Below are 275,650 nucleotides of genomic sequence, written 5' to 3'. Positions count from 1 at the left end.
AACAAAACATTTTCTTCAGTTGTGTTATTCCTTCCAAAGACACCGGTTGTTGCATAGCGATGTACTACACTCACAAGCAGAACCTATTGGAACCCCTCAGCCCACTCCGTCCTCACAGGTGTCATTTATGCCTAATGTACCGGATGTATAGTCCCATGCTGTGCAGAAAGGGCCGTGCGAGGTGTGAGGCTGTCGCAGAGAGGAGGCAAAGCTTTTATAATGAAGTGACATTTTGCTGACATTAAGATTGGCCAATTTGTTCTGTATGTGGTGGAGTGCAGTCACTGAGACGCAGTCTCGCGCCGGGAGGAGAAAGCACATCTTGTGTCCACCCCCCCCCGGCTGACCCGGAGTCGTGTCACCAACAGAACGGAGAGACGCCGCCGCCACGCTCAATGTCCCCGGTAGAACCGGAGAACGGGCGAGATCTGGATCTCCAGCGAAGTCGTATAATCGGTTTATATAAATTGGGACGTCTGTATCAAATAGCTCCCTTCTGGGGTCGCCCGTGAGCTGAATGTCATTGCCTCGACTGGCCAATGTTTTCCACTCCCAAAAGAGCCATTATCCAATCGCTTACGGTTGTAGTTCAGATGTAGCTTTCATGTAAACTGTCTTAAACATTTATGAAGGCTCTGACTAGCGGAAGAGGCATTCTGAGGTGATATGCCCTAAATCAACAAGTTCAGAGTATTGAAATGTTGTTCTAACGATAAAAAAGGATCTAATCACACAAACATCGACTGACACAGACTATAACACATGCATACACTTCCTAGTGTGAAAGTCAACCACTTTTAAAGGTGTTTTTGATATGTAGCGTTCGCTGTCATACTTGTTAAATGCAGGATTCTTGTTTAAGCTTAAGCGTCTTTATAAGTATTGGTCCATGACTATTCCTAAGTTTCAGATGTGCCATCAGAACACCGGGCACAGCATAGAACACACAGCTCCCACGACATCTTTGCTTATTGTCTTTGTTTCTTTTTCAATAAACTTTTCTCGTTATGTAATCAACCTTCTTGCTTTAAGTCTTTGTGATCTCTTCATGTGCTCATCTGTCCTTATGAGTCCAGATCATCAATGTTAGACTTCTGTCCTCGCTGTTTCAGTTTTACGTTCGCGCCTGACAACAAGAAGATAGCGGAGGTGCCGTCCGACCATCAACTGTACAACAACATGTCTTTATAATCAAACTGGCGGAGTCTCCAGGTTTCTAATCTCTCCTGCAGCTCCCCTGGTTGTGTTCTGTTTATTCTCATGGGAACATTGTGCTCCCTCACCTCATGGGGGCAGGATTGTTTGAACTACTAAAAACTCCCCTCGACTGTGAATGGCATTTCAATTGCCGTGCAATTTCTGCTGACTTTTCCCCTTCCCCTGCCCTCACTGCTAAGATCTGTTTCCCTTTTGTCAACAGCATGCTTTGGATTTTAATAAAAGTAGGAAGGCATGTCATTTGTGAAATACAATATGGCTGCTCGAAATGTAATATTATGTCACTCTAATTAGGCCATATCTGTAATGGAACTTTGGCAGTGGGGGAGTGTTTTTGAATGTGTTTACTTCCGAACCGTACCCCTGGAGTAGGCGGGAAACTGCAGCTGGGGTGAGAGAGTTTAGGAGCGTCTGGCGGCCCAGAAGTCTATGGCGCTGATTCTGAAATGGCCCCTTTGAATGTGGATCTGTTGAGATTGGCATTCGTCTCGTACTCTGCGCTGTTGTCAGATGCCGTGGGAAGCAAAGAGTGAATGCGGGAGATTAGTCATTCATCTACTCATCTTCCCCTCTGCTCTTCTCCGTACAGTCTCTGCCACCACACACTAGCCTCCAGATCATTATGATCAAGTCCTTATTTTGGCTGGCGTATTTGTGCCGGATCATAATGTAACGAGCGAGACATGATTTATCATTCAAATGGGTTTACAGCAGAGACGTCGGATGGACATGTTCGTCCCTGGGGTGGGACTTCAGCAACATTATTTCTCAATATTTGTTTCTCAAACTCTGGAACTGGACTGCATTCCACTAGAATATCTATCATTTAAAAAAAATCTAGATTATGGTGTAAGAATCACTAGCTAAATGGTGGTGTTCGGGGAGAGAAACCTTCCTGTATGTTTTGGCTCCCTGCTGTAGTCAGCTTTGTCCATCGGGTTGCTGTGCACAAATGCTTAACCCGAGACCTCAATCAGAACACAAACATCTAGGGCACATGCAAATACCCAGGCGCTGTTTCGAAATGTGCCGATTACATATGGAAATGTGGACCTGAGCAGCATTCCTTTGTGCTATTCCTCTTAGTCCTCTGTTTGTCACACAGCTGCTCCCCACGCTGGAAATCCACGCCTGGACCGAGGAACAAGTGGTCAGTATCAACAAGTACTCCTGCCCCACCCACACCACGAAGCCTCAGAACCAGCAGGGCAACCTCACCGTGCGCTAACGTCTGTCCTTCCTTTACACCCGCAGCACTTTTGGATGGAGCAGATATTTGGCGGAGGTACGATCAGATAAACGTCCAGCGCCAAATGGTCCCAACTCCGCCGCATCGATTTGCATATCGGGCACCTCTCGCGCGTCATTAGCGCGCCGTACCTGGTCACTGTCTGGGAGGGTGTTTTTCATTAGAGTCAGCCGCTGTGTTCTTGTTCTCCTCAGGCGACGTCGCATGTGGCATGCAGTTGTATGCTGACCTCTTCAAGGAGAACCACATCACAGGCAAGAGCCTGCTGCTGCTCACGGAAGCAGACATGCGAGACCTGGGGGTCAGATCCAAGGGTCACATCATGCATCTGAAGGTAGCATTATACACGGCTAACTAGCACCAACGAGTGCATCACGTCGTACTGTTCCGATGAGGGTGAAAGGCCTAAATGTAGGGTTTGTGGCTGAGAAAATACATGCAGGGTATAGGGGTTGATGGAGTGCCTAATCACCTTCTTCCCTCGGCAGAGCGAGATTGAGAAGTTGGCTAATGACTACCTGGGCCTTATGCATTTCCCTCCTTTGATGAAGGTAATGTGCTGTTTTCATCATTCATTTTCTCTTTATTTCAATGTTCATTTTTCATGAATTTACCAGCGACCTAAAACAACATATTACGGAAGCATTGTTCCTCTGCAGTGCATTCTACCTTCCCCGTTTCTACGTCGCTTTGGATGGAAGCTTGTGCTAAAGGAGTAACGTGTCAAATGTAAACGTGCAGTGACGTATCGATAGAAAGGGGGTGAGAGACCCCTGTGGATCTCAAGGTGTGTGGATGTTGGAAAGGGTGACAGCGTGGTTCATGCTGGTGGTCTCTCGCCCGCAGGACGAGTGGGCGGAGGAGGAAGAGCGGAAGAAGATCGTGAACCTGGAGCTGGTGTTTGGATACCACTTCAAACCAGGAACAGGTCCCTCGGTAGGTCTCAATGTTACAGTACAGGTGTGTGACAGCAAGGCACGGTGATCAATATATCTTTGTGAACAAGGATATTCATTCTTCTGAAAGAAGGTTTTCATTGCTTTGTCATACATTTGAACTCATCGGTTGATCAATCTCTACAGTCCAAAAAGGATCTATCTAAAAACTTCCCAGATAAGGTAGTAACTTGTCGACAAGAAAGGTTTGATCCTCTAGAATGTCAAGATCAAACAGCTCTTCTTCGAGATGTCGTTTTACTCCGAGTAAGGATGCCCATCAAGTCCCTATCAGACTCCAGCAAATATTTACCCAGACCACATTCGCCCTCGCTAGCCGTCGACTTCCAAGAAAAACCACATGAATAAAATATTTCATCCAGAGCCATGCATCACATCCACCCCCACTTGCACACAGTCCTTTGTTAGAGTCTCCAACGGTGGAGAAAGGCTGGCTCTCCACTTGCTGTTTGAATTTAATCAAAAATAGCCCATTTAGCCAGAAGTCATTTTCTTTTTAAAAGGCAAATGTTATTTAATCTTTCAGCTGTTCATTGTCCCATCATAAATAGTCCCCTTTCAGTGCGTTCGGCGGGGCTGAAACGAGCCTGCTAATTGCCTCCCATTTCTTCTGACATGTGGTGGTTTAGTGGGTAGAAAACACAGCGGGGAGAAGGAAACAGGAGGCTGAGAAAATGAGAGCTAATTATTTTCCCCTGCCTGGTGTCAGGTTCTGTGTCAGCCTTGTTTTTACAAACTGGAAGGTTTTTTGCACTAAATAAAACAAACCCGCGCTGGTGTTTTTTTCTTTTTCCTTCGCCCCTCTTTGCTGGCGGTGTCATGGAAGCAGCTGCACTTCTCAAAGACAAAATGAGGGCCTGCGATTGTGCGACCACCATCTGACAGGCACCGAGGGTCCCCTACTAATGAGGATATCACCGCGCAGCCAAGTGAAAGGTGCTGAATTATGTATGAGTTGTCATTAAACGCACTTGGGTCCTCGGCATCATTACCAGACATTGTTTCTGCTGGAGTGATTGGACTAGCGTGGACCCTGGGCCCAGTGTGGCCATCCAGGGGCCCTCGTAAGGCCAGCGCAGGGCCACCGGTGTGCCTCTGAGCCTGGGGCCCCCCCGACGCTCCCCTCTTTGGAGCCCCAGTCCGGGCCCCCTGGGGGAGGGTGCACCGGGCCCCATGGGAGGCTGCTGGAGAAGGCTGCGGCTCCCCAGACAAGGGTGTCAGCCCCTCTGATGTCTCTCTGTGATCCCGACACAATGGATTGGCCTGCGCGGAGAACCCTGTGTGGTTAAGCGGTGACCTGTGGCCTCGTGGTTGGGCTTTGGTGTCCCGGTGGAATCATCACTGCTTTGTCAGCATGCAGTATGCAGGAGGAGTGGGATTCGGGGCTCTGCTCAGATTTGAGCCTCCTAGCGAGGGTTTGATCTGTGTCACTCATGCAGCAACGGACAGAAATCCAGCGTTTATTTGGAACCAACAGGAATAATATTATCATAACTGAAATGGCCGTGTAACCGAAATCACAAGGGTGCCACGGAAAAACCACAATGGTCCTTATGGGGTTACAGAACATTGCCATTCATTAGACAACCGTCATGTCTTTAAGGAAAGGTGTAAGTTGTTAGGGTTATGTTTTGGATCTGACATCACTTGTTTTCTAAACTCTAAACTTGTTTTCTAAATGAACGATAAGAAGCCAGTTCTGAAATGTCTTTTGATATCCTTTGTTGTGTCACCAATTGGCTTCTTCAGTCTGTATCGTCCAGTACCATCTGTCTACCTCTAGGCTGTGCTGTTGGTTTAGGCACTGCAGCTTTTAGTACCCAGAAGCTGAGATATTCTGAACTTTTCATGAGTTTCACAATCTTTCCTGATGGCAAATGTCATTACAATCCAACCACTTGCAATATTTCACAGCATTATTTTGTTTTAAGGACTGCAAGTGGAAAATGTACATGGAACTAGACGGCGATGACGTTGCAATAGCGTACATCAAGGATGTGACCTTTCACGCCAACCGGCCCGATGTGGAGGTTGTGAAGATGACCAAGGTTGGATCATGTGGATGACGGATAGACCATGCCCAGCATGAACCGCCTGAATAACACTTTCTAATGAATGAAAGGGTTGCTTGCAACATGATTTGGGACGTTATTATTGTGGATATCTAGGACATTTCTTTGAAAACATAAGCGTAATTGAATTGAAACTACAGCTATAAATATTGACTCCAATGCCTTTCAGCCACCATTTGTGATGGACAGATGGATAGTCGGGCTCCAGGAGACCTCGGTTATTGACTGCATTGTAAATTATGAGGTGAGTCAGGACAAGGTAGTAGACAGCTATAGTACTGTGCAAAAGTCTTAGGCACCATGAACAAAAAAGTACATCAAAAATGCTTTCAGAAATTAATTTACAAAAAGACAAAAACAATTATCACTCCTGATATTGATTTTTTTTTTTTTTACTCACACACTAATGAACAAGACAACAAAAAAACGAAAAACATCTAAGACAACATTTAGATTCTGTATAGATGCTAGCTAGCACAACAGTAAGCGAGCACTAGTTTCCCAGCCTCGGTGATGACCTAACTGGCTGTTCCCCATCCTCCCTGGGCTCAGAGCGATGTCAGATCCCCCAGATCCACCAGGCACACCCATGCTGTGAAGTGGAACTCCACCAGCGGGTGTGATGAGATCAGGACAGTGGAGCTGGTGGTAGAGACCTCAGCGGCCAACACAGAGGGCCGGCCCAGGAGCAGGTCCAACTCAGGTAACCCGCTCTGCTGTCCTACTGAGACGCATCCTGTCATTGTCAAAAATACATTCAAGATTTGACAAAAATGTGCTCGATGGATGTCAAGAATGTGTTTCATTGCGAAATGTAATTCACTTCGCAGATTAATCAGAACTACCGTATATTGCGTTCTTTCATTGTGAAAGGTGATTTACTTGAGAAACCTATCATAAAAACATTGCCCTAGTGCCTTAGAGTGTGTGATGGCGGCTTGTGACCCATTTCCGAAGCCTAACCCTTCAGTGTGTGTGTGCTGTATCAGACGTGGACCCCCAGTGGATGTCCAAGCTGAGGCTGAGGCAGCTGAAGGGCCCGTCAGGACAGCAGCCGGTGACTCGGGGCCCGTCCAGAGGCTCCGACCCCCACACTCTACCTCACTTCCTGTCTGAACAGGCGTCGTCGTACGCCGCCGCCGTGCGGAAGTCCCCCAGCCGCTCCTCCCTCCCCGCCTGGTCCGACTCCCGCAGCTCCTCCCCCACCGCCAGCCTCTCCTCCAAGCTGTCCTCCCTCCACCTGGGGTCGAAGGGCAGCAGCCCCTCCAGCACCACCTCGGAGAGCGCCTCGGAGAGGGAGCGCCCGCTCAGTGCCGGCGCCGTGCACGACTACCGCCGACACGGCTACTTTGGCAACACGCTCACCGTCAAAGGGCCGGACTATCAGGACCTGAGGACTACTCAGACGAGGGGAAACTTTACCGCTACCAGGTACAGGGGAGGCTCTCAGCAGGCTGGGAGGTCCAGGTCAAACAGCTCCAGCTCGGTGCCTCAGAACCGCCCCAGACCGATCCCTGGCATTTCATTTGACGTTGAAGACCCCCCTGCTGAGAGAGGGGAGGCTAAAGTCAGCGAGGGGGGGTGGATCAAAGTGGAGCGTCAGAAGAAATTACCACGTCAAGACAATAAGCAGGTCAGAGGTCGAGGTCGAAGGGGGGGGCGTGGCCGGGGTCGAAGCTGAGGACTGTTCACGACCATGCGATCATATATTTGACACTAACTGAATGGGGTGAACTATGTTAACTATGTCATAATTTGTCATGTGGGGCACATTCAGAAAGTAGTTTCTCTTTGTATGTTTATTTTAAACATAAAATACCCTGTTAAGATCAGAGTGAACAGGTATTTTTCTTATTTACTTGGTATCTATACATGCTGAATGAGGTGGCACTATTATGTTGTGTAAGTTTGTAAAATGTCAAAAACACAATATCCTATGTTTGTAAATATACTATAAATTGATTTCTTTTTAAATTGAAGATTAGAATGATGGAAAATCTGTATAATGTCAATCAAATATATTTACATTCTTCAGTTAGTCTCGTAAGACATCAGTTTTTGGTCGTGTTAGGACGTGGTATTTACCCGCCGTTTATGTAAATCTTTAAGCTGAACATTTCGCGCCACGAGAAGTTCTTGAAAGGTAACATGTCCGTTACTCTTACGACAAAAACATATGGCGCTATTTAAAAAACAAAAACAAGATCAAATCTCCATGGAAACATATGAAATGGAATTGATGAAAACTCCTTATTTTTTTCGTCGAGGTTTTTCATTTGATTAAGCGTTTAAAAGTTTTCAGTCTACATTGCTTCCAGGACAATTTCCTGGCGCGCGAAATCAACAGCCTGGTCTTCTGCTGAGTTGGAAAGTTTCTCTGGAAAGTGCTGAGGAGCAGCAGACTGCAGATCCAAGGAGCTTTAACAAACCTTTTTTTTTAAACTTGCCGAAGAAAATGCGTCCTTCCTGCTCTAAGGTAAGCAATAATGATATTAGAAGCTGCAGTTTTATATTAATGGGAACAGAGTTGAATACATTATTGGGGTTTAGACCGTGTAGTAGCTAAGTAATAGGCGTATTTGCACGAAACTTTTTTGGGCAGGCCTGCTTATTTAAATATAGCTCCCTTTAGCCATCGATGTGGTTACCAATAACTGCACAGTTATAACGTTAATTAAATGCGGGATCATGGTATTATTGATCATTACATGTAAGGCAGTGTCTGCACACCACATGGCTACTTCGACCACCACCGGGTTTATTGGCGAGCTATAGCCTACAAGCTTAGCTAACTAATGTTTGCCAGGGTTCAAAGTCTATTGCCTGTATGAGCCCCTGTCTTACTTTTTATATTATCCGAGTCAAATGTGGCTCCTCGACCCCACCCTGTTTGTTTTAGCCTACCTAGTCTGCTCTGCACCGAGGAGTCTTTGCTGACCCCTCCCCCCTCCGCAGGCTCCTCAGTCTCCCGCCACCAGGATGAGTTTGAGGAGCTTCCGTAGCGTGCCATTGGTTCCCATGGAGACATCCTCCTCCTCGGGCTCAGATGACAGTTGCGATAGCTTTGGCTCAGACGGAGGCTATGCTAACACGGTACGGAAAAACAGGCCGTTTCAGTCGGCACTGCTCACATGATGTATTTGACTGGATTGCTTGTGTTGTTCTCAGCCACGACCAGGCATATGAACCTGATGTGTCTGTCCACAGAGGAGGAGCCTAAGACAGGCCCAGAGATTGGCCCCGAGAGCCAAGGTGTTTGAAGCCACACCAGAAGAGGAGGCCCTCAGCGCCTTTGAGGAGAACGCCTTCAGCAAAGACATGAGCGCCATGGTGAGCATTTTGTTCAACACAAGCTAGCGGCCAAGCTAGCAGACCCCAAAACGGCAACTCGGTACCTCAGAACAATCCCCCATCCGCACGCTTTACACGGTTATTCACAACAACGTACTCACTCGCGTCAACGCACCGTGTTTTAGAACGTGGACTCTGACTCAGAATCGCCTGCGCCTCGTCAGAGAGGCCGTCGTGCCGGTGTGCTGAAGGTTGCCATGAAGTTCCCCACCAAGAGGGCGACCCAGAAGAAGAGGCCGGCATCGGAGCCCCTGCAACAGCCTAGAGAGCCTCAGCCCGACTCGGAACCGGAGGAGAACTTCATGGATAAGAGGGCGCTCAACATCAAGGAGAACAAGGCTATGGTACGATGCTCTCACTCCCCTCAGCGTCAAGAGCTTCAAAACATTTGTTTTTTTAAACCCCCGAGTGACGCTTGTTTGCTGACCGTGTCTTGTGTATTTCCTCACAGCTCGCTAAACTGATGGCAGAACTGAACAAGATGCCCGGGCTTCTCCCAAGACGGATGACCATGTCTATGATCAACATGGTGAGTGAAAGCCAAACACGTTGGGACGCGAGGAACGACACTCGAGTTTCGACCGAACCTGACCGCCGTGTCGTCGTTCCCTGCAGCCTCGCCGCGCCCCCCGCCAGTCCCCCGGAGGCCCCGCCCCCCGCAGGAGGAACCCTGAGCGCTGCTCTCGTCCCCACACCCGCTCGCGCTCCCTGGTGGACGGACCCCCCAGCCCGGCCTCCGAGGATGACCCCGAGGACAAGTTCAGCATGGTGCGCAGGAGCCGTCACTACGAGGAGGCGGACGAGACGGTGAGTGTCCCCGTCGACGTCGCGCTCTGCGCCCCGGGCCCGCCGGGTCTGCGTCGCGTGCTGACGTCGCGTTCGCTGTCCGTTTCCCAGCAGGAGCCGCGGAGGCGCAGCTACAGCGGCGTGATGGCCATTCCTCACGTGGTGCGCCCGGTGGACGACATCTCCCAGGACGAGCTGGACCTCATCTGCACCAACGTCAGGGAGAAGGTTTACAACAGCTGCTACGTGAGTTCCCCCAGGGGTCTGCAAAGCAAGACGTCCACTGTCATAGGACAGATTAAACTCTATTTAATATGAGTTGTTCAAATCCTAAAGTGTTTCCTGTTGTGCCCCCCCCTCCCCCCCCCCCTCCCCCACAGGGTTCTACTTGCCACCAGTGTCGCCAGAAGACGACCGACACCAAGACCAACTGCCGCAACCCAGAGTGTGTGGGCGTGAGGGGGCAGTTCTGTGGCCCGTGTCTCCGCAACCGCTACGGAGAGGAAGTTCGAGACGCCCTGCTGGATCCGGTGAGTAGCGCTCCACTCTCCCAGACCACACATCACAGGGGTGGGCTGGTGGAACTGTCTGGTCTGACTGTGTGTGCGGTGTGTGTGTGTGTGTGTGTGTGTGTGTGTGTAGGAGTGGACCTGCCCTCCGTGCAGAGGGATCTGTAACTGCAGCTTCTGCAGAGCGCGTGAGGGTCGCTGTGCCACCGGCGTGCTGGTCTACCTGGCCAAATACCACGGGCACGACAATGTCCACGCCTACCTGAAAAGGTAACCTCCCTCTCTACTCCCTGTTAGTGCTCTCTCTCCCTCTCTACTGCCCTGTTAGTGCTCTCTCTCTCTCTCTCTCTCCCTCCCTCCCTCTCTACTGCCCTGTTAGTGCTCTCTCTCCCTCTCTCTGCTGCCCTGTTAGTGCTCTCTCTCTCTCTCTCTCTCTACTGCCCTCTCAGTGTTCTCTCTCTCTCTACTGCCCTGTTAGTGCTCTCTCTCCTTCTCTACTGCCCTGTTAGTGCTCTCTCTCTCTCTACTGCCCTCTCAGTGCTCTCTCTCTCTACTGCCCTGATAGTGCTCTCTCTCCTTCTCTACTGCCCTGTTAGTGCTCTCTCTCTCTCTCTCTACTGCCCTCTCAGTGCTCTCTCTCTCTCTACTGCCCTGATAGTGCTCTCTCTCCTTCTCTACTGCCCTGTTAGTGCTCTTTCTCTCTCTACTGCCCTGTTAGTGCTCTCTCTCCCTCGATCTCTGCCACGGCGCTGTGTGCAGCCCGGAGCTGGATGGTAAACGGAAGTGTTTTTTTCTTTTCTTCTTTGCAGTCTGAAGAAAGAGCTGGCTGAGAGCGAGTGCGAGTGAACTGTGGACCGAGCAAACACAGCCCCGCCCACAGCCCCGCCCCTAGCCCCGCCCACTCTTCCTGTGGACCTTCTCAATTGTGATTTTTGCTTTTAATCAATATGTCCAAGCAAATCGGTTGTCATTCTTATGACGGAAAAAAAGATGATTCATGATGCGTTTCTTTTTTACATTGTTTTAAATGTATGAAGTTCACACAACCGTTTGGATATGAAATGTCTCCCAAAGGAAAAAACATGAAATCCTACCCTGAGGTAGATTATGTGTAGCCAAGCTTTTTAACCTTTTTTTTCTGAATGTTCCGATCAAAAGGACATGTTCTCTTAAAAGTTGACTCTGAATGACGACTAGCATTCGCGTTAACGTTACGACGCTCAGCTTCCATCCAAGGTTCTCCTGCTGTATTTGAAAGCATCGTTAGTTCAGCCCTGTTCTTCCCAACTTCACGAGCTGCTTAGAAGTCCACCAATATCCCATAATGCCCCAGAGGTGGCTAGGGTAGACAGGGTACTGCGTATGGGGGCCCTGGCTCTTCTCTCTCTCTGTCTCTCTCTCTGTCTCTCTCTCTCTCTCTCTCTCTCTCTCTCGAGTCCAGGAGGACTGTGCGATATACTACAGCGCCTGGTTAAATCCTTCATTAGATAACTGTCACTAATGGTGTGGAAACAATTAGCAGACTCTAATGGGAATCTCATACCTGTAAATCATTTTATCCTATTAAAGCACCTTCTCGCTTTGCACTTGGGTCTTGGGTCTTTTTCTTTCTGTTCTGCAGCAGTGTAAATAGTAATGTTCTGTGTTGTCACTCAGGTGGGTATGTGGTTTCCGGCTGTGCTTCTAGAGAAGCAGTCTGGCATTACCCAGGACATGTGCACAAAGGGAGCCATGTGTGGTCTGGTCTTCATGTGTTTCGTATGACCTGCAAGAGGATCGTTGTTTACACTTAAGACCTTGAGAAGTGTTCTCGCTTTGCAGTGCAGGAGGGAAAGCTTCATCTTAAGTTCTAGTTTATCCTTCAGAAGAGCTTCCTGTTGTACTATTATCAGTTATTCTTTCAGTCTATTGGGGGTTGTCACATTTTCACCTACTTAACATTTACTGTAAAAAGAATGTATTTAGGAAGTATACTTATTACACAAGGAGCAATGTGGTGACCATAGAAACACATATTCTAGGGTAAATACTTGCTTACAAAAAGAGTTGTTGGTATTTAAAAGAACAAAGTTCATGAATAAAATGAGGCGTGTTTTAAGTTAATTCACGATTGATTCCATGGTATTACATGTTCTGCATGAGCCAAGATGTTGTACAGACATCCACCAAACAAGGCTTTTCAGGTTGCCCTGCTTTATACATCAGAAAACATTTTCGTCGCTCTGTTCAGAAATGTCATTCATTTTTTGCGAAGTATCTTTTCTTTTTCTTTCCCAGAAACGAATCTTTCAAAAACTATTATTAGCATAATAAAGATGCACTTGAAAATACCGGTATTAAATACCAATGATCATCCACTTTGGGGTGATGAATATTTAGGGAAATAATTGTTTACGACGCTCAAGCATTGAGCTGATCTGGTAATCAGGCTATGAAATACAATATTTATTCATTAGAGCGGATTTAATGAGGCCTTGCGGCGCTAATTATGAAAACCAGTGTAGCAGTAAATGAGCAGCGCGCGGCGGCGGGCTGTCTGGTACCTGTGAGAAGGGCCTGGGGGTTGAAGTGCCCTGAGTACCATGCCACACTGAGCAGCTACACGGAGCCCGAGGCCTGCCCCGTGTCCAGCCGTAGGCACTCCATCACCGGACCTGCAGGCCAGCAGCAGCCCAAGAACGTCCCGCTCTGCCAGGCTAGCGCCAGGAATTAGAGCGGCAACAATGACATCCTTGTTACCCTGACGATGCCGCTGGTGGGGGGTGGGAGAGGGGCTCGTTTGCCCTGGCAGCGTGCGGAGGTCGTACGCCCGTCATTGTGTCATTTACGTGGCTCGTGTTTTCACGTGGTTCCCATATTTTGTTTGATTGACTGATATTTTCATTACGGCCGCAGGGTGGTTAAATTGCTGTTAATTTTCTCGAGTGTCCTGCAGGCTTCTACTGACTGCAGCCAGAGGAGGAACTGAGTAAATGGAACATGCAGAGCAGGTTCTCTATGGGATCCGTGGGTCAAAATCAACAGATTAATTACAATGTAGAGAACATCTGTCAGGCCTCCTTAATAAACACCCTTCCAGTTGGCTTCCTAATAACCAGGTTTCCTGTACATGCCAGTCCCCCTGAGGAGCCAGACACTGCACCGTGGACGACAGCCAGCAGAGGACATTCTAGGATAGGAGGATTCAGACATTCACACCAAACCTCTCCCTTTTCATACTTTCTTGTGCCGACGGAAGTTTCTAGATGCGAGTCTTCCTCTGGCTCTGACCCCCGTGTTGTGAAAAGTGGAGTGGGGAGAGTGCTGTTGATGCACAGTGAGTGACTAGGTGGCAGGAGCCTTATGACATGTTTCTTACCGCCTGCTTCCTCCTGAGCACTGATGGAAACAGCAGTTTGGTCCAGGTGTCAGGGACATTATCAAGGAAAAAGGCTGCCTGCAGTTGTTCCATCCCTGAGGAAATTGCCAACTCACCCTAACAAAGGAAGGCATAAGTGCACTTGCTGGAGCCTTCAGAGAGAGCCTGATAAGATGACATTATAAATAGAGAATTCTTCACAGAGGGGGAAAAACACATCAGGCAGCCGCTGAACTTGACAATTCTGTTATTTCTGCATGCATCCTTAAAGCTGCTCTTTGTCTTCGAAAAGGGCAGATTTAAGACAAATGTTTAGGGTTCTTTAAGATGCATCTACGTGCATTGAAGCAAGTACATACCTGCTCATGCAACTGTAAGAAAGTGTACAGTGTGAGATATTTATTTTGCACCGTCAAAAGAAAAGAAAAAAATATTTTTTTTCCACAGAATTTAATACATTTTGTGTTGATTTTAGATCCCTTAATTGTAGTGAAATCTACTGGACACCACAACATTTGGATAAGAAAAAACTCAAATAAACTCATAATTTTACATTTTTTTGTTTCCCTCTATTCAAGATAATTCTGATACTCACCATTCCTCAGTTAAAATTGCCATTACGCTGTCCCATGCTGTACCTGAAGGGGGAGCTCTAATACAGGCGACTATACACTTAAGAAAACTTCCTGGGAGTTTCAACTTTGTCAAATCTTCTACAAATCTTCATTTAGTTGACGAAGTAAACAGGATCATATAAACATACAACATCGACACACACCATGAACAAACGAAAGAGAGCACTGTCATCTTCTCAGCTGCACTTCATTACATTCACTCCTGCAGCGCAGACAACATTTCACAGAAGCTTGTGGATCCAGAACGCACAGACAGGTGTGTGAGGTGTGGATCCACTGAGAGTTACTGTCAGAAGAAAACCTGCCTCAAAATATACTCAAATTCAGCACCTCAAGCTGCTCCAGAGTTAAGTCACCACAACTTTATGGTTTCAAAAATGTTGTCTGCAAAATAAATGGAGAATGTTTTCAAAGCACGACTGCACGAGTGATTTAATGATGCCTCAACACCAATCCTGTTGTGAATGTTCCGCCACGCTTTGAAAAGCAAAAAGCTATCTCAAAGTTTGTCTGGAAACAAAAGTTATGCCTGGAACTAATCTCGTCAGTTTGTCTTGTTTGCTGTGCGGAGGTTAACATGGAACCAAACAACAATATAAAACTGTTTGCCTTGTCAACAGGGATTTAAGGGCACATTTCAGTCCATGTTTACACCACAAAACTTTGATGATTGTCTTTCTGAACCAGCTATGTGTGAAATATGCTTGTGTGTAAATTGAGTCAGTACACAACCATGTCAATAAACAGCAGGTTGTCTAACATCCCAATACGTAATGACTGACCAAATGTAAGTAGATTGTTGAGATCAAATCATGGACATTGCACCAATACAGCAGAAAGATATGGTGTAAAAAATTAAAGAAAAAATGCCTTCCATTCACACAAAAACAATGACTGACATGCTGCAGTCAATTTTCCCACATCAAGGACTTCAACCATTACAATGGCAGCTACTCCTTCTCAATGGACCATTTGTTTAATATTATAGTCTTAAACCCAACAATATCAATCAGTCATGAAAGCACCTTTGCATGCTCCTCTGCCCTGTAATATCTCCTGTCTCCATTAACCCATGCTGACTGACTAGATTGCCCTGTTTTACAGAATAGGGGAGAGAGGGCAAAAGCAGGGTGATGGAGGGTGGAGAGAGGGGGAAAGCAGGGTGATGGAGGGTGGAGAGGGGGGGAAAGCAGGGTGATGGAAGGTGGAGAGGGGGGGAAAGCAGGGTGATGGAGGGTGGAGAGGGGGGGGAAAGCAGGGTGATGGAGGGTGGAGAGGGGGGGGTCCAGGGATGTGTGGAATGGAGTTTTTACAGAAGCCTCCATTTAGATTTTGACCTTGTAGGTTGACCAGCTCATTGCACAGATGAACAGACTCTACTTTTCTCTATGACGTTCAACCTTCCCCCTGGGCTACGACCTGGAAACTGTTCTTGGAGATTGATACAGGGGTTAGACTTGGCCCAGATGCTTGTAATGAAGCTTTGGGTCTGATGTATTCATCAAATATCTTACACATTCGCATGTGAACTGTTCCTCCTCAAACCTAGTTTTAATGTTAAAGCCTAAAAAAACAGGCATATCACAGTACTTCTCTGCAGCCCAAGTTCCCAAACATATTTCTACATCTTTCATCTGATGTGCTATGGTTGCTCTGAGGCTATTATGTTTTTTAATGTTTTTTGTATTCTGACCACACATGATGAAACAGTCAATATGTCATGGCTGTTGGAGTTAAACAACTTCTCGAAAGCGAACAGTTGACAATATCCAGCTCAAACATGCGAGGTAGCCTTTCAAAAATAGGATTAATTGACGAGAAAGAAGAGAGCTCTTAGACAATTAGCACCAGAGACCACTCTATAATCTTGAGATTATTTGCACCACTTAAAAGCAGCGCACATGGTTTGTATTATTGTGGTGAAGCCGAATGAACAACACTTCACTGGATTTGATTTTGGTCTCCTTAATCTGCATTTCCTTTAACATGCCTTTCTTCTGTTCTAAAACGTCAGCCGTGATCAACTCCAGCTGGTGTAAACCACTACGTGTCACCCTACAGTTTCCCAGTTGCAACATCCGTGGACAGATTTTTACTATGGACTGATGTGAGGCAGTCTGGTGTGGACTACACAAGCTTACAGAATACAGAACGACACGGTACAGAGTTTAGCCACATGAGTCATCTCAAGGAATACACTCAACAGAATTGTTTACACATGGACAATATTCCATGACATTCAAATGTTCAAATGTCAGTACCCTACATCCTATTGTTTTTCTTAATTTTTTTTTTTTTAAACCATCTCCTGGAGGCACTGTGTAGGATGAGTAGCTGAAATATCCCAAAGCTGTGCTCATTTAAATAACACATTACATTTTTGTTAGAAAAAAAACTGTAATTGCTAAATATGAAATTTAACCCTGGAGCTTGGTTGCTTAACCAAACAGGCTTTGGCTGGTTAGGCTTCCACACAGAGGAAATGTCTGGCTCACAGATTGAATTTGTTCTCTCTGGAGTCAAAAGCAAGAAAACAATTAAGTGTCTGCAACACATTTCACTGTACGGCACTTGACACAGTTTTTCACATCACTAGGGCAATTGTCTGCAGAGGGCTGTGAGACAATGTCATTATTTCCAATGTCTCGGAAAGACGGCATTGTCGTTTCCTTGATTTTGAAACATTTCAATTAAGCCATGATGGAGATAATAAACATAATGGCGTGAGACTAGCAGTGTTTTCTTTTGTGCTGTCAAGTCCCTGTCAGGGTGAAGGCTGCCTGGACAGAGGTTGGGGAGACAGAGGCCTCGCACACAAGCGCTCGTATGTGTCCCCATCACAGAGCCCCACCCCCACCCACACCCACACCCCCAACCTTTGCCTTACAGTGAGCGTCTATCCCTTTCAAAACAAGGTGAAGTTCAACAAAGTTTCTCCGCAGCAATGATCAAACAGAGTCACATCACTTATGGCTCTGGGTGACGGGGGCAGTGAATACAGATCAGCTTTAATTGTGGCGGGCCTTACTGCCACTGTCTGTCAATCAGAGCCTTTGAATTGGGGAAAATTTGCTCTGTTCATTCTGTTAAATGATGTATCCAATTAAATGCGTTAGAATTCATGATCTTCAGTCAAGGTTAAATGAAAGCAGTTACTCCTGTCAGTAAGGTGATTAAATGCTGCCTACATCAGGCACATTTTGTGCAAAATTAAAACTTGGGTCTAAAGCATGAATCTTTATTCATTATCTGCAGTCCTGCTATATAAATGCCCGCCACATTTTCTCTTAATCACCGTGTTCATTTTAAATCTCGCTTTCGTCTCTTTATTAAAAGGGATCTCAGTCTTCAAATTACAGTGTTTTACATATTCACTGTGAATTGTGGCTAGGTCGATTGATGTTCAAAGACAGTAAAAGGATATCTTTTTACTTTGCTTTGTAACCACAGTTTACATGCTTGGTAGGACACAGGTACTGTGAAGAAAAGGCAGCAAAAAATACTTTGATCAAAAGTCTTAAAATGTTTTTTTTTTTTTTTTATCTGAAACTGCATCAACACCGTAAAAATCCCCAGAACTGCAGACTAAAACGTTGAACACTGGACCACATAGGAGAAGGCTGGAGTCAATTGACAAAAATGAACAATTACGCAATAGTGGGGGAATTAATTCTGCTACCCGAAAGATGAATAGCGTGTCATGTTATTAATGGGCTTACGCATGTGCTTGAAAGTTCCCCACGTCCGTGAGACGAATGGGACGAGGGTGGCGGCGAGCGCGGTGACTGATGAGCGGCCCTCTGGGAACTGATCTGCTGTCTCCTGGAGGGCAAGTCCGGCGTCTGGCGTCCCAACAGGACGTGACATCCCTATCTCCAGGTCCAAGCACACCGCCACGTGTCCGCGCCCGTCTCAAACATCCGTCGACAGACAAGGTAAGTCGACAAACATGGTGTTCGTACACGCAAGACTGAATCCTAATGAGTTAGCTGCCTGGGATGGACAGAGACGTGTCCTGGCAGGTAGAGCACTGCAGCAGAGAAGGGGCATTTTAAGATCTTACTGGAGGGTGTTGATGAACGAGAGGGCTGGTGTCCATGGGCAGCCCTGCTGGTGGGGGCAGCATGACCAGCAGCAGATAAGCACAGGCTGCATGGGAGGAGGAACACGTCTGGAGGAACGGTGGTTCCTCCTGACAGGCTGAACGTTGGTCCTGGGCAAATGTTCTAAAGGGTTTCAAGTCATCATGGGTCACACGACAGCCTCCAGGTTCAAAGGCTGAAAACCATGGACAAGTCCATGTCGTTCCACAGAACAAAAGACATGCCCCGCATAAACGTGAAGATGTAAACATTGCTCGACGGTACAGAGAGGGAAACAGAGACCCGCGACCAGGCTCATGTCTGCGCGGCGCGGGGCAACACCGGCTACGGCGAAGCAGCGTAGTTGAACATCTGCCAAACGGAGAAGCTAGTCTTTCTCGGGGGTCTGTGATGAGTAAATAACTGTGTGGATTCCACCAGGCCGGCAGTCTCCACCACAGCTGCACATCACTCCCAGTGTTGAGAGCCTACTACTCTGGAAGGACTAAACGGCAGCAGTTGGTCTTCTTTAAACAAGTCTGAGACGGAGAGGAGGAAAATAAATAAAGCCCCCAGGCACTCTCCTTTAATGTATTCAATTAACGAAGGTCCCTCGAGAGCTCCAGCTCACACTGGATAAAGAGAGAGCATATTGCCTGGAGATGAATACTCTGAATGCACTCATTCTGAAGACCATGATTGGAAATCTTCCTCAACAGGTTCTTACTTAATTAAACTTCCCTTCATCTGACTTTTCTGCCGCTTTCGAAGGAAAATTGGGAGAGGCATATTCAAAGCCGCGCAGAAACTTCGGGGTGATATCGTGGTTTGTTTACAAAAGTCATTTAAGAGCATGTACATCCAGTAATAACTTCCATCAATACTGTGCATGCCGGAGAGAGCCTATATGAGCAGTATATGAACACTTCCACCCAATCAGAGACAATTATTTGAAGAAATGGCAGAAATTCTGCAGCCGTCGACACACTGTGTAGGAAGGATAATTATCTGACAGTCATTACCACATCCATAGTAGGAACATGTGCTGCCTGTTCCCGCAAGAGCATGTGCACTCAAAATAATCAACCTAGCCATAGAATATCTGTAAAACTATCAATCCGAGAGCGCTTAAAAAGTGTATTGAAAATTATTTAACATGCTTGTGTGCTCAGATGAATGAGAGATTGTGTTTCGCTTCACCTAATTATCTCAAATATGTCTGGCAAGAATTCATTTCGCATCCCTTTGTACCTTACGCTAATTTGTCCCGCAGCCCCATTGTGTTCCAAAGCCCCTGTAGAATTTCCTATCTATTAAAACGAATCTCTCACCACATGGCCTACATCCACCCTTTGCTACTTCATTTTTTCTCTCCCTAACAAATCAACTTAATCAAGCTCATTAAGTGTCATTATTAGCCATTTATTGTTATCTTTTCCAGTGAACTCCTGACAGTGCCCCCTCCCCCCTGTGTGCCCCCCCCCCTGACACCCTGCGGAGCCTTTGCCTGGCCTCGCCACCTCACACACGTCATCACCACGCACACGCGTGTCTGGCTCTCACAGGGGGAGAGAAACATGATCAGGTCCTTTGACACAGACAAAATCATCCTACAGAACATATCTGAACGCATCTAAAAACACCACATCCTGCAAGACACAACGAGTAGTATGACACACACACACAAATGATAATCTTTACATACTCGTGAATCGCTGAGGCTCTGAGCTATGCCAGAGAGCAATGTTTGAGTTATAGGTTTGTTTTGTGCCAAAGTGGTGTTGAACACGACGGATGTGTCTAAACGCTGCATGGTGAATGTGCTTCCACAGCTGTCAGGATGACAGACAGAGGAGGAGAGGATTACACTGCAGCGGCATGCTACGACCTGCACACCACAGCCTGTGGTATGCAGTCACAGAGGGAGGGAGAGACAGAGAGAGAGAGGGGGAGAGAGGGAGAGACAGAGAGAGGGAGAGAGAGAGAGAGAGGGGGAGAGAGGGAAAGACAGAGAGAGAGAGGGGGAGAGAGAGGGGGAGGGAGGGAAAGACAGAGAGAGAGAGGGGGGGAGAGGGAGAGACGGAGAGAGAGAGGGGGAGACAGAGAGAGAGAGGGGGAGAGAGGGAGAGACAAAGAGAGAGGGGGGGAGAGAGGGAGAGACAGAGAGAGAGAGGGAGAGACAGCGAGAGATAGGGGGGGAGAGAGGGGGAGGGAGGGAAAGACAGAGAGAGAGAGGGGGAGAGAGAGGGGGAGAGAGGGAAAGACAGAGAGAGAGAGGGGGAAAGAGGGAGAGACAGAGAGAGAGAGGGGGAGAGAGAGGGGGAGACAGAGAGAGAGAGAGAGAGGGGGAGAGAGGGAGAGACAGAGAGAGAGAGGGGGAGAGAGAGGGGGAGACAGAGAGAGAGAGAGGGGGAGAGAGGGAGAGACAGAGAGAGAGGGGGGAGAGAGGGAGAGACAGAGAGAGAGAGAGAGAGAGAGAGAGAGGGAGAGAGAGGGGGAGAGACAGAGAGAGAGAGGGAGAGGGGGAGAGAGAGAGGGAGAGAGGGAGAGACAGAGAGGGGAGAGAGAGAGAGGGGGAGAGAGAGGGGGGAGAGAGGGAGAGACAGAGATAAAGAGAGAGAAAGAGAGAAAAAGAGAGAGTGCGCAAGAGAAGGAGACAGAGCAAGAGAAAGAGAGAAGGAGATAGTAAGAGAGAAAGAGCGACAGAGCGCGATAAAGGGAGAGAGGGTTCTCTCTCCCATGGAGCTGGTGGTGGGGGGGGTGGTCCCCACTGCAGGAGTTATTAAGTTTGTCTCTCGGACACACTTGGTTCCACCAGGCTGCCTGTCCCTCATTCATAATAGATGCTAATCTGTTCAGGGCTGACTGGTGACAGAGTTTCCTGCCCTTCACAGAATTAGTGCTCAGCTTTATCAAAGGACCCAAACTGCCTGCTAATTAGACTCATTTCCTCCACCATGAATTATTTATTTCTATTGTAACTGATCATGGACGATTGGGACACCATCCTGCGGCACCCAGTTGTCACACTGATGTGCCGCCACAAGTTTCCACACTCTCCCTCAGCCTTCTGGCTTGACTGCCATGACGACAACAACTTTACTTCCTGATTGGGATGCAGCTGTTGTCAACACAGAACAATCACTTCATGGTATCCCACATACATGAGAAGCCATCCATGTATTCACAAGCTTACATACAGGATTCCACACTTCTAGAAGAGACAAGTTTATCCTCAGTCACTCTAGTACGGCAATTTTGTTAACATCTCAGGGACAGTGAACCAGATGGGGAGATCATAATATCGGTTGAATTTCAACTCTCGCTTGTTCATTACCGTGAATTTTAAATGTTGAATAGGACCACTAACTTTTCCTGGATGTAAGACTGACTTATAGTTGTAAAGTACCAGTACAACCAGACAAACCGAATGATTCTCGATGATATATATTCTGCACTGTTGTATGCATATTTTTTAGATTCGGCTCCCCTCATCAAAACATGGATTCCCTAATTACATCTATTTAAGCAATTTTGAGGAGGAAAAAAATGTTGGGCTTAATTGCATTACTATCTGGAAGGCAGAAATATGCAGACCGTAGAAACGTATAGCATCGATCATGAGGAAACTGTTAATGAGGTGGATATTTCCTCTGCGTCACTTAGTAGTACAGACAGACCCAAACACAGGAGACCGGGGAAGTTAGGGCTCAGGTCCTGACAAAGTGATCAGACAAACTCTGCACACATCCACATTCCAGGCACCAGACAATCTTCAGATGGGTCCATTTGGAAATATCTGATCAGAAAGTTTTCTGAATCGTTGCCCTCTAATAGTTGTAGCAAGAAAGTGAGTTTGACCATGTATGAGCAGTTTGGTCCCCAACAACTACAGATGCAAAGTGATGCAAAAACGGAAGCCATTAAAGGATTACAATGGCACCATAAGATGTAACAAATTGAAATATTCATGAACATCCACTGTACTGTATTTCAAAAGCGTATATTTACAAATCAGCCCAATAGAAAATGTGCTCAAGAAGCCTGCCATTTTCTCTCAGCAAGGGTCAGTGCATAATAGGACTCAATTTCAACTCACCATTTGAAAGTTTAATCAGACTTTGAAAGCTGCATAGTGAAAGTGTCTTAAACAGAGTCCCTGCTCTCCACAATAACACTTAAATAACTGTTCTTTTGTGTGGCTTTACCACACGAACAATAGCAAATTATGTATGGGTAAAAAATCTTTTATAATGAATCCCACATTTGCTGATTGCAAATAATTGCGTTAAGCGGCTTATTTGCCTTGGGTCGCTGAGGGTGACTCCAGTGTAACTAATATGAGTATCTGATCCCTCACCTCACTGATGAGGCCTATTCACAGCTCTGCTGACCTGTGCTCCCTCCAGGCTCCAAGCACTTCACTGTGATGAGGAGTGTGTTTGTCAAAGTTTTCAAGCGACGTGCGATTATAGAAGAGCCCCCCCTCTCACTCCTCAGCCACCCCCATACCCGGAGCTGGCGCTAGCTTCTTAGAGTGCCAGGCAGACAGGTGGGTGTGTGTGTGTGGGTAGGCAGGCAGGCAGGTAGACTGGTAGACTGGTAGGTGGGCAGCCAGACAGGCAGCCAGACAGGCAGGCAGGCAGGCAGGCAGGCAGGCAGGCAGGCAGGCAGGCAGGCAGGCAGGCAGGCAGGCAGGCAGGCAGGCAGGCAGGCAGGCAGGCAGGTAGACTGGTAGACTGGTAGGTGGGCAGCCAGACAGCCAGGCAGGCAGGCAGCAATCATCAGGTAGGCAGGAGCAGCCAAGGCTGACTGAGGAGGAGGAGGAAGGCGGTGGCTGGCTGGTTGGATGATGAAGGTTCACTGGTGGGAATACTGTAGGTCATCAGCCTTGTTCTACAACACAAGATAGCATGCTGAGAACGTATCAGAGCGCAGACATCACAGACAGCACAGTTTGGTGGCTTAACCGAACCTGTGGGATGTTCCCTTAACAGCCAACCCCACCCACCTGACACTGCAAGGAGACGCGGATATAAGGTGTTCCTAAACATTAGTCCGTGGCTTAAACTAAACTGCAATGCAGACTACAAACGACAATGTCTGAAATACAGTGCTCAAGAGTTCTTTAGAAGTTTTGATCATAAGGTAATTTACATAATGAGTTTTTCAACCAAACAACATCTGTTTATCATGCCAGGCCATTCAGATTCACACATCTTTGAAACAATTCATTTTGAATCGATTGTGTTGTGCATTTTAGCCATGAATGATGGCATGAAATGTGATTCCTGTTGTAAAAACAATTTGCCAGATAAACTTGATCTGTTTTGTTTTAATGTTGACCTCGTCATTCGACTGTGTCCAGTCACTGTTAACCATTGAGAGAAGGGTTTATGGATAGGTACGGCTTATTAGCTGCATTCTCAGTGATGATGGAAAATAAATACACAAATAATTGTTCACATTGTCCTCCATTTGAAAAGAAATACCCAGGGAAATCACCAAGAGAACAAAAACATAAATGTGAAATGTATTCGACCATAATTACTTTAGGGTATCCAATATTCTCTCATGCAATATTTCTGTGGCCACCATGTCTGTGGTTTGACCTGAATGTTCTGGGAAAACCAGGGACCGAGGAAGACCAACCATCCTCAGGCTGCATCCATCCTCAGGCTGCATCCATCCTCAGGCTGCATCCATCCTCAGACTGCATCCATCCTCAAACTGCATCCATCCTCAAACTGCATCCATCCTCAAACTGCATCCATCCTCAAACTGCATCCATCCTCACTCTGCATCCATCCTCACTCTGCATCCATCCTTACTCTGCATCCATCCTCACTCTGCATCCATCCTCAGGCTGCATCCATCCTCACTCTGCATCCATCCTCAGTCTGCATCCATCCTCAGGCTGCATCCATCCTCACTCTGCATCCATCCTCAGACTGCATCCATCCTCAGACTGCATCCATCCTCAGACTGCATCCATCCTCAGGCTGCATCCATCCTCACTCTGCATCCATCCTCAGACTGCATCCATCCTCAGACTGCATCCATCCTCAGACTGCATCCATCCTCAAACTGCATCCATCCTCAGACTGCATCCATCCTCACTCTGCATCCATCCTCACTCTGCATCCATCCTCAGGCTGCATCCATCCTCAGACTGCATCCATACTCAGACTGCATCCATCCTCAGGCTGCATCCATCCTCACTCTGCATCCATCCTCAGGCTGCATCCATCCTCAGTCTGCATCCATCCTCAAACTGCATCCATCCTCAAACTGCATCCATCCTCAGTCTACATTCATCCTCAAACTGCATCCATCCTCACTCTGCATCCATCCTCACTCTGCATCCATCCTCACTCTGCATCCATCCTCACTCTGCATCCATCCTCAGTCTGCATCCATCCTCAGGCTGCATCCATCCTCACTCTGCATCCATCCTCAGACTGCATCCATCCTCAGACTGCATCCATCCTCAAGCTGCATCCATCCTCACTCTGCATCCATCCTCAGACTGCATCCATCCTCAGACTGCATCCATCCTCAGACTGCATCCATCCTCAAACTGCATCCATCCTCAGACTGCATCCATCCTCACTCTGCATCCATCCTCACTCTGCATCCATCCTCAGGCTGCATCCATACTCAGACTGCATCCATCCTCAGGCTGCATCCATCCTCACTCTGCATCCATCCTCAAACTGCATCCATCCTCAAACTGCATCCATCCTCAGTCTACATTCATCCTCAAACTGCATCCATCCTCACTCTGCATCCATCCTCACTCTGCATCCATCCTCACTCTGCATCCATCCTCAGGCTGCATCCATCCTCACTCTGCATCCATCCTCAGGCTGCATCCATCCTCACTCTGCATCCATCCTCAGTCTGCATCCATCCTCAGGCTGTATCCATCCTCACTCTGCATCCATCCTCAGACTGCATCCATCCTCAGACTGCATCCATCCTCAGACTGCATCCATCCTCAGGCTGCATCCATCCTCACTCTGCATCCATCCTCAGACTGCATCCATCCTCAGACTGCATCCATCCTCAGACTGCATCCATCCTCAAACTGCATCCATCCTCAGACTGCATCCATCCTCACTCTGCATCCATCCTCAGGCTGCATCCATCCTCAGGCTGCATCCATCCTCAGGCTGCATCCATCCTCAGGCTGCATCCATCCTCACTCTGCATCCATCCTCACTCTGCATCCATCCTCAGGCTGCATCCATCCTCAGACTGCATCCATCCTCAGGCTGCATCCATCCTCAAACTGCATCCATCCTCAAACTGCATCCATCCTCAGACTGCATCCATCCTCACTCTGCATCCATCCTCACTCTGCATCCATCCTCAGGCTGCATCCATCCTCAGACTGCATCCATCCTCAGACTGCATCCATCCTCAGGCTGCATCCATCCTCACTCTGCATCCATCCTCACTCTGCATCCATCCTCAGGCTGCATCCATCCTCAGGCTGCATCCATCCTCAGACTGCATCCATCCTCAGGCTGCATCCATCCTCACTCTGCATCCATCCTCACTCTGCATCCATCCTCAGGCTGCATCCATCCTCAGGCTGCATCCATCCTCAGGCTGCATCCATCCTCAGACTGCATCCATCCTCAGACTGCATCCATCCTCAGGCTGCATCCATCCTCAGACTGCATCCATCCTCAGGCTGCATCCATCCTCAGACTGCATCCATCCCCTAAGAGCAGAATGCCCACACATGAACTCAACACTTCTATAGTCTCCGTCTGGTGAACCGGGCTCTGTCCCAAAAGCAGAATCCTGGGTGAAGGAAGGCAGAGGCGAGCAACAACTTCTGCAACAGATTCCCTTATCTGACCGTACACAGTGTTTTCAATGATATCAATGATAAGTTTCTATAGAATTAAACACAATAGATATATCTAAAGTCCACTTGTTCTTTTAACTATTTAGATTCCTCCAAAGTGTGACTGTGCATGAAGAATAATCAATTAGAGAAAAAAGAAATCAAGTAATTATAGATTATTTGTAAACCATTTCACATACACTTAATGGAATAATTTATAAAGAAGGAACAGTTTCATCTTTAATTCATATTTGTAAAGTTACACAAGGCCTAATATTTTCAGATGGCACATGCATGTGTTTAATTCAGGGAGCATAATTTCAGAGGTGATTAAAATAATGAGCGGAACGGAGAGACAGAGAGAGAAAGAGAGAGAAGGGGGGGAGGGGGGAGAGGAGAGAAGTTTGCAGTTCATATGCAGTTCATGCATAGTCTTCTCAGGAACCAGTGCTTATTAGTTACCCTATGGAGGACTAGCATCTCAGCAGCGTGCAATTAAGTGTCTCCATGCAGAATGAGCGTTCAGGTCAGGTTTAATGGGCATAGCGCTAATAAAGGTTGGGCTAGGCAGGAGGGGAGGTGAGTCACCCACAGTGTAGCACTGCAAAGGTGTTTCATGGCAGCAAGGGACATTGGCCACCGTGTTTCCTTTTCTCGCAGTTCAGGAACCCTACAATATGCCGTCACTATGCAGTTCCTTTGTGTGAGACTCAAGCCATGATCACACAAGCTTGTTTGAAATCGTTATTTTTTTCTATCGCGGAAATTCAAGTGAATCATGTGAGGAAGAATGTATCATGGAATTTCAAGTTTACTGCATACAATTTCGGATGTCGCGTTCAAACATAAGAGCACACGGAACACAGTTGTTCTGCTGTTGTTATGAATGTTGTATTTTTTTTAAACCTATACTAACGATTGTTGCTCCTCACCTTACCTATTGGACCATCATTAGAAATGCACAATTATGGATTTGTGGGAGTGTGTTTAATCCTCTCAGTAATCAAAGGAAAGACACAGATGACGACATGACCTACAGACCTTTGAGTCAATGGTATCCTCTTAATGGAGAAAAATTGAATTATCAATACAGGCTCATTTAAAAAAATGCTTTGTGTCAGATTATTTCTAATTGTATTCAACAACCAAATGAAAGATGATTTCAAGAAAAATCAATGGGGACTCTAAGCCTAAGGGACTTGGTGTTTTCAACCAATGACGATTGCAGAGCTAAAAAGGAACAGAGAGACAGGTTTCTAAACATAAGAGAGCTGTTAGCTAGCAGGTGGTCACCTTCTACTTGAACAACAAACTGAATATCCTGGTGGGAGTGGTCTGGGCTACTTTAAACCCTATCTCCCAACAAAACACGAGGCAAATAGGTGGAATAAATCCCCCTGGTAAATGTTATTACAGAGAATAGGCCACCACGAAAAACAACTAGAGCAATCTACAGAGACCCCTCCGCAAACCGTTTATCAGCATGAAATGCCATTTCATGCATTAATACTCCAAGAACTGCGTTCCCCCATCGTTTTCAGTCCGAAAAGGCCCCCGACTTGTGATTACCAGTCAACTAAACAATCCCCTCTCGCCCCCGCGGACACATACCACTTCTCTTCTCCCCGCAACAAGCCTGCCGCCGGCCGGCCCCTGCAGGTTTGAGGCCGAGGCTGTCAGCAGTAATGTGATGAAGGTGGACCCTGGCCGGGTGGAGCTAAATCGTAGCCTGAGGATGACGTTCTTTGATTTTTAACCATTACAGAGTTTTCATAGAGCTGCAGTCAATTTATTTTATTTATTCTAATGAAGAGCATTAGGAGTGTCGTAGTGTGCGGCGGCGCACATTGATCGCCTCGTTAATCACACTTTGCAGACACTCGCAAATCAAGTTCTAACAGCAAGCACTGAATCAAGGGCAATGAAGCATAAGCTCCTTCACAATTTATGATCTTTCAAATTGCATCTTTTCAACCATTAAATTGCAAGATACCATAAATTTTTATCCTCTCTCCTTCAGTACTGGTATTGATTCTGCCGTGTGAAAAATAGAAAAGTAGTAAATTCAGGCGGTTAGACAAAATTTTAAGCGTTGTGTTCAGAATAGACACTGAAAAGCACAGGAAGGCTGTTAATTTGCCATTGAGGACAAATATCAGGAGTGATAAAATGTAAAAGCCCAACAGGGATTTAAAAGACCAGGCTCCGGTGAGTTTCAGTCCTCAGCAACCTTGACATCCTTTCTCTTTAGTTCACTACCCCTCAAATGCCAATGCACCTTCAAGACCTTTAACACGTGCCATTTTTAAAGATCAGGGACTTGATGTACTGCAGACGCAGAATGAATCTCTCTTCCGGGGATGCGGTTGGTGGTTCAAAGGATTTTCTGAAGTGACATAAGACATATAATGTGGGTGGTGCACCAACATCAGGGCAACCATAACTGGATGGACCCACTTGTTATAATGAGAGAGGGGAGCGTGGATGTGTGGAATCATGATATATCAAAAAGGACTCTCATACACAGGTGGGATATGAAGTGAATGATACCCAGCAGGTCTAATCAATACTGATTAATACTGTGAAATATTCAACTGTGGGTGGAAATGTCAACGCTGGCTATACCGCTAAATCCAAATCAGCCTTGAATAGTTGCCACAAATCCATTTGTTCTGAACAAGGAAAACTATTGTGCTGAAACTCTAAAGTTCATGGTTTGGAGGGGCCATTACACTTAACCTGAGGAAATCTAAAATGTTTCTTACCTGCCCCATACTGTTTGAAGGAATTGGCATAATTGTTCTGAGATTACATCTTACTCGCTCTGAGCCGTAAGGAACACACTTGTCGAACAATATAGTCAGATTAGCTCTTTGTGATTGAGCATGTCGAGTATCTATCCAGCTCATTACATACCTATGAAAAGAAACAAAAGCGCTGTTAAAGTGACTCAATTACTGCCGCGAAGCAGGGAGTGACAAAGCCAGCCGATGGATTCTAAAAGTGAAGAGTTAACCCCTTCACACCAGTATGGAGAACAACACTTATGTTATGATTTAAAAGGCATCCATGCTGTTACAGGTGGCAGTCCAAAGCAAGGCATGCAGACGCCTCTTATCTTCCTGTGATTTACTCCAGTGATGCCAGGGGCCCAGGCTCTGAGAGCACACCTGTAGGGTTCAAAAAAGCGACGCGAAGAACATAGTCTGTCATCATGTCCGCGGACGCCGTCTACCACATGGGAAGCCCTCCGTTGCCCGCACGCAGGGGTGGTCACCCCCCCCCCCCCCCCCCCCCCCCCGAGGTGTGCAGGCTCCGACAAAACAAGAGTAAATTTGACACGTTCCAGTCGGACTTCTAACTTCTAACTTCAACGTGAATAGGAAAAAAACGAATGCCCCCAAAACTAGCCGCTTCGGAGAGACGCAGGACATTAGCCATATGAGAGACGCAGGACATTAGCCATATGCCGCGGTGGCTGGTGGGGACTGTGGCGTCTCTCAGAGAGAGGGACACTAAAACCACAGCAGCATGGCAGGCGTGGAGACTGCAGCTTCCAGGGCTCCCCCTCAGCAGAGGAGGGCAGCGCAGCCCAGCGCAGGAAACAGGCCGCCAGGTCACGGTCCAGGCCCTGGCAGGAGAAGTGCCAGCCAGGCACAGTAACGCTCCTGGACACCAAGAACCTCCCCAGGGGCAGACAAATCACCAGAGGAAATTACACGTAAGGAAAACAAACCATAATAAAAGGCATAAAAGCCCACAAACATTGGATTGATCAGACGATTACCACCCATCTGGCTTGTTAAACTCAATCTGCTATCTCACCTAGGCAGACAGTTTGCTTTTTGGTCGTCTTTGTCGTCTTTCCCACAGCGCCGTTGCTTCTGGGCGACAAGTCAGACCTTTGGGCAGCGCTCTGCAGAGAGAGGAGCTCACACGACGGAGTTTGTCTGAATCAGAACGGCTCTCTCCTATCACTGCTGCCCTGCAGATGTGCTGTGCAGAGGTGTGGGATCTCCTTCAGGGCAGGGCACAAGCACAGAACTGACTGGGTAAACTTGCATGTAGCCACCTTTTATCGCAGCAGACTAAAAGACGTTAACTGACTAGGAGTCTGATACAACAAAGATACGACCCAAATACAGGTAAGCCTGTGTTGTCGCTATGCACAAATGACTCGCTACTTCACAGAAGGAAGGGTAAAGCACCTCACATGGTTTAACAGCTCCTATATGCAGTACAACACAGTACACATGCAGCACTGTCATCTACGTTCATTCTTTTTCTCAGAGTGATGGAAATAGATAACCGTACTGACACAGTTGCCAGGGTCTCACTGCCGACAGCACCACATCCACAACAATCGCACAATGGAGCACTCAAAAAAATAAACACCTACACCGGCCAAACAAAAGGGGATGCAGCAGGATTTGACAACTTCAAGCAAACGGCAAAATGCAGCCTGACAAGCTTTCAAAAGATGGCTCTGCTCCAGCAGATTACATAGATCTTTATCCTTTCATGAAAACGGAGTGCAGCATTTAAGTGCCAAATGACTGAGAATACAATCTGAATTGTAAAGTGTGTCACAGCCATTGCGAGGACCTGTAGGGACAGTAATACTGTGAGTAATTGTGTGATGACAGTCTCACTGCACAGAGGCATTCTCTGGGGCATTGTCATCATCGCTGGCAGGTGAAACAGGGATGCTGGGATCAGCTATACCATACAGCAGGAATCTGTACTCCATCTGTACCTACATCTCTGCCGACCCCACAACCTCACGTGCTACTGCTTTTCAATGCCGCACTTGTAAGTTAATTAGGTTTTTCTTTGCTTTTGCCAATATGTGAAAAGGGGTTGGGGGGGGCAGGGGGGGGGGGGGTATGTATCTAGACAGACCCAAGTAGAGACAGGACTTATTTCAGAGTGAAAAGCACAATTGCTCAAAAATCAAAACATGCTGTCAGCCGCTCACCTAAGCAGCAGAAAATGCCCTGACTTTAGAATACATTAGGAAGGTAATTGCTCTGACAAAATTACCTTGTCTGTGATGAGCTCGACCACACGTTTCACGTATGTCGATCAGCTCAATGTCACGACCATCAGGGAGCTGAAATCCTGGGCTCAACCTTTAGCCAGGGAATAGGAGATCAACAGGGAAATTGACTAAAACATTACACCGGAATTGATGGGTTCTCAAAACACCAACACCATATGAGTAGGCACACAAAACCGATTGTAGCCATAGCGATGACACTGAACAAGAAGCTGTTGAGATTCTCAAGACATGATTCGATTTGTGAAACACAATGGAAACAATAGCAATGTGAATAGAATGGTTTCATCAACACCACCATAACGACTTCCTACCATGCAGTATTTAGCAGTGCCAACATGAACACGTGTGTTATAGTCTAGTTGGTGTTTCAGGCCCATATACAGCCTGGTTCAGGCCCCTGTACAGCCTGGTTCAGGCCCCTATACAGCCTGGTTTAGGCCCCTGTACAGCCTGGTTCAGGCCCCTATACAACCTGGTTCAGGCCCCTGTACAGCCTGGTTTAGGCCCCTGTACAGCCTGGTTCAGGCCCCTATACAGCCTGGTTCAGGGCCTTGTACAGCCTGGTTCTTCTAGAGAGTTGTACATTTCCAGGTCTGCTTCCGCCGGGGCTTTTAGTCTTGCATCTCAGAGTGGGAAAATGTTAAAATGCCTCCCATGTCTCTGATCTGATGAGGATCACCTACTTCTGTCTGAAAGGTGATTTCAGAACGAAATCGTTCTCCGAACTCACGCTGCTTGAGCCAAAAGCACCTTTTTCCAGCATGTTAACAAACATGTAATTTCCATAAACACGTCCAGTAATTGACAGCTTGATTTTGGCTCTGCCAGGCAGCTGACAGGCCACAAGAGGCAGTTTTAATGCAAACTGAACCAGCTCAGGGTCTCACCGGGTTGTAATGAGCTTCACAGGGCTTTGTGTGGATTAGACTACCAAACATATTGTTGCAGGCAGAAAAATCTAATAAAGATCCCGTTTGAAATGCGTCATCTAATTGGATTACCGCAAAACAGCGATGGTCTTAATTACCTTGAAACAGATCAACTGGAAAGGTTCTGTGGGGTGCTTACAAAAAGTCCCTGTGCACAAAACAGAAGGTTTAAGGGGATGTTAATACCTGTAATCACAAACAATGTCCAGTTAGACCGGAAAACACAACGCTCCAATATCAGCATTGGCAACAGCATGTATTCTGTTTGTAAAAAGACCCATGGATCCAAAGCGAGGTAGGACCACGATGCATACAAGGGGAACCGAATGGAGTCAGATAAATCTGTATTGAACACTGTGCAAGGAGTGTTAATACATATTAATGGTGACAGGAGTATTTGCAAGTGAATACACGGGCAAAGGGGATTAAACAGAACTCTCCATAGAAGGGGAGGTATCATCACTCCCATTCTGGCGTGGGACTCGGCCTTATCTGATTCATCCCCCTGCGCATTGCCGGCAAACACTGAGGCCTTATCTGCCCGCTGGGCCTCTCCCGAGAGTTTACAATTTCTCGCTTCGTTGGAGCCTGAGCCGAGCTTGTTACCGGGACAAAGGCGGAGAGGTGGCCTGGATGAGAGCACAAAGCCCCCCTCACCTCAGAACGGACACATTTCCCTCAGATAACAGACGAGTCGTTGGACGGCACCGGAGTGTCCCTCCGCCTCCGAATGACAGCCATTGCGCGGGGCGTCACGAGGAGAGGAGAAGGCACAAACAGAAAAGTGAAAGTTAAGAGAGGCTAGGTTGGCTGGAGCAAGTGTGGGGGCCCTGAGGTGAGTGTTGTGTTGTGTTCTGGGGTGGGTCACCGAGGAGCGCGGCGCCGGCAGAATAGTCCCCGGGAGTCTCTCCTGATCTCGCCTGGTGCTTGTTATGTCATTAGGGTCGCGAGGACCAGTGACAACACTGGGGGTTTGTCACCAGACAAGTGCTCGTGCCCTGGGCCCGCAGATTGACAGGAGAAAACCACCGTGTAATTTACTACCACCACCACAACACAGAATTACCAGCGGAGCCATGGATGACCTTGTGGTGAGGTAGTCTGCCCTGGCGTCGATCCGCAAGTTAGGTTTGAACGCAGTTCACAGAAGACTACAATACAACGATATGTACCCCACAGCGCTGGTAAATGGATAGTCAAAGAACTTGGGGAATGTCTCTTCCGCGTTTTACTTGGCAAGAACATCTCGGATTGATGCTTTCTCCCAAACAAACGTAAATACCAGTCACAGCAATTTCATCAAACATTTATAAAAAGCTTGCTGAGACAGTTCCGCCATTGTTTTGTGGTGCACTGTGAAATTCTATTTTCAGTTTTACTTGGTGCAGTAATTATCTGTATTGTTGGTGATGATAAAGAAAATAAAGTGCATGAATATGTGCCGGTCAATTGGATTCTGTCAGTTCAAGCAGAATTGGGTACACATGTGAAGAGCTTGCCAGCTTGTAATAACGGCCGTGTTTGCGTGGAACAATTTCCCCTCTAAACAGCTCATCAACAGCAGAGAGAGTCTGTCACCCGGGGTAACGAGTGACATGTCTTCCGCATCTCCGTCTGTTATTAACATGTCTTCTAAGACAAGCTCAATTATCTGACACTGCCCGTAATTTCCATTCCTTTTTCTGGCACAATGTAAAGTTCCTCTCTTTTCTTTTCCAAGCTGGTCTTTGCGGATCTAGCAAACACTGATATACGACATGAGTGGGAGGCAGAAACATTCGAGGAGGAGAAAACATCTGCAAGTTGAAAGTGAACTCGCGGAAATCTAGCTGTGTCGGCCTAGCTAATCACATTTCTGAGAGTCTAGTCGATTTTCATTCTAGATTCTAGTACTTGTTTAGAATTGTGGTATTCCAGTATTCTAGTACTTATTACACAATGGGCTCCATCGGCAGACATATCTCTTGTGGTTGAGTCATTTGCACTGTCGAGAAACATTCATCCTTGTTAAGAAGGCAAAACAGCACAGTCTCGGCGGGTAAGATACATCTCACACACTGTTTTTAGAGCACGTTCCTCTTTTTGAGCACAGACTTCCCACCAACCTTCCTCCCCCCCAAAAAACATGCCTGTTAGCCTTTTCTTTCTCCTGTAAATGAAAGCATTAGAAGCGCCAAGCACACCTCTACGTATTTCAGTTCTGCATGGCTTTAAGTGGGAGGGTCTGGGTTGCCGTGGGAACCTCATAGGAAGTAGTAATGATGACAGCTCTAACTCAGAGCAGGTGCAGTAAACCATGGCAAGTTGGTCAATTGCCCAGAACCCATTACTTCTCCCCTGAGAGTCACTATCTAACGTGCTAAGGTACCTTCTGTATAAGGGTGACCTAACTGTCAACAGAGAATTCTCTTTCATTTAGGAATGGGACTGAGGTAACCCACAAGGTTACAAAGAAGGCAAAGAGAGGGATTCCTGACAGAAAAAACAATGACGTTCTTCAACAGCCTACGAACAGAATGTATTAGCGGTGGCTGTCTGGACACAAAGTCCCGCAACCTCCCGCTGCGTGGGGTAAACGGAAGCGTATCTGTCATGTTTTTGGGTGATTGGGCCTGCACGGCTCTAGTCTGCGGCCTATGAGCTTGTCGAGGAGCTCTACAGTTCAGAACAGAGTTCCAGGAGATGAGATATTCAGACCGTAACGCTGTCTCCTTCTCCTGAGGGGGTGCTTGGGGCGAGCGCGTGCAGGCACTGGAGATGAGAACGAGATGACCTTGGGTGTCAGAGACGTCGACGTGCTTGTGTAGTCTGGAGGCAGACACCGTCCGACCGTTCCCGCGCGATGCGATCCATCCGCCACTTGTAACAATAGTGTAAATGGGATGAAAATTGTGCTCACCTTAAGGCAGGCTCCAGTCCTCTCGACGACTGAAAGCTTGGGATGAGCGAGAAGCCAGGCGGCCTCTCCGAGTCCTTGTTTTGCTCCCGGAGACGTGTGTAATCAGAAAGAAAGTCCAGCACAGATTACAGTCTTCAATCAGTCAGGGAGGAAAATGATATGTACATCATTGTCGCCGCTGCACAGCGCCCGCTCTGTCAGACTGCATGCATATTACCTGTGTCAGAGCTGCCAGGGACCCGAAGACAGACACTGAGAGCCATCACCTAGCCGCCACTCAGGGGGTGTAGGGGCATCGCCTCCTCCAATGCTGCCGGCGTCTGTCTCCATGGGGACTCCACTCTGACCTCTGGGATGTTGTTGACACCATTTAATGTACATTTTCAGACAGAGAAACCGCTCCTTTCACCACTGAAATCTTTTTCATCAAGCTGAATCCCATTGAAGGCCAGCTCTTGTCACTCCAAGGGGGCTGCCGCCGGTCTCTGCGGTCACAAGGAAGTTGAAGCTATTTTTCCTGCTCTTACTTGACCTTCAACAACTGGGCGCAGAGGGTCCTCGACACCACGCTCCCTGTCGTGAGACGGCAAAGGTGGAGCGAGGCAGGAGACGCACAGACACACACCATGCTGCAAACGACCAAAACGTCTTTTCTACCGGTAAAAGCAAATGGAAACATTGAGACCTATGATAGGTTTTAAGAATATTTGCTGTTGTTAATAAGGTGCTCTGCTGAAAATACTCAAAAAAAAATAGTAGGTGAATAGATGTGAAATTCCACTTATAAGCTCTCAAATAAACAAAGAATGACAAAGGATAATACAATTGAAAAGCCTTCTTTCTGTAAGACAACAGCGATGCAAACCAGCAATTTCCCTGGGACAAGAAAGCACCTAATTAGACCCTGTGAATAACATACCTCACTCTGCTGAGAGAAGGTAGATGAAACATTTGCAACTTGCCCTGTCCCCACCTCCACACCCACCCAACACACACACCCACCCAACACACACACACACACACACACACACACACCCAACACACACATCCCCAGACCTCCACCGACCCTCCAGCCCCCTCCCCCCTCCCCCATCCCCCCTCCCCCCTCCTCCACAGTCTGCATCTTTCAATTTAACATCCACCCGGACACCTCCGATAACTGCTGATGACAAATAATGGCGTTGAAAACACAGGAAAAACAAAACCCAAGAGAGGATGGCAACCGCTGGTTGCTGCTATCAGGTTTGCATAATAGCCCTTCTCTCCCACCCCGGGAAGCGTGTTCACCTTGAGGAGGCCCTGCCTAAACGCAATGTCAACACGAGCACTCTCCGTCTCCCCAACGCTCCCCTCGCCGCTCACCCCGCTGGGGCCCTGGAGGGAGGTCACCAAATTGTCTGTGGAATACAAAAAAATAAAAAAATAAATAAACACTGACCTTCTGTTAAATTGGCCACATTCAGTAGACAGGGAATATCAGGTTATTGAGTCGGTCCATGCTGGGTTTCCTTGCCTGGGGAAAAATGATCTGCTCCATTGTCCGCCTCTTTGCAGTTGATCAAGGACAAGAGTGTGTTGAGAATGCAGAGAGACTGAGGCTACTTTGGAATGCTTTAACTACTGTTGGGGCGAGAGAGAGCGAGGAGAGAACCACAAAGATGCTTGGATGACACAAAACATCAAACAGAAAGCAGACTACCATGTTTCTTAAAAAGCCGCCACCGTCGTCTTACATGCAACAACAAGAAAAGAGCTATATCCATTAAATACTGGGTGTGTGAACACTGTACTTTGACAGTAGAGAACACACGGAAAAAAACGAATGCTACGGCAGAGCTTTCGGGTTAGCCAGCACTGCACTTTGGAGTTGTTGATTCCTCAAAAACGCTGAATGGTAGTCATTTTGGCAAATTGCAGGCATATCTCTCAACAACTGTGGCAAATAGTTAAAATTGGATATGGAAGGAGATGAAACACCTGTCTGTCTGGACTGAGCTGTATCTTTGGGACAGAATAATGCAGTAAGTCATTTCTGCCAACTGTTCTCATTACCTCCCTGTGGCTAAAATGTATAATCCCTATGGTAGTTTGAGTTTTCATCATCCATACAGTGGAAAGGGTTATTACATTATTATAGTGTGTGTCTAGCACCACTCTTCAGTATAGTTATTGTATTTATGTATTTTGCACATGAATTCAAATGAAAGTTGAGCCTCATGCACAATTACATTGCAATTCAAGCAGAGAAAGCCTGTTGGAGGATCTATCATGGAGCGGGCATTTTTCACAAGATGCAAACAACTTAAAAGACGAACACTTGGAATTATCCCTATCCCGAATCACAGACAGATTAGCATACCTTGAAACGTCTTTCCTTTTGCCTCCCGAGTCTCAATCTCCATTTCGACCTTCCAGAAATTCAATGTCACATTGACTGTCTGGGCCCATGCCATTTTTTCAATGAGATGATTAAATCGGTTGTTGTAACATCCTGCAAAACTCCAAAGTCAACTAAACATCATGAGGACTCCGATAAGGATCTAAATATAAAATGTTCATGTTCATTTCAGTGGTAACAATGGATTAATCATGGCAAAAACTTTGCTGGTGAGAATTGCCAAGAGTCGCAAAAGCAACAATACCCTTGTGTCACCTTGTGTGGTGAGAACATGTCAATGTCTTGAGCTAACTATTCCAGGACAGGGCCTCACAGGAGTCCAGACAATGCCAAATCCATCAGCACATTCATCTCTCTCTTCCTCTCCCCTTGTCCTCTGCTTATCTCCTCTTTTCCTCTCCTTATCTCATCTCCTCCCTTCCTCTCCTTATCTCCTCTTCCTCTCCTTATCTCATCTCCTCTCTTCCTCTCCTTATCTCCTCTTCCTCTCCTTATCTCATCTCCTCTCTTCCTCTCCTTATCTCCTCTTCCTCCCCTCTCATCCTTTCCTCTCTTCCTCTCCTCTGCCACCTCTCATCTCCTCTCCTCCTCTCTAAAACTTTCCCTCTCTTCCCGCTGCTCTGAGAGGTGTTTATCTGAGAAACCCAGCAGAACCAACCTTCTCCTGTGTGTCGTTGAAGCGATGCCACTTATCAGGCAAGCAGAGGCCACCTATGGCCAAGTGAGTGCTGAACAGAAAATGAAGGACCCAAACATGTAATAGAGCGATGATAAGTCACAGTACAGCCTCGTGTCTTGCCACTGTCACCAGTTGTTTTGATATCAGGTTATCAACTCGCTTTGTCAGTTCCATCAATTCAAAACAGCAGCAGCAGCAGCACTTTAATACATGTTTTTGTACATCTTGTATGTAAACTCACTTCTCAAAATGACAAAATCAACACCAGATTTACCCCAAACCTAGTTTATATGCTAACTGACCCTGGGACCACTGTTCTCGTGAGTGTATCAAGAAACTACACCATTTGTGGTAAAAAAAAACCTCCCTCTTGGACAACACTGTCGTCCACATTTCACGCCCAGACAGGCTAAACAGAACAGGGGGAGCAGTAACAATCTTACACAACCGCATGTTGCCACTGCTATCAAAAACCTCACAGAAGGTGTTAAATCTGCACAAGAATATCACATGATCACTTCTCTGAACACCATCATTATCATGTTGACATACCTTTAACATACCCAAAATATACCTGTAAACATATCTTACCGAAACATAGGACTCCTCTCTGCCTTGGTGACAACACCCAGTTGAGCTCAGCAGAGCTAACCGTAGCTGTTGCAGTCTTTTAATGTTGTCAATTAATAACGTACATATCACAAGAGCTAAACATCTAAAGCAGCTGTGAGTCAGGGTTCAGGAGTGTGTGATTCTGAGAGCAGATTGTCCCTCAGCTCCGAGTATCTCAGGATTCATTCCTGCAGGGGGAGAAAAGATTATTACAATATTCGGATTACCGAGCAGGGGGAAATTAATTGGACTAATTAACATACAAGTAAATGATGATACCGTTAACACATTTCATTAACTCAAACTGTCATTCTGTGTTCGTGCTGCACTTGGTATTGCATTACAATGAATTGAATTCATTAAAGTATGCAAATGAATAGTGACACAAAATGGACGTGTCCTTTTAACATTTCTAGAACCAAATTTTCGGACTTGATTTCTGCGAATTGACCGAGATTCAAACCAGGTGCTTCTCACTCAGGGGTATCAAATAAAGGCTTTTGCTTCGTTTGAATGATGTTCCATGCACTTCCATCCGTGTGACAGATATAAGGCATTTCCATCTCTTTCAGAGACAGCACCAGGTAAGAAACGCCGGTATGAAATGCATTCAGCACAGGGGAGATGGATCACATCACATCCTCCAGGAAATCTCAGGCTGAGATAGGCACTGTCAGCGACGGGCGTCGCAGCACAGCACAAGTTCACTGAGCTTCTTCACCATTAGTCTCAATCGAAGATGACGGTCTGTCCTGGTGAAACTGGCTCGTCGTTTGCCTTCGTGCCGTTAGGACGGGTATAGAATGACGCCGTTACGTTGTGCCTTTTAAAGGAAGCAGAAATGAGTATTTTAGCGGACAGCGTTACATGACTGGGTGACATTCACTTCTCTTTAAGCGGAAGTGTGGACCTCCTCCAGGCCCAGAGCGTTCATCTAAGAAACACTGCAGGGAGGGGTCAAAGGGTCAAGCTGACTCCTCCAGCTCCTTTGGCTGCAGTGACATCTGCTGGCCTGCTATCCCAGGGAGGCGGGGGGTACTCGGTGGAGGGCGTTCCTTACAACCTTGAGCCCAACTATCATAAGCTACCTGTCAGCCCTCTGGCCACTACTGCCAGCAAGCCGAAACTGATATCAAGACATGGAACTGATGCCTTTTCTCGAGAAGGTCATGAAACTGTTGTCTCATCTGACCTGACAATAAAGTACTGACAAACAACATACAGGATAATCCTGAATGTTTCATCCGGTTTGTCTGATCCAAAGAAACATTCCTGCATGGACGGAATAATTTAATCCTCAACTAAAGAACCTCTTCTGGTATTGCAAAAAAACAAAACAAGACAATTTAGTACTTTCTTAATTTTTAGTCATTTTAGTATGAAATATCAAGCTGCCCTCCAAAAAGTGGACATTGTACAACCATTTAGCACTTTTTGAGAAAAAAAAGTTATAAAGGTCAATTAAATCATAATCAAATGCATGTGAAATAATAAGTGAACAGATGAGATTGAGTTTAATCTTTTGAGATTGTGAGAATTCTTATATATTCACCTCTATACATAAAGAATAGAGGTATAAAAAAAAAAAACAAGCAAAATTAAATGTCAAAATAGTGTTTATGACATTATATCATATGATACATGTGGTATCATTTGCTTCAATAGCAGTTTGGCCTCACAGACGCACAAAATTAATGAGTTACAAAATATATATCTTCACAAGATTCAACCTCCCAGCCCTAGATACAATGCGCACTCTTTGCTTTCTTCAATTCTGATTCAAAAATTATGAGAAAAGAGACACATATATTACAGAAAAGTAAATAAAAGAAATACAATTGAATTCATTGAAATGTTATGACAGGGACAGATACATACACATTTACAGAGTAAAAGAGCGACACAGTTTCTTGGACAGTGTACAAAACATATTATACAAAAGGATCATTATCAAAAGGTAGTTGATGAGGACAGTTTAAGAGCTACTGTCTTTCTAGGAGTCAGCAACACCGTGTCTAACCTGTCTACTAGGACTGATTGAGCGAGGTACAACAGCATACATCTCTTGCCCAAGCCATATCATTATAGGAGGGGTTGTCATTGAGAGATCCTGACACATACCTTCATAGAGCATAGGTAAAATGGTGACAACATAATTCACCTCAGCTTTTGGTCCATCAATAAAACACATTTCCACAACATGCTTGAAGCTACTAGGGGAGATTGCGCTGACGTGCAACCACATAGTACTGCATGACAAATCACCCTGAGATTTAAGTCAAATTTGGCAATTCAACCCCTAAACATGGCTTTGCTTGATCTTCTGGGTACAATGACACAGCCTTTAGTTGTGAATCATTTAGAAATGGTGTTTCTACAAAAGAAACACGTTTAAACATTATATCACACATTAAAAAAGCCATTCAAATAGTTTGGAGTTTGAGATACCACAAAATCAGTTTCACTATGCAAAGCCTACTATAAATAGCTGTTCAATCAAAATACTTGATTTGCAAGAAATGCATATCACAACAGATAGGAACCATAGATGTTCAAGAGGAATTATATTACAAAACTATTACTTACATGATTGTTTTTTTTTTGCCACCTTTAAAAGGTATTAAGGGAGCAAAAAGGGGGTGCTTGGCAATAGTTTAGGCAAGCACATATACAATATGGATAGGAGGAAGACACTAAATAACCATAAATGCATAACACAATAGGTGTATAACAACATTCAAACATTTACATGAAGACACATCTGGACTTGAAGCAAAAACAAACCGACAAAGACCTGACCATGACTAGCCATCATTAGAACACACATCGATAAGGGCATTAGACTGGCAATAGACAATTGCTTCGTTGATGTACCATTCTTTTAACAAGCATTTCAACGTATAAATTCAAACATCCCACCTTCAGACGACATATGATACAAAATAAGGCATTTTCTGTTTGAGTATTTTGGAACCACTTCTGCTAGTTTACCCTCCTCCAACGGTAAAAAGACTGCTATTGAACACAGACTGACTGTCCTTGTTAAAATATAATATATATTTATATATATTCATTCACGTGTGAATAATAAAAAAACAAAACAAAAAAAACAAGTGGGAGTTTATGAGGCTTGTAGAAGTTCATGAGAGAACGGCCAGCTACTCCATGACTTGGCTGGCTGCTACGGTGACAAGCTGGAGGGGGATTTCTGCGCCCGACAGGATGTCCTGGGCGTTGTTGGAGCCCTGCTGGATGTTGGTGAGGATGAGCGTGGTGCCGCCCGCCGTGATGATGCTGTCGGAGGAGCCCGCAGAGTCCACCGCCGCCGCCGCCGCCGCCGCCACGCTGCCCGTGTTCATACCCTTCTTGTTCTGGTGAGTCTTAATGTGCTTCGCCAAGTGGTCGCTCCGCATGAAGCGCTTGGAACATTCCGGACAGACAAACTTCTTCTCTCCTGTACGGGAGACGGGACACGGTCAGCGACGAGGAAATACACAACGCTACGACCTCGTCACCAATATACACGATGGAGACTGACGTATTGGGACATCTACACAGTACATGTAAATAAAACTACAGACAGTAAAATGGAGTGGCCCTATATAGTGTAGATTTGTAACATCATCTACACAATCATACGACAATCACAGGAATCATTTCACATGGGTGATAAATACATTTCAGTCATAGTCATGTCTGGAGGGTGATAATGAGAGATTCTCAGAATATCCATCCTAACCATGTTTTGTTTGTGCACCGGTAGGCTAGGCTCATGGATTTCAACAGGACAAAAAAAAACAACAACCTGAAACGTATAACACCGCAGCATGTATTTGGTGCGAGCTTTCGAAATGTGCTCCATACTGAGTGAAGGAGGGAGGGGTGCAGGGAGGGGGGGGGGGGGGGGTGCAGGGAGGGGGGGTGCAGGGAGGGGGGGGGTGCAGGGAGGGGGGGGGTGCAGGGAGGGGGGGGGGGTGCAGGGAGGGGGGTGCAGGGATCGCACCTGTGTGGGTTCTCCTGTGTCTCTGCAGCTCATCGGAGCGGGTGAACCTCTTCCCGCAGAACATCCAGCTGCAGACGAAGGGCCTCTCCCCAGAGTGCCAGCGCAGGTGGGCCCGCAGGTGCGACGTCTTGCCGTACACCTTTCCGCAGCCCTGGATGTGGCAGATGTGCTGCTTCTTCTTCCCCATGTTGGATCCCCTGAGAAACACCAACCCAGCGGGCACAAACCACAACAGAAACACCATCAGAGCCCTGTTTTGTTCAATCCTTTGTCTTTATACTTTACTGTTGTCTTGTTTTGCTTGTACACATACATGTAAAGCCCCTTTGAGTATTAGAAAAGCGCTATAAAAAACAAATTATTATTATTAACTCTGCAAACCCTGCAGAGCGGCGAGTCAGGAAGAGTCGGGAAGCGCTAACTCACCTCCCGCCCGACTCTTTGCAGTTGGGGCAGGTGCAGGCCACCCGGCGCAGCCGCTTCCCCTCCTGGCCCACCTGCTCGTCCTCGTCCACCAGCCGGACGCGCAGGTGGGACAGGTCGCTGGTGTTCAGGGTGGAGTCGCTGCCCAGCTGCCAGTCCTCCGCGTCAGGCTCCTCCTTTATCTGGATGTCTGAAGGGGAGAGCGAGAGGGATCTGTTTACACGGCATCGCCGTATCGGCCAAAACCGGAGAAGACAACATAGGTCAGAGGAAGATACCCTGGTAGATTTGTTTACCCCCTTATTGCTTGTCACTGGCGCCAAGTGTAGCGATACAGTCAAAACTCCCCGTTCAGACTCGCCGAATGACCGGGCGGATACCCTGACATTCGATCAAATACGCGACACGCTCTGAATGAAAACATCACATACCTCCAGGGCTGTCCATGTCGCCCTCCTGTAACTGGGCTATGGAGTTGACCGTCACTGTCTGCAGGTTAGGGATCTGCCCCGTGCTGATGCTGACCTGGCCTGCGCCCAGCGTCCCCCCCTGGCCCAGGGACAGGGTCTGGACGGGCGCTAGCGTGATCTGCTGGGGCGGGGTGGTGGGCAGCTGGAGGTTCTGCAGGTTCTGCACGCCCTGCACCTGGAAGGTCTGCCACTGGATCTGCCCCGTGGGGGTGACCGTCTGGGCCTGGATGATGAAGGTGCCGGGGTTGATCAGCTGGACATTCTGCAGGGTCTGTTCCCCGGCCACCACCGACTGCACCACTTGGCCGTCGCTGGTCTGGACAGGCACCTGCTGGAGCTGGATGATGGGCTGGCCCGAGGACACCTGGAGGCTGTGGACCTGGTTCTGCTGCAGGAAGCCGTCCTGGAGGGCTGAGCCGGGGTCCGCCTGCTCGTCTTGGGTCAGCACGCCCGCGTCACTGATGGCGTCAGGCAACTGGGAGGAGGACGATGGCACGTACATATCCGGGTTCGACTCGCTCCCCGAGAGGGGCTCGCCCGTCTTGTCCAACCCCTCTGACCCGTCTAGAGGCTGGCCAGCCATGATGAGCTGCCCATCGGAGGTGACGCCCGTCGCTATAGTCTGAGCCCCAGAAAGGCCTAGAGAGTCCAAGTCCACACTGTTGATGGGCACAAAGGTAATGTTACCCGGCAACCCCACAGGCACGTTTGTGACAACCTGACCCTGGTTGTTGAAGGCCGAGCCGCTAATAGACACTCCCTGGATCTGCTGGACGTGACCCGTTTGTGATATGAGGTTGTGGTTGTTGGACAGGATGTCCTCCGCCGAGGTCACGCCCAGACCCTGGCTCCCGTCAGACAGGATCTGGATCTGGCCCGTGGCGTCCGCGCTCAGGCTGGCCCCGTCCATGGTCGCCGTGGAGAAGCTCAGCTGTCCGTCCGAAGCCTGGAGCTGAGGGATCACCTGGTACTGGATGTTAGGCACTGCGTTGGCGGAGGAGGCGTCGGAGCCTGACGTCACGAAGATGGGCTGGCTCTGGAGGTTCTGGAGAGGAAGGACGTACTGTCCGTTGGACGTCACGATGCCCTGGCCGGAGACTTGCATCATACCAGACTCGTCCTTCGCCCCTGACGTGGTGGTTAAGACTTCCCATCTGTCTTTTCCTGTTAGCTGTATGGATGTGAGGTCTGTTGTCTGGGGGGGGGAGGGGGAAACAAGGTGTTTCATGGACATTGCACGTTGACAATTCACCAAGGTAGCGTACGTTATCTGATGAAATAAAGAGATGCCGCTCTGTATGTTATAATTAATAATTAGTCAAATACACAAAGGAGTAGATTTTCTAAATCAAGACATGCCCTATATTTTATAAAGGCCAGTTGAAACATGCAGTTCAGATCAGTTACAAGGGTTTTTCAGCAGTAAGAGCATTTGTTATGAGAATGTTTAATTCTTTAAGAACACAACTGTAAGAGCTGGTGCTGCTAGTTCACACGATACGCGAGAGAAAGCTACTGCATTTGAAAGAATTTGAAACGGGTTGGATGAATCCCGGTGACTCGCCATATCATGGGTTTGATAAGGTGCAATCCAAATAAAAGCCCCTACTGTTTGGGATGCCTTTGGGAATCTCATTCTCCAACAGGCCAACATAGTACCGCCACCACTTGGATTGATTTGATTATAGTGTAATGGATGATTACGGGTAGTCTATTCGTTTTCAGAGGAGGTGACTTACCACAACTGCGGCAGCACCTTTATCCCCCTCTTTATCCCCGACCTCGCTGCAGGTAGCTGCCAGCATATCGAGCGGTGACGGCTGAATGTCCTACCCACAATGGGCGGGTTTAAAAGGAAGAAAGTGGGTGGCCGTTAGTCCGGAGCCACACAGGAAGTTCGACTTTACACTACAAATATTAAAACGTGTGAACTCCACAAAGCACCACGCACTTACCAACACCACAGAGAAGCAAACGAGGTTTTATTTCTTAAAAGTACCTGATCTCCTCTGCCATCGTCCTGCTGCAGAAAGTCGCATTGACTGCTGTCCACCTCCAAGGCAGCCATTTCCTCTTGTTTCACTGGCTGTTCTGGGGCTGCAGCGAGGCACAGCAAGAGGGAAACAGCAATAACAAACCCGATAACTTTAGCTAGCTAGCGAGTTGAGTAACCAAACGGGAAATCTACAACAACAGCTTCATGATTCGCCATACGAAACACACTGCAAGCCTCCGTTTCAGTCGCTGTATGTGAAGTTGATGATGGAACAAAGTCAGAAGGCTTGCGTTTGCTGGCTAGCTTGCTTAGCTAGTGGTGCTGCAAGCGAGCTGACTCAAACTGTGCACAAACGGAACGATGATGTTAGGACGGATGTACATACCAGTCATTGCGTGCTTTTTTTAATTCGGAGAAACCCTGTATTATCACATTCCAGACATGATTATATTAGTCGATGTTGGGCTGCAATCGGTAATTCCAGTATATTTTTTTCTATTTTGATTGACGGTATGGGGAACACAAAGGGTGGGGCCTGAAAGATTGACTGAGAATTTTGCGTCATGTACAGGAAATCCCTCCGTCCTTCTCACACGCAATTGGCTACCTTGATTATGCTCAGCCTTCTCATTTGTCCATATGTATGACAGTCATTTTCTGAGTAATACATTTCCTGTTTATCATTGTTCCACTTGATGGCTTTGTATCCATTCTGCAACTGGGCTTTGACCAGTTTGTAAATGGATTATTGAAGTCTCATCGTGTCCGTATGAATTGTATTTGATAAATTGATAGTTTCAAAATGTGCATCCACAACACACTTGTCTGTTGTAAGCCAGTAAGGTGCAAATGCCGTTTGGAAACAAAGGATACAATTACAGAACGTTCAATGTAAACTAAGATAATATTTTGCATTCATTTGTATGGATTTTCTTAAAAGCCAAACATAGACCATTATTTTCTGTCAATTTAGTCGAGTTATTGATTATTCTTGTCAAAGGATGAATTGCTTTGCTTAGACTTGCATTCATGCTGCTCTTTTGTCACGATTTAGATATGTCAAATGTGAAAAATCAATACACAAATCTTCCCTTTTGTGGTTTGATAATATTGCATGCATGTAGCTTACAGGAATGTGCTTTGAAACTATAAAAGTGTTAATGAATTAGTATGAGTTACTATTTACCCCAATACTGACTGCTCTTACTCTGGAAGAGAAATCATTAAACGTGACTCTTTTTTTCTTTCCTGCGGCAAATCGCAAATATTTTCCATGAATGGACTCTTAAAATGAATATGTACTTGATGGTGTCTCATTCAAACTGAATGAGCATACTTTATTGTAAGCAGAATTGCAATGAAATTAGAGCCAACGAGTGTGTCATACAGTCTGCCGTGTCTCTGACGCTCTCAGGCCTTCACTTCCGAGTATTATTTGTGGTGTGTCAGTTCCTCAGAAAGCAACCAGAGTGAGGCCATTTCTCTCAACCTTCAATTCAAACTTGGCCCATTACAGCCAGACTACAAAAGCACTTTCCTGGCACTCAGAAGCTCACGGCACTGAATGGTGGATATTTCCAATCACTCTGCTGTCAATCCAAGTGTCAGGTAAACACAGGCCCACGGAAACAGCCTTTAGAAATTCTTGAAGCTCTGGCTGTCTTACTTCAGTAGCCCTTGGAATCTTATCAGCAATTTTAACAGAGACCCCCAGGTGAAAAGGAAAAGTCAAATGTATATCCTAATTGCAACATCTAATCCAACATCCTAGAGAACATAGGTTGGAAGACAGCTAATTGCCGTCTTTGGACATCTAAAGTGCGAGTTGGAAACTGCAGCAAAATGTGAGGCATCGGATTGTATTGACTGCCCTGCACACCTGCTGTTGACCTGTGCAGACCTTCTATGGCAATTACCCTGTGGGAGTTCCAGCAGAGCGACGAGGACACAATGCAATAGACAGAGATCTCAACAGGAATATATCTGGTACATAAAGTACTGTGAACCTATGCGCCGACATTTAGTATCTTTCACGCTCTTTTTATGCCAAACACAATGCTGAGATGAAACTGATGTTGACCCTGCGTAAGTCCCCCCTACTACAGCGTACGATACTACTGTTTCATGATTGCTCTGTGAAAAGAGGACCATACATAAGAGCAACAGAGCAGAGTGATTGTGGCCAAGTGTGTTTTTGTCCAGGCCCGAGGTGTGAGGAGAGAGGAGACACATAGTGGCAGGTCTGGGAGGCTGATGTATTAACATATTGACAGATGTGGTCTCGAGGGCCGGTCCGAGGCAGGGCTGACCCCATGGAGAGCCGCTGCCTGGTTGGAGACACCTCGTGGGACACTGCAAATGGGGCTTCAGAGGGAAGATTGAAAACGGTGCGAAGCGTGGACGGAATACCAAATGCATTTCGATGACATGTTCTGAGAGAGAGGCATCAATACGGACGCCTACTGTAAGAACATGGCAACGCTGCGTTTCTATGTGTGACATGTTGAATCCTTTCCGTGTACACACGCGAGTTCCCTTGATTCTCATGTTTTACGTCAGGGCTGCTTGTTAGACAAGGAAATATAAATTATTGCATCACCACTGTAAAATATTGTGGGGGGAAAAAACTGAAGTGCATTTTAATGACTGTGGATGACCCCACTATAATTAATTGCTGGAGACACAGTAGTGCATGTTGGCTAAATGTATCAAGCATATTTCTATTGATACAGAAACAAACTATCTTTTCATCTTGTGCAATTCATGTACACCCTTGGACATACAAGGAGGTGGTAACCAGGAAGATAGTTGCATGGAGACTTTCTTAAGATGACACCAAATGTTCATTGTTTTCCTTCTCCATGGCACTGTTGGCTTCATTACTCTAAAGGTGACAGCAGTTACGATGTGCTGGTCCTTCTCACTGGGCTGAACAGAGATAGGCATAACAGACTTCTAAGCTGCTTTCATCAGGCCATTTATTACAACAGATGTATTTCATTTTGGACATTAATACAGAGAAAGCCATCTTGATTTGTCGAGATAACTGCCGAGTGTTCTGCTGTGCTGTTTATTTTTGAAAGTGTCTCAGATCATGCCAACTATACTTCAGGATGCAACACCACTGCCGTATCCATGGCATCTATAATCCCACTTGTGTGGGCATCATGTTCTGACAAACGTCACAGTTATTTACGTGTTTGTTTATCTATCTCTACCATCCCTAAACACATTTGAATTCTCTAAGAATGTTGGTGTGATGGTACAAAAGCAGGCCTCAGCCTTTTGTGTGCGTACTTTCTGGATCTCTGTCTGCCATTCTTGGGCGACTGCCATCGTGGTTACGCTCGGGGGGGGGGGGGGGTGGGGGGTGGCACCACTTGATTGATGACGCTGACAGAAGGTTTGTAGCAAAAGGAGAAAGGCCCAACCAGATACATACGGTATCTCTGAATCTTTACTTCAACAGTATGCTGCAGCTTATAGCTATGCATTACATAAACATAATTCACTCTCATCCTATAGGATTGTGCCTATACTAAATGTTAACTAGGGCATCGTAGCTCAGAGGACTGGTTCAGGTTCATAAAGGGAGATCAAATGTGCTCTGCTTCGGTCCTTTGATAGCCAGCTTGTTAGTATTAAACCCCATAACGGCCTACTTATGACATGATTAAAGACCAGAGGACTTTTATGGTGTTTTGTCTCAGAGGGTACATCTGCATGATTCTAAATAGCTTCATTACAGTTTCTAAAAACTTTACTGTCACTTCATGAAAAACAAAACACTCAGAGCCAGACCGCAGAGAACAACCTGTCAAAAGTCCAGTAGATGTATGACTGCGGTGTGAGATTTTAGAGCTTGGCAAACACCAGCACAACTCTCGCCTCAGAAGAGTTACTTCATGCCCCCACTGTGCTCCTAGAGGAGCCTCATGGTTTCATTTAGACAATCAGCCTACAACGCCCTCAACTGTAGAAGAATACCAAATATGAAGTACATGGACGACTATAATAGCTACAAGCTAGTTCCTTTCCAAGCGAGTTCTCACTGGGGCTACTGGATGAAGTTAGTTTGATTGATTTTAATCAGTGGCTGGTGCTGTGACAAGCAAGTAACAAGACAGCTTTTACAACCTGCTGCCGTATTCCCAGATTACAATACACACGTCTTGAGACTGTGAACTGCATTCCATCGTGTCCCAACTAGCATTATCCTATTTTTGATTCATCTATTCGTCATTACCCCTTGAAGACAGCAATCCAACTTGATTTCTAAGCCAAACACTGTGCTTTGTAGTGTTATCGTAGAGCCTTTGTTTCATAAACACATGATTTCTACAGCTTGTGCATGCAATACCATTCCTTTAAAATGACAATTTTTATTCAATCTTTTTCGTTCCCATCAGAAGGCCATTTTGTTCTCTGCGATGAGGGGGGTATTAATAGAGGCAAGATATTCAGCAGGCTGATCTGCTGGTCTGTGTTCTCACTCCTGTGGAGCGTGCAATCTCACTTTGCAGCGTCGCCGTCACAGCCATACCATTCCATCAGCATAAATGCCTCACAAACACTCACTCACAAAGTATAGAGGGCAGAAAAACACGACTTCAAAAGGCTGGCTGCGAATGGCTTTCGGGCTACGCTCCTGAATTGTGGCAACTTTTATTGCGCCATTTGGAATATCATAAAGGGTGAACACTTTTGTGAGGAACGTTGTTCAAATGTTTTTTTGTGTGTTTTTGTGTGATGGTGAGTTTAGATTATGGATTTGTCTTAGAAATTCAATAATGTGCGAGACAACTATAAATGGCACAAAAGCAGCCTTCAGTCAAATCTGGGTAAGTGATTCCAGGTAACAGCACTCTGCATAATAACAAAGCACATATTAATAAGCAATCTCCTGGAATACAGTATCTCAAAAAAACATGACCAAATAAGCGAGCAGAAAACAGTGGAGAGGAAAGGTTAATTCAAACATAATTTCACCTGACCATTTCTCTTGTACAAAATAATCAGTGTCCCACAAAATACCCCCTCAAAAAAATCCACTTTACAAATACAATTATAGTTGCCCCCTCTATGCCGGTGCCTCTGTCACCTGTGTCTTTTAATACTCTAATCAGTGACCGGCAGGGCTCCTATCACCATCCACATGCTGCACACTAGTCAATACAGACATCCCCAAACACACACAGCCTGGTTTTGTCAAATGTTTTATTGAGTGTAGACATCTGGGCTACTGTAAAACATGCATTATCTGTGGAAGAGGAAGGGGAGCAGGTGGCATTGTCCTCGCTGTCAGCTGTGTCAGGCCTGGCACCCCTGATGGAGAGTCATGCGCTTCTTCAAATGCTCTTACAATTTGGAGAGGGGGGCTGTTCCTGATCTTAAATAGCAAAGCTGTCAGTGTTTAGTAGACCTGTGCTTTGGCACGGAGAAGGGAGAGGGCTGGATATTCCAGGACAGCAAAACAAACAGGGATAATATAACTGTGGGAAGGGTTAGCCTGGGACATGTGGGCAGGTAGCGATCAAGACGCGAAGCCTCGCTCTCTCTCATTGAAACAAAGAGAAGACGCTCTCCTGCAACCCAGTCCAGTCTGTTGGTTAACGGACAGCTTGTCGGTCACTTCTTCTTAGGCTGGTTGGGTGCGTTGAATTTGAAAAAGATGATGTCCCCATCCTCTACCACGCAGTTCCTGCCCTGCTGTCTGTATTTTCCGGCTGCCTGTAAAAAAGAACAAAAAGATCAACCAGACTAATGAGGGTTTTCAAAGATATACAAACTTGAGTCTCACACATTGCTCGTTCTTCAACCATACAGACAGTTTCTCTGAAAAATAAACACAGGCACTCACTCACACGCGCGCACACACGCACACACACACACACGCACACACACACACACACACACACACACGCACACGACAGCATGTTTTATTCATAAGGTTTTTAGAATCACACTGAGTGGATAACCCTTGTCTCTGTCAATTTCCATTCACATGTGCAAGTAAAATGTTAATAACTCTCTTTCATTATAGCATCACACTTCTCAAAGAAACAAACTAAGTCCCAACATTTCTTTGTGTACATTAGATGTGTTTGTTCCCCTCTATGGCAAACTCAAAATAATTGACTTGAAGTGCTAATATGGACGGGTTTATGCATTCTGGTTCTGCACAGCGCACAATTAATTAGAAGAATCAATGTCCCTTTAAAGGCTCAGGAGACCATTTAATCCACGCTCAATACCACCAGAAACACTGCTTGGAGAAGGAGACAGGGGGAGAAAATCAATGGCTATTTGTGATTCCTGAGTATGTATTAAACCAGACACGTCTAACTGGTTCATTTGCACTTGAAAGCAGCCATCTGGAGGAGCAAGCTTGGCTTAAGCAGATATGATTACTAATAATGCGATATCCCCATACACAGGCCCTATTCACACTCCCTATTCCCACAACTGGCATTAAATAGCACTGGACTCAATGCTGTAGTTAGAGACGTTTCACGTTCATAGGAGGCCCAGAAAAGGATTAGCAGGAGAGCATGCAGTGAGGACCTCCAGCTCTGATCTCAACCCCAGATAGGGTCCCCAACTCCCCAGGGGCCAGCACGCTTTCCCCCTCTGTTGGCAGGCTAGTAGGAGCAGGGGACCACGCACCACACAGCCATTAAATACACTGAATAGATGAATACAAAAAATATATATATTTTGATGTGGTTTTTTTTCTTTCTTCATCCTGATTTGAATAGCATAATGTGAATCCCTCCAATGTCATTTTAATGCAGTGTGTGAGTAGCTGCCAGTGGATTTGTCCTGCCCAGGAGAGTGTGGATGTCTGGGGGGGGGGAGGTCTCCTTGGTATTAACAGGATCTAGCATGTCAGGTTCTCAGGGCAGACCAGGGAAGATCACAAACCTCCTCAGGACTAAAGAGGGATTATGGCCTCACAGACCCCCGTAAAGATCAAGCTAACCTGTGTTTCCCACTTGGCTCATTCCCCCTGATTGTTTAATCTATATAGGCCTATTCCAATGGCCAGATAAACACATAATGGGCTTCTACTTTGGTGCCTCTCAGAAAGAACCCGATCCAATTTAATGCCAATGAAAAAGTCAACAGCTATTGGCTGGTGGTAAAGTTTAATGGTGTTTGTAAGACTTTCTTCGTAGCGCCACTATGAATGACTTGCTAGTCCCTACTGACACGTGACGCGCCGTTTTCAGACAAAGTGGTGGAGCGGAACCGAGGGCCCCTTTTAGGATGCTAGCTAACGACTGACACGCTCCTGTCCGTCTGGCTGCAGGACAGGAGGAGAAAGCACAGGGCAGACAGTCTGCCAGACAGGCAGAGCCACGCTGAGCGGACGACAGGAAACAGTTACAACAGTGACATGGAACATTCTGGAAGGTTGCTCCGTGCCCCAAGCCTTCCTGGGGAAAAAATGGCAAGTCGTAAATGGTTACCTCATTCTAAGCCTAGACTAAATGCGCAGGTGAATGCTTACTGTGTCTGATGAATGTCTTACTGTCACCTGAGACATTACCATACCAGTCACATGCGAAAAAAGCCTTTTTAGCATTCTGCAACTGCTGTATTTAGCGCCCAGCCATTGTCTTCACAAATTCACCATGAAATACAGTTATTATGTTTGACAGAGACGCGCCCGTGTAAAAGACAGGGCCCAGTAAAAAGGTCAAAACAAACACTGGCAGTTATAAAAGAAGATATGCAAGCCACATTTCTGCGCTGCTCATCCGTGAAACAGTCCTTATGTAAAGAATTTTACACTTTATTTAACCTGCCTCTTTATATCACTGTCACAGCGCCACAGTTGCTTGGGGTTTTGCCAGCGCGGAGCGCTAAAGCTAACAGACGCTATAGATCTTAGAAATGCCTGGAGAGGTAAAAGATGTAGCTGCTGTTCTTCAGAGAGAGAGAGCTGTCTGGTGAAACAGGCCTACCACCAGCCAGTTAAGGCAGATTGGGATGAAGATATGCACAGCTGGAGGAGGATGGCAGTATTTAGAGCCAGAGGTGGCTGGCCCGTCAGGTGTGGCGCTGCAAGGTGTGCAGTAATTTCTTCCCCTGGGTAAAGGTAAGGAGTGGTGTGCAGCTGGAGCAGTGCGGTGACTGTCAGCTCCACTGATCACAGGAGACGTCCCCCTCATCTCCGCTCCACACCCTGACCGCTCACCTTGACAGAGTTCTCACTGCCTTCCTCTTTAAAATCCTGGAATTTCATTACTTCCGCCATAATGAAGCCCTTCTCAAAGTCTGTGTGGATCTTCCCAGCCGCCTGCGGAGCCTTGGTTCCTTTCTGTCAGGTGGAAGAAAGAGAGAGAGAGAGAGAGAGAGAGAGAGGGGACACAAGGTAACTGAATTGTTTTGGAGAAGATGGATTACAGCACTGACACAGTGTTTGATAGCGAGGTGGGGTGAGTATCGTATCGCTAGGGGGGTGTTCAGCAGGGGGGGTATTTTCGCCTCGGTCCTGATTTTTGGATAGCTCTCCACTCGTCAGTGGCTTGCTAGGGCAGCCTGGTGTCCGATAAGAGCCCAGTGCTGCTATCAATGCCCACCAGCAATTTCTGATTCCCATTCCGTGGTTGTATTGATTTCTGTCCAGGCAATCTTGCCTCATTGTGGCTTGCCACTCCGGCCCCTGGTCGTAAGGAAGAGAGCCAGTGTTGCAGTGGGCTGAACTTCTCTATCACACCAGACCATTTTCAAATAAAGTTTAGATCATTTTCAAATTCTGTGTTGGATCAAATTGTATGCAGTGCACTGTGTAACTGTTGTCCGACAATGTGGCAGCCTTTCCCCTTGTTAGTACAGTGAGTCGACTATTTTGAATAAAGAGATTGTGATTTCCCTCGATCAGACATGCATTTAAATCTCCCCGTAACCGCAGCGGAACGGCTTGGAGAAAAGTATGAAATTGGCCATTTCCGATGGCCATTCAAAAAGGACAAAATAATGTTTCTAACAGGTTTATAAATTCTTTGTACATTCAGTCCCATTTAGCAGCAGAATAAAATGCCTGTGATAAAATGCCCAATTTATATGCATTGAAATAATGCTGTGGGGGAAAGACAAATGACCCAAATAAGTGACATGGCTGCTCAGCATCATTAGGACTCCTGCCTGTCGCCTGGCTCGCTCTCTCCCTGCTCCGCATCTCTGCGCTCACGAACTGTTGAGCAGTTTTAATTATGTATATAATCAGGTTGGGGTCAACATATTTCATGCCAAAAGAATGATGTGTATTTAATGACTCTAATACATTACCATCCCTACGCAATCCCATTGACAGAGTGCTTGTAAGTTTAACTACCATTAATCAGCATCAAGGTTTGTCTAGGTGGAGAAAAATAGATTAGGGGGTGATTTTCGTTTTTTTTGTTTTTTTCATATGGCGCATTACAAGAGGTCCCCCTCGTCCCAGTTAAGGGCCATGCAGATCAGGATGGATCATGTTCACCTCAAGGCTGCCTAATAAAGCATGCTCACACCTCCGGAGCAGTACGTTACAGACTGTAGTTTTTACAATGCAAGATGTATTGGGTTAATATAGTTACTCACTGATGCCTACCTGACTAAATGCCTCTCACGCACAATCAAGGCTGTCCGCAATCAGTTATGTCAGGCGGACAAGCCTGTTTGTGAGAAGGTCTTTGAAATAAACCGGTACTTTTTAATAACACACTGAGGGCATCAGTCATACAGAGACCTTCATCCCTTTAGACCTGGTAATAATATTCCTCTCAATGCAATGTGAGGTCTCTTGTTTTAATGTCAAACTGGATGTAACTTTTGCACATTCCTAAACTAGCATGACGCCATAAACACCCAGCCCACACGTGTGTTCTGAGACAGACCACTGCCTCTCCATGTAGCTCCTGACATGCCAGGGACGCTATTATAACTGCCTTTAATCCTTTTATTCCCTCCAAAACATTGACACAATAGCAGTGCGCCCAGCCAACATCTGTATCGATGTAAATCCTGCGCCCAAGTTGCACCCAGCTCTCAGCGGGCATCTCAGCGGGCTGGGCTCAGCAAACTGAGACACACGGAGGGGGAGGAGCCCCGGCAAGGCCCACAAACGGTCGAATGAAAAGCCACATCAATTTCGGCGCAGACAACCCCCGTCACACAGATTAGGCAGGCACAATGCGCAGGCTCCTTATCGCCAGAGGCAGGAGGAGGGCAGGCAGATCTGCCGCGGGATGGAAACATTCTCATGGACGTAATGGACAAAATCAATTGTTGCCGTCCTCAATCAATGTGGCCCCCCCTTTTCCTGCTCAGCAGCACACCAGTAATTGAAGTTATCCTTGGCCTGTAATGACTAGCTAAAGCACAACCATGACAAAGTTGAAAGTGTGTGATATCAGTGCGCTCCCCAGCAGGGTGGAACGGTGTGTGTGTGTGTGTATATAAATGTGTGTGTGTGTGTGCGTTAGGGGTAGGGTCTTACTCGAACGGTCCAAGCACGGACTTCGTCAGGTCCCGCTGTGAAAAAGTACTCGAGCTGAAGGGATGAATAGCCAGCCTTGATGATCTTGGTCAGGACACTGGTTGAATGGAAAAGAGAGAGTAATGGCAATTGACTCCATGTATATTCCCACCACAGAAACACTAAGACTTAACTGGCTGGGCTTTTTATGGTGTTTTAGTGACCATATGATTCGTAGCAAAAGTTCACTTTTGTGGCGAGACCGCATTAATTCCAATATATCAACTCATTAAATAACTAAGATGGGTCACTTAGTTTCAGATAGGACATTCAATTCTCTCCTGATTTTCCTGTGATTAATTGGCACGCTTGCCGACTCATTTAGCACTTTTAAGAATTCAGCCCGACGTCTCTCTCTCAGAGAGGAAAAAAAATCTGCTGTCACAATTCCTTTTTCTCCACAGAGGTTTTCACATGAGAACAATAAACCCAAAATGCCCAAGTTATAATTATACCTGCAGATGACAGATGACAGTTAAAAACTTAATTTAGAAGAAACCCCTTTGACTGAGTTGTTCCGTAAAGAGAAGGATCCTTGCTTTATAATGGTAATTACTCTGCCATTTATTATTCCATCAGCACATGCAATTAAACGAGTGCGTGGAGGACACGGTTGATAATAAAGTGCGAGGAGACTGCATGCTAATTAACCTCTGTGTCTTGTGCTGGGAGCAGTACTCCAGCCTGTCCTCTTCACTCATGTCCTGCAGTCGGCTCTCCAGAGCCCCACTGAAGGGGATGACCAGCGCCCCGGGGTCGTGACTGTCCACCCATTCCTTGATCTTCACCAACCTGCCACGCGCACATTTTACACACACGCACGCGCGCGCGCACACACAAACGTGTACAAAGAGACACACACACACAAACACACACACACATACACACACACACACACACAGGAGGAAATGTTGACTGACAGAGTGGTGCTTGTTATCGGCTGTTATATGCATATTCATGAGCACAGCCATGTGACTGTTTACCGTGTCGCTCATAGAGATTGCACCGTCAAGGTCGCCCCTCTCAAACACTGTTCCACTTTGTCGCAGAGTTTTCATTCCTCACTAGTTTTCTAACTCACGACTAAGTTCGTTTATCAAGGGCTGGTTGAAAATTCATTCATGCACTGGAAATATGTTGGTCTTAAATGACGTGTTTAATGTTTTATCCTGAATCCACTTATGAGAAATAGATCATGTCTGCCATGTTGAGTGGCTGGGACTTTCGCTTACTGTCCATCCCAATCCTTCCCCCAAGGCAAGGGAATATAAAGTAGGTGGCAATTCCCACTTCCAAACGTCTTTGTCATTCTCCTATTTTTAAGGCTTTTTGAGAGTTTTTCCAGTACCTTGCACCACAGCAGGACACCTGACATTGCAGGACAAAGATATCCTCACAGTTAATGGTAACTCTCTGCCAGAACAATATGGGGGGGCCGGGCAATTATGAGATTAGCCCCGCATGCTTTCAGCCTGGGATTGGACAGGTCCCAAAGAACAGCATCACACAAAACCATTTTCACACAGTGAGTCTGACAAAGCTCAGAGGCTGGACTGAATCTATGGCTCCCTGTTATTATCTGTAATCCTAGTTTCCTGTTTAAAACCCATGTGAAATCAAAGCCATGGAGTGGCTGCACGTCTTCAATACCACAGCTCCTCAGATAACACAGTCTCTGGTTTATCAACCCTCTGATCACCTCTTCAATCAATCAGTCAATCAATCCAAATTGAAATGGAGAGACGATTGTTTATCGTGCAGCTAGAAAATAACTTTGTCGGTTTGCTTGCATGTTTTTTCGGGGTGTGTTCGGAAATGTGAGAGGCAGTTTAGTGTGGTTCCGACGCTTTCAGGCTTTGCTTCCTCTGGTAAACGTAACCATTTATTTTGTTTCATAGGCCTAATATTTCGCATCCTGCTAACACTGTGGCGGTGATGCACTTAAACTACAGTTGAGATTTGACAGCCAACACCATGGCTGGCCACCACTTCTGATGAGTGGAGGGAAGAAAAATTACATTTAGTGGAAAACCTCAAAGTTGAAAGCGGAGGAGATGACTGCCTCTCCAAGACGGAAAAAAATCCAATCTGAGATAATAACAGCTGTAGTTTGTCACTTTTAGGAGCATGGACGTCTATTCGGTGGCACGTTATTTGCATTCCTCAGGTATCGCGTTCGCTACAGGCGGCTGAATAATGATTCACAAATCACTCTCCCCACACCAGTCAAGGGCTGTGATCCGGTGAATAGACCATTGTACCTGAGACTGTAATTGGTGAAGTCTTGACAGAGCTGAGTCGAGCCAGCCAAGTAACAAAGACGCTCCTGGATGAGGGCTGAGGGACAATTTTAATAATGTGGTATCTGAGATGGGGAACGTGAGCGCCAAATGAGCGCCAGGGTCTCTGGTTTCCTGTGCTGAGTGACACAGGAGCAGACACACACCTTGCCAAAGGACCAGACACACACCTTGCCACAGGAACAAGGCACACCCCCTTCTTCCAACTCAGCACTGTCAATTAAGAGCTTTGATGCTATGTCAACACGACGGCCAAAACCAATTGTGCTAACTTCACGACCGTCCAGTCGTGCCACTTTGCAATTTGTATTTACATCCTCTCCAATTATTTGCACTCTTCGGAGTGTTGACAATTGAGTTGGGTGAATGTTAATGCCCAAACAGAACTATTCTGCCTTCTGTTCAAAAAAAAAAAAAGTGGATGTATTCAGCTGTGCATACATTTCCAAATAATGACTCAAAATGTGTCAAACTATGTCAGTCCCTCGTGTCGCAGGATTTGGGGCTAATAGGTCAGAAGTTGTCTGCCCTGCAGTGGGACAATGTAGCTCGATGTCCAGAATATGTTTTTTTTCAGTCTGGGCCATCAGGCATTTGAAAAGAATGTCTGGAATTTTCCATGCTTGTCTGTTGCCTGTTCTTCTCTCATCAGACCTAACCGGAAAATAACACCCGCTTCCCAAAACATAAACACTTTAAACAGGTATTACATTTTGTTGAAAAATCTCAAAAGAGAATGCTTGTCTAGTTTGTAAAAGCAGTGTCACCAACTGTCACCCATGTCAAATTATCAAATACATTTTTAAGAAATGATAGAGGGAATGGACTGACAAATGTAATGTGTGTGTAAGTGTGTGAGTGTGTGTCTTGTCACTGTCCCATTATATGTCAATGTGGGACCCATCTCTCACAGCTCTGCTAATAGATAGATTCAGCACTTTCTAGTCTAGATCTCCGTCCTCGAACAAATGATGCCTGAAATTTTTATTCTTTTTTATAATGGAATTTCAATGGCCTTCACTGCAAATCTAGTGGAAATTTTTGCATATCAAGTGGGAAAAATTAAATGTTAACCACGTTTTAATGTGATTAAGGTTGACAGGGACATTATTTCTGCTAATCATTCACCGCCTAAAAGGCTCAAACAAGACTGAGGAACAAGCCATGTTTGTGCTGCTTTTGAAGCTCCCAATTCAGAGAGGAAAAATAATCTGTAGAAAAATAAAACAGACATAATTTCCCACTGAATACACTTCCTATGACAATTAATTTGAAAGAAAAACACACACGCATATTCATAAATATATGTATCGTTATCAATATCAGCATTTATAATGTGTGCAATAATAACAGTGAAGCCTACTCAGGATGTTGTCATATAACATCACCTTTCTCAGACTGGTATAAGCTCACAAACTACAACGCCTGCAGCAATTGGTATAGAAGTCCATTTAACGGCACAATATACGGTGAATCAATGACAACCAATCCAAAACAAAGGACACTTCCACCACATAGTTAGCCTGAATGAAGATTTCCCACAGGGAGTCTACCCTAGTGGCTCGTCTATTTGTCTTGTTTTGTGTGAGAGTCCTGAAGGGGCTGTGGTTCCTGTGTTCCTCATGCCTGGGGCTTCCCTGGGCTTTGTCAGAGCTTTGATCTGCTTAAACGACCCAGCAGGGGGAAACGATGGGCGTTCCAAAACTACAGGTGCAGTGAGTTACCTGGGCCTGTGACCTGGGCCTGTGCCCATGGTGCATTCACACAAACACACACACAAACACACACACACGCACACACACACGCACACACACGCACAGAGGCTTTCCCATCACTGCTTAGCCAGGTAAGCCTGTAAAGGTGGGGGGACAAAGGGAAACAGCACCCCGGCTCCGAGCGGCTCCTTTCAGATGCAATTGAATGCTGACAGGCCTGAGGAGTAATCCTCTAAGAGCCACGACTTCATTACGGACCCTCCCACAGGTAGACCGACAGCCAAACAAAGCTGCCCAGCACTTGAACCTGCGCGCACGCACCACGTGACTCTTCCTGCCGCAAAAAACCTCTCCCGCTACCGGCAAGCACGCCAGGCGGCGACTCATCAAGTTATACACCCCAGGGTTACCCCCTCCCTCCTCCCCTCCCCAGCCTTCAACACTGAAGGCACTGCAGCACAAAGGCATCCTTCCCCCCCCCCGACACCCCCCCTCCTCCTTCCCCCCCCCCCTTCCTGGCCGGGTGGAGGAGGAGAGGAATGAGAGGCATGAGCTCATGGTGGCGTCGGAGGCTGGGAAGTCGGCAGCACTGTGGGAAGCTTTTCATCCTCCCAGTGGTGAGCTCCTGTGAGGACATGAGTGCCGGCGCGCCCTGCTCCCCGCGGCCCAGGCCGGATGGGAAGGCATTACACACATCAGGCCCTGGGAGAGGTAGTCTGTGTCTCTGCTGCACACACACACACACACATAGAGGCACACACACACACACAGAGGCACACACACACACAGAGGCACACACACACACAGAGGCACACACACACACAGAAACACACACATAGAGACACACCCCCCCCCACACAGCTCTTTTCACATCACAGCCAATATTGTCAACTTCTCTCACTCTTCAAACCAATCAGGGGGCGAGGGAAGCTGAGCAGAGCAGGCACAATAGGAACAGTTTTAATTAAGGGCGTCCTCGTCCACACATGCACAACAAGGACATGCTAACAACCGCCGTTTTGAACAACTTTCTTTCGCTAACTACTTGCCTACTTTTATTTGCCTCGAGAGAAATCCTTGAAAAGAGGTTCGTTTACAAAGGCGGCGCTCAAGTCCTGTAGACAGCACCGACACGGATAACTGACACAGTAGCCTCAGCAATCCACACGTGCTCAAAGTAAACAATCGTTTTAAAGGCATGTGGAAGGGCCAGTTGCACTTCATACTGATCTGTTTCCAGCTTCAGGGAGCCTGCGTGTGAGGACTTATTGTTAGAGGTTAGGGTTAGAGGATGGTCTGAAGAGTAATCTCCCTGAGCTTCACCTTCAAACATCAGACCTTTCCAATGTGTATTCCATGTCTGTAAGCAAACACGACTGGGATTCTTCTCTATGGAAGTGGTAAGACCAAATGGACATTTATAATTTCATCATTTACAAGTACATGTCAAATGAATGGTTTTATTCCTGAAAAATCCTGCAAGGTTTACTCAAAGGTCATCTTTGAGATTAGATTTCCTGATGCTGACATTTCTGTCAGACCTTTTAAATAAGCATTGAGCCTTCATTATGGCAGCCAGCGTTACTGATTCTCTTACGCTGCCATAGGTGGGGAAAATAAACCACAACACCGTTCAGACATTAAAAAAACCTTCAACCCCAGGAGGACACACTACATCACCCAAAATAATTCACTATGTGGGGCAGCAGGGCTGTCATTCACTGCCATTGACTGGGAGAGAGAAAAAAAGAGAGAGAGAGATGTTGGATAGGGGGAGGGAGGGGGAGAGAGAGAGCGAGAGAGAGGAAGAGAGAGAGAGAGAGAGAGAGGAAGAGAGAGGAAGAGAGAGAGAGAGAAAGTCATCAAGATGTGACAATTGTGACAAGAGCAGGCAGAGTGTAGCACAGCAGAATGCCGCGAGGATTTCTCCGTCTCTCCTCGTTCCGGGGTGACAGCTTAATGTCTACCACATGCAATATTTATTCTCATCTTGTGTCAGACTGTCTAGCCGTCCGACGGAGTACAAAGAATGTCACTTATTAGAACAAAAGCAGAGGGTAGGTAATCAAGGACACATGGAGCATCAGCCAATCACAGCTCCCCGTTCCTGTCCTGTTCCTTTTTCCATCCATAACAGTTCAACAATCACTCTGATAACAAGCTTTCAGAAGCCGTATGTGGCGACGCTAAATTCATTTATTTATCTCATTAGAGCTGGCAGGCTACAGGACCCTTGCTGCGACATGTGCATTTTGTTATAACCTTATCGCAAAGATAATAAACAATCAACTCAACACAGCCGAGGTTGCTATGAAAATATATCATTAGCCAGACTTGAAACACATGGATGTTTTTCAGCTCTTCATATCAGAGGGAAGGCTCTGCATGGGAAGAGTTCCTAAGGTTGCCTCTCCTTTCTCCCAGAGAGACTTTCGGGCTCACTGGGCTTCTGTTGAAGCACTCTGAGGAGGCATAGCTCGAGCTGCTTTCTACTACAGAGGAAGAGGATCACCAGCCTGCTGTCACGATGGGCCTCACATGAAGTCGCTGCGCGCTTTATAGCGTTTGGTTGTCACACACAAAGGGATGAAAACATCTTGAGTAGCTTTGACTTTGGGACACATAACGAGGCAAACAGAGCTTTAATCATGTCGCTGATCAAGATCTGGTCATGAGACGGCGCTCTCTGGGAAGCTGAACGCGGCACCATCTTTATCACAGCGAGAGAACGTTTAGGGAGGACAAGTTTCCATCTCACGACATCAACAGAGAACAAACGCTAGGCTGCTTTGGTCATAACGTGGGACAGTGGCTGTGACACTCTATTAGGATCTCATTAGGGATCAAACAAGAGGTCCCAGGACACCACCCAGGGACCTCCAGGTACACCACCCAGAGACCCCTGCATCCCACCACCTCCAGCCCAACGTGGTGACCAGGGTGGCTGGCGGGGCCACGGCCGCGTCCCCCTGTTACCTGGACCAGGACCAGTCAAACAGCCGAGGAGACAGATCCTCCAGGGCTTTATTACATCTGCCATCTGGTTCCGTTTTCCTGTCCATCGTCTCCCGCCGTTCGCACTCATTACGAAGCGAGCTGAAGGGGTCCATTAGGAAAGACTGTGGGCAGCAGGCTGCATGTCTTCCTACCATGGGAAAGTGTATCTTAAGATCCCACTGCACACAAGGGGTAGAGTGGATGACTGTGCGCGGAGTAAAAGGGAGACTAGCGATCGTATATATCCCACATGGCTTTGAAACGCTAACGTAACTCCCTTGACAGCAGTTCCCTTGGTTGGAGCCAGTGGTTTTGCACTCAATAAACTTTCAATTCTGTTTATGGGAATGATGGTTTTGGAAGTCGTAGAAGAGAGCTGTTGCCTCTGCTTACATGTAACAATCCCCAGGCTCAAACTGTTTGTCCCCTCTCTCAAAACCCCAGCCGTGCTCTGAAGTGCTGCTTTGACATGATAGAAACTGCAGTTACCTGGCAAGACTACACAGAAAGTTACAACTTCCACGTGGGATCAATTAAGATGAATTAACAAACTGCTGATCAACATGATGTGAGGATAAGAATTTGAATCATTTTAGAGCGAAAAACCCTGGAATAAATGATCCTCTGAAAGGGACTTCAAAGCTAGCGGATGCTGGCCTTATCTTGCTGTCTCCCTGCAGGGCTATCTTGGCTGTGGCTGTCAACACTCCTCCTTCAGGGCCAGACAGGGTACTGCACCCAGGGGAAACATACCTGCTGATCCACTCTTCAGTCCCAGACAGAAACGCACTGAGGTAGACACAGTCGCAGACTGTGAAGAGACACTCATAACTTTTACAGACAGGGTGCCATAAACAAGGATATATTCCAGCACGGCAGATAGACAGGTAGAAAGGAGACACACACACAAACAAACACGCATTGACACACGCACCCAGACACACAGACACACCCTCGCATACACGCACACAAACACACACATTCACACAAACACACCCAAACACACACACACACACACAGACACACACAGACACGCACACTCCAGACTCAGACACACACCTACGCACAGCTTTAATAACAGCACCCTGCGAGGCACCTCATAGCTCTGCCGTTCCGACACTCTCTCCCTCTACACACACGGCACCGGCACACTCACCGACAGGTCACGCTTACCGGTTCTCGAAAAGGTCAACACACCTACTTGAGAGGCTCCAATTTGCTTTAAAGCACAATTAAAAGGGAGGGGAGCCTCCCTCGCAACACAGCTTCCTAACAGAGCTCCCACAAGTGGAGCGTCGCATTGACGAAACTGCCGTTTTTGTCACCACCGAATTAAACTCTTGATAATATCAAGCCTAATCAAAACATGAAAGGTTAAAAAAGCAGACGGCGACCACAGGCTTTTTCAGATGACCAGCCGCTGCCTCGACAAGTGAAAACACCCAAACAGCAGACAGACTGCAGAGCCCCACCACATCATGAACAGGGGAGTAATGACCCTCCCTAGCAGACACAGACTATGTGGCACAGACAGTGTTCCAGGCAGCCTCCTGACGCCGGAGGAAGAGGCTTTCGCCTCTCGATAGACTCCTCTGGATGCCATTCCCTATCACGCAATGCCTCTCAGTCATAAACACATGACAAATGCGGCCTTAATCATTTTTTACGAGCGGGGACGTGCAGGGGGCAGCTTATGGCTGGAGGGGAGAGGGGAACGGAGAACAGCAGGCAGTCCCTGCTGCAGAGAGGAGAGAGGCCGTGTGGTAAAGGCTCCTCTGGAACATCACTGGGGCCAGCAGGCCTTTGATCTCCACACCGCAATTACGCCAGCATCCCAAATGAGCATGGAGTCGCCTCCGAAACAGACTTCAAACATGCACGTGGACGGGTTCTCATCCACATAGCACGCTCTCTCTGTGCTGAACGGGACGGCGACCACGTGGTCCAACGGTAAACTATGTACCGTCTCCTGTGGAGAAGCGCACGATGAAAGACAGCCCAGAGCCTCCTCAGAACCCTCAGTTAATGGCGGCTGGCTCAAGCTAATACTGTTTATTTGGGCTTGTAATGGGGTCAGCTTGGTCTGTGTAGTGGTTACTACAATGCCGTGCACTCATAACAGGAAGGCTGCGGTTCATCCAAAGCCTCTTTTTCTCCCCCCCCCTAAACCGAAGTACCTTCTGATAAGAATGCGGCCGTCAATCAAAGGAGATATAAGTATGTTCTCGAAAATAAACACCCCCAAGTGGAACACTGTGCCTATCACCAAGAGGGTCTTTTTATTTTTGACAAATACTGAGGCCTCGTATTTTACCACTCACTCTATAATGTGTGGTGGGAATAAGATAGTCAAATCAACAACAACAACGCACGAGAGTGCCTGAAAGTAAATATGTGATTCGGGAAGAAAAAGATAGAGAGGAACAAAAAAAAAAAGCAACTCCAGTCTGGGCGGGAGCCATCCAAACAGCCTGAGTGTCCTCTCCAGAGACAAAGCAGAGGGGAGACTGACCTGCAGCATCGTTTGCTGCTTCTCTTTCTCCTCTCCCCACATTAAAATCTGAGATTGCAATTTGTCTTGCTGTTTGCTTTGAATAGTCCTTAACCATATCATCATCTCAACTGTTCTGGGGGGGAAAACCTGAAGCAGGGCGACAGCCAAATGGCAGTCTGGCGTCTGGTCTGCAGACTAGCTGCCATTAGGGCTGAGAGCAGCATTTATTGTACAATTAGGGGTCCCCAGATCTACCTGTAATCATCTCCGTACAGGTGTGAGCCCGGCTCCGGACAAGGGAAGTGACTCATCACTTGTCAAACATCCACACTTTGATGTCTGCATTGTTCCACGCAGAGCCCTCAGGACACAGTAGCGCTCCCGTTGGTTAAAACACTCCAAGATTTATTGCATTTTACACAAGTGAAAAAAGAAAAGAAGAAGAAAGAAAGAAAGAAGAAAAAAAAAAACGGTAACATGAAAATACAAATAAAAAGCTTCCTGCAGATGACTGATGTTCCACATGTCATGAATCATATGATTTATGTGCTCCAGTTACGACGTTCCTCCTCCTGCTGTCAGAGAGACAGTCATACCTTCGTGTCAAGAACACACAGTCACACGTAAACAACTTCCTTTTAATGCCACGCTGCCAAGTGAGCGGCAAAACAAACACTGAACAAAAACAGGTTCACGCCAACGAAAAGAACGACACATGAAACCCTACAGGGGCAATTGGAAGCGTGCGACGACAATCCCCAAGTCGGTGGTTATTGACACTAGGCTTGTAGTGTACATAAGATAAGTACCCCCCCCTTCACTGTGTCTGTTCTCACTGCGGCCCCCCAACTCATCTCATGTCCAGGCTGCTAATCAGGAGGGTGTGCCTCCTGTGTCAGAAGGGCTGGAGAGCACAGCTTCTCTGAGCACCTCAGAAGCTGCTGGGCCGGAGCAGGCCCAGGTGACCACAGGAGGGTCAACTATGAGCCCTTTCCAATGAGACGAGTGACATCACGGCTCGAGCTGACAAGTCAAACATGTCGCTAAACACAAAAACATTTTGGCCTCCCCTGATCTGTTTGCGATTGAAAGTCATAACTTGTTTCTCATTTCTTCATCGCATGGAAAAATATGTGGTTCCAACACTTAGCAATGCATGGGAAATGTGTAGGAATGTACAGTTAAGCATGTCAAACGGTATTAATATTCTGCATCGAGAGCACACAACATCTGTAAACAGTGATCTCTTCAGACAAAACCAAACATTTGAAGAAGAAAAAACCTCTAGACATCACAATATTTAAAGAGAACTATCACATGATTTATTGGCCGTTTCCAGATGACTTTAATTACTTCTCTTTGGCTTGGAGTCGATGAATGTTTATTTTTTTTGTCATTTAAAGCTTTTCCTTGCTTTGATATCATATGGAAATGAAACATTTTCGATGATAAATGTGAACCACATGCTGTTAAGTGCTTGATGAAGTGCAGAGTTTGGGGTCTGGCGGGGTCTCCACCCCCAGGCTGGTCTCCTCACAGAGACACCATGAGACAGGCTGGTCTCCTCACAGAGACACCATGAGACAGGCTGGTCACATGCACACGCACACCTCTGCATGTGCACAAACCACACAGATTCACACACACACACGCACGTTTGTCTCTACACACACACACACACTCCTCCTCACACATGCCTGTATACACACACACACCTTAACTGAGTGATCGTCTTAGTGTCGAGGGTGTGTGTAAGCTTCATAGGGTGTCTTAACAAACTGCATGGTAAACACAGAGAGAACAGGGTGTCAGATGGTTTTATGACAACGGATTCCATATCACAGCCCTTCCACAGAGAACGCAGATTCATTTTCCCACGTTGTGAGTTGGAACCCCATAAAAAGCAGACATCAAACCATAGAAGAAAGGATATTGATGGAGAAGGAAGAGTTTGACATGACGGAGACCTACGTTTAGGGAGATCAATATCATCATGAAAAAGGAAGAGTTCGTGGTCGTCTCTGCACCACAATAAAGTGTCGTTGTGTGTCCAGCTCCACCCATATCTCTAATGAAGTAGCGCAATGTGTCTAGCTACACCCATATCTCTAAGGACTTACCATTTGTTCTTCCTCCTTATGTAGTCTTTCTCAGTGAGGTTTACGAGGTAAATCATTGGCTTGGACGTCAAAAACAAGTATTTGTTCAACACTTCAATCTGTGACAGACAGAGAGAGGGCAATAACTCAGGCTCCAAACTTTACAAACCTTTGAGGAACACGCAGGGAGAAAAAAGCAAAGCCAAATCAAATGAGGGCTCTGGTCTGTGCTCTGCAGGGAAGCTTCTAGAAAGCCTGTAGATCACCATCAGCATGGGCAGATGTCATTAGTTTGTTAAAAAGTAATACACAGCGTGCACATGAACATGGTCATTTGCATAGCAGACTTTCTGCTCAAAAAGAAGCAGTTGGACTTTCAGGCCAGATGAAAGATGAGCAGGATAAATCACATTGGTACATTTTGGAGTGTAACATGAAAGCCTTACCTCCTTGTCGTTCCAATCGGGATAGTAGCGGACATGCTTCTTTTCATCCAGTACCCAGGTCCTGATTTTGCACATTACATCCTGTTTGGGATTAAAAGAGAATGAACAAGAAGCCATTAAAGGAGATGAAAAAGAATATAAACCCAGCATGGTACAGGGTAATTATTTCCTAAATGCATGGCATCCTGATGCCAAAATGAACAATGCATGCTCGTATTCAGAGAGCAGAGGCCTGGTGTTGACAGGGACAGCACGCACAAGGCCCCCCCCCCCTCCTCCCCTTACTTCCCCCCCTTCCCCCCATCTTCTAAATGAGGACTAAACGCCTTTGAGGGAATCTCACTTCACAAACACTGATGCAGTTGCGAGAGAGAGAGAGAGAGAGAGAGAGAGAGAGAGAGAGAGAGAGAGAGAGAGAGAGAGAGAGAGAGAGAGAGAGAGAGAGAGAGAGAGAGAGAGAGAGAGAGAGAGAGAGAGAGAGAGAGAGAGAGAGAGAGAAATGTGTCACTTTCAGCTAAGTTGGTTTTAGTAATGTGTGAATTCTTTGCTGTTTCCCAGCCTCGCTGCCTCGTTGCCTCGCTGCCTCGCTGCCTCGCTGCCTCGCTGCCTCGCTGCCTCGCTGCCTCGCTGCCTCGCTGCCTCGCTGCCTCGCTGCCTCGCTGCCTCGCTGCCTCGCTGCCTCGCTGCCTCGCTGCCTCGCTGCCTCGCTGCCTCGCTGCCTCGCTGCCGTGTGTACTCGAGCTGAAGCGGGAGTGTGCCAGTCAGGTACTAATTAAGCCCTGTTACTACTGGCAAAAACATTAGGCTTCTCCTGCTCCCCTCTCCACGTTCATTACCAAGGCAGCTGTGGGGTGGACCACAGGCAGGCAGGGCTGGGCCCTGACAGGATCTGGAAGCAGGGATGGGAGGGAACAGGGGTGGGAGGCAGTTATAACATTTGTAATAAAGAAATTGAGCCTATTATTGTTGATCCGGCCCCACAGAAATTAGCGGAACACATTCTTTTTTTGTTCCTGTCAACTGAACCTCCCCCTTCATATAAAACTCCCCCAACCCCAGCAACAGCCCCACCCCCCCACACACCATCCCCAGCAACAGCCCCACCCCCCCACCACCCCCAGCAACAGGCCCCCCGCCTCCTCCTTCCTCCCCGAAACCCTCTCAGCACTTCACAATCACACTCCCCTTTGAAAGAACAGAGGGAAGGAGCCTGCCAGAGCTTCAATTACACAATGGCAGAAAAAACCTCCACACAGTGACCCCCAGCCAGCTGTATTCTCCCTCCGCACGTCTCTCTCCGCACATCTCTCTCCGCACATCTCTCTCCGCAGGAATTCTAAAGGCCTTTTAGTCAGGCAGCCAGAGTGCGGCCAGCGGGAGAGGGGGCAGGAAGAGCGCCGTGCACTCCCCCCGCGCCGGCCCAAGTCTTCACAGAGAGATTAATCATCTGTGAAATGGAAACAGCAAACGTCCAGTGACACAGGCTGAACCCGCTCCAGGATTCCCTCATCAGCTTGCGGGCTGCCGCGCAGTGCTGCTCTAACAGGCAGGTGTTAATAAAAGCCATACGGGGTCCCCAGGGGTCAAACACGGCCGCCTGCCACTGGGAGACGACACTCGGGGCCCACGCTTCTTATTATTGTTTGTTAAGATGTGTGAGTTTGGGGATTCAACCGACCAAAGACGAGAAATGTCGTCTTTGGTCAATGTGATGTGGGGCTGCGTATTAAAAATAATAACTAAACAGATTTTGTTCATCGTATCGTAAAAATCCGAACTGTGTGTGTGACTCGTGTTGGCACATTGTTTATCATGACGTGCATTTACGAGCCCAGTTGAAATTCGTGTATTGGATAGCATGTTATGAATCGGATATCTGAAATATCTCACTCTACTTACAACAGAACAACATTTCTGTCACGTACCGTACTGAGGACCAGAATGTATGAACATCTGAATTATATAGTTTCACCTTCATACACACAAAAATAAAACTGTAAATGCTCCTTTAAAAGATGGGGCACTCTGGGAAAATGAGGTGTAACTACGGAAATTAGTGCTTAATTCCAAGTTCTTGTTAATTACTCGGTAAGTGCCAAATCTCAGGATGCAATTACCATTTAAATAGTTACATGGTATTTACCTTGTTATTTTATAGCACTTGGAGCACTATAAACGTGCTGCTCCCCTCGTCTTCTATAATGTTGAGAAGAGGTTCTATATGAGGCAGCAGATGTGACACGTCCTATCAGACCAGACACGTCGATATGAAAGGATCTTCTGAGGAACCAGCTTTTCCTCCCTCACCCCAAGAATCAAACGACGCTGAACGTCTCCAACACCAAACCCAGCCTGGAAGAGGAACCTTCCCCCCTCGTCCAGAAGCTCGACACCAGGCTTTAATGGGGACCATTCTTCAACGGGCAAAAGGAGCTTTCTATAGATTCCGTTTGGCATACACAACCTTTGACAAGTAATGTAGATCATTTTTTATTCATTGCCTAAAATTGTCCGCAATTATGTGTGTCAGCGCCCACCTGCCTGGCCTGAATGCATCTCCGTCTGGAGGGAGAGGGATTACACTGGGGGGGCCGGGGACGGGGCCGTGAGGCAGGTGAAATGGCCCCTCTCGTTAGGGTAACGAGCGGTCACAGCCTGCATGTGCCGGCCGTGCCTGAAATTGGGGCGTTCGGGCTCCCTCTGAAAGGCCAGATTACCTCGCTTACTGGCCCATTCTGCATCGGGGTCAGTCTCCCTCTGCCCTGTGCGCTGATGGTGTCAGCCCATCAGCTCTCCACCAGAGCTCCTGCTGCTCCCTGAGTCTCCGCAGCACAGAGAACCCCGGCAGGCGGCTCCAACACGGCTTCATTACCCTAACAGCATGGCCGTGTTTGTTGTGGATCCACATGCAATCTGATCTGATGGGGACACGGCGCTCAGATTCTCCTCCTAATCGCACCATCTATTCTCAGCGTGCCTGGCTGTGGAGGAGCCCAAAAGGTTCTGTCAAAGCACATTCCAAACATTTATTGTATTCATATCGCGATGTAGGCCTGTAGGGCATCCATTGTATGGCCTCACCCAATTTTCCCCTGAGCTGCTGTGGGTGCGAGAGCGCTCCAGAGAGCTGTGCTGTGATTTGAGTATTACTTCAGATGAAAAGAGGCTTGTGGAAACACTTTCATTAGCCCAGCACTGTGACCCGGGGGCAGCAGCTGAATAAGTAACTCTCTATTAATGATTCCTGCAGCAGAAAAACCCCTGACCCCCGATCACTTTCAATCTCAGAAAAGAGAAGAAATGGGGCAGAGGGAGGAGGAGGGAGGTAGGGGGCGGGAGGGGGAGGTAGGAGTAGGGAGGAGGAGGGAGGGGGCGGGAGGGGGAGGTAGGAGGAGGGAGGAGGAGGAGGGAGGGAGGGAGGGAGGGAGGGAGGGAGGGAGGGAGGGAGGGAGGGAGGGAGGGAGGGAGGGAGGGAGGGAGGGAGGGAGGGAGGGAGGGAGGGAGGGAGGCAGGAGGAGGGAGGGGGAGGGAGGGGGCGGGAAGGGGAGGGAGGGAGGGAGGTGTTTTGGAGAAGGGGTGGATACATATTTTTTTCCTGTGGCGGTTGTGTGGGAGGGCTATTATTTGTGGCGTACTGTGAGGCGAGCTGTGGGCATGCTGAAACATTCACTCACGTATTCAGGTTTGAGTTTCTTCTCGTCACCCCTGATGGCCGACTTCTCCAGCTTGTCAATAATGGGTCCAATCATCTCCTCATCCTTCATCCTCAGCTCCTCGTGGATGATCTCCATGTCCCTTACAGGGTCCACCGTGCCCTCCACGTGGATGATCTCCTCGTCGTCAAAAGCGCCTGCAGCAGGACCATAGGACACAGCAGGACCATAGGACACAGCAGGACCATAGCACACAGCAGGACCATAGCACACAGCAGGACCATAGCACACAGCAGGACCATAGGACACAGCAGGACCATAGCACACAGCAGGACCATAGGACACAGCAGGACCATAGCACACAGCAGGACCATAGCACACAGCAGGACCATAGCACACAGCAGGACCATAGCACACAGCAGGACCATAGGACACAGCAGGACCATAGCACACAGCAGGACCATAGCACACAGCAGGACCATAGCACACAGCAGGACCATAGCACACAGCAGACACACACACAAAGCGTAATCAATGAATGATCATTGATTGTTTCTGGAGTCCAATGTTGAACTACGACTAATGAGACTCAACAATGATGACTTTTCACTGAGAATATTGGAAAAAGACAAGCTTTCACATGAAGCGCCACAGTGGGAGTCAACCAATAGTCACACCATCTATGACAGATTACATATGGCCATTTTACTCAAAACCAAAACACTTATATTGTTTACCAATCAGCTTGTCGACTTGCAGTCATGGTAAATTCCTTAAACCATTGTGGGCTTTCACTTCCTTAAATTGAAAACTTGAGGTCTAAACCAATTTCAGTTGAGCAATATGTGAGCCTTGCCAAAGCAATGTTTGGCTTTTGTTGTTCAGTGGAACAAAACAACTCTTCTGTCTTGGTTCCAGACTCTAAGTATCTCTGGCGTGCAGTGGTGGGTAATCCTAATTTGACGCGGCAACTTCAAATTAGTATGTCTTCTTCACGCTTACACTCTAAAATCTGGTACAGCGACCTCAGAAAAGAAGTATCAACTTCCATTGCTGCAACGTACAGTGTATGCAGTGGCATCTCCTGTCTTAACCAATTGGCCTATTGTAGCCACCGTGCTCCTGCACAGTGATTAGATAATGAGACACTACAGCACATCGTTTAGCGGCTCTTAGCCTACTGGTTCTCCAGCAGGCCCTGGAGTTCAGCCCGCGGGGCCGCCAGGGTGTAGGAGAGGGGGCAAGCCATCTGTCACACCGGCCTGATACCCTTTCACTCCAGTGATAGCCTTAGCCCTGGCCTTCTCTGCACAGTGTCAGGACAGCGATCACTATAGTTGAGCCTGATAGCAGCTGACAGGATTCCTTTAAGTGCTCGTTGCCACACGGATTGGCGTACGGAACCAGCATTGAGAATGTACTTTCACTGGTTTTCAGAAGCCATCAAACCATCAAAAGACACGCAGGCAAACCCCAGTGTACGAAAAGAATTCCAGTTTGCATTTGCAGGCCGGCGCATCTGTGGAATGTTTTGGTGAAAACATTCAAATACATCCCATGTAGCACTGACACAGTTGACGTTAGGAAAAGGCTACAGTATTTCATCTGCCTGGGTAGTGGCCAATGACACTTGGGCGTTGAGTGTTGCAGGGTTGATGGATGGTGCCTGCTACAGTATGTTTGGCATCTGTGTGTCGGGGTTACTTAATGGTAGCAGGTGACAACACTCAGGTGCAGGTGTTGAGTCCTCTTTGAGGAGACTGTTGACAGGTGAAGCCTTGGGAGAGAACGACGTCATCGGGACGATTCGTGCCACTCATCGTGACGGCCATACTTCTTCAAGTTTTGACAATGATTCACGCAAAATATTGATGATTCATAGTGCTAGAGTGAATTATTAACTGTCATACAAGACACATTTGTTTTATGGAGTAATGTCTATCTTGATTTTGTGAGCAGACAGAGAAATAAGGAGTCTGTAAGAACATTTCCCTCTTTACTGATTTATGTGTCTTTGGTCGGAGGACTTCACTGCGCCGTTTGCCATCACCAGTTGAAATAAAGACAGCTTTTCCATTATCAAGGCAAAAGGAAAACAAATAATTTATCTTCCACGTTATCCAACATGCCACTTTAATTAATAAGTGGTAAGAGTTAACATGTGAGGTAAAAAACTGTTGACTGAAATGACAATGTAACAATCTTACATCACCCAACCATGCTGAACAATGATAGCCCATTAGGATCAACAGCAGAATGACTGATCAAAAATATATCCAACTTTCCCCTGGTGATCTATTACACGAGTCAACATAAGCCTGACACTTAGGTGCAAGCTGTCATCATAAACGTCGTCCTCATGGGGAAATGAACTTATCCAATTACTCTTTGCCTAATCAGGCTGTTTTGGTTCCTCTCGTCTTCCAGAGGTACTCCACAATATAAACAGTTCACTTACGCCAAACATAAAGGGGCTAATCAGTGGAATTATTGTTTTGCTGCTTCAATTTGCCAGCTCCCAGCTTCTACACTGATTGGAATGAAAATGTGCTATTGTGTGAGCTGTTCCTACATGAACTTTAGGTGAAAATAATGCAATGTAAATCATTTGTGGGCACAAAGAATATACATACTGACAAAGGGCTCTGATGTGTAATTTCTAATGACAAAAGAAAACCTTTCATGGAGGCTGCAGACAGCGGTGCCTAAGGACTCGATGTACTCTTACTATGCATTCTGATATAACAATGATGATTCATACATTTCAAACAAGCTTGATAACTATTAGTGAGTTGAAGATCAACAGTCTATGATGTGGTTGTGATCCCTTGCTACCCTCCTGGAGGAAGAGCCCACCCTGCCCGCCCAGAGATGGAGCAGCTGACCATCCACCCTCACTCATACACCCTCACTCATCCACCTTCACTCATCCACCTTCACTCATCCACCCTCACTCATCCACCCTCACTCATCCACCCTCACTCATACACCCTCACTCATCCACCCTCACTCATCCACCCTCACTCATCCACCCTCACTCATACACCCTCACTCATACACCCTCACTCATACACCCTCACTCATACACCCTCACTCATACACCCTCACTCATCCACCTTCACTCATCCACCTTCACTCATCCACCCTCACTCATCCACCCTCACTCATCCACCCTCACTCATACACCCTCACTCATCCACCCTCACTCATACACCCTCACTCATCCACCCTCACTCATACACCCTCACTCATACACCCTCACTCATACACCCTCACTCATCCACCCTCACTCATACACCCTCACTCATCCACCCTCACTCATACACCCTCACTCATCCACCCTCACTCATACACCCTCACTCATACACCCTCACTCATACACCCTCACTCATCCATCTTCACTCATCCACCCTCACTCATCCACCCTCACTCATACACCCTCACTCATACACCCTCACTCATACACCCTCACTCATTCACCTTCACTCATACACCCTCACTCATCCACCCTCACTCATACACCCTCACTCATACACCCTCACTCATACACCCTCACTCATTCACCTTCACTCATCCACCCTCACTCATACACCCTCACTCATACACCCTCACTCATCCACCCTCACTCATCCACCCTCACTCATCCATCTTCACTCATCCACCCTCACTCATCCACCCTCACTCATCCACCCTCACTCATACACTCTCACTCATCCATCTTCACTCATCCACCCTCACTCATCCACCCTCACTCATACACCCTCACTCATACACCCTCACTCATACACCCTCACTCATCCACCCTCACTCATCCATCTTCACTCATCCACCCTCACTCATCCACCCTCACTCATCCACCCTCACTCATCCACCCTCACTCATCCACCCTCACTCATCCACCCTCACTCATCCATCTTCACTCATGCACCCTCAGTCTCCACCGACAACTATACATTCCAAGGTAATTTGCTTTCATTAATTTCGCCTAATTTCACATTCACATTTACTTCCCACCAGCCCTATTCAGGCTTTAGAGCGGGGGAACAATCTCCGCTTAAGGAGCAGAGGAGAAGACCAGGAGGGAGGGGGGCAAGGAGGGAAATCTCCACAATTAGTCCTTTAACGACAGGGTCTGGGAGGCCTCTAGAGACGACAGCCCTTACGAGGCTGCGGCGCCACACAAAGCCACAAGCAAGACTGTAAAAAAAAAAATAAAGAGAGAAAAAAAGCGAGTGGTTTAAGGAGTCATGTCTATCTCGCAATTAACATTTCACAACTTCATTTCAAATCCTGTATGTTTTGAAGAGGCCATTAGCAGGTGTGCCTTTATGGACAAAACAAAGGGGTGTATCTTCAAGAGGAATAATTGGGGTAGAATGGCCTGACCATCAGAGACAGTCTGACCAGAGACAGTCTGACCAGGGACAGTCTGACCAGAGACAGTCTGACCAGAGACAGTCTGACCAGGGACAGTCTGACCAGAGACAGTCTGACCAGAGACAGTCTGACCAGGCAGTCTGACCAGGGACAGTCTGACCAGAGACAGTCTGACCAGAGACAGTCTGACCAGGCAGTCTGACCAGAGACAGTCTGACCAGAGACAGTCTGACCAGAGACAGTCTGACCAGAGACAGTCTGACCAGGCAGTCTGACCAGAGACAGTCTGACCAGAGACAGTCTGACCAGAGACAGTCTGACCAGAGACAGTCTGACCAGGCAGTCTGACCAGAGACAGTCTGACCAGAGACAGTCTGACCAGAGACAGTCTGACCAGGGACAGTCTGACCAGAGACAGTCTGACCAGAGACAGTCTGACCAGGGACAGTCTGACCAGGGACAGTCTGACCAGAGACAGTCTGACCAGGCAGTCTGACCAGAGACAGTCTGACCAGGGACAGTCTGACCAGGGACAGTCTGACCAGGCAGTCTGACCAGGCAGTCTGACCAGAGACAGTCTGACCAGGGACAGTCTGACCAGGCAGTCTGACCAGGGACAGTCTGACCAGGGACAGTCTGACCAGGCAGTCTGACCAGGCAGTCTGACCAGAGACAGTCTGACCAGGGACAGTCTGACCAGGCAGTCTGACCAGGGACAGTCTGACCAGGGACAGTCTGACCAGGCAGTCTGACCAGGGACAGTCTGACCAGGCAGTCTGACCAGGGACAGTCTGACCAGAGACAGTCTGACCAGGCAGTCTGACCAGAGACAGTCTGACCAGGGACAGTCTGACCAGGCAGTCTGACCAGGGACAGTCTGACCAGGCAGTCTGACCAGGGACAGTCTGACCAGAGACAGTCTGACCAGGGACAGTCTGACCAGGCAGTCTGACCAGGGACAGTCTGACCAGAGACAGTCTGACCAGAGACAGTCTGACCAGGGACAGTCTGACCAGGCAGTCTGACCAGAGACAGTCTGACCAGAGACAGTCTGACCAGGGACAGTCTGACCAGGCAGTCTGACCAGGCAGTCTGACCAGGGACAGTCTGACCAGAGACAGTCTGACCAGGGACAGTCTGACCAGGCAGTCTGACCAGGGACAGTCTGACCAGAGACAGTCTGACCAGAGACAGTCTGACCAGGGACAGTCTGACCAGGCAGTCTGACCAGGCAGTCTGACCAGAGACAGTCTGACCAGGCAGTCTGACCAGAGACAGTCTGACCAGAGACAGTCTGACCAGGGACAGTCTGACCAGGGACAGTCTGACCAGGCAGTCTGACCAGAGACAGTCTGACCAGAGACAGTCTGACCAGGCAGTCTGACCAGGCAGTCTGACCAGAGACAGTCTGACCAGGCAGTCTGACCAGGCAGTCTGACCAGAGACAGTCTGACCAGGCAGTCTGACCAGAGACAGTCTGACCAGAGACAGTCTGACCAGGGACAGTCTGACCAGGGACAGTCTGACCAGGCAGTCTGACCAGAGACAGTCTGACCAGAGACAGTCTGACCAGAGACAGTCTGACCAGACACAGCATGGAGGAGGGGGAGTAGGCACTATTTGCCTACAGGGGAGAGCAGAGAGAACTAACAGTTGTTACATCGTCTCTCCTTGCAACGTTTCTCTTTCATTTCTCGAAATGTTTCAGTCAAGTGGCCAGTTTAAGTCTAGACGTGTATAGTCAGCTGCAGCATGCAAATGAACATTTTTCTTACCTTAAAATCTATTTTCTTAAAAAGAAAAAATGGATAGAGACAGGTAGACAGGAAATGTAGGGGGGGGAGAACCGAACATTGGCTGCTGTGTTAGAGCTTCAACCTATATGGTGCGCGCTCCACCCAGTCAGCCACCAACTTGACCCCCCCCCCCTCTACCCAGTCAGCCACCAACTTGACCCCCCCCCCTCTACCCAGTCAGCCACCAACTTGACCCCCCCCCGCCACCACCACCCCCGAGAATAAACATGTTCCCGACTTGTAGACATCCATTGACCGTGGTAGAAAAAAACTTCAGCACTAAAACAGACAGATGCTCATACATCACTCTCCTCATTCCCTGATGGGGGTATATAGAGCGCTTTATCCAAGCATTACGCTTGAGGAGACCATGTTTATTCAAGTTGTAGAGGCCAAACATTTCCACTCCACACACAGGGCAGTAAGAGGGTGGTGAGGCTTCATGATCAGGTACATAGACAAGAAACTGGAAGCGTTTCCGAATCACTCCTGATCACTCTGCCTCCTTTCATGTTGCTACGTGGGAAGATTTGTGGTCAACATCATTCAGTGAAATGACAGTATTCACCAGCTGCTAACTTCCTGTGCGTGTTTTTACATGTGAGAAGTGAAAGCAGACGAGGAGCTGCTTGCATTCCAGGCTCCCTTTTAAGATCTTTTATGCAAACTTTGTACCGCAATTCTCCTGGTATTCAAAGCAGTAAAAGGTCTTTATGAGCTTGACAGAAACGCACCTCATGGACATCTTCCAAACATAAAGTCGTGCCGGCGAAGACAAGATTATTTATGTTTATTCAGAAAATATTGTGTGTGCTGATGTTACAGACATCATGAAAATCATGAATAGAATTCCAGACTTCCCGGACGACCGACTGCATGTGGAACGTTAGCTTATTGAGCTTTCTGTGTATCGCAAAAACAGAAAATAGACACCTCAAAATATCAGAAATGGTAGGTTTGTGCCGTTGTGCAATACACATGTTTTCAACATGATCCCGTATTTCAAAATAGATTATAGAGAAATGACAGTGCTTCGTGTTATGAATATCAGTACCTGGCGAGGTCCCTGCCGTTCAAGTGTAAACTACAGTCAATTGCAGGGGTGCAGGCAGACCCTGGAAGAACAACATATGAAATGTGTGTTTTTCTGTCATTTTTTTGTCTGGTGAAAAACTATAGACACGGACGCCCGCCTCACCCACTTTCATGTTAATGCATTTGAAGAATGAATGTCTTGGGCAGAAGCTAGTTTTTATGAACTCTGAAAGACAAAAATGGTGTTCATTTCTTTTTCGTTTCAGTTCTCCTCTGTCATTTACTTTTCAAGCCATGGAGTCTGAGGGGTCCTTGATTGAAAGGAACCATCTTATGCACAAGACTGTTGTCCAACATCATTCAGAGAACAAACCTTTTTAGATCCTTAACTACCATAGCGCTACTGATTGCACAGGCACCAGCAATTTCCTAACCAACCGCCACCTGAACAATGATGTGTTCGGCTTTCAGACCCTCCAGCCTTTCAAAGGTGAATCATTTCACAGTTTGGAACGAGATCTCCATAGCAACTCCTCTTTGAGGGGTTTAGAATCACCATCCAATAATTCTATGATCATCGGGACCAGCCATTCCCAATGGTTCTTTTCACAGCGGACAGGAAAGAGGGGAGGGGGAGGAGGAGGGGGGGGCAAGAGGAGGAAGCTGAAAGATTCTACAGTCTATTTCAGGCAATTCATACAGCCGTGCCATTAGAATTCAAAATATTTCGACCTTCAATCACCAAGCATGTTATCTGGAGCGGTGGTGATCTCCAGTCAAGATGGGGTAGACATTTTACTCTAATCACCCAGGATGAGTGGAGGCAGACAAACCCTCTTCATTCAGCCTGAATCAAAATGCTCATTTAAACGCTCTGACAGTATCTCAACACAGCCCGCAAACACACAAGAGGTGGTATCTGCTCTCCACCAGTGGAAAAAAGAGCAAAACATGTTATGTGGGTTTTCTCTATGTCTAAATGAAATCCTATCTGTTTAAAACGGGTTGATTTGAATGCACGAGACACTTACAACATACTGGCTTGCATTTCTGATGTGAATCATGTGCTCTTAGATAAATAGGAAGCAACTGATCCAATGGTTTATTTTCCCTCCTCATTAAATGCAATTCTGAAAGGATTGCAATCATTTGATATCACTAGAATACTTGGAAACGGAGATGGGGCCATTTTAATTTCAGTTTTCTTTTTTCTTTCTTTTTTGGGGGGAGATTGAAAGTCAATGTACAATCTATATAAAGATCATATTTGCTCCTTTAAAAACAGTGGCAACATATTGTTTTAAATGTATGTGTCATTGCAGTTGACAACGTTATTTTCATCACAAACCTGCCCAGCATGTGAGTTTACATTGGCAGTGAAGGTTTAGTCAATAAGACAAAGAACTAAGATTAAAGCTTGTCACATCCATACTGTGTGTCATACTATCTTAAAACAGTGCATGTACCACCAAAACAGTGCATGTACCTCCATTTCAGAACTGTGGGAAATGACAACAATTTAGTGACAGCTTATCAGAGAAATCCATACAGAATTGCTGCCTTTCATGCGACTGAGCGATCACTTGCCAGACAGTGGTGGTTCTCCACACAATGAAACCAACCCGCACTGTTGGCTGGTGGACATAGATACAGGCTGGTGCATTCACTGCAGAGTTCCAGGCTTATAGGAGGAGGATATCAAACAATATGGTGAGTTATGTAATCTCAGCACTAGAGATGCCAGTTTATCCTTGGTTTCCACCATTTAACACTGCATGAATCTCGTATGTGTGTTCGTCAATATAATTCTTTTTTATCTGCTGGCATCAAAAGGATTTTACATTTTACCCCAGATAAACACAGCGTTAGCTACTATCATATCAAGGGTCAACTGTGAGCTATGGAAATACAAACGGTCTCTGTTCTACCACAGCACCAGTATGAACCACAGAGAGGACAGTGATCCACTACGACAACATGTCACACTTGGCCATGCCCTTCATGCAGTTCAATGCAGAGTAGTTCAGATGCTGGACGACTGAGGGATGTCAGGAAGCATCAGAAAGTCGAATTGCTGGAAACCCAAGCAGTGGGTATAGGGGCAGGGGGTGACGGGGGGCCAGGGGGGTGACGGGGGGCCAGGGGGGTGAGGGGGGGCCAGGGGGGTGAGGGGGGCCAGGGTGGTATACAGGAGAATTGGTGACCTGTGGTGTCTTGTCTTAGACAGACAGCATCCCACAGTCTTCCACTCACTGCAGAGGCACTGGGAACACTTAGCCTGTTAAACATTCCCTGAAATCTGGGAACATCAACCATTCAAAAGAATCAGCTTTCAGGATGCCAAAATGCCCCTTAATAGTTTTTGGAAGGTTTTGTTGAAAGCAAATCCACTGTTTACACAGTCTCTTCAAAGCTATTAGGGGTTGAGAAATATTCATAACAGGCACACTACTGGGAGGACTGAGCGACTTAGATTTGACATATTTCAAAGTTCTAAGAACAGGCAGAGAATCCAGTCTGACCACTGCCTGGCTTACAAAAGGCTACAGCTAAAGATGTGAGGGCAGCATGGTTCTGATCATAACTCTCAACATCATCAATAAGCAACAAAGCATTACAATGGACCATTCCGGAAAGAGTTAGGGTTAGGATTAAAGAATGTAAAATGGTAATAGTAAGGAAAGATGTTGAGCCGACTGCTTAATCCCTGAAGCTTCACAAGTTGTATTTCACAAGTTTTCCTCTCTTGGTTTACTTAAACTCGTGTCTCCAGCCATCCAGTCAGTATGGTACAGGAACTAACAAGGAACTAACAAACACAACGCAGAACAGCTTTGCCTTGCAGCACGAGGAAGTCAGATGTTTTCAGAAACCCGTTCCTAATTTTCTCAGACAAAAACATACCATTGCCAACCAGAAGAAGTGTGTTTGGCCCAACCGTATAATCAAGCAATATAAAAGAAGTGCCTGGAATACTGTAGACTGTTGTGTCTGACACCAGATAAAACTTTCCTGTAATTACTAAACAAAGCAATGTTTTAATGCTTAACTTGTGGAACAGACTGCTTGCTCTCCAAGGAGTTTAAAGGGAAAAACAATGTTATGTCAAAACAGATAGCTGTAAATTCAAAGTAAGGCCCTTCTATGATTTCAATGTCGCATTTAAAACCTGTTTCCTGCAAGCTGAAGCAAAGTGGTTGGTTTGGGTTGAAGCACTAACTCATCCTTCATCTAACATGGGCACAAAAGGGAAGTTTATCTAAACTGAATTTATGTCTCTTTCAAATAAACAGTAGCCTCAGGGTTAGGGTTAGCAGTGTCTAAAAGCCAAATGAGTACACTTGTTATTGGAACTAAAGTCATCAGAGCTGTAGCCATTGTTACTACAGTATTGAATGTTTTGATATGTGTAAACATGAAGATGAAGCTTCTGGAAGAATGGCTTGCAGGAGACGTGGAATGAGGACAGCTTTCTCCTAAATGAACGGACGCGGAGTCTCTAACCATGTATGTATCTCTAAGCCTGATCCAGAGGGTTCCTTGAGACAAGTGCTAAATGGTGGGAAATGGTTGTTGATTTATTTCCATGTGTTTCTAGACAGAACACATCTCTGAAACGTGTCATCATCACAGCACAAATAATCTACTAGATAAACTGTGGTGTGCCGCCTCTTCTAAAACCATGGCGAGTGTTTCCGCATGCAGCAAATTACGTGGAGATCTGACAGGCTTCACATTTGAAGTATTCATCCAAAGCAAGGTACAGTCCACCAGATGCAGTCTGTCACAAGCAGTCCTTTGAGAAACGATTGGAAAATGGCATCGGAACCAAAATGACACACTTATACTGTCCACCAAGTAATCCCTAGCCAAGAGGACTTGGTAACAATGCAGGAAAATGGCCTGCATTGTAACCCTGTCCATTTGGTTGCTCTTCGCCTGCCACAACCGACTCACTAATCAGTGCTCTTTTCACATAATGGGAAAGTCAATAGCCGCATACAATCAGTAAACAAATTCTGCTATTTTTAAAAGAGCCTCTGTCTCCATGTTAGTAGCAGCAATTTAAATTATTCTAGCGTGTAACACTTTAATTGTGTAAGACAAAGACGATGTCTGAGACACAAAAGAACTTGAGGCAGGGAGAGAACTACAAGTGATTTCAAGGCTGCCATAGTGAGAGAGACAAGGGGAAAGTATTTTGTGGGGATTATTTTGCTGACACACTCAGATCTGTGTATTTATAGAGAACAAAAAGGTAGTTAGTCTGACAGATGAATCCATGTCACCACAACACAATAGAAAATCTGCTTCAAAAAAAACATGCACGCATATCATTTATATGTATATGTTTTTAGTTTTTTTTGTCTTAAATATATTTGTTCAAGAACCACTTCAATAGAATTTAAAATAGATGTATTCTAATGGGCGTGGTCCAGTGGTCAATGGTTGGAAGGGACAATTCAAGACCCAACAGTCTTCCCAACAGTCTTTTCTACAACACAGACTGTTTTAATCTCAGAGGATTGTTTGAAAATCCTACTGTACCTTTGTTTTGTGCGACTTTGATCAACTTTGACGTGTCAGGATCACGTTACAGTAATATGCGGTCAAATGAAACTGCTTAAGACTTCCATCAGAGTCCAGATATATTTCCCCACTTCACAGTGTGCTACCACTTCTGCTAGCCAGACGCTGGCCTGTTTCTCTTCCAATCTGGGGAGATTCCCAAAAGGAATGTGAGGTTTGGTTTGGCTGCACCATCCCTGGTTGTTATGTTTATCTTGGCACCCCACAAATCCCACTGGCTCAGTGGAAGAGTAGAGCTAAAACACAACGTTAAATGTTTTGAAAATGATAGCACATCGAGTGACTTGTAAATATGGATGGATTTTTTACATACATTAAACTGTCTTACAATGCTGAGAGTGGAAACCAACATCTGAGAAAGTGTTTCTAGGGCCCATGAGGGTGGTAGTGGGTGGCGGACTGTAAGAATGTCCCTACCAGTGTGGGGCCATTGAAATAACCCCCCCCCCCACCCCCCCCCAAAAAAAAAAAAAAAAAAAAGAACGGTAGAGCGGGAATTTATGGGGATTTATGTTACTTCACTCATGAAGGCGTGACACAAAAAGAATGTGCCCTCACCCATTTTCAAACCAAACCTATGCCTCTGTGCCAGGCCTAACTCAGACTCACGTGTCATGTGAAAGATGCCATCACAGGCACTAATGTGGGACAGGAAGGCGTTTCCGAGGCCCTGGCCGGCATGAGCCCCTCTCACCAGGCCTGCTATGTCTACCACATTCAGGAACGCCGGCACCTTGCTGCAAAACAGAACGGGTGGGAAAAACACAGAAAGCACAACTATTTCATTCACGTGTTCATAGCCAATAAGCAGTTGGAGTTGTCATGGACGGCCCTGGGAAGTGAACAATCCATAAGGATGTTTTCATCCCCAACCCGTAAGAGATTATGAGGAATAGTGTCTAAAGTTTTGCCTTTTCTCATGGAAAAGTCATTACGGAGTCATTATGATTCATGCTTAGACACTGTGCATGCTGACGTGATGCCTGCTGAAGACATACTGTTGCAACACCTCTGTCAGTCAGACATTGATTCACTCAAGTGATTTATCACTGTCTCTTACACTGAGCCGGAACAGCACCCTAAAGCCTCTTCTAACCTCTTATAGAAAGACATATGATAACCAGGGATTGACAGTTAAATGCTATCCCTTTTTATTTAACCTGAAAGACCAAATAACACTACCAACTCCAACGATTGGGGACAGAGAGAGCCTCTGACATCTTTAAGTCAGCACCATTGCTTTATCTTTTCAGGTTTCTACAGTGCACCCTTTTTATAGTTTGTCTCCTACATTTTGTCCAGGAAAGTCTGGAGTGTGAATAATCTGAGCCCCCATACCTGGCAGGCTTGTGGAATTGGCAGAGGAAATCATAGCGTTCGTCGGGGATAGGCACTCTGCTTTCATTTGGGTCAATGGTGCAGAAGGGGAAATTTTCAGCTGCAGCTTGACTCTTTGTCAGTACGTTGAAAAAGGTTGACTTCCTGGAAACACAAACAGCAGAGAGGTCAATACATCCCAGAACATGTTGGTGTATCCTGGTGGCTGGAGAGTGGGATGCTGGTTTATTCAGAGACCCTGGAGAAGCCTTCAATACAGGGATGACTATTTCCTCAGAGTATGAAAAAGGTCAGTCTAATATATTGAACATTTGATCTTTCAAAAAATAAAACGGGCCTTGATTGTAAAACACTAAGCCCAATTACAAGGTCAGATAATCCTATAATGGATCAATTGTGCTTGGAAATCCAGGGGGAAATGACTTTTTCTGACAGATCTAAGCTGTTGAACAGGATCCGCCAAATGCAGCCCCATGTTGTGCTCAGGAGGATATTTCTGTTCCATGCCACAAGCACCTCAAGGGTTCTTCAGGTTGTACTGACTACTGAATGAATGCAAGTGTAATAATGGCCTGGCAGTTAACTATAATCCAGGACTTTCTATCTTCATCCCCTCACCTGGTGCTCAAGATTTAAATGATTGGTAGGTTTTAGGCTCCGAAGCCTACAGGACTGAAATTGCCTCAGATTGCTGAGGTGCATGGATGGGTTCACAAACCAGGATTGTTTTTAAAGATGTCATGTATTTCAAGAATTGTTTGGGCTCAACCTAAGAAATATTCATCTGCATTTGGTTTTCAGTGGCACGTATATGTATTTGTGAACTGCTTTCCGGAGATGCCGCGTTGAAGAGCGTCTTACAGATGAAGGAATCATTTTTAGCGGGAGATAATCTGTGTTTTGTCAGTCAGTACACGACAGACTAAAACTAGAACTGGCTCGAATGCGAAGATAAGATAGACTCTACAAAAACTAAGATAGACTCTCTCTTCATTTGTATTCATCCGCTTGTCAGACCACCTGAGCGTTGTACCAATTGTAGTCCCAGTTTAACTACAGAGTCTGGGTGAGTGAAGGTGGCCATTGTGAGTCCCTCCCAGCACTATGGAGGGTTTATCATCAGTGGGCAGTCAAAGTTCGCAGGACTCCTGGTAGCTTCCAGCTCAACTAGTAGAGGATTAAGACTTGTGTGTTAGGGGGCTGTGGGAACCTGTGGCCTTATGAGTTTTGCTGGGTAGAATGTTCTACCTCTGTCTTAACAGTGAATGGCTGTCCGCTGTTTATTACATAACTTGTTAAAGCTGGTATATATTTAATTTACGTTGAATTTTGAAACGGACTACATTTCTAGCGCACAGTTTGTGACCTTTCAGTACCAGTGTCAATCTAACGCCATGTACATTTCATGTCCTGTGGTCACAGTCAGTTCCTTAATGCAGTATTTCATGGTGCTGGAAGTGCGGAATTATGGAATACTAAAAACTGTTCAAATTAATACAGCTGGTGTACTAACAGTTCATGCTAAATTCCTTATTCTGTCCTTCATTGTCTTGGTAAAGAACATTTAAAATAATTCTGGTTGGATGAATGAAAATGACGTTTTTACTGAAGCACAGGTTCCACAGATTCCATGATTGAGCAAATACTTGTGTTTCATTAAAATAAAATTTAATTTAAGTTCCAGTTAAAAGTTGAGTAACATACCCTATATTGGGCAGTCCAACGATTCCTATTTTCAATGAGGTCCCAAACCGTCCAATCAGTGGTGGAGGCTGTGGCACGTTATTTCCCTTTGCCTAATAAAGACATTAGTGATCACATCTTCAGTGAGTAAGATAAGAGCTGCATTCATTACCTAATCTTTACATCACTCTCCAGACACACATACGGGACACACCTTCTTGGGAGCCATTTCTTGCTTTTGGATTTAGCTGCCTGACAAAACCTGCTCACAACGTCTTATGTAAAAGCATATAAATGTCAACTCTGGAAGCCGAGAGGCTGTGGCTATGGCTAGCTAGCACTCCTCCAATGCGTTCAGTCAAGCGCCCTCGCGCTGGCTAACTCCCCGCTCTTAAAATAGGACACGCATCTGCTGCAGACGAAAGATGACACTGGTGGCTGGATTGCTGACCCATGTTTCTATTATTAGCAAAAGTTAATAATATTAGATACTGTGCTCGTCTACTGATGAAAGCCTCGTGTCAATCATCATACTGTAAATGCTGAAACGTGCATGTATTGAGGCAGTGGTAAATAACAACGCCAGCTTGTGCCATTGCTATCTATTAATACTAGTCAAACTAGTCCTACTTCACAAACCTGTAACTTGACAGTACTTTACACGAGGATTGCTTTGCATGGAGACTTTCTGAATTGAGGAGGTTGAACCTCTTATCTACAGTGCATGGGTTAAATCACTACAAGTAGCTGTTTACTAGCAAAAGCGCACTTGTATCTCTTTTCTCCCAACAGACTGTAATACTCAACACGAATAAATCTGCGCAAGTGCGTGCTATGAAGACAGTCTGCTGTAGCCTATAGCAGCTTTACTATACTGTGCTGATCACCTTTAGTATATTGTCTAATGACGCAACATTTTTGGTAAGCAACACTGAATGAATTGTCAACAAAAGAAGTTGAAACATTGAATGCAAAAATGGTGGTTGTAGGCCTACATTAGCAATGACACCACGCACAAGGATTACGCATGCATGGTCAGGTACGCACACGGATCAGGTTAAATCCTGTCAGCTTTCAAAATGAACGGAGAGCGGTGCAGTCAATTTGATGTCTGCATATGCTATTTTTCAGATCAATAATTATTCATGTCAGTTTGCAAATAAATACGACTAACGTAGTGAAGGTAATAAATAAAAGTTCAAACTGGAGGCAGAGAGAAGAATGTTTTCTTTAAATTAAAACATAGACGATGTTAACGTATTCGGAAGGAAAAAAATCAAAGTGTTTGAATGAAACTAGTCAGAATGTAGTAAGACCTGCTTGAATTGTTTTCCCTGCCTTGGACCCGAACAGGTGTGGGCTCTGTAGACTTCAAGCAGGAGATTACACCGATTAGTTAATTGTCCACAAATAAGCAACCCTCAAGGCCGACACAAATTAAACCATGGAAGGGAAAAAGCATAAGCAAGGCCTAATCCAGCACCCTGCGTCGTTTAACATGCAGAAAACGAGGCTCTAATAATCTAGATTTTAAGCGAGTCAAACCCTTTGTAACAGGAATTTAAATGAATGGGTTTGAATTAATCATTTATCTTTTGTTGTTTAACGATTGATGGATGTACCGTCACTTAGCCCGACCACAATAGATGCAGAGCGTTTTGTTCTACCAAATAAATCATTCTCATTGTTTAAGGTACATTGATCAATCTAATGGCTTGTAATAGGCTCCTAATTGCCAAAGAAAAGTGCTCGCGGATGGACTCCTGGGTTGAAGATTCAACTCAAAATTCCCACTTAAATGACATGGTTAGACAGTGTGAGTGTGGGACGTTGCCATGGGCAGCATACAGGCTATGTTTCCTATCAAATTCAGAAATCGTGATTTCAACTAAACCGACAAAACTGTCATTAGGCTACATCATGTTTGCAACATCCATAAATCCCAAATAGGACTGAGATAGGCCTAGTATTTGACACCTGTCATTTTACTAAATTATTTATGTAATGTTTAATTGACACATACAATGCGTATCATACCATATGACATCAGAGATTATGTCTGATGAGCATTTTATAATCAAATGTAATCTGGTAATAATGAAATACCGAATTATTCGAGGTGTATTATCAATTCCTATTGCGTATCCAAAGATATCAGAGCACATAAAAGGATTATAAAAATCATAGCCTTAATGTTCTAAAGCTCACTGCGTTGAACAATCATAGACTATAATGCAAAATATTGTATTTTTCGAGTAAAATATTCCTAGACAGCGAGAATTTCCTATCTACATCTAACACATGGGTTATCTTAACTGACACTCACTTTGTTCCTGTTTCTTTGGCATTACAATCAAATTTGTTTATGCAGAATCGACGTTTAATAGCGCTAATAGCCCTCTACTCAAATTGCCATGATTGCAAAAATGAAGCAATTTTCTTGGATCGGTTCCTTGGATTTGATGAAATTGTTTTATATTCACCTCTCTAAAGGTGGGAATTTAAAGCAGACTTGGAACAAATTGCGCTTGGCTGACTGGCAGCATTCATGCTTTATAATGGAGCATTATTTGGTCGTTTTGAATACTGTAATGCACAGCTTTCCTCCAGCCATTCTTTGGGAAATTGCTTTAACTTTTAAAGGGATGATGATTCACACCAAAGCAGGCCATTGTGACATTATGTCATTACGTCTAAATGTTTTAACAAGCTAGAACACCTTTGCATATTGCGTTGTGATCTTTAAAGATGTATGCTGCGCAAGAAAAAAAAAAACTATACCAATTCAGAGAAAGGTTGAAGTTGATATAGGCCTATATATTCATGTTATGGATGAAGTTTTATTTGTAATTTAATAAGTATAAATCTTTCCAAATGGCTCCCTTTGCCCCATTCAATGAAATCGGTTAGCCAATACGATAGAGGCAATTAATGAACGAATTCCGTAGGCCTTTCTTAAATTAACAACCCAATCTCCAGTAGCCCATAATGTGTTTATATTTGTGTAACACTGCATGCTGATAACCTCGAGCAATATTTTTCATTCGAGAAAAAGTTGTAGTCATTTAAGACAAATCAAATGGTGATTAAGCTAATTGTCACTTTTTAATCAACCTAACATGCCACCTCACCCCCTCTACATGAAGGCGGGCGCGTGTGTATACGCGCACAAGAGCGAGCGTACACACACACTCTCCGTTTCTCTCTCTCTCTCTCTCTCTCTCTCTCTCTCTCTCTCTCTCTCTCTCTCCCTCTCTCTCTCTCTCTTTCTCTCTCTCTCTCACACATACACAGACACACACTCACTCTCTCCCACACAAACATCCAAAAACACACAACATGGGTCTTTCCCTGTCAACTAACAAACACATAAACCTATATATGAACGAGCGAATCCACTACAGCCCTTACCGTCGTCGTCGGGTTTTCACTTTCCTTATTATTGAGAAATTATATACCAGATTATAGTAACTGGTACATGATGACAGGCCTATGGAACAGCACGTTTTGATTAACTTGCCAACTGTGTTTCAACTCCAACGGTGAAACACATGCCCTTGTCTACCCTGAAAGCGCACAAGTGAAACTTTTTAGAAATATAATCACAACATCTATTAGACTATTCTTCGATCTAAATGCCCAACGCCTTTACGCACGCGTATACCCTTTATCATTGGTATCATGAATTAATATACACATCTTTCGAACGAGTGCTTAATTTAAGATCGTTTTCGAATTAATCTTAATAACATTTGTGATGGTTTGAAAATGTATCTACAGAGACTAAATTCGTCATGATGTCTTAAAAGAAAATGATTTCAAGTGCTTACCTGTTGGAGAGGACAGGCTTATACCAATATGAGCTCGGTTCTACAATGAAAGGAGACATTGAGCCTTGATGGGAGAATAGGCTACATTAAATGTATAAAAAAAACACCAAAACGTTTCTTGCTTGACAGTCAGAGCTGCACAAAACATAATGATTGACATGAAGCTTTTAGTGTTTCTGTCCATGGTCGAGTCTCTCATTGGTTGACTTTACCCCCCTGCAAAGATTCCAGCCCTTAGATTGGCTGCATGCTTTTGCCAGCTGTACTTCAAAGAACGTGCTCTCTACAACTACGTAGTGTGTGAGCTCCGAGCCAAGAGAGAAACCGTGTGACTTCAGAAAATCACTGAGCTTGGATCACATTGGAACCTTACATTATTGTGTACTACTGTGACCAGTTTCAACATAGCACAGGGCCTGGATATGGCTACGTCTATACTCGGGGTAAGTAGACGTTTTTTATTCCGTGCGTAAAAGTTTAATAGTTTACTTCTGAAACCGTATTTATGACATCGAAGACTTTATAATTTAGGGTCATAACACCAGATTGTTCGATTCAGTAGTGTATTATAGATGTTAAGAGTGTTTACGTGATATACATATACATAAAAAGTTGTAAAAAAGTGCGTAACAGCATCTGTTCAATCGTAAAGCAACTAGCAAAACTTTCCAAAACAATGTCACCACAGCCTAAACTCTTTTTAGCAGTATCTTCAATTATTATGCCACCCAATTTAGTTCAATCGCTATTTTTGTTGACAGTTTACTGATTTTGACCAACATTCTCTTAAATTCACAAGTTCGAATTTTGATCAAAGGAGGCGTATGATACCTTAGGGTAAATACACCATCATTCAATGAAGCAAAAAAATAAAAACAAAATGGAACTAACACTTTGATGGGAAAATAATGTTTACATTTCTAACTGCATAACTGAACTCTTTTTCAGGAAGAACCACGATTCGGAACTACCCCTCTAGCAATGCTGGCTGCAACCTGTAACAAAATTGGTAATACAAGCCCTCTTACCACGTTACCTGACACAAGTGCATTTTCCAAAGGTGGATTTCATCCCTGGAAAAGATCATCCTCTAGTTGCAATTTAGGATCCAGTCTGCCTGGATTCACTGTGGCAACGAGCCGCGGATCGACCGGACTAACATCAACTGGTGGCACCGGGAACAGCGCGTTTTGCTTAGCTTCCACCTCCCCGACCTCCTCGGCATTTTCAACAGATTACAGCAGTCTGTTCTCCAACTCGGCGAGCGTTTCTTCTCAAGAGTCCGGCCAATCAGCTTTCATCTCCAAAGTTCACACATCCGCAGAAAGCCTGTACCCTCGGGTTGGCATGGCACATCCATATGAGTCGTGGTACAAGTCTGGGTTCCATTCAACTATCTCGGGTGATGTGGCGAACGGGGCGTCCTCGTGGTGGGACGTCCACACCAACCCTGGCTCGTGGCTGGAGGTCCAGAATCCCGCGAGCACGCTGCAGACTTCCCTGCACTCCGGGACCCCACAAGCCATACATTCCCAACTCGGTGGTTACAACACCGATTTCTCCACCTTGACACACTCGGCATTCAGCTCCACCGGTATAAGTCCCACGGCGTCTCACCTACTTTCCACTAGCCAGCACCTGTTAACACAAGAAGGTTTCAAGACTGTCATTCCAACTTACACGGACGCGTCTGCCGCCAACGCCATGATTTCAGGTGGCAGTTCAGGAATAAGCGGCTCCTCAAGGTCATCAAGGAGGTATTCCGGCAGAGCAACGTGCGACTGTCCGAACTGTCAGGAGGCTGAACGCCTGGGACCGGCAGGGGCCAGTCTACGGAGGAAGGGACTTCACAGTTGCCACATACCCGGCTGTGGTAAGGTGTATGGAAAAACCAGTCACCTCAAGGCTCATTTGAGATGGCATACTGGCGAGCGGCCTTTTGTCTGTAATTGGCTATTCTGTGGCAAAAGATTTACAAGATCTGATGAACTTCAGAGACACCTTCGCACACACACCGGTGAGAAAAGGTTTGCTTGTCCAGTATGCAACAAGCGCTTTATGAGAAGCGACCATTTGAGCAAGCACATTAAAACGCACACTGCCGGCGGCGGAAGCAAAAAGGGAAGCGACAGTGACACCGACACCAGTAACCTGGAGACGCCACGGTCTGAATCCCCAGAACTCATTTTAGACGGTGTGAATCCTAGAATCACGGCCAAGGACCCCCCTCCTCACGACGAGCCCTAAATGGTTGTTTTTGGCATTTCAATGACCTCACTTCACGCCAACATACCTATCAAACCTGCACGTAAACGGGTCTGAAAGACAATATAGAGACAAATATGCCAACGCTTTTTTTTGGCATATGAGGAAATTATTTTAAGTGAAGTAAACGAGATTGGCTATTTGTAAACAAAACCTGATTCTGACAGGCCTTTGAACGGTATGTTAAATTCGTAATTACTCAACAAAATGCAGAAACGTATGAAATGGCACAATTTTCAGTAAATCTGTCCACTTGAAAATTAAATGGATGACTTTTTGCACGGATCAGTGCGTGGGGGTGCGCTACCCAAATGAACTTGGTTGAACCATGTGAGTTGCTATCGTGTACAATATTGAGGACAAACAATGTGTTACTTTTATGTAAATGTTAATTATGATTGTTTTATTCGTGTTTGGGAACCTGAAAATCAGGGAGTTTACTTTCAACGCACTTTGTGGATATGTATGTACACAGCTTTTTAAAATTCAGTTAACCATTTTATTTCTTTGCTAAAAAAATATATAAATGTTTACCTGTATAGAGTCACACGTATAAGCCTTTCATTTTGTCATAATTAAAATAATCTACAAATCTGAGGCTGTTGTCGTGTGATGGCAATGTTTCAGTTATTATGTCACATTAATTTTCATTAGGCAACAAAGGCTACAAATTAAAATAAATTATAAGCAAAGGAAATACATTTTTGTGGATAAATCATAGACATAGGCTACTGCACAGCGCCGAATGTTGATAAGACTGTTCCTTAAATCAATCTTGTATTGCTGATATAGGCAATCACACCTTGACGTGCCTTTTCTCTTGGGAGTAAATCAATAGTTAATGCCCCGGAAAAGACATTTCATGCCCAAATGAAATCTTGTTAAATGGTATTAATTATGACTTGGAGCAGATCGTAGCCCCATGTGCCTTGTATTTGCGATTAGGGATTCGTGTCTTATCAAATATCTAATTAATCTATGAGACATCATTTGTTCAGTTTTACTTTATCTGGAGGTTTCCGAGGGGGTTTTGATGACAAAGGCCCCTTTGAATATTTATTTTAATTGTCCAAATTAACTGCTTTAATTTGCATGTCAAATAGTAAGATGGCAGTCCAGGAAAAAAGGATAAAGCATCTTTAGCTTAGCTCAAACCGCAGCACTAAATGTTATGGGAACTGTTTCCAAACTTTTGAAAAGAAGAAGGGGCAAAAAGCCATATGCAAATGTTGAATCTGAAATGCTCTTGTCGCAGCGCAGTCAAATGGTGCCTGCATGTTATTTGAATATCAGTGGCCCTGTGTTGAAAGGGTTCAAGGATGCTCTCTGACGTCTTTGTGCTTACCCAGTGCAGCGTCCGATCTCAAAGAAAAACCCGGGGAATAATTACAGCGTGAGCCCGGGCCTGGGAATACGATGGGGAGAGGCGTCTCAACCCGCCTCTAAAGAGGAAGTTAAATTGACCAGAAGGAAATAGGAGAAAATTATTTTCATTTCCTTTTGTGAAGCAGGTTTTAAGGGAAATTTTAAGGACATAGGTTATCGAGAATTTGTATTTTACAATAAATAATTTGGCCATTCAGAATGTATAATAATCATGTAGACGGAACATATAAATTGAATTCAGCAATAGGTCACCAAATACGAAATTTGAAATGTTACAATCCTTAAAGGCTATGTTTTATGAGAAATGAACCAAGCACATTTTCAACATCTTTAGGCTATCGTTTACAGATAACTTTCTCAGCCTATCCTTTTTTGGAGAATTGTTCTTCTCTCCTTAAAACGTAGGCTTATTAGGCATTATTATTTTCATGTTTGTTTTTTTAGCACATAGGCCTAAACATGTCATTGTCAAGAGACGGAACCGATTAGTTCCGTGGAGTAATTCGTGAACATAATCCACAATTGCACGGCTACAAAAGGGGGTTAAAATCAACAAGATGTAGTGTGTCTAAATGCTCCGAGGGGTGTGACGCCTGGGGCAGCGGACAGTCAGTGCTGTCAGTTATCGCTTTGTTGAGTTTCCCTGGAATGCCCTCTCGCTGAGAATTAGGCAGAAGTCATCTTTGTTTTCAAGCCACAATAAAGGAGATGAAAGAGCAGAAAACCAGAACGCCTTTACGGGACTAAGGACACATTTCCGTGCCCGCCAGTCTTTTATAATCCCAAGGGCCATGCATTGTCCATCATTTAGCCTAACGAAGTCAGGTCGCTTAAATATTTTTTATAAGACAATAATAACAATACAAATAATAATATTTGTTATAAATAGCCCATATACAATGTGTATGTAACTAAACATTTATTAGACCCTACAATATAGCACATAGTGATTAAGCAATATAAAATTTCATAAAACAATGATAATTTCTCGCTAGTTTATCAGGGTCCACATGACTTAATTAAGAGTGAAAACCTGTATGTTATTATACCTCCCGAAATAATGCTCCTTTCATTGTCCTCCGAAGGAAATATAGGCTAAATATTTTTTTTTTTAAATCTTAATAATAACAAATATTTCCAGGGTAAATAAACGCAACAGGGAGTCAAACGACATTGTCTTTATTCAACAATCTTTAAATGCCATGAACCCAAGACTTTAATATGTTTAAAAACATTGTGTGTATAGCATGCTATAGGGTCCATGGTCTATTGTCAAGGCGACACAACTTGTTGCCATACTTTTTAGAAGCCTGATAAACTGTACCACTAAATGGTAGCAGTTTATCACAAGTATTGTGGAAACATGGCAATTCAACCCCAAAACATTTGATTGAAATACAATGTTGTAATATAAGTATAATATTATACAGTACAATTTTTCCCCAAACAAGTTTGATTCGAAAGGAATAGGTCTATCTGATGCACTTAATTAATAAGCAGAGCCTTTCATACAATAATCTGAAAACATTTAATTGAAGTTTTATCAGGTCTATTGCTGCCCTCTGTTGGAGAAAATATGACATTTGTCCAAATCTGGACTCCACTAGGCAATGGGTTGTATAAATGAAGTCAATCCTAATCCTAACCTAATTAGCTGTACCTTGAGACAGCAGCCACAGTTTGAGTCAAAATACAAATATTTATTTCTGGAAAATAAAAACACAAACTCAGTTCTTTCTCTCTGACCTTTCTCTGCTACTACTTCCTGATCGTCGCTCTCTCCTTCTTTCTCTACTTCTGCTCCTCTGGTTTCTCCCTCGATCCTTTGCTCCGTCTTTGCTCCTACTTCTCCGCCTCCCGCCTGTTTCCCGGCCTCCATCTCTGCTACGGCTCAAACTCCTATTTGCTCCCCTTTCCCTCCCCCTCTCTCTACTTCTTCTCTCGTTTACTGCTCTGTCCTTCACTCCATCTCTGCTCCTGCTCCTCCTGTTCCCTCCTGTTCCACTCCCTCTTTCCCTGCTTCTCCTGTTCTCATCAGTTCCGCCTTTGACTCGATCTTTGCTCCCACTTCTGCTCGACTCCTTCCTGGCCCTTCCCCTGCCCTCGCTGGAGTCCTGGTAACTGCCTCGCTCCCCTCTCCCTCTCTCCGCCCTCCCATTACTCTGCTCCCGCTGCTTCTCCCGCTCCCTGCTGCCTTGTCTGCGTCTGTCCTGACCCCCGTCCTCCCTCCTCCTCTCCGGGCTGGGCTGGGCGGTCTCCCTGGGAGCCGCGGCCGTCTCGTCGAGCTTCTGTCTGGGCTGAGGGCTCCGCGATGGGCTCCTGGGCGCTGAGCCCTTGGCCTGGCTCTTCAGCTGGACGGGCGTCTGACTGGAGTCCCTCCTCCCGCTCTTCCTCTTCCGGCTCGGAGACGCGTTGTCATGGCCGCTGCTGTCGGAGGAGTCGCTGGAGGAGTCGTTGGATGAGTCGCTGCTGTCCTGTCTCTTCTTGTGCTTTCCTTTGCTTTTCTTCTTCTTCTGCTTCTTGCTCTTCTTTTTCTCCTTCTTCTTCTTCTCCAAACGGTCAAGTTTCCTATAGCAACAAAGACAGAATTAGACTTGCTGCCTGGGGTTGTGCATCATGGTGTAACTCAACCCCAAGACACTGTGCAGCACTGCAGGAACATTTATTATTCATGTATTATCCTTGAATGAACTGCACGGTCCTCAGCGGTATCAACTGGAAATCAGCACATCAGATAAATGTGACTTGTGCCAATGATACTTTATCCCTACCTGAGAAGCTTTTGTTTCTGCTTGGTGGTCAATGACTTCAGGAACTCCACCTCAGGATCGTCGTCCTCCTCGCTGGCTACATACTCCTGAGACACAGATGCATCACATTGCCATGAGACACCTCCTGGATGGCTGAACGGGAAGCAAGTACAAGAGGGATATGCTTCCTCTGGGGATTGTAAACGTTATACACTGCATCTGGTCTTTCTATCGTGATCATTTTTTCGATGCTCGTTTCATCAAATCTTCCCACTTGACTAAACTTGCTCAGACTGGAATGGTTCTGTGGTTTACTCTGATAATTGGCCACTTTTCAGCAATCACATTTAGACCAGGGATCTGCCATGGATATTGTTGCTCTTTGGGAGGAGGGGGGGGGGGGTTGGGGCAATATGTTTGTGTGTGTGTGCGCGCGTGTGTGCGAGTGAGAGAAAAAAGGGGAGTGTGGCATGCGATTACCTGCGATGGATCACAAACAGTAGAATTTCTCCCAAGGACACATTTTTTCAGGGCAAACCCACTGTTTCGCATCTCCGCCATTAACTCCGAGGGGTGCATTGACGGACCTGTTAGCACAAATCACAGCCTTAAAGTCCCATTGATGTCTGCTCCTACCCCGCAACTGCCTCCACAGTGGGGATTTCAGGGGCGGCTTTGTTAACAGAAAAGGGACCCCAAATCAACTTACTCGTGTTCCGGCTGAGAAAATCATACAATACCATTCGCCCCCAAAGCAGCAGTTAAGGGGGGGATCAGAATACACAATAATTGCATTTTTCTCCTGGCACAGGAAGGGCACCATTACAGCCCTCCACCATCAACACCATGCGCTGGACTCACCCAGAGTAAACACATTACTTTACTACTCAACTTCCTGATTGCTCGGAGTCGGAATCAGCTGAGGTTTTGGGGGCCCCAACAGAGCACCAGAGGAGGGGGGGGGGGGGGGCAGCAGTCGCCGCGGCAACACAAGGGCTATCCAACCACCCCACAAATACCACAAGGCCAACGGCGATGTTGAACATTGCCTGACTTTCTTCCATTCAGTTGAATGGATGTTCTAAAACGATTAGTAATTATGATTTTTTTAGCCCGTTAAAATGTATTGAATAAAAAATATTCAGTCAACACACTCCTTTTGGACCCCCAAATAAAAACAATCACGCGACAAAGTGTCTTGAAGCCTACTTCGAAACCTCTGTATGTGGTTTACTGTACAGCATTCATGTAATGTGTAAGCATAACCCATTTGAGATCCACTATAGACACATTTGTGTAATCACATACCTGCAGCTTCCTCTGTGGCCACTGAGCTAGCGTTGATGCCCGACAGGCCGAAGAGAGGGCACTCTCTGTCTGTGTTTACATGGCCCCACTTGTGACACTTGATGCACCTCACATTGCGAACCTGAAAATGAAAACAAATTAAAGAACCAGATGCCATCAGTATAGCAAAGCCAACACGAGCCAGCGACTCCACTTAGATTTGACTGAAGACAAATGTATTTGGTAAACATCTGATCTACATGTTTAAATGTCTTACAAAGAAAAGTCAAGAGAACTCACCTGGATCCCAAACGGCTGATCTCTGATGTTCATGTCATCTTTAGCATACCTAAATGAGAGAAAACAAATATAGGAATTAAAGCAAATGCCACAGCTAAAGTAGAAATCTGTTAAATACAGAAAAAAATATGAATTTACTTTTCACGAGGAGCCCCTTTCTGCCACTCAAACTTGTACTCAGACTCCCCATCCTTAAAAAAACACACACACACAATAAAGACCTGATCTTAAACAAAGCTTTGGGAGGAGAAGAAGAGTCAGTGCAGCCTTTTAACATATAACGTCAGTATATAATATTTAAAGATAATTGATGTTGCATGCTGGCAGGGGCACTGCCTTTCAAATACAGTTCCATTTCTTGTATAAAGATGATCATGTTTGTACTGTACCTCCTTGGTCTCCTCTTTTCAGTAGATGATTTGATGTGGGAGGAAAAACAAGAAAGGTCAGGTTTGCCTCGGTCGTACATGACGCTCTAACATGTAGTTTAAACTGGAGTTCCAGATAGGAGGCCCTGCAGCAGCAGAAATCACCGTAGTTACCTTTAGACGCTCCTGGCGGGGCCTCGTACATGAAATTGAGACCGTTTTTCACGCGGTCGTCACCCATCAATAATCTAAGAAACATATCACGTGTAAATACACACAAGCAACTGGAGGTAGTTTGATAACAGTGACTTGATGGGATCAGAATCGTACCTGTTGTTGTACGTGTCTTGTTCCTTGAGGTAGGCCTGCATGAGGTCTTCCTGCTTTTTCTTGTCGAAGGTTAATTTTTGTTCCGCTATCCATACCTGGAAAATGCATGGGGTTTGATCAAAATACACGAAATTAAATATAGCTAGTGTAATATCTCTGAAGATGGTCACCCAGACAATGTAGCAACGGTACCTAAACGTCATCATTTAAGTATGAAACGATATCTGTTATTCATATAGAATACATAATGTTAGATACTGTATGAACGAATGTTTGAAAAACGATTTTCAAACGGACTATTCAGTTAATCTGACAACATCGACATACAGTATGCTAGGCTAGCTAGTCTAGTTTGCTAACGTTAGCTTAGCTTGTCTAGGAGGAAAACTCAAAACACTCACTTTTTTTATATTTGACTTTGATGCAGGATGGAAATCCTTCTTGCACATAAAATTGGCAAATGACTTCCCCATGGTTGACGGATTACAGGATTCGCAATTCTCAAACTAATTCGTTGAATGTTGTAACTTCTGAGATGATGCTGCACACAGCTAGACCTAGCTTTATAAACATAAACAACGTGAGCTACAAGCTAAGCATACTTCCGGTTTACGCTTTAGCGAATGACACGTTCGTCACATTGGGTACACACGTTTTGTTACCCACTGTTAGACGTTTATTTATCGGAACTGCGGAGTTTGTACTGAATTTCCATTCCCGGAGAGAACATAAAATGAACCGCTCAAACCCATACTTCAAAACCTAACATAACGAATATTGATGATGGAACTAAGTTGTTATTACAATTCTGTCAATCTAGAGGACTGTGAGATCTTTCCTGGCCCCGTTCAGTGAGACGTCGGGACTCATAACAAAACACATATCAAAACTTGGTCTTGAAACATGAAATGAAAGTGATATTGTAATTGTGTTGTTTAAAGCGGCTGTTACAGACGACTCGCCTCAGAACCATCCACTGATAGGTTTTAGCTGTCCCAGTACAACTGATCACAATCGCAGCAGGTAACGTGACCCTTTTTATCCGAAGCCACCAGTTATTATTAGCTCTCAGGAGATCCATGCAAAGCTAAGTGGTTGACTCGCTGCTACAGTGCAAGACGGTTCTGGCCATCAAAGTTTTCATTTAGACATGGTAGTTTTTTGGGCCAGTCACTGCTAACTACGTGTTTACACAGGATGTACCCATTCTCCTGTGACACTTTTGTGGCGCTGCCCCCTTCCACCGAGAAGCAACGAATCATCTTTGGGAAAAACTCCGATAGACCCTGTGATGAAGTCCAGGAGGTGGTATACTTTCCTGCTAAAGATTTCAATGAAGAGGATAAAGTTGAGGTTAGTCCCTGATTTGCAGCATCAATCTCAAAAGTGTATATTCCAGTTCTCTTTTAGTGTCAACTATTTTATAGTCATGAATCATGATGTGTCTTGCCTGAGGAGAAATGTGACGGCAAATATGCACGAGTGTCTGAGTCTGTGTCACAAGATAGTACAAATATGACAGTTGAACCGTTCTCTCCTCTCGTTTCTACCCTAGTGTACCTACATTGAGATTGAACAGGCCTCCCACACCCATGCGGTGGCGTTGAGCAGGCCTGCCTGGCTGTGGGGGGCTGAGATGGGGGCAAATGAGCATCAGGTGTGTATTGGGAATGAGGCCGTGTGGGGCAGAGACAATGCTGCTGATGAAGAGGCCCTGCTCGGCATGGACCTGGTAAGGTGAGTCGCAACTCAGGTTCTCGTCTGTTACTTCAAAACACAGCTCATGTTGACGAGGAAGCCAGAAAATAAGGATCATTTGTGATGCGATGCTAGAACTGTTTTTGTTTTATGTGTGACTTTGTGCCCGTCTGGTTGAATTTGATGGCAATTCATGTTTGAATGTACAGCACATTGGCCAACGGTAGTTCTTTTTAATAGTGCTCTATAAATAATACATTGATTGATTCAAAGGCCGGGCGGTTATTTCTTTTCACAGGCTTGGACTGGAGAGAGCTGATTCTGCTGAGAAGGCCATGGATGTTATCACGGAACTGCTGGAGAAATATGGACAAGGAGGAAACTGCATGGAGGACGAGTGCGGCTTCACTTACCACAACAGCTTCCTCATCTCTGACAGGACCGAGGCTTGGATTCTGGAGACTTCTGGGAAGTACTGGGCGGCAGAGAGAGTGGCAGGTGATCAGATGTTTGAACTAATATATAAGAACGGAGATTCTTGTGCCGAGTCGTGTGTTGTGGCGAGGTGACGGACTCTCCTGTGTTTCCTTTTTTAGAGGGGTATCGTAACATCTCCAACCAGTACTCCATAACCACCAAGATAGACAAGGAACACCCGGAGATGAGGGAGTACGCCAGGGGACGAGGCTGGTGGGACGGGAAAGCTCAGTTCAATTTCGCAGAGGTCTATTCTTTCATGACGACAGCCAGAATAGAGGCTTCTGGGAGCCGGTTCTGTGAAGGACGCAACCTCATGGAAAAGAGCAACGGTCATTACGGCATGCATGGTTCTTTCACATGTGTATCCCAAAGACCCAAATTATTTCCCGCATTGCAAATAGATTCCGCGGTGGCGTTGAATGGCGTTCGCGTTGTGGGTCCGCAGGTCACATCACTGCCAAGACGATGATGGACATCCTCAGGGATAAGGACAGCGGCATTAACATGGAGGGGATGTACATGAGCACAGGAAGCATGGTGTCTGTGGTGCCCAGGGATTCTTCTCTGCCTGGGGTGCACTACTTCACCAGCACCCCTGATCCTGAGCGGTAGGACGTTCCGAGGACAGTTGTTGCCATTGCTATGCTTTGCCTTGTCATCATTATATCTTTGGACCATTTCATGTCGAGTAAAGTCTTTTTTTTTTCTCATGCTGCAGGTCTGTTTTCAAACCGTTCATCTTTGTGAACGACATAAAACAGTTGAAGCACACATGTTCTCCCTGTTATGGGCCCGACGACCCTGCGAAGAAGAAACCTCGTTTCCAGAGCAAGCCAGATCGCAAACACCCTCTGTTTCTCAAGCACGAGGTGGTGACAGCCATCATTGAAACCACCAAGGTCCAGAACCCTCAACTGACGTAGTTTGTGCCCTTCTTAAGGAAACAAATACAATACTTCATAATAGTGTATGTCAAAAGATAAGTTACCTGCGCACACAAAGTACCTAGTAATTTATGGCTGTTTTTTTCCCTCCTTTTTTAGGAAAAAGGAAAGATGATCATGCAGAATATGAGACAGCTAGAGAAGGAGAAGATGGCTGATATGGAAACGTTTCTGTCAAGTGGAGTGGAAGACTCTTCCCTGGTGGTGAATCTGTTCTCAAGCTCTGTTGAGGAAGAGATGATTGCATACAGCAAACACTGAACACGGTTTGCATGTCTGCAACAGCTGATTCTCACTGGAAGAACCCCTTGAATTACACAGTAAAATAAATTTGAAAAAACATTCAGAATTTGTGTAGTATTAGTTCATCACAGCATGTTAGGGATGTATCATGTTCTGAATAATAATGAAACCAAAACAGACAGCTGTTACCATGTTTATATATGATTGTGTATAATATTATTTACTCAGAGACAAAACAAGAAAAGCAAACAATATTAAAAAGTGTCCCAGTCAATCTGTTTGATTGTTTTTATCAGAGGTTGGGAATTATGGAAATATGTCATTCTAAATGTCAATCATACATTCTGGTTCAGTCAAGGAACATGAAAAATGTGGCAAACCAATAAGCAAGCTTCCATGAAGCCAAATCAGGTGTGGACATAAAATAGAATGACTTAGAATTATATTCTATAGAATGACATGCCATGTCTAAGATCCACAGTCTCCATAGTGTCCATCCCATCATGTACAATGTAGCAAATAACCTATGGTTACGCAAAAAAGTGGCACATTTGTTTTCAATCTCCTTGCAAATAAGTTTCACTTCAGCAGTACTTTGTATTAAATCCATTGTAATTAGTGAGAATAATCTGACCATAAACTCCATTCTATATTATACAATTATATAATAATGTATATTAAAATGCATGATCTAGATGTTAATCTAGATGTCATAACAAATGTTGTAGTCATGCCAATAATATTGGTTATGACAATAAAACAGTATCCCTCCAAGCATTTCCTGAGATCTTACTGTTTCCACTGAACTTGATATAACTCAATAACAGTGGCTTTAGTATCAATTGATAAATTTAGTATCAATACTAAATTACATTCAACGGCCCCAGTATACATATTTCACAACTTTATCATGACAAAAACAAACAATTCAAGCATTAGACAGCAACATAACTAGCCAGCATTCATTTTGTGAGTGCATATTTCAGTGACTGCATATTGAGATATTACAACGGCACACAATACTGGAGGTTAGTAACGCGAGGTAGGCAGATGATCCCTTCATCATCCAGAGCCCCGCCCACTCTGGTCCCGATTGGCCCGCCCTAGGCCGTGAAGCGGTAATACAGGCCGTCGTCCTGGAAGTCGTGCTCCTGTGTGATGTGCTGGAGCACGTCACCCTGCTGCAGCCGTCCCCCGTACACTACTGCCTCCCGGCGGTCACCCACCAAGCCCACCTGCAGCAGCCACTCCACCAGCTCACTGCCCAGGAAAGTGTCCGCCACCGTCCTCTCCCCACACCTACGGGTCAGAGGAAGGGATCCCCCGCGGGCCGGTTAACCCTCGTGCTGCCTTCGGGTCATTGTGCTGCCTTCGGGTTATTGTGAACCATCGTCTTGTCGCGGCAACTTTAACTAATACAAGTTGTCTCAACACGACGGGTCACAATGACCCGAAGGCAGCACACAATGACCCGAAGGTAGCACACAATGACCCGAAGGCAGCACACAATGACCCGAAGGTAGCACACAATGACCCGAAGGTAGCACACAATGACCCGAAGGCAGCACACAATGACCCGAAGGTAGCACACAATGACCCGAAGGTAGCACACAATGACCCGAAGGTAGCACAAGGCTCCACAGCCGCCAAGGCTAACGGGAACCAAAGGAGCAGGAAAGAGAAGAAAAGATGGAAAGCGAACTTGATAGCAATGAAGAAGAAAGGAGCACAATGCGGGAGGCAAAGAAACAACCAGTCAAGCACTTTAAAGAATGAAGTTTGTTTGACGACATCTGTGGGTAGGAAGGAGCAATTATATCCAAATGTGTATTAACATACCCGTAGTTGTGCTGGACTATGTCAGTATCCGGCGGAAGTGTATGAGTATAGCAGTCAGACATGGGAATCACATCATTGAAAGCCTTGATCAACCAATAAGATGGCCCAGCCAAAGCAGCGCATGCTCGTGTAAAACACGAGAGCATCATGGAAGGTTCTGGTGATGTGGATTGAACCCTCACCTTTTCTTCTGGACTATGTCCTGGACACACTGGTTCTGGTGGTACTTGGTGAACTGAGAGCAGGTCATGGAGATGTCCTCGGACACATTGGGCTGCGTCGCCACTTCCTGTCCTCCCCGATGCCACAGACTGGAGATCCTGAGCACCACACACACACACACACACATTGCAGAGACACAGTAACGCAGAGATGTGCCGGCGACTCAGATTCTCCGAACAGCGTCTCTTACCTCTTTTTAAACGGTAGTATTATCAAATGTTTGTCGAGACCAAAGATCCCAAAGGAAATAAAACCCTACAGGGAAAAAACACAACAAGCCATGTGTAACTTCCACTGCAAAACCAAATCCAGCAGCTTCTCCACCCGCCCCGTTGCATTGTGGGAGACGCACCTGCCCATAGTTGACCACGGCACAGAAGAACTGCAGCTCCAGATAGAGCCTTCCTGGAACACGGTTGAAGAGCCACCACAGGCAGCTGGAGAGGTTCTGGAGACGAGGAGAAGGAAAGAGGAGAAAGAGAGGGGAGGAGAGAAGGAGAGAGGAGGGGAGAAGAGAAGGAGAGATTAGAAGGAGAGGGGAGGAGAGAGGAGAAGAGAAGGAGAGAGGAGAGAAGTAGAAAGGAGAAGGAGAAGGAGAAGGAGAGGGGAGGAGAGAGGAGAAGTAGAGAGGAGAAGGAGAGGGGAGAAGGAGAGAGAAGGAGAGAGGATAGAGGAGAAGGAGAGAGGAGAACAGAAGTTCTGTCTGATTAAAACCTACGGTAGCTTAAGCGTTAATTTCACGAGGCACAGCGTTTGTTGGTGTCGTTTATGGAGCAGGCCCTCACACGGGGGGGGCCCTCACAGGGGGGGGGGGCGGGGGGGCTCACGGGGGGCGGGGGGGACTCACAGCGAGCATGAAGACCATGAGGAGCAGGACCAGGAGGGCGTGGCGGGCCACCTGCTTATCTGCCACCTGTCTAAGCTGCTCCTCCTGGGCCAGAAGGCAGTCTGTAGACTCACAGCGACTCTCACAGTGACCTGCGGAGGGCGACAAAGGACAGGAAGTGACACCAAACTTTCAGTGAGAATCTGGACGTTTGAGTCCAGGCCTACAAAATCAGAGACGTGCCTCTGAGCTATAAAAGAGCGGTCATGGGTATATAAAATCATAGGTAACTAGGGTCATCTCAGTCCATCAGATTTCAACTGAAATTGTAAAAATTGATTTCATGAACACTTGCGGTGAGGCAGAGTAAATGATTCATGCCATGGAATGTCGTGTTCCGAGTAATTGAGGGTGTTGCAAGATGGTAGACATGATTACCCATGGGTCAAATGAAATCAATACATTTCTAACATTGTACAAAACATATTTTTCTCAGCTCAACGGGTATGAGCTCCAAAAAAAACAAAGAAAAATTCTCAGTACAAAGGATGGGGAGTGTCTTCATTGCGCCACACTACTGCACCTGTCAGTGTGACGGTTGTGTCATTCGCGGTGGCGCTGATAATCATATCTGGCATGGGCTGGGGTGAGACACAGTCACACATGTGGCAATCTGACAACACAAAGAACAGTTCCGTTTTCTGGATGATAACAAGGAATAAAAAAAACAGGAAGGTATGAACAGAATAGAAAATCACTCCTCTAATATTTCATTATAGGACTGTGAACCCCATAGAGTCATGTCTGACATTTGAAACCTACCTGGGTTGGTGAATCTCTGTAAAACTTCTGGCTCAAACAGAATCTCTGGGGTGTCCTCTGGGTTCAGATCCCCGGTGTTGATGGCTTCAGGTACCCTGTCCAGCACCTGGTACTCTGCATCCCAGCTCCCCCGACTCAAATCCACCAGAGAGCCTCCAGCCAGCACGATGCTGCACACCAGAACCACCGTGGAGCAGATCATCTGACAGCATAACCACAGCAGGGGCTCAGAGGGACAGTGCAGTCTGGGTGGTCAGATGGCTGAGCGCTTAGGGAGTCGGGCTATTAGTCAGAAGGTTGTTGGTTCGATTCCTGGTCGTGCCAAATGACGTTGTGTCCTTGGGCAAGGCACTTCACCCAACTTGCCTCAGGAGAATGTCCCTGTACTTGCTGTAAGTCGCTCTGGATAAGAGCGTCTGCTAAATGACTAAATATATATATGAACGCCAGTTTAGGTGTCCGCATGTTCAATGTACCCGGAACTGTGGCAAAGTGGCAGTAAAACTTCAAACTTGACACGAGAGATGCAGGTGCAAACTATAATAGCATGCAAGCCATACAAAGCACGCTGAGCGGTTGAACATTTTCAAGCTTTAGGCTGAACAAAAGTATCTATCCTCTCTCGGCCCCCTCTCTCTCCGAGGCCTCTCACGTATCTATCCTCTCGGCCCCCTCTCTCACCGAGGCCTCTCACGTATCTATCCTCTCTCGGCCCTCTCTCTCTCCGAGGCCTCTCACGTATCTATCCTCTCTCGGCCCTCTCTCTCTCCGAGGCCTCTCACGTATCTATCCTCTCTCGGCCCTCTCTCTCTCCGAGGCCCCTCACCTGAGATCGGCCATAGAAGAAGGCTGAGTCGATGGTGTCGGGCATCCTCTCCCCGGCCATGAGCAGCACAGCGGTCACCCCAGCTGGCACCCTGTCAGGGTCAACACAGGAGGGGATGGCGGAAACATTCAACAACAGGCTCCCCTAGCGTCCTTTCAACAAACAAACAGCGCAGATGAAGAACCGAGGCCGCCGTGTCACGGGGACAATGTTTGCATAGCGTTTTCATACGTACTCAAAGCGAATGACTCACCCCCAGCCTGCGATAAGCAGGACTCCTGGTCTCACTCTCAAATCCCTGCCTCTCTTCATGAGCACGAGGGAAAGTGCAATCACCCCTAAAACACAGAGCATTCTCGTCAAGTCTATGTAGTATGTATACTATCTATAGTATGCAGATGTTGAAGACACAAACACAGCATTAAAGTGTTGTAGTAGTAGTGTACCTGAAGACATACCTGGCCATACATAGGTGCTGTACAGGGACCCATACAGAAGAACGAATGTCAACACCTGCCCAAAGAAGCTGTCCTTCCTCACCACAAAATTCCAGAGGATCATAGCAATGCTAGCTAAAAGCTGTGTCAATGGAGGGAAAATGTTCATTGAAAAAATTGAATTTGATCTCTTGCATGACTTTCTCAGTATTTGGCATCGGTCATGACTGATCAATGTTTGGGGTGCAATAAGACCTTACTTGTGCGAGGAAAAGGTTGACTGTAAACATGTGAGGTAGTCTCTTGAATTTCTTACTCAATACCATAACAGCTATGGTCCAAACCTGAGAGAGGGGAAGAGAAACCCAGCCTGACATGTGTGGTAAGGTCTCCTCCAAATGTGACTTATAGGAAATAGATGCTCCGCCTAAAATAACTCATTGAGACCAGGAACAGAAATTAGAGAAAAAACACAGTTGGTACATTCTTTTACTGAGAATGGTTCCTCATTCTCTGAGGAGTCGTCATGTCTACAGCTTATCCACTCAAGCAATTGAAACCGTTCACATTTCATAGTTGTGCTGATAAGGAACCGTCAATGAGACTGCTTCATAGGAGGCAGAGTCTTGGGTGTCCAAGACATAAACATCTATTGATATTAAACTTCCCTTTGTTTAGTTTTCGTTGATTTGGTGGGACAAATACTGACTGAGAATTGTCCAGACATGAACACCGAACCGTTTCACAAGACAAAGTCTAATAAGAAACCACTAGTGCCTTAGTTACAGGTTATAATTTAATAAGATTTAAGGCTATTTCTGTAAAGACAGGATATCCTGCATAAACCCAGCTCTGAAAGAGATTACAGTTAATGACAGAAGCTCGGATTCACTCACCAGGGCCACTAAGCTGACAATGCTGATGTTGAAGCTGACACTCTGCAGCGAGTCCATCAGAGGCTTGGGATCCATGGAGGGGATGGCCAGCAGCCAGGCTGACACGTACATGATAGGAGCCGAGAGGAACGTGCTTAGCACCATCCCGGAGGTAACCTACCGGGTGGGGAAACAACACAAGATGGTGTTGTTGCTGATGTGATGACACGGGTGGCTCTGTGTTGATGCTGTGGGCCTGCCAGGAGACCGGCGCCTCACCACATCCAGCTCCATGCCGTAGTGAGCGGCGTAGATGGCCACACTGGGGGCGGTGGGGAACACCCCGTACAGGAAGGCGTAGTTCGACAGGCTGGAGCGGTTGAGGGAGCTGGTGGGGCCTGTATCCAACAGCTCCACCAGCTCCCTGCAGATCAACGGCATCAGCAACCTACAGCAGAGAAGGGCCTTTTACCTCAGTGGGCATTGACGTGTTCCACCGTGACAAAACAATGCTATCCTTCGATTGATACAGTACCTCTCTAATACAAATGTACCGCAACTTTTATTGACACGTTTACAAAGATCAATGTCTAAAAATTATTTGAAAAAGCTGTAAGGGGATATAGACTGCTGCATTCCTGGGAATATTTCCAGTACAGAACTAACTCTTCCATAACCTCCTTGGTGTCTTTGTAACAGGATTGAGTCACCCTTCACACACTGCGGGAACAAAAACATGCTGTTGGCAATGTTCCCTCAAGCTGAGACCTGCATAGTAATACCTTTGGTGGGAACTTGCGAAAGCCTACAATTAACGGCAGCTTTGTAACACAGACAACATGTTATCACTGTATGTTCACAACACAAGCTGTGAGGCTTCCCAGCATAGGCTGAAGACTAACATACAACAGCAACACAGACTACACACACAATATTAAATATTGAACGAGCGGATGGTTCTGGAATCTAGATGAATAACTTCTGGAGTGAGGGAAGGTGTGTTTTTAACAATACTAAATGGTAAACTAGATTGACTCACAGCTTTGCAGTGATGAGCAGAATCAGAGCCACAACAGTGGACCGGGTCATCTTCCCTAGCTGGCCCACCATGGAGAGGCCCAGGTAGAAGAGGGCAGCGCCCCCGAAAGAGTTGGCCAGGCCGTCCACAAACTCCTCCATGAAGGCAGGAATCCTCTGGCACAGGGCAAAGTGGGCCACGAGGCCGACGACCACCATGAACACGATGGGGTTCTTCAGAACCTGCAGGAGGACCACCCCTACGACCTGGAGCTTGGTCTGCTGCTGGGCCCTCTGGTCGCGCCACTTCTGGACCTCACAGAAGGCAAAGCCAACGGGGTTCAGAAGCATGAGGGACACGGGCGCCACCAGGTAGATGTACTGGAGGTACTCTGGGTAGGTATTCCCGTACAGTGCCTCCACTGATGAAAGAGGAGACGGGTAGGTTTTTTTTGTGTTTTTTTTTTTAACAGAACCAGAGCATGTTGTTCATTGTGGACACACCTGTTTGACTTACATTTACATTTAGCAGACGCTCTTATCCAGAGAGACTTACAGTACACCTGTTTAACAGGTGTACTGTAAGTCTCTCTGGATAAGAGCGTCTGCTAAATGACTAAAAGTAAATGTAAGTCAGTTACATTTAGTCATTTAGCAGACGCTCTTATCCAGAGAGACTTACAGTAAGTACAGGGACATTCCCCCAAGAGGGAAGTAGGGTGAAGTGCATTGCCCAAGGACACAACATCATATGGCACGACCGGAAATCAAACTGGCAACCTTTTGATTACTAGCCCGATTCCCTAACCACTCAGCCATCTGACTTGCTTTGATACGTTTCACTTAGTTCTTGTTCGAATCTCTCAGGAAGAATAACTGCCTCTTCACATGCCTTTGGCGTTTCTGAACGAGCTACTCGACAGGTAACATGTGACTTATGCTTCAAGATGGAGACACACAACTATACACTTTCATTGCCAAACAGACAGTATGACACTTACCGATAGGGTATCCCAAAGCAAAGTCATTGCTTTGGGTAGCAAATATGGAGAAGAGACCCGCTTTGCTAAAACGACTGTCAGGACTGGCAACTAGCAAGGTGAGCAAACACACAATGAAGAACACAGACACTTTGGCGATGAGGATGCTCCACAGAAAGGGCCAGATCACATTACCAAAGTCCAACAGGACCATGTTCTTGAACAGCAATGCTGGTAAGGCAAACTTGGACACAAAGTTCCCTAATCCCTTGGCTTGGGTGGAGGTGATGATGTTTGTTCTTCCAGCAATGTATCCACACAATATAATCCCAAAACACTCCAGGAGGGCTGGGAAAAGTTTGTCGATCGACATCGAAGTTGGAGGTGTTGGAGCAGGGGGGCTGGGCCCCCCCCCAAAGGACTGGTTTGCGTGGTGACTGGTGTCGGGGTAATCCATAGTGGCCATCTAAACAAGCTGCTCACATCACTGTCAAGGCTGTTTGCAGATGGTACATCCAGGAGCTGAAGGGATGTAACAGGGATCTGTCAATATTGAAGTACAGTTACAACTCTGTCATTTGTGGAGTCAACGCAGGCTATGCAGTCTGAAGACGCAAAAAGAGAAACACGTACGACAGTTGTTTGTTATCTAGACAGAAACTTGACGTGTTCTCGCGGTGTGTTCTCAGACGCTTTGGTATATTTCTTGAATCATCTTTAACATTTGCATAACAGGACGTACATTTCTCAAAACAATTTGTACAAACTGCGACACGCGATGGCTGTCCTCAAAAGTCAAAGCACAGTGACTTGCTCAAAGTCCTAAGTTCAGGGTATTCCATAAGCAGTTTCTGATATACACTTTGGCTATGGTTTTGATTACACTGATTGAAAATGACCAGGGTTGCATTTTCTCTGTATGGCGTATCAATTTAAACAAACAAACACATTACTTAAGTGTGTAGGCTGTGTGGGAGACCTATTGCAAGAGATTGGACACAATTCACCTTTCACCATTTGTACTGTAAATTGTTGAAAGGCATGACTGTTGTACAGCACTGCATAGCACGAAGGAGACAAAAATGCAAACTTTGTATAAATGTAAACAGGAAATACCCCTTGGGCAATTCTGTACAGAGTGAGTGCATGGGGAATTACAATTACGACAACCGGTTCAACCAATTTGCATGTAATGATTCGTGCAATTAACTAGGTAATGCCTAGATGTTTTGAGGGGTAAGACTATTCAACAGAGAACCAGTTTAATGCATTTTGATCAACATGAGATAAGGCCTAAGCAATTTATAACGTACGAAAGAGCAGACGACATCATAACTTGCATGAATGCATCGAGGCATTGTCTATTTATTTAACCATTGTGCTGCCTTCGGGTCACAATGATCCGAAGGTTCACAACGACCCATCGCTGTGTTGCGACAACTTTACCCAATACAAAAACAAATTAATATAATTTTATTTTAACCTTCGCGCTGTGGGGGATCTGAGACAGCCTTACGGTTAAAAGAAAATGGTTCACTTTATTTTTGTATGAGGCAAAGTCCCAACACGACGGTGGGTCACAATGACCCGAAGGCAGCACAAGGGATTAAAATAATGAGAGATTGCTTTTGTGATGTGCACAAGTAACCAGATGATGTGGAGGTGATCTGAGAAATGTAGCAAGGCGACTGAGAGAAAGTGCAGGTAGCGCAAGCACCAAGCTACTGATAACGTTAAAGGTTTCCCATTGGGCTTACTAGTTAGCTAACAATGTATTTGTAGTAATGTAGTTGTAATGATGGTTAGACAAGGTAAAAAAAAACAATATGTTATTTTACAAAGAGTAGCCAACCATGTTTGCGAGCTAGTAAAGCTTAGCATTACCAGCTGCCGGGGGCTATTTATAACAAACAATCAGAAAGGCACATGGCCTTCTGGCTTGACAATGTTATCAAGGTCTTGATTTGAAAAATATACTTTCCTATCAAAGCAAAGGAAAACATGGTAAGACGAGGCTGTTCAAGGACTTACCAAAACTTATGTCCATGTCGGGCGCCCTAGCTACCCAGTGCAGTGTGTTATCGTTAATTTTGTTCAAGCATTGACAGCAAGGACTCAACCAATCCGCAGCATGGGGGAGGGAGGGAACAGTTGCGCAACGTGCACAAGGGACTCTCATGGATATACGCAGTGTTGTGGTGCGCATTCAAGGACGCATCGTTGCGTAGTGCACATGAAGTCACATAGTCACGAGAGCATGGGTCACTGCGCTCTTCATCAGCTCTTGTATCTGTGACAACGTAATAGCGACCGACAGAAATCGTTTGCATTGCATTAAATAAGCAATAGATAGTGCCCTCCAGTCTCACGTATTCGCCGTAAGACTTAAACCGTATGATTGACCATTTCTTGCAAGACCTTGTATTTCTCACGCTGAGAAGGGATAAGTTGTCCCGCAGCGATTTACAATTAATGGACAGGGAAGAGAAAAGTCTCGAGGAAGAGTCTACATTTAAAGTAATGCCATGCCACCTACAAGGAAACATCAGAAACATAAACAGCACCCCACGTTCCCGTTTCCCTGAATCTTTTTACGCCAAACCAAAATTGATCAAACTTGAAAGCCGTGTTTTTATTGTGTTTTTATTTTTTTCCGTTTTGCTCAACGTAATTGACTGACTGTCACGGACTGAACTGTCACGGCCGAGAATGGGTCCCCAGCGGCTTTCCTTCAGTCCGCAGCACACTCCGGTTTCTCTTCATTACGAACAAGCCTTTCGCCTTTTACTAAAGACTTCCGTGGAGAGGAACATTACGAGTATCAACCAATTTTTAGACGCCCTGCTACCGCGGGGCCTCCTCAACTGTAAACGACATGAAATGACATGGTGGAGTGGGTAAATATGATCGGGAGTGATAACCTCATGGCTATCTTGCGGTGGAACTTGAGAGCCCCGTTTTCACTCACGCCATGATACGTTGCGGAAATGTTCCGTTTTGCTCAGCGTAATTGTTACGTCCCATCATGCTTTGCGCGCGTACGCAGACCAAAGACAAAGTCATCTCACTGGACGTTCTGACACGTTGCACGGCTGTCGCTTTAAACCGCGTTTATAAGTAGCTAGGCTACTACTGAGCTAGCGTGGGTATCCTGAAAAACACAATATGCAACCGCGGACTGAACTGTCACGGCCGAGAATGGGTCCCCAGCGGCTTTCCTTCAGTCCGCAGCACACTCCGGTTTCTCTTCATTACGAACAAGCCTTTCGCCTTTTACTAAAGACTTCCGTGGAGAGGAACATTACGAGTATCAACCAATTTTTAGACGCCCTGCTACCGCGGGGCCTCCTCAACTGTAAACGACATGAAATGACATGGTGGAGTGGGTAAATATGATCGGGAGTGATAACCGCATGGCTATCTTGCGGTGGAACTTGAGAGCCCCGTTTTCACTCACGCCATGATACGTTGCGGAAATGTTCCGTTTTGCTCAGCGTAATTGTTACGTCCCATCATGCTTTGCGCGCGTACGCAGACCAAAGACAAAGTCATCTCACTGGACGTTCTGACACGTTGCACGGCTGTCGCTTTAAACCGCGTTTATAAGTAGCTAGGCTACTACTGAGCTAGCGTGGGTATCCTGAAAAACACAATATGCAACCGCGGACTGAACTGTCACGGCCGAGAATGGGTCCCCAGCGGCTTTCCTTCAGTCCGCAGCACACTCCGGTTTCTCTTCATTACGAACAAGCCTTTCGCCTTTTACTAAAGACTTCCGTGGAGAGGAACATTACGAATATCAACCAATTTTTAGACGCCCTGCTACCGCGGGGCCTCCTCAACTGTAAACGACATGAAATGACATGGTGGAGTGGGTAAATATGATCGGGAGTGATAACCTCATGGCTATCTTGCGGTGGAACTTGAGAGCCCCGTTTTCACTCACGCCATGATACGTTGCGGAAATGTTCCGTTTTGCTCAGCGTAATTGTTACGTCCCATCATGCTTTGCGCGCGTACGCAGACCAAAGACAAAGTCATCTCACTGGACGTTCTGACACGTTGCACGGCTGTCGCTTTAAACCGCGTTTATAAGTAGCTAGGCTACTACTGAGCTAGCGTGGGTATCCTGAAAAACACAATATGCAACCGCGGACTGAACTGTCACGGCCGAGAATGGGTCCCCAGCGGCTTTCCTTCAGTCCGCAGCACACTCCGGTTTCTCTTCATTACGAACAAGCCTTTCGCCTTTTACTAAAGACTTCCGTGGAGAGGAACATTACGAGTATCAACCAATTTTTAGACGCCCTGCTACCGCGGGGCCTCCTCAACTGTAAACGACATGAAATGACATGGTGGAGTGGGTAAATATGATCGGGAGTGATAACCTCATGGCTATCTTGCGGTGGAACTTGAGAGCCCCGTTTTCACTCACGCCATGATACGTTGCGGAAATGTTCCGTTTTGCTCAGCGTAATTGTTACGTCCCATCATGCTTTGCGCGCGTACGCAGACCAAAGACAAAGTCATCTCACTGGACGTTCTGACACGTTGCACGGCTGTCGCTTTAAACCGCGTTTATAAGTAGCTAGGCTACTACTGAGCTAGCGTGGGTATCCTGAAAAACACAATATGCAACCGCGGACTGAACTGTCACGGCCGAGAATGGGTCCCCAGCGGCTTTCCTTCAGTCCGCAGCACACTCCGGTTTCTCTTCATTACGAACAAGCCTTTCGCCTTTTACTAAAGACTTCCGTGGAGAGGAACATTACGAGTATCAACCAATTTTTAGACGCCCTGCTACCGCGGGGCCTCCTCAACTGTAAACGACATGAAATGACATGGTGGAGTGGGTAAATATGATCGGGAGTGATAACCTCATGGCTATCTTGCGGTGGAACTTGAGAGCCCCGTTTTCACTCACGCCATGATACGTTGCGGAAATGTTCCGTTTTGCTCAGCGTAATTGTTACGTCCCATCATGCTTTGCGCGCGTACGCAGACCAAAGACAAAGTCATCTCACTGGACGTTCTGACACGTTGCACGGCTGTCGCTTTAAACCGCGTTTATAAGTAGCTAGGCTACTACTGAGCTAGCGTGGGTATCCTGAAAAACACAATATGCAACCGCGGACTGAACTGTCACGGCCGAGAATGGGTCCCCAGCGGCTTTCCTTCAGTCCGCAGCACACTCCGGTTTCTCTTCATTACGAACAAGCCTTTCGCCTTTTACTAAAGACTTCCGTGGAGAGGAACATTACGAGTAAAAACCAATTTTTAGACGCCCTGCTACCGCGGGGCCTCCTCAACTGCAAACGACATGAAATGACATGGTGGAGTGGGTAAATATGATCGGGAGTGATAACCTCATGGCTATCTTGCGGTGGAACTTGAGAGCCCCGTTTTCACTCACGCCATGATACGTTGCGGAAATGTTCCGTTTTGCTCAGCGTAATTGTTACGTCCCATCATGCTTTGCGCGCGTACGCAGACCAAAGACAAAGTCATCTCACTGGACGTTCTGACACGTTGCACGGCTGTCGCTTTAAACCGCGTTTATAAGTAGCTAGGCTACTACTGAGCTAGCGTGGGTATCCTGAAAAACACAATATGCAACCGCGGACTGAACTGTCACGGCCGAGAATGGGTCCCCAGCGGCTTTCCTTCAGTCCGCAGCACACTCCGGTTTCTCTTCATTACGAACAAGCCTTTCGCCTTTTACTAAAGACTTCCGTGGAGAGGAACATTACGAGTATCAACCAATTTTTAGACGCCCTGCTACCGCGGGGCCTCCTCAACTGTAAACGACATGAAATGACATGGTGGAGTGGGTAAATATGATCGGGAGTGATAACCTCATGGCTATCTTGCGGTGGAACTTGAGAGCCCCGTTTTCACTCACGCCATGATACGTTGCGGAAATGTTCCGTTTTGCTCAGCGTAATTGTTACGTCCCATCATGCTTTGCGCGCGTACGCAGACCAAAGACAAAGTCATCTCACTGGACGTTCTGACACGTTGCACGGCTGTCGCTTTAAACCGCGTTTATAAGTAGCTAGGCTACTACTGAGCTAGCGTGGGTATCCTGAAAAACACAATATGCAACCGCGGACTGAACTGTCACGGCCGAGAATGGGTCCCCAGCGGCTTTCCTTCAGTCCGCAGCACACTCCGGTTTCTCTTCATTACGAACAAGCCTTTCGCCTTTTACTAAAGACTTCCGTGGAGAGGAACATTACGAGTAAAAACCAATTTTTAGACGCCCTGCTACCGCGGGGCCTCCTCAACTGCAAACGACATGAAATGACATGGTGGAGTGGGTAAATATGATCGGGAGTGATAACCTCATGGCTATCTTGCGGTGGAACTTGAGAGCCCCGTTTTCACTCACGCCATGATACGTTGCGGAAATGTCCCGTTTTGCTCAGCGTAATTGTTACGTCCCATCATGCTTTGCGCGCGTACGCAGACCAAAGACAAAGTCATCTCACTGGACGTTCTGACACGTTGCACGGCTGTCGCTTTAAACCGCGTTTATAAGTAGCTAGGCTACTACTGAGCTAGCGTGGGTATCCTGAAAAACACAATATGCAACCGCGGACTGAACTGTCACGGCCGAGAATGGGTCCCCAGCGGCTTTCCTTCAGTCCGCAGCACACTCCGGTTTCTCTTCATTACGAACAAGCCTTTCGCCTTTTACTAAAGACTTCCGTGGAGAGGAACATTACGAGTATCAACCAATTTTTAGACGCCCTGCTACCGCGGGGCCTCCTCAACTGTAAACGACATGAAATGACATGGTGGAGTGGGTAAATATGATCGGGAGTGATAACCTCATGGCTATCTTGCGGTGGAACTTGAGAGCCCCGTTTTCACTCACGCCATGATACGTTGCGGAAATGTTCCGTTTTGCTCAGCGTAATTGTTACGTCCCATCATGCTTTGCGCGCGTACGCAGACCAAAGACAAAGTCATCTCACTGGACGTTCTGACACGTTGCACGGCTGTCGCTTTAAACCGCGTTTATAAGTAGCTAGGCTACTACTGAGCTAGCGTGGGTATCCTGAAAAACACAATATGCAACCGCGGACTGAACTGTCACGGCCGAGAATGGGTCCCCAGCGGCTTTCCTTCAGTCCGCAGCACACTCCGGTTTCTCTTCATTACGAACAAGCCTTTCGCCTTTTACTAAAGACTTCCGTGGAGAGGAACATTACGAGTATCAACCAATTTTTAGACGCCCTGCTACCGCGGGGCCTCCTCAACTGTAAACGACATGAAATGACATGGTGGAGTGGGTAAATATGATCGGGAGTGATAACCTCATGGCTATCTTGCGGTGGAACTTGAGAGCCCCGTTTTCACTCACGCCATGATACGTTGCGGAAATGTTCCGTTTTGCTCAGCGTAATTGTTACGTCCCATCATGCTTTGCGCGCGTACGCAGACCAAAGACAAAGTCATCTCACTGGACGTTCTGACACGTTGCACGGCTGTCGCTTTAAACCGCGTTTATAAGTAGCTAGGCTACTACTGAGCTAGCGTGGGTATCCTGAAACACACAATATGCAACCGCGGACTGAACTGTCACGGCCGAGAATGGGTCCCCAGCGGCTTTCCTTCAGTCCGCAGCACACTCCGGTTTCTCTTCATTACGAACAAGCCTTTCGCCTTTTACTAAAGACTTCCGTGGAGAGGAACATTACGAGTAAAAACCAATTTTTAGACGCCCTGCTACCGCGGGGCCTCCTCAACTGCAAACGACATGAAATGACATGGTGGAGTGGGTAAATATGATCGGGAGTGATAACCTCATGGCTATCTTGCGGTGGAACTTGAGAGCCCCGTTTTCACTCACGCCATGATACGTTGCGGAAATGTCCCGTTTTGCTCAGCGTAATTGTTACGTCCCATCATGCTTTGCGCGCGTACGCAGACCAAAGACAAAGTCATCTCACTGGACGTTCTGACATGTTGCACGGCTGTCGCTTTAAACCGCGTTTATAAGTAGCTAGGCTACTACTGAGCTAGCGTGGGTATCCTGAAAAACACAATATGCAACCGCGGACTGAACTGTCACGGCCGAGAATGGGTCCCCAGCGGCTTTCCTTCAGTCCGCAGCACACTCCGGTTTCTCTTCATTACGAACAAGCCTTTCGCCTTTTACTAAAGACTTCCGTGGAGAGGAACATTACGAGTATCAACCAATTTTTAGACGCCCTGCTACCGCGGGGCCTCCTCAACTGTAAACGACATGAAATGACATGGTGGAGTGGGTAAATATGATCGGGAGTGATAACCTCATGGCTATCTTGCGGTGGAACTTGAGAGCCCCGTTTTCACTCACGCCATGATACGTTGCGGAAATGTCCCGTTTTGCTCAGCGTAATTGTTACGTCCCATCATGCTTTGCGCGCGTACGCAGACCAAAGACAAAGTCATCTCACTGGACGTTCTGACACGTTGCACGGCTGTCGCTTTAAACCGCGTTTATAAGTAGCTAGGCTACTACTGAGCTAGCGTGGGTATCCTGAAAAACACAATATGCAACCGCGGACTGAACTGTCACGGCCGAGAATGGGTCCCCAGCGGCTTTCCTTCAGTCCGCAGCACACTCCGGTTTCTCTTCATTACGAACAAGCCTTTCGCCTTTTACTAAAGACTTCCGTGGAGAGGAACATTACGAGTATCAACCAATTTTTAGACGCCCTGCTACCGCGGGGCCTCCTCAACTGTAAACGACATGAAATGACATGGTGGAGTGGGTAAATATGATCGGGAGTGATAACCTCATGGCTATCTTGCGGTGGAACTTGAGAGCCCCGTTTTCACTCACGCCATGATACGTTGCGGAAATGTCCCGTTTTGCTCGGCGTAATTGTTACGTCCCATCATGCTTTGCGCGCGTACGCAGACCAAAGACAAAGTCATCTCACTGGACGTTCTGACACGTTGCACGGCTGTCGCTTTAAACCGCGTTTATAAGTAGCTAGGCTACTACTGAGCTAGCGTGGGTATCCTGAAAAACACAATATGCAACCGCGGACTGAACTGTCACGGCCGAGAATGGGTCCCCAGCGGCTTTCCTTCAGTCCGCAGCACACTCCGGTTTCTCTTCATTACGAACAAGCCTTTCGCCTTTTACTAAAGACTTCCGTGGAGAGGAACATTACGAGTATCAACCAATTTTTAGACGCCCTGCTACCGCGGGGCCTCCTCAACTGTAAACGACATGAAATGACATGGTGGAGTGGGTAAATATGATCGGGAGTGATAACCTCATGGCTATCTTGCGGTGGAACTTGAGAGCCCCGTTTTCACTCACGCCATGATACGTTGCGGAAATGTTCCGTTTTGCTCAGCGTAATTGTTACGTCCCATCATGCTTTGCGCGCGTACGCAGACCAAAGACAAAGTCATCTCACTGGACGTTCTGACACGTTGCACGGCTGTCGCTTTAAACCGCGTTTATAAGTAGCTAGGCTACTACTGAGCTAGCGTGGGTATCCTGAAAAACACAATATGCAACCGCGGACTGAACTGTCACGGCCGAGAATGGGTCCCCAGCGGCTTTCCTTCAGTCCGCAGCACACTCCGGTTTCTCTTCATTACGAACAAGCCTTTCGCCTTTTACTAAAGACTTCCGTGGAGAGGAACATTACGAGTATCAACCAATTTTTAGACGCCCTGCTACCGCGGGGCCTCCTCAACTGTAAACGACATGAAATGACATGGTGGAGTGGGTAAATATGATCGGGAGTGATAACCTCATGGCTATCTTGCGGTGGAACTTGAGAGCCCCGTTTTCACTCACGCCATGATACGTTGCGGAAATGTTCCGTTTTGCTCGGCGTAATTGTTACGTCCCATCATGCTTTGCGCGCGTACGCAGACCAAAGACAAAGTCATCTCACTGGACGTTCTGACACGTTGCACGGCTGTCGCTTTAAACCGCGTTTATAAGTAGCTAGGCTACTACTGAGCTAGCGTGGGTATCCTGAAACACACAATATGCAACCGCGGACTGAACTGTCACGGCCGAGAATGGGTCCCCAGCGGCTTTCCTTCAGTCCGCAGCACACTCCGGTTTCTCTTCATTACGAACAAGCCTTTCGCCTTTTACTAAAGACTTCCGTGGAGAGGAACATTACGAGTAAAAACCAATTTTTAGACGCCCTGCTACCGCGGGGCCTCCTCAACTGCAAACGACATGAAATGACATGGTGGAGTGGGTAAATATGATCGGGAGTGATAACCTCATGGCTATCTTGCGGTGGAACTTGAGAGCCCCGTTTTCACTCACGCCATGATACGTTGCGGAAATGTCCCGTTTTGCTCAGCGTAATTGTTACGTCCCATCATGCTTTGCGCGCGTACGCAGACCAAAGACAAAGTCATCTCACTGGACGTTCTGACATGTTGCACGGCTGTCGCTTTAAACCGCGTTTATAAGTAGCTAGGCTACTACTGAGCTAGCGTGGGTATCCTGAAAAACACAATATGCAACCGCGGACTGAACTGTCACGGCCGAGAATGGGTCCCCAGCGGCTTTCCTTCAGTCCGCAGCACACTCCGGTTTCTCTTCATTACGAACAAGCCTTTCGCCTTTTACTAAAGACTTCCGTGGAGAGGAACATTACGAGTATCAACCAATTTTTAGACGCCCTGCTACCGCGGGGCCTCCTCAACTGTAAACGACATGAAATGACATGGTGGAGTGGGTAAATATGATCGGGAGTGATAACCTCATGGCTATCTTGCGGTGGAACTTGAGAGCCCCGTTTTCACTCACGCCATGATACGTTGCGGAAATGTCCCGTTTTGCTCAGCGTAATTGTTACGTCCCATCATGCTTTGCGCGCGTACGCAGACCAAAGACAAAGTCATCTCACTGGACGTTCTGACACGTTGCACGGCTGTCGCTTTAAACCGCGTTTATAAGTAGCTAGGCTACTACTGAGCTAGCGTGGGTATCCTGAAAAACACAATATGCAACCGCGGACTGAACTGTCACGGCCGAGAATGGGTCCCCAGCGGCTTTCCTTCAGTCCGCAGCACACTCCGGTTTCTCTTCATTACGAACAAGCCTTTCGCCTTTTACTAAAGACTTCCGTGGAGAGGAACATTACGAGTAAAAACCAATTTTTAGACGCCCTGCTACCGCGGGGCCTCCTCAACTGCAAACGACATGAAATGACATGGTGGAGTGGGTAAATATGATCGGGAGTGATAACCTCATGGCTATCTTGCGGTGGAACTTGAGAGCCCCGTTTTCACTCACGCCATGATACGTTGCGGAAATGTCCCGTTTTGCTCAGCGTAATTGTTACGTCCCATCATGCTTTGCGCGCGTACGCAGACCAAAGACAAAGTCATCTCACTGGACGTTCTGACATGTTGCACGGCTGTCGCTTTAAACCGCGTTTATAAGTAGCTAGGCTACTACTGAGCTAGCGTGGGTATCCTGAAAAACACAATATGCAACCGCGGACTGAACTGTCACGGCCGAGAATGGGTCCCCAGCGGCTTTCCTTCAGTCCGCAGCACACTCCGGTTTCTCTTCATTACGAACAAGCCTTTCGCCTTTTACTAAAGACTTCCGTGGAGAGGAACATTACGAGTATCAACCAATTTTTAGACGCCCTGCTACCGCGGGGCCTCCTCAACTGTAAACGACATGAAATGACATGGTGGAGTGGGTAAATATGATCGGGAGTGATAACCTCATGGCTATCTTGCGGTGGAACTTGAGAGCCCCGTTTTCACTCACGCCATGATACGTTGCGGAAATGTTCCGTTTTGCTCAGCGTAATTGTTACGTCCCATCATGCTTTGCGCGCGTACGCAGACCAAAGACAAAGTCATCTCACTGGACGTTCTGACACGTTGCACGGCTGTCGCTTTAAACCGCGTTTATAAGTAGCTAGGCTACTACTGAGCTAGCGTGGGTATCCTGAAAAACACAATATGCAACCGCGGACTGAACTGTCACGGCCGAGAATGGGTCCCCAGCGGCTTTCCTTCAGTCCGCAGCACACTCCGGTTTCTCTTCATTACGAACAAGCCTTTCGCCTTTTACTAAAGACTTTCGTGGAGAGGAACATTACGAGTATCAACCAATTTTTAGACGCCCTGCTACCGCGGGGCCTCCTCAACTGTAAACGACATGAAATGACATGGTGGAGTGGGTAAATATGATCGGGAGTGATAACCTCATGGCTATCTTGCGGTGGAACTTGAGAGCCCCGTTTTCACTCACGCCATGATACGTTGCGGAAATGTTCCGTTTTGCTCAGCGTAATTGTTACGTCCCATCATGCTTTGCGCGCGTACGCAGACCAAAGACAAAGTCATCTCACTGGACGTTCTGACACGTTGCACGGCTGTCGCTTTAAACCGCGTTTATAAGTAGCTAGGCTACTACTGAGCTAGCGTGGGTATCCTGAAAAACACAATATGCAACCGCGGACTGAACTGTCACGGCCGAGAATGGGTCCCCAGCGGCTTTCCTTCAGTCCGCAGCACACTCCGGTTTCTCTTCATTACGAACAAGCCTTTCGCCTTTTACTAAAGACTTCCGTGGAGAGGAACATTACGAGTATCAACCAATTTTTAGACGCCCTGCTACCGCGGGGCCTCCTCAACTGCAAACGACATGAAATGACATGGTGGAGTGGGTAAATATGATCGGGAGTGATAACCTCATGGCTATCTTGCGGTGGAACTTGAGAGCCCCGTTTTCACTCACGCCATGATACGTTGCGGAAATGTCCCGTTTTGCTCAGCGTAATTGTTACGTCCCATCATGCTTTGCGCGCGTACGCAGACCAAAGACAAAGTCATCTCACTGGACGTTCTGACACGTTGCACGGCTGTCGCTTTAAACCGCGTTTATAAGTAGCTAGGCTACTACTGAGCTAGCGTGGGTATCCTGAAAAACACAATATGCAACCGCGGACTGAACTGTCACGGCCGAGAATGGGTCCCCAGCGGCTTTCCTTCAGTCCGCAGCACACTCCGGTTTCTCTTCATTACGAACAAGCCTTTCGCCTTTTACTAAAGACTTCCGTGGAGAGGAACATTACGAGTATCAACCAATTTTTAGACGCCCTGCTACCGCGGGGCCTCCTCAACTGTAAACGACATGAAATGACATGGTGGAGTGGGTAAATATGATCGGGAGTGATAACCTCATGGCTATCTTGCGGTGGAACTTGAGAGCCCCGTTTTCACTCACGCCATGATACGTTGCGGAAATGTTCCGTTTTGCTCAGCGTAATTGTTACGTCCCATCATGCTTTGCGCGCGTACGCAGACCAAAGACAAAGTCATCTCACTGGACGTTCTGACACGTTGCACGGCTGTCGCTTTAAACCGCGTTTATAAGTAGCTAGGCTACTACTGAGCTAGCGTGGGTATCCTGAAAAACACAATATGCAACCGCGGACTGAACTGTCACGGCCGAGAATGGGTCCCCAGCGGCTTTCCTTCAGTCCGCAGCACACTCCGGTTTCTCTTCATTACGAACAAGCCTTTCGCCTTTTACTAAAGACTTCCGTGGAGAGGAACATTACGAGTATCAACCAATTTTTAGACGCCCTGCTACCGCGGGGCCTCCTCAACTGTAAACGACATGAAATGACATGGTGGAGTGGGTAAATATGATCGGGAGTGATAACCTCATGGCTATCTTGCGGTGGAACTTGAGAGCCCCGTTTTCACTCACGCCATGATACGTTGCGGAAATGTTCCGTTTTGCTCAGCGTAATTGTTACGTCCCATCATGCTTTGCGCGCGTACGCAGACCAAAGACAAAGTCATCTCACTGGACGTTCTGACACGTTGCACGGCTGTCGCTTTAAACCGCGTTTATAAGTAGCTAGGCTACTACTGAGCTAGCGTGGGTATCCTGAAACACACAATATGCAACCGCGGACTGAACTGTCACGGCCGAGAATGGGTCCCCAGCGGCTTTCCTTCAGTCCGCAGCACACTCCGGTTTCTCTTCATTACGAACAAGCCTTTCGCCTTTTACTAAAGACTTCCGTGGAGAGGAACATTACGAGTAAAAACCAATTTTTAGACGCCCTGCTACCGCGGGGCCTCCTCAACTGCAAACGACATGAAATGACATGGTGGAGTGGGTAAATATGATCGGGAGTGATAACCTCATGGCTATCTTGCGGTGGAACTTGAGAGCCCCGTTTTCACTCACGCCATGATACGTTGCGGAAATGTCCCGTTTTGCTCAGCGTAATTGTTACGTCCCATCATGCTTTGCGCGCGTACGCAGACCAAAGACAAAGTCATCTCACTGGACGTTCTGACATGTTGCACGGCTGTCGCTTTAAACCGCGTTTATAAGTAGCTAGGCTACTACTGAGCTAGCGTGGGTATCCTGAAAAACACAATATGCAACCGCGGACTGAACTGTCACGGCCGAGAATGGGTCCCCAGCGGCTTTCCTTCAGTCCGCAGCACACTCCGGTTTCTCTTCATTACGAACAAGCCTTTCGCCTTTTACTAAAGACTTCCGTGGAGAGGAACATTACGAGTATCAACCAATTTTTAGACGCCCTGCTACCGCGGGGCCTCCTCAACTGTAAACGACATGAAATGACATGGTGGAGTGGGTAAATATGATCGGGAGTGATAACCTCATGGCTATCTTGCGGTGGAACTTGAGAGCCCCGTTTTCACTCACGCCATGATACGTTGCGGAAATGTCCCGTTTTGCTCAGCGTAATTGTTACGTCCCATCATGCTTTGCGCGCGTACGCAGACCAAAGACAAAGTCATCTCACTGGACGTTCTGACACGTTGCACGGCTGTCGCTTTAAACCGCGTTTATAAGTAGCTAGGCTACTACTGAGCTAGCGTGGGTATCCTGAAAAACACAATATGCAACCGCGGACTGAACTGTCACGGCCGAGAATGGGTCCCCAGCGGCTTTCCTTCAGTCCGCAGCACACTCCGGTTTCTCTTCATTACGAACAAGCCTTTCGCCTTTTACTAAAGACTTCCGTGGAGAGGAACATTACGAGTATCAACCAATTTTTAGACGCCCTGCTACCGCGGGGCCTCCTCAACTGTAAACGACATGAAATGACATGGTGGAGTGGGTAAATATGATCGGGAGTGATAACCTCATGGCTATCTTGCGGTGGAACTTGAGAGCCCCGTTTTCACTCACGCCATGATACGTTGCGGAAATGTTCCGTTTTGCTCGGCGTAATTGTTACGTCCCATCATGCTTTGCGCGCGTACGCAGACCAAAGACAAAGTCATCTCACTGGACGTTCTGACACGTTGCACGGCTGTCGCTTTAAACCGCGTTTATAAGTAGCTAGGCTACTACTGAGCTAGCGTGGGTATCCTGAAACACACAATATGCAACCGCGGACTGAACTGTCACGGCCGAGAATGGGTCCCCAGCGGCTTTCCTTCAGTCCGCAGCACACTCCGGTTTCTCTTCATTACAAACAAGCCTTTCGCCTTTTACTAAAGACTTCCGTGGAGAGGAACATTACGAGTATCAACCAATTTTTAGACGCCCTGCTACCGCGGGGCCTCCTCAACTGCAAACGACATGAAATGACATGGTGGAGTGGGTAAATATGATCGGGAGTGATAACCTCATGGCTATCTTGCGGTGGAACTTGAGAGCCCCGTTTTCACTCACGCCATGATACGTTGCGGAAATGTCCCGTTTTGCTCGGCGTAATTGTTACGTCCCATCATGCTTTGCGCGCGTACGCAGACCAAAGACAAAGTCATCTCACTGGACGTTCTGACACGTTGCACGGTTGTCGCTTTAAACCGCGTTTATAAGTAGCTAGGCTACTACTGAGCTAGCGTGGGTATCCTGAAAAACACAATATGCAACCGCGGACTGAACTGTCACGGCCGAGAATGGGTCCCCAGCGGCTTTCCTTCAGTCCGCAGCACACTCCGGTTTCTCTTCATTACGAACAAGCCTTTCGCCTTTTACTAAAGACTTCCGTGGAGAGGAACATTACGAGTATCAACCAATTTTTAGACGCCCTGCTACCGCGGGGCCTCCTCAACTGTAAACGACATGAAATGACATGGTGGAGTGGGTAAATATGATCGGGAGTGATAACCTCATGGCTATCTTGCGGTGGAACTTGAGAGCCCCGTTTTCACTCACGCCATGATACGTTGCGGAAATGTCCCGTTTTGCTCGGCGTAATTGTTACGTCCCATCATGCTTTGCGCGCGTACGCAGACCAAAGACAAAGTCATCTCACTGGACGTTCTGACACGTTGCACGGCTGTCGCTTTAAACCGCGTTTATAAGTAGCTAGGCTACTACTGAGCTAGCGTGGGTATCCTGAAAAACACAATATGCAACCGCGGACTGAACTGTCACGGCCGAGAATGGGTCCCCAGCGGCTTTCCTTCAGTCCGCAGCACACTCCGGTTTCTCTTCATTACGAACAAGCCTTTCGCCTTTTACTAAAGACTTCCGTGGAGAGGAACATTACGAGTATCAACCAATTTTTAGACGCCCTGCTACCGCGGGGCCTCCTCAACTGTAAACGACATGAAATGACATGGTGGAGTGGGTAAATATGATCGGGAGTGATAACCTCATGGCTATCTTGCGGTGGAACTTGAGAGCCCCGTTTTCACTCACGCCATGATACGTTGCGGAAATGTTCCGTTTTGCTCAGCGTAATTGTTACGTCCCATCATGCTTTGCGCGCGTACGCAGACCAAAGACAAAGTCATCTCACTGGACGTTCTGACACGTTGCACGGCTGTCGCTTTAAACCGCGTTTATAAGTAGCTAGGCTACTACTGAGCTAGCGTGGGTATCCTGAAACACACAATATGCAACCGCGGACTGAACTGTCACGGCCGAGAATGGGTCCCCAGCGGCTTTCCTTCAGTCCGCAGCACACTCCGGTTTCTCTTCATTACGAACAAGCCTTTCGCCTTTTACTAAAGACTTCCGTGGAGAGGAACATTACGAGTAAAAACCAATTTTTAGACGCCCTGCTACCGCGGGGCCTCCTCAACTGCAAACGACATGAAATGACATGGTGGAGTGGGTAAATATGATCGGGAGTGATAACCTCATGGCTATCTTGCGGTGGAACTTGAGAGCCCCGTTTTCACTCACGCCATGATACGTTGCGGAAATGTCCCGTTTTGCTCGGCGTAATTGTTACGTCCCATCATGCTTTGCGCGCGTACGCAGACCAAAGACAAAGTCATCTCACTGGACGTTCTGACACGTTGCACGGCTGTCGCTTTAAACCGCGTTTATAAGTAGCTAGGCTACTACTGAGCTAGCGTGGGTATCCTGAAAAACACAATATGCAACCGCGGACTGAACTGTCACGGCCGAGAATGGGTCCCCAGCGGCTTTCCTTCAGTCCGCAGCACACTCCGGTTTCTCTTCATTACGAACAAGCCTTTCGCCTTTTACTAAAGACTTCCGTGGAGAGGAACATTACGAGTATCAACCAATTTTTAGACGCCCTGCTACCGCGGGGCCTCCTCAACTGTAAACGACATGAAATGACATGGTGGAGTGGGTAAATATGATCGGGAGTGATAACCTCATGGCTATCTTGCGGTGGAACTTGAGAGCCCCGTTTTCACTCACGCCATGATACGTTGCGGAAATGTTCCGTTTTGCTCGGCGTAATTGTTACGTCCCATCATGCTTTGCGCGCGTACGCAGACCAAAGACAAAGTCATCTCACTGGACGTTCTGACACGTTGCACGGCTGTCGCTTTAAACCGCGTTTATAAGTAGCTAGGCTACTACTGAGCTAGCGTGGGTATCCTGAAACACACAATATGCAACCGCGGACTGAACTGTCACGGCCGAGAATGGGTCCCCAGCGGCTTTCCTTCAGTCCGCAGCACACTCCGGTTTCTCTTCATTACGAACAAGCCTTTCGCCTTTTACTAAAGACTTCCGTGGAGAGGAACATTACGAGTAAAAACCAATTTTTAGACGCCCTGCTACCGCGGGGCCTCCTCAACTGCAAACGACATGAAATGACATGGTGGAGTGGGTAAATATGATCGGGAGTGATAACCTCATGGCTATCTTGCGGTGGAACTTGAGAGCCCCGTTTTCACTCACGCCATGATACGTTGCGGAAATGTCCCGTTTTGCTCAGCGTAATTGTTACGTCCCATCATGCTTTGCGCGCGTACGCAGACCAAAGACAAAGTCATCTCACTGGACGTTCTGACACGTTGCACGGCTGTCGCTTTAAACCGCGTTTATAAGTAGCTAGGCTACTACTGAGCTAGCGTGGGTATCCTGAAAAACACAATATGCAACCGCGGACTGAACTGTCACGGCCGAGAATGGGTCCCCAGCGGCTTTCCTTCAGTCCGCAGCACACTCCGGTTTCTCTTCATTACGAACAAGCCTTTCGCCTTTTACTAAAGACTTCCGTGGAGAGGAACATTACGAGTATCAACCAATTTTTAGACGCCCTGCTACCGCGGGGCCTCCTCAACTGTAAACGACATGAAATGACATGGTGGAGTGGGTAAATATGATCGGGAGTGATAACCTCATGGCTATCTTGCGGTGGAACTTGAGAGCCCCGTTTTCACTCACGCCATGATACGTTGCGGAAATGTTCCGTTTTGCTCGGCGTAATTGTTACGTCCCATCATGCTTTGCGCGCGTACGCAGACCAAAGACAAAGTCATCTCACTGGACGTTCTGACACGTTGCACGGCTGTCGCTTTAAACCGCGTTTATAAGTAGCTAGGCTACTACTGAGCTAGCGTGGGTATCCTGAAACACACAATATGCAACCGCGGACTGAACTGTCACGGCCGAGAATGGGTCCCCAGCGGCTTTCCTTCAGTCCGCAGCACACTCCGGTTTCTCTTCATTACGAACAAGCCTTTCGCCTTTTACTAAAGACTTCCGTGGAGAGGAACATTACGAGTAAAAACCAATTTTTAGACGCCCTGCTACCGCGGGGCCTCCTCAACTGCAAACGACATGAAATGACATGGTGGAGTGGGTAAATATGATCGGGAGTGATAACCTCATGGCTATCTTGCGGTGGAACTTGAGAGCCCCGTTTTCACTCACGCCATGATACGTTGCGGAAATGTCCCGTTTTGCTCAGCGTAATTGTTACGTCCCATCATGCTTTGCGCGCGTACGCAGACCAAAGACAAAGTCATCTCACTGGACGTTCTGACACGTTGCACGGCTGTCGCTTTAAACCGCGTTTATAAGTAGCTAGGCTACTACTGAGCTAGCGTGGGTATCCTGAAAAACACAATATGCAACCGCGGACTGAACTGTCACGGCCGAGAATGGGTCCCCAGCGGCTTTCCTTCAGTCCGCAGCACACTCCGGTTTCTCTTCATTACGAACAAGCCTTTCGCCTTTTACTAAAGACTTCCGTGGAGAGGAACATTACGAGTATCAACCAATTTTTAGACGCCCTGCTACCGCGGGGCCTCCTCAACTGTAAACGACATGAAATGACATGGTGGAGTGGGTAAATATGATCGGGAGTGATAACCTCATGGCTATCTTGCGGTGGAACTTGAGAGCCCCGTTTTCACTCACGCCATGATACGTTGCGGAAATGTCCCGTTTTGCTCGGCGTAATTGTTACGTCCCATCATGCTTTGCGCGCGTACGCAGACCAAAGACAAAGTCATCTCACTGGACGTTCTGACACGTTGCACGGCTGTCGCTTTAAACCGCGTTTATAAGTAGCTAGGCTACTACTGAGCTAGCGTGGGTATCCTGAAAAACACAATATGCAACCGCGGACTGAACTGTCACGGCCGAGAATGGGTCCCCAGCGGCTTTCCTTCAGTCCGCAGCACACTCCGGTTTCTCTTCATTTCGAACAAGCCTTTCGCCTTTTACTAAAGACTTCCGTGGAGAGGAACATTACGAGTATCAACCAATTTTTAGACGCCCTGCTACCGCGGGGCCTCCTCAACTGTAAACGACATGAAATGACATGGTGGAGTGGGTAAATATGATCGGGAGTGATAACCGCATGGCTATCTTGCGGTGGAACTTGAGAGCCCCGTTTTCACTCACGCCATGATACGTTGCGGAAATGTTCCGTTTTGCTCAGCGTAATTGTTACGTCCCATCATGCTTTGCGCGCGTACGCAGACCAAAGACAAAGTCATCTCACTGGACGTTCTGACACGTTGCACGGCTGTCGCTTTAAACCGCGTTTATAAGTAGCTAGGCTACTACTGAGCTAGCGTGGGTATCCTGAAAAACACAATATGCAACCGCGGACTGAACTGTCACGGCCGAGAATGGGTCCCCAGCGGCTTTCCTTCAGTCCGCAGCACACTCCGGTTTCTCTTCATTACGAACAAGCCTTTCGCCTTTTACTAAAGACTTCCGTGGAGAGGAACATTACGAGTATCAACCAATTTTTAGACGCCCTGCTACCGCGGGGCCTCCTCAACTGTAAACGACATGAAATGACATGGTGGAGTGGGTAAATATGATCGGGAGTGATAACCTCATGGCTATCTTGCGGTGGAACTTGAGAGCCCCGTTTTCACTCACGCCATGATACGTTGCGGAAATGTTCCGTTTTGCTCAGCGTAATTGTTACGTCCCATCATGCTTTGCGCGCGTACGCAGACCAAAGACAAAGTCATCTCACTGGACGTTCTGACACGTTGCACGGCTGTCGCTTTAAACCGCGTTTATAAGTAGCTAGGCTACTACTGAGCTAGCGTGGGTATCCTGAAAAACACAATATGCAACCGCGGACTGAACTGTCACGGCCGAGAATGGGTCCCCAGCGGCTTTCCTTCAGTCCGCAGCACACTCCGGTTTCTCTTCATTTCGAACAAGCCTTTCGCCTTTTACTAAAGACTTCCGTGGAGAGGAACATTACGAGTATCAACCAATTTTTAGACGCCCTGCTACCGCGGGGCCTCCTCAACTGTAAACGACATGAAATGACATGGTGGAGTGGGTAAATATGATCGGGAGTGATAACCGCATGGCTATCTTGCGGTGGAACTTGAGAGCCCCGTTTTCACTCACGCCATGATACGTTGCGGAAATGTCCCGTTTTGCTCAGCGTAATTGTTACGTCCCATCATGCTTTGCGCGCGTACGCAGACCAAAGACAAAGTCATCTCACTGGACGTTCTGACACGTTGCACGGCTGTCGCTTTAAACCGCGTTTATAAGTAGCTAGGCTACTACTGAGCTAGCGTGGGTATCCTGAAAAACACAATATGCAACCGCGGACTGAACTGTCACGGCCGAGAATGGGTCCCCAGCGGCTTTCCTTCAGTCCGCAGCACACTCCGGTTTCTCTTCATTACGAACAAGCCTTTCGCCTTTTACTAAAGACTTCCGTGGAGAGGAACATTACGAGTATCAACCAATTTTTAGACGCCCTGCTACCGCGGGGCCTCCTCAACTGTAAACGACATGAAATGATATGGTGGAGTGGGTAAATATGATCGGGAGTGATAACCTCATGGCTATCTTGCGGTGGAACTTGAGAGCCCCGTTTTCACTCACGTCATGATACGTTGCGGAAATGTTCCGTTTTGCTCAGCGTAATTGTTACGTCCCATCATGCTTTGCGCGCGTACGCAGACCAAAGACAAAGTCATCTCACTGGACGTTCTGACACGTTGCACGGCTGTCGCTTTAAACCGCGTTTATAAGTAGCTAGGCTACTACTGAGCTAGCGTGGGTATCCTGAAAAACACAATATGCAACCGCGGACTGAACTGTCACGGCCGAGAATGGGTCCCCAGCGGCTTTCCTTCAGTCCGCAGCACACTCCGGTTTCTCTTCATTACGAACAAGCCTTTCGCCTTTTACTAAAGACTTCCGTGGAGAGGAACATTACGAGTATCAACCAATTTTTAGACGCCCTGCTACCGCGGGGCCTCCTCAACTGTAAACGACATGAAATGACATGGTGGAGTGGGTAAATATGATCGGGAGTGATAACCTCATGGCTATCTTGCGGTAGAACTTGAGAGCCCCGTTTTCACTCACGCCATGATACGTTGCGGAAATGTTCCGTTTTGCTCAGCGTAATTGTTACGTCCCATCATGCTTTGCGCGCGTACGCAGACCAAAGACAAAGTCATCTCACTGGACGTTCTGACACGTTGCACGGCTGTCGCTTTAAACCGCGTTTATAAGTAGCTAGGCTACTACTGAGCTAGCGTGGGTATCCTGAAAAACACAATATGCAACCGCGGACTGAACTGTCACGGCCGAGAATGGGTCCCCAGCGGCTTTCCTTCAGTCCGCAGCACACTCCGGTTTCTCTTCATTACGAACAAGCCTTTCGCCTTTTACTAAAGACTTCCGTGGAGAGGAACATTACGAGTATCAACCAATTTTTAGACGCCCTGCTACCGCGGGGCCTCCTCAACTATAAACGACATGAAATGATATGGTGGAGTGGGTAAATATGATCGGGAGTGATAACCTCATGGCTATCTTGCGGTGGAACTTGAGAGCCCCGTTTTCACTCACGTCATGATACGTTGCGGAAATGTTCCGTTTTGCTCAGCGTAATTGTTACGTCCCATCATGCTTTGCGCGCGTACGCAGACCAAAGACAAAGTCATCTCACTGGACGTTCTGACACGTTGCACGGCTGTCGCTTTAAACCGCGTTTATAAGTAGCTAGGCTACTACTGAGCTAGCGTGGGTATCCTGAAAAACACAATATGCAACCGCGGACTGAACTGTCACGGCCGAGAATGGGTCCCCAGCGGCTTTCCTTCAGTCCGCAGCACACTCCGGTTTCTCTTCATTACGAACAAGCCTTTCGCCTTTTACTAAAGACTTCCGTGGAGAGGAACATTACGAGTATCAACCAATTTTTAGACGCCCTGCTACCGCGGGGCCTCCTCAACTGTAAACGACATGAAATGACATGGTGGAGTGGGTAAATATGATCGGGAGTGATAACCTCATGGCTATCTTGCGGTAGAACTTGAGAGCCCCGTTTTCACTCACGCCATGATACGTTGCGGAAATGTTCCGTTTTGCTCAGCGTAATTGTTACGTCCCATCATGCTTTGCGCGCGTACGCAGACCAAAGACAAAGTCATCTCACTGGACGTTCTGACACGTTGCACGGCTGTCGCTTTAAACCGCGTTTATAAGTAGCTAGGCTACTACTGAGCTAGCGTGGGTATCCTGAAAAACACAATATGCAACCGCGGACTGAACTGTCACGGCCGAGAATGGGTCCCCAGCGGCTTTCCTTCAGTCCGCAGCACACTCCGGTTTCTCTTCATTTCGAACAAGCCTTTCGCCTTTTACTAAAGACTTCCGTGGAGAGGAACATTACGAGTATCAACCAATTTTTAGACGCCCTGCTACCGCGGGGCCTCCTCAACTGTAAACGACATGAAATGACATGGTGGAGTGGGTAAATATGATCGGGAGTGATAACCGCATGGCTATCTTGCGGTGGAACTTGAGAGCCCCGTTTTCACTCACGCCATGATACGTTGCGGAAATGTTCCGTTTTGCTCAGCGTAATTGTTACGTCCCATCATGCTTTGCGCGCGTACGCAGACCAAAGACAAAGTAATCTCACTGGACGTTCTGACACGTTGCACGGCTGTCGCTTTAAACCGCGTTTATAAGTAGCTAGGCTACTACTGAGCTAGCGTGGGTATCCTGAAAAACACAATATGCAACCGCGGACTGAACTGTCACGGCCGAGAATGGGTCCCCAGCGGCTTTCCTTCAGTCCGCAGCACACTCCGGTTTCTCTTCATTACGAACAAGCCTTTCGCCTTTTACTAAAGACTTCCGTGGAGAGGAACATTACGAGTATCAACCAATTTTTAGACGCCCTGCTACCGCGGGGCCTCCTCAACTGTAAACGACATGAAATGACATGGTGGAGTGGGTAAATATGATCGGGAGTGATAACCTCATGGCTATCTTGCGGTGGAACTTGAGAGCCCCGTTTTCACTCACGCCATGATACGTTGCGGAAATGTTCCGTTTTGCTCAGCGTAATTGTTACGTCCCATCATGCTTTGCGCGCGTACGCAGACCAAAGACAAAGTCATCTCACTGGACGTTCTGACACGTTGCACGGCTGTCGCTTTAAACCGCGTTTATAAGTAGCTAGGCTACTACTGAGCTAGCGTGGGTATCCTGAAACACACAATATGCAACCGCGGACTGAACTGTCACGGCCGAGAATGGGTCCCCAGCGGCTTTCCTTCAGTCCGCAGCACACTCCGGTTTCTCTTCATTACGAACAAGCCTTTCGCCTTTTACTAAAGACTTCCGTGGAGAGGAACATTACGAGTAAAAACCAATTTTTAGACGCCCTGCTACCGCGGGGCCTCCTCAACTGCAAACGACATGAAATGACATGGTGGAGTGGGTAAATATGATCGGGAGTGATAACCTCATGGCTATCTTGCGGTGGAACTTGAGAGCCCCGTTTTCACTCACGCCATGATACGTTGCGGAAATGTCCCGTTTTGCTCGGCGTAATTGTTACGTCCCATCATGCTTTGCGCGCGTACGCAGACCAAAGACAAAGTCATCTCACTGGACGTTCTGACACGTTGCACGGCTGTCGCTTTAAACCGCGTTTATAAGTAGCTAGGCTACTACTGAGCTAGCGTGGGTATCCTGAAAAACACAATATGCAACCGCGGACTGAACTGTCACGGCCGAGAATGGGTCCCCAGCGGCTTTCCTTCAGTCCGCAGCACACTCCGGTTTCTCTTCATTACGAACAAGCCTTTCGCCTTTTACTAAAGACTTCCGTGGAGAGGAACATTACGAGTATCAACCAATTTTTAGACGCCCTGCTACCGCGGGGCCTCCTCAACTGTAAACGACATGAAATGACATGGTGGAGTGGGTAAATATGATCGGGAGTGATAACCTCATGGCTATCTTGCGGTGGAACTTGAGAGCCCCGTTTTCACTCACGCCATGATACGTTGCGGAAATGTTCCGTTTTGCTCAGCGTAATTGTTACGTCCCATCATGCTTTGCGCGCGTACGCAGACCAAAGACAAAGTCATCTCACTGGACGTTCTGACACGTTGCACGGCTGTCGCTTTAAACCGCGTTTATAAGTAGCTAGGCTACTACTGAGCTAGCGTGGGTATCCTGAAACACACAATATGCAACCGCGGACTGAACTGTCACGGCCGAGAATGGGTCCCCAGCGGCTTTCCTTCAGTCCGCAGCACACTCCGGTTTCTCTTCATTACGAACAAGCCTTTCGCCTTTTACTAAAGACTTCCGTGGAGAGGAACATTACGAGTAAAAACCAATTTTTAGACGCCCTGCTACCGCGGGGCCTCCTCAACTGCAAACGACATGAAATGACATGGTGGAGTGGGTAAATATGATCGGGAGTGATAACCTCATGGCTATCTTGCGGTGGAACTTGAGAGCCCCGTTTTCACTCACGCCATGATACGTTGCGGAAATGTCCCGTTTTGCTCGGCGTAATTGTTACGTCCCATCATGCTTTGCGCGCGTACGCAGACCAAAGACAAAGTCATCTCACTGGACGTTCTGACACGTTGCACGGCTGTCGCTTTAAACCGCGTTTATAAGTAGCTAGGCTACTACTGAGCTAGCGTGGGTATCCTGAAAAACACAATATGCAACCGCGGACTGAACTGTCACGGCCGAGAATGGGTCCCCAGCGGCTTTCCTTCAGTCCGCAGCACACTCCGGTTTCTCTTCATTACGAACAAGCCTTTCGCCTTTTACTAAAGACTTCCGTGGAGAGGAACATTACGAGTATCAACCAATTTTTAGACGCCCTGCTACCGCGGGGCCTCCTCAACTGTAAACGACATGAAATGACATGGTGGAGTGGGTAAATATGATCGGGAGTGATAACCTCATGGCTATCTTGCGGTGGAACTTGAGAGCCCCGTTTTCACTCACGCCATGATACGTTGCGGAAATGTTCCGTTTTGCTCAGCGTAATTGTTACGTCCCATCATGCTTTGCGCGCGTACGCAGACCAAAGACAAAGTCATCTCACTGGACGTTCTGACACGTTGCACGGCTGTCGCTTTAAACCGCGTTTATAAGTAGCTAGGCTACTACTGAGCTAGCGTGGGTATCCTGAAACACACAATATGCAACCGCGGACTGAACTGTCACGGCCGAGAATGGGTCCCCAGCGGCTTTCCTTCAGTCCGCAGCACACTCCGGTTTCTCTTCATTACGAACAAGCCTTTCGCCTTTTACTAAAGACTTCCGTGGAGAGGAACATTACGAGTAAAAACCAATTTTTAGACGCCCTGCTACCGCGGGGCCTCCTCAACTGCAAACGACATGAAATGACATGGTGGAGTGGGTAAATATGATCGGGAGTGATAACCTCATGGCTATCTTGCGGTGGAACTTGAGAGCCCCGTTTTCACTCACGCCATGATACGTTGCGGAAATGTCCCGTTTTGCTCGGCGTAATTGTTACGTCCCATCATGCTTTGCGCGCGTACGCAGACCAAAGACAAAGTCATCTCACTGGACGTTCTGACACGTTGCACGGCTGTCGCTTTAAACCGCGTTTATAAGTAGCTAGGCTACTACTGAGCTAGCGTGGGTATCCTGAAAAACACAATATGCAACCGCGGACTGAACTGTCACGGCCGAGAATGGGTCCCCAGCGGCTTTCCTTCAGTCCGCAGCACACTCCGGTTTCTCTTCATTACGAACAAGCCTTTCGCCTTTTACTAAAGACTTCCGTGGAGAGGAACATTACGAGTATCAACCAATTTTTAGACGCCCTGCTACCGCGGGGCCTCCTCAACTGTAAACGACATGAAATGACATGGTGGAGTGGGTAAATATGATCGGGAGTGATAACCTCATGGCTATCTTGCGGTGGAACTTGAGAGCCCCGTTTTCACTCACGCCATGATACGTTGCGGAAATGTCCCGTTTTGCTCGGCGTAATTGTTACGTCCCATCATGCTTTGCGCGCGTACGCAGACCAAAGACAAAGTCATCTCACTGGACGTTCTGACACGTTGCACGGCTGTCGCTTTAAACCGCGTTTATAAGTAGCTAGGCTACTACTGAGCTAGCGTGGGTATCCTGAAAAACACAATATGCAACCGCGGACTGAACTGTCACGGCCGAGAATGGGTCCCCAGCGGCTTTCCTTCAGTCCGCAGCACACTCCGGTTTCTCTTCATTTCGAACAAGCCTTTCGCCTTTTACTAAAGACTTCCGTGGAGAGGAACATTACGAGTATCAACCAATTTTTAGACGCCCTGCTACCGCGGGGCCTCCTCAACTGTAAACGACATGAAATGACATGGTGGAGTGGGTAAATATGATCGGGAGTGATAACCGCATGGCTATCTTGCGGTGGAACTTGAGAGCCCCGTTTTCACTCACGCCATGATACGTTGCGGAAATGTTCCGTTTTGCTCAGCGTAATTGTTACGTCCCATCATGCTTTGCGCGCGTACGCAGACCAAAGACAAAGTCATCTCACTGGACGTTCTGACACGTTGCACGGCTGTCGCTTTAAACCGCGTTTATAAGTAGCTAGGCTACTACTGAGCTAGCGTGGGTATCCTGAAAAACACAATATGCAACCGCGGACTGAACTGTCACGGCCGAGAATGGGTCCCCAGCGGCTTTCCTTCAGTCCGCAGCACACTCCGGTTTCTCTTCATTTCGAACAAGCCTTTCGCCTTTTACTAAAGACTTCCGTGGAGAGGAACATTACGAGTATCAACCAATTTTTAGACGCCCTGCTACCGCGGGGCCTCCTCAACTGTAAACGACATGAAATGACATGGTGGAGTGGGTAAATATGATCGGGAGTGATAACCTCATGGCTATCTTGCGGTGGAACTTGAGAGCCCCGTTTTCACTCACGCCATGATACGTTGCGGAAATGTTCCGTTTTGCTCAGCGTAATTGTTACGTCCCATCATGCTTTGCGCGCGTACGCAGACCAAAGACAAAGTCATCTCACTGGACGTTCTGACACGTTGCACGGCTGTCGCTTTAAACCGCGTTTATAAGTAGCTAGGCTACTACTGAGCTAGCGTGGGTATCCTGAAAAACACAATATGCAACCGCGGACTGAACTGTCACGGCCGAGAATGGGTCCCCAGCGGCTTTCCTTCAGTCCGCAGCACACTCCGGTTTCTCTTCATTTCGAACAAGCCTTTCGCCTTTTACTAAAGACTTCCGTGGAGAGGAACATTACGAGTATCAACCAATTTTTAGACGCCCTGCTACCGCGGGGCCTCCTCAACTGTAAACGACATGAAATGACATGGTGGAGTGGGTAAATATGATCGGGAGTGATAACCGCATGGCTATCTTGCGGTGGAACTTGAGAGCCCCGTTTTCACTCACGCCATGATACGTTGCGGAAATGTCCCGTTTTGCTCAGCGTAATTGTTACGTCCCATCATGCTTTGCGCGCGTACGCAGACCAAAGACAAAGTCATCTCACTGGACGTTCTGACACGTTGCACGGCTGTCGCTTTAAACCGCGTTTATAAGTAGCTAGGCTACTACTGAGCTAGCGTGGGTATCCTGAAAAACACAATATGCAACCGCGGACTGAACTGTCACGGCCGAGAATGGGTCCCCAGCGGCTTTCCTTCAGTCCGCAGCACACTCCGGTTTCTCTTCATTACGAACAAGCCTTTCGCCTTTTACTAAAGACTTCCGTGGAGAGGAACATTACGAGTATCAACCAATTTTTAGACGCCCTGCTACCGCGGGGCCTCCTCAACTGTAAACGACATGAAATGATATGGTGGAGTGGGTAAATATGATCGGGAGTGATAACCTCATGGCTATCTTGCGGTGGAACTTGAGAGCCCCGTTTCACTCACGTCATGATACGTTGCGGAAATGTTCCGTTTTGCTCAGCGTAATTGTTACGTCCCATCATGCTTTGCGCGCGTACGCAGACCAAAGACAAAGTCATCTCACTGGACGTTCTGACACGTTGCACGGCTGTCGCTTTAAACCGCGTTTATAAGTAGCTAGGCTACTACTGAGCTAGCGTGGGTATCCTGAAAAACACAATATGCAACCGCGGACTGAACTGTCACGGCCGAGAATGGGTCCCCAGCGGCTTTCCTTCAGTCCGCAGCACACTCCGGTTTCTCTTCATTACGAACAAGCCTTTCGCCTTTTACTAAAGACTTCCGTGGAGAGGAACATTACGAGTATCAACCAATTTTTAGACGCCCTGCTACCGCGGGGCCTCCTCAACTGTAAACGACATGAAATGACATGGTGGAGTGGGTAAATATGATCGGGAGTGATAACCTCATGGCTATCTTGCGGTGGAACTTGAGAGCCCCGTTTTCACTCACGTCATGATACGTTGCGGAAATGTTCCGTTTTGCTCAGCGTAATTGTTACGTCCCATCATGCTTTGCGCGCGTACGCAGACCAAAGACAAAGTCATCTCACTGGACGTTCTGACACGTTGCACGGCTGTCGCTTTAAACCGCGTTTATAAGTAGCTAGGCTACTACTGAGCTAGCGTGGGTATCCTGAAAAACACAATATGCAACCGCGGACTGAACTGTCACGGCCGAGAATGGGTCCCCAGCGGCTTTCCTTCAGTCCGCAGCACACTCCGGTTTCTCTTCATTACGAACAAGCCTTTCGCCTTTTACTAAAGACTTCCGTGGAGAGGAACATTACGAGTATCAACCAATTTTTAGACGCCCTGCTACCGCGGGGCCTCCTCAACTGTAAACGACATGAAATGACATGGTGGAGTGGGTAAATATGATCGGGAGTGATAACCTCATGGCTATCTTGCGGTAGAACTTGAGAGCCCCGTTTTCACTCACGCCATGATACGTTGCGGAAATGTTCCGTTTTGCTCAGCGTAATTGTTACGTCCCATCATGCTTTGCGCGCGTACGCAGACCAAAGACAAAGTCATCTCACTGGACGTTCTGACACGTTGCACGGCTGTCGCTTTAAACCGCGTTTATAAGTAGCTAGGCTACTACTGAGCTAGCGTGGGTATCCTGAAAAACACAATATGCAACCGCGGACTGAACTGTCACGGCCGAGAATGGGTCCCCAGCGGCTTTCCTTCAGTCCGCAGCACACTCCGGTTTCTCTTCATTTCGAACAAGCCTTTCGCCTTTTACTAAAGACTTCCGTGGAGAGGAACATTACGAGTATCAACCAATTTTTAGACGCCCTGCTACCGCGGGGCCTCCTCAACTGTAAACGACATGAAATGACATGGTGGAGTGGGTAAATATGATCGGGAGTGATAACCGCATGGCTATCTTGCGGTGGAACTTGAGAGCCCCGTTTTCACTCACGCCATGATACGTTGCGGAAATGTTCCGTTTTGCTCAGCGTAATTGTTACGTCCCATCATGCTTTGCGCGCGTACGCAGACCAAAGACAAAGTCATCTCACTGGACGTTCTGACACGTTGCACGGCTGTCGCTTTAAACCGCGTTTATAAGTAGCTAGGCTACTACTGAGCTAGCGTGGGTATCCTGAAAAACACAATATGCAACCGCGGACTGAACTGTCACGGCCGAGAATGGGTCCCCAGCGGCTTTCCTTCAGTCCGCAGCACACTCCGGTTTCTCTTCATTACGAACAAGCCTTTCGCCTTTTACTAAAGACTTCCGTGGAGAGGAACATTACGAGTATCAACCAATTTTTAGACGCCCTGCTACCGCGGGGCCTCCTCAACTGTAAACGACATGAAATGACATGGTGGAGTGGGTAAATATGATCGGGAGTGATAACCTCATGGCTATCTTGCGGTGGAACTTGAGAGCCCCGTTTTCACTCACGCCATGATACGTTGCGGAAATGTTCCGTTTTGCTCAGCGTAATTGTTACGTCCCATCATGCTTTGCGCGCGTACGCAGACCAAAGACAAAGTCATCTCACTGGACGTTCTGACACGTTGCACGGCTGTCGCTTTAAACCGCGTTTATAAGTAGCTAGGCTACTACTGAGCTAGCGTGGGTATCCTGAAAAACACAATATGCAACCGCGGACTGAACTGTCACGGCCGAGAATGGGTCCCCAGCGGCTTTCCTTCAGTCCGCAGCACACTCCGGTTTCTCTTCATTTCGAACAAGCCTTTCGCCTTTTACTAAAGACTTCCGTGGAGAGGAACATTACGAGTATCAACCAATTTTTAGACGCCCTGCTACCGCGGGGCCTCCTCAACTGTAAACGACATGAAATGACATGGTGGAGTGGGTAAATATGATCGGGAGTGATAACCGCATGGCTATCTTGCGGTGGAACTTGAGAGCCCCGTTTTCACTCACGCCATGATACGTTGCGGAAATGTCCCGTTTTGCTCAGCGTAATTGTTACGTCCCATCATGCTTTGCGCGCGTACGCAGACCAAAGACAAAGTCATCTCACTGGACGTTCTGACACGTTGCACGGCTGTCGCTTTAAACCGCGTTTATAAGTAGCTAGGCTACTACTGAGCTAGCGTGGGTATCCTGAAAAACACAATATGCAACCGCGGACTGAACTGTCACGGCCGAGAATGGGTCCCCAGCGGCTTTCCTTCAGTCCGCAGCACACTCCGGTTTCTCTTCATTACGAACAAGCCTTTCGCCTTTTACTAAAGACTTCCGTGGAGAGGAACATTACGAGTATCAACCAATTTTTAGACGCCCTGCTACCGCGGGGCCTCCTCAACTGTAAACGACATGAAATGATATGGTGGAGTGGGTAAATATGATCGGGAGTGATAACCTCATGGCTATCTTGCGGTGGAACTTGAGAGCCCCGTTTTCACTCACGCCATGATACGTTGCGGAAATGTTCCGTTTTGCTCAGCGTAATTGTTACGTCCCATCATGCTTTGCGCGCGTACGCAGACCAAAGACAAAGTCATCTCACTGGACGTTCTGACACGTTGCACGGCTGTCGCTTTAAACCGCGTTTATAAGTAGCTAGGCTACTACTGAGCTAGCGTGGGTATCCTGAAAAACACAATATGCAACCGCGGACTGAACTGTCACGGCCGAGAATGGGTCCCCAGCGGCTTTCCTTCAGTCCGCAGCACACTCCGGTTTCTCTTCATTTCGAACAAGCCTTTCGCCTTTTACTAAAGACTTCCGTGGAGAGGAACATTACGAGTATCAACCAATTTTTAGACGCCCTGCTACCGCGGGGCCTCCTCAACTGTAAACGACATGAAATGACATGGTGGAGTGGGTAAATATGATCGGGAGTGATAACCGCATGGCTATCTTGCGGTGGAACTTGAGAGCCCCGTTTTCACTCACGCCATGATACGTTGCGGAAATGTCCCGTTTTGCTCAGCGTAATTGTTACGTCCCATCATGCTTTGCGCGCGTACGCAGACCAAAGACAAAGTCATCTCACTGGACGTTCTGACACGTTGCACGGCTGTCGCTTTAAACCGCGTTTATAAGTAGCTAGGCTACTACTGAGCTAGCGTGGGTATCCTGAAAAACACAATATGCAACCGCGGACTGAACTGTCACGGCCGAGAATGGGTCCCCAGCGGCTTTCCTTCAGTCCGCAGCACACTCCGGTTTCTCTTCATTACGAACAAGCCTTTCGCCTTTTACTAAAGACTTCCGTGGAGAGGAACATTACGAGTATCAACCAATTTTTAGACGCCCTGCTACCGCGGGGCCTCCTCAACTGTAAACGACATGAAATGACATGGTGGAGTGGGTAAATATGATCGGGAGTGATAACCTCATGGCTATCTTGCGGTGGAACTTGAGAGCCCCGTTTTCACTCACGCCATGATACGTTGCGGAAATGTTCCGTTTTGCTCAGCGTAATTGTTACGTCCCATCATGCTTTGCGCGCGTACGCAGACCAAAGACAAAGTCATCTCACTGGACGTTCTGACACGTTGCACGGCTGTCGCTTTAAACCGCGTTTATAAGTAGCTAGGCTACTACTGAGCTAGCGTGGGTATCCTGAAACACACAATATGCAACCGCGGACTGAACTGTCACGGCCGAGAATGGGTCCCCAGCGGCTTTCCTTCAGTCCGCAGCACACTCCGGTTTCTCTTCATTACGAACAAGCCTTTCGCCTTTTACTAAAGACTTCCGTGGAGAGGAACATTACGAGTAAAAACCAATTTTTAGACGCCCTGCTACCGCGGGGCCTCCTCAACTGCAAACGACATGAAATGACATGGTGGAGTGGGTAAATATGATCGGGAGTGATAACCTCATGGCTATCTTGCGGTGGAACTTGAGAGCCCCGTTTTCACTCACGCCATGATACGTTGCGGAAATGTCCCGTTTTGCTCAGCGTAATTGTTACGTCCCATCATGCTTTGCGCGCGTACGCAGACCAAAGACAAAGTCATCTCACTGGACGTTCTGACACGTTGCACGGCTGTCGCTTTAAACCGCGTTTATAAGTAGCTAGGCTACTACTGAGCTAGCGTGGGTATCCTGAAAAACACAATATGCAACCGCGGACTGAACTGTCACGGCCGAGAATGGGTCCCCAGCGGCTTTCCTTCAGTCCGCAGCACACTCCGGTTTCTCTTCATTACGAACAAGCCTTTCGCCTTTTACTAAAGACTTCCGTGGAGAGGAACATTACGAGTATCAACCAATTTTTAGACGCCCTGCTACCGCGGGGCCTCCTCAACTGTAAACGACATGAAATGACATGGTGGAGTGGGTAAATATGATCGGGAGTGATAACCTCATGGCTATCTTGCGGTGGAACTTGAGAGCCCCGTTTTCACTCACGCCATGATACGTTGCGGAAATGTCCCGTTTTGCTCGGCGTAATTGTTACGTCCCATCATGCTTTGCGCGCGTACGCAGACCAAAGACAAAGTCATCTCACTGGACGTTCTGACACGTTGCACGGCTGTCGCTTTAAACCGCGTTTATAAGTAGCTAGGCTACTACTGAGCTAGCGTGGGTATCCTGAAAAACACAATATGCAACCGCGGACTGAACTGTCACGGCCGAGAATGGGTCCCCAGCGGCTTTCCTTCAGTCCGCAGCACACTCCGGTTTCTCTTCATTTCGAACAAGCCTTTCGCCTTTTACTAAAGACTTCCGTGGAGAGGAACATTACGAGTATCAACCAATTTTTAGACGCCCTGCTACCGCGGGGCCTCCTCAACTGTAAACGACATGAAATGACATGGTGGAGTGGGTAAATATGATCGGGAGTGATAACCGCATGGCTATCTTGCGGTGGAACTTGAGAGCCCCGTTTTCACTCACGCCATGATACGTTGCGGAAATGTTCCGTTTTGCTCAGCGTAATTGTTACGTCCCATCATGCTTTGCGCGCGTACGCAGACCAAAGACAAAGTCATCTCACTGGACGTTCTGACACGTTGCACGGCTGTCGCTTTAAACCGCGTTTATAAGTAGCTAGGCTACTACTGAGCTAGCGTGGGTATCCTGAAAAACACAATATGCAACCGCGGACTGAACTGTCACGGCCGAGAATGGGTCCCCAGCGGCTTTCCTTCAGTCCGCAGCACACTCCGGTTTCTCTTCATTTCGAACAAGCCTTTCGCCTTTTACTAAAGACTTCCGTGGAGAGGAACATTACGAGTATCAACCAATTTTTAGACGCCCTGCTACCGCGGGGCCTCCTCAACTGTAAACGACATGAAATGACATGGTGGAGTGGGTAAATATGATCGGGAGTGATAACCGCATGGCTATCTTGCGGTGGAACTTGAGAGCCCCGTTTTCACTCACGCCATGATACGTTGCGGAAATGTCCCGTTTTGCTCAGCGTAATTGTTACGTCCCATCATGCTTTGCGCGCGTACGCAGACCAAAGACAAAGTCATCTCACTGGACGTTCTGACACGTTGCACGGCTGTCGCTTTAAACCGCGTTTATAAGTAGCTAGGCTACTACTGAGCTAGCGTGGGTATCCTGAAAAACACAATATGCAACCGCGGACTGAACTGTCACGGCCGAGAATGGGTCCCCAGCGGCTTTCCTTCAGTCCGCAGCACACTCCGGTTTCTCTTCATTACGAACAAGCCTTTCGCCTTTTACTAAAGACTTCCGTGGAGAGGAACATTACGAGTATCAACCAATTTTTAGACGCCCTGCTACCGCGGGGCCTCCTCAACTGTAAACGACATGAAATGATATGGTGGAGTGGGTAAATATGATCGGGAGTGATAACCTCATGGCTATCTTGCGGTGGAACTTGAGAGCCCCGTTTTCACTCACGTCATGATACGTTGCGGAAATGTTCCGTTTTGCTCAGCGTAATTGTTACGTCCCATCATGCTTTGCGCGCGTACGCAGACCAAAGACAAAGTCATCTCACTGGACGTTCTGACACGTTGCACGGCTGTCGCTTTAAACCGCGTTTATAAGTAGCTAGGCTACTACTGAGCTAGCGTGGGTATCCTGAAAAACACAATATGCAACCGCGGACTGAACTGTCACGGCCGAGAATGGGTCCCCAGCGGCTTTCCTTCAGTCCGCAGCACACTCCGGTTTCTCTTCATTACGAACAAGCCTTTCGCCTTTTACTAAAGACTTCCGTGGAGAGGAACATTACGAGTATCAACCAATTTTTAGACGCCCTGCTACCGCGGGGCCTCCTCAACTGTAAACGACATGAAATGACATGGTGGAGTGGGTAAATATGATCGGGAGTGATAACCTCATGGCTATCTTGCGGTAGAACTTGAGAGCCCCGTTTTCACTCACGCCATGATACGTTGCGGAAATGTTCCGTTTTGCTCAGCGTAATTGTTACGTCCCATCATGCTTTGCGCGCGTACGCAGACCAAAGACAAAGTCATCTCACTGGACGTTCTGACACGTTGCACGGCTGTCGCTTTAAACCGCGTTTATAAGTAGCTAGGCTACTACTGAGCTAGCGTGGGTATCCTGAAAAACACAATATGCAACCGCGGACTGAACTGTCACGGCCGAGAATGGGTCCCCAGCGGCTTTCCTTCAGTCCGCAGCACACTCCGGTTTCTCTTCATTACGAACAAGCCTTTCGCCTTTTACTAAAGACTTCCGTGGAGAGGAACATTACGAGTATCAACCAATTTTTAGACGCCCTGCTACCGCGGGGCCTCCTCAACTATAAACGACATGAAATGATATGGTGGAGTGGGTAAATATGATCGGGAGTGATAACCTCATGGCTATCTTGCGGTGGAACTTGAGAGCCCCGTTTTCACTCACGTCATGATACGTTGCGGAAATGTTCCGTTTTGCTCAGCGTAATTGTTACGTCCCATCATGCTTTGCGCGCGTACGCAGACCAAAGACAAAGTCATCTCACTGGACGTTCTGACACGTTGCACGGCTGTCGCTTTAAACCGCGTTTATAAGTAGCTAGGCTACTACTGAGCTAGCGTGGGTATCCTGAAAAACACAATATGCAACCGCGGACTGAACTGTCACGGCCGAGAATGGGTCCCCAGCGGCTTTCCTTCAGTCCGCAGCACACTCCGGTTTCTCTTCATTACGAACAAGCCTTTCGCCTTTTACTAAAGACTTCCGTGGAGAGGAACATTACGAGTATCAACCAATTTTTAGACGCCCTGCTACCGCGGGGCCTCCTCAACTGTAAACGACATGAAATGACATGGTGGAGTGGGTAAATATGATCGGGAGTGATAACCTCATGGCTATCTTGCGGTAGAACTTGAGAGCCCCGTTTTCACTCACGCCATGATACGTTGCGGAAATGTTCCGTTTTGCTCAGCGTAATTGTTACGTCCCATCATGCTTTGCGCGCGTACGCAGACCAAAGACAAAGTCATCTCACTGGACGTTCTGACACGTTGCACGGCTGTCGCTTTAAACCGCGTTTATAAGTAGCTAGGCTACTACTGAGCTAGCGTGGGTATCCTGAAAAACACAATATGCAACCGCGGACTGAACTGTCACGGCCGAGAATGGGTCCCCAGCGGCTTTCCTTCAGTCCGCAGCACACTCCGGTTTCTCTTCATTTCGAACAAGCCTTTCGCCTTTTACTAAAGACTTCCGTGGAGAGGAACATTACGAGTATCAACCAATTTTTAGACGCCCTGCTACCGCGGGGCCTCCTCAACTGTAAACGACATGAAATGACATGGTGGAGTGGGTAAATATGATCGGGAGTGATAACCGCATGGCTATCTTGCGGTGGAACTTTAGAGCCCCGTTTTCACTCACGCCATGATACGTTGCGGAAATGTTCCGTTTTGCTCAGCGTAATTGTTACGTCCCATCATGCTTTGCGCGCGTACGCAGACCAAAGACAAAGTCATCTCACTGGACGTTCTGACACGTTGCACGGCTGTCGCTTTAAACCGCGTTTATAAGTAGCTAGGCTACTACTGAGCTAGCGTGGGTATCCTGAAAAACACAATATGCAACCGCGGACTGAACTGTCACGGCCGAGAATGGGTCCCCAGCGGCTTTCCTTCAGTCCGCAGCACACTCCGGTTTCTCTTCATTACGAACAAGCCTTTCGCCTTTTACTAAAGACTTCCGTGGAGAGGAACATTACGAGTATCAACCAATTTTTAGACGCCCTGCTACCGCGGGGCCTCCTCAACTGTAAACGACATGAAATGACATGGTGGAGTGGGTAAATATAATCGGGAGTGATAACCTCATGGCTATCTTGCGGTGGAACTTGAGAGCCCCGTTTTCACTCACGCCATGATACGTTGCGGAAATGTTCCGTTTTGCTCAGCGTAATTGTTACGTCCCATCATGCTTTGCGCGCGTACGCAGACCAAAGACAAAGTCATCTCACTGGACGTTCTGACACGTTGCACGGCTGTCGCTTTAAACCGCGTTTATAAGTAGCTAGGCTACTACTGAGCTAGCGTGGGTATCCTGAAAAACACAATATGCAACCGCGGACTGAACTGTCACGGCCGAGAATGGGTCCCCAGCGGCTTTCCTTCAGTCCGCAGCACACTCCGGTTTCTCTTCATTTCGAACAAGCCTTTCGCCTTTTACTAAAGACTTCCGTGGAGAGGAACATTACGAGTATCAACCAATTTTTAGACGCCCTGCTACCGCGGGGCCTCCTCAACTGTAAACGACATGAAATGACATGGTGGAGTGGGTAAATATGATCGGGAGTGATAACCGCATGGCTATCTTGCGGTGGAACTTGAGAGCCCCGTTTTCACTCACGCCATGATACGTTGCGGAAATGTCCCGTTTTGCTCAGCGTAATTGTTACGTCCCATCATGCTTTGCGCGCGTACGCAGACCAAAGACAAAGTCATCTCACTGGACGTTCTGACACGTTGCACGGCTGTCGCTTTAAACCGCGTTTATAAGTAGCTAGGCTACTACTGAGCTAGCGTGGGTATCCTGAAAAACACAATATGCAACCGCGGACTGAACTGTCACGGCCGAGAATGGGTCCCCAGCGGCTTTCCTTCAGTCCGCAGCACACTCCGGTTTCTCTTCATTACGAACAAGCCTTTCGCCTTTTACTAAAGACTTCCGTGGAGAGGAACATTACGAGTATCAACCAATTTTTAGACGCCCTGCTACCGCGGGGCCTCCTCAACTGTAAACGACATGAAATGACATGGTGGAGTGGGTAAATATAATCGGGAGTGATAACCTCATGGCTATCTTGCGGTGGAACTTGAGAGCCCCGTTTTCACTCACGCCATGATACGTTGCGGAAATGTTCCGTTTTGCTCAGCGTAATTGTTACGTCCCATCATGCTTTGCGCGCGTACGCAGACCAAAGACAAAGTCATCTCACTGGACGTTCTGACACGTTGCACGGCTGTCGCTTTAAACCGCGTTTATAAGTAGCTAGGCTACTACTGAGCTAGCGTGGGTATCCTGAAAAACACAATATGCAACCGCGGACTGAACTGTCACGGCCGAGAATGGGTCCCCAGCGGCTTTCCTTCAGTCCGCAGCACACTCCGGTTTCTCTTCATTTCGAACAAGCCTTTCGCCTTTTACTAAAGACTTCCGTGGAGAGGAACATTACGAGTATCAACCAATTTTTAGACGCCCTGCTACCGCGGGGCCTCCTCAACTGTAAACGACATGAAATGACATGGTGGAGTGGGTAAATATGATCGGGAGTGATAACCGCATGGCTATCTTGCGGTGGAACTTGAGAGCCCCGTTTTCACTCACGCCATGATACGTTGCGGAAATGTCCCGTTTTGCTCAGCGTAATTGTTACGTCCCATCATGCTTTGCGCGCGTACGCAGACCAAAGACAAAGTCATCTCACTGGACGTTCTGACACGTTGCACGGCTGTCGCTTTAAACCGCGTTTATAAGTAGCTAGGCTACTACTGAGCTAGCGTGGGTATCCTGAAAAACACAATATGCAACCGCGGACTGAACTGTCACGGCCGAGAATGGGTCCCCAGCGGCTTTCCTTCAGTCCGCAGCACACTCCGGTTTCTCTTCATTACGAACAAGCCTTTCGCCTTTTACTAAAGACTTCCGTGGAGAGGAACATTACGAGTATCAACCAATTTTTAGACGCCCTGCTACCGCGGGGCCTCCTCAACTGTAAACGACATGAAATGATATGGTGGAGTGGGTAAATATGATCGGGAGTGATAACCTCATGGCTATCTTGCGGTGGAACTTGAGAGCCCCGTTTTCACTCACGCCATGATACGTTGCGGAAATGTTCCGTTTTGCTCAGCGTAATTGTTACGTCCCATCATGCTTTGCGCGCGTACGCAGACCAAAGACAAAGTCATCTCACTGGACGTTCTGACACGTTGCACGGCTGTCGCTTTAAACCGCGTTTATAAGTAGCTAGGCTACTACTGAGCTAGCGTGGGTATCCTGAAAAACACAATATGCAACCGCGGACTGAACTGTCACGGCCGAGAATGGGTCCCCAGCGGCTTTCCTTCAGTCCGCAGCACACTCCGGTTTCTCTTCATTACGAACAAGCCTTTCGCCTTTTACTAAAGACTTCCGTGGAGAGGAACATTACGAGTATCAACCAATTTTTAGACGCCCTGCTACCGCGGGGCCTCCTCAACTGTAAACGACATGAAATGACATGGTGGAGTGGGTAAATATGATCGGGAGTGATAACCTCATGGCTATCTTGCGGTAGAACTTGAGAGCCCCGTTTTCACTCACGCCATGATACGTTGCGGAAATGTTCCGTTTTGCTCAGCGTAATTGTTACGTCCCATCATGCTTTGCGCGCGTACGCAGACCAAAGACAAAGTCATCTCACTGGACGTTCTGACACGTTGCACGGCTGTCGCTTTAAACCGCGTTTATAAGTAGCTAGGCTACTACTGAGCTAGCGTGGGTATCCTGAAAAACACAATATGCAACCGCGGACTGAACTGTCACGGCCGAGAATGGGTCCCCAGCGGCTTTCCTTCAGTCCGCAGCACACTCCGGTTTCTCTTCATTACGAACAAGCCTTTCGCCTTTTACTAAAGACTTCCGTGGAGAGGAACATTACGAATATCAACCAATTTTTAGACGCCCTGCTACCGCGGGGCCTCCTCAACTGTAAACGACATGAAATGACATGGTGGAGTGGGTAAATATGATCGGGAGTGATAACCTCATGGCTATCTTGCGGTGGAACTTGAGAGCCCCGTTTTCACTCACGCCATGATACGTTGCGGAAATGTTCCGTTTTGCTCAGCGTAATTGTTACGTCCCATCATGCTTTGCGCGCGTACGCAGACCAAAGACAAAGTCATCTCACTGGACGTTCTGACACGTTGCACGGCTGTCGCTTTAAACCGCGTTTATAAGTAGCTAGGCTACTACTGAGCTAGCGTGGGTATCCTGAAAAACACAATATGCAACCGCGGACTGAACTGTCACGGCCGAGAATGGGTCCCCAGCGGCTTTCCTTCAGTCCGCAGCACACTCCGGTTTCTCTTCATTACGAACAAGCCTTTCGCCTTTTACTAAAGACTTCTGTGGAGAGGAACATTACGAGTATCAACCAATTTTTAGACGCCCTGCTACCGCGGGGCCTCCTCAACTGTAAACGACATGAAATGACATGGTGGAGTGGGTAAATATGATCGGGAGTGATAACCTCATGGCTATCTTGCGGTGGAACTTGAGAGCCCCGTTTTCACTCACGCCATGATACGTTGCGGAAATGTTCCGTTTTGCTCAGCGTAATTGTTACGTCCCATCATGCTTTGCGCGCGTACGCAGACCAAAGACAAAGTCATCTCACTGGACGTTCTGACACGTTGCACGGCTGTCGCTTTAAACCGCGTTTATAAGTAGCTAGGCTACTACTGAGCTAGCGTGGGTATCCTGAAAAACACAATATGCAACCGCGGACTGAACTGTCACGGCCGAGAATGGGTCCCCAGCGGCTTTCCTTCAGTCCGCAGCACACTCCGGTTTCTCTTCATTACGAACAAGCCTTTCGCCTTTTACTAAAGACTTCCGTGGAGAGGAACATTACGAGTATCAACCAATTTTTAGACGCCCTGCTACCGCGGGGCCTCCTCAACTGTAAACGACATGAAATGACATGGTGGAGTGGGTAAATATGATCGGGAGTGATAACCTCATGGCTATCTTGCGGTAGAACTTGAGAGCCCCGTTTTCACTCACGCCATGATACGTTGCGGAAATGTTCCGTTTTGCTCAGCGTAATTGTTACGTCCCATCATGCTTTGCGCGCGTACGCAGACCAAAGACAAAGTCATCTCACTGGACGTTCTGACACGTTGCACGGCTGTCGCTTTAAACCGCGTTTATAAGTAGCTAGGCTACTACTGAGCTAGCGTGGGTATCCTGAAAAACACAATATGCAACCGCAGCACACTCCGGTTTCTCTTCATTTCGAACAAGCCTTTCGCCTTTTACTAAAGATTTCCGTGGAGTGGAACATTACGAGTATCAACCAAATTTTAGACGCCCTGCTACCGCGGGGCCTCCCCAACTGTAAACGACATGACATGGAGGTAGGGGAAATTCATTCACTGATTTTTTAACGATTTTGTGGTACAATTCGAGAGCCCTGAATACCGTTGGAATATAAGCTTAACTTTATTCTGCTGTTTTCAAAATTCTAACAAACACAACAGAGTTGCATTAGTTGACCGTCACAGAAAAGAAAGTAACTCAATGACACTCAGTTAGGTCCACGTAAATCAGTCTACACACAGTATGCTTAACACTATTCAAATAAAAGTAGACTAGCTAAACATTGTATCGTACAATAACTAAATCCTCGACGTTTTGAAGCCTTATGGTTACTTTGGACTTAGTGATGACAGACGTTCCTCTTTAGGCCTGCATGCTGAGCTCAATGAGGCGGCCTGCGAACACACCCAACGTGCCAATAAGGCACACTGCCATGAACACACACAACAGGATGTGATCCAGCACCATGGCCACAAACTTCCACTCCTCAGCAGCCTGTGGGGAAAGGACAGAGAAGGTGGAAGTCATGGAAGTCCCACAAAGACCCAGCCGGACTGATTTGAATGGAAACAAGGAGAAACGGCTTTAAAACACGCCTTACGTTGTTGGACTCTTCATCAGATTTCATGGTCTCTGCGATGTATTTGACGCCCTCTATGGCGCTGCGTACGTCCTGGTTCTTGGTGATGGGGGACTGGTAGTGGACTGCAGTGGGGCTGGGGTTACCGGAGATGTCTGAAATATCAAAATCAGCCCCGTAGAGGTTTTTTTCCTGTTTCTCCTTTGCAGGACGCTTCATCGTCGAGAAGAACATGATATTGGGAATGGTGTCAATGAAAATCTGTACAGGAAACAAAGATGGAGGACACAAAAGAAACTCGATCTATTGGGACGCCTTTCCAGGAACATAACAAATATGACACAAAGGATTCCCTGAACCTGCTTGTGGACTTCCTCCAGTAACACAGACATTATTTGTACCTCACTCCTCCCACTAGGTGGCAGTGCAGGTCAAGTCTCAGGCCATGTACAGAAGAACACGTCCTAATGTTAAATCCCTGATGTTCTTCATTTCAGATAGATTCAAGAAATATGATTCACATTTCATAATGTTTTACCAGAAATTAAATATTGTTTTAACGTTGTTGCCCTAACTATACCACAATGGAAATAAGTCAATGGATATCCTGGTTCAAGATGACCAATGACTCTTGGGGGGTTCCCAAAAAGGTCATAATAAAACAATCTAGACTATTTTGCTATCTTATCCATGTCCTTTCCACTTTTCAACGTTATGAAATCATCTGTTTGGAATTTGATCGTTGTGAACAATGTGTTAAGATGCGCCTACTTTAAGATATTTTCTTGGAGATTATATCAAGCCGCACTGCTGTGTTACATTATAAACAACTCGGAACGTTTTTGATCCCTATACATTTAGGGAACGTCTTAGGCCCCCCTGATATCAAGCTCATGCTCTGTCTTGTGCACAGAGCTGGCTGTGGCTGTGGCCGTCCCCACCTTGCGAACCCACGCCGGCATGGTGTGTGTGCTGGGAGAGCGGTGGTGCGTGTTGATGACGATGACGGTGATGATGATGGAGGCGATGACGAAGACCATGGTGAAGAGCATGTACTTCCCGATGAGGGGCACGGCGCTGGAGGTGGAGGGGATGAGCTCCACGATCACCAGCAGGAACACAGTCAGAGACAGCAGGACGGAGATGCTCAGAGTCATCTTCTCACCTGGGCACAAGACACACGCCATCACACGCTGTCACACGCCGTCACATGGGCTCCACGCAGGCATGAAGGGTGGAGGAGCGAAGACCACGCAAATGTGTCTTAGTCGAAGTGTGACATTGGTGAAAGTTTAATTGAACTAATCAATCATGGAGAGCGTGTTTCTTTGTCTTTGACCTGGTATCTCCTGCTCTTATTACTGTTTATTTAGATTAATTACATGGAGAGGAGTGATTATGGGGATAAATGATTTTGTGCACCACTGAATCAGAAATCGCAAAACATTCATTAAATCCCTCCACAAAGCATATTCAAGGCAAAGGAGAGCGAAAAAGAGAGAGAGAGATTGAGAAGGAGGGAGGGAGAGGGGGGGAGAGAGCGAGCTTTGGAGTCTTTGTCAAGTGAAACAGGGCTGGGGGAAGGGTATTGCCATTTGTCTATATTATATACAAGCTGTTCGAATGCTATCACCCACAACTCAGTTTGAGAACAACGAGGAGTGACTCATATAGACGATTTCTGAATTGTACCAAATTCCAGTGAAGGTATGATACAGTCGTATACCCCCACCTTCCTCACACACATGAACACAGACACACGCACTCACAGACGAACACAGACACGTACAGACTCACAGACACAGAGAAGGACAAGAGAGCGTGCCCTCTTGGTGCCTTCATCCCAACAGCGCGGTGGCAGCATACACATCAGAAGCAGCCATCCAGTGATGTATTATACATTAAAGGGATGGCCTGTTCACAGCCACGGCAGCACACAGGGACTGGGGGGTAATGAGGGAGGGCAGCACACAGGGACTGGGGGGTAATGAGGGAGGGCAGCCCACTGGGTAGAGCAGCAGACGCAGGCTACAGCAGAGCTGAGGCTGGGGCCGCCGAGGAAACGTCAACCAGCTCCTCAACACCTCAACCGACAGGCAGTCACGGAAGCTTGGCTTTTAGCGAGCACAGATGCGTTCGTTAATGTGTTGACGTTAGAAAACCGGCGGTGCAGCAGCGACAAGGAAGCAGGCGGACAATTTGAACCCAACACAGGACATCCACAGTGCACCCGAGAAAGCGAAGGCGACGGTGTGGAAATGACCGGGCTCCGTACCAGAGTCGGTGGGCAGGTAGAAGACCAGGCCGGTAAGGAAGCTGAAGAGCATGCAGGGGATGATGACGTTCACGATGAAGTAGAGAGGCAGGCGCAGCATGAGGAAGTGGTAGGTGATGTCCAGGTAGGGCGTTTCGGGGCAGCAGGCGTAGTACACCCAGTGTTTCCAGCTGCGGTAGTCCTTCATCACCCACTCCCCGCTCTCCATGAAGTTAGACAGGTCTGGTCGGTCGCTGTCCTGGAGAGAGACAGGTTAAAGCGGGTGTGCAGGTGTGGTAAAAATATCAAAGTATATATAATTTAATTACAACAGCAATACCTAGTCACTGAAAATTTTTTGGGGTTGGTTGGTATTGCTATGTAATTACAAGGTAGTTCATGTAATCTTAAGGTAAAGTGTTTGCTACACATTTTCTATGGGGTAAAGGTTCGAGGTTTTGCCATCATTTTGATAGACTGGATGCAGATAGACTGGATGCAGATAGTGAAAACAGTGGCATTAATAAACATGAGTACTGATCGTTATTACGGGGTTGACGACCACCAGGTTGCCGTCGTAGGTCCAGGTGCCAATCTTCATGCTGCAGTTCTGCAGGTCGAAGGGGAAGTGCAGCACGATGATCTCGCAGTAGCTCTTGAAGATGGCGGGCGGGTTCCACGTGATCAGGCCTGTGTGTTCCAGCAGGACTTTGGTTTCGTGGACGATGGCAAAGTCACCGTCAGCGCTGCGGGCACACGCACACACGGGGTAGCATCAGCATGCCAGGTAATGTTAACACAGAGGGACACCACTGCCTGGGGCTTGGCATGGACCCCTGCCATCGCAGCGGCCGCGCCGGCCAGCCAATCAGAACTGAGCCTGGCCAGACTGAGGAGGCAGAGAGCTGGTTGTCAGGGAGAACCAGCAGCAGTGTGTCAGACGCAACATATGGTGTGAGGGGAACCTGTGATACGGAGGCCAGATTTAGACTGATGCAATCCGAGCTCTCACCCTTGGCACAGCGGAGAGAGAGAGAGAGAGAGGGAGAGAGAGGGGAAGGGAGAGAGAGAGAGAGAGAGAGAGAGAGAGAGAGAGAGGGAGGGAGGGAGGGAGGGGGTCACGTGATTTGTAAACCTAATCAACGCTTTCTGGGTGTGTCTCTTCCTCTCTTCACGGTTCTTACTTGTTGTAGAGCACCAAGTCAGGACGCCAGATGTCTGTGGATGGAACTCTGATCTTCTTGATTCCACCGTACTCCTCTGGGTTCCACATCAGGTTCACATCTTTCCATTGCTGGACAGTATGAGTTGAGTGAGCATTGTATTGAAAATACAGATATTTCAGTGCGGCTCTCAGAAGTCTAAAACTCAAATAAATTCAAATAAAACGAATTCAAAGAAGAATTTTTCAAAAGATCAGATCAGATATTACAATCCTTTGAGAATAATCTTCTGTAATCCTATGGGTGGCAACCATGGTTACAAATCCTCTATTATCAATGGCTTCAAGTATTTCTACTTACATCCATCTTTTGTATCTGGTAGAGACCACCACATCAATATTATAAATCCCCGTATCTACCTCTTCATCATTTTAGATGTACCATATCCACCCTAGCCTTCTGTATGTCAATCTTAAGCAATGCCTATTCGTTGTGTGTTTTGATGTGTTTCGATGTTGGACTTTGCTGCGACAAACCTGCTTCAGTCGCACGTTGCTGTTGACAATCTGATTGACCTCGTCCTGCAGAGAACAAGAGAGTTTGGTTTAGATGCCTGGCGACAGTGACGCATGGCGGTCCTGGCTGCTGTGCGGCGCGATGTGGTGCGGCGTCCTACCACGCTGATGAGCTGGATGAGCTGCAGGCCCACGGTGACCACCACAGGGTCCTTGAAGTGGTTGACAGGACGCACCACCTTGTTGTAGCCGGTGAAGAGGGTTTTAACCAATCGCGTCTCATGCTCGGAGCCCCAGGCTGAACCTACAGGAGGGAGACCAGTCAGAGTCAGAGACAGAGTCAGAGAGAGAGAGTGAGACAGAGTCAGAGACGGAGTCAGAGAGAGACAGAGACAGACAGACAGAGACAGAGACAGAGTCAGAGAGAGAAAGACAGAGACAGAGACAGAGACTGCCTCCTGTCATTTCCTGCTTCCTTCTTTGATCTCTCTCACTTCTCATACTGCAAGTTGGTCCACGTGGAATATATGTTGTCATTTGTCAGGACTAAGCCACTGCTGTGTGAAATCATTTCTCTTGACACACATCATGTCTAAAGGGAGTTTTTTTCAGGTAGGTATTTGATTTCACCAGAAAGTCTAGCGAGTGTTTAGTCACTAAAGCTAACGGTATCCGTTCTGCGTGGGATGCTATGTGAAGGTCCAAGAGTTGTCCATGGAGATCGTGTTTCAGCTCGTCACCCCTTTGACCCCTCTACGTACATCGGTATGTACAAACTGAAGCAGTGTCCAATTTCATTTTCTGTGCGACCTTGTAATGAAGACCGGTTTGCCCAAGCATTTGCTTGGATGACGTTTTTCAAATATCGCAATAAATCAACAAACTGACCTTGGGAATGCAAAGATATTGTATGAAATGATCACATGTAGGAACACGGAATGAGGGAGATAGAGCTGAAGAAATGGCACATGCCCCTGTCAATCACACAGCCCGGGGAAACGACGCCTAGTTCTGTTTTTCTGGTGTAATATTGGACGTCTACCAAGTACACAGAAGCAGTAGTAACATGCAGTGTGATTGGATGTCAAATGCACATGCATGAAACTACAGAATCGCATTTGTTTAATTCAATACTTAATCATTATTATACATTTAATTCGATTTACTATAAGATAACACTCAGCTAGTGTGATATGACAGTTCTTAGTTGCAGTGATGTATACTAGTCAAACGCACGTCAAGCAAATCAGTTTGATTTTATGATAAATATGACTTACCTGCTAGAGCTAGCAGTAGGTGAAAACTAAAGAGTAGAATATTCATTTTTGCTTCATGTGTTATCCAAAACTCTCAAACTTTAAAGTACAAGTTTCAACATGAAAGAACTACAAGTGTGGTAGGGTACCTGTCAACATCCAACGCTCTCAAGACCACACTGACAGAAGCGGAGCTCTTAGGGGAACAGTATTGTTGTTTCCAGACACCATATGTTGGGAGTTACGCGCAATAACTGTCACTTGAGAGGTTGACATTCTTTGTCATCTGTTATAAGCTTTACATGCCAGGCTAATCTAGCCCTGAAATATCTCTCAGTGTAATATGGCTGCATTCCTCACTGAAGTACCGTAGTAGCTCATGAGCGCTTTCAACGTTTGTGAATGATCCTGAAAATGTATTTGTGTTCTTCATGCTATTACGGGTGTGCGATTACACATTCAAGCACACATTCGTAGGAAACTTGAGAATGGTCCTCCTCCCCCAAAAAAGTTAATGACAAATCTTCATGGAATAAACCGTGTTCCATTGCCCAGAATTCCCCAGATTTGATCTTCATGGAATTGGTGATGAGTAATCAGGACAAGGTTTCATGGCGTGGATGAAGTGTTCATCTGCAGAAGCTCTTCCAGACTTGGCCTCAGCAGGGTGGTTCCAGATGGCCAGTTCCAACACCCCCAGTAGCCCCAGTATCTCCACTGTACACCTGCCCTTCCCTGGCAAGCCAATGATGGGACAGGCAACAACATCCCCTACAACCTCCCCCCATTCAATCAGCCAGTCACTCAACCACCAGCCTCATTCATCACACTTAGAGACAAATGGTCATTTTGGCAATGTCTGAATTAAGAGAGATCTGTCTTCAACCCCCCTGTGCTGGCCCCCTCCCGGGTCTCCCAGACCAATCACACAGACCACCTGAATCCACAGACACGCAAGTCCTTCCTGGCTGGAGCACTCGTACGACCCTGGACCAGATCCATTGAAGTTGCTCAGTCGTCCTTGTCTTGGGCCAGACTGTCGGCTTGATGTGGGCCTCTGCTCTGCAGGAGTCAGGACATTCTGAGGATGTATTGTACGTCTGATTAAAATGGTTCTTGAATCTGAAACGTGATGCCATTAGAACATCTGCTTGGGACGGCTGGGCGGTTCTGCAGATTATGTGGATTATGCCGTCCGTGGACGAGATTATTACGTGTTGGTAGGATAGTACAACTAAAAAATGGTATCATTTGAAACTACATATTGTTCATTGTATATATCAATATATATAAATATATAATATATAATAAGCAATTTATAGTGACTGCATTATATTAGGTGTGTCGTTTCAAAATAAAATGACAAACAATTAAATGGCATCCAAATGGGTTTCTCTTGTAAATTAAAAATCAATTTAACTGTGATAAGTTTAATTTTCATTCAAGTTAATATGTATTTAAGTAGCCTATGACAATGTAGATTCTAACCAATTGCAGCAGAGTACAGTCGCAGTACACAACGTCCCTCTGTAAAACTATTACATTCACTTAATTGAAAGGAATATTTCAGTATGTTTTAGCATTTGTAAATGTAGGTCATCCCTCTGCAGGGGAAATGTTGCACAGCATTGTCCAATCAACAGAGAAAGGTCAGTTATCTCATGGATCAGAGGCACCATCTCTCTACATTTATTATACTGAATTAGATGCAGTCGTCCCACAACAAATTCAGCAAATGTTAGTTTGTGAGCACGAAGAGAGAGTCTTGTCATGGCATGAGCCCAGCAGTAGTCTGAACTGGAGATGGGTTTCATGGTTTGGTCTACTGGGTTTAGCTCCAGACATAAATTAATGTATAATTAATGTAGATACAGTTGATTATGGTTTAGAAATGGTTAAGTGATGGGAAGGAAATTGTACTGATTTATCCACCCAAACTGTATATTAATAATATTAATTTGTTATTAGTGTAAAAATCTGCATTACATCTATGTGGTGTGACCGTAAAAACTAGCTACACATTTCCAAGATTTTCTAGTTCCTAAATAGACAGGGACCACGTCGAGGCACTCGTACAGACACAAAGAGGCGTCCTCCAACCAGGAGGCAGTGAAAGAGAGTGCCGAGGGCAGGGCACATTCTAGGCTTTTAATAATCCGACCTAAAAGCAGGCGTTTCCACAGTTACCACTGAGAACAATGGCACATCATTTAATGGGATTTCACATCAAATTAGCGGAGGGCCCAGCTGCTGTAATTCATTTATGATCGCTGAGGTTCTCCACCAACAAACACTGGTCGGGATCTTCTGTGAAAATCGGGCCAATCTGGTTTAATTTGAAAAAACGTATGAAAACAAAAATCAAAACAACCTTTGTTGCTTCAGAGCCAAACACCAGGGTGCCTCACCAGACGGTGTAATGAGTGCGGCGTGGCGTGGCTGCTTTTTGGAAATTGAGTGGAAAGACATTTTGTTTGTGGGTAATTAAACACAGAAATACCTAAATCTCAAACTGAAGAGTGGAAGGGAAGAACCTGTGTGTGTTTCCAGCAATTAAAATAACCGTTCACGACGCAGACAGGGGCCGTGCCTGAGGTATTGTGGGGTTTCGTGTTAATCTCCAAGTGAATCAGTGTGATTGACGTGATGTTGAAGGGGTGGCTGAACACAGTAAGGTGTCTATAGAACTGCCTGTCAATTTGAATATGCAGATGTAAAGACTAACGGCACTGTTTGTCAAGGTCACTCTGCGAGTGCACAGAAATGTAACATGCAAGTCCTCAAAGGACTGCAGTCTGGGAATATTAACACACATGGCACTTAATGCTTAGTTAACAACTTAATTAAATGAGAGTTTAATGCAGTTGATTAATACCGTAGTAATTTAAATCATGGCAAATATACTAATACATTTCTGAGGCAAGGTTTAATAAATTAAAATCATGCGCACATTATATACAAAAATATTACAATAAAAATGTTAACTGCACAAATGTTGCAGTCGGAATGCAAAGGACATTTTAAGGACAGGCAACTGAACATTAAAGATGCACAAACGGCTTGTTTTCTGGCTCTAAGAGTAAAAGGTAAGGACTGTAGGCTACACAAAACTCAAATAAAAGGCAAAAAGACAGAATCAGTCAACATCATTACAAAGTGTAAGATGGAAAGAAAATACGGTAGCTTATTTCACATCCAGGTACACAATGTTTTACGAAAACCAACGGCCCAGTCAGGAGTTACTGGGCTGTAAATCTACAGGAATAACAAAGCAAAGTCACAATGCTGAAGCACATGCTGGGATATCTCTACAAAGCAACAGGGATGGAAGACACTGCACCACTACCGGTCCATCCATGTTTCAACAACCCCCGACAAAAATGGGGAGACAGACATGCAAGTTTAAGGTACATCATCCAACCATGTCACCTGGACGGAAAACATTGAGGATTTATCATCGGGTCCATAGGAAGTGGAAAAAAAGGATGCATCACAAACGTGATACAAAGATTCCTTCAAACGTAGTACAAATGCAAAAGGTTCTGTCACATTGGTTCCATCATAAGTCTTTGCACAAAAACTGGTTGGACAGCATCAAGCTGTTTCACAAAAAAATGATAAGAAAAGAGAATTCCTTTCTGATCTGTGTCTTCAGAAAAGGATATCTTCATTCTTGATGAGAAACTCCACCACCTGCCTTTGGTAGCGGACGTCATTGAGAGCTGTCATGGCGTCCAGGCTGGGGTCACGCATGAGGGTGGGGCCAAACACGATACCCAGGTTCTCCGCATTCATAAGGTTGTCCTTCTCGTTCTGTGTCACCCTGGAAGAGTGAGCCAAATCGCAGAATCAAGGCCAGAACTACAGATGTGTAAAATGTCAACAACAAATTGCCAAGCAAAATAAATTGGTCGTACACATAATCCTTATATTATATATGAAATATAATGTCGAAAGTATCTACGTGCAGCCCAGAGTTGCTCACCTTTTTAAGTGTGCCATGAGGTACCTCAGTGTTTCAGTGTGAGATGTTGGCAACAGAGACAGCGCCTCGCGGAACGCCTCAAGTCTCTTATCTGGGTCTTCAAGTTCTGGGAACCACACACAAGCACATGGTCAGAGTCAGGGCCGGCCTGTCTGCTCACACACTCAGGCCGCAGAGGGAAACATCAAGGTTTATCTCCGACACTGTACGCTATCATGTGACAAACACAAGTGAAGTCCCCCCTCCAGCGAATCCGAGAAGGATTGTGGAGATGGGTCGTGGTTCTTTGTTCTTGCCGGAGCCTGTGACTGACTTGGGGCTTTTCTTTCTAAAAATGAGCCGTGAGAGCTTAAGAGAAAAGACAAAGTCTTATCTGATGCTCTGTTGCTGTTAGTACAGTATTACAGCCCACATCATCAGGACTGTAACACTGCTCCAGTGCAATATCCACTCCAATAATCCAATAAAAACAGTGCAATATCAATTCCAATCCTCCCCGTTATTGCATTTTCTCTTTGTAACAACCCTTGTGATCTCAGAATATAACACAGGGCCGGGTGAACATTCACTGAATGCTACCGTGACAAACTGTGGTATAATACTATAATTGATTGAAATACTTGCTTACAGTGCAACTACAGTCATCTAAAAAAGCATAAGAATGTCCTCCAGTGTTGAAGCGTGACCAAATAATATCATACACGCTTGGTTTCAACTGAGGGGGTGAAATAAAACCTTGTGTTTTGTACTTACTTGCAGCTTCGATGAATCTGGGGTAGGCGTCATACGTGAGGACAGGAATGGGCAAATCCCGAAGGTAGAGTTTCAGAGCGCCCGTGATAATGTTGATATCTTCATAAGCGTTCACCGAGATGTCGGTCTTCTCACCCTCTGGGAACAAAAATATCAAAGACACTTTGTCAGAGAAAGAGAGGAAAGGAGAGATGGCTGAATGTGAAACAGAGGAAAAGTGTGTGCGTCGGCGAATCTCAGTCCAGGAGGCCCGAAAGCCAGCGGAGGAACGAGGAGAGAGTGACACTGAAGGGGGAAAGATCTGGGGTGTCTCTGTAGCCATGGCAGGGGCTGCTGTCACAGCCTGGCCTGTTTTAGTCAGACCTTTCCCAGAGTTATGCTTGCCCTGGCCATGTCCTAATTCTGCTCAGGCTCCGAACATCACAGGGCTGTGAGCTGGAATGACACTCTGTCATGGGTGATCTCCTCCAAGGCGTTCCTGCCAAGGCTTTAGCCCACAGCTCCGGGGCTTCAGTTCGGGTTGAAACCCCCCACTCCACTGGGCAAACACTGCCGCACAATAGCCGCCTCTTCAAATGGAGGATCGCAACATGGTTGGACGGCTAGTGCTGTTAATTTGTCCGTTGGTGATTCCGCTCAGGCAGTGAGCGTGGTTGGCTTGTTGTGGGCGCAGCTGGCTCCTGGTGGCCCTGCACAGCCTCTGAGGGAGGACCATGTCAGGACAGGCAACCATCGGCCAGATGGAGAGTAATCCCAAACACCAACGTGTCACTTTCTCCATAATCCCAAATGCTCTCAGTACCTCATCTAAACACACTAACATTTTTCCGCACTGAACAGGAGGCGGATATCGTTTTGAGTAGACGGAGGCGCCGGGGAGCTGGTTATGGTTGGACTGGAGTTGAGATATTCCGTATTATTGCTCATCTTGCCTGGTAGTTGAGATGTGTTTACTCTGCGTGGTAAATACAGACCGTTCCTTGACTCTGGCTACCGAAATGCTGTTCGAACTCTGCCCTTCTGATCCGAGATTTTCTGCTGGGCAACATGAACGTTTCTGCTGTACAACTACACAAACTATTTGTATGTCGCTTTGGATAAAAGCTTTTAGCATTGCTAAAAGAATGACATTCCAAATATTATAATAACGCTGTCTGTGTAGAGGTGTTTCCAACAGAGGAGGAGGGGCAGCGGCAGACGTACCTTTGTCAAATGCCAGCTTGACCTCCTCAACGGAATCACTGAATCCAGATATTCTGTACAACCCCTCAGACGTCAGGCCTGGAGACAGAAAAGATTGTGTTTACATGACATTAGGGAGATTTACAGGGGGAATCACTTCAGAGCGAGAGACGAGACGACGAGAGATCACTTCAGAGTCCCATGTCTAAATAGTGTCGGCTAATTTGCCTTCGAAAGGTCACCATGGGCAATATAGGAAATACAATTAAAGCGTTTAAATATTCATGAGAAATTAAAACATTCCCACAACACCACATGGGGTAATGACATGGGCAGAGGGAAATAGTTTTCTGCACCATCAGACAAAATAACAGACATGAATCAAACTTAGCGGCAGTCACAAAGGAAGTCGAAGATGAGCGTTCTCCATAGCTGAACGATTCATCTAGAATGTAATCAACGGAGGCAGCAGGAAACAGACTAATCTATCCCCCATGTTACGTGTACCCCCATCAGCACTGCTACTCATACAACTAGAGAGGGACTGGTAGCAGACCCATCAGTAGCTTAACTGATGAATGAACAGAAGAACCAACAAGGTGTCTACAGTACCGAACACACCTGTACTGTGTCGTGGCTCCAAATTAAATATCTACAGCAGAACAGGAGGAGGAAAGAGGAGGAAAACACAAAGGGGGGAGGAAGACACAAAGGAAGGGGAGGGGGAAAGGGTACGTGTTGACATGGGCTGCCGCACTGCCACCGAGACAAGGGCCAGCCGAAACAATAGCGTTCCCCCCACAAAAGGGGACACCTGTCGTGTGCTCACCTCTGGATTCGATCTCTCGTATGCACATGTCCACAACCATGGGCCTCATGGTGTTGTGAGCTTGGATCAGCGTGGTGAGGTCACAGCTGTAGACCTTTCTGACGTGCTTCAGGTCGGGCTTGCAGTCGTTGGGGACCACTGGAGAACACTGCTTGTGGACGTTCATGCCACAGTCTGCGGAGACCGAGAGAGAGAGGGGAACGTCAACACAAAAGCCCATCAAATTCAATAAAGAGGGCAAAGTCAAACTGAAGAAACTGCACGGTAGACAAAAATAAAGATCGATATAGGACATCATTTTTGTTCAAAAGAGAGCTGAAGTAAACAAAATTTATATTCAGTTCCCCAGTTGTTCATTTCCTTTCAGTTGACTGGTCTAATTTGTGTTTTTGCTTGCTAAGGTCTAAATCTCCTTGATCAATATTTGCTGGCAGAATGTCATGAGGCCCCTAGACAACAGCTGAGGACATCAGTCCATGGTCAGCTGCCAGGCTGCTTAATGGAGTCACCTTGAGCACCAGACTGCAGCAAACGTCCAAACACCACACATCGCACACACACTCTGCCCCACACATCGCACACACACTCTGCCCCACACATCGCACACACTCTGACATTTACTCATCCAAATCCAAATGGTTTATAAAAACAAACGATACATTGCAAATACAACTTTTAGACATGATAGGACAATGTTGCTATGCACGTGGCTTAGGTTGAAAAACAAAACAAACTAGAAAAAAATATATAAAAAATAAGGCAAACATCTAGAATACAGATTTTTACTAATCGAATGTACTTTTCAGTCATTCATTACTTGATGATAGAAGTTATTTGCCTCATTTGTTTCAAGTAGACTAGTTTGGGTTGGGAATGAGTTTCCCCAATCCAGCATTTAGTCTGAAGCCTTTGAGAGTGTGTCTGCAGGCACGGCTGCTGGAGAGCAGGTTTCACCTTGTAGGGAGCCCTGCAGCCCTGCAGCCCTGCAGCCCTGCAGCCCACAGGGAAGAGACGCACAAATACACTCCTGCTTGGCTTTGTGGCAGAGACTCTTAAAAGGGAATTAGAGGGCCACTGAAAACAATGTGGCCTGGAGGAGAGAGAGGGAGAGAGAGAGAGAGAGAGAGAGAGAGAGAGAGAGAGAGAGAGGAGAGAGAGAGAGAGAGGAGAGAGAGAGAGAGAGAGAGAGAGAGAGAGAGAGAGAGAGAGAGAGGGGGAGAGAGGGAGAGGGAGAGAGAGGGAGGGAGAGAGGTGGGGAGAGAGAGAGGGAGAGGGAGAGAGGGGGGAGAGAGGGAGAGAAGGAGAGAGAGGGAGAGAGAGGGCGGGAGAGAGAGAGAGAGGGAGAGAGAGAGAGAGAGAGAGAGGGAGAGAGAGAGAGGGAGAGGGAGAGAGAGGGAGGGAGAGAGGTGGGGAGAGAGAGAGGGAGAGGGAGAGAGGGGGGAGAGAGGGAGAGAAGGAGAGAGAGGGAGAGAGAGGGAGAGAGAGGGCGGGAGAGAGAGAGGGAGAGAGAGAGATGGAGAGAGCGGGAGAGAGAGAGCGGGAGAGAGAGAGAGGGAGAGAGAGAGCGGGAGAGAGAGGGGGAGAGAGAGATGGAGAGAGAGGGAGAGAGAGGGAGAGAGAGAGCGGGAGAGAGAGGGGGAGAGAGGGAGAGAGGGAGAGAGAGAGCGGGAGAGAGAGTGGTCTGCCACACGCTCCAGTCTCCTCCAGATTTGAGCTCACACACAATGGCGCGGAGGCAGTAATTCAAGTGCTGGGAGCTACACTAGACCCAGTTTCACAGACTAAAATGGGGCAGCGCTCCTCCAGCTTTGAGCACTTCTGAACCCTCTCCAAGTCCTGAAAAGGAACTTTAGACCAAAAAAATATATAATTCTCAGAGCTACAAATTCCTCCACCTAGAACTTCTCAAATAGAGTAAATTTTCTATCTACAAATTTTACATATAAATGACCTGCAGTTTCTGCTCCTGCACAACCTATTGATATACAACCACTAAAACCTAACACAGTGAGGTGTGCATATACTGACAGATAGAACTATACATATTTTGATGAATATGGGCCCCAAGAGAAATTTGGCCCGCCTTTATTCATATGCATTGGTGCAGAAATGTAATTACCTTAAGAGATGGTTCTCTTAAGGGTAGGAGACAGGCGCTGTAATGGCTCCTGTCACCAGACAGCTCTGCTGAGCTGGTGTTGTGCATGTGTGCACACTGATGTCCCTGTGTCCCAGGTGGGGCAGGGGAGAGGAGCAGCCCCCAGGGAGAGGGGGTTGGGGGTGGGCTGTCTGGAGACAGAGGAGACCGCTTTACTGCAGTGTCAGCTCCGTCGCCATGGTGAGGAGCCTCCTCTGAGGATGGGCCGTGCCCTGGTTTGGGTTCAAAGGTTTCGGACACAGAAGCGCAGGTCGGGGGAGGTCGGCCACCGACTAATTGACAGATTATCACTGTACCTCCCCTTCCCTGTGCTTCCAGTCCTCCCCTTCCCTGTGCTTCCAGTCCTCCCCTTCCCTGTGCTCCCAGTCCTCCCCTTCCCTGTGCTCCCAGTCCTCCCCTTCCCTGTGCTAATGGTCCTCCTCGGCTGCCTCTCCACAACACATCGTCTGCGTCTCTCACGGTGGAGCGCTCGGAGACAACGCCAAAAGCAGCTTGGTTGTCCCGGAGCTTTCAGCGTCTCTCCTCCCAGCGCCAGGCCGTGGATGGGAATGGTGGCTGAGCTGTGTGACCCGCCTCTCGGCTTGAAGCTGCTGAATTTGAATGTGTGGTGGAAAAGGAGCTTGTTCCCAGCGCTCGGAGGCCAGCTCCTCATTAAAGAGACATGCCAGCTTTGTTTTCCTTCACGGGCATGATGGGATGAGGCTGGGGGGTGTCCTCTGATGAGAGACTGTGGCACAACAAGCACTGGCAGGGGCTGGCTCCTTGGATCCGGGCCAAATCCAGTTCACACGTACAAAAGGAGAGAAAGGGGGGGGGGACGTTTCTTTTTTGGTATGCAAATGCGAACATCATACGAGACTTCGGTGTCCTAGATTCTGGTTATCCGTGGTGGAGACTAGAGGAATGGCAGGAAACAGTCTACGCGCAGTCTCCAAAAATAGGCTTTTCTTCTTCGTTTTTTTTATCATCGCGACTGTCGAGATGCTCTCTAAAACAACACATCAATTATTCATCTCCTCACTCCCACAGACATACGTGGGCTTCACTTTGTCCCATCAATAATACATCAAATACATCAGCCCCTATTATTGTTCCATCCGCTGCAGCTCACCATTTATAGTAATCAATATGTGCAAGCATCCTCACCACAACCACAAAATGAAAATCAAGGAAAGTCACGTGGAAATACACATACATTCTTATGTATAATGCTTTGCATAATTATCTGAACAAAACAAATGATGCAACTTCCTGTGAGAGGATATTATACAACACAACTGAACAATCAATTCTAATCGAAGGGTTGGCGACAGGAACAAAGAAAGCGCTGTTGCATAATTTGTTCAAAATAACAAATATGGTGACAAAGTCTACCAGGCGTTCTCACAGAAATTACAAAGTTGTTTAAATCGAAATATCAGGCCGGACTGAATAAATGTGCGCGACACATCGTGTGTCAATTCATGTTGACAATTCACAAAGACTGTGCTGGAATGACTGGATGGTGCAAATATGCCAAAGCCCTCTCTGCATTAGGAGTGCTGACGAGCCCGTGTCAACAGCACTTAACTGTACATTATGATAATAGTCTGATCAATCGAAACCATAAAAGGACACTGTGTGCCTGGCTTTGAGCTAAAACCAGTGGCTCCCACCATTAGGCTTGTGAGTACCCGGGCCTCATTAATAATCCTGTTTAGACCCCTTGAGTGGCACATTGCACCCAACAAGCACTATCCACACTCCAAATATCGCACTGTTAGTCCAGCTAAACACAATCTGGTCTATGAGCAATTCATTCAAACCTGTGATAAGTATTCATTACATCACAGTAAATCCAGCAAGTATCCCAGAAACCTAATTTCTGTTGATTACACAACGGCTCTAATCTGTTGGCCTCACTTCACGTCAGGATGTTAAAACTCAGTATGACACCAAGCCACATTCTCAATCCCACACCAAAAAAAAAACAAGTTACCCTGGTAACCCCATGTTATACTGGAGAGAACATGCCGGAACATTATGTAAGGTCGCGAGGCAGAAACAGAGACCAGCATGCGGTTGAGTGACACCAGCAGCGTTGGAGGGAGAGACTGTAAGGTGTGACAGCAGTAGAGCAGAGGGCAGTACCAACCTGTACATTTGACTCCCTGAGCCATCAGACCCCACATGAAGTTGGCACACTGTTCACACCAATGAGGCCCTCTGAAGGTGTGGACCTGCAAGACAGACAGACAGACAGAGACAGAGAGAAAGACTTAATATTTTACCATAACGACTCCACACCTTTCCCAGGTTTCCACGGAGACACCCCAGATACTGACACGTTGAACGAGGCAGATTGGGAGAGATTAGCTCTGCTCTGGAGAGAGAGGCCTTTCAACGACAGACAGAACCTGACAGACGAAACTCCTAATCCTCTCAAACTGTTAACGAGCGGCCAGGGTGATAAGTGGCGGAGAGGGGGAGTTAGGCCACTACGGCTGTGTTGGGTTTTGGTGTGTTGTGCTAGTGTGAGAGGGAGGGGGGGTGTTATGTAAATCTGCTACAGCAACCGTAGTACAGTAGGCCTTTTCCTCGCATGCAGGGAAGGGAGACCTTCACACTGCCAGGTAACAACAGCCTCAGCCAATCAGGCGGCACTGTTCCAGACGTCTGGGGTGTTTTCCTCCGAGGTGATAAGCACGCCTGAGGGACTCTGGCTGCCATAACGACGCAGCCTCAACGAGGAGCCAGGTGGGACAGGAGGATCAGGAATGACAAAAACACGTGTGAAAACAGCCCACTCTGACAACACAGAGCAGGAGATGAGGGGAACAACACACTTTGTGGTGCTAAATGATTGAGGCTGGTTTTGATTGGCTAGGCGAATTTGTTTTTCTGATTGTGGAAAGGATGTGGGCCTACTTGAGAATACATAAAAAAAACTATTATTAACCAAAACAAGATGAATGCCTTCATTCCAATGCTCTGTCATTTATTATCCCACTAAAATGTATGAGCCCAGATGGTTTGATGTGGTGGAAGCCTAAGTCACAGAGACATTAGATACACCTTTAAAATGCTAAAATTGGAGCATTCAGCAGCCTGGCTGCATGCGAAAGCAGACAGGAACCTGAGAGTGTCAGCACTTTGAGAGCCTTTGAGGGAACGCTTCTCTCCAGCTTCCCACTTCATTAGCTAGCCCGAGCGGGCTAGCAGTAGCTTGTCAGCAGGCATGCAGGGGCTAAGCCTGCTGACAAGAGGCAAATGGGCATACAGAGCTCTACCATTCCCCCCCGACCACCGCTTAATCTCCCCATCTGCTGCTCAAACCAGCTCAGGAGTCTACAGACCGCCCAACAGATTTCCTTTTGAAAAAGGCTCGGTGAACAGACCTTAAACACTTGTGTCTCTCATATGCCCTCTCTAACTCAATACCCCCCCCCCCCACACACACACACACACGCTTCCCAAATGGGCATTCTTCATGCCAACGGCCTCCCTAAGAACACCACACAACAAAGGCTTCCTTATGGTCACAACATGCTACAATTAGACAGCATTTCAGTTACTCTATGTAAAAAAAAGAACAATCGTAAAATAAAAAAATAAAATAAAAAACATTTCCCACAGCAGCTCTTGTGCCGATGTGGTTTCTTACCTTGAAGTTGTGGACTTTCTCGCACTTGGTCGTCCGGTCGTTGTCCTTCAGTGTGGCTCTGCGCACCAGTGAGGTGAGCTGTGAATAGGCAAACAGTTTGAGAGGCTGCCAGATGGTGGCAGGAGGCTTCTGGGGTCCCATCCTCATTCCCAGGGCGGCAGCCAGAATCTCCTCCTGGTTGGGTTCCCGCTTGGCCTTGTGCACCAGGGACTTCTCTCCCTTACGAACCTCGTAGGACTCCCGAGATGGCATTGTCACGCTGATCTCTGTCAAAACTGACAAACAGGCTAACCCTACAGAACAGTCCTTAAAGTTCAAGGTTTCCAAAGTCGATTCAGAAAGTCCTAGATACTCAGAACTGGTCTAAACTACAGAATGTTACGGTCATTGTTCCAGGTGCCCAATCTTTTATCAACAAGCGGAAAAGCAAGGAGAAATCTACCGAAATAGAGTCCTACAGAAGAAATCTGTCGTCTTTTACAAATCCTCTCGCAACAGAAAACGCTGGAACCAAAAAGCTGCTTGGTTGCTGGCAGTCCCAGGTCTTGTGATGACAGGATACGAAGGAGGAGGCAGCCTAGGGGTGCTGTTCTCCTGCAGTACCCTGGGAGAGTGGATGCAGATGAGTTGGGTAGTTGTGTTAATCCTCTCCTCCCTGTGCTGGGCTGATAGTCTCCCTGGAACAGAAGCAGTACGCTGTGTGAGGATGCTGCCAGAGAGAGGGGGAGGAGGACGGGGGGGGGAGGGCCCAGAGCTAGTCACCAACGGATTAGATGGATCTCACCGGCCAATGGGAGCGCGGCTGCTCGTGCTCTCTGGTTGCCATCCCCCCGCCCCCCACTCTGCTTCCTCCTTCATCAGATATCCAAGCAGGAGCAGTGGTAGGGAGGCTGAAAGAGAGCGTGGGTTGATAATGAGCAATGAATGAGTCATGCATCAACCGGGGGCTGCCGGCTGCCTCACCAACGACGACAGCAGTGGGCTGTTGAGGAAAGGAGGCTATTTTCAAAAATCACGTTGACACCAACATTTTTTTGGTTTGTGTGTGTGTTATGCATTGTCCTGCAAAGACCTATGGTGAAAGACTGTACAGCACGTTGCAGTTGACTTGAGAGTGGCAATGGTTTTTCACACCTACATTTCCCAACTACAAATAGCTGTGATGAAGAGAAAATTCTCCCAAATATCTCAGTCTATTCACAGAGCTACCTAGGGAGGGATGATGCAAATCTACCCTGTTTCCTTGCAAAAATATCTTCTGTGTTTCAGTCACCAGGCACCCAAAAGAGCCACGGCCCAGATGTGCTCATTACACACAATTAAAAGCCCCTTTGAATAGATTTGAGCTTTGTTTTGCTTCCTGGCTTCAGATATAAACAGATTAAAGTAATATGCAAATGAGCCTAAACATGTGGCTGACCTAAATCTTCCCTATGTGGATTTCTCACTCCAAATATGTCATGAAAAGAAAAGCACACAAAACGTTTTTTTATATCGAATATTACAGCACTTTCAAACAGAATTAATATGTGTGATACCCCCTAGTACCCCAAAATTCACAGATGGTAAATGAGGCAAATACAAAAAAAATCCCAAAGATGGATGACATGTTATATTCATACATCAACAGGAAGAAGGATTCGATTATTATACTCAGATGCTTGTGTGCTCGTTTGCAGCGTGTACTGCTGGTGTGAAAATTGGGTATCATCCAACTCACAAAGCACTGTTCTGGAAGGGATCTGCGACCTGCTCCAATCCGCACCGCGAGTCAAATGTGATTAAACTCCTCCACTCCTGTGGCTGATTGGAGCTCCGCTGGTAGGAAACCGTTCTGACACTTCAGAGTGGAGACTGGAGGTGGGGCAACCCAGCGTGACTGCACTCCACTGCTCCTCGTGAAATCAATAAGGGGAGAGCTTATTGACAGTTACTGTACCCCCCCCCCCACCCCCACCCCTCCCCCGGTCGAGATAGAGAAAACTGAGAGCCTGAACAAACAGCGGGCTTTGAAGATCAATGCAGGTAGGAATGATGGCATCCCAAACTGCGCCGTGTGTGACTGGGAGAGACCAGAGGACGGACATGAAAGGCACGGCGTCCGACGGCGCCAGCCTCTCCCGTGTTCTGGACGGCTCTCAGCCCGGGAGGGGAACCTGGGCGGGGCCGATGAAAGGCAGAGACGTCCTTTCATATGCTGCCACTCACCCTGCAGACCTGGGGTGCTTTGGGAAGCTTTGCAGCGTAATTGCGCGGCCCGCTGTTAAAGTGTGGCGCCAGAGTAGGACTCCCAGGATGAGGGTTACTTTGAACGCAACTCTAATTGACACTTATTGATATGCTCATTCCTCAGACCTGTCCTGGTTGGGCCTGCTGGGTGAGGGAGGATGGATGGATGGATGGATTGGGGGCCCTTTTATCATGCATCTTAACGTCCATCTGGACCCCTTGAATCTCTGTATGTCCACACCTGCTCCTTCTGTCAGATGTGAGGCCTCCGCAGGAAGCGGACATTTTTCTCCTACAAACATGCGCGAGCCAAGCCCTCCACGTCTCAAGTGTTACTTGGTAGTTTATGTTGCAGTGAGACAAACATCCTCCCAGGCAGTATGTACAAAAGCAGAGTAAACCATCGGAGAGGAGGACAACAGGTCAGAGGTTAGGTAACAGCCTCGTCAGCCATGAGAGCGAGGTCATTATATAAGGAAATGTTCTTTGCCTCACTGACCTAGCATCCACGTGGAGTACACATTAAAGCACGAAGCGTCTCTCTCTCTCCGTCTCCCCATTGGGTCATGAACTCATACTGGAGCGAGCTCCAGCAAACAGCCATTCACAAGGAGACGGGTCTAAAGAATTAAGCCAGAGAGCATTGGTTTGCGGACGTTAAAAGGCATTTTTAGTGTTTGCAATTACATTTACATGTATTCATCTAGCAGACGCTTTTATCCAAAGTGACTTCCAAGAGAGAGCTTTACAAAGTGCATAGGTCACTGATAATAGCAACAAGATAGCCCCCAAAACATTGCGGGTAGCCAAAACATGAAGCACACATTCTGAACAACCAAAATAGGTGTCAAAGGGAAGAACCATAAGAGCATGTTGTTAATTGCTGTGAAACAGTGGGAGCATGGATGTTGTGTTTCCGAGGCAGTGCTTATGTAAGGATGGGCGGTGTGGGGCCGTGGGGCCGGTGTGGGGCCGTGGTCACAGACAGAATGAATACACAGCAGTGAAAGGCAGTTAGGCGGGCGAGAGAGCACTCGCCTTCAACTCTCTCCCCACTCTCTCTTCAGCCTTGAGTGAAACCACGGTAACCGATTGTAACGCGAGATTGCGTAACCGTAGTTGTGGAACGATCGAAATAGCCGGAACTAGGGCATTCATGAGAACTAGAACATTCCTCATGAGGTCAGTACATTGATCCCCAAACTAGGGCACTAACCAGGGGCCAAGGAGGGTCAATACCGGTCTTATATATCCACAATAATCAAGATAAACCTGTGGAAACATACAATACTCCATTGTACAGTGGACTTGGACATGGCTGGATCAATCTAGCGCACCAGGAAGTGGATTTAGTGTCAACATTAAATCGGAGCAAATACAGTTTCTGCCTCTATTTTATTTAAGTTTTCCACTGTGAATTTACTGGGGTGCAAAACACAAGGAACCATAGAAAGAGACACACTGCAGTCTTCTGACGATCATCGGGAACTCAGGCTTAATGTCGCTGGAAGAAATGGACTGTAGCCCAGGGACAAGTAATGTTAGTTAATGACAAAGAAATGACAAAGAGAATGTGGCTGCAGAGAGGAACTGCCTCCACAGGCTCGGTACAGAACACAAGCCTGACTCCCCCAGTTCCCTGCACCACATACGGAGCACAGTTTCCGGAATTCTCTATGATTCTGCTTGCCTTGCAGGAACGCTGAGAAACAAATTACACCATATTGTCGCAGGACAAATACATTACCTTGCTGTGGCTGCAGTCTGGACAGTGATGTATGGGGCGCTGCTATCACACATTTTCCCCCACCAACCAAGGGCACAGAAGGACAGCCATGTTTAATGCACTGCTACTCTATTGTGTGCTAATACAGGCAGCGTTTTACCTGGTTTATGATCTCCTGCTGTGTATCATTGTTTGAGCTATCAGTGCTTTAAACAAATGAAGACAAAAACATTTTTATTCTTTTTCAGTTACCAACAAGGTTTTTTATGTTCTGTATTAACTGCCTTAGAAAAACAGCATTTGTTTTCGGAACCAAAGCATCCCTGTATTGTGATCTACTGATTTTTTCTTCTTCTTTATTTGTTATGGAAGGAACCAGCTGGTTGTAGCCGGGGAGGTGTTCTCCGGAAGCTCTCAGAGCACAGAGAGCAGCGGACTACAGTACATACTGGCCTTGTACCTTTTCCTCAGTGTCCATATCTCTCTGTGGGCTTTCAAAGGAGTTATGCAACTGTGCTGTATGGGCCGAATCCCCCCCGCGTCGCAGGAGGGAGCTGGTATGGCCTTAGCTCCAGCCAGCAGTCAGCAATCACGGAGAGAGGAGACCATAGTTTCAAAACAGATGTGATTTTTTACACATGGGAGCAAACTGCATTACTTAAGTTTGCGCACTGCAACATAAATGTCACGTTTAAAAAATCGGCCAGATCTCATCCTTGCCAAACCCAGGATGAAAGTGAAGTTTCAAACCGTGCAATATTCCGGTCATCTCTGACGAAAAGATGTCCCTGCACTGTGTCCCAGGTCCCAGATCTGTCTGTCGATGCATGACTAAGACCTGGGGATTAAGGCCTATGTGATTGTTGATCACATTTGGTTGGCGGTAACAACATCTGTTGTGTACCGTCGCGTTCCCATGGGAACGGAGCTGGTGTGTCTGCACTTCCTCGACACACCGGCTCTTATCTTGTTTGCTGATATGAGCTCCGGAGTCTCGCAAGGGGCCAGCTCTAATGTACGCATTAGAACTGCCGATGTTTGAATAATTCAATCTGCGTAGCTCATCCACCGAACAGACACTGCGTCCTGAAACACATGAGCGCCTTCGAACAAAACAAAACCTGCCCGACACGCGCAAAAGCTTGCCAGTCTGTTTCCAAGACGAGGCAGGCCGGCCTTGCTAGTTATTCAGGCTACAGTAAGCAATGTATGCAGTGTGCGCGTGCACCATACGAGCCGACCGTATCGAACCCAGAGCAAGCCTGCGGCCAGCACTGAAGCGGAGATCATCTGTATTCCCCCTGTGGTTCTGTAGCATCCGCTTCTGTCAGGTTCAGATGAAACCAGACCGGGGCCAGCTGTAGGAGTTCTGTGTCTGCAGGCACAGCTCACATCTACTGACGCCAGGTCATGAATATAAACTCTGTCAGACTGACAGGAAACAGACAGCTTGCTGGACATCTGGGCATTCCGCGTCTGAGGAGGGCGTTGCGTCCATGTTGTCCTGCTGGTTAGCATATCAAAGACAGCATGGCAACATCGCCAGCGCTGCACGCCAGAAGGATGAATATGCAAAATTGCGCTGCAAGCAAAGTAGGGAGACCGACTGTACTGAGCGTGCTCAGACTAAACAGACACAAAAGGGAAAACGTGTGTCGTGAACTGTCCTCACATGAAGGAGTTAAAACACGTCAGGAGGTCAGCGTTCGGAGCGAATAGTCAGGCAAGGCCTAAGGCAGGTAGAGTAGGGCAATGAGTTTATGTAACTGTTGTATAAACTGCGGGGAACAACGACTGAACAAGGCCTTATTGTCCCACGATGGCTGGAGTTTACAGGAGCCTCACACAGCTTCTGCAGGGTTACACAACACTGACGGCAGCAGGGAGGGAAAACCTCCTGGTGCAGCAAGTCAACTGTGAGGAATGTTCCCTCTCTGCTCGCACTGCTCCTCGCGGAGCAATGTGCGATCGTCGGTGAGGACATAACCTCATCTGGGACCCACAATATCCCCAGTGTAGTGCTCAGACACACCACTTTCCCTGGCTGATAGCCGATAACATTGAGAGCATGGTGTTTCCCTCAGCTTACTGTCATAGACGGTGACAGCGCTCATTTCCTAGCGTTCCCGCCACCGGACAAACACACAGACAGCCAGTCACCGTCTCACTGAGAGGAGCCGTCTTGTGATTTGGCCTCAAAACATTATTTAATGGATTAGACCCTGGAGTCAATGTGATCACGCAGCTAATGTGAGCAAACCACTAGCATTGAAAAACGTTTATTGTGGTTGTTGAGGTACAATGCATACAAATAGAACACTATGGTACACATGTAAACACACAGTTACACACGCTCCGTCTGTATTCGTCTTCGCGAATGTTTCACGGGAAAAACATCAAAGATGTTGTTTCATGAATGCTTAGCCTTTCATGTCCTGGCTGAACTCAAAAGTGTTTTTCATTTTCAACAGGAAAATAGAGATGGTTATGGTTCAGTTTATAAAGAAAGCTACCTCAGAGGATTTGATTCAACAATCTACTGCTTTCTTCTCACCGTGAAATCAATGCTGCTCTCTCACTTTTCCAATTTCCCGAAAACCTGGTTTCAGTTTATAGGCGAGGAGAAAGACTCTCTAATTAATGACATTTCTCTCGGTCTGTGGGAGTGGTGGTGCACAGCCCTGCACTGCGCTGGTGCTCACAGGCAGCATCCCTTTGGATCTCCAGAGTCCTCGCCAAAACAGATGACCAACACAACACTGTCACCCCGTCCCCACATTCCAACAACAGGAATTCTAATTCCTGTTGGAATTCGGTGTTTTCTGTGGACAGGGTCAGGGTTCGGGCTGGAGTCTGCCCTCTGATGTTTTCTAAGAGGAAGGATAGTGACAACACAGCATTTGTATACATGTGCTGTGCCATGCACTTTGGGAAACCCAGGATGTATTGATTGGTCGTCAGAGGAAGTCAAAAATGTAATCTACCTTGAGATCCAAAGGCAGGTGGAAAGACATACTAATATCCTGTTATTGCTTCTGTGGTCAGAGCACAGCCGTGAACTTGAATGCTTTTTGTTCACTTACTGTCCAGGGACAATGGGTTTGTTTAACAAAGAACATTTTCAATCATTGTAACAATATCAGCGAGGACACGGATATAATCCAGGATCAAGACACCTGTCAAATGCAGAGATTTTCACACAAGGATTTTCATATCTAATTATAAAGGCTTTATAATATCATTGCCTCTCAGAGTCATGGTAGCAGGTAAGCCCTGTCCAGCTTGATTTATAGAGTGCTGTCACTAGGTTTTCCCTAGAGACACCTTCACCCAGACAACAGGAGTTTTCATGTCACAAGCCCCTCTGAACATTACACCAAAAATATAAAAATAAATTGGTATAATACAAAGATAGATACAGTTTATATGGGGACATAGTCAAATAAGAATAGGGAATTTGGTTGTCTTTGAATGAGTCACAGTGAACGTATGAATATCTGAACAAACATTAGCATTTAAGTAAAAATGCAAATGTCCCAGTGACCAAGATGGTCTATGCAAGTCCGAGACTGCTAATCATTTAATAAGTCAAACACTGGGTTGATTAACTTTGTTTAATTGAAGAATATTAAAACAGTGGTTAGTGTGGCTTTGTCTTCTTGATGAATTCATTGGCAAACATGAATGTGACCGGCTGCTCATCAGTTGATCGGTGGAAGTTAACGATCCAGTCGCGACTCAATCTTGACCACCAACGGATGACAGAAAGAGGAAAAGGGGAAAAACCAAATAGTAATTTCAGCCTTCTATAACAGCTGAATAAGTCTCGTCCAAAACAGAAAGGCTTCATCCATAACAAATCCTTTCGATTCAACACAATGAAGATGTTTCGCCGTGATTGCAGATGGGGTAATCATGCCCAGGCACTGGCAGTGTCTGCTTATCATCCAGGATAAATGATGGGCCTTGCCACGGAGCTGATTGCTGTGTGCCAGAAAAGACACCTGGCAGATGCCTGCCGTAAAGCACAGCCAAACAAGGGGCCAAACTAGAACGCATCGGGAGAAAAAGAAATCTGAAGTCAAATTGATTTTCATTTATCACTTTTGCCTCGGAGAAAGAGACCAGGAGAAATGTGAGCAGCGTAAAGAGATGAACAGAACAAAGAGACACACAGGATGACTTAGCCTCAACGGACTTCCTCGTGGTTTTTATTTCCATCAGAAACACATTCTCGGCACAGTCACTAGCCTCCATGAGGAGTTTGAAAGGTTTTCTGAGGACTGATGTATGGTGAAAGTGAGATGCCATCTCTTTGGCGTCACGCAGCACAAAAGAGCCTCACAGAGGACAGGTTATCAGACGGAGAATCGGCCGAGGATTGAAAAGAAACCGTCTCATTTCCAACTTTATGAACCAACATAGATATAGGCCCAGGTCTCATCCCTGAAAGGTTAGATTTATTCAAGGCTCACTTGTTGCATAAAACTTTACAATTCATTTATTTGATACTTAACTTACGTCAGCGTGTCTATGTACAAAATTATAACTGTACATAAAAGTGTTGGAGGCATGTGGCTGGAACCTAAATGGCCCTTATGAGCACAGAAGACGTGCCCTTCATGCAGGATGAGAGGAGCCCTCATTATCTCGGTGCTTTTCTTCAACGTTTGATAGTTAAATCCTGGGTTAGCCGCTTCTTGGTCTAATCCCATTATGTTCTCCAGGCAAAACCTCAGCTCAATTGTTGGATAAATTGGGTCTGGGACCAGGAGCTCATGTAGACGGGGCAAATTCTGTCAAACTGTGGGCGTCTTGAATTAATATCCCAAATCCACATCTGAGTACCTCTGCTTTTTTAAATCCCTCGAGCAGATTTATCGAAGCCCGCGACTGCGGAGATGGGAGAGGAGACAGCAGCGTCAACAGAATCTGAGGCTGGTCGTCACCTTACAGCGTCACATTCTGACTCATTCACATGACTCACAGAAAAAAGCCTTTCTCCTCCACACTGACACCCTTTCACAGGAATATGACTCAATGAAAGGTCCAAAAAAGGGCTTTAAAAAAAAGGAAGGGAAGATTTTTTCCATTTTACTCTGAAAATATACTGAAAGCCCACTCTACAATGCGTAAGTGCGTCAAGTATGATGGTCACTGCGGTACAAACAAAGCGCGTGGGACCTTGCATTTAACCTTGAGGAGGCTGTCTGTGGGTTGCTGGTGATAATCAGGGAGCTCTATGAATAGAGAGCAGGGGCAGATTAAGCAGGCATTGGGTCATTTGCAGATGTATTGAAAGCTGCTTGCTTAGCATTCACATGGGGGACCAACCCTCTCCTCCCCCAGTCCGCAATGTGCCCAACTGTAAACGATTAGCTAAATGAATATCGAGAGGGAAGGACTGGGCTGTTTATGCTTCGCTACATAGGAAGAGGGGGGGGGGTTTCAGTGCAGCACACCACCAACAAACGACCAAGCCACCGTGATCCAGACACCCCCATGACCACGTGTGCACCGTACCGGGAACACACCCTATCAATATGGAGAGAGAAAAAAAAAATATATCCATATGCGTTTCCGTCAGATTATAATCAATGGCGTTTGGTCCACAGAGTGATTAAAGGTCAAGGGTCAAACAGACCAGTGGAATATGAGGTCAGAAGAGACCTGGGTCCCTCCTCCCGTCAGCTCGATGAAGACGAGCAGTAAAGCACACCATGAAACGACCAGCAGGGTAATGAAGAAGCTAATGGGGAGAATCACGACCGCGGACGAGGGCCAATAAATCAACACAACGGTGCCTGCAATGATAGAGGACTGATCTGTAACAATGGCCGGAAGAGCGATGCCAGAGGGCAGTGGAACAGTGTCGACCGACACAGGGATATCACAGGCAGTGTATCCCACCACAACACAACCACACCAAACCGGTATCGGATCTCTGTGGATTTAAAAACCGGAAAGAGTGAGAGATGAAATTGCAAATGCATACTGACCTTGATGTGTGTCCAACAGCAAGGCTGAACATAGGAGCTTGAGAGAGTCGATAAAACCAGGCACTTTGAATTAGGACTTTTATCAATAAAGCTACTACAGTTTAATACAGCCAGAATGGAGATCAACATGCCATCTAGAATTATGTGAGAAACAAGGGTATTGTAGAAATGTAGTGTGGCAGCATGGTAGAATGGATTTCAGCAAATAATAACGGACTGTTTGGAGGGTATCCGATTCAGAAGTGATTGACCCTCAATAACCTCATAGAGCCATGACACTGACATTGTGTCAAATCTCCTGGATGTGTCAGTTACCTTTTATAACATTCTACGTACAACACAAGCTAAAAATCTATTGCAAAATCCTCATGACTTTGACTCAAGTATCTCACCAATCGATGTGGCTTTACGCCAATCAGCACTTTGCTCAAGATTGCCTCCAGTAAGCATGTGAGAGCAAGGTTAATTAACTCTTCAATACATGGAGGGCATCACAATTTTCAATTACAGGACAATTTTTTATTGCAGCCTTCGGCATAGTTAGGTAACCTAATGGCAGTTCCACTCAGAAAAGCCTTATTATTTATGAATTGATTTCTGTACAGGGTTGATACAAACCGCATTGAAAAAAAAGAGAAATATCGACATGCTACGTGATATGGATGGTTGAGAAGGTGAGATATGAGAAATATGGTTTATCTTACCCTAAAAACAAGATCCCTGAGAGAACAGACGTTGGCTACTAAATGCATCTAATAATAGATTGTACTAACAACTTAAAGGACTAGACTAACTAAATGCCTAGGGGAAGATAATAGCTTTTGTCTTGATGCTCTTGCCAACGAGAAGAGGGAGGCGTTCAACAAAGCAAACACACGTGAACGCCAGCATCCTGCTCGGCTGTTTCCTGAGGTGAGGATGTGAGTCTTGGACAGACTACTAAATACGGACTATTCCTCCACTTAAAATAGAGCCCTAGGAGGTTTCATGAGAGAGACTCTCATGATAATGGTAGTGGGCTTGGTCGTGTCGCTGTGTTTGTGGTGAGAGTGCTCCCAGAGCGATGGCAAGGTTCAGCTCAGTTCATCTGCACATGCCCAGAGAGCCCCGCCCCTGCCCATCGGCGTGGCGATGGCTAAACTGATACACCAGGGGTCATCTTTTTAAACAGATGCATATCCTGGGTGAAGCCCTGTCACTCTGCATTCAAGAGTATAAATGGAAATCAGATCCAGACTCCCATCGCGACCAACTGAAAATAATTACAACTGTGCATATGTGTCAAGTCGGGGGAAGGGAAGATACATCTCATATGTACTAACAATGTACGGGGCAAATCTTAAAGATATACACAATTCACCCCATTTGAATGATAATAGAGGCCATCATTACGGTAGGCCGTGGGGTCCATTGTATCTTGCTTTTGGTTGGGGACACTATCGTCATATTTACATATTCTGAATTAAATGTAAATCACCCCGTTTCATCTTAGTCTCTCTGGATTAGGAGCGTTAAAGCCTGTGGACAAAACCAGCCCCCCAGCGCCTAGGGGAGAAGGGATTTCTAGTTAGAGAACCTCCAGCCTGCAGACTCCTAATACTTATTCACCCCAAAAAGCAGACGACCAGCTTGTATTTATGATACAGTTCACGTAAACAGGCAGTTTGGCCCTTAATCCTCGCCTAATTAAGTGAGCGGACAATCTGCTGAGGCAGAGCGCCGAGGGCCGAGGCGTGATACCTGTCGAATTAAAGGAACAGCATGGAGCAGCCTTCCCCCTGTCAGCAGACCAGCCCCACATTAACATTCCCCTCATTTGCTGTATTTACAAGACAGGAAGACTGCACCGGGATCTGCTCCCTCCTCCAAAGCTAACGTCGGACTTCTGTTCTGTGGATTCAGGGTAGGGGAGTCGAACAACTGTCTGCCCCTCCCTCGGTCAGCGGGATTGGGACGCTGGTGAGAGGATCTTCCTCGAGGTCTCCCTCCTCACTGTCCATTCTCTCCCGTGAGGATCCTGCTCTCTGTCAGGGAGTGTCTCTCTCTGCCACAGATCCTGCCTGGGTGGAGACGGCCTGCCAGCTAAACGCTAGGCATGGATGCTCTCCGTGTTCATGGCTGTAACCCACATCAAAGTGAAGCTCACGAAGGGAATGAATAATGCACAGCCATTAGGCCTACCTCAGGGTTTCTAATTAATGCAACAATCAGAGATAATAAGCTGCAGTTTGAGGTGGTTGATGAAGGGGGAGAGACTGTCATGGGCTTGATGATGTTTATTTGTGTTGATTTACTTGATAATTACATAAAATATGAAGTGCATATGGATAAACATCCCCACTGTGGCCTGGGAAAGTAGAACTAAATCAAAGAAAGTAATTGTTATTCACATGCAATCTTTGACCTACATATCAACATTTGGCTCTCTGATCATGTGCTAATGAAAGCTAGCACCAATCAGATATGTTAGAAAGGGGCTGTGAGGCTTTCACAGTACAGTACTGAGTGAGGTTTCATAAGCTTTGCATGCATATTACCTTTCAGCAAAAGCAATTCTGCAAGGAACCAATTCCCAACTTCCATATTCCTACCTCAGTGTATGAGACAACAATGTAATATATTATTGGCTAGTACACAGTAGCTGATACGAAGCAGAAAAAAACACACAAACATATTTAACTAATCATTTATCAAATCATAGAATGTGAAAAAACGGACAATATATCCGAGCATATTAAGAATAAATACAAGTAGGCACATACAGTAGTTTTAAATATGAAACCCATACATCTTTCATTGGATGTGGATGTGTCGCCTCCTGGTGGGAGTTCTACACCAGTGCAGGCAGTATAGTGCAACTGTAGCGTCGTTTGTTCTGCGTCGTTTAGTAGGTAGGGTGACCAGACGTCCTATTTTACCCGGACATATTGTATATGACTGTACAGAGAACTGTCAGTAGTCGACCACCTTCTCAGTGTTGCCAGATGCACGTTATTTATCCTCCAAATACAATCATTTTGATCAGATGGTACGGCTAACTGAAGGTCAGGTCGAAAGAGAGACAAATAAACCAAAACGAAATAACAGGTGATGCGTGCACACATTCAGTGCACAACAGCACACCATACAATACAAGTACAACTATATACAACATAATTTGGTCAAATTAAAACACGAGGAGACAGCCCATGACATATTTTAGCCTGAGGTGCAACTCCCAGCTATTGGACACATGTGTGAGCACATGGAAACTTTCTCAACCACAGTTACCACATTACCTTAGTTAGCGAACTCGGTGATATTTGTTAACGAACATTTGTTCGTGGCAACAATACTTATACACAACATGAACTTGAACATCACGTTGTGTAACATAACCACAGTTTTCTGTTGAACAATTTTTGGACCCAAGGACAACACACCTTACTAGCCGAAGATCAGGTCGAAAATAACTGGATTGGTCCAAACAGTATTGGGTCTCAGTCCGGTGTTGCATCCCCGATGCATGACTCTGGATTGGCACCCCCTGGCGGGAGCGCGCGCTAATCAACGAGTGAAGGATTTCGTCTTTATATCGCAACCAAACGAAGGAGAGACGGAAGTCTCAGATTTTACTTTCTTTGTTACGGAATTCGAGAGAATAATGTCGGTCAACTATGTAAATATCAGATTCTATTTTCAACACAAAATCCTTAAAATTCGTCATTCAAACTGTATAGTAGCCTAACGAACGCGAACCAACATTCTTGGTCCGCGACATCGCATTCTTAGAAAATAAACCCCAGTATCATTACAAAAGGAAATGTATTTTGTGTAGCAGGATCAAAGTATTTCACATGGCTCTTCATACTAATGTATTGGCAGTTCAAGTGCATGCGATTTAAATGCAGTTAGCTTGCGCGTAGTGTAGTTACTCAAACAGGTTGAAAACAACAGCCTTCTGATCCAGAATAGGCTATCAGCTGTTCTGTAAAGGGACAAAAGGTTCACATGCCTATGGCTTACAAAAGACAAGTACTAAAAACAATGTATCAACTATGTATCAAAAGAACCATCAAATCCCTTTTTAAGATACTTTTATTGTTTAAGTCAATTAAATAAATGAAAAAATAAAACAATAATCCCACACCTACCATGGACTATTCTGTTTTCAGACCTGTCCACCCTATACATACACATGTATTGGTATTACATTTATGCTATTAAATGTACATAATGCTGGAGTAGAAGGGAAGAAATGAATGCTTGGGGAGAGCATTTCATGGCAGGCCTTGTTTTCCATTTGATGTAAGTGCAATGCACCCCCTGCTAACCCTGACTGGTAAAGTGTTACAGGTCTGATACTTACTGTGGTTACATGAACTAGCCCCATCTTGTGCAATGCACACACTCACTAAACTCACTCATGTACGTAATCCCCAAATATAAAGGAAGCCTTTGTACCACAAAAGTATTATTTTAATGTAAATAAACCAGCCTAACAATTATTAATGCCAAAACAAATTAAATAACATAAAAATGTTTTTACCCAAACGTTATAGGAAGTGACTTGAAAATAGATAAATAATAATTAAACTTTGTTTAACACATGAACTAATATAGAACAATACAGACAAATTAACAAATGACAACAAATGACTTATTTTGGGGGATTATGTGCATGCAAGGCACGAGTAGTCCTCCAGTGTAGGTCTCTGCACGCACACATGCTGGTAACATCTCCCACAGATGTCACAGCAGATCTTTATTATAATAATGCAAGTCCTTTAATTTGGGAACCATCACTTCTATTAAACTGAGTATTTAGTAATAATCGTTCTGTTTCTGATTAAAATGAAAACATCAAACCCTGTCTTTTTATGAATGGATACACAATTAATAATCAAAAACTTTCTTAAATATTTCTCCAATATTGCTTTCAAATAAACAATGTTCTTCTCAGAGTGTTGATGTCAAGTTGGTTTGGTTTTGCTGAAGTTTAACTGAATGTTAATGACCAGTTCATCCAGTTCAGTCATTTGATCTGTTGTCACATCTGTCTATAGGGTAGATTACAGATGCTGAACTTTGGTAACATGGATGTGTGTGTTTGGCAGAGTGGTGTGACCTGTTGTAAGAGCACCAGGTTACCATAGCACCTCAGAAGGGATACAATCCTATGGGGACTAGCAAGAAGGGATACAATCCTATGGGGACTAGCTAGAAGGGATACAATCCTATGGGGACTAGCTAGAAGGGATACAATCCTATGGGGACTAGCTAAAAGGGATACAATCCTATGGGGACTAGCTAGAGGAGATACAATCCTATGGGGACTAGCTAGAAGGGATACAATCCTATGGGGACTAGCAAGAAGGGATACAATCCTATGGGGACTAGCTAGAAGGGATACAATCCTATGGGGACTAGCTAGAAGGGATACAATCCTATGGGGACTAGCTAGAAGGGATACAATCCTATGGGGACTAGCTAGAAGGGATACAATCCTATGGGGACTAGCTAGAAGGGATACAATCCTATGGGGACTAGCTAGAAGGGATACAATCCTATGGGGACTAGCTAGAAGGGATACAATCCTATGGGGACTAGCTAGAAGGGATACAATCCTATGGGGACTAGCTAGAAGGGATACAATCCTATGGGGACTAGCTAGAAGGGATACAATCCTATGGGGACTAGCTAGAGGAGATACAATCCTATGGGGACTAGCTAGAAGGGATACAATCCTATGGGGACTAGCTAGAGGAGATACAATCCTATGGGGACTAGCTAGAAGGGATACAATCCTATGGGGACTAGCTAGAAGGGATACAATCCTATGGGGACTAGCTAGAAGGGATACAATCCTATGGGGACTAGCTAGAAGGGATACAATCCTATGGGGACTAGCTAGAGGAGATACAATCCTATGGGGACTAGCTAGAAGGGATACAATCTTCTGGGGACTAGCTAGAGGAGATACAATCTTATGGGGACTAGCTAGAAGGGATACAATCCTATGGGGACTAGCTAGAAGGGATACAATCCTATGGGGACTAGCTAGAAGGGATACAATCCTAGGGGGACTAGCTAGAAGGGATACAGTCTTATGGGGACTAGCTAGAGGAGATATTAACCTATGGGGCCTAGATAAAGAAGATATAATCTTCTGGGGACTAGCTAGAGGAGATATAATCTCATGGGGCCAAACTAGAGGAAATATGATCCCCAATGGGAAATTGAGTGGTATTGATCTACTAAGACAAATTATTCCATAACTTTCTTCTACATTTCTTCACGCTGAGTTTATAGTTAGTTTAATGAGGATAAACCTTGCACTTTATATCAGGGGGTGGGGTACAGGTCGCGGTTGTTAGCGAGTGAGGGGGAGTAATCTGGGCAGGGCAAGAAAGTACTAGGGAGGGGAAGTAGCAGTGCAAATGGTCCGCTCGCTAGCTGCAGTTGGTAGCGCTTCTACCAGATGGGGAGTGTTCCCTGCTTAGGCACCATACTGGCGGGTCCCTCGCAGCCAGTGGCCCTGCGCTAGACCCAGGTGGACGGTGTGGTCGTTTGGCTACTTAAGGGTTGTTAGTTTTTGTATGGGCGTCGAGTGCTTGTTTTCCGTTGGTGTGCAAGCCCAAGTGTACTATATTGAACCTTCCATCTCTAGGCCGCTGTTTTCAAAACAAAATCTAGGCGGAAATAGAAACTTTCACTTTCCTTGTGTTCAAGCTTCTATTACTGAACACCAGTAGGACTGACAGGGGTCCTGACAACAGGGGAAATAACTTCAGAGTGTCAGCTTTCAAAAGAGACCATTTACATGCATGTACTCCAAATGGTTCAAGAACAGCTTTCAATTTACTTTGGGCATGCTGTTTAGGCATTTTTAGGTACATGTAACAGGATCCCAGAAAAGGTTCTAAAAATGCCTCGACTGCGCTCCTCTGTACGGCCATTATTTTAAACCCGCCCCCTTTCAGATAAACGGTTGTGATTGGCCCACCGGAGGGAAATCTGTGTAATTGGGAGAATGGCCAGACACACTTTCCAGAGCAACTTAACCCTGAGCTGGCAGATTGGTCTGGTTCACAGAGTACAAATTGAGGGGTTATTGTGCAGGAAATTATTTGTCTGTATTGTTTTAGAACCACAATAATATTGTGTAACACAATAAAATGAATGTAACACATATATGAACCCCACACAAAAGTTCAGTCAGTTCATTCAATTTGCATTTGATAACATCATAAGCAGTTGTAATGTGTAATCTATGATTAAATGGGTAAATAACTACAATATACAGTTTCTCTCTGTAAACAGTTTGTGTAGGGAGATCGGAATAGCACATTGCAGGAAATGCCTAATTAACTGTCCTTCCTGTTAGCAGAAGATGAGAAAAGGTACTTCTCTTCCAGTAAGTGGCATCATTAGACAGACTTCTGGTCACTTGACAGTGTCTTCTGAACAATGAGGACTATGAATTTGTGTCTTTTATACGTTTTTCTTCTCACAGTGTCATCGACTACGTTTCCTGTTTTCTGTAAATCCAATGATGAAAAATTAATGTGGTTAGGTTACGGATTTACCCACGTTCCCCGAGTACTTGAGTCGGGTTCAACTATAAAAACCTTATGTTTGGCTCATAACTCCATTGGCAGATTTCAACCTCAGGATTTTCTGCACTATCCCAATCTAACCTGTCTGGATCTTCGGTTCAACCGGATCAGTTTTATTCATCATGGATCATTCTCCTCTCTAAGTGGCCTCACAGAACTTCTTCTGGGGAATAACAGGATCTCGTCTCTAGCGAAACAGGCTTTTACACGACTGACCAATCTACTGTCCTTGGATTTGCATGGAAACCAAATCAGTGAAATACAACTGGGTGCATTTGATGGTTTGTCTAATCTGACAATACTGAGACTGAGTGGCAATTCTCTTACATTTTTGCCTCCAGGGATTTTTTCTGGGATGGAATCACTTGAAACTCTTTACATGGAAAATAATCAAATCAGGTCACTGACCAGAAATACTTTTAGAGGCCTTCGACAGTTACATGAGCTGAATCTATCAAGAAACACGTTATCATGCTTACCAAACAATGTTTTTAAACCAATTTCCCCGCTGCAAGATCTTGTCTCGAGTTTTAATGTTAGGATGCAAATCAAAAACCCACAGTTCAAATCCCAGGTGGTATTAAAAGCTCTGTCTGTGAGCAATAACATCCTGTCAAAGATCGACCTGCACACCTTCACCCACTTATCAAACCTGGAGCTGTTGAAGCTGAATGGAAATCATATTCGGAGGATTGGGAGGTACACCTTCAGTCGCTGTGCTCACATCAGGGAGATTGACCTCAGTGACAATTTCATCTCCACCATCGAGGAGTCTGCTTTTGCAGATCTGAAACACCTCAGAGTTGTAAAGCTGAACCGGAACAGGCTCGCCCTCTTAGATCCAAGGGCGTTCGATAGCAGCTCTCAGCTGTCATCTCTCAACTTGAATGAGAACCCATGGGACTGCAGCTGCAGCATACTTTGCCTAAAGAGATGGCTTGAGGGCGGTGCTGACAGACGTCCCCGTGTGTTGGTGAGGTGCTCTCAGCCTGAACTCTTGAGGGGCCAGTACCTGGGCGACATAAGCAGCGCGTTGATCCACGGCACAGACAAGATGTGCAGCCATGCGCTGCCGCAAGTCAATTGCGGACCAACTGTCATCGACGACGCAACGTGGCTGTCGGAGCCCGACGTCGTCAACATGGAGGACACGCAGACGCAGGGAGAGGGGTACATGCTTGCCCCAGACGTCATCATTAGGAACGCTCACAAGCGTGACATTTCAGAGTCACAGCGACTCCACAATACATCTGGAGTTCCAGGAAGTAAAACGGCAAAATCAATACCGACGCAAACCATGACGTCAACCAAAGATTTTTCCGGAAAGGAGGCCGCAGGCAACGCTGCTTGCGTTTACAATCACGAGGTCATCATCAATGTCTCCTCGGGGTCCGTCACCTCCACCTGTGCGGTTATCAAATGGAGTTTGACCAAAAGTGACACGCAAAACGTGTATTTCAGGGTCATGTATGACCGGTTTAGCACCAGGGGGAAGTTCAGTCGGTTTGTCAACGTCAGACAGGGCACGGTTTGTGAACTGTGTGAGCTGCAACCCTCTACGCCGTACTTTGTGTGTGTGGAGAGTGTGGTCCAGGATCAAGTGTGCCACGTGGCTTCTCGTGACCTCTGCCTCGGCCTCATCACCGCGACCGAGCCGCTCCCAGGCCCCGAGCCCGTCTCCGTGACCATGTACCTCACCGCCGTGAACACCCTGGCTATCCTCGGCGTCCTCGTTCTCATTGGCTACACATGGTTCGTGCTCAGACGACACTGGAGCAGCGCTTTGAGCCTGGTGTTCTCCCAGAACAGAAGCATCTCTTGTGCCCTGTGTGCGGGGATACCAATGTCCGACAGAGCCTCGGGCGTTCAAACTAACAGTTCCCAAACGGGAACCTACGTGCCCAATGATGTGGATGCCATAGACCTGCCGCCCGTTCATTAAACTGACCGCCTAAATCTGGAATAAACGTGTGGTGTGACAAGCCGGATGTGAACTACTGTAACTTGGGCAAAAATCTTTGAGCATCTTTTATACTACGTTCTTTTTGATGAAATATACAGTACTTTACAGATTGGTGTTTTGTCATGTTGCATACTGGTTATGAACTCCTTGAAGCTCAAAGCAGAAAATGGAGAAAAGTAAACTCCTCCACAAGGTGGCAGCACACACCATGAGAAAATATTCAGTAGCGTTAACCTGTCAGTCTAACAGTAGCCCAACAATGACATGACAATGTAACTTTGAGAACTTACACTGCTTATAAGAGACAAGGCAAAAGAACAAGGAGTCAATGATGAACTTCCAAGAGATATTAAAAGATTTATTACAACATCTTATTAATTCATGGTATTTTATACATAACTTTCTCACAAGTTACAAGTTGACTACCAACACAATGTCAAACCCCTTTGAAGCAGAAAAGCTGAGGTAAAACAAATGACAAAAACCTTCCCGAAATTTCAAAACCAATTAAAAACAACATGGCTGATGTTACTTATCCGGCTGAAGCATTACGTAACAGTTAAATTCTCTCAGAGAATCATTTACTCATGCAATTAACGCAAAAAAAAGAAATGGCTGATTTGGATGCAGCAGCATGTCTTCAGACTACACAGTAGTAAGCCAGTACAAAGAGATAAGGCTAATCCATTCAATGGTGTGATGAGCAAACTACGCTTCTTGGTCTAAATGTCCCAAAGCTTACAAGCGGTAGTATAACGTCAAACAAACGTCCTCATTCAGTTTCTCTTAGACTGAGGGAGCAGCAATATGATCTACTCACATGATCCTTGTATCATGATGTGAAGCATTAGCCTTAGGTACAGGTTGGATGGGCCTGTTCAGGGATCTTAACGTCTGGTAAGGTCTTACCGATAACATAAAGGTAGCTTACTAATAGGACTCTACTACACAATCTAAACTCGTCTTTAAAACAATGCACAGATCACCTGGAGAGATAACACCCAATGTTAACAATGTCATTTACAATGTTTCCTAACTCATAGCACTGGCACCTACGCAAAGGAGAAACTGCATACATACAGGCATACTTAAGTGGGTTCTGAGTCTAACACGAAAGAAATGTCACCTAGTCAGCAGAAACCATATTCAAAAGTATGATCTTTCATATACCAAGCATTTATGTACATGAAAACCATTACAAGAGAAGTGTTATAAAAACAGAAACATAATACATAAGAATGGTATCAAATAAATCTGTGAGGAATATGACACATTAATGGCACATAGTTAACATTGACATGTTTAAGTTATGGAAAACGTACTGCAATCCTACAATCACTGCTTCAGGAACAATCGGTCTACAGATGGAATGTGTTTTTGTTAAATTCCAAACAATTTTAATCAAGCTCCTCCTTAAGACTAGTTTACAAGTGGAGGTGACTTCAAACAATCAAACCACATGCTACTGGCAGACACAGCCAAACTACTCGCTCACCCAAAAGAAGCTGTGAGTTCAAACTCTGATTCGACCACTGACGTTCTTGTCATGAGACAGAGTTGTATTCAAACCTACTACTAAAAGCTGCCAGTATTCAACATGTGAACAGTCAAACACTAAAAAGGTAAACCTTTCATCTCTCAGAATGTGCAAAATGGAAAAGGCAGAAATTAAAGTGACCCTTTCTTACCATTTTTTTCCAACATAAAGATGTAATGCTTACAAAAAAATAATACAAAAAAAAAATTCTGTCAGTTGAGCCAAAACACACTTTGGTAAGGTATTTTCCAACATCACATAGATTGATCGAAAATAAAATGTAAAAACATCAATAAATAAATTCAACAATGTATAAACAGTCGTGGTGTTTCACACTGCGACACCATATTTACATGGTTACACTTAAAGTGCCTCTTGGATCTTCACCCATGTCTCTCAGGCCACTGCGTTTTCAGGGAACTGAGCTGCGTTCAAGGACGTAAAGGCGGACGCAACGGAAACCAAACGATGCGGAGGTGCAGTCTGGAGAACCGGGAGAGAGCCCTCCTCCACTCTCACCCCCCGCCCTCCCCCGGCCGCAGAAGAGGTGTCGAGGCTGCGTCCAATCAGCTTCCTGAGGGCTGGGACTGCGCCCCGCCCCCTTGTGGCTCGGCCTCCGCTGTGCTCTGCTCGGCGGGGGCGGGGCCTCCGGGGGTCAGGGAGGAGGAGCTGACCCCGTTGGAGGTGCTGACGGAGCTGTGCTGGATGGCCTCCTCATGGGGGCTGCCTGGGATGGACATGTCCTCACAGCTGTCCTCGCGCTCTGCTGCTGAGAGGACACAGGCACAGGCAGCTCAACACAGGCACAGGGAGCTCAACACAGGCACAGGGAGCTCAGCACAGGCACAGGGAGCTCAACACAGGCACAGGGAGATCAACACAGGACCGACCCAAGGTGTTGGACAATTTCCCTGCACAACATTTTAAATGTTTTCATTGCTCTGACTGATAAATCTTCAAAACACAATCAAACTACTTCTAGAGGTACCTTCACTGAAACCTTCTAGCGCTGGGAATGGATACTGTAGTTCACGCTGTACTGGAGACTAACTATGAGTCATCGTGAGCTAGGGCTTTCACATTTGGCCGCGTGAATTTCAGATGTTGTGATTTGAAGTCAACAAATGTATCCAAGACTAGCATAAGGGCGATATAATCCCCATCCTGTACAGGCTGTTTCTCTCCATGTCATGTATCCTGTAAAGGCTGTTTCTCTCCATGTCATGTATCCTGTACAGGTTGTTTCTCTCCATGTCATGTATCCTGTACAGGCTGTTTCTCTCCATGTCATGTATCCTGTACAGGCTGTTTCTCTCCATGTCATGTATCCTGTACAGGCTGTTTCTCTCCATGTCATGTATGTGCTGTACTTTTCGGGGCATGTGGCAGTGTTTCAGGCAAACCCTCTGCCCCCCCCCCCCCATTTGTGTCTTGTTACCTTGCCAACTACTGCAGCGACAGATGATTACAGCACCTGATTTTAATGATGCTCACACTGGAAAGGAGGCAAGATTTGGAGTCGAAATGCCAACAGCTGTTAGTCAGCTGCATTGAATTAATTGGATCGCGGTGAAAAAAAAAGAAAGAAAAAAACACACACACACACACAAAAAAAAAGCTTGCTTTAAGGCTTTGACTCGTAAAGGAATAGGGATCATCGTAATCATTAATATTGGTAATGATGTGGTGCCCGTCGAAATGGCGCTTCATTCATGACTGCCTTTGGTATTTGGGAGCGACACGCTCCAGCTAAAGGGCCGACGAGCATTTAAAGGCCTCGTGTTTAAGGGCGCTGCCTCAGAGTCCTGATCCAGCAGATGTCGATCAGACGATTTAGTGCGAGTGTTAATGTCAGAACCCCCCCCCCCCCCCCCCCCCCCCGTAAACTGACCTGCCATCTCTCCCCGCTGGAGGTCGTCTCCAGAGGAAATGTACCTGGGGTTGTGTTCTACGTGCGAGTGAATATTATCACCTCTAATAGCGTCAAGCACAGGAGCGGAAGGGAGGCAGGCGCCGTGTGAAGCGGCGTCGCAGCCTAGCGTAGCCGGTTACCCTGGTTACTCCCCCCCCCCCCACCCCTCTCTCTCTCTCTCTGATGTGATTGTCCGCCACGAGCAGATGGAAGGTCCGACCTGCCAAGAGGAAGCCCGGCCTGGCATGTTTGGAGGGCAAGGACGGGTAATCTCATCCCACCTGCCCCTAGCAGCGTCTGGGCCGGAGGACGCCAGGCGGGGAGGGGGGGGGGGAAGAGGGGGACATGATGGAGTTATGTCTTGGTCTGCCTCGTGGAGGCGCTGTTCCGAGTAGCCCGTCAACCCTGCTCAACCATGCCTCTCTTCATTCCCCCACCCGCCCGTCAACTTGCATGCTAACCCCCCCCCCCCCCCCCCCCCGCCCAGGTAACAGGACAAGTGGATGAGGCTGCATGTCCTCAACTCTCGCATGGGCATCATCCTTCACCGAGGTCTGAGGGTGCGAAAGAATTCAAGGAATTAAAACATGCTTCCACCTCGTCTTGAGCTGAGGAACGGCAGCGTTCGTTTCGAGCGCGGGTAGGGGCGGGGGCCGGCGGGTAGGGGCGGCGGCGGCACAGCGGCCCGCTCCCTCGCTCACGTGACCGGCAACAGGAACATGCGGATGGAGACTGTGCATATGGCCCGCTTCGTCTCCCCAGATTTGGGGGGCGGAGCCTAAAGGCATCATTAGCGTTAAGTTGAAGACGTGACGTTTTAATTGCAGATGCTTCTCCACAGCGTGTGGGTGTCAGTTCTGACGAAGGTAAAGCGCGCTCTGAAGATGGGCCATGTTGTCGGAGACAAGCTTTGTGTTTTTTTTTAAACAACTGTTGGTACGAAGCGGTTCCCTGCTTCTCCCAGGCCAGCAGGGGGTATTCGTATCGGTAACATCGCACAAATGGGGCTCGGCGATTGATTGTCGGCTTGTGGTGATCGATGGTCGGGTGGGTTGAATGGCGTGTGCGCGCCCCCCGCAAGGAAAACGACAGGGGGAAAAAAATCAAAATAAATCTCAAATGGAAAAATAGGGGTGTACACAGAACACACCCAAATGACAGGCACGAGAGTCGTCTGAATAGTTCAACTCCAAGTTCCTGAACGGGAGAGCGGCGTAATGTCTCCATCGCTCAGGCAGAGCGAGGGGAGAGAAGCGTCGGCGGCCATTTAGGACGTATTTCACGGGCAGCAGCGGGCGGAGGATAATGGGACATTACTCACTGTGATAGGCAGATTTCTTCTGCATGGCGGTTACGGGGCAATCTTTATGGGCCAGGAGGAGCTGCTTCAGCTGGGACACCTCGTTCCTTAGGATGGTGACTTCACTCTGCCAGGGGAGACAGACAACAGCACTCAATAACACGCTCACACAGCACACCGCACTGAGTGCGCGATGCACTCTCTTTCACTCACTCACACACACACACATCCCTGGATACCCGACACACACACAAACCCACACACGCCCTTATGGTGGCACCCACGGACAAACACACACACACATTTACAGCCCGCTCGGCAATCTCGAGTCTGACATTAACACCGACGTGGATCTGTGTGTTCGCAGAGGCCTTATCTAAGGATGACCTTCTCTCCAGGCATTCCCCCACCCTCAGTAACAAACCCGCCCCTGGCCCCTGGCCCCTGGCCCCTGGCCCCTGGCCCCTGGTCGTACAGCACGAGTGGAGGTGGGAAGACCAAACATATCTTCATCTCCTATCGTTATCATCCGTATTCCGTCTCTGGTGACGGGTGATAACGTCCCCTCAGACCTCCGGGGCTCTGGCAGTGGGAGAGGCCCATGTGACCCTCCCAACCCTGCACTGACAGCTCCCACACCCCCCAGCAGGGAGACCACAGCCACACCCCCCAGCAGGGAGACCACAGCCACACCCCCCAGCAGGGAGACCACAGCCACACCCCCCAGCAGGGAGACCACAGCCACACCCCCCAGCAGGAAGACCACAGCCACACCCCCCAGCAGGGAGACCACAGCCACACCCCCCAGCAGGGAGACCACAGCCACACCCCCCAGCAGGGAGACCACAGCCACACCCCCCAGCAGGGAGACCACAGCCACACCCCCCAGCAGGGAGACCACAGCCACACCCCCCAGCAGGGAGACCACAGCCACACCCCCCAGCAGGGAGACCACAGCCACACCCCCCAGCAGGGAGACCACAGCCACACCCCCCAGCAGGAAGACCACAGCCACACCCCCCAGCAGGGAGACCACAGCCACACCCCCCAGCAGGGAGACCACAGCCACACCCCCCAGCAGGGAGACCACAGCCACACCCTCCAGCAGGGAGACCACAGCCACACCCCCCAGCAGGGAGACCACAGCCACACCCCCCAGCAGGGAGACCACAGCCACACCCCCCAGCAGGGAGACCACAGCCACACCCCCCAGCAGGGAGACCACAGCCACACCCCCCAGCAGGGAGACCACAGCCACACCCCCCAGCAGGGAGACCACAGCCACACCCCCCAGCAGGAAGACCACAGCCACACCCCCCAGCAGGGAGACCACAGCCACACCCCCCAGCAGGGAGACCACAGCCACACCCCCCAGCAGGGAGACCACAGCCACACCCCCCAGCAGGGAGACCACAGCCACACCCCCCAGCAGGAAGACCACAGCCACACCCCCCAGCAGGGAGACCACAGCCACACCCCCCAGCAGGGAGACCACAGCCACACCCCCCAGCAGGACGACCACAGCCACACCCCCCAGCAGGGAGACCACAGCCACACCCCCCAGCAGGGAGACCACAGCCACACCCCCCAGCAGGGAGACCACAGCCACACCCCCCAGCAGGGAGACCACAGCCACACCCCCCAGCAGGGAGACCACAGCCACACCCCCCAGCAGGAAGACCACAGCCACACCCCCCAGCAGGGAGACCACAGCCACACCCCCCAGCAGGGAGACCACAGCCACACCCCCCAGCAGGACGACCACAGCCACACCCCCCAGCAGGGAGACCACAGCCACACCCCCCAGCAGGGAGACCACAGCCACACCCCCCAGCAGGGAGACCACAGCCACACCCCCCAGCAGGGAGACCACAGCCACACCCCCCAGCAGGGAGACCACAGCCACACCCCCCAGCAGGGAGACCACAGCCACACCCTCCAGCAGGGAGACCACAGCCACACCCTCCAGCAGGGAGACCACAGCCACACCCCCCAGCAGGGAGACCACAGCCACACCCCCCAGCAGGGAGACCACAGCCACACCCTCCAGCAGGGAGACCACAGCCACACCCCCCAGCAGGGAGACCACAGCCACACCCCCCAGCAGGGAGACCACAGCCACACCCCCCAGCAGGGAGACCACAGCCACACCCCCCAGCAGGGAGACCACAGCCACACCCCCCAGCAGGAAGACCACAGCCACACCCCCCAGCAGGGAGACCACAGCCACACCCCCCAGCAGGGAGACCACAGCCACACCCCCCAGCAGGGAGACCACAGCCACACCCCCCAGCAGGAAGACCACAGCCACACCCCCCAGCAGGAAGACCACAGCCACACCCTCCAGCAGGTAGGAATCCGGTGAGAGGGGTGGGTGGGCGGGTGGGTGGAACCATGATGCACTTTTTTCCCAGTGATGTCGTTTCCTGCTCTATAATGATGGCCCTTTATTGGCTCCCGACCAGCAGATTTGTCAGAGGTGAGCTGTTCCGATTGTCAGCACAACTTTGCGGATGCGGCCGAGATTTACTCCGCTCTGTCATGAGTGCTCCCCTGGGACCCTTGCATTCTGCCTGCCATAAAGAGGGCTGCATTACCCTGAAGGTGACTTTAACTGGATTTAGAGCAGTTTAGGGCTGTTGCTCCACGGCAGATTTAAACCCCGTCCTCCTTCAGAGGACTGAGGACGGCTTCATCTATTCGTTTAAAAGCAGCCAATTGATTTGAATCCATGTGTTTGGCCTTGCCAACGCTGGCAGGACTGTGTTGTTGGGAGACAGATTTAAACACAGCTGCTCGAGCCCTGTGCTGCTCTCCAGCGCCCTGCTCTCTGCCTCTCCCGCTACCAATACCTCCGCTGCTATGAGGACGAGGTTCTCTCTCTCTCTGTCTTCCCCCCTCCTCCTCTTCTTCTCTCCTCCCCCCCTCCCCTCTCTCTCTCTCTCTCTCTCTCCCCCTCTCCCCCCTCCCTCCCTCCCTCCCTCCCCCTCCTCCTCTTCTTCTCTCCTCCCCCCCTCCTCCCTCCCTCCCTCCCTCCCTCCCTCCCTCCCTCCCTCCCTCCCTCCCTCCCTCCCTCCCTCCCTCCCTCCCTCCTCCTCTCTCTTTCCTCCCCCCTCATCCTCTCCTCCTCCTCCTCTCCTCCCCTCCTCTCTCTCCTCCCCTCCTCTCTCTCCTCCTCCTCTCTTCCCCTCCTCTCTCTCCTCCCCTCCTCTCGTCTCCTCCCCCCTCCTCCTCTCCTCTCTCTCTCCTCCCCCCTCCTCCCCTCCTCTCTCGTCTCCTCCCCCCTCCTCCCCTCCTCTCTCTCCTCCTCCTCTCCTCCCCTCCTCTCTCTCCTCCCCTCCTCTCGTCTCCTCCCCCCTCCTCCTCTCCTCTCCTCCCCTCCCCTACACACAGAGCAGGTGCAGTTATCTGGCAGGGCTGTGGTGTTTACCTGGTGCTTATAGAAGCTGCATGGACTAGCTATCTGGAGCCAGCCACTCTGCCTTTCACAACAAAGAACCGCTAGGCTCAAATGAAGCCCACATTAATCGTTTCCTATACTGGAGGATCTGCTACAGGGCTATTTTACACAGTGCATAACTATAAAGAGTTAAACTGCAGGAAATCGACATGGCTGTACAAAAGATCCTGTCCAATATAGCAATGGGTCGGGCCGCTGAAGGAGTTCCTCCCACAGCAGAGCGGAGAAGTTGGACTTTTTTTCTACGTTTGGGACTTAATAGAAAGTGTGAAAGGGGGACTTTACCGAGCAGCTGAAACCTAGGAGCTGCATGTTCCGACAACCTCATTAAGAAGCCAGTTAAGGATGATGTTCAAGTCATCGTGCATCATTAGAGCCAGCTTCTCTGATCAGCTGAGCCAATGTGTCGGCATGGGAGTTATTAACCCCCCCCCCCACAGCTGATTAATGCCCTCATATAAAAGAACACTTTAGTTCTCTGACATTCAATTTTCGCCGCGAGTTGTTCCGTTCCTCAGAGTTAACAGCCCTGCTCTCTCTCTCTGTCTGTCTTCCTCCTCTCCTCCTTCCTTCCCTCGCTCCGCCTCTCCCCCCTCCGTCTGCATCCGCCCGCATCCGGTTCACCCTGAGGAGGCGCACCGATGACCATCAAACAGACGTCCTGTGAAGGAACGTGAAGGAACAGCGACCGAATAAACCCACCTCTGCTTTTCCCTCTTCCTTCTCCACATCCCCCCCCCCCTCACGTCTTACTCTGCCTCCATAGACGAAAAAGACAGCGGGTAAATAAACACCACATCTCATTTAATGGTGTGGAACGTCGACGCGCAGCGCCCCCCCCCCCCCCCCTCACACTTATCAACAGAGACAACAGCCACGTGAACTGTTTCGAACTTGTCAGCGTCGGATCCTAATTGCTTCCCCGCCAAAATGAAGGTTCAGAACGCGACACCTTTCCCTGGGAGACTGGAGGCCACTCGGAGACGCCGAGGCGCAGACACGCTCGCTCGCGGCTGACATCTGGAGGATACGTCTTTATTGACAGGGACGTGTCGATGTGGCGGGGGGGGCCCTCCTCGCAGGCGCCTGCCGCTGTCACCGCGCGCCTCTCCTTAACCGGCTTTAACGACTTCATCACCACAGACACTCACACACACACACTCATGCACACACACCAGAAACGAAACAAAGAGTGTACGCAGGCACACTTGCAAGCATGCGCAAACAGGAAGTGGAGCTCGAGCCGCGGGGGTGATTTCACGATAAGAATGTATTCATGCCGCGTTTAAATCCAATTTCATTCGATGTCATTTAAAGAGAGATTCAGAGGGGGGGATTTTGAACCTGCAACCTCTCAATCTGCAGTCATTTGTTGACCCGAGCGACCCCTGAGCTAAGCTAACCCCCCGCCCGCACGCGCGCGCGCCGAGAGGGTCGCGTGTACCTGCAGCTGTCCGTTCATGGAGTTGAGATCCTCGGCCTTCTTCTCCAGCGACTGCACCCACACCTTCCTCTTCTGACGGCAGCGCGACGCCGCCGCCCGGTTCCGCTCCAGGAACTTGCGCCTCTTCTCGTCCGGGTCCTCGCTGGTGGCCCGGCGACGCCGCCCCCCTGTGCTGGGGGCGTGATGGGCAGGGGGCGCAGGGGAGGCCTGGGGGCGGGGGGGGGGAGGCAGGAGGACCGTCAACGCAGCACCACAACACCCACACTCCCCCAGCTGCAGAGGTGGGAGGAGTTCTACATGTGTGTGTGTGTGTGGGGGGAGGGGTCAGGGTGTGTTCTGATGATGTGGAGGGTTGGTGGTGTTCGTGCTGGTGCTACTTACAGGCGTCTCAGTGGTAGAGGTGGCAGGCTGCTGGAGGGACTGGGGGCAGGGCTCCTCTGAGGGGGCCGGGGGGCCGATGGGGGCCGGGGAGGGGGCAGGGGAGGGGGCCGGGGAGGGGGCCGGGGAGGGGGGCGGGGCAGGCGCGGGGGCCGAGGTGTGGGTGACGGCGTTGCTCTGGACGTCCCCGGCGTCGCCGCTGGGTACCTGAGGGAGCGGCTGGCTCAGAGCTGCCTTGAGCTTCTGAAGAGGAGAGACGGCACAACGCGCTCACGTCACGTCTCCGGGAGAACGCTCCGAGAAAAGGCAGTAAATATCACGTACGCACAGCCATGTCAATGATGATAGGAATACACAGTATCATTAACAGGAATGATCGCCAATTAGACGTCAGAACAAAGACTTCATAGGCTGTCCTCTGGAAAGCTGTCATGGCCAGTGTTCTATTCCCCTGAAGAGCTGGAGATCTCCGCCTGTCAGGGAGAGCGCCTCTTGGGTATGTCCCCCCCCCCCTCCGCCCCACACACACGCACGCACACACACACGCGCACAGGCACACACACACTTCCCATCCAGTGCCCACACCTACACCGCGTCCCACAGCATCTGTCACCACTGCACATTAAACGATCTCAAAACACGATCCCAAACACATCGGCCTCGACGACGTGCCCAAACAAAACACCACAAGTTGACTCGTTGTGTTTGGACCACAGCTCAACCTTTTTTTAAAATATATATATATTTTTAAAAAAGGTTTGTAATCGCTGTTTAGTGAGCTTTAATATGCACTAAAACTCCGGTCCATATCGCTACGTCGCTATGGATAACAGCCTGTCATTTAAAGGCCGCATTCAACACCGTCAAATGGTGAATAAACAAGCTGAAGGTGAACGAGCCTTCGCGGTTCCATAACAAAGTGAAACGGAATACATTTACATGGGCAGAACAAGAGGAGCACATTGTTTTAACAACTACCTTTGCCAGAACAATCTATCTACCAAATTAGTTTATCGTGTAATACCCTTCCAGAAGCTCTGCTGGCAGAAACAAGATATTATTCTCCTGGAAGGAGCCATAGAAGGAGGGAAAAGCTAGTCAGATTCATATTTCATCGCTGCCACAGAAACCTCATCAGTGTAATAACCCTCCATCTCATGGGTGTTATTCCACCATCTGCTCCTATATTACTTATCTTTATTTTGCAACTAATTAACAGCATAATCTTCTAAATTCAGCAAGTTAATTATCATTATTGTGGTCTTTGCAGCATCATCAGTCCTTGTACAGCACCATCTCCCTGCCCCCGGAGAGGGGCGCGGGGGCGAGGCGTGAGGGGGGGGGGAGGGAGGCGGGGGCGAGGCATGCGGGGGGGGGGAGGGAGGCGGGGGTGAGGCGTGCGGGGGGGGGAGCTGGAGGGGGGGGCGAGGGGCGCGTGGGGGGGAGCTGGAGGGGGGGCTGTTTTCTTGACGTGGGCTCATTAGGTGTTTGCTGATGAGCTGAGTGTGGCGGAGGGGGGTGGTGGGGGAGGGGGGGGTGGGTGTACCCAGGGTGGGGGTGGAATGGGGGGGGGGGGGGGAGTGGTACAGGTCAGGCAGGATTCTGCTGAACAAAAGGTTCCATGCAGGGTGAGACTGACTTAATGCGCCTTTCTGAGCACGTGCCAGGACGCCCCCAGCTGGTTCTCAGCGCCGCCCCCCTCCCCCCCCCTCCCCTCCCCTCCCCCCTCTGGTCGGCCCCGACGACGGCCCGCTGAGCACAACACCGTCTCTGCGTTTGTCATCCAGGCGCCCCGCAATCCCAGCAACCCCCTCTTCCAAACACCCCCCCCTCGTCCCTCCTCCTCTCCCCAGATAACCAGCCCCCCCCCCCCCCAGCCCCCCCCCCCACTCAGGCTACGGTTTACCTGTTAATTTCCAGAGGAGTGGCATGCTGTGAACACTTACAGGTTCCCTGATACGTGCTTCATCACGGTGCCACTGCTCTCCCTACCCACGCTCCATATCCCTGCCCTTCAGCCGTCAGCACCACACTAACACACTGGGACACACACCTTCACCACTGCCCTGCTGCTGCTAAACGACGACAGGGAGGTCAAATAACAACAACCACTGTCTTCGGAGGAAACACATGCTGCAATGCTGCACATGGCCCCCTCAATCATTTACTGTTTCACTGTAAAGTCGGAAATGGAAACGCAGGAGTAGATTAAAGGTATGAAGAAGAGTCAATCGATCAAGTTGGGATTTTCGACAACGGCTCCCTCTTCTGGTCCAAGCGGGTAAATACTCACACAGCTCAAGTATCAGGTATCAAACGTTTGGTAACACAAATGTACACAGTTGTTGAACAGTGAATCACCTCCGCCTCCAGGTTGGAGGTGGTGTGTGTGTGTACACGTGCAACCCCTGATGTGCATGACGCGATAGGAAGTGGAAACAATTACCAGCTTGGCTTCTGAATGGACGGGCTGTGGAGAAGGGGGTCCTGGGATCCCGGGGACGTTGGGCGCTATGGTGACGGGTCTGACAAGCTGACAGCACAGGGACAAACACAGGGAGAGACCAGCACAGGGAAAATTAGTCTTTCCCAGTGAGATGCTGAACAGCCACCCCCTCTCAACACACACACACACACACACCCCTACACACACACACCGCACGCTCCATGCTTCCCCATATCTCAGCCTCATTAGGCTGGATGGCCTGTTATGTTGTGGAGGCAGCGCCACATGGAGATGCCGTGTGCACGCTGATGAGCCTCTGCCTGCCTGTCGGCCTGCCTGTGTGGGGAGCATATGGACGACAGGCAGGGAGGAGGAGAGGGAGGGAGGGAGGGGGAGAGGGAGGGAGGGAGGGGGAGAGGGAGGGAGGGAGGGGGAGAGGGAGGGAGGGAGGGGGAGAGGGGGAGAGAGGGAGAGAGGAGGAGAGGGAGGGAGGGGGAGAGGGAGGGAGGGAGGGAGGGGGAGGGAGGGGGAGAGGGAGGGAGGGGGAGGGAGAGAGGGAGGGAGGGGGGAGGGAGGGGGGGGGGGGAGGGAGGGGGAGAGGGAGAGAGGGAGGGAGGGGGAGAGAGGGAGGTAGGGGAGAGAGGCAGGGAGGGAGGGGGAGAGGGAGAGAGGGAGGGAGGGGGGGAGGGAGGAGGGGGGGAGGGAGGGGGAGAGGGAGGGAGGGGGAGGGAGAGAGGGAAGGAGGGGGAGAGGGAGGGGGGGAGGGAGGAGGAGAGGGAGGGAGGGGGAGAGAGGGAGGGAGGGGAGAGAGGCAGGGAGGGGGAGAGGGAGGGAGGGAGGGGGAGAGGGAGGGAGGGAGGGGGAGAGGGAGAGAGGGAGGGAGGGAGGGAGGAGGAGAGGGAGGGAGGGAGGGAGAAGGAGAGGGAGGAAGGAGGAGAGAAAAAAAGAAGCGCCCCCCCCCCCATCAGTGTGACGGCGTGCTTTGGGTCGCTTTCTCCTTGCAGTTTCTCGCTTCTCCTCTTGTCAAGAGCCTTCACCGCGGAGCGGGAAGATGGAGGTCTTGTTCCCGCTGCGCCGCCATCAGGAAGCGATCATGTGCAGCTCAGTGTTCCACACAGACAGTCGGGCCGGGGAGAGCAGCAGCAGACTGGCCCTGCCCGTCGTCTCCCTCTCACCAGGCTCAAAGAGAGAACATGCTCAGACCACACCCTGCTGGAGGCTGGCTGACAACCTCATGCCCTAGTCCTCTATTTCCTCGTCCTCACAGGCAGCAACGTTCAGTCATTGGCGCACGGCACGGCCACGACGCCAGCACCTTTGCGGCGATGCTTCAAATGACACAAGGATAAATGGCAGGGAGGTGTCTTGGACTGGAAACCTGCCGTCTTTTGGCCGAGACAGTGCCTTCGCTACAGTGCTGTACAGCTGCTCTCTTCTAAGGCCCATTAGTTCAACCATCTTTTACGGCAACCCGCTGCAATGCCAACATGGCCGGTGCCAATGCTGTAAACAGAGAGCAAAGCTCCCAGGGAAGCTAAACTGATAAACAACAGTAACTCATCACCGGTGCCTGGATAGGAAAAGTGAAAAACCCCCCAAAAACTTGAAAGATCTGACATTCGCTCTCCTCGGAAGGCAGCGTTAATGATGGCGTGGGGCCAGGTATGGCTCTATACTCACAGGGATGGCGGTTGGGATATGTACACTTGAGCTGGTGATGGAGGCGGGGATGGTGACTGGCAGGGTCTGGCCATTAGCAAGCTGCAAGAGCACAGGGAACGTTCCAGACACGGGACTGGAGAGGAGAAGAAAACACATCTCTGTCACTCGGGAAACAACAATCAGTAAACGGAACAGCTTTACGGTAAATGCTTGAAGCTCCATGGCAACACCGCACTATGATATGGCAGTTAGTAACACAGAAAAACAAAGAGCTCTGATGGGGTTTTGAAGTTGAACTCAAGCACACGAACAGAGAAATTAGGATATAAATCATTATGGTCTTTGAACGCTTATCTACGAAACCAAAAAAGCAACATGATCAGCAAACCATCTTGCCATGAAATGCAAAATCACTCAACAGCACAAAAGTAATTCTAAAGAAGCAACCAAGAGAAACCAAACAAAAAACTAAAACTGAGTGAGGATGCTAAAAAAATAATAAAAAAAGACATTATCGAGTTACTTACACTATTGGCCTATTAGAGGACGGGACTTGGGTAATTACAGAGCTAGATGTTGGCGATGGGAGGGGTTGCTGTATTACAACACTAGCATCTGAAGTCTCTAGGAGTACATTTGGGACTTGGAGGGACGCAGGACGAACTATAGTGGATGTTGGCAGTGAGGTCAGCTGCGGAGAAACCTCCTGTGAACACCATACGAGACCTTGCATTAAACGCTTCATGAATTCAACTACGTTGTGAACAGAGACTTGCCTAGTCTTGCCTTGCTTTTAGCACGGTAACAAAATACACAGGGAAAAAAAAAGTCTGACAGTATTGTAATTGTATTATATATTGTATGATGATAGTATTTGAGTTTCTAAACAGGTCATCCAGGCAGCTGGAGGGAAAAATGAACGTGAATGAATTCTTTATGAAATTATTGTGAGCAGTACTGTTAGTAAGGTGTTATACTGTGGAGGTCATGGAACCACACAAGACCCCCAAACCAGTCTGGAGTGTGAGCTTCACACACACACACACACACACACACACACACACACCCACACACACACACACACACGGCTGGAGAGGGGCCTCAAGCGCCGACATCTTCACTGTACTTCAAGTTCCCACAACTTTAAGTTCTTATTTGGTATGTATAAATCGATGAGAAAGGCCGGCCGTACAGACAAACACCTCACTGAGCTGCAGTGGTCAGGTTCTGTTTGGCCGTCTAATGATAGAGGATGTGGACTGTCCACAAGTATGACTGCTCAGCGCCATCTAGTATGTCTATTCCAGTGAAGCGGGATCTCTCCAGGGTGTCTGTAGGAAGTACCTCAGCCTCCGGCACAGTTTACCTTGTCATCACAGGTGGTGGACTCTGGATGGGGAAGTGGGCTGTGCCGCTGGGGATCCAGAGCCGAGTTGTCCTCCATTTTGTTTCGCATAATTGGCGTCGCAAGAGGCATTGGCGTCGCAAGAGGCGACAGATCCAAAGGTAACTGTGTGTCAGAAAGAACAGGCTAAATGTCACCAACAGACTAGATTAGAGGCCCAATTAGTACTAACCGGGCTGTACATAGTACCACCAGTCTGTACCGAGTACTTAGTGCTACAAGTCTATACCCAGTACTACCAGTCTATACCCAGTACTACCAGTCTATACCTAGTACTACCAGTCTATACCCCGTACTACCAGTCTATACCCAGTACTACCAGTCTATACCCAGTACTACCAGTCTATACCCAGTACTACCAGTCTATAACTATTACTACCAGTGTATACCCAGTATTACCAGTCTATACCCAGAACTACCAGTTTATACCTAGTACTAGCAGTCTATACCCAGTACTACCAGTCTATACCTAGTACTACCAGTGTATACCCAGTACTACCAGTCTATACCTAGTACTACCAGTCTATACCCAGTACTACCAGTCTATACCTAGTACTACCAGTGTATACCCAGTACTACCAGTCTATACCCAGAACTACCAGTTTATACCTAGTACTAGCAGTCTAAACCCAGTACTACCAGTCTATACCCAGTACTACCAGTCTATACCCAGTACTACCAGTCTATACCCAGTACTAGCAGTCTATACCCAGTACTACCAGTCTATACCCAGTACTAGCAGTCTATACCCAGTACTACCAGTCTATACCCAGTACTACCAGTCTATACCCAGTACTACCAGTCTATACCCAGTACTACAGTACTACAAATATTTTCCTGGTCCTTCCAGTCTGTACCTAGTATTACCTAATACTACCAGTGTGTATAGTACTACCTATGTTCAGACTGAAAGTAATAGTAAATTATTTTTGTAAAATCCTAATATTTTTGCTCACGTGACTCAGATACATTAGGAAACTTTTTGCAATGTTAACTCAGTCTGAGATCATTTAAGAATACATTAGACTTTGACATCACTCCAGATCGACATTCATCACAATTCTGTGCTGATTAAACACGTGTCTCTTTTTTTCATGATCCTAGTTATGATCTGCTCACAAATGTGTTGACTTGCCCTGCACAAAAACATATACATGAAACTGCAAAAGCTGTGCATATGACTGTCATATAATGTAGACATCAGTTCTTTACAATGACTGTGACCAGTTCAAAATGGAATCTGTTATTGGTCACATGTAAAAAATAACATGAATGGCCAAAACGTTAAATAAAATAATTAGAATTGGATTGGACCAATAAATCTGATTTAATCACTACGTATTGTACTTCTCAGTCAGTGTGTATCTGGTAGTACCAGTATGTATCTGGTAGTACCAGTATGTATCTGGTAGTACCAGTATGTATCTGGTAGTACCAGTATGTATCTGGTAGTACTAGTATGTATCTGGTAGTACTAGTATGTATCTGGTAGTACTAGTGTGTATCTGGTAGTACCAGTATGTATTTACTGTGATCCTACTAAGTATTACGAGTGTGCCTGCTTAGCAAAACTTCAGCGTGTACTTAATGTCGTACTACCAGTGAATATCTAATACTACTTAGTCTAATTAGTGTGACGATCTGTTTCACTGAATAGGTCCATGCAATGGCTAATCTAATCACCTTTTTAATGTCCTCTTCAGTAGCTTTTTTGAAGTCATGTTCAAAAGGACTCGCAAGCTCATTGAAGAGGCCAACCTCCTCACAGTTCTTCAGGAAGCGAGTCGGCGTGGGCGTTTGGTCTACAACACAAGACATTTACTCACACCTGCTCACTGAAAACAATTCCCTGTTCCGTACACTCTTTAAATGCTTACCTGCAACTATGACACTGTCATTCCTTGCAGGACCAAACTTCAGGGTCATCTCATGCTTATGCTTGTGGACAGCCAAGTGGTCTTCATTTGTAAATCTCTATGGAAGATGTCATGGTTGTTTAGGCAAGGGCTTAACAGAACAGACTGGGTCAGGTTTAAAATTAAAGAAATTGTTTAAAATACCCATTGCCACAGTCCCCAGTCTCCTTACCTGTCCACATCCAGGAGCAGTGCATAAGAAAGGTTTTTCATCACTCATAGTCAGAAATTCCTTATACACCCTGAAATGAAAATCAAAATGTGTGCACACTTTAGGTATCATAGTTGAGTAGAGAACATCATGCTGCTTTTGAACGGCAGTGACCATTTTAGATGACTAACGGAGTTATCATCTTAGAAAGGCCGGTGGGTCATGATGATTAATGCGAATTTTCTCTCTCATATTCTAAATGTTATGAAACGGAATAAGTGTTTTGCCCGATATCTGACTCATCAGGCAACTGTGCAGTTAATAGCTTCTCGAAAACAGAATCACCACACTACTACTGGCAATGCTACAGCCCCGTTGGCAGTCTCGTTTACTATAGCCTGCATGTTATGCTAACAAACGCATCAAAAACACTATGACATGGGTTAATCCACGCACAAGTTTGACAAAAGACCTATCTTGAAATAAAGTGCCAACACTGAGGGCGGTTTTGTTTACACACCCATATCCCACCGCCCATGGGGGTTATTGGTTTTAAGTCATTTAACGCACCAGCTGGGCGGATTATGTACATTGTTGTCAAATCGAGGTGACAAATCCGTCATCGTGTATTTGAGACTCCACCCTCTCAGTGCAGCAAGATCTAGTATCAAACTAACAGACCTATTTATTCGGGGCTAGCAGCTGCAAGTCAGCACTGTCGCCATGTTAGCTCTATTTATTATTGTTAATAGTGTGACAACAGGCTCTTAACACATGCCCACCTTTGACTAACAAGCATACGTTCCTATTAACGCCAAACAACTATCACTTGTGCGATATATTTCCGTTGTCAGTTTTTAATGGACACTTACCCAGGAGCTCAACCCTTGATATTGAAAACGTCGATGCCAAAGTCTCGCGAACTCAGTGAGGAGTCTTCCGTATACGTCACTATCACTCCGCTTCACTCTTTCCTAAATTACTTGCATATTATTGCTGGCAGCTTGTCGTCGTAGTACGGATCACATGGCAGTATTCATCAGAAAACTGGAATTGTTTCCGATATGCCTCTCCCATCATTTATAATTTAAAAGCGCCCACACACCGCCACTAAATTTCCCCGCCTGGGGATTAATAAAGCGTCGTCTCAAGGTGAAGTTGAGGAATGTCCAATTGATCAAACATATGACAAGTCCAAATGTATTTAGTTTAAACTAATCTTTTTACAACGTGCTCACAGTATTACAATGCCATAAATAATGTAATTGCGATGCAGCATTGTTCTTGGGGAAACAGCAAGTCTGTCTTAAGATCAGATGATGACAACTTCATAGCCTCTCTTGGGGGAAAGCCAGGATGAAGGGCCTGCAGAGGCGGTAAAGTATTTTCCTGGCTTTTAGCACGTGAATAAAAACTGGTAGTGGATAGGATACACGTGCAGGTCTAAGCTTTTCACTTCTGTTCATTCAGCACATTAAAATAACTACAGACCACTACTTAGCACCATCAAATTTGTCTAGATTTATTTTTAATGCCATTTACAAAAGCAAGAGCATCACTTGCTGCCTACTTACATACTGCTAATGATCGGCAGTTGACCCAAAGAAAGCTATGCAGACCCACAAAAGCCAGCATATGATGCCTAAGGAAATTGGTAAACAGATCAGGTTGATCCTCTCCTTTGTGAAATCCGGGGTGACATTCAAACCAACTGCTCTTATGGCTGCGGTGACATGATTCCAAACATAGAAAACGTACTGCCATATTGTAAATAGTCAAATACATGCATTTTAATTGTGTAATTGCTTACATTTTTACAATACATGTTTTCCTTATTTTGACAGTGTCCGAAACTTGAAAATGTACATTTTCATGACACCTACACAGAACAATTTTTGGTAGCCACGATAAAATATGTAGTCACATCTGTAATTAAAGTGTTTCTATGGACAGCAGAATGTTTTTACATAGCGAACAGGATTAAGAACGCTACCATCAAACAGAAAAGACCCATGGCTTCAGACAGGGCGAATCCCAGGATGGCATAAGAGAAGAGCTGTTGCTTCAGGGATGGGTTCCTACAAAAACAAGAACAAACGCGGCGTTAAAACACTAAAAAACAAATCTGTTCATTTCAAACCACTGAGGGAACTGAAGCCTCGGCCGAGTCGACCTGGCATTTCCTCACCTGGCATATCCGATGATGAGGCTACCGAACACCGTTCCGATCCCGGCGCCGGACCCGGCGACTCCGACTGTGGCAGCGCCGGCACCGATGAACTTGGCAGCGGTGTCGATGTCCCGGCTCACAGAGCTGGTCTGGAAGCCGCGCAGTGCTACCTGGGTGAAGGGGCTCTGGGGCAGGAGGCCTGTGTTCTGCAACACACAAGATTTATTTTTTTTAAATTTAAAGAGGGAAACATGCATTTCGGTTGTCATTCGTCATCGAGACGACAACTTTTTGATCTGTGGTTGAATGTGTAGCTGTGGTGGTTGAATGTGTAGCTGTGGTGGTTGAATGTGTAGCTGTGGTGGTTGAATGTGTAGCTGTGGTGGTTGAATGTGTAGCTGTGGTGGTTGAATGTGTAGCTGTGGTGGTTGAATGTGTAGCTGTGGTGGTTGAATGTGTAGCTGTGGTGGTTGAATGTGTAGCTGTGGTGGTTGAATGTGTAGCTGTGGTGGTTGAATGTGTAGCTGTGGTGGTTGAATGTGTAGCTGTGGTGGTTGAATGTGTAGCTGTGGTGGTTGAATGTGTAGCTGTGGTGGCCTCACCTCATTTTTGACCTCAGATCCGGATACCACAGAGGCAGAGAGGGGTCTGTATAGAGCCCGGGAACCAGCACGGATCTGCACACATAACAAACACCTTCAGACACAGGCCCATGAAAGCATTATAGTTCATCATAGCCAGCAGTTGTTTCCATATGCACAGCACTGGAGGCACCTTCAAGTGTCACTATTGTCATTGAAATGTCATCAGTGTCTGTTCTGTCAACTCCGTTGATCACACCAAATGTTCCCAAAGTCAAAATGCAACACTGCATGATATTTCTCCCAGCCTTCTGAACAATTTATTCTTCTGACACATGCACTTCTAAACAATACTTGCAAAACATGAAATAAGTAGGTGCTATGAAACAACATAAGTTATGTTTGGAAGCAAAACATGACCTTGGGTTAACAGTAAGTGTAGCCTTGCATACAAAATTACAAGAGACCAACTATTGAGCATACCAAACCAATGCAAACAAAAGTCTGTCACTTTGTTCGCTATGTGCACTTAGTCCAAAAGGGGAGGATGACCTTTTCATGTTAGCTAGCCACTAGCATGCTAATTCAACTACACAGATCAATCTACAGCAAGACACCACGTTAAGTGTGCATTAAACAAACTCCCATTTTCCCAACATAAGGTAGACACATGTGCTGGTTTGGACGATCTATCTATGGGTATTATAGTGAAAGTGATTGTAGTGAATAGCTGCTAGCTAGCTTGTTAGCTAATACCCTTGCCAGACGCCTATATCAAGTTCACCACCAGGCCCCCATTGAAGATATAGGGAGATACACTTGCAGGAATTATGCACTTTCAGACATAATGGAAACAAAACTCACCAACGCCGGCGTGGAGACGAACTTTGCACAGGCATACATTTTCCAATTTAGGTAGTGTAGTTAACTTAGTAGATCAAATTTGATAGAAGCCCGGGTCTCTCTGATAGAAGACAGAAGTAAGGTCAATGCGGAAATAAACGCTTGGCATAGAAAATAAACACAACCTAATGCACATTTGCTAAAGTACTACATGCAGTCCTCACTGAAATTGAACAGATATGTGTTATAAAGAAGGATGAGACCCGATTTGTTACGTTAAAATTGTCATTGAATCCTCCATTTCACTTACCGACTGCAGAGGACGAACCACAGTGAACGACAGCGCAGGCGCAAGTTGGTGTTTATAGATACCCGGATGGAGAGTTTACGATGAAGGAAGGTCATTTCACAACAACTTTATTAAACCAGACATTAAAACAATATTCTTGGCATTCAAATCAGAGAAATCTAAATTAAGATACTTCAGCAATCCCTTTCTTAAACTTTAAGTGAGGATGTTAAGATAAAGAATCTCAACAATGAAGAACAAGTGTTTGCTTCCAATCACACCTTCGTTGAATCTGCATTTACGAGAGGCTACTGTTCTACTAAACTCTGCTCATGTTTGAGTGTGCACTTCTCACCAGAGATGAGAGAACCACTTCTAACACACACCGCACGTTTCCTCTCCCCTCCACCTGTTGCGGAAATAATTCAACTCTCAGATTCTACCCAGAGATGTCCCAGGGCCCTGTCTCTGCAGCGCTCAGGCTGAGGGTGGAGCTGCACACCAAGAGGATTTGTAATGTTGATGAATGGCGCACCAGGCAGCAGCTGGAGCAGCGAGGCAAAGGTAATGAGCACAGGGAGCCTGTCTTTGCTGCTGCTGTGGCTACAGGAAGGAATCCCCCACTGGTTCCTCTGGTATGATCTGTGCAGGTGCGCCGGGAGATGAAGTCATAGCCTCTTTATCTCATGAGGATGACCTAGAATCACTCTTAATGTGGAAAACACTCCCATGTCAGAAAACACGATCAATAGTCACATGGCGGGGATCACCAGTTGAAACAGTTGAGACAGTTGAGAACGTTTTTTAATTTCTGAAATTTGTAAAGTGCAATTGCATCCATTGAGTTCTGTAGGTTCATTTGACTGTATGTATCTCCCTCCACTTGTCACTCAATACATCAGTGAGCCAAGTTAAATATAACTAATTAAACATCCTAATACAGCCTCCTTAGCCCCCTGACATGGATTGGACAGTTTACTTCCACTTTGACACCTTCCTGTAAGTAGTTCTGGAGATGTCCAGCAGAGGGTGCAATTGAGTCTAAAGATGTTCTTTGATGCATCCACTTTGTAGGCGGCTGCTGGTGAATTAATGTTTTATACAGTACGCCTTAAGTGTTGGTTTGGTAGTTTTTCACTGTTTCTGCCACAAACATGATGGTATTTTCGGTAGGTTTTTAGAAAGTGTACAATTTAAGATACATCTTGGTAGTCTGACGGTGTTAAATTCCTTCATAAAAACCAAAAATCACATTTCAGTTCTAATACTTATTTAAATGTGATAAAATATATTTCTTTAATGATGCATTGCTTGGTTTAGTAAATATGTTGAGCTACTGTACACACCCTAGGTCCGTAAGACATGCCCTACAGCTCAAATACATTATTTTTCAACATAGAAACATATACTACTTAGCAATGTAGTGGTTGAAAAAAACTAGACAGCACATGTCAAAATGCTCGTTAACCACCTGAGGTCACTGTCTTAGTGTCTCATTAACTGCACTGCAGTAGTTGGGTCCACATAGCTGAGGAAGGTGAAGAGAGCACAGCCCCCCACCCCCCCTCCTCCTTGCTTCCCCCCTTCTCCCTCGCCCGCCGAGGCACGCACTCTCTCCCTGTCGGATCCGTTGCATAGAACACTCTGAGACGTTCCATTTGCATGCCCGCCCCATCAAGCAGGATGCACTCAGACTCGTAATAAAAGGCATTGACCCCCTTAACCTTTATGAATTACAATTTGTGCCTGCAGCACGTCCTGTCAAAGGCCTCAGAAATGTGGGCACCTCCGAAGGGGCGTGTGCGTGTTGTTTCGCGGTTGTTAAGGAGAGGGGAAAAGGTTTCTACGGCTCTGCGCCGGAGCACCTGACAAGCAGGGAAGAAGCATCTTGACAGCATGCGCGGGCTGGAGAAGGACGGCAGCACATTGCTCATGGCTCCATGCTAATCTCTAACCCCGGATGCAGCACAAAATGATAGTCCCGCTTATATCTCGGGCAAGGCCAAGAGTAGGGAGTCAGTTCACCGGATGTTTGCTAATGTACAGATATCAGTCAGTGTAGTGAGCCTTCTTCCTCGCGGTGGTCTTAACCCTGCGTTCGCTCCGGGATCCACTTGATCATTTCCAGGCTGTCTCCACCGTGGCCTTGAGAAACCTGCTTCAATAATCCCTGTCAGGAGTGGGCAGGCAGCTCTCTGACACAGCTGGAAATCATCCCGGAGACCCGCTCTTCCTCTCTGAGGATGCGGAAGATTTAAAGGACATTAGTATTCACAAAATTGATTTCTCAGCGAATCCATAATAACACTGATCTTTGTGCTGCTGGTGAGCAGAGCAGTTCGCAGTGAGGTAGGAAGTGCTGAGGTTTGCAGTATCATTATTCTTATGGATCTTGACTTTATAGGTCTGTAACAACTCCACATGAGCACCCCTGCTGGAGCCCCCTTGCATTAGAGGAAGGGTAGTACGCTGAAACTAGTTTAGGGCCGAGCAAGTGTACGATGGATGTTTCCGGAAAAGACTCCAGTCATACCACCATATCGGTTCTCTCTCTCTACCTTTCCCTCTGTTTGGCATCCAGAGAGGCAGGCAGAGGCTGTGTGACAGGGAGCGTGGCTGACAGGGGTAGCCGTGCGATGATTGGTTTACAGATGTGCACTTCCTCTGGTGTCTTCAAGGTCACTTAGATTTACTGTCTGAGGGCTTATGGCTCTTTAATAACGTCCACCTGAAGCTGATTACAAAAAAAAAAAATTGTTGGCTGCCATAATGGAATGTGCTTGACCTTTTTTTTTTGTGGGGGGGGGGGTTTGTTTGCCTCTTTGTGTGTGTAAAATTGCACCCGTTTGTGACACTTAACGAAGACACGCATGCGGTTTCACAAACAGACGGAAACACGGATGCTGTTCAGGCGGACATATGGAGAAGGGTTTGATGGATAGACAAGATGTGTGGCGTTTGAATGGGGAAGCGTGGTGAATTTCACAATGTATCCAAAGGTTGCCCAGGATCTGTTGTTTGTTAGTTGTAGCTGTTTGGGCTCGGCACTGAATTGAGAAACTGCTTAATCTGTTTGGTTTAACAACTCGAAAAAATGAGCAAAATACAAGTATTTAGTATCCGAGCTGTCAATGTCAATGTAGTTTGAGAAGTTGCACACACGAGCAGGTTTTCTCAGCATCTTCTCTTAGTGTGCAGTGGCACTCATTCGGAACACCGTTGATTTTAAGGGGGCACATATGGTTGGAGTTTATTGTGCTCAATTAAATTGTTCTAAACTGGGATTAACGTTTGAGGGGGCAAGTCATTATCAAATGCGTCGACGCTTCAACCTGGTCACAACAGCCCGCTGCACGTGTCCCCTATGCACCCTCAAGGATCAGGTGTCAAATATTAGGCTGTTTCAATATTTAGTGGAAGAGCCCTTCCTGCTTTTAATGGCTTGACCTACATCCCAGTTCAGAGAGCTAATAAGACCAGTCTGGTGGAGGTCCTGGTGCTGGAGATTGTCAGTAGCAGATGCCTAACTCAGCAAGTTCCGGAATGCTCAATTAGTTGCTTTTATAGGCTCCATTAATACGCATTAACTTTCTTCCCAAGATATGAGTGCAGGCAAACTGCCACAGCAGGCTGCAGTTATTTATAATTACTTGTTTCCCATTGGAGCCCATCACAATATTTTTTGTCAAAAGAAAAACTCAACAACAACAACAACAACATGAAAACCTGTTTTTAAGTAAAGGAATCAGAATTCCCAAAGGAAATTGAAATCTAAGTATTACACACCAGTTGAAGCACTGAAGTACACACTCACGCGCACACACACACACACACACACACATTCAGATCAATGGAGGGTAAATACATGTACATGGTCCTTTGTACCCCCCCAGGAAATTAATATAATCTGTCTGTACTCTTCTCTTAAATGTCGACACCAGGTCAGTTACCACAGAAACGCACACAATCTGGTACCTCTCCTCCCACACAATCAACCAACCTGGCACAGAGCAGGCTAAATCAATCATGGTGCTTTATTAGCCTGTCGTGAGTCTGCTTCCTGCAAGTGTGTTTACCCCGTCCGTGGCCCCTGCAGTAGGGGCTGTTCAACGGACATTAAGACAGACATCGTTGAGATTGTGGGCGGCCGCAACTGCAGCGGCCGAAAGTGCAGGGCCTCAACTGGTCGTCGTTAATCTGTCATATTGTCTGAAGCCCCAGCAGTGTGGGCCCACCTTGAAGGTCCTGCTGATGGCTCTAGGTTCTGCCCCGCGGTGGGTCTCACCTGCTCTGAGACCAGTGTGTGACCACCAGGGGAGAACTCCCTCTGGGTGGGATCCACTGCCTTCAGTCACGTGCTGTCTGGAGAAGTCCAGCTCTCTCTCTCATGGGTTCTTTATGAGGGATTCAATTGTTTTACAGAAACACTCTCAAATCTCTGAAACACTCTCAAATCTCAATCCACTGGTGTATTTTATTACTCGTGTTTTAATGATTATTTCCGGTAAATTCATCGCTAGCCCTGGGCTCACTTAAACCCTGAGCTATCAACACCTGCTGCTAATGTAGCATGAACAGTAAGTGTGTTGTGAAGTAATCCTCGCATTTAAAAGATTCAAATGGCAGCTTTTTTTGGTACAAATTGGGTTACTGATGGTTGTGCTGAAATTGTCCTTCACTTTGTTAAATTAAAGCTGTGGAAAAGCGTTTAAGAAATAACAAGATATAAATGAATGCAGTCGTACTGTTGGGAAAGGTGCTTTTTACAATCACATAACATATTAGGAATAATAGCCAAATCTCACAGCGGTAGCCTGTTATTAATTGCAAGGCAAATCGGACTTGTCTGTTCTCTCACAGAGTGATTGTGGTGGCAAAAGATCACCCGAGAAAATTAAACAGCAATCAAAGTACATTTCTATCATCATAATTCCTGATTGTCAGAATCACCTTCCCCAGTACAGCACGTAGGACTGTAACAAATCTTACATTTTATTAAGTGACTCAATTTGTCGCCTTTCATATTTCATATTTATGATGCATTCCAGCACTGGTCTGTTTTATTTAAATAGCTATCCTTGCCATTTCTGATACGCAACCTGATTTATTAGACATGGAAATATGAGAATGCTGCCCTGAAACTGTGTTTCATCGATAGCCTGTGAGGCTCTTGCTCCTTAGTGAGAGTAATCTGTGACATCCCGTCAAGTCGCACGGTCCGTTTACACCAAGGTGACAAAGTAAAGCACCTGGTGGCTTCTGTCACATCATTTACACCATTTATTCAGGTTTAATTTGCAGTGTGGAAAATCCCAAGCTACAGTTATCTGTTTCAGGTCCCAGTGAGCATCAGTATCAGGCTTTGCGTCTTCAGAATGCGGATACTTTTTACAGCCGTGGGTTATATCAGCCTGGAGACCCATAAGTTATGAAACGTCAGGATTCCATGCATTCTAATTGAGTGTAGAGCAGTTAATGGCTGTGGAAATTCAGCCGCTTGACGTGCAATTCCCTAGTGTGCTGTTTCACAGCCAAGCCCATGAGCCACAATTAAATGGCAAAATGGGCTCATTCTTGAAAATAACAACAATAAAAACACGAACCTACATGGCAATAATGCCAGGTCTCACCTTGAATCAACAACAGCCACAGCTTGCAAATGACTAAACGCAGGCTTTGTAAGACATTTTGTTTACAAACCAATGTAGTAATCTGGGTTCTTGGCCTCGACAACATAGCAAATACGCTAGTGCAACATGCTTTATTTTACATGAGAGAATTCAGCTAAACATGTTACGCCCTCTCACAATAGGTCACAGCACATCAGAAAACCCTGGTTGATTTAGGGGTTGGATGAAGTTGTCAGTATCGCTGTAATTACCCAGTGGGCATGTTGAAGTCTAAGAGACTATTTTTGCCATTCACACAAGGCCTAGTTCTATCAAACTAGTTCATGTCCCAAAGTATACCCTCCTAAAATATGAAGTTTGTTCGGGGTGAACATGACCCCTGTTATATCAGCAGAAACGGCACTTCCCTTCCCTGGCAAGGCAGCCAGGGGGCGGGTGGCGACATGTTACCACAGATTTGTACAACGTTTGCAATCTATAAACACACATGGAGCATATCCTATTAAATCCTGTGATATTGGAGGAGGCTGAATATTGAGCCCCACCCTGATTGTTGTTTCGTCCTTATTGTTTTTATGGCTCCCTGACTTTAACCCCTTTACTGCTTCACTGACTTCATGCAAGAAAAATATTGTTTCAATAATTCAATTTATAGTTGGAGATAAATGGGATTCAAAGGACAGTGTTGCTGCCAATGAACTCGGAGGAGAGGTGGGGCCCAATCAACACAAAGGTTGACAGAGGGAGAAAAAAAAACATAATTTATTTTACGCTTGCCTTCCGATCCTATTAAAACTAGGAGTATACATTTCCACGCGTGTATGTGGATAAACTATGCAGAGCAGGAAAAGACAGATGTTGGAAAGATGCTCTCCTGTGACTTGACTGTACACCAGCGTGTCCCATTGATACACTACGAGGCTTTTAAGGAAAACTCGAGGATACTTGTTTGCTGTGCAAATACACTTGACCAACATTCAACGTCAGTCAAATGACTATTCGGGTAGGGTCTCTTATTGTCAATCATTTATCTTCAACACTCATTCCCTTAAGCAGCGAGCGAGCGAAGTTTATGATGAAAAATACATGCCTTGAATGTCTCAAGCCAGCCTAGCTTGTCACTCACAGTGATAATCAAAAGTAGCACACTCAGATATTTGGAAAATGGATTATGTTTTTCCCTCCCCTTTTCAATTTGGAGGTAGCAACTATGGCCATGATGAATGTCTGAGTGGTCCATCTCCCACCGGCCGTTCCTGCTAACCTGTCTTGACAGTTTAGATATTGCCTACCTGGTAATTTGCTCGACAATAATTGTTACTGTGAGATTTCCCCTAGCTTTAACAAGGATTCTTAACACCCTCTGTAGGTGACAAAATGCAATTACAAACATGAAGTGCCCCATCGTGACTGTCATCAGCAGCTGCCGCCTCCATTTCCCAAACCCAACTGGTTCCATTAATGGAAAAAAGAACCTCAAACAGATTCTCCAAACATTTGCCGCAAATAAAACTTTAATTAAAAGATATGAAGGCCTTTTATTGATTAACTGCGTCAGTGATTAAAGTGTACGGCTGACATTTTTTTTCCTCCTGGCTTGGTGTTTTGTTCCCCCTCGGAGATCGCTAATTGTCGCAGGGTCCTGTTTATTGATAAGTGCGTCTGATGAATGCAGATGCGCCTGTTTGGAGAGCGTGCCTCGCTGATGGAGCGATCATATTGTGGGAAACGCAGCGCTCGGGCAGGAACAGCTGTTGCCGCTCCATCCGCTGGGACGCCATGTTTCACAGCCGCCCCGGGTGCACACGCAGGCGCGCTGCAGTAAAAGCGCAAACGAACATTTCCTCAACACCCCCCCCCCCCCCCCCCTAACAACTCTATGAATTTTATGACACATCACAAGAGCTTTTTGATCTCTGTCCAGCACTTAAACGTTAATTGTCAGGCTAATTGCTATGGCTATATTAATTTCCCTGGTAATCCTTCAGTGATTACGCTTTGTGTTCAATAGCGGGCTTATCCTTTAATTAAAAGGATTATTAACCTTTTAGACGGAGCCATGTGGGATTACACCCTCAAATGTTAGTGTCAAAACACAGAAAACAACCAGAGATTGAGGTAAAAGAGCAGGAATCCATTAGTGATCAGGATCTGGAGAGCCGAGGGTGGTCAGATGGTCCGTGGCTTCTCTCTGGGCTGATGGAGCTGGGGGGGGAGACCGAGCCCCAGCCATAAACCATCACTAAATCACCTTAGGATCCTCGGACCGCTGACACGCCATGCCTTCAAGGCCCGCAGTGTGTGTGCGTAGAGGGAGCGGCGTGTGCGGAGACATGGATCGCTGCACCACCAGAGAGAGCCTCCGCACACGGTGAGAACAAGCCGAGAGGTCCTCCGTGTCAATGGTAAACAGCTAATTATACACCAGGCAATGGAATCCTAGCAACCGCAAGGCTGCGAGGCCTTTTGGCCCTCGGAGCACAGGTTCAAAGTCAGACAATGTGGAGCGTGATGGAGAATCATGGGGAATGTGGAGGGTGGGGGGGTGTGGGCGGTGTGAGGAGGATGGAGGAGGGACACCACACGTGTTCATGGTGTGAACACGCGAGACGGTGGACCAAGACAACACTGTCTCCTTCCGCTCATTATCTTCCAACACGGCCGCGATACGGCAGCATCACAGCTATGACAATGCAGATGCTGTATGAATATGTCGACCTTTGAACCCAGCGTCTCTTGGTCGGCAAGGCCAGTGCCCTTGGCATTAATACCTTCCCGGTATGAAGTGTACTGTTTTCTGCTGAGGAAGAGTGAATCTGAGACTCTAAGACTGAGCTGAGCTGTTATCGGATTGTATTTAAGAGCTGTTTACCCGTGCCAAAGCCACACTGCATTATCGAGAGCAAGTCTTCATTTGGATGTCCTAATTAGTTAATTAGTTGGTGGTTAAGGACGATATGAGCGTCTCATCAATCTTTCTATCTCTAAACAGAATCACGGGGGGATGGCTGTGGTGCGAGTCATTAGAATACTGATGACTAAGGGAAGTGTCTTGGAGGATGAGAGGACCAGTAGTGACATTCAGATCCACAGAGACACCAATGGAGCTCCTTAAGAAGCCTCCGGAAGGTTTACTCTATATATAGGCTGTATACGGATGGCAAACCAACTGTGATGTAATTAGCACAAGCGCACCACCGGTCGCAAACGTGACTACAGTCCACGCATTGTGCATGCCCGCCGTGAAAATGAGGTCTTGGCACCTGCCACGATGGACAGTGGCGTGCTGTCAGGTTTCACATTTTCCCACGACCCCTTGACCTCCAGCGATCTCATTTTTTCAGCGCAGTACACAGGAATCTGGCTTTTCTTAAAAACTTCGGTCTCTCCGCACCCTCGTCGTCTGTGCTGCGTGGGAATTCACGAGCCAGTGCCTTCAGGTAGCGTCGGGGCATCGGGAGACAGAGAACATGTGGGATGATTCCTTTAAAAAGAACCAAGAGCCCTCGGAGAAGAGCAAGAGGGGGAGAGAGAAAAAGGAAGAGAGAGAGAACTGGGAGGGGAAAGATTAGGTTAAAAATAGTTAGCGTGTGGCAGGACATGATTGAGTTTCTAGGGCTCTGAAAATTCACTCTAATTATTCAACAGTATCCCTCTGTCATCCTTTCCTATGAGTTCCTGCGCTCGGAAATGCAAGTGACTCCAACTATTATACATAATTCGGCTGCTTAATTGGCACTGCTGGGGTGAAAGTGGGCTAGGAGAACTCCTTAGAGACTAATAGGGGCACATATCAGTGGCTCCATCAGAACAGCAGTCCCCTAGGTGATAGAAGTCAGCAAATATTTCATGAGCTGTACTATCAAAGTGCCTCACCTCTGAAGACCTGCACACACTCCTACAAAAAGAGACTAGCGGAGGAGTTGTGCTGTCAGGTGTATTTATAGCAGAGGAGGGGAACATGACTGATGCTAATGCCATGGAAATTATGCAGTGCACTGTTGCTGCCATAACGATATGTTAGACTTGAACAGAAAGGTTAACTAAACTAGTCATTTAAGTTATAAGTGGGCCACTGGCATACATAAAAACAGGAGTCTCCCCTCCAAAGAGTCTCTTCAATGTGAAAACAAGCCTGCTGAGGTGCCGCGAAGCGTCGTGATGCAATCGCGAATGTGATGAGGTGAAAGACGTTTATCGAAAAACGGAGGCAGTGATCGCCGAGTCGGTCGTTTTCTAAAGTTGCAATGCTAACTAGATGAGCGTGTGGTATTCCTTTTACAAATAATTTTGGCCTTTCTGTTTCATAGAGACAGGAAATGTAGGGGAGAGAGAGGGAGGGAGGGGAGGACATGCGGGAAATGGCCCGGGCCGGAATTGAACCTGGGCCCCAGCGGTAAGGCCACAGCCTACGTGTCATATGTGCCCTTAGGGAAGAGGCTCCGCCCCATACATACACTTCATGTCACATGGTCAACCAACATGCCTGACAGACAAAGCCTTGAGTTTTAAGGATAAATGGACTTTGTTCTGACTGGAGCTTCTCTCATTTAAGACGGACATAAGTCTTCTTGGAAGTTTCAGAACATGAACATCCCATCCTGTTACCCAGTAAAGAATAACAGCAAGTTACGTACTAATAACACAGGGCTATTACATACAGTCTGAGGGTTCGAGCTGTGTCAAAAGATATTGCGTCGACTGAAGGAATCCATTTTTGACATTTCACCCCTATCTAGAGAGAGTTCACTGACCCCCGGCTATCAAATTTACAGCCGTGTCACAATGTTTGTCAGCTATGTGTTTTGTTGAAAGTTTTAGTGTGAGACGTCGCAGATCATGACATGTGTATGGATTTAATGGGCCCTTGAGCCAGTCCTTTCTATTTCATGTCATTCACCCTGGATAAATAGCCTAGATCGCCTCAGTTTAATAATACAGAGGGGGATTTGTGGCTCAGGCTCAGAGCCCTCCTCTCAGCCCGGTTAAAGTGCTTCTGAACGAACCATCACAGGTATTGATGTCACCATGGGCTTGTTTTTCAGTACGTCGAGTCACTAAGGAAGCTTGAACAATAGACCAATACCAATGACACGTGGTGCTGGTGGGGGGGGAGAAGGAAACCACCCACGGTACTGTACATCTGAATCGTTTTTTTTTTTCAAATGGCTCCAGCAATATTAGGTTTTACAGCGTGTTAGACAGAATTACTGGCCAACGGGGATCCCTATGTCATGTCTCACTCCGTCTCACCTTTCATCACAGAAAATGAACCTTGACACTGCAAGGAGCAAAGCAATGAAACGTAAGCATTCAGGAAACAGACCAGACACCAACACAGAGGAACAAACCAAAAATAATAACGGACTTGGCGTCCGTCCGCCTCGGGAACCCAAAGAAAAAAAAAACGCCCCCCCCCCCCCAAAAAAGAGAAGATATGCGTGAGACCCCGCATTTTCTTCTAGAAACATCTCTTCCAGGAGGAAGCAGGTCTGGAGACGCAGAGGCTGGCCTGTGAGCGGCAGAGATGCCTGTCTGCACGCGGCGCCGGGCGGATGTTCCCTCGGCCCGAGGAGAGGGATCATGAGTATCATATTGACTTTAAATTACAACAATAGCTGCTAGCTCGTGCTGTCTCAGCACCACGCTGTGGATCAAACACTGAGATCAGGCCGGGATTAGGAGAAAGCCACTGACAAGCACCCTCTCCTCCCTCGGCTGCCGCAGAACACACCCTCACGCCGCTCGCCCCCAGATCTCACACTAATCCCCCCCCACCCCCCCACCCGCCTCTCCTCGTGTAATACACACACCTTACAGTCATCCCATTTGGATTTCAAAGCCAACATTGATTGCAACAAAAGGAACTAAAGACTGGGGCTGAGGAGGCTGGGGCTGTGGCGTGGCGCAGGGCTGGAACCTTCCGGATGGATCTATCTGTGGGGATCGGATATCACGCGCCGTTTCCTTTTTGTGATGACGGAGACTCGCAGGTTCGGGACAGGAAACGGGCCCCCGGCCCCCATCCCCCACAATGCCTTGCAACTGGGCTTTTTATTTTCCTTTTCCTGGCAGTTAAACACAAATAACAGCACGGATGATGCACTGGGATGCACTGTCTCTGCTCTGGGAGGAGAGCAGGATGCCACGGCCGTGATGAATGATCATAGGTACTGCCTGGCGTGACAAAGGAACTGCTGCCCAATCTGCATGCGCTCCATCCTGCCTCCATCATTAGGTGTAATTGGGACTCACTGCTAGGCTGAGTCTGCCTCCACAGAGCCTGGGTTTGGGAACGAGGCCGAGGCTCAACCCTTCTGCTAATAAGACGGGCTCCAGGAGGGAGAGTGGAGACAACAGGAACACGCTCATATGCATGAGACTGCATGCGCTGTTCACAGACTTGATATACTCTCCCAGGGTTAAAGTGGGAGTCAGATGGCTGAGCGGTTAGGGAATCGGACTATTAATCAGAGGGTTGCCGGATCGATTCCCGGCCGTGCCAAATGACGACGTGTCCTTGGGCGAGACACTTCACCCTACTTGCCTCGGGGGGAATGTCCCTGTACTTACTGTAAGTCGCTCGGGATAAGAGCGTCTGCTAAATGACTAAATGTGAATGAAATGTAATGTAAAAACCCTAAAACCCACATTCGGGCGAATCGCATACAGTAGCCGTTGAGCCCAACTGTCTGGTAACCTGACGCTGACAGACAGAGGAGGATGTCTTTGACATCCCCCAGCCCTCTGAATGTACATGCTGAAGCTGTTACTGACAGATGTCCCAGGAACCTGGCGTGCGTTCCGTCAGTCTGAACGCCGTGCTTAAGATTCGTCCCGAGAACGGCCCGGAATCTAGTCAGCCCCTGATTACAGAGCTGCTCATTAGCTATAATGGGGATGCATGTGTAATTTGCAGGTCTGTATAATGAGGCTTGGCAAAGCCTCATGCATCCTAGTCACCACAGAACCCATTCACAACAACACAATAATTCACACTTTAGACAGACAGAGGTGAGGAGCTCTACGGCGCGCATTGCTTCATGCAGTACATGTGTGGCAGGAATCGTCTCCCCAACCTTGATTTGAACGCAAGGACAGCAGTAAGGGTTCGGGTCTGAGAACAACAGCATGGACTGTAAGCACATTAGCACATTCTACCTCCCCGCTCTGTAGAACTAGCCCCGGTAAGTCAGGACCATGGACAATAACACAAAGTCTTTTCTCCGTGACCTCTGGCTGTAGGTATTCCTCCCTCCTTCGAATCACAACTCCCACACCATCTTTAGCATTTAGAATTAATTGCACAGTTATCCTCAAATTAATTCCTAACTGTTTTACAACACACAGAGAGAAAAGGGCAAGCCAATTATTATTCTGTTTTCACCTTACAGAGAGGGATATTATGCTAATGATCTCCTCTACATGAAGAGGAATTGGGGGCTTTATTTGCCCGGGCAGATGCTGCCTAGACAGTCCTATGTCCTGTGAGGAGACAGGAAGTGGGGATGCTGGGTAGATCTGTGCTCTCCAGCTGGTTTCCTACTGACTTTGTATCATGGCAGAAATACCACACCAACCGTTCATTATTTATTTCAATGAATCATTGTTATTTCAAAAACCCAGACAACAAAGGTTAAAAGGAATGTTCCGAATGTTACCTGGAATAATTATTCGCAGACTTATTGCTCGACGTGCTGTTGGAGCTTGAGGCGTTCCGTGACAAAAGGCACAGACCCCAGTCTGGACACATTTGGGATTTTTCGATCAAACGTTTTCCAGCAGGTCATCCAGAGTAATCAGGCTGGAGTGAGAGAGCCAGCCGGGTGTGGACAGACAGGGTGGGGAGGCTGGCGCGGCTGGGGCCCGGGCAGGCCAGAGAGCATCTCACCTCCCCTGGCCTCTTGCACCTCCTGCCCACACGGTGTTTATTAATCTGAGACCTTGGGACCTGGGAGAAGCGGAGAAAACCGCCCAGCACAGACCCAGATCTCTCCCTGCTCCTGGCCGTGGGGACGCTGGGAAAGTGGGACAGGGTAAAGCGCCACACACGTTCAACGACGGAGGGGGGGGGAGAAAAAAACACACAAAAAAACGCGGGCTTTAATGAGCTGCAATGATGAGATTAAGGTCAGAACACTTATCATCTTTACAAATCAGAATAGGAGGAAAATCAGTGCCCATGAGTATCTATCATCACCTCAGGAAAGACCACTGTGGGGGCACTGTTCCAGGTGCTGCCAGCAAATTGGGCTTTTCCACGCAGAATGCATCAAACCCCCGGCTCCATGTTCATTATTCTCGCTGACCGTGATCTTCCGCGGTGGAGGTGAGCGTAATTGTCCGCCTCTTTGTGTGTGTGTTTGGGCTGAACTTAATCATGATGGCAGCTCGCTGATAAAAGGTTATTCGAGGAACAAAGATCCAGGTTTTACACGTGTTTGGCAGGGGAGGTCTCGGAACCTCGTGTCTCGGAGGTAAACAGGGCCCGTCTTGACAAATGACGCTCATGCTGAGATCAGATATTTAACGAGAGATCTCGTCATTAACCAGGTCTGCATAGATAATTGGCACTTGAGCCTCACGTTTTAAATCTGGCCTGAACACTGTCATTTATCACCGAGGCAGAGCCTGTTGTCAGGGCTGCGTAATAGGGCTCGCTCGCTGATGAATCAAGATTTAGCGGCGAGATTGAGAATGAAGGAGGAGAAAATAGGCCACAGACACATTTAAGTGGGCTTAGCTCGATATTCCGAATATTAACGTGGCGTTATTTCTTACACGGAGAATGGAGCCGGCGCTGTGAGGGTGTGGCAGCCACATCCTTGCCATCCCACAGCGTCAGGATGAAAAGATCCAGCGTAGAGGACTGTGCAGCACTTTAATCTGCATATTCAGATGCCATCCTTCACTATAAACGTAGTACACTAACATCTGATTTGTTGCTAATGTGCACTCTTCATTCACTACTTATTTTTTTTAACTTGTTTTAGTTTTTAGATTCTTGTATCACATTGATACCATGATACAGCTTTTAATGGGATTCAATTTTTGTATTTTATTCCAGGCTGGTTCATCATTTAGTAGGGTAATCGTTGTTATTTTAGTGCAAGAATCTGACAGCTGTTGTTTATTTACATAATGTTCATAATGGTTTATTTCCAGCGCAAACAGAGCTCAACCACAACCCAACTGAAGTACTAAATATTGTTCATTTTCATTTCAGATATGCCTGCAAAATTTACATTCAGTGACAAACCTAAAGGTCATGAATATAGAAAGCTTCTTGAACACGACTGTGTGTGTGTGTGTGTGTGTGTGTGTGTGTGTGTGTGTGTCGGATTCCCATTTTATTTCACAGGCATATAAGTGTAGATAATTACACATGATGTGCTGGTGATCAGCTGCAGGTATGGGAGCCACCCCAGGCCTCGTCCAGCCTCCCCCCCCCCCCCCCCCCCACGCCCCGTCAGCCTTGTTTGGCAGCGTCTCCGCTCCCCGAGTCTCCAGCTGTCCAGTGGGGTGCGCCAAGTCACAGCAGGAATGCTTGGCTCAGTCTCTGGCCTGTCTCTTCCTGGAGGGGTGGAGGAGGAGGGGTGGAGGAGGAGGGGTGGAGGAGGAGGGTGGAGGAGGGGAGTGGAGGAGGGGGGTGGAGGAGGGGGGTGGAGAAGGAGGGTGGAGGAGGGGGGTGGAGGAGGGGGGGTGGAGGAGGGGTGGGCTCGCTCGCCCCTCTCGCATCCCTCGTTGGCAGACGGAGACTGCTGCCAGCGCCCAGCGGGTCCAGCCACACGCCCTGCTCTGCCGCTCCGACCTCACGGCTGGAGGAGATGATGGAGAGAGTCTGGGATCCAGGAGGGCTGGATCCAGAGGAATCCGAGAGAGAGACAGAGAGAGAGACAGAGAGAGAAAGAGAGAGACAGAGAGAGAGAGACAGAGAGAGAAAGAGAGAGACAGAGAGAGAGAGAGAGAGAGAGAGACAGAGAGAGAGAGAGAGAGACACCGAAAGAGAGAGACACAGAGAGAGAGAGGCCCAGGTGTTTATTTCCATCCTGCAGGCAGATCCTTGGACAGAACTCCCTGACATGGTATCCTCTGAGAAACTCATTAGAGCTGTTCTGAAATGATCCCTAAATGGATAAGATAAGGTGTTTTATGTTGATGTTCCATTCATGTTTTACTGCCCTATCAAAACAATACGTTTATATCGATTAGATATTGTTGTGTTGTTTGACCTAATTGTCATCAATTAGAACTGGACAGGGCAAACAAATGTTCAAAGTCAAATCAAAGGGTTTTCTTCTAATATAGTGTACAATAGGAGTACAGTTGTGTATGATTTTCAGTAACTTAAATTTACAACTTTGTTCAATGACACATTCAGTAGTTAAACTCTTTAAGATCATTTTCTAAAAACAAGATAACCAGACATATAATTGTATATATTGCTAAAATGATCAAATGTAATCAAACAATGAAAAATGGTCAAGCCCCCCAAAAAAGAACTATTAACAAATAAAACCAAATCTGGAAATTTAAACATGTGTAGTTCAGTGTTTTTTCCCCCCTCAGCCATGGGAGAAGGCAGGCGAAGTGAAACAGACAGCATTTTCTGCCAAGTACCCACAGGGGGCTCTAGTGTACTACTGAATCTGTTGTCTCCGTCTAGACCACAGACACGGACCCCAGTCTGCAACCTGTACAGGAGAGACCTTTGAACTGCATTGCTCTTAAAATAATTCAACAGACCCACACTAAAGACTGAACATAAAACCGTTTACATGTGAACACACATAAAGAAAATTCTACAAATGTGGTAGATTATATTTCCAAATCTTGCTTCGCTTGTTAGTACAACTGCTGACAGAAAAGCAGAAAATATTTTCTATTATAAGTATGAGATTACTTTTTTTTGTAGCCTCTATATTTCTGTCTCTATATTTCTCTCTCTATGTATATATTTCTATCTCTATATTTCTGACTCTACATTTCTGTCTCTATATTTCTGTCTGTATGGATCTATCTGTAGGAAATTCCAAGGTAGTGAAGAGGACTTGATGAGCTAGCTCTGGAGACTTCTGAATTTTAATGATGTTGGAGATGATATTGTGTGTCCTTCAGCTTGTTATACTGACACAAGCACTCCATAAATCATCATACCTAGCTATCGTAAAATCAATACCAAAGTGCTATCTCAGCGCTTACCCGTAATAAGTTTTTCAGCCATCTAACAGCTTAAACTTGGCTGTAATGCTGTTCGACCTATAGGTTAAGATCAGAGCATGCTTAATTTGTTTTGTAATAGAGACTTTCTAATCCTTAATGAAGCGCCCATTAGTGAGGCTTTTGTTGGCACATTGGTGATCAGTTGGTGTAACAACCATTGCAATTAAGTTTGAATCTTTGTCCTAAAGCAAGAAGAAAAAAAAAGAGGAAAAGAAGAAGAAAAAGCTTAAATGGTCAATAAATGTTAATCCAGTCAGAACTCGTCTGTGCCTTTGAACAGGACTCATGCAGGGTTTTTTCCACATGCACTTGTTTCCTTCTCCCCTGAGAGCTCATCTCTTAAGGAGACCGCCACTGATCCTGAGACCCACCAAGCCACACTAATAAGAGCCCATGTGGAAGCAATATTGCCCACATTAAACACATTATTAAGGGGCTTTGAATGAAACATAACCGACGCGTTACTCCAATTGTGTGGCCCCTCCAAATTGTCGGGACTGACTGCGTTAACTTTATATATACATATATTTTAAAAGGTACACAAACATTTTCTTTCTAGAGATACTGTATGGGAAAATTGAAAGCAAATCTATAACACCGCTACAAAAAAAAATATATATATTTTTTTCTTTTTGCATTTTCATTCTGTTCTTAAATCCTAAACCACAGACAAACTAACAAAAGCACAACATGAAAAACCCTAACATACCCTGTTGGGATTGGTTCTGAAAATGATTGCTATAACTCAGACCACCATCTTCAGAAACACAACATATGTAAAAGCCTTTGCACCAGAGAGAAGCTATTGCCACAATTTCTGAAGCGTAAACATCTTATGAAAGTCAAATGGAAATGTGGCATAATCTGACAAGAACAGCTTCAGCTACAAAAACAACGATAACAAACCTGGCTGCTGGAGGACAGACAGACTGTGTGGCTTGTTTGGTAACGCTCCACAGGTACCTCAGAAACACAGTCACAACCTCACGTGTAAATCAAATTAACCTGCCTCTTAACATCATGTCTTCAACAGGTACCTGCCTTTTGGTTTCTCTCCACGGAAAAGAATAGAACAAACCGGATTAGTGTCAGAAGGGGGGCAGTCGCTCATTTTTGACACCAGCTCTTAGTGGACCCTCGACAGTGTTAATGGGTTCTGTTTTCAAACAGAACACTGTATTCCAAAGGGTTCTTAGTCTAATCTGCTTGGGTGGCTGTGCCAAACAGGGTTCTATTCAGGTTCCATGGACTCCCCATTAAAGTGACGCGTCACGACTATCAGCTAGTAACTCATGTCTTTTAGCCAGGGGGACACCCACGTACCCCAATGGGCTGGCTCTCTGATGTTGGCAGTGATTTATGCCCAGTGAGAGGTGACGGCCAGGCCTGGAGGTCTCTCCCTCTGACCCCCAAACAGCTGTGTTTAGGGTCTGTTGCTTATTAGACAGAACAGCAGACAAGGCGGTCTGAGACGGCTCCATGTACCTAGAAACAACGTGCAGCACAGAGCCCGACAGATTCGAGATCCTGACGTATTTACAAATGAATTGAGCGAAGAGACGGCAGCTGAACACCTCTCGTGTCTTATTCTGAAATAGAAGTGAGCTACAAGGGATGCTTTTCTGTTGTTTAACTATTGGCTTTCCTTCTGAAGACTGGTCAGTAAGCAATGATAGATTCCATTACCTGGGCTTCCCTGCCCTTTCAGGTTAACACATTCTTCTCTGACTCGAGACGCTCCTAACCCAGGCAACCGAGCCAGTGTAATCTCTTCCAGCTGAGGTTTTGTTTTGATGTGCTGTTCATGCTCCATTTTAGTTTGATCAGTCAAGACAGGAAAATACAGAGGGCACGTGTTGCCCTAACACATCCTCAACATTGACTGTGATAAAAAATCAATACTTCATAGGGGAACGCAATGGGAACATATGCAGTATGTCCTTGTTGCAGATTATGCAAACCCCACAACCGTGCACCATCTCTTCCGCAGAGCACATCCACGCGTGTCGTTTGTAATGCATCACACATGCGCCAAACTCTTCAGAGGAAGCAGGAAGGAGGGGCAGACTGCGTCAGAACCCACACTCCCCTGCCTAAAACATGTCAAGTTCAACAACGTATCTGAAAACTGCTTTCAGGAAATTTCAGGAGTTTCTCGATGCGTCTAGCAACAGTATAATGGCAAATGAGCTGTTGAGTATTCCACTGAAATGCACCCTACCCAGTTCTGCCCCGGGTCCTCCAGGGGGCGGGACCAGTGCGACGGGGGGGGGGGGGGGGGGGGGCGGTTTATTGGCCAAGGCTGGAGAGTGTCAGAGTAGGTGGGTGTGGTCGTCTTCTCCCTGACCTGTGACCTCTGACTGGGCCTAAAAAAGCATGGAATCCGATCTTGGTGCTGAGCATGGGTGTGTGTTCCGTGCTCTCACGCAAGCTTGCGTCATCCGGGTATGGACTGAACGCTGCAAATATCCTGCTGTTTCTAAAGTCTCCATCATGTCAGAACCAAGGTATTCTCAGGACCCTCAGAAAAAAGGTTAGGTGACAATGCACGGTACGGTAAAGCAATGATAGACTCAAGTGAAGTGAACTTTAATGTTAGTTTGCAGCTACAGTGGGTCCACCACTGTCACAAATAAAACCATGTTTTCCCCCCAAACTCACACAGAAGGTGGTCACCATTGCAGTCCTCATATTTCTTTTTCCTTTTTACTTTGTGATGTGCCGGGAACTCCAGTCTCGCCCTTTACTGAGCATCTACAGCAGAGAGGCAGGGATAATAAAGGTCTCTTTATGATGAGGCTCCTGTGCACAGAGCCACAAAAACTTTAAGAGAAAGAGATTTATCAGGAGGCGGGAATTACACTGCCCTGAGCCTCAGTACAGGGAGAAATGAAGCAGGCATTTCTGAGCTGGCTGCTAACATAACCTTCAGAAACATCCTATTTTTCATTAGAGGAGTGTCAGACGGCTATACCTTTAATAACATTCATCCCCGCACCAAGGAGAGGATAACTCAAGCTTTATGCACATAATGAATGGGACGGATAGGCCCTGGTTAAGAACAGGAGGACTTGCCAAGCAGGCGGAGCTACACTCAGGGCAGTCCTCGCGCCTAACAGCGCCAGTCTTCTGCACTAACACCATGCAAATGAACAGCCCGCACCCTTCCCGGGTCCCCTATCTAATGCGGCCCTGTTAATGACTGTCATTACAGCAGAGGCCGGGAGAGTGGACTAACAAGCCACCGTCCTCATCATCTCCGCATTTGAAAGTCATCTTCAGCAATGAAAACATGTCAGAACCCCCCTGGTTGAAAATAGCAAATTGCCAAATTTGCTGACAGGACGATTTACGTTGTTTTCTGCTGACTCTGAGCGGGTTGCCTGTGATGGATGCGTTCTTGACACAGTCTTGGTGTTTGGACTTAAGAAATAATGAGTATCAATGTCCCAGACGCGGAATATGCAAAGATGAAGGAGGCCTGTGCGGCTTTAATTAAGCGAGGCTGAAGCACTGGCTGCTCTCTCGCAGAATGACCCGACATGATCAGCTTCTTATTGCTGTCATTTTGGAGCTGAATTATGGGCTGGAAGGTACAGCTCTACACTACTTTAATAAGCCCAACGTAGCATCAGAACAAGTGTGCTCGGGAAAAGGCCGTGCACGGGAACAATTTGAATCTTTGAAAGTTCCCTCTTGGTTTGAGACACACGTGAAAAACGTTCACATATTCGTCGAAGTAAAATACAATCGTTTCAGAACGTGTTTTCAAAAAGGGTCTCCTTTTTCAATTCCTGTTTGGCGATGACACATCAAACTTCCTCTGGCTTCACCTCTGGATGCAGTTCTCCGAAAGGTGAAACATGCCATCAACACAGTCAACACTATCTACAAACACCTTTTCCTCGTTTCCCTCGTTTTCTCTCTCTCTCTCTCCCTCTCTCTCCTCTCCTGGGTGTCTGTGCTGTTGAGGACAAATCAAAGGCTCTATTTTACTAATGTAACACTGAACAGGCTGCGAGGAGGCCGGGGAGATAATGAGGGACTGCAGGAGATGTGAAACAGACAGGCTGAAATGGATAATTAGGACAGAAAGTTTCAGCCAAGCTTGAGACACCGTACAGGAGAAAGGGGACATTAAGTTTCATTGGAAAGTTTTTTTTTAATTGCTCGTCCGTTTCCTACAATGGTTACATCCGAGCACTCCAGACCTCAGTTTAACTTCTCATGTTACTCTGAACTCAACTTAAGAAAAATGTCAGGATGTAGAAGAGAAGAAGAAAAACACGTGCGTGAGCACCTGTGAATAACACGTAATGTACGGTTACTCTGCTAACCTTGTTAAATACACCACGGGTCTGGACTGTATGTTTTTAGCTGCCTGAGGTTTTGTGTATATGTCTCAAATATAAATGTTACGTTCTGTACTGGGTCTTAAAACAGTTAACACTATTTTCACAAGGCCCCATCTCTATGAATGATGGGGTATTACAGAGTAACGTTTTCACACCAAACCATAGTATGCATAGCCATGCATTAGTCCTGGGAGAAGCTATTGAGACAGATGTTAGGTTATGGTGTAAGCATGCCCTTCTGACTAGATACCTCCATGACAATATGAAAAGATCAAGTCAATATTCCTAGACGTGTTGATGATCTACCACCCTGACACTTACCACGGCATGATGGGATACCACAAAAACACCGCTCCGCCATTCTGACCGCTACGCCACCGCACAGATACACTCCTGATATTTATTAAGGGTGGAACAATATTTGACATGATGATGTGAACAGTTGGGTGGTTTCCCAAACGTGTCTCTGTGCTCACTGATGACTGTTTCCCTTTCCACCATTTCAATTAAGAGTCATTAAGTCTCTGAGTGGTTAGGCCTGGCCTATCGACAGTGAGGAAGGACACTCTAATTAAAGGGCATTTAAATGTTTATCTCGGCAGAGTAATGGAGAACACCTTAGCGTTTAAAATGCAGTTTGGAGGAAGATCTCTTTGCAAAGCAAATGACCGATATAACGTGTTCACTTTGCTGCCTGCAAATTCCCTTTATACACATATGCAGGGGGAATGGATCCCAGAGGAATAGTAAATGTGGTGCTGCGGCAGGGAAGCAAGCCGGCAGTAGAAGACTTTGGCTATGGTAAACGCAAGTAAATATCCTGACTTTATGGCTGTTTCATGGAGGGGGAAAAAATAAAAAGGAAATCGCTAACTCTGCTTTGAATTGGCATGTATTAACATATTGGAAATTGAATATAAGCACTCCACTAAACACAAAGAATGCATTATCTTTCATTTTTAATTGACTGTCACAATTGTGCGTCTGCATTGTCGTGTGAAAGATAGATAGGCAGTTTCACTGTCTATCATGAAACTAATGCGGCTCTTAGATGAATGGTGGTAATTATGCCGTAGGAAGGTGACTTATTCTAGAAAAGCCTTCCTTTTTATGAGGTTCTGCACTAGGTCACTGCCACACTATAATACAATCTACTTATATAAGCTCCTGACAGGGCTGTATGTGAACAGCATTGCAAGTGTTTCAGAGGTCCACATCCAATGCAAGGACCTGACTCTCTCTAAGTCGAGGTAATTAAACAAAAATCGCACTCATTTGCATTGGAAAACACTGTAACTCCATCCAGTCTGATTAACAGTGTTTCTATCCGCTGCATCCCACAGACCTTATTATCCATAATACCCGGGCCGGCTCTGCAGTCCAGTGGGGGCTGCTTTGTGTTAACATTGGAGGAGAGATATTGATTAAAGTATGATAAGAGGAAGCCCTGGTCCCAAGGCTAGGTTGCCTCCACAGATATGATTAAATACACCACACCGAGGAAGCTTCCAGATCATGGAGAGCACAAACAACTCTCATAATCTGATCATCCCTGCAAACACATGAACAAAAGACACAGTGGAAACACACGGCAACGACACAAACAGCTCGGTTAAAACATTCTTGTTCTGTAGCTCTTCCTTATGTCAAAACAACATAAACCAAAGAGACTAGCATAGGTGTAAATGGTGTCATCTGATTCTTCCTTTCTAAGGGGAACTATCTGTTAGGAGGCTGTAGGAAAGGAGTGCAGAAACCAAGGTGTCAAGATATCGTTTACTGCATGATCTTTTTATTTGTGCATGAAGGATTTTTATTTATTTATTTGATTATTCACTTTTGTTTGAGCACTACTACACCCTTTGTTTGTATTTGCACAAATTATATAATGCAATAGATCTGGGGGTTTTTTCTTCCCCCGGTCCAACTTCACCTTATTCCCAATGTCATTCATTTGCCAGCGTAGGTAACAAGGCTTTTCCACCCGGTGCTCTGTAACGGCAGACCTTTAATAGCCATTTCCCGGTGTGGCAAGGGGAGAGAGGGGGAACATGTTTATTTGTGTGTCTGCACATGCCTCTCCAGTGATTCTCTGTGCTCCAGTCACCCAGCTGCGGGCTGCAGGAGTGATTCATGGCCCTGACAGATGCCTGGTGCAGCTGGATCTGTCCTTGATCATCCAAAAAGCCTGGACAGCACTGTCATTCACCATTGCCCAAATTATCTCTGTATTGACTGCAGAACCCTGTGTGACAGCGGCGTAATGGCTAATTACCCAGGATGCTTTGGGTACTTTTAAACCCCAGAGTGCTCTCTCCCTGTCTCGCCATGCTGCTGCTGTGTGTGTGTGTGTGTGTGTGTGTGTGTGTTGTGATGGCCACCTTTTCCCCATGTCTCCACCTGAGAGCCGCCTCCTTAGCATGCGGCGACAAAACAGACAGACAAAAGAAGACAAAAAAAAAAAAACTAAAACACATGATCCCCTTTCCCAGACATTATGCAGTGATTTCCGAGCTACAAAATCTTTCTCTGTGGTCTCAGTGGGGCTTGGTGGGCTGTCGCTTCTGCTGTCTCTTAGGAGAGGGGCTTACACATAAATTACCATTTTCTATTTGTCTGTCATCTATCCAGTAACTGTTTCCCTTTCGCTTTCTGTGCATGTCTTGGGATTCCCCATGTTCTCCTGTAGAAACAGTCAATTATCGACATCAATTTAATCTTATTAAAAAATTATGACATTTAAACTGCTCTGGTGTTCATACAGGAACACATATCTGATAAATAAAACATAAAGAGTAAAACGATAATTTGTTAATTCTGGAATTAGCAGTGATTACGTTTCTCTCCTCCATAAACATGTTTTTCTACACCATTGTTAAAAAAATTTTTTTAACGTTTCCTGCAATTTGTGACAAAAAAACTGTCTGAACATTTTATTCACAAAATGTTTATTCTATGGCCCATAAAAAAAAAAATTATAAAAAAAAAAAGTAATCCTGAATCTTCCTCCAGCATCCCCGAAAGTGAAATGCTACATCTTTGGAGATCCATTTCAAGGGGAGGGTGACAGGAAGAAGAGACAGAACGAGGAGAGAGACGGAGAGGAAGACGAGGAAGGTGAGGGAATAGAGGGTACAAAATCCCATTCTGACTGTTAGGGAAGATGATGAGGTCCCTGGAGAACGGCTAGAGCAGAGAGGGAGCAGCTTTTCCCCACAAAGACTCCAGTAATTTGCCACATCCTGTCCGCACACCCTGCACGGAGGCCACTCTGTCCTTAATTACCAGGATAACAAAGCCATCCTCTTCCTGCTTCGCAGGGCCTCGGTCTCCTCATGTTCCCTCGCTCGTCCCTCAATCAACACGCCACCGTCCGCACATCCCGGCTCCTCTCCTCCCCTCCGGCCGTAGAGGTGGTCTGTGACGCTGCAGGGAGACAGCTACTGTAGCGACTGAGGGACGGAGACCAATTCGAGGGCTTTGAGGCTGAGAGTGGCCCTGCCTGGGGTGGCAGCGTTGATGTTGACGGACAGGGGCACAGCAAGGACGGGGTGACAACCGGGCCTCACCTGGCTAAACTAGCAGCTCTGACAGCCTTGCTGGCCATACATAATGGAAAGCCTTTCCAGGGAGCTTCCGTGCGCACTGCAGCTGACGGCACAGTTAGCTAGCTCCGCGGCTGGTCGCGCGATGACGGATCGCTAAAAATGAGATGCTCACCACACTGAACCACCGTTAATGGCCTTGTCATTAGTCAATGCAGTTGAATTAAAATTGCTGCAGATATGTGTGTGTATGCACAAAATGTGAATAATGCTTGGTGGAATATTTGGGGGGGAATGTATATGGAATATTTTCGTGTGAGTCATGAGTTGTAATCCCTAAATATATACAGTATTTAATAACAAAAAAAATATTATATTTTTTTTAATGACACCATTGCATTTGAACTGTAGACTGTTTGACCACATACGGTTGGTTGGCCACAGAATGCCTGGCGGTCAGTACTGGCATCAATGTCGTGAGGTGACCTGTGCAGGCGGCCGGTGGCCTTTTCGTCTGGACGTCATCTGTCATCCCTAAGATGGTGCAACAGTCTGGCCTCGTGCTATCAGCACTGCCTGGTGCATATGGATGTGTAGCTTGCTACATACATTCTGACTCCACTGAAGAAGAAAAGGAAGGAAAAAAACACACACACACACACGGACAAAAGAGTCAGCCTCCATGACACGGTAATACAGCCGTGCTCGTCTCGTGTCCTGGCCTGGCTGCGAGGGAGTGACTGGGCAGAATCCGTCTGTGAAACCAGCTAGCGACAGAGTCTTTAACAGCCAGGGAGCAGCCTGAGGGGAGGGTCTGTTGTGCCTAGGGGTGAGGAGGTCAGAGGGGGGTGGGCGTGTTTGTAACCAGTCACCTGCTGCTAAATCCCATTAGAGAGTCCTCGGGGTTAAACCAACCATCACCATTAAGCCCTGTCAGGGGATGGGCAACACAGAAGACGACTTTCATCATTAATTGCTACAACCTGAACTAATAAAATGCTTTGAAGGGGGATTAATCTATGAATGGTGAGGGGTGTTACAGCGGGATGTGTTAAAAGCCACGTTTGCGGTTCACACCAAAAGCCGAGATTACTGTGGCTTTTACCTGATCATTATCAAACCTTCAAATTTTTGTCATTATCTTATAGTACTCTATTGATACTGTATATTATATATATATATATATTAATTTGATATAATCCAATTTTTTCTACATCATGTAATGCAAGCTAACATTTTGCCAAAATATTCTAAAAGTATGCCCTCAACAACATCGAATAACTGCATTTCATTTTAATGTTCAGAAACACACCACCGGACTGACTTTGTCTGTTTTTCCTTCTGTTCCAGGACGGGTCCGGCATCGTTTCAGGGTTTTGAGACGGTCCTGGTTGGAGGCATCGTCAGTAGAGAGCCGTCCTGAGACCAGCATCTCTACATCAGCTGGATGCACCAGCAGGAGCAGTCTGGCTGCGGGGAGGGAGGAGGGAGCTAAACACATATGTTTGCTAAAGCGAGGAAAGCGAGGTGTGGACGAATTGGCAAGGTGAGTGTTAAACGAGATGAGAAGTGACGGTTTACATCTCCAGCCACAATTAACACGTTGATGCCGTTTTTTTTCGCCCGGCCCTCTCGCAGTGATAATGCCTGTTGTCAAATCTGTTTAGCACGCCAAATCTCCTGGAGCCTTCAGCTAGGCAACAAGCTTTTGACAGATTGAAGGTTCAGAGATAGGCTATCATGACAGATGGAAGCTGGCATCGATGTTCAGCTCTCGCCAAACACAGGGGACCTGCCCCCCTTATTCTGCAGGGCACAGCTTCATGGCCTTCCTTCTCTGAAGGGAGCGGGGGATGGCATTGTTAAGCAGTGCATCTGTGAGGCTCACTCTGTTCTGATGGAAGCATAAGGCAAAGAGCTCTCAAGCAAAGGACGGCCACTGCTGTAAGCGCATTTCAGATATGATGGGAGGCCAGCTCCAGGGAATTGCGGCGGGGGGGAGGGGGGGGCGAAGGAAAAGTTTGAAACGTTGTGAGGAGACGGCCCAGGAGACGGCAGGGGGATCTCGGGGAAACACTACGCTACTTAGTAACACAATCAGCAGATCTGATTAGCAACCTAAACGCATGTCAACACCTCTGCACTGTGTGGCAAAAAAAACAACCAAAAAAAACAATTGTGATTTGCCCCATTTAGGATTATAACACAGTGTTTATCGTTGAATGTTACTTGACAGTTTGAAAATATTTTAATTGGCTTAGAGGGAAATTTTGTTTATCAGAGCAGCACAACCTAACCCATTTAAATGTTCAATATTGCTGGGTAAAATCAATTACAAAGCAAAGGCCTGCGTACAAAATCCTCCTTAAAACTCACACTGCAGTATGATTACCCTTAATGAGATCCATCTGAAAGCTCGGCACTGGAGAAACTCATTAAAGCTGAGCTTGTTGTAATCAGACAGGCTAATATGGATTTTGCCTACCACCCCGAAATTGTTCTGAATAAGAAAAATGCACAAGGGCCTCTGAAACAGTAGATAGGACGCACTAATGAAGTAGCTGCCACACACTGATGATATCACGAGTGTTAATGATGGCTATAACGACAGATCACACAGCATCCGTTTGATTTACAATTTGCCTGCTGTGCGGCACCACTGCGACATGATACTGCTGCAAAAACATACACACACACACAGGCAAAAACATACATGTTTAGAAAGAAAGAAAAAACACATTTAGCTCAACCTTTACAGACACGCAGCGGAACGCTCACTGGCGCCACAACGTTTCTTCCGGACGATAAACAAGTTTTTGAGGCTGCGTTGGTGTCGGTTTAACCTGCTGGCAGGCAGTCCTCTTAGTTGTTTGGTCTCTCCCTCCCTGTTTAGGCGAACACATTGTTGATTCAGACACATCATGTTGAGGCTCGAGGTCACCCTGTCTCAGGCTTGGCTAGTTAGCAGCAGCCCACCTGATGGCCCAGAGGAAATCACCCCAGCCGCACTCACAGGAGAGGGCCTGACAGCCCGGCCCCACGCCGGAGAGAGGGATCCGGGATGGAGAGGGGGAGGGAGGGGTCCATCCAGAGGGGGAGAGAAAGACGGAGGGAGAGAAGGAGGGGTCCTGGTAAGGGGGGAGGAAGGGAGAGAAGGGTGGGTACTGTTAGGGGGGGAGGAGAGAGGGGAGGCAGTGAAGGAGGGGTCCTGGTGGGGGGGAGGATAGGGGGGGGGGGTGAAGGCGTGTGTGGAGGGAGTTGTGGAGAGAGGTGTGGAACCAGTGGGGAGGGAAATATGGAGAGGGGAGTCTGAAGGAGGGGTCGGGGGGAGAGGTGAAGGAGGGGTGAGGATGATACGCAGGGATGGAGGGTTGAGGGTGAGGGTCCACACAGTGGGGGGAGAGAGGAGTCCATCGAGGGGGGAGGAGGGAAGAGAAAGGGAGAGGTATTTGGGGAACGGAAGAGACAGGTAGCAGGTCCAAACAGAACACACATTCCCATTCAGGCAACGTATGTGAAACAGTACTGTACTGTGCAATTTAAGTGAGTCTTCAGTGTTACTTATCATGAGACTACGCTGTCCGTCCGTACAGGGAAAACCCATGGCTACACACCGCCGTGATGAACAGCAGACATTTTCAGTTCACAAAAGTCTCCCCGCCTCTCCTGAGACTGTGTCTCATCCCTATGATAGCCAATAATAGCCCATTGTAGTCAAATGCTCTTTCTCCTCACTGTGACTGAATGAGGACACATTATTTACCGAGAGGAGACATTGCTAATGCACCAGCTTCAGTCCAATGCGGAGAAAATTGCTGACAGAAAAAGCTTGGACCACTTTCTGGCAATGGTCCTTCTCACTCTTACCCTCCGGAAAGATGATACTCTCACTCGTATTTATAGTTTTGTTTAATAACGAGCCGGCTATCTGACAGCCCGTCGCAGCACACAAGGTCTGAGACGGCCCGTTCAACGCGCTCCACTTCCAGGGGGTGCTGTGCACGGATCTGAGCATGAGCAGATCAATGGTACAGAACGTGCATGCGTGTGGCTAGCTCTGCCATCACCAAGTCAACAACAACGACGTTTTGTCAAAGTGGACAGTACTGTCCCCTCTGAAAATCCCTTTGCAAATCTCCGTTGACTATACAGTGTGTGCGCCCTGTCGTGGATAAGTAACCTCACGATAAGTCAACCTATATTACTGGAACATTCTGCTCCAAAACTGCAGTGATTCACAGTGTTCTACCACTGGCCGTGACTACGGGTGTTTCATACAGAAGACTGCTCTAATTATGCTCCTTAACACCCCATAAAAACCAGCCTCTTCTCAATGGATAACGGCTTATTTTCTGCATCATTTGAATGGGGGCAATTACTGTAAGATGCTGATTAAAATCATTGTGTCTGCATTCCACTGCAGCCGCTTTCTTCGCGAGTCTTGTTTTGTCCCCCTTGTCCACAGGTATCAGGAGACGTATACGTCAGCACTGAGTCACACAGCGTCGCTGCGGCCGGTGTGTCTGTGGCGTCCCAATCTTATTATCTTAGTTGGTTCAGCCTCATTAGCTGTTCCATGCATATTAATGGATGGGAAATGGAACAGTATACCCCATTTAAGAACACAACGCACTCAAAGTACTCCCTGCATCGAGGTTATGGGAAATAACTCACGCCGCAAATTGCTATCATGGAGCTCCTGGCAGAGCCCTGCTGCTCTCCGCCCATAAGCCCCTGGTTTTCTTCATCCAGACTGCGTTTCATTAACCTGCCCTGTATTCAGGCGCCATTATGGCTCTAATTATGGAGCATGCGTGTGTGTCGAGGCGTCCAGGTTCCCAGGGCCCATAGAGGCCAGCCGTCTTGTCACCAAGGCCAGGGTCGCCCCCCCCTCAGCCGGGGCTCCACGAGGACACCAGAGGCTCTAATCTAGCTCGCATTGAAGCTGGATTTGTAGACTTATGGAGGCTTATCTATCATGGTCACGACTGTATTAGAGTCGAAGATCTTAAGTTTGCCGGCATCGGAGGTAGAAAGGAGAGCAAATTAAATTCTTCTCATCTACCTCCTCAGTGGTGTCCGGAGTTGCATCACCGAGACAGCCTTGTGATGCCCTGGGTCTGATACTGGACCCCTGCAACACAAAACCAACCCTCCACCCAGAACAAACTGAACTGTGTAGGCTCTTCCCTGCCCCTCCGCAGTCCTGCCCACATGAGAAGTAAACCAGGATAATTTCACACCGACCTGTCTGAAATTCCCACACTGTCTGCAAAAAGACAAATGGAGACCTGAACCGGAAAACAAATAAAAAGGCCCTTATCCAACGTCTCATTATCCATGAAAGGATCTCCCCACCTATGTCTGTCTAATCAAAGATAGGAGAAACACAGGAACAGGGAAGGAAAAATCCCGGCATGAGGGGAGTGAGTGAAACAGTTCCCTCAGCGGTGAGCGGAGTTCACTCACAGCAGATCGTAGCGGAGGTGGAAGCTCCTTTGGCAGGTGCTTGGGGCTGTCAGGGCTGGAGATGAGCTCTGCGGCTGGATAACATCTCACCACAAGAAGCTTGTCAGTTACCAGACTGCCAGAAGAGGCAGACGCTACTGAACCTCCCAGAAAAAAAGTCGACGACCAAAACTTCTGCACGAAAGACAGAAAAGTTTGAGAAAATCCCAGTTCTCAATTGAGGGAGAAATGACTGTAAACATGTCTCATTGCACAACACACACAGGGTGTTGATTCCCATTTGATAAACATGACACACAGACGGTACAGATGCCAATACACAGATGTTTTCACTCCACGTCTGCATGCTTCAACCGACTAGTAATCGACTGGGATACCGTAATTTTTGTAATCGACTGTAAACTGTAAACCCGCCTGGTCTTTGTATGGAAGCCAAATGCACTGATTCCCCTTCAAGGAGATCTCTCCTCCACTTCCTGTCTGTTTCTACACTTCCTGTACACGGTAATACCTGTGTTACCGGTTCACTCTGGTTCCAGTGAGCACAGCGGTGAATCCTGCCTACTGAACAGTTCTGATACGGCCACGTGAATCAGGGGGGCACAGAGGCCTTGTGGAGAGAATCTGGCTACTTATATTGATCCAGAAAACTTGAGCAGCCGTGTTTGTGTGAGTGGGTGCGTGTGTGTGTGAGTGTGTGTGTGTGTGTGTGTGTGTGTGTGAGTGTGTGTGTGTACATGACTCCAGCTGCTTAATTTGATGCCTCTCAGCAGTGCTGAGAGTGCTTCAGAGATAGCTCCGGTGGAATTTATGCACTTTCTTTCTGGTGATACGAAGCGAGCAGTAAATTTGAATTAATTTGACCTCATGATTGAAAACACAACCCAAGCACACATGCTCACAGTCAACACTAATTCCAATAAATCCTTTTTTGCTATTTGAATAATTTCACTTTAATTATAACGGGGCTAAGAATGGAGCACAATGAGATAAATAAATAACTGTTCACTGTTCTCCCTGGAATAGTGCTGATGTGCAGGCCTGCCTAGGCATTATAAACCTAATTAGCAGAAGATTACTATGCAGTGTGCAAGTCTGTGGTCCAGAAAGACATCATTAGATCTTCTGATGGGGATATGCCTTCAGCACATTGATTCTCTTTTGCTCCAAGAACAATGCAGATTGCAGACTTTATAATTGGGCTTTCTGGTCACTTGTGACTTCCACTGTGTGTGAGCGTGTGGCCAGCTACCTCTGTTCAAACACAAGGAGCTGGAAACAGAGAGACATGCCCTTTGAGCACGTGAAGTTGGGAGGATGTTGATGGATTATGAGATTCACAATGAGAATTGGAATAAATAAAAGCATGCGTGCAGTACATATGAATTCATCATAAATGGAGGGATACTGTCTCAATGGATTTTAAATCTCACGCCTGCGGTGAATCTGCAACAACAGATTTTAGAAAGAAAATGTTACTTAATTTATTGACTTGAAGTTAGTGTTGGATTGAAGTACCTCTCATCAAGCAAGCACACACCATCACTTACTTTAATGCTGTAGTGACTGCAGGTATGTAGTTTATGATACCATCATAACGTTCGCATTTATGTTTTTGCATTAGTATACAACTTGGAAGTTATTTGGTACCAAAACATTTGTAGTCTGGTAGCTTTAAAGCTAAGTATGGTTTTAGACTTTGTCTTTGACTGTCCAATCTGTGTCAAGCTTACAGTACATCAACCCTTCTCTTTGTGTGCTCACAGAAGAGGATGTGTGATTGGTCAGCCCGCTTCCTGTCTGTCCGGGCTGACCAATCGCCTCTCTCTGGCTGGTGATCGGACCCGGACACTGCCGGTCCGTTTGAGGTATGATAATCAGCTGATTAGCCAGTGAAGTCTAGCTCCCAGAGGTTCCTTTGTGTGCAAAATCCTCACAGTCAATTGACATGTGGACATCATCAAGCTGATGAAATGCAATTGTAATGAACAAGTGAAGCAGAGCATCTGCAGTGGGACCCTGGCTGAAGAGGACCCTTCCCTTCTGACATGCTAATGCCGAAAGCTGCTCTCCGCCTGCGCTCCCTCAGGATCCTTCATGGAAATGTGAGGAGATGCATATTCAAACCAGCACCTTCCGAAGAGGGCCGGCTGCACGGTAAAGAGAGAAAAGAGGAGGAGGAGGGAAGAGGAGGGAGGAGGAGGAGGAGGAGGAGGGAGGAGGGAGGAGGGAGGAGGGAGGAGGAGGAGGATGGAGGAGGGAGGAGGGAGGAGGGAGGAGGAGGAGGAGGAGGGAGGAGGGAGGAGGGAGGAGGAGGGAGGAGGAGGAGGAGGAGGAGGAGGAGGAAGAAGAAGGAAGAGAAAGAAGAAAAAAACACTGTCCTGTGAGGACTTGGCCAAATGCTAATTCTGAGACAGATTATATTGCATGACGCGCAGTAATGATCTGACAGTTCATTTGTGAGGAGGGTTCAGGATCTGAGGTTTAATGCTTGGGTAGACGCAGGTGCCGCGGCCCCCGTCCTCAGAGCTGTCAGAGGCAGGCGGGGGGCTGCTGTCAAATTATCCCCGTTAAAACGGCTGAGGAGCCCGGAAATATGAAAGACATTTAAGAAATTAATGCATTCGTATTCAACACATATTGCAACAGCGTTTCATTAGAGGTGCTCTAGTCATATTAAAACTGACACCTGACCTTTCACATTTCTCCAAGGCACTCAAGAACACTCTTATTACATACATGCTGAAGTCAAAGAGAAGGTAAATGTGATAACTAGCAATAATTAAACAAACCGACATTTCAGCACCATCATTTCTGCTGTAAGGCCTATCTTTTCTGGTGTGGTTGCATGGCGCGATAAGGTACAAAACTTGTATGTGTCATAAGTCTGTTTCATATGAAGACTAAAATGTTGATGAGCTTGGGCTGTTTGACTATCCTTTACAGCAGTGTGTGTGTGTGTGTGTATTCCCCTGTTGGTGTCCCTGAGAATAGTGTCATACTGGAGACATATTGCTGTTGGAACTGCGTTACTGCATAATGCTGCTGTGATTATGATAAGCATGCATAATGGAGACAAATTCCGCACAATTTTCACTGATCAACATTTCCTCCCGCCAAACATAAAATATTCATGAAAGCAAGACGGTGGAGACTTTCCAAGTGTGAAGACGTCCCTCCTTTGAAAGAAAATTCGGTCAAACTCCCAAAGAACATTTCCCACCACACCGCCAACCGTGCAGCCGTTAGACCTCCCAGAGATGGGCTAACACTGTGTTTGCTAACATACATCATTTACATTTTACACACATCAACAGAACGTTGCTCTCCTGTGAGGGGAGAACAGCAGGGAGAGCGGAGACAGGTGACGTCCAGAGCGGCAGTGTTTAGCTGGTTGTAGGTCACCTCACGGATGGGCTCTGTCTGAGCTGTCCTGTGCTAACAGGACCCGAGCGCGGGCGGCGAGATGAAACAAATGGACAGTCAGCAGGCCCCCTGGTTTCTCCGCCTGTTCGGCGGTAGAGGCTGTGGAGGTCACGGACCCGCCGCCATAGAGGCCCAGGCTGCAGCGTCCACCCCAGCCTGACCCGGAGCGAGGACAGCCTGACCCCAGGCTCCAAGGTGGGCCGCCTCCCGCCAGGTGTTGGCCGACGGCACGCGTGTCCTCGGGGGGCGCGGGCGCCGCTGGCCACCCGGGAGCAGGGACCAGGAGGAGGCGCGGTGCTGGGGGTCGAACATGGAGCCGGGCTGGACCAGCTGTCACTTCCCTGTTCCTCCCAGATCACAGCCAGGAGCGTCTGAGCAGGCCAGATGCGCTCTCTCTCTCTCTCTCTCTCTCTCTCTCTCTCTCTCTCTCTCTCTCTCTCTCTCTCTCTCTCTCTCTCTCTGTCTCTCTGTCTCTCTGTCTCTCTCTCTCTCTCTCTCTCTCTCTCTCTCTCTCTCTCTCTCTCTCTCTCTGTGTCTCTGTGTCTCTGTGTCTTTGTGTCTCTCTCCCTATCTCTCTCTCTCTCTCTCTCTCTCTCTGTGTCTTTGTGTCTCTCTCTGTCTCTCTTTGTCTCTCAGTCTCTCTTTCTTCCTCTCTCTAGCTCTCTCTGTCTCTTTCTTTCTTTCCCTTTGTCTCTCCCACGCTCTCTCCCACCTTTTCTCTCTGTCTCTCTCTCAGTCACTCTTTCAGTACCATCCTCTAATGCATTCTCTGTTTGTGTCTCATTCATCGCCACAGTACCTCTACTATGCAACACATTTATATTGTGATATAAATTCCAGGCGGTATAAACAAGGACACGGTTTCCTGGCGAAAGAAAACATATTTATATGTTGGGGGGATTTCTATAATCAAACCGAAATGAGCCTAGCCTAGTCCAAGACGAGACAGGTCCTGAACACTCTCCATAATTGGCAGGGTCAATGCTCACGATCAGCATACAAGGGCATCCAGTTATCTAAAGCCGCTTCGGAGAGCACACATGCATGCGCTCAGATCACAGCCTCTGGGGTTGAACTGCTCTGGAAACAGAGGACTCACTCCATCTTCTGTCTAAGTGCAGCTAAAAGCATGAAAGCAGCGGGGAGATTTCATTTGGCTAACTGACTGAGCGCACCAAGGGAGCTCACCGCAGAGATTTCTATACTCAGCCTGACGCCTCCTGCTCTCTATAATGGAACAAAAGCTTGTTGTCTCTTCCAATTACAGATGTCGGAACGCTTATTTTGAGGGTTGTGATCTTTTCCCTTTTAATCTGCTAAGATAAAAGGTCTGCGCTTCATTAGCATGTGTTCCTTTCCCCCAGACCCTGCAAGCAGCCAGCTCATCCTTCCAGCCTATTACCTTCTCATGGGGCCATTAAGGTCTCACATTAATGATGTGTAATTAGCATATGATGACAAATAATAACAATGTGCTTCATTCAATGTAATGGGGGGGGTAAGATAATAACATGGAGTCCCACTGTTTTCTCCCCACATAGTGCTCACAATATTTATGTTTTATTGCCTACGCTGCTGTTCCAAGGTTTAATTTAGTGGGATACAGTCTCCGTGCATAAATTATTCAAATGGAGTTTATTGAGAAATATCGCAATTACGGAACATCAATAAGTCAAAGTGCATAATCGGCACAACGCCTGTCTTAGCGTAATCTAATCATAGCCTTTTATGACGAAAGACAAAATAATTACACGTTCATTTCTGTCGCGCAATTTTTCTCGTGAGGTAAATGACTGAGGAATAGGGTTCAAAAGAGCAACTGCACTCTAACATCATGGTGAAGCAACATCCTTACAAAAGTGTCTACTCCTACACCGACGGCAAAGGAACAAGTAAACTAGCCACTAACTCTCTACCCACATCTAAACCAGATCTCTGAGCAAGAGGACATCCATTTTGGTTAAACAATGAGAAGACAAGATAAATGTTGGGGTGTTGGTAGACAAGTGATCAATTATTCTGCAGAAGAGGCCTTGGCCAATCAGAAGTGACAGACAGTTTTCAAAAACGACCCTACTCATCCATTAAACTGTCTGTGTGTGTGTGTGTGTGTGTGTGTGTGTGTGTGTGCGTGTGCGTGTGTGTGTGTGTCAGCTGTGAAGGTGGTGAAAAACTGTACAATTAAAGCCATCCGAGTGTTTACCCTCACATTCATATGCAACTCCAACACAGAGCGCTCTGCAGTGCTGGCTGGAGCACTCCCTGTTCCTGCTTCCTATTCCTCACATCTGTCACAGAGCAACCCATCACCAATTAGACGGAAACAAACATGGCTGCTTTCACATTTGTTGGTTACCTTCCGTACAAAAGACGGTGGGGTATCTCTGAGTCAATGTAATGAAATCACCTCAAAAGTAGAAATTGAATGAATATATTGACAAATACCAAAGTGAACCGCAGCTGATATATCGACAGCCGTGAGATGTCAGAAGAAACCCAACCATACTGGATATCGTGCAAATGAAAAGTAAAATTGAATGAAAAACAAAAGAGGTTTCAAACTTGAGGTAAGATACATTGTGAACTTGTGAAGTTTAAAACTCGACGGTGTTCCCACAGAGCAATGTTCTGTGGTGTTTCTATAAGTCACTGACTCCAGTGTTTTATAGTGGACTGGTAAGTGCTGCAACCACATACTGTAGTGTAACAAATTACGTTTTTTATTTCTGAAGTCACTCTGTTAGATTTCCATCCCATCTGTTCATTTGCATGTATATTTTACTATTCTAGCAAATGTCTCCTATAAATTGTCAGCCACATTTTAAGCGGCTAATGTGCTTTCAGTCAACAGGCTAACCTAGCCACTTGCAGTTTCTATCTCCAGTTTACAACACATCAGTAAAAGCAAAATGTTGCTAAGACGACACATTGAAATTACAAGTCCCATGACAACAGGGCATTTTGAATGTTGCAGGGGATTGAATAAACAAATTGAAAATATAAGTGTCAACGATCACATAAAATACAACTCATAAATCATGTATTGTGCGAGGGGTGAAGGAGAAAAACATACATTTTTAGCGATTTAAAAATCCTATTTGCTCCACGCGAAGGTGGACATCCTTTTTTTTCAAGCGAGCGCCGGGAGGGCCCTTTGAAAGCCTGTTTACAGCACCCAGATCTCAAATTGACTTGCTAATGTTAACTTTTATTCCGTTGCCATGGGTTACCATGTCGTGTGATTTGACACCGAGCTACAGACAGTGCTGATTAGTAGCATCCAGTTCTGTCCATCTCTGTGCATCACTGAACCATCTGGTCATTTATTCACTAATAAGCCCCTAATGGCCCAAATATTCAGAGGCCTGTCATTGTGACATGGCAGAAAATGCCTACATCTTTCAACTTGTCTTGACATGTTGCTTGTTTCACATCAAACCTCGTCATTTACAGAAGGGGAGCTGGCAAGGGTAGAAACTTGACCCAATGTTCAGTGTTAACACTGAGACAGGGGGTTTGGTTCTCCACTAGACTGAGTGAGGAGATGTTAATTCATTCCTCTCCTGCTCAAGAGCTTCTTTTTCTGCCACTGGGAGAAGGATGTGAGCGCTGTCAATAGGATTTGGATTATGCACGCATTGATTCTGCCCTCAAAAAGAAAAAATATGCACGGCCCGGCCGGTGAGACGCAGGGAGGAAACACAGCTCGTCCACGCCTGATTCTGAAAAACGTTCCCGTCCAGCTTGTCGTTTGTCGTCCAAACATTGACTTTTTGCCATAAATATTTCCAGATGAACAAAGCCAGCTGGAATTGTAATTGGTGACATGCAACTTTAAGTTTAACCTTTGCTGAGACACTGGTGGCAACCAATTAACTAGCCATTGAATAAAAAAAATATCCTCAATTATCTGTCTCATTATGGCTATATTGGACTGCATGTACAAAGAGCCAGGAGGATGTGCCATGAAAACAAATTGTCTCCACGGAAACATCCTTTCTTGTGGTGTATAATAGATTGAAGATTAAACGAATGATGTAATGTCATTTTGTTGCTTAAATAAACACAAAAATATATTCCTCCGGTTTGCTTAGGCCTAGAGCGCAGTTTTACTTGAAAATCATTCTAACAGATAATTTACCTAAGCGCTGGTTTAGAGCGACAAATAAGGTGACCATCTGGGTATAGACGGCCCCTTTCACTGAGATGAGGTGATAAATGAACAGCAGATCCTGAGCAAAGCTTCTGACACTGACATGCCCAATCCCTCCGGCCCCAAAAACTAGTTATCATGGGTCCGATCGGACTGTGAATGGGCTTCATGTTGACCGACCGGCTGTAGAACTGCGCTGTCACCTTAACTAGCTGCTCAGGACGGTGTGAATGTATATTTAACTCCCTGTCACTTAGACGTGCATGCACCCTGAGCCTCCATCAAGACGGCCTAAGTAAGATGGAAGACGAGCAGGCTTCGGATGGGAGGAAGACGGGAAATGCCACCTTTGGTGAACTCGCCCGGGAAAGAAATCTTTCAGACTTATTTGAATGTTCTGCTAAGGGTGAAAGGATACCCTTCAAGTTTGTGTGTGGGTGTGTGTGGGGGGTGGGGTGGGGGGGGTGGGGGGAGGGGTGTGTGTGTCTGTGTGTATTGGGGGGGGGTCTTTCACACAGTTAATCTGAGTTATATTGAGGGGATGTCGGGGTGCTCAGTTCATTGAAGGATTTTCTTCGTACTCAAGGCGTCCGGGTGAAAATCCTCACTCCAGTTGATCTCTTCACCACACAAATCTCTTATCTCAGGCAAACTACAAGCCAAACATTGCAACAAAATTAAATCATGACGTTTGCCTTTGAATTTCCGTCAGGCTTTGCGAAAGATAACTTTGAATCAAAGGCATTTGGCATGGCTAGGTGTGATGCCAGGGAGCATGTGCAGCCCTCCGCAGTGAATCTAGGGAATAAAACCAAATCAGAGAGTATACCATATATTTCCAAGGAATACAAATAACCTCTCCAACTCTTCTAATTAGTTTAAGGGTTCTCCTACAAACAGCGAGTCAAGCTTGTCTGTTGCTTTAGCAGCTCTGTGGGATAATTTATGTAAACTTGTTCCATTATAGAGGCTGCTGAGAGTGTCATTAAAGCTTTGCTAGGATTCTCTTGCAGACCTACGACAAACACAGCCAGTTTATCTCATTTGCTCTGTGTGTTGGATGTGTGTTCTAATGAACGGCTTACAACAATGCGACCTGCCAGCGCAAATAATTAACCTAAACTGAAACCAATTACATTCTCTTTTTTTGGGGGGGTTGTATCATGTGCCATCACAAAACCCTCTGAAAGCAATCATGTATATCTCTCTGTGTGAGTGTGGTCCAATAACAAAGCTAGGCTGGGATCCCAGGCTATTCTGTGGCACCAAATTCGTCCTGAGGAACCCCTTTGTGTCTGCGCAGATAGCTAAGGAGAAGGAGGATAAACAACAATTACTCTGCTGCCTCAGTCAGCACTGCACGTCTCGGGTCAGTCCATTAGAGATCACTGTTCGGCGCGCGCTGATGTTGGAATAAGAAGTGCACCCGTTTGCGCATCGGCTCTGACTGGCAGTTGGGACCTGGAGACCGCGGGTGTGTTGTGAGCTGCCTGTGAAAGCAGAGAGGGGGGGGGGGCGGGGGATATCCAGACGTAACCCTCCTCTGTCAGCATGGGCGATAATGGCACTTCATTGTCCAGCAGCATCATTACAATATGGTTATCATCTGAGCTCGGGGCTGACACCTCGTGCAGGACCTCTCCAATCACTCCCACAGTCGGCTTCAGCACCAGGCAGTCAGGGCAAATCTCTGCTTTGTGCTTGTCTGCCTTAATAGACTGGATGTCACTTCTGCCTGTGGAATGTGGCCGGTCTTCAGCTGTCAGTCAGAGGAGCGCGTGTCAGGCCAGAGCGTGGCTGGAGCCGTCTGGATTAGAGGGTAGTTACCATAGCTGTCAGATTACTGACAGGCTGACACCCCCGCTCCCAACTTCCTCTTATTGTTTCTTTGTTTCTCTCAAACACCCTCCAGATGGGAGAATTACCAACGAGAAGAGAGAGAGAGAGAGAGAGAGACATACGCAGAGAGAGAGAGAGAGAGAGAGAGAGACAGAGAGAGAGAGAGACATAGAGAAAGAGAGGGGGGAGGGAGAAAAAGAAAGAGAGGGAAAGAGAGAGAGAAAGGAAGGAAGATACGGAGAGAGCAAGTGCGAAAGATCAAGTGAGAGAGAGACAGAGACAGAGACAGACAGACAGAGAGAGAGACAGAGAGAGAGAGAACGATAGAGAGAAATAGATGGGAAGCGTTGAAGAGTGGGAGAGGTGGAAAGAGAGATACTCGAGCCAAAAGGCAGCTTTTTAAAGTTCTCTACCACCATGTGCTTAGCGATAGCAGATTTCCGTAGAGGGAGAAGGAAAGGAAGACAGGAGGAAGAGAAACTATTCCACCTATTCCCACCTCTCCTCGTTATCTTTGGTATTAATGTCAAGATAGGTGATTTTGTTAGTCATTAGTGTGCCCATACCCAACAGACTGTCTTAGTTAGTATGTTCTGGAAAAGGTAGATTCACGTTCCAGACTCACCTCTACAGCTGCACCTGTCTTCTACATCTTTAAAAACAATGAAAATCCTCCTTAATTCCTCTTGACAAACGAACTCAAATTTCATTTTGTGTAGAAAAGACGTGATAAGTTGACAGCCACGCTTAAAATCACTTAGAAACATCCCATAATGACTCGTATGTGGACGCTGGAAGTATTTTAATGATTGCATAGACTGTGGTTTGCGCTCCGGGTCAGCGCTTGTCTTTACATTTTCCATTCGTCTCATTTCGACGACCCTGCATGGGCGATGCTGTCACCCTGCCACTCTCAAATGAGCGCTTTGTGTACACCGGACTCTACATTAGACGGTAGAGGGAAGGTGGCCAGAGTTGTCTAAATCTACATCTTAGATGGGAAAACTTTCCAATTACGCACTGAAACGTTACTCATGTTTAACGTTGTATCACACAAGTCCTTCAGTTGAATTTAAAAAGATGATGAAATAAAACAACAGGAGTTGAACTTTTTATTTGTTTTGAAGTTAAAAAGCATTTTGCGTCAAGGTCAGAAAAAAGAAAGAAAAAAGAATATTCCACAATCCAAAATGTCCCTTTGTGTGTCCACCTTTCACCTCGCTACACGCAGAACACGTTGGACGACAAGAACGACAACCCCGAATGAGGACCTAACGAGATGTTGTGTTTGTAAGGAGCACTGACACCCGCCACGAGATCTCACCTTTAAAAAAGCAGCAAAGGTAGATTACAGTGTGCTCTGACCTCCGGTCTCCTCTAACAAGCACAGCTCCCAGAATCAGTGGAGGCATCATGTGAGGGTGAAGGTAATGAGGGCGTCAGCCCGAGGAGAAAAGTACTGCTAAACAATTACAGTTAGTTACAGGAGCACAGGTTAATATTCTCTCATGTCCCTCTCCTCAACAGAGACTCCTTTCGTCCTCCATCAATCTTAATGAAAGTTATGAGAGCCGTCCGCAATGATAAGCAGCCGCACTGGCGTCCTCTGTGTCAAGATTCGCACATTATTCCGCCCCCTCCGCCTATGTTTTGCATAGCCTAAAGCATCTATTAAAATCCCCTTGTAAAATTCATAAAACAAAAAAATGTGGTGGGTCAAGTCTGGAGGGAACCAAAGTAAGCTGCTTATTAGCGGGGAGTCGAAAACACAGATCCAATTACAGGTCCTGAACAAGGAGCAGAAAGAATCAGCATTGGGGAATAAGTGTTTTCCTCCTTTCCCTCCTTCAGTTGGTCTAGGTACGGGGGGGGGGGAAGTGTCGGAGAGAGCAGGATTCGGGAATGGTAATTACAGTGGGAGTGTTTAGTGCATGAAGCCCAAGTTGGAGCTGTTCAAGTACAAACTCATGTAAATCTTCACTTTGCTTCAGATAGTAAATTGGTGAGGTTTAAGAAGAATCCCAGAAGGAGAGAGGCAGAGGGGCTGGCGGGAGAAGATCCCGGAGCTCCAGAGATATGTAAAGAATCTCTGTCTGGAATTTAAAGGGGCTACAAATTAGACCAGACATTAGCCTTTTCCTCTCACAAAGCCAGCAGAATGTGAATGAAACAGAATAAATAACTATAAGGCGGCTTTTCCCCCTTCTTACAAGATGACATTAATCCTTTCATGCGCAATGACAGCTAACAGGGCTTGGCTTTCCTCCCCAGACGACCATATAAAGCCCTCCTCGAACAAGCTTCTATTAATAAGAGGTGCTGATAGAGACCCCACCTTCCCCCACCCACAGACCCGACCTCATCCATCCCACATCAACAAACTTCAGTCATTAACCAAAAATAAACACAATCGAGCGAAATACTTCTCACTCGTTCCACTAATATATTAGTATAATTCCACTTCCGTAACCATCCAACCAGCCATCCCCCCCCCCCCCCCCCCGCCCGGACTCCAGAGGCAGAGAGCTTCCCTCAAGCGTACAACAGTGAGTGTTTGAGCTCTTTTGAAAAGATAAGATCAAAGGCGTCCAGTGTGCCCGGGCTGCCGGCTTTAAGCTGCACCCAGCCCAGCCCTGCTCTCCACATCTGGGGGGACGCATAGTGGTGGGTGGTGAGCTGAATGATTGCCAGGAGTGTAGTGTCAGCAGCTTGTCTCTGCGGAGAGCCGTGAGAGAGGACAGTGTCCTGGCGGACCCTGTGGAGCCTTCTGCGTGTGGACGAAGACACTGACAGCACGTCACTCTGACAGTGACCACAGCGCTGTGAAGCCAGTACACGCCCAGATATACTGTTATGTTTGAAGAGATCGTGTAAATTATGTTTGAAACGATGACAAATTGTCCAAAATACATGTTTGTTTGTTTTTTTGCATGTCGTCAAAAGCTTTTATCAAAGCGCATACTTATTTCTACATTTGCTAGAACCTCTTCAGATAAATCAGTGACTATGCTATCTCCATTCACATCATATAAGGGCACCATTAAAATGTGACATGAGCAAGGGTTAAACCAATGATGAAAAGTTCAAGGTCCTCCGACTTTTAATAAACGCCATAATGGCCACCTTGTATAAATGGCATGCCTGTAAAACAGCCGACAAACTCCCACACTGTTAAAGAGCCAAGGCACCTCGACTTCCTCAAACGTGAGAGGCTGGCTCCAGCCTCAAATATGGGGAGAGGCTGGCTCCAGCCTCAAAGTGGGGCCACTTAATATTCCATCACTTCGCATTTTTCCTTTCTTTGCCGCTTTGCTTGTTTTTCCCTCTTCCTTCTCAATTTCATCGACTGCCAACGGTCTGATTTCAAATACATGTTTCTATTCACGCAGCGCTCTGACAGAACAAAAAGATGATACAAACAGCAAAATATGCAGCCCACACCGATATCTCCATGTATGCAGATTTCGTTTTTTGTTGCCGAAGTCTTTGTGCTGTGATTTCAGCTGAGTACAGTTTGACTAACATCTTAACCTACTTAGCGCAATTAGTGCTTCATTAGAGAGGCTAACTAACTACTGCTTCTCTCCACGATGATTTGCAAGAGTGTAGACATTAAAGTACATAATCAATGGTTTCCAATTATTCCTCAAGTGAAACCACTATTTCAAATAAACTGGATAATAATAAAGAGCCATTACAAAGCAGGTAGCAGAACCATTTAATTGCAGTGCAGGTCCTCCCAGCTTGAGGATTTTTTCACACTAATGAAGTGTCATACAAAAAAAGGCTGTATTGATTTTTTCACCACACAGCCTCCACCACAAATATGTAATTATCCTTTTTATATCTGGCAGGGGGATTAAAGTAATCTATAGTCTCTAGCCTTTGCGCCTTGCTGACAGGGCTGTGTGGGGCTTTTACCCTTTTCAAAATATGCAGCTTTTTGATGAATGAACTTTAGACAAAATGTTGTTCTGTTCTGTATTGTTTCGTCTAAAAACCTTTATTCTGAAGACATCATGCGGCTTGTAGTGTAGCTGCCTGGGCTCTCAGTACACAATCATGGCATTTCAAGCCCTGTCATCTCCAGAACAGGCTGTTAGGGCTAGTACATGCACACACACACACACACACGCACATACATACACACGCACACGTACGCACACAAGCACACACGCACACAGACACAGATCTCTCTGAGGCAGTGGACTCAATTGAATTCATCACAGCTGGTTAATAAGGTTAATTTAATCCAATAATGTACCCATGAAAATCGCTAGCTCTTCTTGGGTCAATCTCTCTCTGTATCATACAAAAGCCCCCGGCTGCTCACTGTCAAACACAACACATTCCGACATCCCATAATAACACCTCCCTCCATTTACTGTAAACTTTGGGCTAGCTGCTCCTCTCTCTCTCTCTCTCTCTCTCTCTCTCTCTGTCTCTCTGTCTCTCTCTCTCTCTCTCGCGCGCTCTCTCTCTCTCTCTCTCTCTCTCTCTCCGTCTTTGTGTCTCTGGACCTGAGATGGACGAGCAACCTTAAGACCACCCCACGCTGGGCTGCCCTTCACGATAATAAAAAGCCATTACCTTGACCGCTGACACGAGGCCAAGTGTGAGGGTCAGAGTGATATTTATTGATGAAACTCTGAGCTCCCAATCTGCTGCACTCAGTGCGCATCATACAGCTGTCAGCCCGGACAGGGATCAGACAGCATGATGGCCCTCGACATGGCCCATCTATAATTTATGAACTACACAGAAAAACAACCGGGAGACAACAGTGGAGACCAGCCTGCCCAGAGATTACTCTCCAGCCCACCTGAAAGGGCGTGAGTGAGCGGCGTCTGAAGCCCAGCTCGAGGGGCTGGGCGCTGGGCAGCAGGTAAGCACCACAGCCCCTCCAGCGTTCCATATTCAGAGGGGCCTGAGCGGAGGCGTCTCTCTGGAGGGCGCGGCGGGCCCGGGGTGAATAATGTGTGTGTGTTTATGGTTGCGGGTGTAAAGTGGGAGCGTTGGAGCGTCACACACCCCACCACACGTCAGCTGAGCCCTGTAAACGAGCTCACGGCAGAACACAACGTGTAAACTTTCTCCCTCCTTCAGACCGGGCTGGGCCTCGGCAGGGAGCCGCTCCACACTGCGCCGCTTCCTGACAGGGAGGATGTCCGCCAGGCCAGGCAGGATGTCCGCCAGGCCGGGACACTGGGAGGGCTGCGGCGGATGATGTCTCGGGGATGTTTGGGTCGGGCTACTCAGGTGTGACATCCTGTGGGTCAAAGGTCGGCCGCCGTGGGACGGATGCACAGTGAGAGTACTGCTGTTAGTTACTGTACTATTACTGCTAGTACTACTACTGAAACACTACGACTCCTAGTATTGTAGCTACTACTGCTGCTAGTATTACTACGGAAACACTACCACTGCTAGTACTGTAGCTACTACTACTGCTAGTAATACTACTGAAACACTACGACTGCTAGTACTGTAGCTATTACTACTACTACTGAAACACTACGACTCCTAGTACTGTAGCTACTACTACTGCTAGTACTACTACTGAAACACTACGACTCCTAGTACTGTCGCTACTACTGCTAGTATTACTACTGAAACACTACGACTCCTAGTACTGTCGCTACTACTACTGCTAGTATTACTACTGAAACACTAAGACTCATAGCACTGTAGCTACTACTACTGCTAGTATTACTACTGAAACACTAAATAGTGCTCCTGGACTTCTGCCACTGTTACTGACATTCTTACTATAATGTACGATACAGTATGAGTACTGTGATGGACGCGCTGCTGTACAACAGGAAGAACATTTTGTCCAGTTATGATAAGAAAAGTTGGAACTCAATAAAATTTGATTCTACAACATGTGAATCATTTACATTTTACATTTAGTCATTTAGCAGACAGTTGCTCTTATCCAGAGCGACAGTAAGTACAGGGACATTCCCCCGAGGCAAGTAGGTTGAAGTGCCTTGCCCAAGGACACAATCATTTGGCACGACAGGGAATCAAACCAGAGACCTTCTGATTACTAGCCCGATTCCTTAACCGCTCAGCCACCTGACTCCCTATAATGAATGAATCACATAGCTACTACAGTGCAAAATCACATGGACCACTTTTTAAATGTTTTATTATTTTTTGATTTCGTAAAACAACATGATGACATGCATATGGCACAACAGTAACAAATCAAATCAAGATATGCATGATTGACACAGCAATCATTGTACAATATAGATATAATAGAAATCGTTTCCGTGATGTCCTTATATTTTGTATGGTTAAGCCCATTATAGTTCAAAGACAGTTCTTTGTAGTCGCTGATTTGGATTGTGTTATCGGTGTCGTTCTGAACGCTGGGGTATTGAAACCCCTCCCAGCACTGAAGGTCCAGACGGATCAAGCTCTCTCATTCACCAGCTTCTCTCCCTGACACTCTTCTCATCCTTGGTATTCATCTGAGTGCTTTACATACCGTGAACTGACACATATTGTCTCTGATCAATAAATAACCATGTAATTGAATAGCGCTGCATTCAAAATGAAGCCCTAATTTACCGAGCTTCAGTAAACAGGTTATCTTACTGTCTGCCTGTGCAGGGCTGACATTTGGAAATCCCAACACATGCAGGGCTTTGTGAGTTCACACAAAAACAGTTTCCTTGTTTGCTTATTTATATGGAACTATCTCCAACCAATAAATTATTCCAGGCATCTTCAAAGTCATTACACGTTTATTTTGATCTTGCATCATAATTCATAGCTTGGCACACAATACATTTCCTCAAAATGCATGGTAATTCCTTGGTGCAGAGCAAAGTTATGATTCATTTATACTGGAGTGACAGCATAATGCGGAGATGTCAAAATCCATTAAAACTGTTCAATGTCTTGGGGTTTATTTTTAGATCCAATTGAGATTTAACTGATGGTGAAAAATATACAGTCAGGTGTGTTTACTTCACCTTTAGAGAAAGTGTGTTACGGTCCCAATTAATTTGTTATTCCTGTCACTAAAGGCATTGTCTATGTCAAAGCTGTCACAGCGCTTCGGGCTTTGTTTTCAGAAGAATGGCATTTAATTTCACCGCAAGACTTTCATAACTGTACTCATTTTAAAGGTGTGCATTTTATTTAGAGCCACTTAAACTAAGCGCGCGCTGATTTGATTGCTTATCATCACGATGACAGATTGCGAAATTGCTGGGTGTTGCCTTTTTAGCTCTTTAGCACTGAGCTAGTAAAATGATCATCCACAGTTTAAAAGACATTCAATTATGGCACGGGTGCCTCTTGAGATGGGCATGGATAGAAGGGATGCAGTGTGGGTGGATGGTAAATTTCATTACTACGGGCATGATCCGAGCTCTTAACACTGTTAGTATTGTGAATTAGTTTAGATGCAGCGCGTGGACTACTGAACAATGAGCTACTGAATCAGATGCCTTCTAACAATGACAGCCCCGTTGCAAAAGCTAATTCACCAGGGTGTGTGTGTGTGTGTGTGTGTGTGTGTGTGTGTGTGTGTGTGTGTGTGTGTGTATGTGCGTGCGTTGGGGGGCAGGGGAGCGTGGAGGGGGAGCGGTGGGGGTAGCGTTAAGGGCTGAAGGCCAAAGTGATGGACAGAGATGATATGTGGTTATTGAAAACAAACTTGATGCAACAAAAAATGATGCCATTTTGTATTGATGAAGCATGTCGCCGTTGTGATTCGAACTGCTATGACTCTGCACGGTGTGATTCGAACTGCTATGACTCTGCACGGTGTGATTCGAACTGCTATGACTCTGCACGGTGTAGAATGCGCACAACAATTTGTTTTCGACAGGGTCAAAGCCCAAAAGTGCGATGAGTATGGCTAGCTGCTCTGTGTTCACGAGAGGGAGAGAGGCAGTGCAGACGAGCCTTGCTCTCCTCCTCCCCCCCCCCACTGCTCCCTCCAGCAGGCTACAACGATTTTTTTGTGTGCAGTTATGGTCCATCATTATTAAATGTCTCTTGTTGGATAGGAGAGGCGCTTTATCAAAAACAACCATTCATCAGGCGCGGTGTGGAGACAGCTCACATCTGACCTCTGCTGCAATAATGCCGCATCAAGTAGGCCAACTACCCAGTTTAGCGGCAGAGCAGGGAGCAGGGGCCGGCTCCAAGATTAAGTGCGCTGTTTCAGGTTTTCATTCCCTGGGGCTCCGCCGCCTGATGTTGTATTGATTGCAAAAGTTTACCAGTAAGTATCACAAACAACAATAGCCAGGTCAACGATCGGTGATGCCTGAAACAGTATTCCCTGGCGAGGGGCTGCACGTTCAGGGCTAAAGAAGTGCCTTCATCATGGCTGTGTGCAGGGCACTGGAGAGAGACTCTCTTGACTGGGGAGGGGGGAGGGGAGGGGGGCGGGGGGCGGGGAGGACTGCTCCTTCTGACATTTAGGAAAGCGATATGCCAGTGTGAAACGAGCAAGTGTGAGATAATTATAAGCCTTTGCATTATAAAAGGCTGCATCGACAAACTGTCGGCCTGGCTTGCCACAAAGCCGCCAGTCCTGTTAGCTTCTCCTAAGTACCCCCTTTTCCTGTTTAATTGCCAAGTATTTTATACGTATGTATATATTTTGGGGTTCGCCCTCTTCGAGAACATCCATTCTTATGAAGCCAAAGTCTGCCTTTTCCAGCTCCTCTTCACACTGAAAAGACTAACCCACCCCCGGCTGTGACGTGGCGTTTCGTCGAAGGAAAATCACCCGTCCGTCGGTGCTGACGCGAGTGAAGGGTCTGAGGAGTGGGGAACAGTGGGGAACAGGATTCACCCTGAGCCCGTCTCTGTGAGGCCGGCCCCCCGCCCCCCGGCCCCGCCCCTGGCCCCCCGCCCCCGGCCCCCCGCACCCGGCCCCCGGCCCCCGGCCCCGTGAATGATGGCACATCCTTGGCCCTGCATGGGGGACAGCACACAGCCCTCCATCACGGTGCCACCGGACCGTTACCAAGGGAACGCAGTGGCGAGCAGCTCCGAGGCGGGGCGCCCTCCACAGAGCTAATCATGTGATTTGATGCAATGACAGAGTAATGACACAGATTGGTGGTGTGTTCAGCCTCCGCCCTGCAGGAGCGCTCCAGAGGAGGAGCGCCCGGAGGCCGGGGAGAGGAGGCTGGGGCAGAGGAGGCAGAAGATAGGAGGCAGAGGAGAGGGGGAAGAGGAGAGGGAGCAGAAGAGAGGGGGCAAAGGAGAGGGGGTAGAGGAGAGGGGGCAGAAGAGAGGGGGCAGAAGAGAGGGGGCAGAAGAGAGGGGGCAGAGGAGAGACGTGATGCTCCAGTATCTTACAGGAGAGCACCAAGTATTCTCACATGTGAAATCCAGATTAATGGAGCTGTGCTGAGGGACTTTTCTTTATGTCCTCCAGTAACTATATTTCTCTTAATGAGGCACATTAACAGTAATAAAACTACTGAGAAGTACAAGCCGTTAATTATGGCCTCCACATACATAACCTGTGGTTGGGTGGAACCAGAGAGTGGGACCCATCGGACCGAAGATTAAAGGTGCAATCTGTAATACTGTCCACTGCTCAATGCTAATTCATCATCTGACTATACTAAATGCCTAAAGTACCTCAGTGAAACTTTAATACCTTGGATACCTCTTAACTCCACAAAACATTATTGGCACAGATGGGACACGCAATACCATCCAGGGTATTAGAACAAGGCTTTGGGAAACCAAAACATGACCAGTGAAACGCTCACAGATTGTAAACTTGGCTTTGTCCTGTAAACTTGGCTTTGTCCTGTAAACCTGGCTTGGTCCAGCCCTCAGTTTGGGTGTTTCTTCTCACCGTTGGAGTGTCTTTGAGGGCTTTCCTAGGTGGGTTTCCATCTCCTTCTTCAAGCCCATCACAACACGCCGATCCAGTCCCAGGCACTCTGCTAATGTTTCCTTCCATCCTGCCTCACCGAGCAGGTTGGTCTGGGCTGTAATCCTGGCTGTAATGCGTCCTCATTAGGCTAGCATGTTTGCCCACACTGGTAGCGGCGCGGTGACGGCCTCAGGCTCCACTGGAATTAATTACTGACAAAAGCGGTGGTGTTTGCAATTGTCATGCCAAATTTATCACCAGCCACTTAACGTGCCTCATCTGAACTGATCCACCCTTGCTGAACTGCCTCAGGGCTTCTGTTCTCTCCATCTACCAGGGGCGTGGACTGGGGCTCCCGTGTGTGTGTGTGCAGTGCACGTGTGTGTGTGTGTGTGTGGGGGGGGGGGTGTTTGTGTATGCTTGTGTGTGTGTTTGGTATGTGCTAGTGTATGTGTGATTGTGTGTGTGTGTGTGTGTGTGTTTGTGTGCTAGTGTATGTGTATGTGCGTGTGTGTATGTGTGTGTGTTTGTGTATGTGTGTATGTGTGTGTGTGTGTGTGTGTGCGAGCGCGTCCACATCTGCTGGGGGCTTTAATCCCGGGCTGGAGGGTGAGTGTGCTAACAATGCCCCCAGCTAAAACAGCGTGCCGAGCCAAAAACAAACGCACCCCCCACCTTACCCCCCCCCCCTCCCCAGAGACCAGTTCAAAGCTGCTCTGACATCTTTAATTCTGTCATTTTGGTGATGATAATCCGTGATGTGTTTGGGTGTGATGTCAGTAGCCATTTGCTCCACACCCGAGAATGTCTCAACAAAAGCTCGCTGGACTCAATGTTGGGAGCACACTCTAGGAACACATCAAATACAGAAATTCTGGTGTGAAAATCTCAGAAAAGCTCCAAAATACGTCAATACATGATTGTTATTCGTATAAAAATGCATGAATAACAATAATTGTTAAGTCATTTTCTTTCATCTTGAAGCGTCACATGGTGACCTATATCAAAATGAGCCAAGGCTTGCCCAAAAGCACACTTAGCCATAAGCCACCATTATCTTTCTGCTTGTACAGCAGAAACCTTAATATCTTGATCCGAGGAGAATAGAGAAGGGACAGCTCATTCAACACGATACTTAACTAGTGCACTGGACATATCGCTTCAGTGGAACTGGGCCTCGTTTGAGAGCAGTAAAAAAGTAAAAAGATTTTTAGTACTAATACCATGTAGGCTACAGTCCAATTTCTACAAATACACATAAAACACAGTTGTACCTTAGATGAAATAACAGGTCAATGTTCACTATCTAAATGCAATTCTAAATATACCAGTTTACAAACAACCTTTCCCGACATCGTTTGAGCGTTGTGCTGAAAAATAAACATGCAACACATACACACAGAGGCGTTTTCTCATCTCACAAACACACACACGCAGACACACGCACACAAACACACACTCTGAGACTCATGTATCAGAACGCACGACCTCAGCAGCCCAGAGCACATTCTCAAGGATGCAGAACACAAAAAGACGAGAAACATTGAAGGGCACAACAGGCTACTCTCAGAGGGGCCACATTCATTCGGCCGATTGTCATGCAAGCCTTGTTGTAAGTAATAATGTGGCCTTTAATGACGGAATGATGGACCTGCCAAACAGTGCTCCTGCCATGTACTGTCTTCCTGTCCCTGCCGGCCCCGGCTCACAGAGAACCATCTGGGACGAGGATTAGCATATCCTCGTCAATTCACAGCCCACTTTTAACATAATCCATATTTGTTGGTGAAGGTCCAACAGTGGGCCTGCAGTACAGTGGTCATATGATGCTATGACACACTTCAACCGCCTGCCTCAGATAAAGCATGCTTGGGCAGCTGAGCAATTCAGAAATGCAAATAGCAGGGCACACGGCTCTCTACCTTGTACCTGGAGGGACAAATCCCTTTCGGCCAGACATCTCCAGACGGGTATTCCTCCACGACTGTGCTCGTGATTTTCATTCTCAGTGTTTCGGGAGAGGAGGAGGAAAAGGAACAGAGAGCTTGATACTGTCATGGCTGGGAGTGAGTGTGCAGAATACATGAGCTACTGAGGCGCGTCACAGAATGGATGCTTCACCTATCAGGGAAATAATGCCATATTTTGAAACACATTTGCTGGATAAATATTCACATTCTTATTCTCTTCTAAGCGCAGGCAGGACTGAACGACCCAGTGTTTTTGACTGTGTGCATTTGTTTGTGAGTGGTTTGTTTTTAAGCTTTTGGAGTGGAATTTGGTCGTCATAACCACACATTGTTGTGTTGACAGTATAATCTTCCAGCAGAGAATATTCCAAACAATACCCATTTGTAATTTAATATTTAGAGCATCTAAAAAATAAATATTTGTTTGAAGAATTCATCGAGAATGCAATTCGGCAAAGTTGACCACAGTGTCTGTGGACAGAAATTCCGCAGAATTCTGTTAGCCGCCGGAAAGCAATACCTGTCATGGACCATCATCACATAAGCCTTTTGAGATATCAGCTCAGAGAACTTTTAACCCAGGAATTTCAAACCCTTCTGTCAAAGAGGGAGCAGAGATCCTGGGATCATGACACTTAGTCGGCAGTAGTCACACAGCTCTGAGCTGGGTGCTACTCAAGCGCTGGACTCTTCTGTCTGGCAGCAAGGCCACTGGGGGTGGCTGAGTTTCAGTCTTCACTTAAAGCACACCACAATTGAATCCACTTACTTCAGCATTCACCGAAACACTCTGCAGGAACACATTAGCAATTCTCTGGTATTGCCCGGAGTAAATAAAGCTTATATTACTGTCAGAAGACCAACAAAGAAGAATAAACAGTGAACATCAGAAAAGGCTATGCGAATTTGAGACCTGTCAATTGAACGAGTTACCCGGTACTGGGAGCAGCAGACGTGTCTAGTTAGAGATGGATTCCGACAGCGGTCCAGATATTATAATGAACTTCACAACAAGGCACTCTGCGTATCCCGGCCCGCTTCCCTCTCATTTCTCAAAGTTTGAATGCTCGGTTCCTGCCTCTCGTTCACCTGCAGAGCAATTACAGCATGAGAGCTATTAAGCAAGGTATCAAACTACCAACATCTCCAACAATCACACAAAAACAAATGCCCACCCTCCCCCTCTTACAAACATCCTCCCCCCCAAAAAAAAACCCCCCACAAACAATAAAAAAAAGCCCAATTTGAGTGGCGTTGGGGAGAGGTGAGTGAGGAGTCCTGTAGCTCACGCACCCCCTCTAACCCGGCCCCCCGCGAGGGGGGGCTGCCTCTCAGAGGCTTGTCATGCTGCATGTCATCAGCCTGGTTAAATTGCACTGCCAGCGGGTAAGCAGCAGGGGTCACATGAGGCCCAGTGTGTAGCACGGCGCGTAACGCTTGGAGGACCACAGACTGAAGGCCGGCCAGTAATGACTCCCCAAACCATCCCGATAAAGATGGAGGGGGAGCTGTTTTCATCTAAACACACATGCACACACACATGGGCGTTAACACACTCTTAACAAACACACGCGCACACACATTGAGTAGAGGGATGAAAGGCCAAGCAAAGCCCTCCGGCGTAACCTTACAAAGGGTCCAAGGTTTCGCTCGTTTGCGCCACAAGGATCAATATATCGATATCCAATCGATAGCCTGTGTGTACAACAAGGCGGTCGCGTTTGGGAGGGCTCTTCCCGGGCTACGACAGATAATGTTCCTTTAAGATTGAATTAAACCAACGTAATGCGCGAGAGATCTGTTGAGGGCAGGCTGAACGCGCATGGCTGCCAGAGTGAACACAAAGCCCACATGTGACTCGGGGAGGCCTCAGTTGGGGCCGACAGCGAGGGGAGTTAACAGAGCTAATTAGGAGAGGCTGACATGTTAAAGTGAGCAGCGGCTCGGGTGCCGGCTCGCTCACATATGTTTCCTTTGTGGAGGGTGAAGTGGCTCCTTTGTTTGGGAATTGATGGCGTTTCGCTCCGGCGTCCCTCCGGGGCGAGGCAGTGACCTGCGGAGCCCATCCCCCCCCCTCCCCCCCCGCCCAACAGCCCCCCCCCTCCCTGCGCCTCCTGCTCCAGCTGTCCCGCTCCCTTCCCCAAACCAGAACCAGCCCCTCTCGGAGCAGCCTGCCAAGGGCCCCGGCGAGATGGGCAACACCTGTAAAGGAGAACGGACAGCCCCTCTAAGCAGGCACCCATAGGCAGCCTGCCCACCTGCTCCGAAGCTCTCTGGGCCCTGCAGCTTAAACGCTCATTTTGTGCCTCTCAGCACGGGACTTATTGATATAAATAGCTGTGCACAAAGTGAACACTCTGTTCTCTCTTGGCCTGGTGCAGGAGGTGTGTATGTGTGTGTGTGTGTGTGTGTGTGTGTGATTATATTCAATGGGAGGTTCTTTCAAGGAGGGATGAAATATGAGCTGGCTGGACGCGAGGGTAAATGACAATCTCAGTTACAATCACAAACGGTGATCAGGGTGGGATCGACAGGGATCCGAACGGACGGTGGCCGTTTTCAATCCGTTTGAAATGTGACACGTACGCATGCGGTTGGTGTCCCTAAAACAGTATTGAGTACTGACCTTGTCCTTCTCGTGATCATTTTGCTCGAAAACGTCACATGAAACGCTGTGCCCTTGAGTAGAATCATCAGTGGACATGGTGATGGAGTAAAACCAGCGATGCCGCAGCAGGACAATGCGTTTGGTTTTGCGGTAAGTCTCTAAAAAACACAAGGCCAGATTTACACGACGACCCTTTTTCTTGACTGTGTGCTTGGCCGTTAGTGCCTTCATTAGAATGTACAGGTATTTCCGGTTGATTTACGGATAAATAGTCGCACACAAAAACCCCACAGACCCAAAAGTCCAGGTGAAACACCAAGGAGCCCGGGGGATGAAGAGTTAACTTGTTTTATGGATCCGTAAACAAAGCTCCGGAAGAGTCCATCTCTTTCACTCACCTAAGCCTGTATGGCAACAGATTAATCTTCCCCCATTAAGATGACAACACAATTTGCTGAGAAGTTGAGTGTAAATAAACACGCTGAGGAGGACATAATACATCAGGCTAGCTGGCTGGCCTACGCCGTTAGAGCAGCACATTTGTTTCCATACACACAGGAAGTCATTCAGCGGGTGAAGTCTCTCCTTCATGAGGTGAAAGTGGAATCCTGGTCCGATGAGGAAAATAAGGACATGGGGACGCCTCCCCACTCATTAACTTTCATCACTGCAAGTCGTCCGAGAGACCAGGAACGAAGGGGTCCTCCGCGTCTCGCTCATGAAAGGGAGGAGGTGCGTAACGCACAACTCTCAGTTGAAGGGAGAACACTAGTTTTGTCTCCATTAGACGTTCTGAAACAACAGCAACAGCAGGAGACCATCTGGCGCCTCGCGCAGTTCCAGTTTATGAGTAAAAGACTACCCTGAGATGATTCTCCTTACACTTGCTAAAAGAAATTAGCCTCAAAAGTAAATGCTCTGAATGTGTTGGTTTTTTTTTCTTCCTTTTTTTCCTTCCTTCCTTCCTTGTTTTTTTTTTTTTCTCTTTTTTTGTTGTTGCTGCAGCCTCACCTCCAGCTGGTAGTCTTGCTGTGGAAACAAAGCACTACAGTCAAGTGACTGTATTGATTTTGCAGTAATTGATCTGATGGTTCCTTGTGATAATTGACAATTATCCCTGATTACCAGACAGGGGCTTAGAATCAGTCTGAGAAAATGACCAGCATTATGGGGTGTTGTACGATAGATGAACAAAGATAAATCAATGCACTTCTCAGACAACAGCTGAGGATAGCAACCCTGAGCGTGTCACTATGCTGCTCTGATACTGAACACCCCCTGACACAGAATGGAATCAAGTGAGAACAAATTATTTGAGATGCTAAAATCTCTCATTCGAAACGTTCCGACCATTTGAATCATGTGTTGTGTGTGCACATATGTCTATACGTTTTTCTGTTAGTGCATACCTGACCTCTGTTGATTGGCCCTTTCTAACCAATCAGCAGACAGATGAACTCATCGCAACCTGCGTGATAAACACAGGGACCCACGGGAGCTCTGCTAAATGGTTCTATTAAGTTGGAAACATGTCAGCCAATATAAAAATGGCCTGACCCCGGGAAAGGTCATCTGCGACATGCATGTTTGCTCAGGGAAACAACCAGAGGCTCGAAGGTCCTGTTTTATGGGCCCTCTCTTCAAAAGGACAGAGTCTGGGTGCCTGGTTGTTTGGATCATGTTGACTGGGGCCTTTGTTCCCCCAGGGCCGGCGTCTGTGTTATCACCGGCTTCTCCAGGAAGCACTCCCATCCTCGGCCTCTCATCAAAGGGGAAGGGAGAGAGATAAGCACTTCATGGAGCCCTAAAGCACACAAAGGCTCTGGGAGCTCCACTGCTTAAGAGCATGCTGAGACAGACAGACAGACAGACAGACAGACAGACAGACACAGACAGACAGACAGACAGACAGACAGACAGACAGACAGACAGACAGACAGACACAGACAGATAGACAGATAGATAGATAGATAGATAGATGGAGGAGATAGAGGAGAGAGAGAGATGAGAGAGGAAGAGAAGAGAGACAGAGAACAGAGAGAGGAAGAGAAGAAAGAGAGAGAGAGAGAGAGAGAGAGAGAGAGAGAGAGAGAGAGAGCAGGCAGCCCTTCAGCCCGTCTGTGTGACATGAGTGTTGACTGGAGGGGGGCAGTGCCAGCACAACCTCCCTTGTCATGTGTGGGGCTTGAAGAGGCAGCGGGCAGGAAGTCTCTCCTCCTGCTGGAACACGCTGAACCCTGTCGCTCAGCCGCCCGAGAGGTGAACCAGTCCAGCTTCTCATCCTCGCTAATCAGCCCTCACCGTGTTTAATCAGCACATCAAAACACTCGGAGGGAGGAATTCGCCTGCTTGGTGGGCATATTAGAGAAGCCGTCACACTGTTAACTAGCATTGATGAACTATTTGCTTATGCAGTAATAATTAACTTCCATTACATTACTTTGTGTGATTACTTTCTTAATTGCCTGAATTATGCATCAATTTAATATCTAATAACCAGTCTCAGACATTAGACACTGTTCAGACACAAATTGCTTGCAGTTTCCTAGCTTTAATTAAACACACTTGGATAAATGAAACGTGGTAGGATGGATGTCTCACAGTGATTTCCTGGCTGCTTAAATATGCTATTTATTATAAAAGCACACAAAATTCACTTTCTCCTCAGGAAAGCTAACCACAAGATGCCAATTATAGCTTGCAAGATGCTTTGCCATGGGCTTTTCACAATCCAGATTAATACATTTGTAGAGTGGAACTCATTGTTGTATTATGCAAATACATTACAGTGTCATTGTTTTTTTTTCTACTTTTAGATTTTATGTGCTGAGCAAAACATGTCCCCTAAGTGTGATTTTAATTATAGAACAGAATGGGTTCTTGTTGTACAAAGCTATATTAAAACTGGGGAGCTGTGACAAAGAACATAATAGACCTAATGCTGATCCTACCAGAAAATGGATCCTGTACTATATCACATTTTTATCAGTTATCAAACAAGAACATATTGAGGGTAACAGATTCCTTATCGTAGTTATGGATGCGGTCAACGATGAAAGTCTTTTTTGTATTGAATGAAGAAATAAGATCATTTAAAGAAGTTATGATGACACAGAATGTAAACAGCAGCTTCAGCAATATGACTATTTATATGCTGTATATCGTCACCGGCATCTAGAGCTCCTGTAGCACCATGTCCCTAAAACAGCCTGACCTTGGGTTTATGTGAGGCTGCAATACATGAATAAACACATCAAAAACAAATCGACTCCATCTTTCTCAGTTAAGGTCTGCTCGGTAAATATGGCGGGCGACACATTTGATTTAAAATGTTAACTCTGAGTGGTGAACTGGAGACGATTAAAAAACCAAGTCATCTGAACACTAAGATCGTTGGAACAAATTGACATTTACTTTTTTTCCTCTCTTGAATCATAATTTCACCCTCATACAAAAAGTGATACATTCACATTAAGAAGGAAATCAATACCACTGTCATCAGCGAGCCCCTCTAAGTGAACAAGCGCACAGCAGCAAAGCCACACAATCTGCCTTTCTCTCCGCACACGCAAAAAAAGTAAAACCGGAGGAGAAATCTGTATGATAAGAAATGGATGGTATTGAAATAGATGCAGAAGGCAGCCATCAGAAATTCAGCTGTGGCACAGTCTCCTTAACTGATCTAAACTCATGCAAATCCGGCTGACTGGTGTTAGGCTTGGCAGAGTCGTTAGTCTCTGCTTTTTAAATGATCTCCTGGGTTGGGGAGGGTGTTGAGCTGCTGGCAATGCAAGGTTAGACAGAAAATGATGGCAGCATGTGGATGCTTCACAGACCTCATCATAGTTTCCGTCTGTCATTATTTACGTCTGACTAGTCGCGTCATGTCAGCTACCTAGAGAGACTCTTTTTAATGTGAAACTGCCTCCGTTCTCTGGTTGCCTTTGCACAAGCAGAACAGGATACCATTATTTCTCTGCTTCACTACACTTAGGTGAAGCTCGCCCTCCTTTCCCTCAGAATCAAAGACAGGTCCTTCCTTGGATATTATACATGCTTGTGTTCTTACAGAGGGCGTTGACACAGAACGCCCACATTTTGCACACACACACACACACACACAGACACCCACGTTATACCTGCAAGGGGGCCAATCTGCATCATTGACAGAGGGTTCGGTGAAGTGGTTTGGGGTTTTACCATGCTGCCTTTAGAGAGAGGCCCTGGGGTATTCAGTTATTAAATACGATTCCAAAATACTTACAAACAGGAAGAAGACCTTTTGAACTTCTCTACTCTGGGGTAGTATTTTGAAGCACTACCAGACTACTGGAAATTAACCAAAATCAGTCTTTCTCAGTGGCTTGCTCATTACATATCATTTCTATCTCAGAAAAGGCTGGCCTGTAGCTCAATAAGATGGTCATTTATCACAGCACTATCCATGAATCAAGTGACTTCGCACAATCAATCATCGATTCACCTTATTCCCTTGTTTTTACATCTGGGCCACATAATGGTCATTAAACTGACCACAGCATGTCTGAAAAATGGATTTATAATCCACCGGTAGCCGCACAAGACATCCTGAGAACACAGCTAAACACTGGAGCATCCCAAACTCCATAGGACTGCATTTTATGTCTCCTGAACTTATCACCATGGCCCTCAGAGCACTTTAGGCGAAGGAGCCAGAGAGGCTAAGGAAGGCTTCTTGGCTGTGGTCCATCCATCCCTACGCTTTGTACACGTGATCTCACCCCTAGATGAGCATGCCTTAATGGGCCTGCTTAGCCCCATCATGACCCAATGAGTACTGGCTGTGGAGTGGATGTGTCTGGAGTGCGGGTTCCCAGCAGGGAGACAGTGCCTCATGAAGGTCACCATTGCAGTGGTCCAGGGCTCTCTAAGTGAACCCTGGAGAGGATAATAAGCCTTGTCTAGCGGCGTCTCTCGCTCTGCTCTCACAGCATCGGACGAACCTGAGAACTGTATTGAAATACGTTCAGTTAAGTCTTTAGACACAATGCAGCAGGAAAAAATTCGCACACTGATGGGACAGCAATGAAGGTATCATTCAATTTGTTTTGGAGGTTTGGTTTGAGAATTCTTCAGGAGATGGTTCCTCAAAGAAGATTGAATACGATCAATTCCAACGAACAATAAATAGATAGTATTTATAGAAACATACATCCGTTGCTGTCTGGAAGGGGGGGGGGGGGCAGAGATGCAATGTTTCTACTTGCATAAATATAATGAAGAGAGAAAAAAAAACACTTGAGATTTTTAGTTCACATAGAGTGTGTCACAATACTGCCCTGTGTTATGGCCGCCTAATGGACAATGTACCAATAATTTTGCTTCAGATGAACAGGCAGGACAACCAAATCAGAAATGAGGGTGGGGGTCCAGGGTGCATGAATTATGCATATTTTATTACCATACCCCCGCACTACGATGTACAACAAAACAATGCGGATGAAATTGGCCTGCAACCGAGATATTGAACAATTTCCTACATGGTTCTGGCCTCTCTCAGATGTGGAATTGTATTCATCTCTGCCAATAACAACACAGCCCATATGAGTCCAGAATGCTCTCGTCCTGCCTTCCTGGAGAACACTATGTAAAACAAGGGGGGGATAATTGAAACAAAAGTCTCCTGACTGTTTTCCCAGAGACTTATCATTGAGGTAGATGGGAATTTGGCTGAGTGGCAGCAGAGAATTACCTTGTTTCATTGATTTTTCTTTAGAAATCAAAGGCAGATAAATCTAATAGAGCAATTTTCCTGGGCTGGCTCCGTAAAGCGGTTCAGTCTGCTGCAAAACCTGTCAGAAACTATTATTTGCAATCATGCAGCTCTTATTAATCCAGAGCAAACGTGAATAAATGAAACTGCACACAAAGGGATTTACACGACTGCAATGCATTTTGGGGCAGTGCTGTACTGCAAATACCCTGCGGGTCACACTGGAAACAAAACCTGCGTCAGTTAAGGCCAAACAGAAGGAAAATAAAACTTGAGAAATCATTTAATCTTAAATAAAAATTCAGTGATTATATTCATGGGTTACCCACGCATGCAATAAAAATATATTTTGTAATCCCAAGTTGCTAGTAAATGAATCTTTTTCCTTATATGGGAACGAAAAACGTTGTATCCTTTTTATGTGGACAGCCAAATCCTTCCAAGATCCTTTCCAGAAGCAAACAATGTCAAGGAAAGCCAGCCCCATTTCACTGGTGCAGCCTGCTCTCCGTGTGGCATGGAGGAGCACTGTACAGACCACATCTTCCAGCTCAGACTCACACTCGCACACTGCCGTGTAAAACAGCATGTGGCATAGGTAACGGCTCCTGTTCTGGCCTCGCAATCATTACCTGACATCTCACGGCCGTTGTGGCTTTAAAACTTCAGTCCCCCCCCCCAGAAAACAAACAGCAAGTTATGGCTGATCTTTTATTAAAACTTTAAGAGAGCGTCCTCCTATGAAAGGGGGGCGGAGGAGGAGAGGGACAAATTAGTGTTGACAGTAGACACTTAAAGCAGGAAAATCACAGGTCCTCTGGGAGGCTGGAGCCACAAGGGGCCCGCGCCTGTGTAAAGAACACTCCAGATTTCACTTGAGATGCGGCCGCCTTTTAACTGGGCAGGGGGAATGTCAACAGACCCTCTTGAATGAACCAATAAAGCCACTAAAGGGACAGGATTAACCAGCTGATATCACAAGCAGCGGTTTGTTCTGCTGAACGGCCACCCTCATTGGAACATGGGTGAAAACCCCCTATAGGCCACCGCCTCTCCTTGTTCAGCAGACCTGCTGATGCTGGACAACAATGCAACACGCTTGGCCCCTTCTCTTGTCCGTAAGTCACGCCTGCGTAGAGAACTAAACCATGTTATTTGAGTTAAGTGGCCGGCCCTCTCCCTGCCTTCCGCAAACATGGATGTTTCCATTCTGTTTCAATGACGCTAGGAATGAGACGAGCCGTGCTTGTCCCCGAGTTCACCTTTTAACCTACGTGCGGGTCTAACACAAAAACCTATTTCACACTTGATTTTTTTTCGTCAAACGGCTACAACATCATTCTTTTTATTGTCCATTTAGCACACAGCTCTACACGGGTCATAAATTACACTGTGCAACCTGAGGCAGTAATTACAAGACATCAGGGGCTTTAAATCTCCTATTAATTTCTCAGCAGCTGTGATGGAGAGCTCTCAGGACAATTAATGTCACCAAATCCTAAACAGGCAATGTCACTGCCCTCTAAAATCCCTCTAAACACAGGATAAATGAAACAATCAAAACGGTGGCTGTTACAATTGCACCATAGCAACAGCAATTGGTTGTCAAAAACTCAAAAGCATTGGACATTTGGTAATCTAATTATTTTGATTAAGATATGTGTTCTCGTGTCTTCGTGTGCTACTAAATCGGTCACAGTCGGTGACACTCGAGACGGGGTAAAAATATCTTGGTGACCCAAAGTTCTATGGGTTATCTACAACTACAAGCACATAGGCTAACGTGTATGTTGAAAGAGGAGAGGATCCAGTTAAATATAGCCACGGCCGGGTCGAGTCTTAGAGAAACTCTGGCAAGAAATGTGCCTCTCTGTCCGTGTACTACATTTTTCATGTTCTTCAAGATAGCAAAACATACTACTGACAGTTTAATAATGAGTAAACCTGCTAATATGGTATACCTACTCTAAAAACGAATGCCTCTTTTAATGCAAGTCTGGTATAGGAAATGATCCATGAGTTTCCATGAACGGCATTAAATGCTATCATTGGGGTTTAATTCACTGGTTAATATACAAGCTTCGGAAGTTCCTGTCATGCACTGAGAACATGTATACACACACAAGTCTGTGCGTGTCAGAAATGGAGAATTAGCTCGTTCTTCTCCTGAAGTCTGCTACTACAAGAAGTAACATTCATTAGCTTGAACCACCCAGGTCTAAGGTTTGCACTATGACCTTGGGTCCTTGTTTATCTAAATACATGATGAATTTAAGTTATTTACGTTTGATATTGCACTGAAACAGGACTGATAATGGTCTACATGGTCAGTTCCCTGAGTGGACACATGTAGTATCTAGAAATACCCGGTAGAGATACTAATTACAGTGCTCCTAACACTCTACATAGACGATGACATGTTTATCTGATTTTGACGGATAAATGTCGGCATTGATTAGCAATTGATAATTGATACAAATGTTACTTTTGCCAGTGCCTGCATACAGTAAGTGATATTGATATTGCAACGTCCACTTACAGGCTTATTTACTGAGATGGTGATAAATACTATATATGGACTAAAGATAACCTTAATACTTATCTTTTAACATTGATGTTTTGTGAATAATTTGAATGGCCAAATGCCAGTAGGGTGTATTTGAAAACCCTAAGCTCAGAATCCCCATAAACCAGTCCAAATGTGTGTTCCTCTAACAACAAACCCCAAGGTGAAGATCTGTATGTCAGAGTGGAATCTTTTTACCCAGAGGAGTAAAAACGATAGTTAGTATGAGCCATGCCATACAAAAGGGATCCTTAAAAAATACAATTTGTTTGTCTTTTGAAGATCTCTGTCTGTAGCTATGAGCCTCTGTATCCCGTAACTAGTAATGGGATGTGGGGCGAGTCTGGTCATTTGCAATGTGAAACTAATTTATTATTGAAAAAGTGAGGATGAAACACTGAGGGATTTGCCTTTAATCAGCTCTCTAAGGAGTCCATGTAGTGGACCAATACCCCTATGAGTTCCCCTTTAAAACGGCAGCAAAACAAGATTGGCTGCACACCGCCTGAGCTTCACCCTCAATCAAGAAGAATCGAGGGAATTTACTCAACTCTGAGAGGCATTTGCATGTGTGAGAAGTTCATTTCTCTTCATCTATTAACTTGGAATAAAACCCTCCATCATTTATGTATTTGTTCGTTAAGAAACCCTTGAGCCTGTGAGCTGAAGACCTAAGCCCAAATTTGGAGCTCACAGATGGCCAATCACAGTGGCGCGTACCTCTGAGCTAGAACCACACATGTATCCTTCACAGCATTGTAAATCAGGAACCTCAAAGAGTATCATTTAGCCTCAAGCGAAGATTGCTTGTTTATCAGATGCTGCCCTAGATAGAGTCTAGGACAAAAACCTTCCCGTAAATCTGGATACCTTTTATGTGCTTATGGAGACACGATGGCTGATTCAAAGTTTCGCAGGGCTGTCTAGAATTCCAGAGGTAAGCAGGCCTTTCATGTGAAAGGGTGGGCGTTGTATGATGAGCTCTTGACAAGCCAAGTCCTAATGGATAGTTCAGCTTTATGAGATTTCCTAACATGCTGTAATTGGCCTTAATGCACTCTGCTTAGACAAGCAAAGGCATGGCAGAATTGGGAAACACTGCACTTGAAGTTTCCATCTATAATATTGCCGCAACAATCTGTCATTATTAGATAACAAACAGTGTCATTTAGTAGCATCAAAAACCAAGGAAAGGAAGTGTTTAAGGCCAAATTCTGGGTGTGTACAAACAGGGCCAGCCTTAGGGTTTTGGGGGCGCTTAACAATAGTGTAGGGGGTCCTGTGATTGGCCCAAACTTTTTTTTCTCTAAATGTTTTTTTTTTGGTGGGGGGCCCAGAACCAATTGCGTGGCCCTAAACAAATGTTCAGTTTATTTATTGAGTCGGGCCGGCCCTGTGTACAGATGAGCTACAAAATCTGCATGGCCAATGAGCTACGCAGATTTTTCTTTCAGTTTCTGATATACTGCTCAGACCGTGACAAACCCAACCCCCAGGTGATACATCAAACACTCGGTGACTGATTCTGATATCTCAATACACACCTGGATACATGGGAACGAGCCGCACCTGCAGTTCTGCAGCGCGCTGGCGTCCCTGGCCACTCCGGGAGAGCGTGGCACGTGCCTCGCGCCATTCTCCCGCCAAGCAGCTGGAACCACAACATCACGCATGTT

The 275,650-nt window shown here is 47.0% G+C and overlaps 13 protein-coding genes and 81 non-coding genes across 102 annotated transcripts in view; 86 read left to right on the top strand and 8 right to left on the bottom strand.

Annotated features, from left to right (window-relative positions):
• Positions 1–7,529, top strand: part of map3k20a (mitogen-activated protein kinase kinase kinase 20a) — a 22,271-nt gene extending 14,742 nt beyond the window's left edge. Inside the window, exons 12-20 of the mRNA XM_084688787.1 lie at positions 2,324–2,368; positions 2,473–2,503; positions 2,662–2,801; positions 2,956–3,018; positions 3,314–3,403; positions 5,355–5,471; positions 5,665–5,739; positions 6,048–6,198; positions 6,485–7,529. Of these exons, the coding sequence (XP_084544913.1) occupies positions 2,324–2,368; positions 2,473–2,503; positions 2,662–2,801; positions 2,956–3,018; positions 3,314–3,403; positions 5,355–5,471; positions 5,665–5,739; positions 6,048–6,198; positions 6,485–7,176 (1,404 nt within the window). The 3' untranslated portion in view covers positions 7,177–7,529. The remainder of the gene's footprint in view (positions 1–2,323; positions 2,369–2,472; positions 2,504–2,661; positions 2,802–2,955; positions 3,019–3,313; positions 3,404–5,354; positions 5,472–5,664; positions 5,740–6,047; positions 6,199–6,484) is intronic.
• A 140-nt stretch (positions 7,530–7,669) lies between these two features.
• Positions 7,670–11,240, top strand: cdca7a (cell division cycle associated 7a). Of its 2 annotated transcripts, none has more exons than XM_084688789.1 (10): positions 7,670–7,971; positions 8,451–8,588; positions 8,703–8,825; positions 8,972–9,190; positions 9,298–9,375; positions 9,462–9,653; positions 9,747–9,878; positions 10,013–10,162; positions 10,275–10,411; positions 10,951–11,240. In XM_084688789.1, exons 1-10 carry the CDS (start codon positions 7,951–7,953, stop codon positions 10,985–10,987), a joined length of 1,227 nt encoding a protein of 408 aa, XP_084544915.1. In that variant the 5' UTR covers positions 7,670–7,950; the 3' UTR covers positions 10,988–11,240. The 2 variants fall into 2 exon arrangements, with proteins under 2 accessions (XP_084544915.1, XP_084544914.1); XM_084688788.1 differs by having other exon boundaries at positions 9,744–9,878.
• Positions 11,241–40,029: 28,789 nt separating this feature from the next.
• Positions 40,030–46,069, bottom strand: sp3a (sp3a transcription factor). 3 transcript variants are annotated; one of them, XM_084689617.1, is made up of 7 exons: positions 45,934–46,069; positions 45,552–45,649; positions 45,292–45,381; positions 43,514–44,747; positions 43,086–43,272; positions 42,660–42,856; positions 40,030–42,110 (listed from the first exon to the last, which is right to left on the bottom strand). In XM_084689617.1, the coding sequence occupies exons 1-7, from the start codon at positions 45,938–45,940 to the stop codon at positions 41,815–41,817; spliced, it is 2,109 nt and encodes a 702-aa protein (XP_084545743.1). In that variant the 5' UTR covers positions 45,941–46,069; the 3' UTR covers positions 40,030–41,814. The 3 variants fall into 3 exon arrangements, with proteins under 3 accessions (XP_084545743.1, XP_084545744.1, XP_084545745.1); XM_084689618.1 differs by having other exon boundaries at positions 45,292–45,372; XM_084689619.1 differs by lacking the exon at positions 45,292–45,381.
• A 4,679-nt stretch (positions 46,070–50,748) lies between these two features.
• On the bottom strand, positions 50,749–90,553 carry LOC146235064 (obg-like ATPase 1). Of its 2 annotated transcripts, XM_084688918.1 has the most exons (11): positions 86,814–87,048; positions 86,621–86,712; positions 84,917–85,060; positions 84,188–84,315; positions 71,802–71,977; positions 68,128–68,208; positions 67,703–67,800; positions 56,728–56,868; positions 56,038–56,134; positions 53,752–53,874; positions 50,749–51,278 (listed from the first exon to the last, which is right to left on the bottom strand). In XM_084688918.1, the coding sequence occupies exons 1-11, from the start codon at positions 86,826–86,828 to the stop codon at positions 51,177–51,179; spliced, it is 1,197 nt and encodes a 398-aa protein (XP_084545044.1). In that variant the 5' UTR covers positions 86,829–87,048; the 3' UTR covers positions 50,749–51,176. The 2 variants fall into 2 exon arrangements, with proteins under 2 accessions (XP_084545044.1, XP_084545045.1); XM_084688919.1 differs by lacking the exons at positions 86,621–86,712; positions 86,814–87,048 and adding an exon at positions 90,430–90,553.
• Positions 90,554–90,734: 181 nt separating this feature from the next.
• Positions 90,735–93,238, top strand: sp9 (sp9 transcription factor). The gene is made up of 2 exons (XM_084689048.1): positions 90,735–90,872; positions 91,378–93,238. Exons 1-2 carry the CDS (start codon positions 90,852–90,854, stop codon positions 92,674–92,676), a joined length of 1,320 nt encoding a protein of 439 aa, XP_084545174.1. The 5' UTR covers positions 90,735–90,851; the 3' UTR covers positions 92,677–93,238.
• Positions 93,239–95,243: 2,005 nt separating this feature from the next.
• Positions 95,244–99,782, bottom strand: cirsr (corepressor of RBPJ and splicing regulator). Its single transcript, XM_084688315.1, has 10 exons — positions 99,517–99,782; positions 99,116–99,210; positions 98,960–99,033; positions 98,807–98,820; positions 98,556–98,608; positions 98,418–98,466; positions 98,139–98,259; positions 97,311–97,417; positions 96,852–96,937; positions 95,244–96,648 (listed from the first exon to the last, which is right to left on the bottom strand). Exons 1-10 carry the CDS (start codon positions 99,586–99,588, stop codon positions 95,808–95,810), a joined length of 1,512 nt encoding a protein of 503 aa, XP_084544441.1. The 5' UTR covers positions 99,589–99,782; the 3' UTR covers positions 95,244–95,807.
• A 110-nt stretch (positions 99,783–99,892) lies between these two features.
• On the top strand, positions 99,893–102,589 carry scrn3 (secernin 3). 2 transcript variants are annotated; one of them, XM_084688316.1, is made up of 8 exons: positions 99,893–100,138; positions 100,312–100,468; positions 100,671–100,852; positions 101,112–101,311; positions 101,410–101,622; positions 101,739–101,901; positions 102,012–102,192; positions 102,337–102,589. In XM_084688316.1, the coding sequence occupies exons 2-8, from the start codon at positions 100,313–100,315 to the stop codon at positions 102,496–102,498; spliced, it is 1,257 nt and encodes a 418-aa protein (XP_084544442.1). In that variant the 5' UTR covers positions 99,893–100,138; position 100,312; the 3' UTR covers positions 102,499–102,589. The 2 variants fall into 2 exon arrangements, with proteins under 2 accessions (XP_084544442.1, XP_084544443.1); XM_084688317.1 differs by having other exon boundaries at positions 99,978–100,468.
• Positions 102,590–102,754: 165 nt separating this feature from the next.
• gpr155a (G protein-coupled receptor 155a) lies at positions 102,755–113,069 on the bottom strand. Of its 3 annotated transcripts, none has more exons than XM_084688313.1 (16): positions 112,356–113,069; positions 110,346–110,867; positions 109,367–109,766; positions 108,607–108,775; positions 108,349–108,504; positions 107,713–107,796; positions 107,474–107,594; positions 107,269–107,353; positions 107,016–107,106; positions 106,190–106,391; positions 105,951–106,040; positions 105,389–105,519; positions 104,894–104,989; positions 104,732–104,796; positions 104,502–104,639; positions 102,755–103,779 (listed from the first exon to the last, which is right to left on the bottom strand). In XM_084688313.1, exons 2-16 carry the CDS (start codon positions 110,788–110,790, stop codon positions 103,584–103,586), a joined length of 2,469 nt encoding a protein of 822 aa, XP_084544439.1. In that variant the 5' UTR covers positions 110,791–110,867; positions 112,356–113,069; the 3' UTR covers positions 102,755–103,583. The 3 variants fall into 3 exon arrangements, with proteins under 3 accessions (XP_084544439.1, XP_084544440.1, XP_084544438.1); XM_084688314.1 differs by having other exon boundaries at positions 110,346–110,846; XM_084688312.1 differs by lacking the exon at positions 112,356–113,069 and having other exon boundaries at positions 110,346–112,273.
• On the top strand, positions 113,068–113,181 carry LOC146235059 (U5 spliceosomal RNA). The gene has a single exon (XR_014742136.1). It is a non-coding gene; the product is annotated as a U5 spliceosomal RNA (small nuclear RNA).
• A 375-nt stretch (positions 113,182–113,556) lies between these two features.
• LOC146235058 (U5 spliceosomal RNA) lies at positions 113,557–113,670 on the top strand. Its single transcript, XR_014742135.1, has one exon. It is a non-coding gene; the product is annotated as a U5 spliceosomal RNA (small nuclear RNA).
• Positions 113,671–114,045: 375 nt separating this feature from the next.
• Positions 114,046–114,159, top strand: LOC146235057 (U5 spliceosomal RNA). The gene has a single exon (XR_014742156.1). It is a non-coding gene; the product is annotated as a U5 spliceosomal RNA (small nuclear RNA).
• Positions 114,160–114,534: 375 nt separating this feature from the next.
• LOC146235056 (U5 spliceosomal RNA) lies at positions 114,535–114,648 on the top strand. The gene has a single exon (XR_014742134.1). It is a non-coding gene; the product is annotated as a U5 spliceosomal RNA (small nuclear RNA).
• Positions 114,649–115,023: 375 nt separating this feature from the next.
• Positions 115,024–115,137, top strand: LOC146235055 (U5 spliceosomal RNA). The gene has a single exon (XR_014742133.1). It is a non-coding gene; the product is annotated as a U5 spliceosomal RNA (small nuclear RNA).
• Positions 115,138–115,512: 375 nt separating this feature from the next.
• On the top strand, positions 115,513–115,626 carry LOC146235054 (U5 spliceosomal RNA). Its single transcript, XR_014742151.1, has one exon. It is a non-coding gene; the product is annotated as a U5 spliceosomal RNA (small nuclear RNA).
• Positions 115,627–116,001: 375 nt separating this feature from the next.
• Positions 116,002–116,115, top strand: LOC146235053 (U5 spliceosomal RNA). The gene has a single exon (XR_014742132.1). It is a non-coding gene; the product is annotated as a U5 spliceosomal RNA (small nuclear RNA).
• A 375-nt stretch (positions 116,116–116,490) lies between these two features.
• LOC146235052 (U5 spliceosomal RNA) lies at positions 116,491–116,604 on the top strand. The gene has a single exon (XR_014742150.1). It is a non-coding gene; the product is annotated as a U5 spliceosomal RNA (small nuclear RNA).
• A 375-nt stretch (positions 116,605–116,979) lies between these two features.
• LOC146235051 (U5 spliceosomal RNA) lies at positions 116,980–117,093 on the top strand. The gene has a single exon (XR_014742131.1). It is a non-coding gene; the product is annotated as a U5 spliceosomal RNA (small nuclear RNA).
• A 375-nt stretch (positions 117,094–117,468) lies between these two features.
• LOC146235050 (U5 spliceosomal RNA) lies at positions 117,469–117,582 on the top strand. Its single transcript, XR_014742130.1, has one exon. It is a non-coding gene; the product is annotated as a U5 spliceosomal RNA (small nuclear RNA).
• Positions 117,583–117,957: 375 nt separating this feature from the next.
• Positions 117,958–118,071, top strand: LOC146235049 (U5 spliceosomal RNA). Its single transcript, XR_014742148.1, has one exon. It is a non-coding gene; the product is annotated as a U5 spliceosomal RNA (small nuclear RNA).
• Positions 118,072–118,446: 375 nt separating this feature from the next.
• On the top strand, positions 118,447–118,560 carry LOC146235048 (U5 spliceosomal RNA). The gene has a single exon (XR_014742129.1). It is a non-coding gene; the product is annotated as a U5 spliceosomal RNA (small nuclear RNA).
• A 375-nt stretch (positions 118,561–118,935) lies between these two features.
• LOC146235047 (U5 spliceosomal RNA) lies at positions 118,936–119,049 on the top strand. The gene has a single exon (XR_014742128.1). It is a non-coding gene; the product is annotated as a U5 spliceosomal RNA (small nuclear RNA).
• Positions 119,050–119,424: 375 nt separating this feature from the next.
• Positions 119,425–119,538, top strand: LOC146235046 (U5 spliceosomal RNA). The gene has a single exon (XR_014742126.1). It is a non-coding gene; the product is annotated as a U5 spliceosomal RNA (small nuclear RNA).
• A 375-nt stretch (positions 119,539–119,913) lies between these two features.
• Positions 119,914–120,027, top strand: LOC146235045 (U5 spliceosomal RNA). Its single transcript, XR_014742125.1, has one exon. It is a non-coding gene; the product is annotated as a U5 spliceosomal RNA (small nuclear RNA).
• Positions 120,028–120,402: 375 nt separating this feature from the next.
• On the top strand, positions 120,403–120,516 carry LOC146235044 (U5 spliceosomal RNA). Its single transcript, XR_014742147.1, has one exon. It is a non-coding gene; the product is annotated as a U5 spliceosomal RNA (small nuclear RNA).
• A 375-nt stretch (positions 120,517–120,891) lies between these two features.
• LOC146235043 (U5 spliceosomal RNA) lies at positions 120,892–121,005 on the top strand. Its single transcript, XR_014742124.1, has one exon. It is a non-coding gene; the product is annotated as a U5 spliceosomal RNA (small nuclear RNA).
• Positions 121,006–121,380: 375 nt separating this feature from the next.
• Positions 121,381–121,494, top strand: LOC146235042 (U5 spliceosomal RNA). The gene has a single exon (XR_014742146.1). It is a non-coding gene; the product is annotated as a U5 spliceosomal RNA (small nuclear RNA).
• A 375-nt stretch (positions 121,495–121,869) lies between these two features.
• LOC146235041 (U5 spliceosomal RNA) lies at positions 121,870–121,983 on the top strand. Its single transcript, XR_014742123.1, has one exon. It is a non-coding gene; the product is annotated as a U5 spliceosomal RNA (small nuclear RNA).
• Positions 121,984–122,358: 375 nt separating this feature from the next.
• LOC146235040 (U5 spliceosomal RNA) lies at positions 122,359–122,472 on the top strand. Its single transcript, XR_014742154.1, has one exon. It is a non-coding gene; the product is annotated as a U5 spliceosomal RNA (small nuclear RNA).
• A 375-nt stretch (positions 122,473–122,847) lies between these two features.
• LOC146235039 (U5 spliceosomal RNA) lies at positions 122,848–122,961 on the top strand. The gene has a single exon (XR_014742122.1). It is a non-coding gene; the product is annotated as a U5 spliceosomal RNA (small nuclear RNA).
• A 375-nt stretch (positions 122,962–123,336) lies between these two features.
• On the top strand, positions 123,337–123,450 carry LOC146235038 (U5 spliceosomal RNA). The gene has a single exon (XR_014742121.1). It is a non-coding gene; the product is annotated as a U5 spliceosomal RNA (small nuclear RNA).
• Positions 123,451–123,825: 375 nt separating this feature from the next.
• Positions 123,826–123,939, top strand: LOC146235037 (U5 spliceosomal RNA). Its single transcript, XR_014742120.1, has one exon. It is a non-coding gene; the product is annotated as a U5 spliceosomal RNA (small nuclear RNA).
• A 375-nt stretch (positions 123,940–124,314) lies between these two features.
• LOC146235036 (U5 spliceosomal RNA) lies at positions 124,315–124,428 on the top strand. Its single transcript, XR_014742145.1, has one exon. It is a non-coding gene; the product is annotated as a U5 spliceosomal RNA (small nuclear RNA).
• Positions 124,429–124,803: 375 nt separating this feature from the next.
• On the top strand, positions 124,804–124,917 carry LOC146235035 (U5 spliceosomal RNA). Its single transcript, XR_014742119.1, has one exon. It is a non-coding gene; the product is annotated as a U5 spliceosomal RNA (small nuclear RNA).
• Positions 124,918–125,292: 375 nt separating this feature from the next.
• On the top strand, positions 125,293–125,406 carry LOC146235034 (U5 spliceosomal RNA). The gene has a single exon (XR_014742117.1). It is a non-coding gene; the product is annotated as a U5 spliceosomal RNA (small nuclear RNA).
• A 375-nt stretch (positions 125,407–125,781) lies between these two features.
• On the top strand, positions 125,782–125,895 carry LOC146235033 (U5 spliceosomal RNA). Its single transcript, XR_014742152.1, has one exon. It is a non-coding gene; the product is annotated as a U5 spliceosomal RNA (small nuclear RNA).
• Positions 125,896–126,270: 375 nt separating this feature from the next.
• LOC146235032 (U5 spliceosomal RNA) lies at positions 126,271–126,384 on the top strand. Its single transcript, XR_014742116.1, has one exon. It is a non-coding gene; the product is annotated as a U5 spliceosomal RNA (small nuclear RNA).
• Positions 126,385–126,759: 375 nt separating this feature from the next.
• Positions 126,760–126,873, top strand: LOC146235031 (U5 spliceosomal RNA). The gene has a single exon (XR_014742114.1). It is a non-coding gene; the product is annotated as a U5 spliceosomal RNA (small nuclear RNA).
• A 375-nt stretch (positions 126,874–127,248) lies between these two features.
• On the top strand, positions 127,249–127,362 carry LOC146235030 (U5 spliceosomal RNA). Its single transcript, XR_014742144.1, has one exon. It is a non-coding gene; the product is annotated as a U5 spliceosomal RNA (small nuclear RNA).
• A 375-nt stretch (positions 127,363–127,737) lies between these two features.
• LOC146235029 (U5 spliceosomal RNA) lies at positions 127,738–127,851 on the top strand. Its single transcript, XR_014742113.1, has one exon. It is a non-coding gene; the product is annotated as a U5 spliceosomal RNA (small nuclear RNA).
• A 375-nt stretch (positions 127,852–128,226) lies between these two features.
• LOC146235028 (U5 spliceosomal RNA) lies at positions 128,227–128,340 on the top strand. Its single transcript, XR_014742143.1, has one exon. It is a non-coding gene; the product is annotated as a U5 spliceosomal RNA (small nuclear RNA).
• A 375-nt stretch (positions 128,341–128,715) lies between these two features.
• Positions 128,716–128,829, top strand: LOC146235027 (U5 spliceosomal RNA). The gene has a single exon (XR_014742112.1). It is a non-coding gene; the product is annotated as a U5 spliceosomal RNA (small nuclear RNA).
• Positions 128,830–129,204: 375 nt separating this feature from the next.
• Positions 129,205–129,318, top strand: LOC146235026 (U5 spliceosomal RNA). Its single transcript, XR_014742142.1, has one exon. It is a non-coding gene; the product is annotated as a U5 spliceosomal RNA (small nuclear RNA).
• Positions 129,319–129,693: 375 nt separating this feature from the next.
• On the top strand, positions 129,694–129,807 carry LOC146235025 (U5 spliceosomal RNA). Its single transcript, XR_014742111.1, has one exon. It is a non-coding gene; the product is annotated as a U5 spliceosomal RNA (small nuclear RNA).
• A 375-nt stretch (positions 129,808–130,182) lies between these two features.
• LOC146235024 (U5 spliceosomal RNA) lies at positions 130,183–130,296 on the top strand. Its single transcript, XR_014742083.1, has one exon. It is a non-coding gene; the product is annotated as a U5 spliceosomal RNA (small nuclear RNA).
• Positions 130,297–130,671: 375 nt separating this feature from the next.
• Positions 130,672–130,785, top strand: LOC146235023 (U5 spliceosomal RNA). The gene has a single exon (XR_014742110.1). It is a non-coding gene; the product is annotated as a U5 spliceosomal RNA (small nuclear RNA).
• A 375-nt stretch (positions 130,786–131,160) lies between these two features.
• LOC146235022 (U5 spliceosomal RNA) lies at positions 131,161–131,274 on the top strand. Its single transcript, XR_014742081.1, has one exon. It is a non-coding gene; the product is annotated as a U5 spliceosomal RNA (small nuclear RNA).
• A 375-nt stretch (positions 131,275–131,649) lies between these two features.
• Positions 131,650–131,763, top strand: LOC146235021 (U5 spliceosomal RNA). Its single transcript, XR_014742109.1, has one exon. It is a non-coding gene; the product is annotated as a U5 spliceosomal RNA (small nuclear RNA).
• Positions 131,764–132,138: 375 nt separating this feature from the next.
• On the top strand, positions 132,139–132,252 carry LOC146235020 (U5 spliceosomal RNA). Its single transcript, XR_014742108.1, has one exon. It is a non-coding gene; the product is annotated as a U5 spliceosomal RNA (small nuclear RNA).
• A 375-nt stretch (positions 132,253–132,627) lies between these two features.
• LOC146235019 (U5 spliceosomal RNA) lies at positions 132,628–132,741 on the top strand. Its single transcript, XR_014742107.1, has one exon. It is a non-coding gene; the product is annotated as a U5 spliceosomal RNA (small nuclear RNA).
• A 375-nt stretch (positions 132,742–133,116) lies between these two features.
• On the top strand, positions 133,117–133,230 carry LOC146235018 (U5 spliceosomal RNA). The gene has a single exon (XR_014742106.1). It is a non-coding gene; the product is annotated as a U5 spliceosomal RNA (small nuclear RNA).
• A 375-nt stretch (positions 133,231–133,605) lies between these two features.
• Positions 133,606–133,719, top strand: LOC146235017 (U5 spliceosomal RNA). Its single transcript, XR_014742080.1, has one exon. It is a non-coding gene; the product is annotated as a U5 spliceosomal RNA (small nuclear RNA).
• Positions 133,720–134,094: 375 nt separating this feature from the next.
• Positions 134,095–134,208, top strand: LOC146235016 (U5 spliceosomal RNA). Its single transcript, XR_014742105.1, has one exon. It is a non-coding gene; the product is annotated as a U5 spliceosomal RNA (small nuclear RNA).
• A 375-nt stretch (positions 134,209–134,583) lies between these two features.
• Positions 134,584–134,697, top strand: LOC146235015 (U5 spliceosomal RNA). The gene has a single exon (XR_014742141.1). It is a non-coding gene; the product is annotated as a U5 spliceosomal RNA (small nuclear RNA).
• A 375-nt stretch (positions 134,698–135,072) lies between these two features.
• On the top strand, positions 135,073–135,186 carry LOC146235014 (U5 spliceosomal RNA). The gene has a single exon (XR_014742103.1). It is a non-coding gene; the product is annotated as a U5 spliceosomal RNA (small nuclear RNA).
• Positions 135,187–135,561: 375 nt separating this feature from the next.
• On the top strand, positions 135,562–135,675 carry LOC146235013 (U5 spliceosomal RNA). The gene has a single exon (XR_014742140.1). It is a non-coding gene; the product is annotated as a U5 spliceosomal RNA (small nuclear RNA).
• A 375-nt stretch (positions 135,676–136,050) lies between these two features.
• Positions 136,051–136,164, top strand: LOC146235012 (U5 spliceosomal RNA). Its single transcript, XR_014742102.1, has one exon. It is a non-coding gene; the product is annotated as a U5 spliceosomal RNA (small nuclear RNA).
• A 375-nt stretch (positions 136,165–136,539) lies between these two features.
• LOC146235011 (U5 spliceosomal RNA) lies at positions 136,540–136,653 on the top strand. The gene has a single exon (XR_014742139.1). It is a non-coding gene; the product is annotated as a U5 spliceosomal RNA (small nuclear RNA).
• Positions 136,654–137,028: 375 nt separating this feature from the next.
• Positions 137,029–137,142, top strand: LOC146235010 (U5 spliceosomal RNA). The gene has a single exon (XR_014742101.1). It is a non-coding gene; the product is annotated as a U5 spliceosomal RNA (small nuclear RNA).
• Positions 137,143–137,517: 375 nt separating this feature from the next.
• LOC146235009 (U5 spliceosomal RNA) lies at positions 137,518–137,631 on the top strand. Its single transcript, XR_014742079.1, has one exon. It is a non-coding gene; the product is annotated as a U5 spliceosomal RNA (small nuclear RNA).
• Positions 137,632–138,006: 375 nt separating this feature from the next.
• On the top strand, positions 138,007–138,120 carry LOC146235008 (U5 spliceosomal RNA). The gene has a single exon (XR_014742078.1). It is a non-coding gene; the product is annotated as a U5 spliceosomal RNA (small nuclear RNA).
• A 375-nt stretch (positions 138,121–138,495) lies between these two features.
• On the top strand, positions 138,496–138,609 carry LOC146235007 (U5 spliceosomal RNA). Its single transcript, XR_014742077.1, has one exon. It is a non-coding gene; the product is annotated as a U5 spliceosomal RNA (small nuclear RNA).
• Positions 138,610–138,984: 375 nt separating this feature from the next.
• Positions 138,985–139,098, top strand: LOC146235006 (U5 spliceosomal RNA). The gene has a single exon (XR_014742100.1). It is a non-coding gene; the product is annotated as a U5 spliceosomal RNA (small nuclear RNA).
• Positions 139,099–139,472: 374 nt separating this feature from the next.
• Positions 139,473–139,586, top strand: LOC146235005 (U5 spliceosomal RNA). Its single transcript, XR_014742099.1, has one exon. It is a non-coding gene; the product is annotated as a U5 spliceosomal RNA (small nuclear RNA).
• A 375-nt stretch (positions 139,587–139,961) lies between these two features.
• Positions 139,962–140,075, top strand: LOC146235004 (U5 spliceosomal RNA). The gene has a single exon (XR_014742098.1). It is a non-coding gene; the product is annotated as a U5 spliceosomal RNA (small nuclear RNA).
• A 375-nt stretch (positions 140,076–140,450) lies between these two features.
• Positions 140,451–140,564, top strand: LOC146235003 (U5 spliceosomal RNA). The gene has a single exon (XR_014742076.1). It is a non-coding gene; the product is annotated as a U5 spliceosomal RNA (small nuclear RNA).
• Positions 140,565–140,939: 375 nt separating this feature from the next.
• Positions 140,940–141,053, top strand: LOC146235002 (U5 spliceosomal RNA). The gene has a single exon (XR_014742097.1). It is a non-coding gene; the product is annotated as a U5 spliceosomal RNA (small nuclear RNA).
• Positions 141,054–141,428: 375 nt separating this feature from the next.
• On the top strand, positions 141,429–141,542 carry LOC146235001 (U5 spliceosomal RNA). Its single transcript, XR_014742075.1, has one exon. It is a non-coding gene; the product is annotated as a U5 spliceosomal RNA (small nuclear RNA).
• A 375-nt stretch (positions 141,543–141,917) lies between these two features.
• LOC146235000 (U5 spliceosomal RNA) lies at positions 141,918–142,031 on the top strand. Its single transcript, XR_014742096.1, has one exon. It is a non-coding gene; the product is annotated as a U5 spliceosomal RNA (small nuclear RNA).
• Positions 142,032–142,406: 375 nt separating this feature from the next.
• Positions 142,407–142,520, top strand: LOC146234999 (U5 spliceosomal RNA). Its single transcript, XR_014742074.1, has one exon. It is a non-coding gene; the product is annotated as a U5 spliceosomal RNA (small nuclear RNA).
• Positions 142,521–142,895: 375 nt separating this feature from the next.
• On the top strand, positions 142,896–143,009 carry LOC146234998 (U5 spliceosomal RNA). The gene has a single exon (XR_014742095.1). It is a non-coding gene; the product is annotated as a U5 spliceosomal RNA (small nuclear RNA).
• A 375-nt stretch (positions 143,010–143,384) lies between these two features.
• Positions 143,385–143,498, top strand: LOC146234997 (U5 spliceosomal RNA). Its single transcript, XR_014742137.1, has one exon. It is a non-coding gene; the product is annotated as a U5 spliceosomal RNA (small nuclear RNA).
• Positions 143,499–143,873: 375 nt separating this feature from the next.
• Positions 143,874–143,987, top strand: LOC146234996 (U5 spliceosomal RNA). Its single transcript, XR_014742094.1, has one exon. It is a non-coding gene; the product is annotated as a U5 spliceosomal RNA (small nuclear RNA).
• A 375-nt stretch (positions 143,988–144,362) lies between these two features.
• LOC146234995 (U5 spliceosomal RNA) lies at positions 144,363–144,476 on the top strand. The gene has a single exon (XR_014742073.1). It is a non-coding gene; the product is annotated as a U5 spliceosomal RNA (small nuclear RNA).
• Positions 144,477–144,851: 375 nt separating this feature from the next.
• On the top strand, positions 144,852–144,965 carry LOC146234994 (U5 spliceosomal RNA). Its single transcript, XR_014742072.1, has one exon. It is a non-coding gene; the product is annotated as a U5 spliceosomal RNA (small nuclear RNA).
• Positions 144,966–145,340: 375 nt separating this feature from the next.
• LOC146234993 (U5 spliceosomal RNA) lies at positions 145,341–145,454 on the top strand. Its single transcript, XR_014742092.1, has one exon. It is a non-coding gene; the product is annotated as a U5 spliceosomal RNA (small nuclear RNA).
• Positions 145,455–145,829: 375 nt separating this feature from the next.
• On the top strand, positions 145,830–145,943 carry LOC146234992 (U5 spliceosomal RNA). Its single transcript, XR_014742091.1, has one exon. It is a non-coding gene; the product is annotated as a U5 spliceosomal RNA (small nuclear RNA).
• Positions 145,944–146,318: 375 nt separating this feature from the next.
• LOC146234991 (U5 spliceosomal RNA) lies at positions 146,319–146,432 on the top strand. The gene has a single exon (XR_014742090.1). It is a non-coding gene; the product is annotated as a U5 spliceosomal RNA (small nuclear RNA).
• A 375-nt stretch (positions 146,433–146,807) lies between these two features.
• LOC146234990 (U5 spliceosomal RNA) lies at positions 146,808–146,921 on the top strand. Its single transcript, XR_014742089.1, has one exon. It is a non-coding gene; the product is annotated as a U5 spliceosomal RNA (small nuclear RNA).
• A 375-nt stretch (positions 146,922–147,296) lies between these two features.
• Positions 147,297–147,410, top strand: LOC146234989 (U5 spliceosomal RNA). The gene has a single exon (XR_014742070.1). It is a non-coding gene; the product is annotated as a U5 spliceosomal RNA (small nuclear RNA).
• Positions 147,411–147,785: 375 nt separating this feature from the next.
• On the top strand, positions 147,786–147,899 carry LOC146234988 (U5 spliceosomal RNA). Its single transcript, XR_014742088.1, has one exon. It is a non-coding gene; the product is annotated as a U5 spliceosomal RNA (small nuclear RNA).
• Positions 147,900–148,274: 375 nt separating this feature from the next.
• On the top strand, positions 148,275–148,388 carry LOC146234987 (U5 spliceosomal RNA). Its single transcript, XR_014742069.1, has one exon. It is a non-coding gene; the product is annotated as a U5 spliceosomal RNA (small nuclear RNA).
• Positions 148,389–148,763: 375 nt separating this feature from the next.
• On the top strand, positions 148,764–148,877 carry LOC146234986 (U5 spliceosomal RNA). Its single transcript, XR_014742087.1, has one exon. It is a non-coding gene; the product is annotated as a U5 spliceosomal RNA (small nuclear RNA).
• Positions 148,878–149,252: 375 nt separating this feature from the next.
• LOC146234985 (U5 spliceosomal RNA) lies at positions 149,253–149,366 on the top strand. Its single transcript, XR_014742068.1, has one exon. It is a non-coding gene; the product is annotated as a U5 spliceosomal RNA (small nuclear RNA).
• Positions 149,367–149,741: 375 nt separating this feature from the next.
• Positions 149,742–149,855, top strand: LOC146234984 (U5 spliceosomal RNA). Its single transcript, XR_014742086.1, has one exon. It is a non-coding gene; the product is annotated as a U5 spliceosomal RNA (small nuclear RNA).
• Positions 149,856–150,230: 375 nt separating this feature from the next.
• LOC146234983 (U5 spliceosomal RNA) lies at positions 150,231–150,344 on the top strand. Its single transcript, XR_014742085.1, has one exon. It is a non-coding gene; the product is annotated as a U5 spliceosomal RNA (small nuclear RNA).
• Positions 150,345–150,719: 375 nt separating this feature from the next.
• On the top strand, positions 150,720–150,833 carry LOC146234982 (U5 spliceosomal RNA). Its single transcript, XR_014742155.1, has one exon. It is a non-coding gene; the product is annotated as a U5 spliceosomal RNA (small nuclear RNA).
• A 375-nt stretch (positions 150,834–151,208) lies between these two features.
• Positions 151,209–151,322, top strand: LOC146234981 (U5 spliceosomal RNA). Its single transcript, XR_014742153.1, has one exon. It is a non-coding gene; the product is annotated as a U5 spliceosomal RNA (small nuclear RNA).
• Positions 151,323–151,697: 375 nt separating this feature from the next.
• On the top strand, positions 151,698–151,811 carry LOC146234980 (U5 spliceosomal RNA). The gene has a single exon (XR_014742084.1). It is a non-coding gene; the product is annotated as a U5 spliceosomal RNA (small nuclear RNA).
• Positions 151,812–152,132: 321 nt separating this feature from the next.
• On the top strand, positions 152,133–152,246 carry LOC146234979 (U5 spliceosomal RNA). Its single transcript, XR_014742157.1, has one exon. It is a non-coding gene; the product is annotated as a U5 spliceosomal RNA (small nuclear RNA).
• A 95-nt stretch (positions 152,247–152,341) lies between these two features.
• Positions 152,342–158,200, bottom strand: LOC146234978 (acetylcholine receptor subunit alpha-like). Of its 2 annotated transcripts, none has more exons than XM_084688713.1 (9): positions 158,027–158,200; positions 156,911–157,053; positions 156,771–156,815; positions 156,256–156,365; positions 155,622–155,817; positions 155,093–155,330; positions 153,759–153,982; positions 152,839–153,078; positions 152,342–152,732 (listed from the first exon to the last, which is right to left on the bottom strand). In XM_084688713.1, the coding sequence occupies exons 1-9, from the start codon at positions 158,070–158,072 to the stop codon at positions 152,601–152,603; spliced, it is 1,374 nt and encodes a 457-aa protein (XP_084544839.1). In that variant the 5' UTR covers positions 158,073–158,200; the 3' UTR covers positions 152,342–152,600. The 2 variants fall into 2 exon arrangements, with proteins under 2 accessions (XP_084544839.1, XP_084544840.1); XM_084688714.1 differs by having other exon boundaries at positions 158,155–158,179.
• Positions 158,201–160,885: 2,685 nt separating this feature from the next.
• On the bottom strand, positions 160,886–171,224 carry chn1 (chimerin 1). Its single transcript, XM_084688715.1, has 7 exons — positions 170,556–171,224; positions 169,047–169,131; positions 164,755–164,928; positions 163,947–164,024; positions 162,744–162,881; positions 161,991–162,096; positions 160,886–161,828 (listed from the first exon to the last, which is right to left on the bottom strand). The coding sequence occupies exons 1-7, from the start codon at positions 170,805–170,807 to the stop codon at positions 161,657–161,659; spliced, it is 1,005 nt and encodes a 334-aa protein (XP_084544841.1). The 5' UTR covers positions 170,808–171,224; the 3' UTR covers positions 160,886–161,656.
• A 16,734-nt stretch (positions 171,225–187,958) lies between these two features.
• LOC146234976 (uncharacterized) lies at positions 187,959–190,049 on the top strand. Its single transcript, XM_084689903.1, has one exon. The coding sequence runs from the start codon at positions 187,959–187,961 to the stop codon at positions 190,047–190,049; it is 2,091 nt and encodes a 696-aa protein (XP_084546029.1).
• A 358-nt stretch (positions 190,050–190,407) lies between these two features.
• atf2 (activating transcription factor 2) lies at positions 190,408–208,639 on the bottom strand. Its single transcript, XM_084688419.1, has 12 exons — positions 208,554–208,639; positions 207,703–207,772; positions 207,492–207,588; positions 207,298–207,416; positions 205,576–205,719; positions 204,737–204,915; positions 204,228–204,342; positions 202,548–202,634; positions 200,105–200,344; positions 199,724–199,930; positions 194,841–194,946; positions 190,408–192,376 (listed from the first exon to the last, which is right to left on the bottom strand). Exons 2-12 carry the CDS (start codon positions 207,748–207,750, stop codon positions 192,174–192,176), a joined length of 1,545 nt encoding a protein of 514 aa, XP_084544545.1. The 5' UTR covers positions 207,751–207,772; positions 208,554–208,639; the 3' UTR covers positions 190,408–192,173.
• A 543-nt stretch (positions 208,640–209,182) lies between these two features.
• On the bottom strand, positions 209,183–211,736 carry atp5mc3a (ATP synthase membrane subunit c locus 3a). The gene is made up of 5 exons (XM_084688420.1): positions 211,586–211,736; positions 211,297–211,396; positions 210,454–210,528; positions 209,870–210,057; positions 209,183–209,759 (listed from the first exon to the last, which is right to left on the bottom strand). Exons 2-5 carry the CDS (start codon positions 211,333–211,335, stop codon positions 209,645–209,647), a joined length of 417 nt encoding a protein of 138 aa, XP_084544546.1. The 5' UTR covers positions 211,336–211,396; positions 211,586–211,736; the 3' UTR covers positions 209,183–209,644.
• Positions 211,737–275,650: the final 63,914 nt, after the last annotated feature.

Source organism: Hypomesus nipponensis, chromosome 23, assembly GCF_054491055.1.
Source record: "Hypomesus nipponensis isolate SF chromosome 23, ASM5449105v1, whole genome shotgun sequence".
In the NCBI taxonomy this organism is placed as follows: Eukaryota; Metazoa; Chordata; class Actinopteri; order Osmeriformes; family Osmeridae; genus Hypomesus; species Hypomesus nipponensis.
This window is presented reverse-complemented; position numbering and strand designations above follow the sequence as displayed.

Bases quoted from the DNA above. Each gene is read 5' to 3' on its own strand.
- cdca7a (XM_084688788.1), top strand. From the start codon at position 7,951: ATGCGTCCTTCCTGCTCTAAG. The intron at 10,163-10,274 runs GTGAGTAGCGCT...GTGTGTGTGTAG, and splicing joins GAGACGCCCTGCTGGATCCG to GAGTGGACCTGCCCTCCGTG. The intron at 10,412-10,950 runs GTAACCTCCCTC...TCTTCTTTGCAG, and splicing joins GTCCACGCCTACCTGAAAAG to TCTGAAGAAAGAGCTGGCTG.
- sp3a (XM_084689617.1), bottom strand. The intron at 42,857-43,085 runs GTGAGTTAGCGC...GGTGTTTCTCAG, and splicing joins TGCAAAGAGTCGGGCGGGAG to GGGATCCAACATGGGGAAGA. The intron at 42,111-42,659 runs GTGCGATCCCTG...TCTCCCGTACAG, and splicing joins ACACAGGAGAACCCACACAG to GAGAGAAGAAGTTTGTCTGT.
- LOC146235064 (XM_084688918.1), bottom strand. The intron at 56,869-67,702 runs GTAAGTCCTTAG...TGCGCGTGGCAG, and splicing joins ATAAGGAGGAAGAACAAATG to GTTGGTGAAGATCAAGGAAT. The intron at 53,875-56,037 runs GTAAGACCCTAC...TCCACCTGACAG, and splicing joins TCCGTGCTTGGACCGTTCGA to AAAGGAACCAAGGCTCCGCA.
- sp9 (XM_084689048.1), top strand. From the start codon at position 90,852: ATGGCTACGTCTATACTCGGG. The intron at 90,873-91,377 runs GTAAGTAGACGT...ACTCTTTTTCAG, and splicing joins TGGCTACGTCTATACTCGGG to GAAGAACCACGATTCGGAAC.
- cirsr (XM_084688315.1), bottom strand. From the start codon at position 99,588: ATGGGGAAGTCATTTGCCAATTTTATGTGCAAGAAGGATTTCCATCCT. The intron at 99,034-99,115 runs GTACGATTCTGA...TATGTTTCTTAG, and splicing joins CAAGACACGTACAACAACAG to ATTATTGATGGGTGACGACC. The intron at 96,938-97,310 runs GTAATCGCATGC...TCTGTGTCTCAG, and splicing joins CTGTTTGTGATCCATCGCAG to GAGTATGTAGCCAGCGAGGA.
- scrn3 (XM_084688316.1), top strand. From the start codon at position 100,313: ATGTACCCATTCTCCTGTGACACTTTTGTGGCGCTGCCCCCTTCCACC. The intron at 100,853-101,111 runs GTGAGTCGCAAC...TTCTTTTCACAG, and splicing joins CTCGGCATGGACCTGGTAAG to GCTTGGACTGGAGAGAGCTG. The intron at 101,902-102,011 runs GTAGGACGTTCC...CTCATGCTGCAG, and splicing joins AGCACCCCTGATCCTGAGCG to GTCTGTTTTCAAACCGTTCA.
- gpr155a (XM_084688313.1), bottom strand. From the start codon at position 110,790: ATGGCCACTATGGATTACCCCGACACCAGTCACCACGCAAACCAGTCC. The intron at 108,776-109,366 runs GTGAGTCAATCT...TCTCTGCTGTAG, and splicing joins CTGCTCATCACTGCAAAGCT to GTTGCTGATGCCGTTGATCT. The intron at 106,041-106,189 runs GTAGGTTTCAAA...TTGTGTTGTCAG, and splicing joins ACAGAGATTCACCAACCCAG to ATTGCCACATGTGTGACTGT.
- LOC146234978 (XM_084688713.1), bottom strand. From the start codon at position 158,072: ATGAATATTCTACTCTTTAGTTTTCACCTACTGCTAGCTCTAGCAG. The intron at 156,366-156,770 runs GTTTGTCGCAGC...CATACTGTCCAG, and splicing joins GCAACGTGCGACTGAAGCAG to CAATGGAAAGATGTGAACCT. The intron at 152,733-152,838 runs GTAAGGCGTGTT...CTTTCCCCACAG, and splicing joins CTGATGAAGAGTCCAACAAC to GCTGCTGAGGAGTGGAAGTT.
- chn1 (XM_084688715.1), bottom strand. From the start codon at position 170,807: ATGCCATCTCGGGAGTCCTACGAGGTTCGTAAGGGAGAGAAGTCCCTG. The intron at 162,882-163,946 runs GTACGTCTGCCG...TTTTGTTCCCAG, and splicing joins CAAGCTGGCATTTGACAAAG to AGGGTGAGAAGACCGACATC. The intron at 161,829-161,990 runs GTGAGCAACTCT...TCACTCTTCCAG, and splicing joins CTCATGGCACACTTAAAAAG to GGTGACACAGAACGAGAAGG.
- LOC146234976 (XM_084689903.1), top strand. From the start codon at position 187,959: ATGAGGACTATGAATTTGTGTCTTTTATACGTTTTTCTTCTCACAGTG.
- atf2 (XM_084688419.1), bottom strand. From the start codon at position 207,750: ATGAGTGATGAAAAACCTTTCTTATGCACTGCTCCTGGATGTGGACAG. The intron at 204,916-205,575 runs GTAAACTGTGCC...TGGTGTTCACAG, and splicing joins CCACCACCTGTGATGACAAG to GAGGTTTCTCCGCAGCTGAC. The intron at 200,345-202,547 runs GTAATTGTTTCC...TCTCCTCTTCAG, and splicing joins TCCATTCAGAAGCCAAGCTG to AAGCTCAAGGCAGCTCTGAG.
- atp5mc3a (XM_084688420.1), bottom strand. From the start codon at position 211,335: ATGTATGCCTGTGCAAAGTTCGTCTCCACGCCGGCGTTG. The intron at 210,529-211,296 runs GTGAGTTTTGTT...TTATGTGTGCAG, and splicing joins TCGTCTCCACGCCGGCGTTG to ATCCGTGCTGGTTCCCGGGC. The intron at 209,760-209,869 runs GTGAGGAAATGC...TTGTTTTTGTAG, and splicing joins CTCATCATCGGATATGCCAG to GAACCCATCCCTGAAGCAAC.